Source organism: Oncorhynchus masou, chromosome 9, assembly GCF_036934945.1.
Source record: "Oncorhynchus masou masou isolate Uvic2021 chromosome 9, UVic_Omas_1.1, whole genome shotgun sequence".
Taxonomy (NCBI): Eukaryota; Metazoa; Chordata; class Actinopteri; order Salmoniformes; family Salmonidae; genus Oncorhynchus; species Oncorhynchus masou.
The window spans coordinates 60,004,281-60,292,638 of NC_088220.1; the positions used below are offsets into that span (position 1 = coordinate 60,004,281).

The following is a 288,358-nucleotide window of genomic DNA, read 5'->3' on the forward strand; positions in this document are numbered from 1 at the left end:
CTCTGACAGTTTAACACATGTTCGTGCTGAACAGTTGTCTTTATCACATTAGAGGAGAACTGAAGAGGCATAGTTGACTAATTGAATTAATATTAATAATCTGATTGAGTTACATTCAATTAGTTTAGTTAGAAGGACTGAGAAACAGAATAAATTGCGTTAGGACTAATGAACCTGATGTTGGAACATTTAGTTGGGGACATGCAACATTTATGTTCTATGCATTGTGTCCTAAAATCTTCAGAATTATTTGTCAATTTTTATAATCCTTACAGCATTTACAATCAGCATGTACTGTAGATGTGCTCACAGTCTTAGTGAACATCTAAGAGCACCTCATCAAGTCCCTACAAGGTAAAACTGGAGAAGCTTTTCTATAGAAACAACCTACATAAGATGAAACACTCCTTACAATAATTAAGAAGCTACTTTGTTTTACAAGCTCATGTAAACATATGACAACATCAGGTTCTGTTCTCCTCACTGTCAGCATGGACAGTGAGACAGAGCAGAGGCATGAGTTGTGAATGTTTCCCATCAGCCCGGCAGACAGCACATCTTCAAAAAAACAAGGACAGTCAGGAGGACAGGACAGAGCACATCCAGAGTTGTTGAAAATGTCCCAACGTCAAGACGATGCTTCACTTCTTTAAACAAGCTGACAGTTAAGAGAGGATAGGACAGGACAGGATAGGGAAGTTGATGTGGCACATGCTCCATCTCTTAGACTGATTATTTTATAAATTCCTCTCCCACAGTGAGGAGTCCCTCTCCCGCAGCCATGTCAGAGGCAGTAGGAGACGGAGTGAGGAGTCCCTCTCCCGCAGCCCTGTCAGAGGCAGTAGGAAACAGAGTGAGGAGTCCCTCTCCCACAGCCCTGTCAGAGGCAGTAGGAGACAGAGTGAGGAGTCCCTCTCCCACAGCCCTGTCAGAGGCAGTAGGAAACAGAGTGAGGAGTCCCTCTCCCACAGCCCTGTCAGAGGCAGTAGGAGACAGAGTGAGGAGTCCCTCTCCCACAGCCATGTCAGAGGCAGTAGGAGACAGAGTGAGGAGTCCCTCTCCCACAGCCCTGTCAGAGGCAGTAGGAGACAGAGTGAGGAGTCCCTCTCCCACAGCCCTGTCAGAGGCAGTAGGAGACAGAGTGAGGAGTCCCTATCCCACAGCCCTGTCAGAGGCAGTAGGAGACAGAGTGAGGAGTCCCTCTCCCACAGCCCTGTCAGAGGCAGTAGGAGACAGAGTGAGGAGGTCCTCTCCACAGCCCTGTCAGAGGCAGTAGGAGACAGAGTGAGGAGGTCCTCTCCACAGCCAGTCTGGGCAGCAGTCTGTTTGTCCTATCATGCCACTCCTTGCCACATTTTGTCATGTTTGGCATGGCAAGAAGTTCACATAAATCAAACTTTATTTGTCACATGCACCAAATACAAGTGTAGACCTTACCGTGAAATGCTTTATTTACAAGCCCTTAACCCACAATGCAGTTACAGTTACAATGATGAGTTGGAGCCCTCTTTATACAACCGTCATTCTTACACATAATTTGATCAAATGATAATTTGATTATTCAGAACTGATGTGAACTTGTTTTCTTCATTTCCATCACTGTCCCAAAACAACATTCTTAGGTTGTGTCCCATATGGCATCCTATTCTCTACATAATGGGGAATATTATTGTCAAAAGTATTGCACTACATAGGGAATATGGTCCCATTTGGGATGCGACTGTAATTGACCTTATGTTTGAAAGAACAGCAATCGTTAAAACAGCCTCCTGACGTCTGTTCTCCCTTTGCATCTAAAACCATGGAACTGACCTAAAAAAATTCAAGACCTTGTGACGCACCACAGATAATGTCTAATAGGTTCTCCAATGAAATGGACATAGATTGATTTAGCGGATCCTCTGTGTTCGAGGCATTCACTGATGTAACTGGCCTCCATGTGCCCTTTAAAGGCACAAAGCAGTTTTGTATATTTTATTATTTCATTTATAGGGAATAATAGAGGCCTAAAATACATCTACTCAGCCCAGTTTTGAACCACTCTTTCCTCCGTAGCATTGGAAGCCGTGTACGTATGGAAGCAGGATGAAAATTGTTTGGGCCTTGTGTTACTAAGCTGTGGGTTGTGTCTGTGTAGGCAGGGTATACCAAACCAAAACACACAGCCACTCCCAAGGAACTCCTACCCCATGACCAGATGATAAGGATCAGATAGCTTCAAGGTTTCCATCTCTGCATCCCAAATGACACGCAGGCCATTTATACACACTTTTTTCTGTATCGTCAGTCAGCATTCACTCAGTGCTACATTAACTTCTATCTTCTACTGCTACAACCACATTAGTATCATAATATTATGGCAGCTTTTAGCAGTTTGAGAACCCCTCTGTACCCAGATAGGCTTTACCGGCTATGTAATATTTATTAAGCACCAAGGCCCGAGGGGCTGTGATATATTGCCAATATACCACGGCTAAGGGTTGTTCTTCAGCACGACCCGAAGCATTGTTATTATGCCATTGTTGACAACATAACTGACTGACTGGGTTCTCTGCTGGAGAAACCATTATTGTCGTTTATAAATATAGCTGGTTATATTGTCCTGTGGCATCACCTGCAGTTGTTGCCATGCCGATGCCATGTTCAGGAAGTATCTTATTGATGCGGTTCAGTGCATCTCATCTGCATATTAATTAATATGAGGGGTTTAATTGTTTCCTCTGTCAGTACAGATGGCAGACAGAACCATAGGATAGACCTCAGCAGATTGACACCTTAATCCCTTGCCTGCTAATCATCCGGTAATAGCTAGCGCCATTCACCATCTGACACCCCAAAAATATAATTTTTGGAAAAGGGTCCTCTCCGCAAGCCAGAACTTACTAAAAAAAACTCTAAAAAATAACATTTTATTTATTACATGCACCAAATACAACAGATGTAGACCTTACCCTGAAATGCTTACTTACAAGCCCTTATACAAAATGTGCTAAATAAACTAAAGGAAAAATAGTAACACAATAAAATAACAATACCAAGTCAATGTGCAGGGGTACAAGGTAGTTGAGGTAATAAGGTAATGTAGGTAAAGTGATTACGCAGAGATAATAAACAGAGAGTAGCAGCAGCTTATGTGAAGATTGTGAAAGAATGTGTGTGTGTGTTTGTATGTGTGTGTGTGTGTGTGTGTGTGTGTGTGTGTGTGTGTGTGTGTGTGTGTGTGTGTGTGTGTGTGTGTGTGTGTGTGTGTGTGTGTGTGTGTGTGTGTGTGTGTGTGTGTGTGTGTGTGTGTGTGTGGTTAGAGTCCAGTGAGTGTACATTGAGCCTGCACAAGACAGTTAGTACAAAAAATTCTAATAAATAATAATAAATAAGAGGGTCAATGCAAATAGTCTGGGTAGTCATTTGATTAACAGTTCAGCAGTCTTATGGCTTGGCTGTATAATCTGTTAAGGAGCCTTTTGGTCCCAGACTTGGCGCTTGCTGTGCAGTAGCAGAGAGAACAGTCTATGATGTCGGTGGCTGTAATCTTTGACAATTTTAGGGCCTTCCTCTGACACAGCCTGGTTTAGAGGTCCTGGATGGCAGGAAGCTCGGCCCCAGTGATGTACTGGGCCGTTCGCACTACCCTCTGTAGCGCCCTGCAGTCGAATGCCGAGGAGTTGCCATACCAGGCAATGATGCAACCAGTCAGGATGCTCCTGATGATGCATCTGTAGAACTTTTTTGAAGATCTGAGGTCCCATGCCAAATCTTTTCAGCCTCCTGAAGGGGAATAGGCGTTGTCTTGCCCTCATCAGGACTGTGTTGGAGTGTTTGGATCATGATAGCGATGTGGACCACAAGGAACTTGAAGCTCTCGACCCGCTCCACTACAGCCCTGTCAATGTGAATGGGGGCATGCTTGGCCATCCTTTTCCTCAAGTCCACAATTAGTTACTTTGTCTTGTTCACATTGAGGGAGAGGTTGTTGTCCTGGCACCATACTGCTAGGTCTCTGACATCCTCCCTATAGGCTGTCTCATCATCATCGGGGATCAGACCTACACCATTGTGTCGTCAACAAACTTAATGATGGTGTTGGAGTCGTGTGTGGCAGGGCAGTCATGGGTGAACAGGGAGTACAGGAGGAGACTGAGCACACACCCCTGAGGGGCCTCCATGTTAAGGGTCAGCGTGGTGGATGTGTTGTTGCCTACCCTCCCCACCTGGGGGTGGCCTGTCAGAAAGTACAGGATCCAGTTGCAGAAGAAGGTGTTCAGTCTCAGGGTCCTTAGCTTAGTGACGAGTTTGGAGGGCACTATGGTTATAAATGCTGAGCTGTAGTCAATGAACAGCATTCTCACTTGATCCTTTTTTCCAGTTGGGAAAGGGCAATGTGGAGTGTAATAGAGATTGCATCATCTGTGGAACTGTTGGGGCGGTATGCGAATTGGAATGGGTACAGTGTGTCTGGGATGATGTTGTTGATGTGAGCCATGATAAGCCTTTCCAAGCATTTCATGGTTACAGATCTGAGTGCTATGAGGCGATAGTCATAGAGGCAAGTTTCCTTGGCGTTCTTGGACACAGGAACTATGGTGATCTGCTTGAAGCAAGTAGGTATTACAGACTGGGTCAGGGAGAGGTTGAAAATGTCAGTGAAAAAAACTTGCCAGCTGGTCAGATCATGCTCTGAGTACGCATACTGGTAATCGGTCTGGCCTTGCAGCCTTGTGAACGTTAACCTATTTAAAGGTCTTACTCACATCGGCTATAGAAAGCGTAATCCCACAGTCATCCGGGACAGCTGGGACACTCATGCATGGTTCAATGTTGCTTGCCTCGAAGCAAGCATAGAAGACATTTAACTCGTCTGGTAGGCTTGCGTCACTGGGCAGCTCGCGGCTGGGTTTCCCTTTGTAATCCATGATAGTTTGCAAGCCCTGCCACATCTGACGATGTGGTTGTCTGGGTTTGTTGGTTGTCATTCAGGGGGAACTTGATAAAAAATATTGCGAATAAACTTTTCAAAACGCTGGTAATGCCGAATTATATCTCATGAAGCTCTCTGAGACACCATAATTCACATTTTTATTTTACCTTTATTCAACTAGGCAAGTCAGTTAATTAAGAACAAATTCTTATTTTCAAATTTTCAATGACGGCCTAGGAACAGTGGGTTAACTGCCTGTTCAGGGGCAGAACTTGCAACCTCCCGGTTACTAGTCCAACATTCTAACCACTAAGCTACCCTGTCGCCTGGAAACATTTCACAACACTTTTGTACTAGTCGTCAACAATTTTGATTTCGGAACGTTTTCTTTGATGTGAATTATATCATTATCATCTCCATGCAAATCACTTTGTTAGTTACAGTGTAATGGAGATAATGATTTCAGGGTGTTTCATCAGTAGGATCCGCTAAAGCCACCCAGATGGAGCTCACACTGGGGGTGAGAATAATAATGTAATTATTGAGAGATCCTCTACAGTAGACGGGTACTTATCTCTCTCTCTCTCCCTCCATGTCTCTCCTGCACTCTCGTGCTCTCTCTTGCTGCCCTGTCATGTTTCTCTCTTCAGGCAAGAATCAGACACTTCCATCCTCTCCTCAGACATAGACCTCCTGACCAGCCGTCCTGTCTCCTGGGCCTGACACACACCAGAAAAGAGAAACACAATTTTTTCATTTTGATACCAATGTGTAAAGTATGTTGTTCCTGTCTTGAAAGCACCCCTTTCACTTTCTGCAGGGTGGCAGCCGCATTACAGACCAATCCTCACATTCTGTAGTGATCTGAAGAGAGTAAGAGGCATCTGGCAGCTTAAAGATGAAAGATACTGGCAAGATACTCTTGACTGTTATAGAGCTGATGGATATTCACAGGGGAGGGAGAGGTTTGACAGCAGATTCCTGATGACGGCTCAAATAAAATAAAATAAAAAAACTTTATTTATCTTGCACATTTCGTACATAAATGTAGTCCAGAGTGCTTCACATACATAAAAAAATAATAACAAGTAATAAAGATAAAAACATTGCATATTTCTAATCAAGTGTATATAATACAGTAGAATAGAACAGTAAAACAACAGTGGACCTGAGAGACTAATGCAGCCAGTTATGCTTGTTACCAATGTTCCCTATAAGACAACAACATAGCATGGCAGGAAAACATGACAACACAGCATGGTAGCAACACAACATGACAACAACATGGAAGCAACACAGCATGACATCAGCACAACATGGTAGCAGCACATAACATGGTACAAACATTATTGGGCACAGACAACAGCACAAAGGCAAGAAGGTAGAGACATCAATACATCATGTGAAGCAGCCACAACTGTCAGTAAGAGTGTCCATGATTGAGTCTTTGAATGAAGAGAAGGAGATAAAACTGTCCAGTTTGAGTGTCTGCTTGTTCCAGTTGCTAGCTGCAGCGAATTGAAAAGATGATCGACCCAGGAATGTGTGTGCTTTGGGGACCTTTAATAGAATGTGACTGGCAGAACAGGTGTTGTATGTGGAGGATGAGGGCTGCAGTAGGTATCTCAGATAGAGAGGAGTGAGGCCTAAGAGGGTTTTATAAATAAGCATTCGGGTCTTGCAACAGTTTCCAGAAGAGTATAGAGATGTGTCCTATAAGGAGCATTGGTGACAAATCTGATGGCCAAATGGTAAAGAACATTTAGCTGCTTGTGAGCACCCTTACCTGCCGATCTATAAATTGCGTCTCCGTAATCTAGCATGGTCATCTGAATCAGGGTTAGTTTGGCAGCTGAGGTGAAAGAGGAGTGATTACAATAGAGGAAACCAAGTCAAAAATTCAATTTTTTTCATCCCAATTGGTAGTTACAGTCTTGTCTTATCACTGCAACTCCCGTACAGACTCGGGAGAGGTGAAGGTCGAGAGCCATACGTCCTCCGAAATACGACCCAACCAAACCGTACTGCATCGCCATGCTTTCCACCTGGCTACCCCTTCCCCGGTCAACAGCACTGCACCCCCCACAGCAACTCGCCCAAGCCTTCCCCATTTCTCCTTCTCCCAAATCAGTCAGCTGATGTTCTGAAAGAGCTGCAAAATCTGGACCCCTACAAATCAGCCGGGCTAGACAATCTGAACCCTTTCTTTCTAAAATTATCTGAGGAAATTGTTGCCACCCCTATTGCTAGCCTGTTCAACCTCTCTTTCGTGTCGTCTGAGATTCCCAAAGACTGGAAAGCAGCTGCGGTCATCCCCCTCTTCAAAGGGCGGGACACTCTTGACCCAAACTGCTACAGACCTATATCTATCCTACCCTGCCTTTCTAAGGTCTTCGAAAGCCAAATCAACAAACAGATAACCGACCATTTCGAATCTCACCATACCTTCTCTGCTATGCAATCTTGTTTCAGAGCTGGTCATGAGTGCACCTCAGCCACGCTCAAGGTCCTAAACGATATCTTAACCGCCATCGATAAGAAACATTACTGTGCAGCCGTATTCATTGGTCTGGCCAATGCTTTCGACCCTGTCAATCACCACATCCTCATCGGAAGACTTGACAGCCTTGGTTTCTCAAATGATTGCCTCGCCTGGTTCACCAACTACTTCTCTGATAGAGTTCAGTGTGTCAAATCGGAGGGTCTGCTGTCCGGACCTCTGGCAGTCTCGATGGGGGTGCCACAGGGTTAAATTCTTGGACCGACTCTCTTCTCTGTATACATCAATGATGTCGCTCTTGCTGCTGGTGAGTCTCTGATCCACCTCTATGCAGACGACACTATTCTGTATACTTCTGGCCCTTCTATGGACACTGTGTTAACAACCCTCCAGGCAAGCTTTAATGCCATACAACTCTCCTTCCGTGGCCTCCAATTGCTCTTAAATACAAGTAAAACTAAATGCATGCTCTTCAACCGATCGCTGCCTGCACCTCGCCTGTCCAACATCACTACTCTGGACAGCTCTGACTTAGAATATGTGGACAACTACAAATACCTAGGTGTCTGGTTAGACTGTAAACTCTCCTTCCAGACCCACATCAAACATCTCCAATCCAAAGTTAAGTCTAGAATTGGCTAGAATTGGCTTTGCAACAAAGCATCCTTCACTCATGCTGCCAAACATACACTTGTAAAACTGACCATCCTACCATCCTCGACTTCGGCGATGTCATTTACAAAATAGCCTCCAATACCCTACTCAACAAATTGGATGCGGTCTATCACAGTGCCATCCGTTTTGTCACCAAAGCCCCATATACTACCCACCATTGCGACCTGTACACTCTCGTTGGCTGGCCCTCGCTTCATACTCGTCGCCAAACCCACTGGCTCCATGTCATCTACAAGACCCTGCTAGGTAAAGTCCCCCCTTATCTCAGCTCGCTGGTCACCATAGCATCACCCACCCGTAGCACGCGCTCCAGCAGGTATATCTCTCGGGTCACCCCCAAAATCAATTATTTCTTTGGCCGCCTCTCCTTACAGTTCTCTGCTGCCAATAACTGGAACGAACTACACAAATCTCTGAAACTGGAAACACTTATCTCCCTCACTAGCTTTAAGCACCAGCAGCTCACAGATTACTGCACCTGTACATAGCCCACCTATAATTTAGCTCAAACAACTACCTCTTTCCCGACTGTATTTATTTTATTTTATTTATTTATTTTGCTCCTTTGCACCCCATTATTTTTATTTCTACTCTTCTTCCACTGCAAATCTACCATTCCAGTGTTTTACTTGCTATATTGTATTTACTTTGCCACCATGGCCTTTTTTTGCCTTTACCTCCCTTATCTCAACTCATTTGCTCACATTGTATATAGACTTGTTTCTACTGTGTTATTGACTGTATGTTTGTTTTATGTTTGTTTTACTCCATGTGTCGTTGTATGCTTTGCTTTATCTTGGCCAGGTCGCAATTGTAAATGAGAACTTGTTCTCAACCTGCCTACCTGGTTAAATAAAGGTGAAATAAATAAATAAAACAATGCTTGTTTAACCCGGAAGCCAGCCACACCAATGTGTCGGAGGAAACACTGTACACCTGACAACCGTGCCAGCATGCATGCGCCTGGCCCGCCACAGGAGTCGCTAGAGCATGACAAGGACATCCCTGCCGGCCAAACCCTCCTCTAACCTGAACGACGCTGGGCCAATTGTGCGCCACCCCATTGGTCTCCCAGTCAGTAACAGCTGAGACAGAGCCTGGACTTGAACCAGGATCTCTAGTGGCACAGCTAGCACTGCGATGCAGTGCCTTAGACCACAGCACCACTCAGGAGGTCAAGTCTAGATTTAACCTTAGCCTTCAGCTTTGATATGTGCTGAGAGAAGGACATTGCACCGTCTAGCCATACTCCCAAGTACTTCTAAACCCTCAGAGGTAGTAATCACACCAGTGGAGAGGACGGGCATTCTTCTTAACAAACCACATAACCATTGTTTCAGAGGTGTTCAGAACAAAGTTAAGGGTAGAGAAAGCTTGTTGGACACTAAGAAAGTGTTGTTGTAGAGCGTTTCACACAACATTCGGGGGGGGGGCAGCTGAGTATAAGACTGTATCATCTGCATATAAATGTATGAGAGAGGTTCCTACTACCTGAGCTATGCTATTGATGTAAATTGAGAAGAGTGTTGGGCCTAGGATCAAGCCTTGGGGTACTCCCTTGGCATTATTGGTAAAGGGCTTGTAAGTAAGCATTTCACGGTAAGTTCTACACCTGTTGTATTCAGCACATGCTGAAAATAAAATGTGATCTGGTTTGATTTGAACTGTGTCCCAGTCACTTAAATCAGTATCATGTATCATGACAGGGAATAATTGGTGGATTTCAAGTTTGATTGTCACGTGCGCTAGTACAGTGAAATCCAACTGGGCACAGACGTCAATTCAACATCTATTCCACATTGGTTCAATGTCATTTTATTGAAATGACGTTGATTCAACCAGTGTGTGTCCAGTGGAATGTCTTTCTTGAGAGCTCTTTTCTCAGTAATGCAGTAATTAATATCAATATACTGCATAGTTGTATAAAATCAATTTAGGAGCCACATTACCACTTGTTGCTGTTTAAGATTTACAGTATTAGAACTGAATTAATTTATTATTTCACTTTATATGATCTATAATATATTATCTCTATAACGGTTGATTCAAAGACCACATAGACCCAATAAACGATATACAGTATATCATTCTATGAAGAAAAAACAAATGGAACACAATATTGTAATGGTCAATGTAAACACACCAAATTCCCTTGAAACCATCTATTCTCAGACATCACAGAGGCTGCTTCCGCAGACCTCGTTGTGCACATAGAAATCCTATAATATATGTTTCTATATAGAATTCTATACTCTAGGGTCCAGCCTTCCTTTCCATGGGGTCCTGTCCTGAGCTGTTTTACTCATCAGACTATAAGATATATAAAATGTACTGTGCAGCATGGAGAGGTTCTGTACAGCATTGAGAGACTCGACCCCCAGCTCTAAAAATGAACACTCAAAGTGCCCTGACGCAATACTCCAACTCAGAGCAGCAATTCAAACTTCACAAGGAATCTTTTTTAGCCAAGTTATGAAACTGAATATAGTTGGTCAGACATACTGCATTGCTGTGAAAGAAGCTCCCTGTATGCACAGATAAGAAGCACAGAGGAGTCTAAGGCAGAATGAACCAAGTTCCTCCTGGTAGAAAGCTGATACAAGCAGAGTGGTGGACTGTTAAAGTACTGAACTAGAGAATAGAGCTGAGGCACGTCCCAAATGGTACCCTATTCCTTTATCATTGCACTACTCTGGTCAAAAGTGGTGCATGTGGCTCCTAAATTGCCCATGTCTGTCCAGGGGCTAATATAAACACACACTGCCAGCAAACCAAAATGTCAGTGTCTGCAGTCTAACAGGAGAGTGGAAGACAGACAGGTAGTCAGAACGAGAGAGAATGAGGTAAAGAGAGAGAGAGATAAACAGAGTGAGATGATCTCACTCGGTTTATCTCTCTCTATTTACCTCATTCTCTCTTGTTCTGGCTACCTGTCTGTCTTCCACTCTCCTGTTAGACTGCAGACATTGATTAGCAGTTTGACTCTGACCAGACAAGAGACATTGATTAGTGAAAACCACAGAGCTCAGGGAGACACTGGATCAGCTAGTCTGTAACACTCAGACTGTTACTCCTCTACTCTCAGAGTTGCTTTTAGGTTCCTCTGTAAAACCAACTAGTGATGACGAAGGGATGCATCCCAAATGTCACCCAATTCCTTTTATAATACACTACTTTTGACCCAGACCCATAGGCTCTCAGGTCAAAAGTAGCGCACAATATAGAGGATAGGGTGCCATTTGGGACACATATAAATACTGATAATGCTTAAAGGTGTGTTTTACGGTTTCTCTGAGATTTTAACAGCTTGGTGCTCTATAGCTTTCCATTCTGACTCAGTTTCCCATTAGTCACCCTCTGCTAATAGCAAATGTCTTATATTGGATTTGACCAGAAATACATTTGAGTAAAATAGGCAATGAAGGCACGAGCTCATCACTTCCTATATTGAAATGCCAAGCAGATTGAAGTGAAAAACCTGCAACAATACAGATATAAAAGGTTACATTGCCACCTTCTGGCATCAAGCATGAAGTACAAGTGTGTTAGCAGTTTGTATAGAAATGTCATGCATCTCAGAGGAGAGGGAGGTGGGATTCTGTCTCTGTGGCTGTTCTACCAAAACCAGTAAGATAAGAAATATCTTGTCACAGCCCAAGAGTCAGAAAGTGTGAGCTGTCGGTGTCCATTAGGTGTGAGAGAATGTGTGTTATGTGGGCTTGTTTGTGTGTGTGTCTGTGTTAGCATGCATGTGTGTGGCGTTTGTGTGTAGTGCATACATACCCAACAGTCCCAATTACATTGACTTGGCAGGGGGCAAAACACTGAAATTAAAAAACAAGGATAGATTATTATCAGGATCACTAAAAGCATGTCATTACACCAATGAACCTATGAAAGGAGAAGCAAGTTGGCTTTGTTCCAAATGACACCCTATTCCCTATGTAGTGCACTGCTTTTGACCAGAGCCTATATATAATAGGGTGCCATTTGAGACACAGACACAGACTGCCAGCCCCAGTGGGAACTGAGTGGGTCCTTAGTAGGTTGCTGCTGTCCACAGGTTGGGCTTGAGTACATTCTCCCCTCTCAGCTGTAATTGTGTCCCAAGTAGCAACCGATTCCCTGTATCGTGCAAGAATTACACCTCTAGTTGTGAAAGTATAGTTTCATAATGCCTGGTGGGAGGACAGCAGCAGTCTGAGCAGCATTACATGGTTCTGTGTTTGGTTCACAACCTGACACTTCTGGGTCACACACTATAACAAGAACAATAGCCTTCTGGTGATTATGTCAGAAAATTGTCAATTGAATATCTGCATCCATGCTGTGGTGGTTTCTGGGTCTATACAGAGAGAGCTGCTGGCTTTGACATTCATATCCATAAACAATGATTCTATTGCATAATGGCATGAGGTTGAGACTTCATTGCTGTCTCTGTCTGTCTGTCAGTCTTTCAGTCTGTGTCTCTTTCTTTCTTGCTCTCTCTTTATTCTATGACAATGCTGCTCTCACGGTGCATGGTTTTTCTCTATGGATTGAAAATAGGTCAATCATTTGAACTGACAGTGTCACGGTCGTCCTCCTCTTCATCTGAAGAGGAGAGATGGATCGGAGGACCAAAATGCGGCGTGGTATGTGTTCATCATTCATTTTAATAAAGAAAACACTGAACACTGAAACCCTACACAAAAACAATAAACGAAATAACAACTGTGAAGCTAATGCGAACTGCACTGAAACAAGCAATCATAATAGACAATCACCCACAAAAAAAACAGTGCAACCCAGGCTACCTATGTATGATTCTCAATCAGAGACAACTAATGACACCTGCCTCTGATTGAGAACCATACTAGGCCGAAACATAGAAATCCCCAAATCATAGAAAAACAAACATAGACTGCCCACCCCAACTCACACCCTGACCATACTAAATAATGACAAAACAAAGGAAATAAAGGTCAGAACGTGACAGACAGTGAGTTGTACTGTAAAACCAGAGGGAAAGATAAACAGACACATATTTTTAGGAGGTTATTATCAGTTATTGTACTCTTATAAAAAAAGTATCAGACTATCAGGATAAAATACACTGGCAAATTATGCCAGAATTAACCCCAGTTGCCTGCTTACCAAATGGGACCCTATTCCCGATTTCCTGCAATAATTTTGACCAGAGCCCTGCTTATTGCAGTATGACGTACAGGTGTAGGATCTTAATTTGACCAGTTTCTCACGGCAGAAAAAGAATCCTGCAGCAACAGGAAATGTGAATTATTGTGTGGATCTAGTGCTTACTAGATCCTTACTAGATATAAGGGTTGATACATTTTTTGTTACGGCAAATCTAGCTGAGAATTCTCAACCTAACAATGGAGTTGAGTGGAGATGAGTTTTGGCTGAGTGTACCTCTGACTACATCGAGTCGGTATCATTTGATACTTTAAAACGGCTTTATTTTCCTTGGGTGCTGCAATCCAGAGTTTTTGATAAAAATAGCATTTTATGTGACCTCCAACAAGGGAGCTGTTGTTTGTTAATGGAGAAACACAGTCATTGCAGAGCATATTTTTTTATTTGGGCTAACTTCATACTCCATTCAAACAGTGGATTACGCAATGCAATTTGACAGTGGACACATTGAACAAAGTATTTATCAAAACTACGGAAAACTACGGACTACATGTAGTCGGAGTTACAATCCGCCAAAACTCCATTGAGATGTGACGTACAGTTGAGGTCGGAAGATTACATACGCCTTAGCCAAATACATTTCAACTCCGTTTTTCACAATTCCTGACATTTAATCCTAGTAAAAATTCCCTGTCTTCAATTTATTTTAAGAATGTGACATGTCAGAATAATATTAGAGAGAATGATTTATTTCAGCTTTTATTTCTTTCATCACATTCCCGGTGGGTCAGACGTTTATATACACTCAATTAGTATTTGGTAGCATTGCCTTTAAATTGGTTAATTTGGGTCAAATGTTTCAGGTAGCCTTCCACAAGCTTCCCACAATAAGTTGGGTGAATTTTGGCCCATTCCTCCTGACAGAGCTGGTGTAACTGAGTCAGGTTTGTAGGCCTCCTTGCTCACACACACTTTTTCAGTTCTGCCCACTAATGTTCTGTAGGCTTGAGGTCAGTGCTTTGTGATGGCCACTCCAATACCTTGACTTTGTTGTCCTTAAGCCATTTTGCCACAACTTTGGAAGTATGCTTGGGATCATTGTCCATTTGGAAGACCCATTTGCGACTAAGCTTTAACTTCCTGACTGATTAAGATGTTGCTTCAATAAATCCACAAAATTTTCCTCATGATGCCATCTATTTTGTGAAGTGCATCAGTCTCTCCTGCAACAAAGCACCCACACAACATGATGCTGCCACCCCCGTGCTTCATGGTTGGCTTGCAAGCCTCCCCCTTTTTCCTACGAACATAACGATGGTCATTATGGCCAAACAGTTTTGTTTCAACAGACCAGAGGACATATCTTCAAAAAGTACAATCTTTGTCCCCATGTGCAGTTGCAAACCATAGTCTGTGCTTTTTATGGCGGTTTTGGAGCAGTGGCTTCTTCCTTGCTGAGTGGCCTTTCAGGTTATGTCGATATAGGACATAAATACTTTTGCACCTGTTTCCTCCAGCATCTTCACAAGGTCCTTTGCTGTTGTTCATGGATTGTTTAGCACTTTTCGCACCACGTACGTTCATCTCTAGGAGACAGAACGTGTCTCCTTCCTGAGCGTTATGATGGCTGCGTGGTCCCATGGTGTTTATACTTGCGTACTATTGTTTGCACAGATGAACGTGATACCTTCAGGCATTTGAAATTTCTCCCAAGGATGAACCAGCCTTGTGGAGGTCTACAATTCTTTTTCTGGGATCTTGGCTGATTTCTTTTGATTTTCCCATGATGTCAAGCAAAGAGGCACTGAGTTTGAAGGTAGGCCTTGAAATACATCCACAGGTACACCTCCAATTGACTCAAATGATGTCAATTAGCCTATCAGAAGCTTCTAAAGCCAAGACATAATTGTGGGGTTGACACATAATTGAAATTTTCAAGCTGTTTAAAGGCACAATCAACTTAGTGCATGTAAACTTCTGATCCACTGGAATTGTGATACAGTGAATTACGTATAAGTGAAATCATCTGTAAACAGTTGTTGGAAAAATGACTTATGTCAGCACAGTCGATGTCCTAAACGACTTGCCAAAAATATTGTTTGTTAATAAGAAATTTGTGGTGTTGTTGAAAAACAAGTTTTAATGACTCCAACCTAATTGTATTTAAACTTCCGACTTCAACTGTATATCATGGAGTTGAGAATTCTCAGCTATGGCAAATCAAGTAAGACATTTTAAAGTGAAAATTGTTAACTTAAAAAAAAATGTAAACCTTGAATACACTACAAGCTCGCATTTCCTGCTGTGCAAATTTCCTGCAACAACAGGTGATTAAATTACGATTCTGTAGTATGTTAAAGGGGTGGTCTGGGCTTGGTTCATCCATGAGGTGGGCCTGTGGGTTAAGTGCTTTGGGTTTAAAACTCATCAGAGCTCATCAGAACTCACAGAGCTACAGCCTGTGGGGGATCTAGGCAGAACTTGCACAAACCGGATTAAACACTGTGACCTCTGAACTCTAGGTGACTACAGCCCAGCAGGAAACCCCCAGGAACATTTGAATAACCTCTATAAAAGCTCACAGCTCTAGGCAAGCGTTAGACTGTTTTCTATTGTGGTTGAATAGTCACAGCAGTGATATTATTAATGCAGTCAGTCATTTAGACCCTGCAGGGTCTTTATTACCCTAACCCAGGCGGCATCCCAAATGGCACCCTATTCCCTATATAGTGCACTTCTTTTGACCAGAGCCCAATGGGCCCAGAGCCCTGGTCAAAAGTAGTGCACAACATTTGGGATGCACACCCAGCCTCTCAGCAACTAGTTAAACACCGGAATGTGAGGAGGCGAGTTGTGAAAGAACTCTATTCCCTGTCCTTGATGTTTTTAGTATGTGTTTTGGCTCGGAGGGATTTAATAGATGGTTAGGGGAGAATAAGGAAGGGCAGCCAGTCAGCGGAAATAATTAGGATGTAGCTAACATGTTATTTTCAGGGGAAAAACAGGTGTATTTTTTGGAGTCCAAAATTGCACCCTATGCCCTTTATAGTGTACTACTTTTCACCAGGGCCTGTAGTGGCTCTGGTCAAAAGGAGTGCACGATATTGTGAATATGGTGCCATAAGGGATGCATCCTGTGTCTCTCACATTTTCACAACAGCAGCAGTAATGGGTTCAGATCTATGTGAGTCATCAACAGGGCCTAGTCAAAAGTAGCACACTACATACAGTACATAAGGCATAGGGTGCCATTTGGGAAACAAACACCTATGGAGCAGTCTGATTTGGAAGAGGAACTCTCCTACCATTTACCTATTCCCTGTTATTAAAGATATCAGAAGAAATGATGTTCCATGTACTTGCCCTGGAAATGTCTAATGTCTGTGCTCATGTTGAGGCACCTCGGTTCCTAATAATAACCATTATACCCTCCTCTGTCTGTTTGATCTCACTGCCTTTACTTGAAGTCCCATGTCTTAAAATTGCTGTGTAAGATCCTTATTATACATTCCATTAGTGGGGTAAAGAGATAGGATAAAGCATAAAGAGACAGTAAAGTGGATAATTCTATCACAACAGAATAGAACAGAACAGCTGTGTTGTTCCTTGCATGCCTCACGTCTTTCATTTGATGAATTGTCCACTACATGCCTCACATCTTTGTCCACTACATGCCTCACATCTTTGTCCACTACATGCCTCACATCTTTGTCCACTACATGCCTCATCTTTTATTTACTGAATTGTCCACTACATGCCTAACATCTTTTATTTAGCCAATTGTCCACTACATGCCTAACATCTTTTATTTAGCCAATTGTCCACTACATGCCTAACATTTTTTAGTTAGTGAATTGTCCACTACATGCCTCACATCTTTTATTTAGCCAATTGTCCACTACATGCCTAACATCTTTTATTTTGTGAATTGTCCACTACATGCCTAACATCTTTTATTTAGTGAATTGTCCACTACATGCCTCACATCTTTTATTTAGTGAATTGTCCACTACGTGCCTAACATCTTTTATTTAGTGAATTGTCCACTACATTGTATGTACTATATACAAAAAAGGGTGAACACTTTATGTATGGTTTTTGGTGTGTGACCTTTTGCATAGTTTTACTGGCATTCTCAGCATTATGTTTAACTACAGCACTTACAAAAGCAGATCTTGTAAAACGAAATTCTGCCAGAGACACCTTGGGAATCTGCTATTTATATCAACACCCCCAGCATTTTAGCTAGATGGGAAGAACTTGTTACAGGGTTTTATTTTAGTGCAACTAATTTTCCGAACAATTGGTAAAGACAGGTTTTAACCAACACAGTTTTACAGCCACTAGCAATGAATCTATAAGAGTAGGTTACTACATGGTGTGTTATGACAGATCTACAACTATATACATCTGTCTCCCTCGACTCCATTTTCATTTTTCTGCTACAAATGAGTCTACAGACTGTCTATCTTGTGTTTTATGTATTGCATTGTGTTGGATAGTGTGTCAGTATGAACTCAGAAATATTAGTCCCGATGTACTACTAGGTATCTGAATAAACAAAACTATTTCCCTGGACAATGAAATGTCTGTAGGACCAAGCCTCAATATCATAGCACTGCACTGTTCAGGTCAATAGAACCACTTTTCCTGATCTACCCCTATGTGCGTACCAAATGGCACACCCCTCTAACTCCTCGGGGGTCGTTGGATTCTTCCCCCTGTTTGTTATGGTACAGCTGTAGGTTGCGTGTGTGTGTGCATGCCTGTGTGTGAGTGCGAGTGTGCATGCTTGTGTGTCACCCCCACCAGCATTAGCGATCAAAGCCTGGTCCCTGGCTGTGAAGTAAAGAAGTGAAACAGCCATAATGAGCAGTGGGGCCCAGCCAGCCCTGTCTCTCTAACAACCCAGCAGCTAAAATAGACCTGATAAGCCCCAACTATTGTTCCACTGGAATCAACATGAATGACTTTTACACTGAGGCCAATGGGGGGCTGACGCCTGGGGGGCAATTAACAGGAATAGATTTCAGCAGGAAGATCTAGACCCCGTCCCAAATGGCACCCTAATGTACTATATAGGTATTAGGGTACCATTTGGGATACATCCCTATGAGAGGGGAGACTGCTGTTATGTTACTACAGCTTTCAACAAATCATGGATGGATGGATTACCCAAAACACAAGTGCGTTCAACAATACCACACACAACTCAGATTAACATTCAACAATACCACACACAACTCAGATTAAACATTCAACAATACCACACACAACTCAGATTAAACATTCAACAATAGCACACACAACTCAGATTAAACATTCAACAATACCACACACAACTCAGATTAAACATTCAACAATAGCACACACAACTCAGATTAAACATTCAACAATACCACACACAACTCAGATTAAACATTCAACAATACCACACACAACTCAGATTAAACATTCAACAATACCACACACAACTCAGAATAAACATTCAACAATAGCACACACAACTCAGATTAAACATTCAACAATACCACACACAACTCAGATTAAACATTCAACAATAGCACACACAACTCAGATTAAACATTCAACAATAGCACACACAACTCAGATTAAACATTCAACAATACCACACACAACTCAGATTAAACATTCAACAATAGCACACACAACTCAGATTAAACATTCAACAATAGCACACACAACTCAGATTAAACATTCAATAATACCACACACAACTCAGATAAAAAATTCAACAATACCATTGATGGAGAACACACATGCAGTGACCCACTACACCTAAACTTATGACTAGATAATGACTTTAGTTACTATCAAGTCCAACATGTTCATGTCCAGGGCCCGTAATCATATGCTGATCTAGGATCAGATTCCCCCCTCCCCTGTCCCCCTGTCCATTCATAATAATCTCAAAGGAAAAACTGATCCAAGATCAGCACTCATACTCTGAGATGCTTTATAAATAGGGGCCCATGTATGTAGGCTGGTTGTGTGGTGCATTATGACAACCCTTTCTTGGTTACACCTCTTCCTTATGGGGCTTTCCACTAACCATCACTGTTGCATTCAGAGACAGAGCTGTATATTTACAGATAGCCTACAGAGCATGTATAAACATAGTGTAAACATAGTATACAGCATCTAATGGTTCCAAACATTCATGTTCATACTAGAGGAGTGATTACAGGGTGATGTAGGGTAGTCTTGTATGACCCACTTTGAACACAAACGTGTCTATTTTAAGGATATTACCGAAAGATAAAAGAAGCAATATTTTCTTATTGTAAATGTAGCCCATGTGTGTGTTGTCCATCCAGGATATTGGTGAACAAATAAGTAACCTGCTCTTCAGGAACTTTTTAAAATGTCATAAATTATGTATTTTTGGTCAGTAAAATAGAACAATCTTCCTCTACAACCTCTGTCTGCACCGGGCACCAATCCATATTTCTCCGTCTTTAGAACCTGTGAGTGCCCCAACATAGTACAATACAATATAGTGAGTTACTCTTCTCTCTCTCTCTCTCTCTCTCTCTCTCTCTCTCTCTCTCTCTCTATATTTTTCCTCCAGGCCCTGTATGGCTGAGGGCTTTGCTCTGCAGTCAACCTCCTTTGATGTGTTTCTAATTGGGCCCTGATGGAAAGGCCTGAAGCACACATGTGTTTCTTCCTAACATCCTGGTGTATTCTGGTATACAGAATTCAACATGTGTTAGCTGGGAGAGGGTTTATCTTTTTGTAAAGCAGTCAAATAGGTTTATAGATGTTGTAGGTTCTCCGTGGCTGCATGCCATCGCACCCTATAGGTATAAGGGATAGGGTGCCATCTGTCATGCACATGTCTCTTTTGTAAAGCAGTAAAATATGTTGATAGACATAGCAGGTTCTCCATAATCCAGGATCACATTGTCTGAACGCCATGTCCTGGTCTCCTGCCAGCCAGACAGAAAGGCTGGGCACAGGAGCCAGTGGATGGAATGATGGCAGTTCTCCAAATGGGAGGAGCCACTGTGGAGCCCAGTGACAGCCCAGTGACAGCCCAGTGACAGCTCCTTCAGTGGTGGCATACTATATGTCAAACTATCTCAGCTCATCTAAAACTCCAGCGACATTCCAATCAGAGGGAAGCATAAGTTCAAAAGTTTGGGGTCACTTCACAATGTCCTTGTTTTTTAAAGAAAAGCACATTTTTTGTCCATTAAAATAACATCAAATTGATCAGAAATACAGTGTCGACATTGTTAATGTTGTAAATGACTATTGTAGTTGGAAACGGCTGATTTTTAATGGATTATCTACAGCAACCATCACTCCTGTGTTCCAATGGCACGTTGTGTTAGCTAATCCAAGTTTATCATTTTAAAAGGCTAATTGATCATTAGAAAACCCTTTTGCAATTACGTTAGCGCAGCTGAAAACGGTTGTGCTGATGAAAGAAGCAATAAAACTGTCCTTCTTTAGACTAGTTTAGTATCTGGAGCGTCAGCATTTGTGGGTTCGATTACATGCTCAAAATGGCAAGAAACAAATAATTTTCTTCTGAAACTTGTCAGTCTATTCTTGTTCTGAGAAATGAAGGCTATTCCATGCGAGACATTGCCAAGAAACGGAAGATCTCGCACAACACTGTGTACTACACCTTCACAGAACAGCGCAAACTGTCTCAAACCAGAATAGAAAGAGGAGTGGGAGGCCCCGGTGCACAACTGAGCAAGAGGACAAGTACATTAGAGTGTCTAGTTTGTTCTGTGAAAGTTTGTGCTCTTCAGTTTCTTGGCAAGTATTATATACTGTATTCTATTCTACTGTATTTTAGTCAATGCCACTCCAACATTGCTCGTCCTAATATTTATATATTTCTTTATTCCATTGTTTTACTTTTAGTTTTGTGTGTATTGTTGTGAATTGTTAGATCCTACTGCACTGCATCCTACTGCACAGCTTAGAACACAAGTATTTCACTAAACCCGCAATAACATCTGCTAAAATTGTGTAGGTGACCAATAACATTTGATTTGATTTGATTTATATAGTGCACTGTCTATGGGTCCTGGTCAAAAGTAGGGTACTATATAGGAGATAGGTTGCTATTTGGGATGCACAAATACATAAACAGGGCAAGGCCCTCTCTGCATGTACGGTAGAGCACAGTGGATGAGGTGATGAATTACAACCTAAGGGTCTATATAGCTACTACTCATACAGTAAATATACTGTCAAACTGACTGGAACACTGTATCACTGTTCAGCTTTATTACTTTTAGCATCAGTTAGGTTGTTGCAAAGGACATCTATATTCTTCAATCTCCTTTTCTTTGTTAAACAGAGTAATTCTATGTAAAAGCCTCCCTGTCTATGGACAAGTCACAGCTTCTGCTCTGTTGGCTACACTACTCAGGGTACACTTTAGTTTGAAAATGTTGTCATTTTAAGACATTAATAGGACACCTGCTCATAGAGTAATGTACATATTTTGTTTGAATCACTGAATAGAAAAAGGTTATACCCATGCACTATACTGCACACTAAAACTAAACTGTAGAGTAAACGTGACCATGAAAAACTGTGGGCCTATCTATAATATCTATATCTATAACCACCAGGTTAATTTCTGCGTGCACTGCGCTAATGAGCTAGCGGCATCAGTATCATATCATACTTTCCATTGTCTTTGACTGACTGATCAATGTTCAGCTGCCAGCTGAAGGGTGTGGAGAGAGATGAGGGGTGTAGAGAGACAGCGAGAGAGATGTTATGACTGGGGGAGAATGTGGAGAGATGAGCAGAGAGTCAAATTAGCAGAGGGAAGAGAGAAAGGTCAGGGGTGTGGAGCAGTGGAGGCTTCTGAGGGGAGGACGGCTCATAATAATCGCTGCAATGGCGCAAATGGAATGACATCAAACACATGGAAACCTTGTATTTGATACCATTCCACCTATTCCGCTCCAGCCATTACCATGAGCATGGTCTCCCTAATTAAGGTGCCACCAGCCTCCTGTGGTGTGGGGAGAGGTAGAGGCACCCTGACTGTGCCTGACAGCTGTTGGAGCAGGAATTCTCTGTTAAGGAAACATCTGACAGCTAGAAGACCTGGGTGATGAACGTGACGGATGGAGGGAGGGAAGAGGGACACAGATTGAGGAAGTCACTGCATGGCTCTTAGCACTGCTAAACTCTGCAGGACAGAGTAAATCAACCACAACTAAAACATAGGACTCTGGTTAAAAGTAGTGCCCTATGTACAGTAGGGATAGGGTGCAATTTGGGGATGCACTCATAGAGACATTAATCAACTATGTGCGAGCAGACTAGAATACTCAATACTTCCCTTTATGATGATGTAGACACCAGCCTGTTGTCCATGCACTCTCTGACATTCATTATAAGCAGCTAGCTGCCTACTCCACTAAGACGTGCTGTTGGCTCAATACAAGTCTATGCAATGCAATGCTATGCATGACATGTCAGTCAATGACACACATCCCACATAATATATTTTGGATATTTGTCCTGGGCTAGACCCATTGGGTCATAATGTTAGCTTAGTATGTGGAAAATGTAGAATGAGGAATATGTAGTGACAAGAAAAAGTATGTGTCAGGACCCGGTTTCGAACCTGGGTCTCCGGAGTGAGAAACAGTCACTTAAACAACTGAGCCACGAATAGACAGCAGAACCCAGAAGATGAGGCAGACACAGCAGTACTTAAGACGGTGTATTTAATAAAGAAAAAATCCTAAAATACAAAAAATGGCAAATCCAAAAGGTGGTAGGAAAAACACAAAAAGACCTCAAAAGAAACTCACCAAAAATAAACAAAAACAAAAAACAGAATACCACAAGAACTTCACCCGGAAACAACAAGAGCACACAGAACACTAGGGCAGGGTGCTAACATACAAACACAGAGCACAGAACTGAGGGAAACAAAGGGTTTAAATACAATCAGGGAAACGAGACACAGGTGCAAATAATAATGGGGATCAAGGGAAAAACATAGGGACAAAAAGCACAATGGGGACATCTACTGACCAAAACCCGGAACAACCCTGGCCAAATCCTGACAGAATCCCCTCCCTAGGAACGGCTCCTGACGTTCCTACCAGCTCTCTCAGGGTGGAGGACCCTGAACTGACGAATGAGGTCAGGGTCCAGGATGTCTTTGGCAGGAACCCAGGAGCGCTCCTCAGGACCGTAGCCTTCCCAGTCCACCAGATACTGCCAGGACCGCTGCACCCGGCGGGAATCCAGTATCCGGTGGACGGTATCCGGCTGGCCTCCAATGACACGAGGCGGAGGGGAGGTCTGTCTGCCGGGACAAGGGGAGAAAAAACAACAGGTTTTAACAATGACACATGAAATGTGGGATTAATCTTAAGGGATCTGGGTAAGTGTAGGCGATAAGAAACTGGGTTAACTCTCCTGGCAACCTTGAAGGGACCGATGTATTTTTGGGACAGCTTGCGAGACTCCACCCGTAGAGGTAAGTCTCTTGTGGAAAGCCAGACTCTCTGGCCGGGGCGCAGGGTAGGCCCGGGACGGACGTCTGTTGGCTTGTTGTTGATACCTCTGTGAGGAACGCATCAGATTAAGACGGGTCTTCCTCCACATAAGCCGACAGCGTCTGACGAACCTCAAGGCTGAAGGCACTCTGACTTCTGCCTCCTGGTCCGGGAACAATGGAGGAGCATAGCCAAACTGACACTCGTGCGGGGACATACCAGTGGAGGAGGAGCGCAAGGTGTTGTGCGCGTATTCGGCCCAAACAATAAAGGATGACCATGTGGACGGGTTGTCACGAGTCATACATCGGAGGGTGGTTTCCAGCTCTTGATTCATCCTCTCTGTTTGGCCGTTGGACTCCGGATGGTACCCTGAAGATAGACTGGCAGAAGCCCCCATGAGTTGGCAGAAGGCCTTCCAAAACCTTGAGGCGAACTGGGGACCTCTGTCAGAAACCACATCTTGAGGAATGCCGAAGACTCGGAACACATGATTAATTACCAACTCAGCCGTTTCCTTGGCAGAAGGTAACTTAGTCAGAGGGACGAACCTGGCCGCCTTTGAAAACCTGTCGATTATGACTAGGATAGTAGTATTGCCATGGGATGGAGGAAGTCCAGTAATAAAGTCCAATGAGATATGGGACCAGGGTCTGTGGGGAACAGGTAAAGGGTGAAGGAGTCCTTGAGGGCGGAGGTGAGAAGATTTGCCCTGGCAGCACACGGGGCAGGCATTGACGAAAGTGGCAACGTCTTCTCTTATGGTAGGCCACCAGAACTTACGCTGGATGAACTCCAAGGTGCGACCTACGCCCGGATGACAGGTGAGGCGAGAGGAGTGCCCCCACAGAAGGACCTGAGTCCTCACTGCCTTGGGGACAAACAACCGATTGGCAGGGCCTCCTTTAGGGTCCGGTTCGCTAGCTTGAGCACGTCTCACGGTATCCTCAACTTGCCACGAGATCGGAGCCACAATCTTAGCAGCAGGAAGGACAGGCATGTCCGTGTCATCTCGAATGGCAGGAGCGTAGACTCGGGACAGGGCATCCGGTTTGAGATTCTTCGACCCGGGCCGATAGGTGAGGATAAACTGGAATCGATTGAAGAAAAGAGACCATCTAGCTTGTCTAGAGTTCAAGCCTGCTGGATATACTCCAGATTTTTGTGGTCCGTAAGCACTTGAAACGGGTGAGAAGCCCCCTCGAGCCAGTGTCTCCATTCCTTCAATGCCATCTTAACCGCTAGGAGTTCACGATCCCCCACATCGTAGTTCCTCTCAGTCGGGGTAAGCCGGTGTGAGAAGAAAGCGCACGGATGAAGCTTCTTGTCTTCACCCCTCTGAGACAGGACAGCTCCAACACCAACCTCTGATGCGTCTACCTCCACCACAAATGGTTCATCCGTAGTCGGTAGTATCAGGATGGGAGCAGAGAGGACGCGCTGCTTGAGTCCTTGGAAGGCCGTCTCAGCTTCTCTTCCCCACACAAACCTTGCATTGACACCTTTGGTTAAAGCTGAGAGAGGAGCTGCCACCAAACTGAAGTTCTTGATGAACTTGCGGTAAAAGTTTGTGAAGCCCAGGAAACGCTGAACATCCTTAACGGATTTGGGGGTGGGCCAATCCGCTACCGCCCCTACCTTCCTAGGGTCCATTTGGACTCGACCGGGTTCCACTACAAATCCCAGGAATTGTACTCGGGATGAATGGAATTCACATTTTTCCGGCTTAACGTACAGATGGCTGTCCAGGAGGCGTTTGAGTACTTGTCTGACATGCTTAGTGTGTTCTTGAAGGGAGCTCGAAAAGATGAGGATGTCATCCAAGTAAACGAACACAAATATGTTAAGCATATCCCTAAGCACATCGTTTATGAGCGCTTGGAACACCGCTGGGGCGTTGGTCAGGCCGAAGGGCATCACCAAGTATTCATAGTGACCAGTAGGCGTGTTGAAAGCGGTCTTCCACTCGTCACCAGGTCTGATCCGCACAAGATGGTATGCGTTCCGCAGGTCAAGCTTAGTGAAAACAACTGCTTCCTGGAGCAGCTCGAAGGCTGTGGCCATAAGGGGTAGCGGGTAACGGTTACGGACGGTTATGTCATTGAGTCCCCGGTAGTCGATGCAAGGACGTAATCCACCATCTTTCTTGGCCACAAAGAAAAACCCTGCTCCCGCCGGGAGGTTGATGGACGCATGAGGCCTGCTTCCAGAGAGTCCTTGATGTAGGTATCCATAGCAGCTCGTTCGGGTGGAGATAGGGAAAAGATCCGACCCCTGGGGGGCAAGTGCCCGGAAACAGGTCGATGGGGCAATCGTAAGATCTATGGGGTGGTAGCATGGTGGCCCTCTGTTTGCTAAACACCAGTTTGAGGTCATGGTAACACTCGGGAACTCGGGTCAGGTCGATGGATTCTAAAGACTCGGGAGTAGAACTCGGGGAATTCTGGAAAATACAAGTAGCTTGGCACGTAGGACCCCACTGCTTGATAGTGCCCACAGACCAGTCGATGTGAGGGTTATGGCTGTGAAGCCAGGGGTATCCAAGGACGAGAGGGAACTCGGAACAGGAGATCAAATGAAAGTTCATCAATTCCTGGTGTTGTGAAACTGAAAGTCTCAAGGAGGTAGTGACATGAGTGACAAGTCCAGATCCCAAAGGGCTTCCATCCAATGTAGTAACCCTCATGGGGTCACTTAGAGGTTCAGAGGGAACGCCATTCTCCTTCGCCCAGACACCATCCATGAAGTTACCTGCGGCTCCAGAGTCTACCAAGGCTTGAAGGTGAAGCTTGTGGTTGTCCCAGGAGAGGGTGACTGGAATGAGCAGACGGGAGTTGGACGGATGGGAGGAGGTTATGTTTCCCGTTACAGTTCCCCCGGTCTGTACGGGACAGAGCGTTTCCCTGGAGCCCGGGACACGTGGAACGGAAATGGCCCGGTTTGCCGCAATATAGACAGCGTCGCTCCCTCATCCGGCGGTCTCTCTCAGCCTGGGAGATGCGTCCAATCTGCATGGGTTCCGGTGGAGCCAGCGATGATAAAGGTGGGGACTCGGAGCTGGGACTGATAGGGGCTAGAGGTCTACGGTTGAGTTCTCTCTCTCAGACGCTGGTCAATGCGTGAGGCCAACTTGATCAGGGACTCGAGATTGTCCGGTGGTTCCCGAGTGGCCAGTTCATCTTGGATAGTGTCGGAAAGGCCTTTCAGAAAGCACACCGTGAGCGCCTCGTTGTTCCAGCCACTCGCTGCTGCCACCGTGCGGAACTGGATGGCATAGTCCGTCACGCTGCGCCAACCTTGATGGAGAGTCAGGAGCTGTTTGGCTGAGTCAGAACCACTGCTTGGACCTTGAAACACTCGTTTGAATTCCTCAGCAAAGGCAGAGTAGCTGGCACAGCAGGAACTATGGGCATCCCACACAGCAGTAGCCCAGGCCAGGGCTTTTTCCGACAGCAGGGTAATGATATATGCGATCTTAGACCGGTCGGTGGGAAACGACGAGGGTTGCAGCTCAAAGGAGAGAGAACATTGAGTGAGAAAGCCTTTACAAGCACTTGGATCACCTGAGAACCGTTGGGGAGGTGGAAGACGAGGTTCAGCCAGGGGGTTAACTGCCATGGGTACGTGAACCTGAGGTACTGGGACGGAAACTGTTGCCGGGGTAAGTCGATCAGATATTTGCTTAATGGAAGTCAGCATCTCCGACAGAAGATGAGAATGTCTAGCCATTAAGGCCTCTTGCTGAACCAGGGCGGCTTCGTGGCGTTGGACAGTCTCCTGGTGGTGGGACAGCGTGGCAAAAAGGTCCTGGGAACTGGCTGCCTCTGGGTTCATTTTTGGCTCTGTGTTTCTGTCAGGACCCGGTTTCGAACCTGGGTCTCCGGAGTGAGAAACAGTCACTTAAACAACTGAGCCACGAATAGACAGCAGAACCCAGAAGATGAGGCAGACACAGCAGTACTTAAGACGGTGTATTTAATAAAGAAAAAATCCTAAAATACAAAAAATGGCAAATCCAAAAGGTGGTAGGAAAAACACAAAAAGACCTCAAAAGAAACTCACCAAAAATAAACAAAAACAAAAAACAGAATACCACAAGAACTTCACCCGGAAACAACAAGAGCACACAGAACACTAGGGCAGGGTGCTAACATACAAACACAGAGCACAGAACTGAGGGAAACAAAGGGTTTAAATACAATCAGGGAAACGAGACACAGGTGCAAATAATAATGGGGATCAAGGGAAAAACATAGGGACAAAAAGCACAATGGGGACATCTACTGACCAAAACCCGGAACAACCCTGGCCAAATCCTGACAGTATGTGCCTAAATTGGTCATAAAATGTTATCTGATCTTCATCTAAGTCACAACAATAGACAAACACAGTGTGCTTAAACTAATAACACACAAATGATTATATATTATATTGAATACATAATTTAAACCTTCAGAGTGTAGGTTGGAAAAAGTATGTGAACCCCTAGGCTAATGACTTCTCCAAAAGCTCATTGGAGTCATGAATCGACTAACCTGGAGTCCAATCAATGAGACAAGATTGGAGATGTTGGTTAGAGCTGCCTTGCCCTATCAAAAGCACTCACAAAATTTGAGTTTACTATTCACAAGCATTACCTGATGTGAACCATGCCTCGAACAAAAGAGATCTCAGAAGAACTAAGATTAAGAATGGTTGACTTGCATGAAGCTGAAAAGGGTTACAAAAGTATCTCTAAACGCCTTGATGTTCATCAGTCCACAGTAAGACAAATTGTCTATAAATTGAGAAAGTTCAGCACTGTTGCTACTCTCCCTAGGAGTGGTCGTCCTGCAAAGATGACTGCAAGAGCACAGCGCAAAATGCTCAGTGAGGTTAAGAAGAATCCTAGAGTGTCAGCTAAAGACTTACAGAAATCTCTGGAAGATGCTAACATCTCTGTTGACGAGACTACAATACGTAAAACATTAAACATGAATGGTGTTCATGGGACGACACCACAGAAGAAACCACTGCTGTCCAAAAAACATTGTTAGCGCGTCTAAAGTTTGCAAAAGTCCACCTGGACTTTACACAGCACTACTGGCAAAATATTCTGTGGACAGATGAAACTACAATTGAGTTGTTTGCAAGGAACACACAACACTACGTGTGGAGAAAAAAAGGCACAGCACACCAACATCAAAACCTCATCCCGACTGTAAATTATGGTGGAGGGAGAATCAGGGTTTGGGGCTTCTGTCCTGCCTCAGGACCTGGACAGCTTGCTATCATCGACGGAAAAACAAATTCCCAAGTTTATCAAGACATTTTACAGGCAAATGTAAGGCTGTCTGCCAATTGAAGCTCAACAGAAGTTGAGTGATGCAACAGGACAACGACCCAAACACAGAAGTAAATCAACAACAGAAGTACAGAAAATACTTTTTCCACCCTGCACTGTGAATGTTTAATGGTGTATTCAATAAAGACATGAAAACGTGTAGTTGTTTGTGTGTAATTAGTTTAAACAGACTGTTTGTCTATTGTTGTGACTTAGATGAAGATCAGATAACATTTTAAGACCAATTTATGCAGAAATCCAGGTAATTCCAAAGGGTTCACATACTTTCTCTTGCCACTGTATGTGTATTGGTATTAGGAATAGTTCGTATTATGAATTTGTCTGTGCAATATCTTTATACAGTAGGTCTAGTTATCATTGTCGGGGAGAAGTGAACTACATGTAGTTCAACTAGCAATTTAAATACATTTTGCAGTAGCTTGGTGGTAGTTAGATGTCAGAAGGTGAATTCACCAATTTGTAAGTCGCTCTGGATAAGAGCGTCTGCTAAATGACTTAAATGTAAATGTAAATGTAGTTTTAACCAAATTCAAATCTATGTAGTGTTTTCAGTAGTTCATATTTTTTTCTGCCATGTAGCTAACAACTGGAACTACACACTACTTTTATTGTGAAAATAAAATATGGGTGACGTAGGCAAGAATTCTATTTTATTTTTCGGCATCAGACCTGGCTATTTCTCACTTAAAAATGTTTGTGTTTATAGGCTAAACTACACATTCTGTTAACATCTGGCTCCAGAGTGAAGTGTTCTTGCAATTTGCATTTCAGATTTAGATATGATAGTTTTTCGTTTTGTTTTGTAAACTACTTTCGTTAAAACACCGTACCGTCGGCCAGGTACAGTTGAAACCAGAATTAATCCGTGAAGAGCTGTCACACCCTGGCCATAGAGAGGTTTTTATTCTCTATTTTGGTTGGCCAAGGTGTGACTAGGGTGGGCATTCTATGTTCATTTTCTATGTTTTGGATTTCTGTGTTGTTTGGCCGGTGTGATTCTCAATGAGAGGCAGCTGTCTATCGTTGTCTCTGATTGAGAACCATACTTAGGTAGCCTTTTCCCCACCTGTGTGGTGTGGGTAGTTATATTCTGTTTTGTACCTGACGGAGCTGGTGCAGGTGTTCTTTTGGCACTTTTTGTATTTAGTGTTCAGTTTAATAAATAACATGTACCACGCTGCGCTTTGGTCCTCACTTTCTTCCACCAACAGCCGTTACAAGAGCACACTTCTCCAGCATGTTAGTGGCCATCGGCGGTGAGCATTTGCCCACTGAAGTCGGTTAAGCCGCTGAACTGCAGTCAGGTCAAGACGACGAGCACGCAGATGAGCTTCCCTGAGACGATTTCTGACAGTTTGTGCAGAACTTCTTTGGTTGTGCAAACCCACAGTTTCATCAGTAGTCCGGGTGGCTGGTCTCAGATGGTCCCGCAGGGGAAGAAGCCGGATGTGGAGGTCCTGGGCTGGCGTGGCTACACGTTGTCTGCGATTGTGAGGCCAGTTGGATGTACTGACAAATTCTCTAAAACTATATTTGAGGTGACTTATGAACAGACAGACCTTCCTGCAGACAGCATGCCAATTGCACGCTCCCTCAAAACTTGAGACTTCTGCGGCATTGTGTTGTGTGCCAAAACTGCACATATTAGAGTGGCCTTTTATTGTCCCCCAGCACAAGGTGCACCTGTGAAATTATCATGCTTTTTCATCAGCTTCTTGATATGTCACAACTGTCAGGTGGATGGATTATCTGTTCAAAGGAGAAATGTTTACATCCCTGTTAGTGAGGAAATTTAGAGAAATAAGCATTTTGTGCGTATGGAACATTTCTGGGATCTTTAATTTCAGGAAACATGGGACCAACACTTTACACTATGCATTTATGTTTTTGTTCAGTATATTGCTCTGACCTGGACTAGAGTGACCCCAAAACGATACATTCCATTACACCACAAGAGGGAGTTTGAACAAGTTGCCTTAAACTCTACCCTCTATTGATTTTCACACATTGAATCCTCTATTTTAGGGTATAGTGTGTAAACTACTTGATGCAAATGTTTTGTTCAAATATCTTCATTAAATGTTGAAGGAGATTTGTTATAATGTAACGTAGTTATACCCTATTAATTGATATACTGTATAGACCTGTTTTAGACAGTGTAAAAATATTTTTAAGTACTACTTAAGTAGCTTTTTTAAAACATTTTTTTTTAAATCTACTTTACTTTACCAGTTATATATTTGACTTTTACTTCACTACATTCCTAAAGAAAATAATGTACTTTTTAGTCCATATATTTTCGCTGACACCCAAAAGTATTTGTTACATTTTGAATGCTTAGCAGAACAGGAAAATGGTGCAATTCATGCACTTATCAAGGGAACATCCCTGGTCATCCCTACTGCCTCTGATCTGGTGGACTAAACACACATGCTTAGTTTCTGAATGATGTTGTAGTGTGCAACTGGCTATCTGTAAAACAAAATAAAAAATAAATGATGCCATCTGGTTTGCTTAATATAAGTAATTGTAAATTATTTATACTTTTCAGTATATTTTAGCAATTACATGTACATTTAAAACCAAATACTTTTAGACTTTTACTCAAATAGTACTTTACTGGGTGACTTTCACTTTTACTTGAGTCATTTTCTATGAAGGTATCTTTACTTTTATGCAAGTATGACAATTGGGTACTTTTTCACCACTGGTTATGGATAGGCTTATTATCAAAATGTTTCACATTTTCGGGCAATAATGATCGATTTACCTACAACGTTTCCATTGCTGTTGAAAAGGGCAAATTAAGCCTAATCTGTTTTAGACCTTGGTGTTCTACTGTCAACTAATTACAAAAGAAAGAGATTAAAGGGGAAATCTGTGATTGCTACATCCAATTCTGGACTTTAAAATGAACGATATATGCCCATTGATTCTTGAAGAATTGAAATTATACATGCCTCATGAGTTTAGTTCAATTGTGTTCATATATCAACTAGTTTTACTCCTTTGTAAACAATGTACTTGTAAGCAAACAATGTAGCCTCAAAACATGGTTAAAACTATCATTTTGATCTCATGGATGGTCAGTCCTTACATCCATAGCTCTGTATATGAATTTGAGTGGTTAAATTTCTCCAAGCCCCATCAAGCAGCTATTTACCATATCAGTGGCAGGGTGCCTGACTGCTTTGTATTGTTTGTACTGCAGATTGCCAATTTAAGGTAAAGTGGTCACCTGACTGCACACATCACTCCATTTATCTTTCGGAAGAATTTCGCACTTTATTCAACCTGCTTCTTCAAATTCAACCCATGCACTATCGTTTTCGGATTTTGATTGACATCTTTCTCATCCAATCAAAAATCAATAAACGCATTCCACCATAAATATCCTCCAATCGGTAGACAAGAGGGCGTATCTCTCACTCGGGGACTCTAAGTGTATGAAGTTTAACCTGAATAGAAGAGAGCTGCGGAGAGAGAGAGCATGGTACACCTCATCACGGATGCGTGTGAGATATTTATCAACACTCATTTTATACTCTCATAACTTTAGCTGCATTGCTCTTAGTTTTTTTTCTGGATTTATGTGCACAATTCAACGTGTCTTTGCAGTGGTTTCTCTCTCCAAATGGCTTGGATTATTTCCCCGCGGTGGAAACGCCAAGGGACTGGCGCTGTTTTTCTGCTCTCTGCTTTTATCGCGGTGATTGTGACAGGTGACTCTGCCGCGCAGGTTTTCGACAGTTATGGATTATCATACGCGTTGAGATCGGAACTATCAGAGGATGCTATATTGGTGGCCAACAATGGAATACGCGTGCCTTTCGGGAGAGCAGTATTCATTGATCCTATTAATGATCTGGTAATCCAAGTACAGCCGGGAGACAGATGTAGTATGACGGTTCTGGATAACGACCCGCTCTCCCAGAGGCCCGGGCAGCTCTCTCCCAAAAAGTTTCCCTGTGAGTTTGGACCCAATGACGTAAAGTATTCTCACTTCGGGTCCAGGAGCCCCCCGCGGGATAGGGTGAGGCTACAGCTCAGATATGACACTCATACCGACACCATAATCATCCCGTTTATGATGGAAGTGGAGGTGATTTTCACACAGTTGGAAGTGTTAACCAGAAACATGCCTCTGACTGTTGACAAACTGCTTGGCACTAGTAACCCCATTGACAGTAAGATTCTGGAGTTCACCTATGATAGAAGTGAACATCAGTGTAAAATAACGTCTCTCTCCAGTGGCAGTGCATTACCCAGGTATGGAAAACTTGTGGATGAGGGAAAACTTGGAGAAACGGTGGATTGTGATGAATTTATTAAAATGAATATCTGCTATCAGCACACTTCTGCACACAAATCACCCAATAGAGATTATTTCCCAATGATTGTGGAATTACAAGATAAAGAGGGTAATCTGCAGAAGCAGGAGTTTTTCCAGATGATGGTGCGTATAAAGGATGGAGAGGAGAACACGGCTCCTAAACCCAGCTTCGTGGCCATGATGATGATGGAGGTGGATCAGTTTGTGATGACAGCCATCACCCCCGACATGCTGGCTGCCGAGGACATTGAGTCTAACCCCGACGACCTTATCTTCAACATCACCACCCCCCTCTCCTTCGAGGAGGGGTACATAGTCAGTACAGATGACCGGAACCTGCCCATCACCTCTTTCTACCAGGGAGACCTCAAAGAACTAAAGATGGCCTACAAGCCTCCATCTGTGGACTCCGAGACAGAACGTATCTTCCAGATAGAGTTTGAGGTGGTGGACACTGAGGGGGCTGTGTCTGATCCGTTCGCCTTCATGATTGTAGTGAAGCCTATGAACACGCTTGCTCCAGTAGTCACCAGGAATACTGGTCAGCTTCTCTATGAGGGTCAGTCCAGACCACTGTCCAGTTCTCATAACCTAGGGGTCAGTGACGAGGACAACCTGGATGATGTCAGGATCACGGTGGTCGACGGGCTGCGGCATGGCCAGCTGACGGTGCTCGGGTCACTCAGGAAGTTCTTCACCCCGGCCGATCTGGACGGGGGCGTGGTCATATACCAGCACGACGGCAGCGACACGTACAGCGACAACATCATCTTCCGGATGACGGACGGGAAGCACGAGGTGGAGTTCCTGTTTCCCCTAACGATCGTTCCCACCGACGACGAGCCGCCCATTATCAACGCTAACACGGGGTTAATCCTCTTCAAGAACCAGATTATGCTAATTTCGCCACTCACACTGAGCGCTGCAGACATCGACTCTGAAGACTCCACTATCAGGTTCACCATAGAAGCCCCGTTCTCGGCTATAGGGGAGGTGCTGTTGAGGCAGTCAGAGGCCCCAGAGGACCCATCCACCTGGAGGTTTAATGCTGAGGATGAGCTGTATGAGAAAGAGGTTACAGATTGGTTGCAGCAGGATATCACAGATGGGAAACTGTTCTACAGACACACTGGGCCTCACAGCACTGACACAGTCATGGACCAGTTTGTTTTCCGGGTCCAGGATGATAACGACCCCCCTAACCAATCAGAACAGAGCTCGTTCATCATCAAGATTCTGCCAGTGGATGACATCTCCCCTGAGCTGTATCCTGGTACCACCCTCCAGATGACCGTACACGAGTACCAGCTCACCTACTTCCGGAAGAAGTTTCTCCGCTACACTGACCTGGACTCAGAGGACAGGGATCTGAAGTACACCGTCACCCAGCCCCCGACAGACACAGATGAGAACAGCCCTGTGGTACTGGGGTCTATTGTGTTAACAGAGAGTCCAGACACTGTAGTGACTGAGTTTACTCAAGCTCAGGTCAACCACCATAAGATATCATACAACCCACCTGACCTGGAGCTGGGGATCACAGCCCACGTTCTGCAGGTCCAGTACACGGTGGAGGATACGTCAGGGAACACTGTCACCGGAACGTTCTCTATATTCCTGCAGCCTGTTGACAACAAGCCGCCTCAGATAACCAACACTGGCTTCACTATATTCGAGCGGGGAACACACAAAATCACCAGAGCTGAGCTGGATACTGTGGACTTAGACACGGACAGTAGCCAGATCTCCTTCACTCTAACTCAGCCCCCTCAGCACGGCACGGTCCAGTACACCTTCACCGACTTGACCAAAGGGGACCAGTTCAACCTGTTGGACATCGCTAATGACAGGATCTCCTACATCCACAACGGAGACGAGTCCACCAGCGATTTCTTTCAGCTGGATGTCAGTGACGGCGTCCATGTTGTGACCATCACCATCAGGGTTACCGTGAAGCCCATCGATGACGAGACCCCGACCATCACCCTCCCGGCCGGAACCATTGGCTCCTACATCGACGTCCTGGAGAACGGAGCTACGGAAATCACGACTAACGTCATCCAGGGGCGGGACGAGGACACGGACGACCTCCGTTTGACCTTCATCCTGGAGGACCCACCGGTTCTCGGTGAGATCCTGGTGAACGGGGTTCAATCAGGGAGCTTCACCCAGGCTGACATCATCAATGGACTGGTGGTGTACACCCACACCAGCGGAGAGATCGGCCTCACCACTAAATACGACTACTTTAACCTGACGCTGACAGACATGTCTGATGAGTGGACAGTAGGGGGCAACAGGGTCACGGGAGTCAGGGTACAGATCACCATCCTCCCCATGGACAGCCAGGCTCCAGAGGTGTTCGTAGGCCCACAGTTCACTGTTGTAGAGGGAGAGAAGAATGTGATTGAGATTCTTCACATTAGTGCTGATGATATTGACACTCCTAATGATGACCTGCTTTGTACCATCATCGTACAGCCCACGTCAGGCTACGTGGAGAACATCTCCCCGGCTCCAGGCTCAGAGAAGTCTAGGTCTGGGACTGCGATCAGTGCATTCACCATCAAGGACATCCGACAGAACCACATCTACTATGTCCAAAGCATCCATAAGGGAGTGGAGCCGGTCGAGGACAGGTTCACGTTCAGATGCTCAGATGGCATCAACTTCTCCGAGAGACATTTCTTCCCCATCGCTATCATCCCGTCCAACGATGAGAAGCCGGAGATCTATATGAGAGAGTTTGTCGTTATGGAAGGGATGAATATTGTCATCGATACGCCCATCCTGAACGGAGCCGACGCAGACATCCCCTCGGACGAACTCACATTCATCATCACCAAACCACCCAAGCACGGCTTCATCCTCAACCAGCTGACCACCGATACTGTCACAGTCAGCAACTTCACCCTGGACCAGATCAGGGAAGCCTCCAGTATAGTGTACGAACATGACGACTCTGAGACCAAGGAGGACAGCTTTGACTTAATCCTGACGGACGGTAAATATACTGTGGAGAAGACCATCATTGTTATGATCAACCCTGTAGATGACGAGACACCCAGGATGGCCATCAACGACGGTCTGGAGCTAGAGATAGGAGACGTTAAAGTGATCGATAACAATGTTTTAAAAGCCACCGACCTGGACTCTGAGGATAGTACTTTGACGTACGTTGTTCGCTACGGGCCGGGCCAGGGGTTGTTACAGAGGAGAACCCCTTACGGGACGTTAGAGAACATCACAGTGGGGATGAACTTCACCCAGTACCAGGTGGACCAGGCTCTCATCGTCTATATCCACAACGGGCAGGAAGGAATCCGGGACCTTATCAAGTTTGACGTGACGGACGGCATCAACCCTCTGATCGACAGGTACTTAATTTTTACAAAGGTGTTTTCTAAAATAAAAACAATACACTACAACAAAAGAATAAACAACTTTTAAAAAATGAAAAATTTATTGAAAGAAATCTGTAATTCTGGATATAGCACTATGCTTATTGTACAATAATGATTCTTGTGTCAGGGTGTCTCCTAACGGATTGTCTTGCAATTGTTTGTTTTGTTTATTTGTTATATTCTTTCTGTCAATTGACAGGTACTTCTATGTGACAGTGGGCGGCATCGACATGGTGTTCCCTGACGTGGTCAGTAAGGGGGTCTCTCTGAAAGAAGGAGGTAGAGTAACGTTGACCACAGACCTGCTCAGCACCAGCGACCTCAACAGTCCAGACGAACACCTGGTGTTCACCATCACCAGAGCCCCACAGAGAGGCCATCTGGAGTGTACCGACGGCCCTGGCATGCCCATCTCCTCCTTTACCCAGCTCCAGCTAGCTGGGAGCAAGGTACTTCGATGTAATTGTTTTAATACTCGTGATTTTATTCTTTGTTTTTCTGTAAACATTTTAAAATAGCTTATTGTTTTGTGTTTTTTAAATTATAATAAAGGTGTACTACATCCACACGGCCGATGATGAGGTCAAGATGGACAGCTTTGAGTTCGAGGTCACCGACGGTTACAACCCTGTGTTCCGCACGTTCCGTGTCTCCATCACCGATGTGGACAACAAGAAACCAGTTCTAACGGTTCACAGCTTGGTGGTTAACGAGGGAGAGAACAAACTCATCACGCCCTTCGAGCTAACCGCAGAGGACCGCGACACAGCTGACCACCTCCTGAAGTTCACGGTCACCCAGGTCCCTGTCCACGGTCGCCTCCTCTTCAACAACACCCGCCCCGTCACCTCCTTCACCAAACAGGACCTGAACGAGAACCTCATCAGCTACAAACACGACGGTACTGAGTCCTCCAAGGATTCCTTCTCCTTTACCGTGACTGACGGGACGCACACCGACTTCTACGTGTTCCCAGACACCGTGTTCGAGACGCGGCGCCCCCAGATGATGAAGATCACGGTCCTGTCGGTGGATAACGGGGTGCCCCAGATCGTGGTGAATAAAGGGGGGCCCACCCTGAGGGTGTTAGAGACGGGTCACCTGGGGTTCCTCATTACCTCTAAGACTCTTAAGGCCGAGGACAGGGATAGTCTTCAGCTGTCTGTCACCTTTAAGATCACCGTAGGACCAGAGCATGGATACCTCATCAACCTGGGTACAGGCAACGCTACCGTCACCACATTCACTCAAGGTAAGACGGCCGTTACTTTAAATAGAAAGTTATACTCTACTACACTTTAGTCTTTTACAATACAACTTTATTGTCCAAAGTTTTTTTTTCATTCTTCTTTAAGCTGTTGAGCAATTTTCACTTAGATCTGTAGCGCTGTTGCTCTTGTAATGGCTTAAGAACTTACTATGGCGCTTACCTTTTATAATGGTACTATGTAACTAGTATGGATATTGGCCGCAACTGCAGCGAGGTGTTCAGAAATCATGTGTTGTGAAAGAGGCTTAACATGATAGAGAAATCTTTTGTATTTCTAGAGAGTCCATGAATGGAGTTCCACAAGTTCCTCAGACAGACAGAAAGATAGGGTTTCACAAGGTAGGGGTTTCTCCTATCCCAGACATCATTTAGTAAACTTCTACAGAATATTCAAGCTTTTGAGTAAATACCAACAGATTTTACCTTATATGAAGGCAGGGTGCCACAGACATGAAGAATTGAGAGTGAGGACATGAATACTCTGTCTGAGAGGGAGGGAGGAAGGCAGAGAGCGAGAGAGAGAGAGAGAGAGAGAGAGAAAGAGAGAGAGAGACACAGTAGAGAGAGAGAGTGGGGGAGAGAGAGAGGTAGGGGGAGAGGGTGTGTGTGTGAGAGAGAGATGTGTTAGCTTCACTCACAGTAAATTCAGGCCAACATTTGTTTAAGCCACATAAATAGCCACAGTGTAGAACAATTACATACATACAGCCCAGTCTACAGTATAAATGAAAAGGTGGGGTTAGCGAACAGTAACAGTCAGTAAGGAATGTATGAACAAGGCCCCAATCGATCTCTATATGCCTGCATCCCAAATGGCACCTTATTCACTATATAGTGCATTTCTATGGGCTCTGGTAAAAAGTTGTGCACTAAACACTATAGGAAAAAGGCTGCCATTTGGGTGGGATGCAAGCTACTCCAGAACCAACCCTCCTCCCTGATATCAGTCTCCCTGCCCAGCAAGAAGCCACTCCAGCACCAACCCTCCTCCCTGATATCAGTCTCCCTGCCCAGCAAGAAGTCACTCCAGAACCAACCCTCTTCCCTGATATCAGTCTCCCTGCCCAGCAAGAAGCCACTCCAGAACCAACCCTCCTCCCTGATATCAGTCTCCCTGCCCAGCAAGAAGCCACTCCAGAACCAACCCTCTTCCCTGATATCAGTCTCCCTGCCCAGCAAGAAGCCACTCCAGAACCAACCCTCCTCCCTGATATCAGTCTCCCTGCCCAGCAAGAAGCCACTCCAGAACCAACCCTCCTCCCTGATATCAGTCTCCCTGCCCAGCAAGAAGCCACTCCAGAACCAACCCTCCTCCCTGATATCAGTCTCCCTGCCCAGCAAGAAGCCACTCCAGAACCAACCCTCTTCCCTGATATCAGTCTCCCTGCCCAGCAAGAAGTCACTCCAGAACCAACCCTCTTCCCTGATATCAGTCTCCCTGCCCAGCAAGAAGCCACTCCAGCACCAACCCTCCTCCCTGATATCAGTCTCCCTGCCCAGCAAGAAGCCACTCCAGAACCAACCCTCCTCCCTGATATCAGTCTCCCGGCCTATCAAGAAGCCACTCCAGAACCAACCCTCTTCCCTGATATCAGTCTGCCCCAACCCTCTTCCCTGATAAGGAAGCCACTCCAGCACCAACCCTCCTCCCTGATATCATGCCCAGCAAGAAGCCACTCCAGAACCAACCCTCCTCCCTGATATCAGTCTCCCAAGGCCACCCAGAACCAATCAAGCCTATCAAGCCAAGCCACTCCAGAACCAACCCTCCTCCCTGATATCAGTCTCCCTGCCCAGCAAGAAGCCACTCCAGAACCAACCCTCCTCCCTGATATCAGTCTCCCGGCCTATCAAGAAGCCACTCCAGAACCAACCCTCCTCCCTGATATCAGTCTCCCTGCCCAGCAAGAAGCCACTCCAGCACCAACCCTCCTCCCTGATATCAGTCTCCCTGCCCAGCAAGAAGCCACTCCAGAACCAACCCTCCTCCTAGATAATATCAGTCTTAAGAACCCACTCCAGCATAGCGTTGTTAGCAGATGCGGCAGACAGGCGTGATGTAGTGTAGCTCCTGCAGTCTAATTCTTCGTTATGCTCCCCGTCCTTTAGCAGGCTAATGTATAGCTAGACACTAAACAGCCTGAGTTAAATCGGCTCTCCTCTCCTGTATCTCAATAACACTTTCTTCTTCTTTTGTTTTCTTCTTCTTTTACTGGTGAGGCTTCATCCAATCCAAATAAGTTGTCAAACAGTGTATAAATAGGTTGTAGTAGTTCCGTATGATATGTGGAAATAGTTTTTAGCAACATCAGAAAGCTATAATAGAGAAATGCCTTACAACTGTTCATCACAGATATGCATATCAAATGTTGTATTGTATTGTACCCTGCCTGCCATATCAGCATTCTACCTTTTTCAGTCTATTTTCTTAGTGTCTATGAGGAAACATGCCAAGCATGGCAATGGCAGGAATTATACATGTAAGGCCGATATGTTTCAAGACGAGTAGAAGAGTAAGTTACATCAATATGATTGTATTTTTCAGCTGAAATTGATGACATGAAGATTTGCTACATACTAAGAGATGGTGGCAATGCTACGAGTGACATCTTCTATTTCTCCATTGAGGACACTGGTAAGTCATTCTAGAAATGTTTTACTGATGGTTTACATCAAATAATACCACATCAAACTATTTTAATAGTTGAGAGGTGTTTTGTGAACCAACATTGTGGATGCAGGATTTTCCTAATCTTTTCAGTGAAGAAAACCTAAGATGCAGTGGATGAGTGCTTTAGATATATCACAGAGATATAGAGCTGAGCAGCAGGTAATCCCTTTAAACAACAGCAGTATACAAAACAATGTTGATTCCCCCCCTTGAAGTTCTGCTTGAGTGATGCCAGAGGGAGGACACTGATGGAAATCTGTTTAAAACGTGTCGACAGGAAGGAAGGAATCTTCAGCTGCTCCAGCAGCTTGTTGGGGCATGATCTTATCACGTTTAGCATGTAGTCCGACAGTACGTTGAGGTTTCTCTAAGGGGGATGTGGAAGCAGGCTGGAATTGTATACGTACTGTATGTTGGATCAGTATATAGCACAAGTCCAATTCAGAAGTCCCCTGTTGAACATCTCTCAGCAATGTAATACAAGTAACATTAATTGATTCACAGAGGAAACTAGTGTTGCGTCTCAAATGGCACCCTTTTCCCTATGTAGTGCACTTCTTTTGAACAGGGCCCTTAAGCGATGGAATAGGGTGCCATTTGGTACGTAACCGAATTGACTGTCTTCAGGGCAAATACTGTAAGTCATGTTTTGGAAAAATCATAGTATTGAAGTTTGGGAAGAGCTGCTGAAAACAGACTAACAACTAAACAGCTGGCACCGGACGGAATTAGAATTTCGATCATTCTTCTTGTGTATGGTGTTCCAACCAGTCATTCCCTCATCAAGTCAGTCAGTCAGCCAGCCAATCACTCACTCACTCAATCATTCAGGAAAGACAGTCAGTCAATAAGCCAGTCTGGCTGCCTGTCAGGTCTGGCTGCCTGTCTGTTTGCATGCCTGCCCGCATGTCTGTCAGCTAGACAAAGAGATGCTCTGTGAAGTCTGCTTTACACCATCCTATATCACCAGCCTACCCACGGCCTCCAACAGACACCCCAACATGATTGGCCAATTCAGCTTCTCCATGTATGGAATGGGCCACGAGCAGAAAAATACTCTCACTTTGAGCTCTGCCTGCGATGAGGCAGTCTCTGCGTCCCAAATGGCACCCTATTCCCTATATAGGGCACTACTTTTGATTAAAGCCCTATGGGCCCTGGTGAAAAGTAGTGCACTATACAGAGATTAGATGCAGGATGCAATTGCAGTGCGAGGTGTGTGAATGGTGGTGGATGCGGCTGGTGCTTCGTGATTAGTTTAAGTAGAGTGGCTGACAGTGTGTCCTTTCTTCTGCTCTTCCACGGCTGTGACGGTCTGACGGAATACAAAGGGGTCCTCAGACAAGGGCCCCTTTTCCCACAGGCACCTCTCTGACCCTCTAAACACCTCCTGTACACCCCCCCTCCCAGCCCGACCCACCCTTACTCTCGACCTGGGAGTAATCTGGGTGTTCAGTGAGGTAATACACAGGTTATTACTCTCTCTCGTTCTCTTTCTTTCTCTATCTCCTCTTATAAACCATGAAGGTGCTTCTCTATTCCCTCAAAACACTGCAGGAGTTTCTGTCGGCTCCCCCTCTTTCCGACTCATTCATTAGCTGAGCTTGTTTCATCAGTCATTTGGCAGTCAGACAGGCACTTCACAAGGAGTAGGTGAATGTCAAATGCAGTCAGTAATTGTTCTCTTGCTGCTTATCTTTCATGAGTTGTTTTAGTAATGATCTGAGCAGTGCTGGAGGCTGCCTCCCCTGTATGTGTTTGTGTGTGTGTGTGTGTGTGTGTGTTACAGCTTTCACAGCTAGCATAAACCTCTACATAAAGCATGCAGCTGCCGCAACCCACTCACACACAGCACTCTTTACAAGGCACAAGTGCTCTCATTTGCTTCACGTGGATTCCTTCCTCCCCACTGTGGTAGAATGTTTGTGAAATTCCAAGCTTTCCATAATGCTGTATTACAAGACTGATGTTAGTTTTATCAATGTTGGCATGAAGCCACAGGGCTATTCATTGTGTCGAAGTTGAAATCTCCAGTTCCATTAATGCATTAACTTGATAAAAGACGCCACTTTACGCTGGGAGTTGACTACATATTTTAACTGGCAGAGATGAGCTGAGTTGTGTACTGGGAGTTCTTGTCAGATGCATGCGCAGGTATGCTGGTACAAATTTCTGCCCGGCTAGAGCTGCTGTAAGTGCTGTTATTGTGAAGTGGAAACGTCTAGGAGCAACAACGGCTCAGCCGCAAAGTGGTAGGCTACATACGTTCACAGAACAAGACAGCCGAGTGCTGATGCGCGTAAAAATCGTCTGTCCTCGGTTGCAACACTCATACCGAGATCCTAACTGCCCCTGGAAGCAAGCTCAGCAGAATAGCTGTTCGACGGGAGGTTCATAAAATGGGTTTCCAATGCCGACCACCATGCGCGATGCCAAGCGTCGGCTAGAGTGGTGTAAAGCTCGCCGCATTTGGACTCTGGAGCAGTGAAAACACATTCTCTGAAAACGCAATCTTTGGTCGTGTGTGTGTGTGTGTGTGTGTTTATCCATGTAAAGCTGCTAATAACTTTTGTCCTGGTTAGATTTGGGTCTCTGCCAGATGCTGTTCCTGCTGAGTGATTGATGTCATTCCGAAAGGGGATGAACACTGCCCAACCTGCAAAGGAAATGTTGCTGGATTGGGGCTGTAGAGAACCTAAATATGTGTCGTTGTTTTACCTAATTTAGTTGAATGCACTGACTGTAAGTCACTGCTAAATCCCCAAAATGTAAATATCACCATGCTGAAATGCATTATAAGGTTGTAATAACCTTGGTCTTAACATAAAGATAATAACATATGATCACTATTGCCTCTTTTACCTCTATTACCTTGATAAACTTCTGCGTGTGTGTGTGTGTGTGTGTGTGTGTGTGTGTGTGTGTGTGTGTGTGTGTGTGTGTGTGTGTGTGTGTGTGTGTGTGTGTGTGTGTGTGTGTGTGTGTGTGTGTGTGTGTGTGTGTGTGTGTGTGTGTGTGTGTGTGTGTGTGTGTGTGTGTGTGTGTGTGTGTGTGTGGGTCAGAGAAACTGTTGGTGTTTAATCTATTGGTGTTCTTAACCCCATTGACAAGAACAAACCTCAGAGGTTTACAAACACATCCTTCACCTCATTGCTGTGATTGACATATAATCGGAACAGTGAAAAGTGAAAAGAATAGGAGCTTGGCCATTCATCATCTGAACTTTTCATCAGAAACCATTTCCTTTTAGTATTATGAAATAAAGGAAGCACAGCCTGTCTTTAGTCTTGGTTTTGCGGTGGATGAATCCTGAGCTGAAGAGATGACAGAGGTCACAGTCACAGAGGCATGTGTGTGTCTTGCTACTTGTCAGGCTTGTCAAGGTTTTGAATGAATAATCACTGAGGGTGAAGTTACACATACTTGTTTGTGGCTTCATGTTTTTTTGTGTTTGGAGACACTTCTCAGCTGTTTTCCTCTCCTCTAAAGGAAGTTCATGGGCGCGCACACACACACACACACACACACACACACACACACACACACACACACACACACACACACACACACACACACATAAACGGCGCCCTGCAATTTGAAACTGCTTTAATTACAGAAACTGTCATAACTGTTTTTAGACCAGGACATGACCGGGGTGGAGAAGAGGAGAGGGGGATGAGCCCCTGTCATGTTTAAGCCGGTTAATTGTTGTGTTTTGGAGCTCCTTCACCTCTTTATCAGTCGGGGTATTCATGTGGGTTTACCTGAACACACAGGCCCTGGCAGCATCTCTCTTTCCCAGACAGGAGGGTGTTAGTGGAATTGAGCTGAACTGAACTGGCTCCCTGTTTGTCCTTGTCTGTCCCAGACACACACACCCTGCCCTGGCTTTTGGTTTTCATCCCAGTTCTTTCTTTCTTTCTTTCTGTGTTTCTCTCTTTCGCACTCATTTTCTCTCTCTCTCACTCACTCATCTATCACACACACACTACATCACACATCACACTCACACTCACACTCTACACTCTATCACTCACACTCACACTATCATCTATCTATCTACATCTATCTATCTATCACTATCTATCTACCTATCTCTAACCTATCTATCTATCGGGACTCAGCTGACAGGTCTTGAAGATGTTTCACTCACTTCCTAACCAGTACCTGCCTGAAACTCACAATCAGAGGTATGCTCATCTTATCCCAGTTGTAGCTAAAAGTCTTCAAGGTGAGCTATGAGAATACAGTGTTACAGCGAGTTTGTAACTAAGGATTTTGAGTTGTCTAATAGAGTAGGGCTGTTGGGTAGAGCAGTACATTCCAGACTAGACCATTGATCCGGAGTACCTTAGAAAAATAGGAATCTGTCTCTCTCATATCCAGTTACCATCGCTTGACTGTCTGCAACACCAGACCCAGCAGGCCAGTTTTAGGTGTCACTTAGTTCTGCCTGCCATTACCGTAAACACCTTGATGTTCCTCCCCAGGTTCTCAGAACCATCCAGGAGCTGATGTCTGTAGCGACAACTGCCAAGACCTTGTTTACATCCCAAATGGCACCCTATTCTCTACATAGTGCACTACTTTTGACCAGGAAAACCATTTGGGAAGCTGTCATTGGTACTGTATGATCAATATTAGTCTCTGTCACCCTCTGTCTGTCTCTGGCTGTGTAATCTCAGGGTATTTTGGCTGTAGCTGGTTATAGGGAACAAGCACTCACACTCCAGCAGGAGGTCAGGGAGTGTGTGTGGGATGGGGGAATACTAGGTATGTGTGTTTGTGTGAGTGTAATCCCCTCCCCTCAGCCAAGGAGAATGATGACTCTGCATTTCCGCTGATGTTTTTCTTCCCATAATTAAACCACCACACACATACATACATACATACATACATACATACATACATACATACATACATACATACATACATACATACATACATGCATGCATGCATACATCCATCCATCCATCCATCCATCCATCAATGGAGCGTGTATGTGTCCTCAGGAAATAAGACTTCTATAAGCATCACTTTTGGGCTTCAGAGTAAGAATTATTCTACATGTTTTACGAGGTTCCAGACAGGATTCTGTTTTAAGATGTCTACTCACACCCCATCTCCTCACACTCCACCTCCTCACACCCCACCTATGTTGCTGTCTATCTGTCTGTCTCTCTTTAAACATTTGGTTAGTGATCCTGTGTTGTGGAACAGTGTGTTGATTACAGACTGATGTTCACAGTAACAGTTGCTCTGCTCCTGAAACTGTGGCTGCATTGCACACCCTGCCTTTACATGATTCTCAGTCCCTCTACTTCCTCTTCCCTTCTCTCACAAGCATTTCGCTACACCTGCAATAACATCTGCTAAATATACACTACCATTCAAAAGTTTTGGGGTCACTTACAAATGTCCTCGTTTTTGAAAGTAAAGCACATTTTTTTTGTCCATTAAAATAACATAACGTTTATCAGAAATCCAGTGTAGACATGGTTAATGTTGTAAATGATTATTGTAGCTGAAAAAAGGCAGATTTTTTTTTTTTTAATGGAACGTCTACATAGGCTTACAGAGGCCCATTATCAGCAACCATCACTCCTGTGTTCCAATGGCACGTTGTGTTAGCTAATCCTTCTGATTCCTGCTTATTGGCCAAAAACTAAAGCAGGAAGTACCAGTGACTCGCTCAATACGGAAGTGGTCAGATGACGCGAATGCTACTCTACTGGACTGTTTTGCTGTCACAGACTGGAATATGTTCCGGGATTCATCCAATGGCATTGAGGAGTATACCGCCTCAGTCATCGGCTTCATCAATAAGTGCATTGATGATGTCTTACCCACAGTGACCGTACGTACAAATCCCAACCAGAAGCCATGGATTACAGGTAACATCCTCATCGTGTTAAAGGCTAGAGCTGCCGCTTTCAAGGAGCGGGACACTAATCCAGATGCTTATAAGAAATCACGCTATGCCCTCAGACGAACCATCAAACAAGCAAAGCATCAATACAGGATTACGATTGAATCCTATTACACCGGCTCTGATGCTCTTCGGATGTGGCAGGGCTTGACAACAATTACAGACTACAAAGGGAAACCCTACTAGACGAGCTAAATGCCTTTTATGCTGGCTTCGAGGCAAGCAACACTTGCTGTTCTGGATGACTGTGTGATAACGCTCTCGGTAGCCGATGTGAGCAAGACCTTTAGACACGTCAACATTCTTAAAGCTGCGGGGCCAGATGGATTACCGGGACGTACACTCAAAGCATGTGTGGACCAACTGGCAAGTGTCCTCCCTGACTGAGTCTGTGATACTTACATATTTCTAGAAGACCACCATAGTCCCTGTGCACAATGAAGCAAAGGTAACCTGCCTAAATGAATACTGCCCCGTAGCACTCATGTCAGTAGCCATGAAGTGCGTTGAAAGGCTGGAAAAACACCTATGTGAGAATGCTGTTCATTGACGACAGCTCAGCATTCAACACCATAATGCCCACAAAGCTCATCACTGAGCTAAGGACCCTGGGACTAAACACCTCCCTCTGCAACATTCAACCTCCAGCTACAATACCCCCTCTAGCACCAGGGTCAGCACACTCTCAATTATTTTTCATTTTTTTGCCATCATTTGCCACACACACACACACACACACACACACACACACTATACGATACATTTATTAAACATAAGAATGAGTGTGAGTTTTTGTCACAACCCGGCTCGTGGGAAGTGATAAAGAGCTCTTATAGGACCAGGGCATATATAATAATAATCAATAAGTTTGCTCTTTTATTTAGCCATCTTACATATAAAACCTTATTCACAATTTTTGATGAACAAATAACTCACCACAGGTTCATGAAGGGTGTGCTTGAAAGGATGCACATAACTCTGCAATGTTGTATTGGAGAGAGTCTCAGTCTTGAATAATTTTCCACACACAGTCTGTACCTGTCTTTAGTTTGTATGCTAGTGAGGGCTGAGAATCCACTCTCACATAGGTACATGGTTGCAAAGGGCATCAGTGTCTTAACAGCACGATTTGCCAAGGCAAGAAACTCTGCCAGTGGCTTCTGATTAAATTACATTTGAAGGCATTGTCTGTATAGTTTTTTTGGGCCTTTTCCCCCAGCATTGTCCCAGCCATATCCGCGCCAGCAGGACGAATTATGTATGGGTCTTGCCTGTCCTAGCCACTCGGTAGCTCACCATAGACTCTTCTAGCCCCTTCTTATTAATGGTATCTGTTGCTTTTATACATGACTTATTACTCGAAAGTCCTCTATATTCTCGCTCAAAAAACTGTCACTTATTTTTCAAATGGTCATGTTTCTAAATGTCTGTACAAGAGTGAAGGTTTCCTGCGAGAGAGTAACGGTTAATGTGATTGGATGTTAATTATTTGACTAGGCTACCTGTGTTTGACATTGTGTTGTTATTTCGATAAACACTAGATTCTAACATTTTTGGGGGGGCAGTGAAACGATAATAACGATTTTCTTTACTTGAAAGAGAGGCGGACCAAAACGCAGCGTGGTGGTTATTCATGTTTAATTTAAAAAGACACTATACATGAATAAACTAACAAAACAAGAAATGTGAATCGCATTCATATTTGGCGTACCCCCAATGGCATTGTGCATACCTTTTGTGGCACGTACCCCCAGTTTGGGAATACCTGCCCTAGACCCACTCCAATTCGCATACCACTCCAACAGATCGCACTCCATACTGCCCTTTCCCACTTGTACAAAAGGAACACCTATGTGAGAATGCTGTTCATTGACTACAGCTCAGCGTTCAATATCATAGTACCCACGAAGCTCATCACTAAGCTAAGGACCCTGGGACTCAACACCTCCCTCTGCAACTAGGTCCTGGATTTCCTGACGGGCCGCCCCCAGGTGGTAAGGGTAGGCAACAACCCATCTGCCACCACAACACCTTTTCCACCTCAGGAGACTGAAAGGATTTTGTTCATGTTCTGTTATAATCTCTACCTGGCACAGCCAGAAGAGGACTGGCCACCCCTCAGAGCCTGGTTCCTCTCCAGGTTTCTTCCTAGGTTCTGTCCTTTCTAGGGAGTTTTTCCTAGCCACCTTGCTTCTACATCTGCATTGCTTGCTGTTTGCGAAGTTTAGGCTGGGTTTCTGTACAGCACTTTGTGACATCTGCTGATGTAAAATGGGCTTTATAAGTAAATGTGATTGATTGATTGATAGTCAGTCAAATATGTCATCACTAGCCCACCAGGAACAAACATGCCTCATAATGTGTATGCATGTCTGTCTACTCTACGTTACAGCCCCATGTTGAGTTAATGCTGATCATACTCCTCCAGCAGAGTTTAAAGGCCTCTAATTGATTTAATGTGTAGATCAGCATAGCTCCTCAATTAGAGGTGAGTTGCTGTCTGAGAGTTAAATATCTGTTCTCTTTGCTTCTGCTGTTTCCTAAACATTCAATCCTCTCTACATGTAACTGTTACATTCTGTACAGTGAAACACTCAACCCTTCGGTCTTCTCTGCTTCCACTGTTTCCTAAACAATATCCTCTCCTCGACTTGAACATAAACACACATCAATGACCAGGACAGATGAATGATAGTAAGTAGTTCAGCAGGGAGAAACGTTCTGGATGGCTTCCAGAGCTGGCTGTACCTGTAGTGTCTGGCAATAAGAAAGAGTTGATCTGGCACAGAGGGCATGGCTGTCTGTTCTCGCTCTCTTTCATTCTTCCTCAGGTCAACACTCCTCTTTTTTACTCTCTTGTCCTCTGTCCATCCACATGGATCTCCATGCCCAGCTGTAGAGAGTTAGATCCGATTAAAACTTTGTTTCCCTGCATTGTATTTTCCCTCACCCCCTTCTCCTGCCCTCCTCTCCAGAGTGCCCATCATTTTTGTATTTTATTTAACTAGGCAAGTCAGTTAAGAACAAATTCTTATTTACAGTGACGGCCTACCCCGACCAAACCCTAACCCTGATGACGCTGGGCCAATTGTGCGCTGCCCTATGGGACTCCCAATCACGGTCGGTTGTGAGACAGCCTGTAATCGAACCAGGGTCTGTAGTGACGCGTCTAGCACTGAGATGCAGTGCCTTAGACCGTTGTGCAACTCGGGAGCCTCGAGGGACAGAGGCAGAGTGAGACATGAGTGTGTGAATATGGAGAGAGGGAGACTGGCCTGTTGTGTTATAACCTGGGTGACATGTTTCTGCATCCCCTATATGGTGCACTACTTTGACCAGAGCCCTGTGGGCCTTGATGAAAGTAGAGCACTATATAGGGATTAGGGTGCCATTTAGGACGCAACCACTGTGTTCATCTGACCCAGTTATCTGGAGAGCAGAGAGACAGGTCCTGGGAGCTGCCTAATACAGTACCCCTATTAGGGAGGGCAATCCCACCCTTGTGTGTTGTGTGTGTCAGGAGTGTGTGTCTGGGCGTGCGTCAGGAGTGTGTGTGTGTGCGGAATGTGTGTGTATGTGAGCACATAGAGAGAGAGCGAGAGAGCTACCAGAGAGAGATGTGAGGGACAGGAGCCAGCTAGGGTTCACATGTAGGGAGGCCAAATTCCCTAGAGGATGGAAGGCCCAGTCCAGGCTTGTTCTGTTCTGGGGAGGATGACATGTGTTGTCATCCAGCCATTGGATGTCGCTCTAGCAGAACACAGGCTGTTCTGTACTGTTCAGACAGCACAGTTAAGCTCTGTAGCATTGTCCATGGATTAAAACAGTCAAAAGAGACACTGATAGAATGTCAAGGTCAAAAAGTTGTGTACTAAATAGGGAATAGACTGCCATTTGGGAAACTATCCCTCTTTTTCCTTCTCAGGCTGTTTCTGTGAAGGGCCTCTGTGAAGGGCCCAGACATTCACCCTCTTTCACGGTTCGTGACTGAAACTGGCGACGATCTATTTCTACCAGGTCCTGTGTGGTTGGTGCACTCTGACATTTCTGTCTTCACAGTGGCAAGACTTTGGCTCCCTAAATCAGCAAGGATAATGTGTTTAGGCCCCTGGCTCCTCGCGTTGGGGCTTGGTGGCTCAGTGGCAGCACACTGCTCACACACACACACACACACACACACACACACACTGGGCTGCGGTGGGCCTGGACAGGCCTTTTTGAAAAGCCGTTGACAGCTGGGTTGGTTGGTCGGCAGCCCCATCTTCTTCCGCTGGGCTTCACTGCCATGACTGGAGCCTGACTGACCCTCCCTCCCCTCCACAGAGATAGTAGTCCCCAAACTACACTTTAGTTTGATAACACTTTGATAACATTAAAGTCTTTGATATTAAATAGTCACAGTGCTTGATCTGTGGTCTACTTAGCTGTTCCTAACTGGACTAAATCAAATGTATTTATCTAGCCCTTCGTACATCAGCTGATATCTCAAAGTGCTGTACAGAAACCCTGCCTAAAACCCCAAACAGCAAGCAATGCAGGTGTAGAAGCACGGTGGCTAGGAAAAACACCCTAGAAAGGCCAAAACCTAGGAAGAAACCTAGAGAGGAACCAGGCTATGTGGGGTGGCCAGTGCTCTTCTGGCTGTGCCGGGTGGAGATTATAACAGAACATGGCCAAGATGTTCAAATGTTCATAAATGACCAGCATGGTCAAATAATAATAATCACAGGTAGAACAGTTGAAACTGGAGCAGCAGCACGGCCAGGTGGACTGGGGACAGCAAGGAGTCATCATGCCAGGTAGTCCTGAGGCATGGTCCTAGGGCTCAGGTCCTCCTCCTCCGAGAGAATTAGAGAGAGCATACTTAAATTCATACAGGATACCGGATAGGACATGAGAAGTACTCCAGATATAACAAACTGACCCTAGCCCCCCGACACATAAACTACTGCAGCATAAATACTGGAGGCTGAGACAGGAGGGGTCAGGAGTGACTGTGGCCCCATCCGATGACACCCCCGGACAGGGCCAAACAGGAAGGGTATAACCCCACCCACTTTGCCAAAGCACTACATCATTAAGGGATTTTAATATAATGGCCCTAAGGCCACGATAATGAAAAGGTATGAAGGGAATCTTTGTAGTCTTTTGAGGATGGCATCTTTAACTCCCTGCTTGCACCCCAAATGGCACCCTATTCTCCATGGGTATCACGCTAGTTTTTGTATTGTCAAGGGGTTTTGTATTGTCTAGGGTTTTTGTATGTCTAGGCTTTTGTAGGTCTAGGTGATTTGTATGTTTATGGTGGCCAGATATTGTCACGCCCTGGTCTTAGAATTTGGTGTTTTCTTTATCTATTTGGTCAGGCCAGGGTGTGACATGGGTTTTTGTATGTGGTGTGTTTTGTCTTGGGGGTTTTTCACAGGTATTGGGATTGTAGCTTAGTGGGGTTTTCTAGGTTGGTCTATGGCTGTCTGAAGTGGTTCTCAATCAGAGGCAGGTGTTTATCGTTGTCTCTGTTTGGGAATCATATTTAGGCAGTCATAATCTTTGAGTGTTTCGTGGGTGATTGTCCTTGTTCCTGTTCTGTGTTACTTTGCACCAGTATAGGCTGTTTTCGGTTTTCACATTACGTTTGTTGTTTTTGTATTTGATTTGTGTTTACTTTGTTTCATTAAACATGAATCACAATAGCCACGTCGCATTTTGGTCCGACTCTCCTTCGCATATAGAAAACCGTTACAGATATGGCAGCTGTTTATCATATTTAGGTTGCCATTTCCCTTTGGTGTTTGTGAGATCTTGTTCTATGTTTAGTTGCCTGTCTGTACTATAGCTTCATGGTTGGTTTTGTTATTTTGGTTAGTTTGTTCAGTGTTCATTCTTATAATAATAAAGAATGTACGCATGCCATGATGCGCCTAGGTCCGATTCATGTGACGAACGTGACAATGGGCTCTGGTCAAATATAGTATGTTACATGGGGGACAGTGGGGGGAAAAAGTACCACACATTATATTGGTAGGTGTAAATTGGACCATATTGTTGTCCAGCCTGAACATTTGAAATGTACTTTGGGTGCCAGGAAAAATGAAACGGAGTAAAAAATACAGATTTTCTGTAGGAATGTAGCGGAGTAAAAGCAAAAGTTGTGAAAATATAAATAGTAAAGTACAGATACCCCAAAAAACAATTTAAGTAAAAATACTTTGTATTACTTAACTATTTGCATTTTTTTAAACTGCATTGTTGGTTTGGGGCTTGTAAGTAAGCATTTCACTATAAGGTCTATCTATACCTGTTGTATTCGACGCATGTGACTAATAAAATTGTATTTGATTTGAGTACACCACTGAATAGGGAATAGGGTGCCATTTGGGACTCTGCATTGGTCTTCATTTAAGGCCCGTGTTGGTGTGTTTCATTCAGTCTCCATGAGCTCTGTAGGATCCCTGAGAACATGCCTCTACAAGCCTGTTATGAGAGTAGAGCAAGGCTGCAGGCTTCAGAATACACACACACACACACAAACACACACACCAGTCCAGTCTGCGCCTTTCATCTCCTACAGTCTGCTTCTCCCTTTCGATTAATTTCGCTACTAGATCAATCGCCACATCCTGCCTACCGGTCTCCACTTGAGGAGCAGAGGAGGAAAGGGGGACAACAGGAAGAAGATGAAGCTGGAACAGACACTGAATTTAGGACTGCATCACAAATGGCACCCTATTCCCTATATAGTGCATCACTTTAGACCAGGGCCCACATACAATGGTTTGTTCTGGCTTGTAGGGAGCAAATCTTGTGTACCAGACTCATGGGTTTCCCTTCCTACTGCGTAGATTGTAATATACTGTGTCTGTTTTAAGAGGTGAGGAGAGGACATGTAACATGTTTTCCTCCTGACTTGCTGATAGTTTGCTTGCTGTTATAGCTGTCACTTCATGACCGGAGACCTCAGGTTTATACAAGCAGCTTAACAGAGATGTTGTCCTGGAGTTTCCAGAGTTGGACCCTGACAGACAGAGCCATCACCCTGTGACCCAGATGGAGGGAGTGTGGAAAACAATCATGTCTGCCTGTAAATGTAGACACCGCTGTGTAAATCGGTCCAGCGAACCCCGACACCTTTCATAGGGCTGCAGGCAGTACAGACTCACGTCGGAACACTGACCGACTGTTTGGATGTTCCATTTTATCTCCACCCCCAGAGAACTGCTTCAGCCGTGCTCCTACAGCAGAATCATCAGATGTGGGTCCTAGCAATGCACTATAAAGGGAATAGGGTGTCATTTGGGACACAGTCATGTCTTTTATTTTCAAGACATGCATCAGTGTTCCATAAACTGAGTTACTGAGGAGATACGTTTCTTGCTGGAAGGCATCACTTTCTCTGTGAATGCTGATTTGCAAATTAAATTAAATTCAAACAACATAATTTGTCCCTTTTGGGCTAATCTATATGCTATACTTAAGTTAAATGGCTAATCCTGGCCCAGAGCTATGGTTTACTTCTCCCTCTATAGGGGTATGTGTCTCAGGAGGAATCTCTCTCTCTCTCTCTCTCTCTCTCTGTGTCTGAAGGGAACCCGTCAGTCCGTGTCTGGGCTTATCTCTCTACCCGACAGTAACCCAGCAGCACCTCAGGCTGTAGAGAGGTAAAGGGAGAGGAGTTACATTGGCAAGTGGAGGGAAATAACACAAAAGAAAAGAGAGAGAAAGAAACAATGAGGGAAAAGGACTTGACGCTGAAGCAATTTAATATACATCTGTTTCATTTCGCTTCCTAAACCCCTCTGTAATCTGTTAGGGCTCAGACCCTATCAGCAGATAATTGGTCTGTAACCCTTCTTTGGTAATTATTAGTGACTCTTCTTCAAGGTTATAAAGTAATGTTATTCACAAACCCAACTCTTCAGTCTGGCTTTCCCCTCAGCATAACTCTGACCCCTCACTCAGCCCCTAGCTCAGCGAAGACGCTTTCATCGTTTTATCCTCAGCTGTTTTCACTTTTGTTGTACAGTGTGGATTATTATTCATTCAGAATGTTTTATTGGATGATGAAGGAATCTGACAGTAGACATGGTACATAGAGGTGTTCTGACCCTGTTCTTCAACAGTGTAATTGTCACCAGTTTGGGGCCATTCGAATTGCTAAGACGGTTTTCTCTGCAGTAACTATCTGAAAGGAGATTGGCCATTCTGTAAAGGGCATTCCACATGCATGAGTGCTTCTCAGTTAACATGTCACAGGCATCAATGTGGGTGACAGTGCAGATTGTCTTTCTCTGATACATCTTTTAATATTTAGCTACAATCACGTAGACCAGTTTTAGTCTATTCCTGCAGGTAACTAAAATACTGCATTATTGTATACCTGAAATGTTATTTTTACATTAATTGAAGAATTCTCATTTATTGAAACATACTGGAAGTATAATATTAGTGAAAATAGTTCATCATGAATCAACATACCATTTATTATAATTAGTCAGTACTGTATAGCTGCCTGAGAAGTATTTCTATAGCTAGCTAGAGTAGTGGTGGAGGATCAGTAGTGGACGGCTGACCCTGACTCCTTCCAGTCTCTGGGTGTTTTCTGTTGCTTGCTGTTCAATAAATGGGAGTGTTGAGGTCATTATGGTGGAGGGAGAGGAGAGAGAGAGGGGGACGGAAGGAGAGGAGGGACAGAGAGAGAGCAAGAGAGAAGATTCAGAAGGAGAGAGGGAGGGAGGGAGGAAGAGAGAGGATTCAAAGGGGGAGAGAGAGGATTCAAAGGGAGGGAGAGCGAGAGAGAGAGAGAGGATTCAAAGGAAGAGAGAGAGAGTGGCTCCCCCCTGAACTTCCCCTCACTTCTCTGCATTATGGCACCAGCACTCCCAAGAGTGTGGCCTAGTGCAGACAGACATCTCCATACAGACCTTTAGCATAAAGAGACATGCGGACAGCAATATCTAGCTATTGGGAGAGCCCTGGCTTGTATCCCAAGTGGCGTCCTACAGTATTCCCTATAGAGTGCACTACTTTTGACCAGGACCCATATGGCTTTTGTCAATAGTAGTGCACTATGTAGGGAATAGGGTGCCATTTGGGACGTACTTCTGCAGGGCCCAGGCAACTTGTCAGGAGGGGTGGCTAGGAGAGGGAGAGGATGGATGGGAGAGGGAGACTGTGGATGGGAGAGGGAGACTGTGGACGGGAGAGGGAAGCTGAGGGAGAGGGGTGGGAAGTCTTGGGGAGAGCAGGGAGCAGTGGACCTCATAGTACTAGTCCATTAGAATAAACAGTGGTCTGCATACATAGAGCTAGTACATAGATGGCTGACCTCAAAGACCCAGTCTATAATACACAGAATAACCCAGAGAGACAGAAGTGGAGGCCTGAGCTCCCATCATTGTGTTCCCAGAGCTAACATGGTAGGTCTCTGGGGAGGGGCTAAATGGACAATGTGCAACTATAGTGATAGGATTTGGTTCCTACATGATGATGTTTACACACATCTTTGGTATATTTGAATGATCATATGAGATGCCTATAGATGACCTTGTTGACATACTGTAACTGAATGGGACAACTGTCAGGGGCTATGTCCTAGATGGCACCGTATGGGCCCCGGGCCACATTAGTGTGCAATAGGGAATAGGGTGCCATTTAGGACACATCCTTGCAGTAGTTCAAGGTGAAAAAAGCTCTGCGGTTGTTAGAAGTTAGAACTCTCTTTAAGTGTAATCTCCATGTAACTTACAGTAATTTCAAAGCCTACGATATTTATAGTGCAGTTAGTCCGCGCACGTGAAAAGTGTTTTAGGGAGGGTTTGGCCGGTAGGGATGTCCTTGTTTCATCGCGCACCAGCGACTCCTGTGGCGGGCCGGGCGCAGTGCACGCTAACCAAGGTTGCCAGGTGCACGGTGTTTCCTCTGACATATTGGTGCGGCTGGCTTCCGGGTTGGATGCGCGCTGTGTTAAGAAGCAGTGCGGCTTGGTTGGGTTGTGTATCGGAGGACGCATGACTTTCAACCTTCGTCTCTCCCGAGCCTGTACGGGAGTTGTAGCGATGAGACAAGATAGTAGCTACTAACAATTGGATACCACGAAATTGGGGAGAAAAAGGGGTAAAAAAATGTAAATAATAATAAATCCAAAACGGGCCTCCCGAGTGGCGCAGCGGTCTAAGGCACTTCATCGCAGTGATAGAGGCATCACTAGAGACCCAGGTTCAATCCCGGGCTGTATCACAACCGGCTGTGATCGGGAGTCCCATAGGGCGACGCACAATTGGCCCAGCATGGTCCAGGTTAATGGAGGGTTTGGCCGGGGGGGCTTTATCATCGTGCTCTCTCCTTGTGGTGGGGCCGAGTGCCTGCAGGCTGATGAGGTCGTCAGTTGAACGGTGTTTCCTCCGACACATTGGTGCGGCTTGCTTCCGGGTTAAGTAGGCGGGTGTTAAGAAGCGCGGTTTGGCGGGTCATGTTTCTGAGAATGCATGACTCGACCTTCGCCTCCTGAGCCCGTTGGGGAATTGCAGCGATGAGACAAGATCAAAATTGGGGAGAAAAAGGGGCCCATTTTTGGGAGGGTGAAATTTTTTATAAATAAATGCTAAACATTTATTTATCAATCCCAGATTGTCCCTTTTAATTCTTTACTAGAGAAACACTAACATGCTAATCTCAAACAGACAGTTTTGCAAGCTTCTACTAGAAGTTCGTTCTCTACCTGTCATAAACAAAGAGCCTTAGATAATTTATCAGCTCCTTCGGAACGAGAGGTGGCATCCCAAAATGGTAAGTAGTGCACTATATATAGGGAATAAGGTCCCAGTTGGGACACATACAGATGCAGCTCTTCAGAGTGTTCTCCACTTCCTGTTCTACAGGATTAGCAGCCTGGCAGACAACAGTAACAACTGTGTAATACTGTAGAGACATGCTGCACTAAATGAAAGCTGTGTGGCCCTATGGGCTGGCTCTGAGCCCTGTGAAAGGAGACAAGCTCAACAAACAGCTTGCTCTATTAGTATGGAGACCAGAGACTCTAGGGCTGCGTCCCAAATGGCACTATATTCCCTATAATATATAGTGTACTACTTTTGACCAGAGTCCTATGGGTAAAAGGGTGCCATTTGGGATGCATGATTAGTAGCCTGTAGGGTCTGGAGTTTTATATTCTGCTCCTTCACACCACAGCTCTCCTCTCCTCAGCAAACAGTGTGCCATTATTCCCGCTGACAAGAGAGCAAACAGGCATCATTCAGGAGGTCAAGACAATGAGCACGTCCCTCTCTCTTTGCCACTTATTCTCTTCATCCTCCCTGCATCGTCATTCTGTCGCTTTGTTTTTTCTCCCCCTGTTTTCACACCCCCTACCCTCCAGTTGTTCTCTTCTCATCTTCTCATCACAGCCTCCACTTCTCTGTCTCTCTCGCTCTCTCGCTCTCTCTCGAATTGAGACATCTTTGACACACGTGACAATATGCTGCTTTGTACCCTCTGGTATGCTAAACGTTCTTTATTCCAACAGACTACTGACTACATTATACTCTCCTGTCTTCTCTACAAGTGGTGAAGTGTGACAGATGTGTTGGACATAACTTGAAAGATGTTGTTTGTTTTACAAGCCAGTCAGCTCAGAGGAGTGTAATATATTCTGTGTTTGAGCAACAAATCAGGTGTCTATTTAAATGAGCTAGTTCTTAATAAAAGAGGAAGATCTATACGATCTGTAGTTTGTAGTAAAGGAGTATGATGGATTCAATCTCGGGGTAAAGGTTGCGTACACTCTTAAAAAATAGTGTAACCGAAAAGGATAATTCAGCTGTTCCCATAGGATAACCCTTTGAAGAACAGTTTTTGGTTCCAGGTAGGGCCATTTTGGGTTCCATGTACACTGACAATACAAAACATTAATGACAACTGCTCTTTCCATGATATAGACTGACCAGGTGAATCCAGATGAAAGGTACGATCCCTTATTGATGTCACTTGTTAAATCCACTTCAATCAGTGTAGATGAAGGTGAGGAGACAGGTTAAAGAAGGATTTTTAAACCTTGAGACAATTGAGACATGGATTGTGTATGTGAGCCATTCTGAGGGTGAATGGGCAAGACAAAATATTTAAGTGCCTTTTGAACAGGGTATGGTAGTAGGTGCCAGGCGCACCGGTTTGTGTTTAAAAACGGCAATGCTGCTGGGGTTTTCACGCTCAAGGTCCAGGCAACTTGACACAGCTGTGGGAAGCATTGGAATCAACATGGGCCAGCATCCCTGTGGAACTCTTTTGCCACCTTGTAGAGTCCATCCACCGTCGAATTAAGGCTGTTCATAGGGCTGTCGTGTCTCTGATTAGATGAGATGAGATGACAGGCTCTTTTATCAAATCGATTACCTAATGTTTAATTGATTACGTGATTGAATTAAACCATGCAACAATTAACTCATTAATAAGCTGGGGCTCCACGGAAGAGTGTTTAAAGAGCTGCTGTCTTCCCGAATAAACTCTTAAGATCTTCAGATCTTTTATATCAATAGAATAGAATGTCGACTTTCCAAGATACAATTTATGTCGTCCTATCATCAGATATAATGTCGCAGACAACAACTGATCTCACGTCATATTCTTTAAGTACCAACGGACACGTTCAACTGGTTGAGAAAGGGAATTATTGTTCCATTCCCCAATCTTTTGATATTACCATACTTTCTCTGTGGTAACGCAGGGCTTTCCAAGAGTCCATTCTGTAGAGTGGAGAGAAAACAGGGCATCGTCATGACAGGGAAAAGGGGGGAGGGGTGCAACTCAGAATTAGGAAGCTGTTCCTAATGTTTGGTATACCTGAAGGGCTCTAGCTGGAAACAAAAAGGGTTCCCCGAAGGGGACAACTGAATAACTTTTTTGAAACTCTTTTTTTCTGAGTGTAGTGGTTTGATTTCTAAATGGACAGACATTGTAAGCAATTTTTCTGGCCTGTGCATATTGTGTCCAGAATGTCTCTGAGAAGAATTATATTTTTCCTCCAGGAGCAATGGCCTTGTAGCAGTCAGAGTTTTCCTTGTGGCTGTGGACTGTATGGGGTGGTCATTGTGGTGCTAGAAGTGGTCATGCATAATTGACTGTTAATGAACTACTCGAGACTCTCAATATTTAATCTGCTGTGACCTTTATAGGTGGGAGAGTTGCCTTCATGTGTGAGAGTTGTGTCCCAAATGGCACCCTATTCCTTATGTAGTGCACTATTCCTTATATAGTCCATAGGGTACTGGTCAAAAGTAGTGCACTATGAAGGGAATAAGGTGGTATTTGGGATGCAGACCTAGAGGAACTAAACCATATATTTCATATGTTGTTTCCAACGCCGTTAGGATTCAGGACTCTACTGTCTGCACCAACTCAGGTAAATAACTCTGATAGATGAGGATGGCCTTCAAGGACTTTTATATCTGACTTCAGCTCAGGATTCACACACAGCTCTGCCCCAGGTTCTTACACTTGTATTGTTTTGGTTTAGCTCCTCAAATCAAGTCTGGGAAATGTATTTATTATTTGAGCCCAGAGAGTGACTGCTGTTGTTTTTGTTGTTGTTATTGTAGATTATTATTATTTTTTAATCACACAAAAAGATCCTGAGTCCCTCAACATTAGCACTCGGTCCCCCATTACATTATCTTTGTAAAAGGAAGCCCAAGAAGATTGAAGGATGAACCTTGAATATCTTGTTGAATAGCTTGTGCCCACCCAAACAGACCAAAATTATGAGGTGGTGTTGGCCAGGGATCAAGCCTGACCTTGGGGCTTGGCAGGGCACACTGTATGTCTGGTCTGGTCTGGACTGGACCGGTCTGGTCTGGATGTCAGGACATGCAGACCTCTCCCGACAGACCCAATTGTCACGTTCTGACCCTAGTTATTGTGTTAATTGTTTGTTTTTAGTTGGTCAGGGTGTGAGTTGGGTGGGCATTCTATGTTTTGTGTATCTAGGTTGTTTTTCTGTGTTCTCAATCAGAGGCAGGTGCCGTTAGTTGTCTCTGATTGAGAATCATACTTAGGTCGCCTGGGTTTCACTGTTTGTTGGGGGGTGATTGTTTCCGTGTCTGTGTTTTACACCACACAGTACTGGTTTCGGTTATTCGCGTTACATTTATTGTTTTGTGTGGAGTGTTCAGTTTATGTGTTTTAATAAACAACCATGGACACTTACCACGCCGCATATTGGTCCTCCAATCCTTCTCGCCTCTCCTCTTCAGACGAAGAGGAGGAAAACCATTACACCAACCGTCTGTGGTCTGCAGTGTGGAGCAGCTGTCTTATCCACAAGGTGTTCTGTATAGCCTGCTGTAGAAGCTAGGGTGTGTCCCATATGGCACCCTATTCCGTATATAGTGGACTACTGTATGAACCTATTCTTAGGAAACTGGAGCTGTAGGAGCTAATATTCCAATACAGAACTAATAGGATTATTGGTAAAAGCCATGCACTGTTTTTATTTAAGTGATAGTGCCCTCTAAGCCGGTGTTTGGGTTATATATTGGCACGGGTGTTTTCATTAAAAACGTTATAGTAAATGTGCTCACTTGTCAGGACACTGTTGTTCAGAGAAGCGAGCCATCAACACAGTAACACAATCAATTCAAACTGAAGCTGGTAAGACTAATAGAAAGACTGCAAACTCATTTTACCTTTTTTTCAGTTGACAGTTCTTTGTATATATCCATAAAAAATGATGCCAGCTGATTCATGATTTCGTCTGTCCGTCTCATCCCGACTCCCGACACGTTCGTTACTATGGGACAGCTGGAGATCGAATTTGAATATTGAAACAATGTTGCAATTGTCGGAGAGACAGACAGCAAGGTTTATACAAATCTCCACTGTTAAACTAAATGTTAGTCTAAAAGAAATGTGAGATAATGTCTAGATGTTTTTTATAGTGGAGATAAAGTTTATAAATTGCTTGGCTGGGCTGATGAAACAGTGGATTGTGCAGTCAGATGGAACAGAGTAAAAATACATTTCAACGTCATAGATTTAGTCTTTAGTAACTTGTTTAATAGGCACTGGCTGGAATGTGGTTTTAACCAATCAGCATTCAGGATTAGACCCACCCGTTGTATAAATGTGCACATGCCACACATTTCCAGTTACATTGACCTTTACCAAACTACCTAAGTTTAAAAATACTGGATACTTTAGCAGATTGTTCTGCTTGTTTGGAAAACACGTTTCCTACTGATTTCTCATGCATAATTATATGAAATCAACATATTTGACTTATTTTTTGTATTCTTTTCATAATATTTCTCACCTAATTCAATGCTGTAAAAATGACTAGAGAGCGGTCTCGCCTGGCCATCCTTCCAAACCTTGTCACATTGTCTGAACTGAGTGATGCCTGTGCGTCCGGGCAAACTAGAGAGTGGAGTATTTACTCAACACTCTCCATAGTGTGCATTCATCTACCCATTGTGTAGCAGAGTTTATCCAGTGTGTTGGGAATAGCATCATCAGTGAAGTAACTGGAGCATGGAGCAGCAGACTCCTAGGAATAGACCTGGGTTCAAATATTATTTGAAAGAAATTCTAATAATGTGTCTGTGCTTGATTGAGCTTGCAAGGCACAATCGACCAATAGAAAAGTCTGAAAATGTTAAATCTCACCCGTCTGACACTCCAGACAGACTAGAGCAAACGCTCAAAATATTTTGAATAGAATTTGAACCCATGTCTGGCCAGGACAGGAGCAACCTTTGGACGCACTGTATTTCCTGGCATTCCCCCGTGCCTGTCTCCCTCTAGTCTCCCCCTCCTCTCCTCTCTTTTCCCTGGGATTCAAATAAAGGAGCCCCATCTGAAATCTTTGGGAATTACTCCTCTAAAGAGAAGGGCTCCTGCCCCCCGCCTTTTCGTTGTTGCACCTTGTCTCACGTTTATTGAGCGCCTTGTGCTCCTCTGCATACCAATGGTGTTAAACACTTTTCTGTTGGTAAGTGGAGTCAATAATATGTGAGGGCAGTGGAAGCTAAAGAATCTTTATAATGGAGGGACAGATGTTAAGCTCAAAGAATGTTGAGAACAAAGACCTGTTTCTCTGAGCCTTAGATCAGGGTCTTCACCCGGGGCTTTGAGGAGGAACTGGTTTCTCTGAGCCTTAGATCAGGGTCTTCACCCGGGGCTTTGAGGAGGAACTGGTTTCTCTGAGCCTTAGATCAGGGTCTTCACCCGGGGCTTTGAGGAGGAACTGGTTTCTCTGAGCCTTAGATCAGGGTCTTCACCCGGGGCTTTGAGGAGGAACTGGTTTCTCTGAGCCTTAGATCAGGGTCTTCACCCGGGCTTTGATGAAGGAACCGGTTTCTCTGAGCCTTAGATCAGGGTCTTCACCCGGGGCTTTGAGGAGGAACTGGTTTCTCTGAGCCTTAGATCAGGGTCTTCACCCGGGGCTTTGAGGAGGAACTGGTTTCTATGAGCCTTAGATCAGGGTCTTCACCCGGGGCTTTGGGGAGGAACTGGTTTCTCTGAGCCTTAGATCAGGGTCTTCACCCGGGGCTTTGAGGAGGAACCAGTTTCTCTGAGCCTTAGATCAGGGTCTTCACCCGGGGCTTTGAGGAGGAACTGGTTTCTCTGAGCCTTAGACCAGGGTCTTCACCCGGGGCTTTGAGGAGGAACTGGTTTCTCTGAGCCTTAGATCAGGGTCTTCATCCGGGGCTTTGGGGAGGAACTGGTTTCTCTGAGCCTTAGATCAGGGTCTTCACCCGGGGCTTTGAGGAGGAACTGGTTTCTCTGAGCCTTAGATCAGGGTCTTCACCCGGGGCTTTGAGGAGGAACTGGTTTCTCTGAGCCTTAGATCAGGGTCTTCACCCGGGGCTTTGAGGAGGAACTGCAGGGGGTCAAAAAGTTGACAAAATATATATTATTCAATATTTTTATGTGTATCGCTAGCAACAACGGAATTAACCAATTTTTAATTGCAGTACATACCTACAGTTAAGCACGGCCCGAGGGGGTGTGGTATATGGCCAATATACCACGGCTAAGGGCTGTTCTTATGAACGACGCAACACTGAGTGCCTGGACACAGCCCTTAGCCATGGTATATTGGCCATATTTCAAAAACCCCAGAGGTGCGTTATTGCTATTATAAACTGTTTACCAATGTAATTAGAGCAGTAAAAATAACTTTTGTCATACCCGTGGTATACGGTCTGATATACCCTTCTGTCAGCCAATCAGCATTCAGGACTCAAACTACCCAGTTTATAATATAAATTAGATGTCAGCTTTATTTCTTGCCTCCTAATATTGAGGAAATTACACTAATTGGAGCCAATTACACTCACACACACGTGAATAGGCTATCGATGAGGCAAGTGCCGCTGGCTGCTGGTAAGTTTTCTGGGGAGGTCAATATTAATGAAAAAACGATCTACCAAATCTATTTTAAAATGTTGATTACTTCTTCATTCACCTGTTGATAAGACAAAATTTTGCCAACGTATGAGGTCGTCACTGGATTTCCTGGGAGGGGGACCCTGGTTGAAAACCCCTGTCTTAGATGGTTCTCATTCCCTCCCTCTATTCTCCATGTCCCTCCTTCTCTCTCGCTCATCTCTATCTCTCCCTCTCCCATCTCCTATGTTCAAAGCCACCTTTGGCCTTCCTTTCAGGATCTGAAAAATGTCCCCTCAGAGTTACCACTATCCCAAAGACCTCTTGAGTGAACAAATTGTTAAAATAGGCCAGACGCATATCCAGATTTATGTCTGATTTATTGCTGTCCTACTCCCTGAAAGCCTATGAGCCCAAGGGTTAATGAGTTAAAGCTAGTGTCTAAAGGTTAACGTCCTTTCGTCCTGCCTGTGGACAAGGGTTAAGGATATGTCGCCTTGCTTCACAATTGTCTAATAAACATTGATCTGTTATAATAGCTCTTTAATCTGACCTGGTTCAATGATAGATGTTACTCCCACCTTCTCTAATTCAGCCCCTATTCTCCTCCTCCACCCCTCTCTCATTACTGCTTATATAGAGTTTAGTCTGATTAGGCTGCATCTCTCTCTCTTTCTCTAACTCTCTCCTTCAGCAGTAGGATCCTCTGTGCTTCCTCTGTAATGGGAGTTTTATACAGTGTGGCGTGGTAATAAATAACAGAGAGAGATGCATGTCCGGTCCTCAGAGCTTGGCTTATGGCCCATTGTTGTGAGAAACAAGTGCGTCCCAAATGGCACCCTGTTCCCTTTATATAGTGCACTACTCTTGACCAGGACCCATTACTCAGTCTAGGTAAACATCTTAATGGGTACAGTAGTGCAGTGTACTTTTAAACACATTGTCCCAGTCAACCAGGGTTATTTTGCTGCTTACTCAGTGTAGAGCAGCTCAGTGGGTCGAGGACTGCTGATCCTGCCTGCCTGCCTTGCTAGGTGAGAGAAGGTGACTGAGGGGAGGAGGACCTGAGACAGACACAGAGAGAGAGAAAAGGACCTGTTGAGCATCCAGGTCCCCAGGGTCACTAAATAAGGCCCGTCTGCTGTGTGAGTGGAGACAAGAGACAAGGACACTGTGTGGGAGACAAGGGCACAGAGTTGGCACTGGCACCACTCAGCTCAGCCGCCTACATTCCCTACCTTCCCTCACAAGGTTATTCTGTCCATCACAACACAGCCCAGTAGAGTTACCTTTAACAGTACAATACCATGATCAAGGCTTCACGCTGACACACATTGGTATCAACAGTAAAGCTAGATTGACATGGGAGAATAGGGGAATTAACATATTTAATCTAATGTATTTTCCATTATAGATTTATAGATTAGATTTTCCAATATATAATGATCACAGTGTGACAACATTTACATAGATCAAGAGTCTAATCTAAAGTAACTCTGGGACTGGCAACAGAGGACATGAGCTGGGTTTTTAGTCTGGTGTATACTTTAGAGAAAAGTGTCTGGTGACTGCTTGTCCTTTGGCTGGGAATGAGGAGGAACATGGGAAACCAATTTAGACAGCTAACCTGTAGCTCAGCAGAATGACCCTGGGCGACGGTTAAAGATTAACTGAGATGTTTTTCTAGGGCCTCTTTGAAGTGTTCTTACTTCAACTCCTGCTTATCTTAATTACTGAGAAATAACCTTATGGAAGGAAATGGACCTCTGGCTACTTGGGCCAACACACTACAGCTGCCTAACACAAGCTCCAGTGGTGTTGTAATTCTGGCCTCTCAAACCTGATGATGACTGGCTCATATGATAAAGAATTATTCACTGATATTCCTGAATTATGAATGTAAAAAGTGTTTCTAATATTTTTATTTTATTTTTTATTTCACCTTTAACCAGGTAGACAAGTTGAGAACAAGTTCTCATTTACAATTGCGACCTGGCCAAGATAAAGCAAAGCAGTTCGACACATACAACAACACAGAGTTACACATGGAGTAAAACAAACGTACAGTCAATAATACAGTAGAAACAAGTCTATATACGATGTGAGCAAATGAGGTGAGATAAGGGAGGTAAAGGCAAAAAAAAGGCCATGGTGGCAAAGTAAATACAATATAGCAAGTAAAACACTGGAATGGTAGATTTGCAGTGGAAGAATGTGCAAAGTAGAAATAAAAATAATGGGGAGCAAAGGAGCAAAATAAATAAATCAAATAAATACAGTAGGGAAAGAGGTAGTTGTTTGGGCTACGTTCTGAAAGCATTGCACAGCTTTTGCCCTCCTTAATGTTGAGGTAAGGTGGAGGAGGGTACCTTTTTGAAGCCTAGCTTGAGGTGAATGTTGTCCCCAGCGTAATGTAAATGATTAGACATCATGCCACCGTGTAATGTTCACAATGAGACGTATGACCGGGGAACAGGCAGGCTCGTGTGGTATTGTACCTATACATGGTCTTAGGACCTCCCCGTGGGTAACTGGCACTGAAGACAAACTGCATTCCATTTACATTTAAGTCATTTAGCAGACGCTCTTATCCAGAGCGACTTACAAATTGGTGAATTCACCTTCTGACATCCAGTGGAACAGCCACTTTACAATAGTGCATCTAAATAATTTAAGGGGGGGATTACTTTATCCTATCCTAGGTATTCCTTGAAGAGGTGGGGTTTCAGGTGTCTCCGAAAGGTGGTGATTGACTCCGCTGTCCTGGCGTCGTGAGGGAGTTTGTTCCACCATTGGGGGCCAGAGCAGCGAACAGTTTTGACTGGGCTGAGCATTTGCATTCCAAATGGCAACCCTATTCCCTTTGTGAAAAGTAGAACACTATATAGGGAATAGGGTGCTATTTGAGATGCATCCCAAAGCCTTTGCTGTTACACATCTGAGACGAGAGGAGAGGAATAGTATCAGGCTAACATTAGCAACATTGTGTGAACATAGAGACGATGCCAAGCGTTCCACAATAAGATCCTAACTTTAATCCAGCATACCCAGGAAGTTGGGAGGAGCCGTCTTCTCTTAACAACATTCTATTCGGTCTGAAGTCTCTCACAACAGCTGTGAGTGCTTATTAGCGTAGTTGTATAACTCTACAGGTTGTTGAAGGAGTTTGTAGCAGAGTTTCTGAAGTTGTCTGTGACTGCTGTGGTGGGGTATATCCAGGTGATTAATGTGCTAGGGAATCGGTCCAGTAGCCGTCACGACTCTCCTGAGTCCTGGAAGGAAACAAGGAGTTTGTAGCAGAGTTTCTGAAGTTGCCTGTGACTGCTGTGGTGGGTATATCCAGGTGATTAATGTGCTAGGGAATCGGTCCAGTAGCCGTCACGACTCTCCTGAGTCCTGGAAGGAAACAAGGAGTTTGTAGCAGAGTTTCTGAAGTTGCCTGTGACTGCTGTGGTGGGGTATATCCAGGTGATTAATGTGCTAGGGAATCGGTCCAGTAGCCGTCACGACTCTCCTGAGTCCTGGAAGGAAACAAGGAGTTTGTAGCAGAGTTTCTGAAGTTGTCTGTGACTGCTGTGGTGGGGTATATCCAGGTGATTAATGTGCTAGGGAATCGGTCCAGTAGCCGTCACGACTCTCCTGAGTCCTGGAAGGAAACAAGGAGTTTGTAGCAGAGTTTCTGAAGTTGTCTGTGACTGCTGTGGTGGGGTATATCCAGGTGATTAATGTGCTAGGGAATCGGTCCAGTAGCCGTCACGACTCTCCTGAGTCCTGGAAGGAAACAAGGAGTTTGTAGCAGAGTTTCTGAAGTTGTCTGTGACTGCTGTGGTGGGGTATATCCAGGTGATTAATGTGCTAGGGAATCGGTCCAGTAGCCGTCACGACTCTCCTGAGTCCTGGAAGGAAACAAGGAGTTTGTAGCAGTTTTCCATAAAGAGATGATGTCTGTGGTGGGAGAGGGCCAGGTGATTAAGACCAGTAGACTTCACTACTCAGAGATCACACACACTGTGATTACCTGTGGCATGGGTCTAGCTGCTCCCTCTAAGCCCTAGTACAAGGTAGGGAGATCTAAACACACACACCCCTCTGTTCCAGCAGAGTAACCCAGAACACACACAGGGGGAAAAGCTATTTTCACTCCAGCAGACGTCTTACCTGCAGGAGTTATTAAAGTAGAGAGTTATTAGACCCAACTCTACTCCTAGTATGGCCTTAACCCCTGAGAATGTACAGGCTTGGGCCAGTGGCATGGATGTACTGTAGTAGCTTGGTTTACATTAATATAGTACCGTTCTAGGATACCCACCCATTACCGTGGAAACGATCAGACTTTGAAGATGAGCCAGGAAACTGGCAGCCCTTCAGTTAGTTCAGCCGTATCCTCATCATCTCCACTTTATTTAGCTCTACTTTCGGCATCTTCACTTTATTCTCCTTCGTCTTCTATGTTAGTTCAGCCATATCTTTGTCATATTCATGTTCTTTTCTCTGTTCAGAAGACAGGTAGAGGTTCAGGTGGCAGTGAGGTCTTGAGTTGGTTTATTGGTTCATAATAAAGTCATGAGGTGTTTTCTTCTTCCACGGAGTCTTGTTGACAGAATCAGATTTAATGAGTTTGGTCTCCTCTCCTCTAGTTCTGTCTTTTCCTTTTGGCCATGATGTGGTTCAGCATAGTTTAGTCCATGGTTTAGGCAGGGATGTCTGAGTTGTCTCTCATCCTGACAGATTCAGGATGAGTTAATAAGTGTCTGAGTTTAGTTGTGAACGGAAAACAACCATTTCTAAGTTATTCTTTGTCTCCTGACCTCTACTGTGTGTTTGCTCTGCTGGCCCTGGTATGACCTCGTGTTGATCCTCTTCTGGTGTCACAAGTCCTATTAAAGTCCAGGTAAGGGAATGTGTGTTAGTCTATTAGATCACATGAAACGGCAATGAACAGGTGCAGTATAGGCCACGGTTCCACTCACTCACCATGCTACATGCCCTTCTACACACACACACACACACACACACACACACACACACACACACACACACACACACACACACAATAAAACAGTAACGCTTTGTGAATGTGTAGGTCTCACCCTTTTTATTTATTTTATTTCACCTTTATTTAACCAGGTAGGCTATTTGAGAACAAGTTCTCATTTGCAACTGCGACCTGGCCAAGATAAAGCATAGCAGTGGGAACAGACAACACAGAGTTACACATGGAGTAAACAATTAACAAGTCAATAACACAGTAGAAAAAAATAAAACATAAATAAAGGGGAGTCTATATACATTGTGTGCAAAAGGCATGTGGAGGTAGGCGAATAATTACAATTTTGCAGATTAACACTGGGGTGATAAATGATCAGATGGTCATGTACAGGTAGAGATACTGGTGTGCAAAAGAGCAGAAAAGTAAATAAATAAAAACAGTATGGGGATGAGGTAGGTGAAAGGGAAAAAGCTACATAGCAGAGTGGTCGACTGGACATGACAGATTTACTGACCATGACAACTGGGGGAAGGGTTGTCAGGGGGAAGGGCAGAATGAAGGAGAGGAGAGAGGGGACTGGGGGGGTTAGGGCCTCAGAACAATATGTGTCCCAAATGGCACCCCATTCCCTATATATTGGACTACTTTTGACTGGGGGCACATAGGGCTTTCTGTTTTACCTGGTAATTCATTACCCACCTAGTGTCCCAGGTCTAATTTAGTCCCTGATTAGAGGGAAACCAAATTTAAAAAAAAAAGTGGAACTGGCTTCGAAGTCCGTATTAGAATGCAATGAGAAGCCATTTGGAACTCAGATTCAGACCCGCCATGTAGTTTCTCTTTCACTCTTTCATTCCTCCCACCTCACATCTGCCAGCTGTCCAGCTGTACTGTAGAAACACATGGGTCTGTCTCCCTCCTCTACCTTCATCCCTCCTCTCCATCCTCTCTTAATTTCCCTCCTCTCCCTTCAATCCTCCATCTCCCTCCTCCCATCATCTCTCCATCACCCTCCTCTCCCATCATCTCTCCATCACACTCCTCTCCCATCATCGCTCCATCACCATCATCTCTCCATCACCCTCCTCTCCCATCATCTCTCCATCACCTTCCTCTCCCATCATCTCTCCATCACCATCCTCTCCCATCACTCCATCACCTTCCTCTCCCATCATCTCTCCATCACCTTCCTCTCCCATCATCTCTCCATCACCTTCCTCTCCCATCATCTCTCCATCACCTTCCTCTCCCATCATCTCTCCATCACCTTCCTCTCCCATCATCTCTCCATCACCTTCCTCTCCCATCATCTCTCCATCACCTTCCTCTCCCATCATCTCTCCATCACCTTCCTCTCCCATCATCTCTCCATCACCTTCCTCTCCCATCATCTCTTCATCACCTTCCTCTCCCATCATCTCTCCATCACCTTCCTCTCCCATTAACTCTCCATCTCCCTCCTCTCCCATAATCTCTCCATCTCCCTCCTCTCCCATAATCTCTTCCTCTCCCCATCTCCCTCCTCTCCCTTCATCTCTCCATCTCCTCCTCTCCCTTCATCTCTCCGTCTCCTCCTCTCCCTTCATCTCTCCATCACCTTCCTCTCCCATAATCTCTCCATCTCCCTCCTCTCCCTTCATTCCTCCATCTCTCCTCTCCCTTCATCTCTCCGTCTCCTCCTCTCCCTTCATCTCTCCGTCTCCTCCTCTCCCTTCATCTCTCCGTCTCCCTCCTCTCCCTTCATCTCTCCGTCTCCCTCCTCTCCCTTCATCTCTCCGTCTCCCATCTCTCCCTTCATTCCTCCGTCTCCCATCTCTCCCTTCATTCCTCCGTCTCCCATCTCTCCCTTCATTCCTCCGTCTCCCATCTCTCCCTTCATTCCTCCGTCTCCCTCCTCTCCCTTCATTCCTCCTCTCCCTTCATTCCTCCGTCTCCCTCCTCTCCCTTCATTCCTCCGTCTCCCTCCCCTCCCTTCATCTCTGTCTCCCTCCTCTCCCTTCATCCCTCCTCTCCCTTCATCTCTCCTCTCCCTTCATCTCTCCGTCTCCCTCCTCTCCCTTCATCTCTCCGTCTCCCTCCTCTCCCTTCATTCCTCCGTCTCCCTCCTCTCCCTTCATCTCTCCGTCTCCCTCCTCTCCCTTCATCTCTCCTCTCCCTTCATCTCTCCTCTCCCTTCATCTCTCCGTCTCCCTCCTCTCCCTTCATCTCTCCGTCTCCCTCCTCTCCCTTCATTCCTCCGTCTCCCTCCTCTCCCTTCATTCCTCCGTCTCCTCCTCTCCCTTCATTCCTCCGTCTCCCTCCTCTCCCTTCATTCCTCCGTCTCCCTCCTCTCCCTTCATTCCTCCGTCTCCCTCCTCTCCCTTCATTCCTCCGTCTCCCTCCTCTCCCTTCATTCCTCCGTCTCCCTCCTCTCCCTTCATTCCTCCTCTCTCCTTCCCTCCATTCCTCCATCTCCTCCTCTCCCTCCATTCCTCCGTCTCCTCCTCTCCCTCCATTCCTCCGTCTCCTCCTCTCCCTCCATTCCTCCGTCTCCCTCCTCTCCCTTCATTCCTCCGTCTCCCTCTCTCCCTTCATTCCTCCGTCTCCCAGTCCTCCTCTCCCTTCATTCCTCCGTCTCCCTTCATCTCTCCCTTCATTCCTCCGTCTCCCTCTCTCCCTTCATTCCTCCGTCTCCCTCTCTCCCTTCATCTCTCCATCCCTCTCCCTTCATCTCTCCCTTCATCCCTCCTTCCTTCATCCCTCCGTCTCCTCCTCTCCTTCATCTCTCCATCTCCTCCTCCCTTCATCTCTCCCTTCATTCCTCCGTCTCCCATCTCTCCCTTCATTCCTCCGTCTCCCATCTCTCCCTTCATTCCTCCGTCTCCCATCTCTCCCTTCATTCCTCCGTCTCCCTTCAGTCCTCCGTCTCCCTTCAGTCCTCCGTCTCCCTTCAGTCCTCCGTCTCCCTTCATTCCTCCGTCTCCCTTCATTCCTCCGTCTCCCTCCTCTCCCTTCATTCCTCCGTCTCCCTCCTCTCCCTTCATTCCTCCGTCTCCCTCCTCTCCCTTCATCTCTCCATCTCCTCTCCCTTCATCTCTCCCTTCATTCCTCCGTCTCCTCCTCTCCCTTCATCCCTCCATCTCCTCCTCTCCCTTCATCTCTCCATCTCCTCCTCTCCCTTCATCTCTCCCTTCATTCCTCCGTCTCCCTCCTCTCCCTTCATTCCTCCGTCTCCCTCCTCTCCCTTCATTCCTCCGTCTCCCTCCTCTCCCTTCATTCCTCCGTCTCCCTTCAGTCCTCCGTCTCCCTTCAGTCCTCCGTCTCCCTTCATTCCTCCGTCTCCCTTCATTCCTCCGTCTCCCTCCTCTCCCTTCATTCCTCCGTCTCCCTCCTCTCCCTTCATCTCTCCATCTCCTCTCCCTTCATCTCTCCCTTCATTCCTCCGTCTCCCTCCTCTCCCTTCGTCTCCCTTCATCTCTCCATCTCCTCCTCTCCCTTCATCTCTCCATCTCCTCCTCTCCCTTCATCTCTCCCTTCATTCCTCCGTCTCCCTCCTCTCCCTTCATTCCTCCGTCTCCCTCCTCTCCCTTCATTCCTCCGTCTCCCATCTCTCCCTTCATTCCTCCGTCTCCCATCTCTCCCTTCATTCCTCCGTCTCCCTCCGCTCCCTTCATCTCTCCATCTCCTCCTCTCCCTTCATCTCTCCATCTCCTCCTCTCCCTTCATCTCTCCATCTCCTCCTCTCCCTTCATCTCTCCATCTCCCTCCTCTCCCTTCATCTCTCCATCTCCCTCCTCTCCCTTCATTCCTCCGTCTCCCATCTCTCCCTTCATTCCTCCGTCTCCCATCTCTCCCTTCATCCCTCCGTCTCCCTCCTCTCCCTTCATCTCTCCGTCTCCCTCCTCTCCCTTCATCTCTCCATCTCCTCCTCTCCCTTCATTCCTCCGTCTCCCTCCTCTCCCTTCATTCCTCCGTCTCCCTCCTCTCCATTTTCTCCCTTCATTCTCGTCATCCCTCATTTCACACTGTTTAGGCTGAGGTGCTTGGAGCCACTGTTATAAACCTGCTGTTCATGCCAATAGTATGTGTGCGTGTGCTTGCATGCGTGCGCGTGTAAGCGTCTACATGCTATGACTTGTCATTTTGTGTGTGTTTGATGTCTGTGTGTGGTGTTGCTCTCTCTGTGGTCAATATGGTAACAGGCAGTGCTGCCCTCCAGGAATACAGAGCTTTGAATTCCACTTCAAACAGGACTGATAAAACAACCCCCCCCCCACACACACACACACAGACACACACAGACTAACCTTTATCTCTTAATTACTATGAAGCCAATTAGACCTTCTACTTTATACTTCCTCCTCTGCACTGATAACTCCCACTGAATATACTGTGGCTGTGTGTGTGTGTTTGCCCGTTCTTGTGTGCATGCGTGTGTGTTTGTGCTGATACATATGCCTCCCACCAAATATAGGCAGGGAGTCTAGCTGTCCTACAGGTACCCATAATTACACCGTGAAATTACTCGGATGAAAAGATTTTGAGATAGGAACATGTCCTGAAAACAAACAGCTTTTCCATTATAAATGTTTTGAAGTGCAAATAATGTGTTCAGCAGCTTAACTGCTTCTGGTGCTGAATGAATTCCCTCTCATGTCGATCTTCGTTTTTGTTGTTGTTGACTGTTGTTGTTTACAAAGACAAACATCCACACATGTACGTGTGTGTGTGTGTTTAGGAGGCAACAGGCTGAAGAACCAGGTGTTCAGGCTGAACTGGGCCTGGGTCTCCCTGGAGAAGGAGTACTATGTGGTGGACGAGGAGGCCAAGTACCTGGAGGTGGTCCTCAAACGACGAGGATACCTGGGAGAGACATCCTTTGTCAGTGAGTCAAACTACCTTGTAATTATACTCCTCATTATGCACATTGTCTGTGTCCTGAATGGCACTCTATTCCCATCAGAGTCAGTACATCCAAAGACATCATCATGACATCCTTGGCTCTATCCCTCCAGGGAAGCTCCACAGCTTTTCAGCCTGTCATTCATGTAGCGGATGGCTGAGTTAGCATGGCCCAGTGACGTCACCTGCCCCTAGATCTAAGAGCCAACTGTCGCTCCTGTTCCAATCACTCCTTGTCCAATTTTCACATATTCTAAGGGATGTTAATGGATGTCCTGACAAAAGTAGTGCACTCTATATTTCTTTTGGGACATAGCCTTGGAGATCAAATAGAAAGGTGCCATTTGGGACACACACCTAGAATAATGGAGGGCCAATCTCTTGACTCAGACAGAGCAGGGGAGGGACAGAAAACTTCAGGGTCATACAGTAAACAACCTTTCACCCCTGACTCCTCTCCTCAGGGCAGGATTTGTTATTTTAACCAATCAGACAGGACGACCCTCCTGGGGACAGCAAGGGCTCATGGGAGAGGTTATGCAGAGTTGGTGGTCGTCAGAAAGACGCCCGCTGTCGCCGAGTTAGACGCCTCTCTCTGTGAACATTCCTTCAATTTGACTGTCCTGGACTGAATAGGGAGTAAACACAGTGCAACAAAAGATGGGACAGTAAACCATAGTTTTATAACACAAGTTTATACACAGGGTTTATAACAACAGTAAACCATAGTTTTATAACACAAGTTTATACACAGGGTTTATAACAACAGTAAACCATAGTTTTATAACACAAGTTTATACACAGGGTTTATAACAACAGTAAACCATAGTTTTATATCACAAAGTTTATACACAGGGTGTATAACAACAGTAAACTTAGTTTTATAGTTTATTTATATATCACAAAGTTTATTTATACAACAGGGTTTATAACAAAGTTTATAACAGTAACAACAGTAAAACCATAGTTTATATCACAAAGTTTATACACAGGGTGTATAACAACAGTAAACCATAGTTTATATCACAAAGTTTATACACAGGGTGTATAACAGTAAACCATAGTTTATATCACAAAGTTTATACACAGGGTGTATAACAACAGTAAACCATAGTTTATATCACAAAGTTTATACACAGGGTTTATAACAACAGTAAACCATAGTTTATATCACAAAGTTTATACACAGGGTGTATAACAACAGTAAACCATAGTTTATATCACAAAGTTTATACACAGGGTTTATAACAACAGTAAACCATAGTTTATATCACAAAGTTTATACACAGGGTTTATAACAACAGTAAACCTTAGTTTATATCACAAAGTTTATACACAGGGTTTATAACAGGTTTTATGGCTGACTACTACTGGCACCACTGGTATGGTTTTCATTGTTTTTGTCTGGAATCGCTATATGTTCGGGATGTCAATAAAGTTATGCTAGTTTGAATAGCTGAAGTGTGAGGTCAGATCAGATGGGTCGGGTGTATTGAGTTGTCCCCAGCTGTGTCTCACTGTGTCTTTGCTAGCTTTGAGGCTGTGGTGTGTTACGTTGTCCCTGTGTGCATCCCAAATGGCCCGAAATATTCTCTATATAGTGCACTACTTTTGACCAGGGCCCAGTGTTGGCCACAGGGCTCTGGTCTAATGTACAGCATTATATATGGAATAGAGTACTAATTTGGAAGCAGCCCTGTGTCTCTGCTAGCTAATGATCTCGCTCTCCCTCAGTGGGTATGCAGATAATATGCACAAATACGCAGATGATATACAAATAATATGACCATTAGACTATCTCAAGGGTCTGCCCTCTTGAAGAGACAATTAATGTAAAGGAACTAAGGAAGAATATTTTTCTTGAAGAACACAAAGAAGAGGATTATATCACCCTTTAAATGGGTTAACTGGTTAATTCCATACAGTGGAAACTTCTGAAGCTGTTTTTAAAATATATTTTAAAAGATTTCTACTCCCCTAAATGTGATAGTATTTGAGAGTATATTGATATATTTCTCAGATGAACATCATTGCATCAGTGAAAGGTTTGTCTCTCCATGCTTATATGAGGTTAGGCAGAACAGAACAGGAGATATTTGGAATGCATCCCAAATGGCACCCTATTCCCTACATAGTGCACTACTTTTAACCAGATACCTATGTTAGGCCACTATATAGGGAATAGGGTGCATTTAGGAACACCTCCAGAAGCACACGCAGGACACTGACATTCTTTTCTGCTCCTCAATGTGTTTAATGGATCTCAAACTTTAAAGGATGGAGGGAGACAGAAAGAAAAAGCCAAACCTTCAGATGTATCAGGCTCACAGGGTTCAGATCAGTCTGACAGATCCACTACCCATCTGCCTGTGTGCTGATCTCAGGCCAGTGCTTCACACAGAGAGGAGACAGAGGATATCTGCTCCATCCCAGCCCTGATGACAAGACCTAGGATGCGTCTGAAATGGCACCCTATTCCTTATATAGTGCACTACTTTTAACTGGACGCCTGGTTCTTTTATTGGACGTTGTGAGGCGTTCGGTAGCGTCGTGTGCATCACGGGCAGTGCTAGTCATCTATGTAGAGCTAGCCTGCTGCTATATAGGCTAAAGCAAACATGTTAGCCTAGAGCTGCTGCTGGGATCAGGGCGCTGTAGTCCTCCTTCTGTTGTGTGAGAGACAGAGCCTGCTTCCCAAATAGCATCCTATTCCCTATATAGTACACTAATTTTGACCAGAACCCATATATGGCTCTGGTAAAAAGTAGTGAACTATGTTGGGGATAGGGTTTCATTTGGAATTCAGACATAGTTAGGGAGCCAACTGTGCTCCTTCCTTCTACACAAACAGTGAGGGGGGAAAAGTATTTGATCCCCTGCTGATTTTGTACGTTTGCCCACTGACAAAGAAATGATCAGTGTATAATTTTAATTGTAGGTTTATTTGAACAGTGAGAGACAGAATAACAACAACAAAAAATCCAGAAAAATTCATGTAAAAAATGTTATAAATTGATTTGCCTTTTAATGAGGGAAATAAGTATTTGACCCCTCTGCAAAACATGACTTAGTACTTGGTGGCAAAACCCTTGTTGGCAATCACAGAGGTCAGACGTTTCTTGTAGTTGGCCACCAGGTGTGCACACATCTCAGGAGGGATTTTGTCCCACTCCTCTTTGCAGATCTTCGCCAAGTCATTAAGGTTTCGAGGCTGACGTTTGGCAACTCGAACCTTCAGCTCCCTCCAAAGATTTTCTATGGGATTAAGATCTGGAGACTGGCTAGGCCACTCCAGGACCTTAATGTGCTTCTTCTTGAGCCACTCCTTTGTTGCCTTGGCCATGTGTTTTGGGTCATTGTCATGCTGGAATACCCATCCACGACTCATTTTCAATGCCCTGGCTGAGGGAAGGAGATTCTCACCCAAGATTCGACGGTACATGACCCCGTCCATCGTCCCTTTGATGCAGTGAAGTTGTCCTGTCCCCTGAGCAGAAAAACACCCCCAAAGCATAATGTTTCCACCTCCATGTTTGACGGTGGGGATGGTATTCTTGGGGTCATAGGCAGCATTCCTCCTCCTCCAAACACGGCGCGTTGAGTTGATGCCAAAGAGCTCCATTTTGGTCTCATCTGACCACAACACTTTCACCCAGTTGTCCTCTGAATCAATCAGATGTTCATTGGCAAACTTCAGACAGGCATGTATATGTGCTTTCTTGAGCAGGGGGATCTTGCGGGCGCTGCAGGATTTCAGTCCTTCACGGCGTAGTGTGTTACCACTTGTTATCTTGGTGACTATGGTCCCAGCTGCCTTGAGATCATTGACAAGATCCTCCAGTGTAGTTCTGGGCTGATTCCTCACCGTTCTCATGATCATTGCAACTCCACGAGGTGAGATCTTGCATGGAGCCCCAGGCCGAGGGAGATTGACAGTTATTTTGTGTTTCTTCCATTTACGAATAATCACACCAACTGTTGTCACCTTCTCACCAAGCTGCTTGGCAATGGTCTTGTCGCACATTCCAGCCTTGTGTAGGTCTACAATCTTGTCCCTGACATCCTTGGAGAGCTCTTTGGTCTTGGCCATGGTGGAGAGTTTGGAATCTGATTGATTGCTTCTGTGGACAGGTGACTTTTATACAGGTGACAAACTGAGATTAGGAGCACTCCCTTTAAGAGTATGCTCCTAATCTCAGCTCGTTACCTGTATAAAAGACACCTGGGAGCCAGAAATCTTTCTGATTGAGAGGGGGTCAAATATGTATTTCCCTCATTAAAATGCAAATCAATTTATAACATTTTTAACATGCGTTTTTCAGGATATTTTTGTTGTTATTCTGTCTCTCACAGTTCAAATAAACCTACCATTAAAATTATAGACTGATCATTTCTTTGTCAGTGGGCAAACGTACAAAATCAGCAGGGGATCAAATACTTTTTTCTCTCACTGTATTTATCAGATGTAATTGCGGGTGTAGCGAAATACTTGTGTTCCTAGCTCCAACAGTGCAGTAGTATCTAACAATTCACAACAATACACACAAATCTGAAGAAAAAGAATGCAGTTAAGAAATCTATAAATATTACTATGAGCAATGTTGGAGTTGTATTGACTAAAATAGAATATAATACAGTATTGCATTTTTTTGTCATGACGTTGGCCTGGGGGTTGGTTTATGAGAGTCATAAATACCTCTTCCCCACCCTTTTTCCTCTCTCTTTTCCCTACTGATGTTACATTTGCAAACCCCTTTGGTTAACATAGAGATTCTGGGAACATCAGAATGTGGGGGAAATTAACTATATTCTGGTAATCCGACCAATTGAACATATGCGGTGGTACTTAATGAATATGATGTCAGTTCGGTTGTCATCTGAGACATTCTCATCAATGATAAGATGACAAACTCTACAGTGGAAAGTCTACACATCAGAGTTATCGGATTCACATGGAATTGTTGTTAAATTTAAATGTTTGAATATTAAATTATTCGTGATGGGATGAAATGTGATTTTAGCTTCTAAAATGTGAGATTTGGGTTTACATAAGGTAGGGCTCTGCTCAATCAGTGGCCCGCCCCTGTGAAGGGACATGGGCTATAAAACTTTTCAAACACGCCCTCCTCTCCCTTCCTATATAAAGCCTTGACGACAATATAACCTCCTGTTCCGGGGATGTGAGGACGACGGTCTGATGTCAGAATGGTTCAGATAATAACTACAGAACGAAGCCAACATCAGCGTGAGCTTTGGTTGTGAATGGTATGAACTTCGAACTCTTATTCACTACAGAAGTGATACCTCCTAGCCGTTAAGTTATCAACAGCAGCTGCAAACGAGGGTTAGGAAGGAACAGACAGAGTATCCCGTCTATCACACAACGACGTTAATACAACGTATCCAATTGACCACCAGAAACATTCTTAAAGGACTCTGTTTGGCAACCCGGCCTTCCATCTACCACCAACCTACTGAAGCGCAGCTCAGAGTAAATATTTATTGCATTTTCTTTTTCCAAATGGGCGGTAATTTAGAATGCATAAGATACTGTATTTACGATAGCACAGCTTCACCCTTTGTTCCTCAGACTTCCCGCTCTTTCACTCAAAACAGCCCCTTTTCTTTTGTGTAACAAGCTACCATATCTGTTCCGCCCGCTAGGGACGTTTTCCTTTGACGTAATTTGTAATCAAGTTATGATTAATTATGTGTATGTGTAATTCTGTGTGATTAGTTAGGTATTTAGTAAATGCATAATTAAACCCAATTTTGTATTGCTGATTCAACTTGCCTAGTTAAATAAAGGTAAAATAAAAAAGCAGTATGTAAACATTATTAAAGTGACCAGGGTTCCATTATTAAAGTGACCAGTGATTCCATGTCTATGTATATAGGGCAGCAGCCTCGAAGGTGCAGGGTTGAGTAACCGGATGGTAGCCGGCTAGTAATGGCTATTAAACAGTCTGATGGCCTTGAGATAAAGCTGGGTCCGAGAGACTGAAAAACAGCTTCTAATGCATCTGTACTGATCTCTTTCTGGATGGTAGCGGGGTGAACAGGCCATGGCTTGGGGGTTGATGTCCTTGATGATCTTTTTTGCCTTCCTGTGACATCGGGAGCTGTAGGTGTCCTGGAGGCAGGCAGTGTGCCCTTGGTGATGCATTGGGCAGACTGCACCACCCTCTGGAGAGCCCTGCGGCAGTGCAGTTGCCGTACCAGGCGGTGATACAGCCCGACAGGATGCTCTCAATAGTGCATCTGTAAAGTTTGTGAGGGTCTTAGGGGCCAAGCCGAATTTCTTCAGCCTCCGGAGGTTTTAATAGTCACCGTGGGAACAACATCTGCAATACACTTCCTGATGAACTCAGTCACCGTGTCAGTGTATACATATCCCAGTCCCAATGTTCAAAACAATCTTGAAGCATGGATTCCGATTGGTCAGACCAGCGTTGAATAGACCTTAACACAGGTACTTCCTGTTTGGGTTTCTGCCTATTGGAAGGGATGAGCAAAATGGAGTCATGATCTTATTTGTCGAAGGGAGAGTGGGTGAGGGCCTTGTAGGCATCCCGGAAGTTGGAGTAGCAGTCGAGTGTACTATAGTCAATCTGTTGATAGAACTTCGGTATCATTTTCCTCAAATTTGCTTGGTTAAAATCCCCAGCTATAATAAATGCGGTCTCAGGATATGTGGTTTCCAGTCCAGGGCTGTCGTGGTATCGGCTTGAGGGGGAATATACACGGCTGTGACTATAACCGAAGATAATTATCTTGGGAGGTAATATGGTCGGCATTTGATTGTGAGGTATTCTAGGCCGGGTGAACAAAATGACTTGAGTTTCTGTGTGTTATCACAATCACACTATGAGTAGTTAATCATGAAACATACAACCCCGTCTTTCTTATTCCCGGAGAGTTCTTTATTCCTGTCTGCGCGATGTACTGAGAACTCAGCTGGCTGTGTGGACGCGGACAGTATATCCAGAGAGAGCCATGATTCCGTGAAACAGAGTATGTTACAGTCCCTGGTGTCTCTCTGGAAGGAGATCCTCGCCCTGAGCTCATCTACTTTAATGTTCAGAGACTGAACATTAGCGAGTAATATATTCGGAAGTGGTGGATGGTGTGCACGCTTCAAGAGGCTGACTAGAAGTCCTCTCTGAATATCTCTTCTCCACCGGTGGCGTCTTGGAGCAGCCTCTGGGATAAGTTCAATTGCCCTGGGGTGTACGAACAAAGGATCCAATTCGGGAAAGTCGTATTCCTGTTTGTAATGCTGGTGAGTTACCGTCGCTCTGATATACAAAAGTTATTTCCGGCTGTATATAATAACACAAAAAACTTTCTGGGCTAATAATGTAACAAATAACACACAACAAAAACAAAACACTGCAAAGTTGCTTAGGAGCTAGAAGCAGAGCTGCCATGTCTGTTGGTGCCATCTTGCCAGTAATATCCTGGCTCTGTTGAGCTCATCCATGTTATCTATGAACACATGTCAGCAAGAACTGTAGGAGCCCTATGAACACTTACAGGGCCCATTTCCCTTCTCGATGCAGGCGTATCAAAGCTCACTTTCACCTTCATTTCTTCAAAGAATGAAATGGTAATTTTGGTCCAAAACCCCAACTCGTACGTTTTTGCCTCCATCTGTGCACCGTTGAAACTCTATTGTTGTCTTTTCTCTTCCTCACTTGAATCTCTTTCTCTCTCTCTCTCTCTCTCTCTCTCTCTCTTGCTCTTTTATCTTCTCTCTCTTTCTCTCTGTCTCTGTTCAGAGGAAGCGTGGAAAGTATCTGCTTCTTCATGTATTTGTTTTTTTGTTATTATTATTTATTTATTTCTATTGTTGTTGGTCTTGCTCAGCCATGGGGTCTGCTTGGCTGCTATCATCTATTTACTGGGGACCTCCTGCTGGGAGCTAGCGCAGGGAGCGCGTGTGTGTGTAACACTTCATTGTGGCTGTGTAGCTAGCTGAGCAGCAGGAGGCCTGCCATCGTCACCAGCCCTGTGACAGCAGGTCTGATCAAACAACACTGGCACAAACTATCACCAGCCAGCTGGGCAGGCGAGACTCAGTAGGCTGGGCAGTAACAACAATGTCAATCTACCAATACTTTACACTACCTGCATAGACAACCTTGTTTTAAGTTGATTCTGCTTTACCCACAAGATAGCTTAATTGTGTCAAGGTAATCTATCTTGAAAGGAAGCAAAACTATCTCCCAATGTGGCATGGTAGGTAATTGACCTTGGTAAGATTGACATATATTACAGTGTCCTCTGTGTTCAGTCAGACCACTAGTGGCCAGATTGAGTGACAGCAGAGGGAATAGGCTCTGCTGTCAAGACATCCTGATTACCATTCTGTGATTACCATACTCCCTCCTCCCGGTCCACTTCAGGGCCATCTGCTAGCTGACACATCACAACTTCATCTAACACTGACTGCTTCTCTGACCCATCTCTGACTGGGTTCTGTTCTCAGTTGTTGACTGGTTATTATATCTGGATGCTACCTTTTGACCTTATATTGTTCAATCCCATATTATAATAACTTTTTCATGTTTATTGCTTCTAGGTCCTAATAATTTCCTCTTCCTCCTCCTCCCCTCTCTCCTCTCCTCCCTCCTTGCCCAGGCATCGGCACCAGAGATGGTACAGCGGAGAAGGATAAGGACTTCCGTGGTAAAGCCCAGAAGCAGGTCCAGTTTAACCCAGGTCAGAGCACGGCTACATGGAGGGTGAGGATCCTGCAGGATGGAGTGTACGAGCAGTCTGAGACCTTCCAGATTGTTCTGTCAGAACCTGTCATGGCTGCCCTGGAGTTCCCTGACACAGGCACTGTGGAGATCCTCGACCCAGCTGATGGTATGTACTACAGGTCCATGATCCAGAGGAGCTTGTTTTAACAGTCTAAACAGTGTAGTGTTCAAATGACTAATGGTTTATAAGTCATTACTACAGGTAGGTTATTCATCAGTCTTAGCAGAGATGATTGGTCTGAGGTTATCTCTATGGGAGAGGCAGGGTTTTATAGTAGGTGGGTGAGAACATCCAGGTCAGTGGATAACAACACATGGACCTTTCTCAGCCTCATTAGTGTGGCTCATGTTAGTGACGCTGCTCTCTGTTAGTGAAGCTGCTCTCTGCCTCTTATCAATCCCTGGCTTGGCCCCAGAGCATAACCACAGCATGAAATCATGATGAGACTGAGAGTCACGTTTTAGAGCTGGGTTTAGCCTACCTGCCTGAGTAAAGGGAGACCGGATACTATCATATTGGTCACATCATGGAAACCAACATGGGTGTTATACTTGGATTAAGGTTGCAAAATTCCCACATTTCCTGCTTATTCCCTCAATCACTCCTGATTCCAGGAATCTTCCAACCGGGATTGCTGGAAAACCTGGTAATTTTGGGACGGTTTCTGGAGTTTTCCAACCCCAGGTTAGATATAGTGATCAGCAACACTGTAACAATAATATATATGGGAAGTTGTTTTCTCCAGAAAGGTAAATAAACAAATACGGTTAAATTGGGTATGGAGAATCCCAGGGTTAGGGTCAGGTCCAGGGTATGGATGGAGAACACTAGACTGGAGCCTTCCCAGGGCTCTCGTTGTTTTACACGAGGGCTGTGTCCCAACTGACACCATATTCCCTATTGGTACTGATCGAAAGTAGGGCACTACATAGGGAATAGGATGCTATTAGTGACGTAGTTAAAGTATCTAAATACAGTTCAGACAAACAAGGTTTTTAAAAACAGCAGCTCAGCCATTCATTCCCCTGTGATACTGTAGTTGGAAGGCTGAGTGAGGGAAGCTCTTGCATAATTTACATATAAATTATGCCTCTCCTCTCCTTGCCCCCCTGGGGTCCCTCTGTGTGAGAGGAGGAATATTCTGTCAACAACTAACATTGGTTAAAATATATGGAGGATGATGGTACTGTTTGTCTCACAAAACACTCTAGTCCCTTGAGGGAACTGATAACTTGCAGCTATCACTATTAAGATTTTAACATTACACACTAAAACATCATTCTGCTTCCTGACCATACTATTTTAGATTTCCATGATTTCCCAGCTTCTCAGAGTATGCCTGTTTCTCAAATGGAACCCTATTCCGTTTTTAGTGCACTACTTTTGATCAGAGCCCTATGGGAATAGGGTGTCATTTGGGACTTGTCTTACAACTGACCCAGTTTCTAGCAGCTCCTTTAAATGTGAATCTCTTCAACTCAGAAGAGTTCAAGTTTAGTCAGAGAGAGAGAGAGAGGGGAGAAACTATCCACATTAACGCCTGTCAGCTTGGAGCTTAAAGTATGTTCTGCCTTGGCAGGAGCTAGTATTAAGGGCTATAAGCTTGAAGGTTCAGCCAGCCTGAGTAGGAGATAGAACATCTACTTGTCTACAACAGGTGCTGGGCAGGGCAGGGAGCCATTGGTCCAGTGTCCTGGTCAGTCAGTAATTGGTCAGGTATGACTGTTGGGATTTTGAGAGTTCTGGCCCTGCTGGCACCTTATTAGCACAGATGTCCAGATTCACAATTAGTGTAAAGAATAGGTTTTAAGAAGAATAAACGTAACAGTGATAGACATTTTTATAATATTATCTCTATGTGAGGTAGGTACTTCTTAGTGTAGGCCTCTGGAATATATCTCAGGTCAAGTAACTTAGACACAGTCATGCTATGCAGAATAAAGGAGGAGAGGAGAGATAAGGAGAGGACAGAACAGGGGGGGTGACTTTATAACAGACTGTAAAAAAGACCAATGGTTTGAACAGGTCTCTGCTTGCTAACAGAATCAAGACATGTCAGGTTTATTATCCAGGCCCACGTTTACTGTTCTTCTTCGCATGCAAAGTCTACAGCACGGAAGCTGGACTTTTCCTATTAACAATTCACTAAATGTATATGTATTTCCCTGATTGGTCCCTGTGCGTCAACTGTCAGAGAGCCTTCTGGGTAGTTGTCTGTGCCAACCACTGATGTTAGACATCATATCCTCTGGATGGATCCTAAATGACGCCCTATTCCCAATATAGTGCCCTACTTTTGACCAGGACCTGCATAGGGCTCAGGTCAAAGGGAGTGTACTATAGAAGGAATAGGGTGCCATTTGCGACGCAGACTGTGTGTTCTGATAGTCTGCCTCTGTTCACTGGGTCAACACATCCTTTATAGAACTCTGTTAAGCCCTCAGAGAGGAGACTGGACCAGAGCACCAGCAGCAACATACTGTAACTCAGACAGAAATATTTAACGCATTGTTGTACCCTCTTCTCATCAGCGTAGCTTGTGTATTAAGTACGTACGCAGTGAGTAGGATGTGAGGGTTTATCTCTCTTTGTCTCTCCCCCTGCCTCTCTCGCTCTGTCTCACCCCCCCTGCCTCTCTCGCTCTGTCTCACCCCCCCTGCCTCTCTCGCTCTGTCTCACCCCCCCTGTCTCTCTCGCTCTGTCTCACCCCCCCTGCCTCTCTCGCTTTGTCTCACCCCCCTCTCCTCCCCTCTGTCTCACCCCCTTTCTGTTTCCCTGTCTCACCCCTCCTGCCTCTCTCGCTTTGTCTCACTCCCCTCCCCCTTTCTTTCCCTGTCCCCCAGAGTCGACAGTGTTCATCCCGTCTGCAGTCTACCCTGTAGAGGAGGACATTGGGGAGCTGCTGATCCCAGTACGCAGGAGTGGTGACATCACACAGGAACTCATGGTCATCTGCTACACACAGCAAGGTACGGTCCACACACACACACACACACACACACACACACACACACACACACACACACACACACACACACACACACACACACACACACACACACACACACACACACACACACACACACACACACACGGAGCTTCAGGTAATGTCCCTGCTAGAGTCCTCTCCATCTCTCCTTCTTTTCTCATCCATCTCTCCTTTCCTCTCTCCTACAGCCACAGCTACAGGGACCATCCCCACTACAGTCCTGTCCTACTCTGATTACATATCCAGACCTGAGGAACACAACAGTGTCCTGCGCTTTGATAAGGGCGAGATGGAGAAGTCCTGTCGTGTGGTGATCATAGATGACTCTCTGTATGAAGAGGAGGAGAGCTTCAACGTTACCCTCAGTATGCCCATGGGAGGCTGTCTGGGACAGGAGTACCACACTGCCAGGGTCACCATCATACCTGACCTGGATGATGGTAAGCTGACCCTTCGCTTTTCAACTTTGACCTTTCAAATGCTCGCCTGGAGGACAGGATAACAGTTATCAGCTGAGGGAAGTGTTAATATCACTCTTGACTAGGTATGCGTCCCAAATGGAACCCTATTCCCCACGTAGGGCACTACTTTCGACCAGGTTAGTTCACTCTATAGGGAATAGGGTGCTTTGTTTTTACAACTGTCACCTCTGGAAGATAATGTTAAGACAACAATGTTAGCAGACTTTTAAACGTTGCTTATAAGCAAAAGAGACAGTTGAGATGGTGTGTAAAAAGGTACATTTACACATGAATATTATTCATGAAACGTCTAGAACCGATAGATCAGGGGACCTTCAAAGGGTACTCAAACACACACCTATACACGAAGAGTAGAAGTGAAGAACCCTCCTCAGAAAAAGTGAATTCATGACTTACCAATAGAAACAGGCTCCCCTCTATTGGATGTGGTTTTGTTTATGTATTGGTTAGATGAGCAGCAAACCGTAAACTTTGAATGAATTCATGAAAGAAAAAATAATTGGTATGATAAATGACGTGTTGTTGCTATGCTGACTGATACAGGGAAGCATGAGGTACACAGATGATGTAGTACCAACTGAATGAAACCAATAGAGAAATAGTGTCTTGTTTGTGTATGTACATGTGTGCAATGTGCTTTGGTCCAAAGTAGATCACTATGTAAGGAGTAGGGTGACATTTACCCTGTGTGTCTCCTCTTGCTGAAGGGAAGCCCTTATTGCAAGGCTCATATCCACATCTGATAGTCTCCTGTGCCTCCTATCTAACAAACAGCCTTTGTTCAACAGCACCTCTTGACCATTGCTTTCTTGCATATCTGCCTGACTAGTTCCCTATCTACCTTCTCCCTATAGACTGTGTGTGTGTGTGTGTGTGTGTGTGTGTGTGTGTGTGTGTGTGTGTGTGTGTGTGTGTGTGTGTGTGTGTGTGTGTGTGTGTGTGTGTGTGTGTGTGTGTGTGTGTGTCCTTGACATCTAAAGGAAGCAACGCTGTGAAGGGTGACAGGCAGGGAACAGTCGATTTGAAAATCCCTTGGTATAATCGCTGAATCTTCCGTTTCAAACTTTCATCAAAACTTTCTGTCTGCACACACACGCACCATCAAAAGTTTGAAACAGAGCTAATTGGGTCGAAGTAACTCTCCACAGCATTCCAGAACCTCGCTGCTGTAGTTTGAGTCGGAACAGTATTGGAGGAGGCCTGTAGACGGAAAGAAAACCTTGTCTATGCACATCATTAAGATACATTAAACATGGTTAGATCTACACCAGTTGGGCATCTCAAATGACACCCCTTTCCCGAAATTGTGCATGTCCCAAATGGCACCCTATTCCCTATATAGTACACTTAATTTGCTCAGAACCCTATGGGCCCTGGTCAAAGGTAGTGCACCATGTAGGGAATAGGGTGCCATTTTAGACACAGCCCTGGTTTGACCTACTATCTCAGACTGAATGAGGATTCACCAGATGTTCTCTCACAGGGTGGACCATCTAGACAGGACGACTCCCCTCTTACCAAATGTATCTCTCTAACAGTCTCTCTCATAAATCTGCCTTGGACAGGAAAGTAAATGATAGTTGAGCTCCACTCCCTAGTCAAGACAAGAACCATGACGTTCTGGAGGATATCAATCAAATGCAGTACATAGACTGTATGACATATTCGTCTGTTTGCGAGCATGGTTTTGTGTTATCTCTTATTTTAAACAACCTGTTTTTTTAGAATAGAAACACAACACATAGATCTCCAATTCAAGTATCCCGAATACTTTGGGGCATGTATTTATCTATTCCCTGTTTAATGTCCAAATAGTTTCTCAGCCACTGAGTCTCAGACCGTAGTGACGTTCTTGGTCACATATTCCCTGTGTGTTGACTGAAACTGGCAGGAAATTATGTCACATATTTCAACCTGTGGGATAGAGAGCTTAGTGAATGATAAGTGTTCCGACTGCATTACTCAGATTGGGTTGCAGGTTCTCTTGTAGCCTCCTTGGTAACAGAGGCGGGCACACTACTTCAAGTGTGTGTGTGTGCGTGCGTGTGCGTGCGTGCGAGACCTGGCTGCCACATGAGGAAGGGGTTACATGCTTGAGATGGCTCTCTGCTGTACAGTAGCTCCTTCCCCCTACTGTTCCTTGGTGTCAGAGTAGCTGTTGGGATGCTAAACTAAAGCTTTAACGGTTTAATAGTCTGTACCCCTGTATAACAACCCTATAATAGTCTGTAACCCTGTATAACAGCCCTGTATAACAGCCATATAATAGTCTGTAACCCTGTATAACAGCCCTGTATAACAGCCATATAATAGTCTGTAACCCTGTATAACAGCCCTGTATAACAGCCCTATAATAGTCTGTAACCCTGTATAACAGCCCTGTATAACAGCCATATAATAGTCTGTAACCCTGTATAACAGCCCTGTATAACAGCCCTATAATAGTCTGTAACCCTGTATAACAGCCCTGTATAACAGCCATATAATAGTCTGTAACCCTGTATAACAGCCCTGTATAACAGCCATATAATAGTCTGTAACCCTGTATAACAGCCCTGTATAACAGCCATATAATAGTCTGTAACCCTGTATAACAGCCCTGTATAACAGCCATATAATCGTCTGTAACCCTGTATAACAGCCCTGTTTAACACCCCTATATAACAGCTTTGTTTAACAGCCCTATTATAGTCTGTACCCTTGTATAACACCCCTTTAATAGTCTATACCCCTTTATAACATCCATGTATAATAGCTTTGTTTAACAGCCCTATTATAGTCTGTACCCTTATATAACACCCCTTTAATAGTCTGTACCCCTTTATAACAGCCATGGAATGTAGCTCACCTCTAATCCTTTTCAGAATGTCATAGTTTCACAGTGAAACAGAGTTCTATTCAGCAGGAAGTCTTGACGTAGTGGGGGGAGAGTTTCTAGACAATACACAGTCCGTATGAACCTAAGATTCTCACACACACTCTAACACACAATGATCTGTGGTGCGTTCCGAATCACACCTTATTCCCTCCTGTAGGTACGACCTGACAGGTACTCAATCTACAGTACTGCTCTTCTCCTTCAACAGATAGGCCTTTCTATCTCTCCTCCTTAGTTTATCTAACAGAGCTCAGTCCATTCCATTATCACCACCTCCTTTATCTATAGGCTGACATCAGCCCTGTCTCTCCAGAACTTTCTCTCCATCCTTCCATCTCATCGTATCCTGGCACCTTAAACCCCCTCAGCACCTGATCCAGGATGCCCTGGGGAGGTGCCTCACTGTTTTACCTCATGCCCTCTTTGTGTTGATCAGGTTACAGCTCCTGACGTCACTAGTGGGGAGGGTTAGGCAGCTTGTCAGACAGTATCTTCAGGTTATGGTTTCCTCTCTTGACTCTTTGTCTTAATCTGATTCTTGACGCCATGCAGACAGAATCAGGATTCCATTCAAGATATCAATAATAAGTAGGTATTTCCCCCTTTCCTACCTGCCCCCTCTGTGTGTGTGTCATTCTATACATGAACCCGTATGGACCACTCCACCCGAACAACTGATATGCAGGAGGGAGAGGATCCTGGTTGTCAGTCACACGCCTTGTTGAGGCCTCAGGCCACGGCTCTGAGAACACGATGATGTCCAATGTCATGACTGGGGATGTATTAAGGCATGTCAACTGTTGTTTTGGTTGTAAATGAACTAGAACAATGACAGTGTTCCATACCAAGACACAGAACATGCCAAAACTTAAGTTCATGCCAAGAGGAACTTTAGTTCCATACATTTGGAATGATCTGTTTGATATTTTGCTACATTCTAGAACAAATGTCTGGTCCAGTCTGTAGTGTGACTGTATTAAACTAACACGGTGGTTTCCGTACCAGCATTGCGAGAACACTGCCTTGCCTGTCAGTCACAAAGCATGGAAATACAGATTACAGCCCGCGCTCTCTCAAACTGTGACCAAAGGGTGAGGTAGTATGTATAGCCTGGCAACGATTGTCAGTGCAGTTAGCTAAACCTCATACAGGTGTGGTACCAGGCTAGTAGTGTGAGTTATCAGGTGTTTATCAGTGGGTACACAGTGACGGGTACGAAAGGCCTTTGGCCTGTAACCACCTTAAACTTCTGACCCTTCAACACTGGAACACTTCACGTCCGCTGGAAACCCAGTTAGCTAATCTCATCTCAGGGCTTATAGGAAATCTGTCTCCCCTGTTTACCTTCCTACCGGCCTCTCAAACATCCTTGACCCGCTATCTAAACATTAATACACAGTTAACTCACAATGAAAAGAATAGCTGTCAAATCAGAGTTAAGAAATAAATCAATCATTGATATTACTGACTGTTGTTCTCCCAGACCCTGGGTACATTCCAAATGATACCCTATTCCCTATGGAGCCTAATCAAAAGTAGTGTACTATACATTACCAGGGATTATAAGCATGTAATCCTGCTTCCTTTCCTCCACACATGACACAGATACTCAGGCAGTACAGGCAGAGAGTGGAATCAGCCTTTCTCCCCTGTGTTTTGTGCTGTAGAAGTGGCAGTCTTTTGGCATGGTACGTGCATGCATGTGTAGCACCTGTCCCTGCCAGTGAGGGTCCTTTGTCCTGTTGTGCCTCTCTGGGCTGACCTGGTCCCATTAAAGAGACAGGGGCCTTAGGAGGTAACTGTTCCCCCCTGCCTGAATTCCACTCCCAGCTCTTTCACTTCCAAAGAGAAAAGTATGTACATTCGAGCTGTATATTCAGGAGATGCAGCCAGTGTCTCTTCTAACCAAACACAACCAGAGATACAAACCAACTAAAAATGTATTATCGGTACCGTGTGTAGACTGTATTTGATCTCAGTCAGTAAAGGGCAACTCGGGTACTTGATGTCTGCTGCTTTTCCCTTGTTATTGCCAGGAATATGATCGCTCATGGTGTACACACACCTGGTTTGTTTCCCAGGTTTAAAACGCTGAACAGAACAAAATTTCACTCAGGCCCCCAAGGACCGGAGCTGCCTTTCCCTGCCTGATTATAATCATTATTTACTAGGATCGTGTGTTTAACAGACGGGTGGTAGGTTTTATTGGAATATAGAAATGATACTGACCTACTGTAGAGCTTGCTGAACATGCAGTCTAGCCCTGTAGGTGTAATTGTAACACTATAGTTAACACTACGCTACCTCTCCCTAAAATGCTGCAGCACATCTGTTGCTATCAGTGTGACCTGGAATCCAGGTGAATCCAGGTGAGTCCAGATGGGTCCAGGGAGGTAATAACAGGGTTTAGGGTCAACCCACTACTCTTTTCTCCTCTCATCCTCGTCCAGGACCCAGACCCGTCCCACTCACCAGAACCATAATCATACCTTACAGACCTTAGAGTGTTTTTGGAGATTTACAGACCAGTAACAGCACTGCATAAATACAAGACTGTAATTCTGCTCTACAAGCATTCTCATGTTTTACTGTCCCACGCCATTCCCCACCCCTCCCCGGTGGCTCCATACCACACCTCTCCCCGGTGGCTCCATACCACACCTCTCCCTGGTGGCTCCATACCACACCTCTCCCCGGTGGCTCCATACCACACCTCTCCCCGGTGGCTCCATACCACACCTCTCCCCGGTGGCTCCATACCACACCTCTCCCCGGTGGCTCCATACCACACCTCTCCCCGGTGGCTCCATACCACACCTCTCCCCGGTGGCTCCATACCACACTTCTCCCCGGTGGCTCCATACCACACCTCTCCCCGGTGGCTCCATACCACACCCCTCCCCGGTGGCTCCATACCACACCCCTCCCCGGTGGCTCCATACCACACCTCTCCCCGGTGGAGATGGAGTTTGTCTGCTGTACAAACCAACCTTATCTGATTACTACAGCTGCAAGTCTGGGACTCGGCGCACACACTCGCACACACACAGATCTGATTACAGCAGTAGCGTGGAGAATGAGCTGAGACAGTCTAAAGCCTGCCTTGTTTGATTTGTCTTTTGGGAAAGACACTGGCAGCTGCATAAACCCTGACACCACACACTCTTTGTCAAGGTTTGATCTCGACTCACACACGCACTTTGTAGCATCCCAAATGGAGCCCTATTCTCTATATGGTGCACTTCTTCTGACCAGAGCCCGTCAAAAGTAGTGCACTATATAAGGGAGAGGGTGCCGTTTGTGACATATCCTTTGTCAAGGTTTGTTCTCGACCTAGATAAAGGAGGACAGGTGTATTTGTCCTGTGTGTGCACCCTGTAAGCCTATTACCAATTCAAAGCACTTTCATACCTGACAACAATGCCTTCAACTGCCAATCTTCAGGCTTTGTCTACCTTAACAGTTTTCCTTCTGCTTGTCTAACTGACTAATACAATGAGTTGATGATATCCAATCCTTGAAAAGTGTTACGGTATTCTTTGAGTCCAAGATAAGTACATAAGGTGTTAGAAGATAAATAATTTACATCTTTTTACACCTGTCTGATAAACAGATATCAGCCTGTCTGATAAACATAGGTATCAGCCTGTCAGACAAACATAGATATCAGCCTGTCAGACAAACATAGATATCAGCCTGTCTGATAAACATAGGTATCAGCCTGTCAGACAAACATAGATATCAGCCTGTCTGATAAACATAGGTATCAGCCTGTCAGACAAACATAGATATCAGCCTGTCTGATAAACATAGCTATCAGCCTGTCGAACAAACATAGATATCAGCCTGTCAGACAAACATAGATATCAGCCTGTCAGACAAACATAGATATCAGCCTGATAGACAAACATAGATATCAGCCTGATAAACAGGTATCAGCCTGTCAGACAAACATAGATAAACATAGGTATCAGCCTGTCTGACAAACATAGATATCAGCCTGTCTGATAAACATAGATATCAGCCATGTCTGACAAACATAGATATCAGCCATGTCAGACAAACATAGATATCAGCCTGTCTGATAAACATAGATATCAGCCTGTCTGACAAACTGATAAACATAGGTATCAGCCTGTCTGATAAACATAGGTATCAGCCTGTCTGATAAACATAGGTATCAGCCTGTCTGATAAACATAGATATCAGCCTGTCAGACAAACATAGGTATCAGCCTGTCTATCATAGGTATCAGCCCTGTCTGATAAACATAGATATCAGCCTGATCATAGCTATCACAAACATAGATATCAGCCTCTGATAAACATAGTATCAGCCTGTCTGATAAACATAGGTATCAGCCTGTCTGATAAACATAGGTATCAGCCTGTCAAACATAGATATCAGCCTGTCTGATAAACATAGGTATCAGCCTGTCTGATAAACAAACATAGTCTATCAGCCTGTCTGAACAAACATAGCTATCAGCCTGTCTGATAAACAAACATAGATATCAGCCTGATAAACAGACAAACATAGATAAACATAGGTATCAGCCTGTCTGACAAACATAGATATCAGCCTGTCTAGGATAAACATAGATATCAGCCTGTCTGATAAACATAGATATCAGCCTGTCTGATAAACATAGATATCAGCCATGTCAAGATATCAGCCTGTGTAAACATAGATATCAGCCTGTCTGATAAACAATATCAGCCTGTCTGATAGCTATCAGCCTGTCTGATAAACATAGATATCAGCCTGTCTGATAAACATAGATATCACTGATAAACATAGGTATCAGCCTGTCTGATATATCAGCCTGTCTGATAAACATATCAGATAAACAGATATCAGCCTGTCTGATAAACATAGCTATCAGCCTGTCTGATAAACATAGATATCAGCCTGTCTGATAAACAAACAGATATCAGCCTGTCCTGTCTGATAAACATAGATATCAGCCTGTCTGACAAACATAGATATCATCTGATAAACATAGATATCAGCCTGTCTGAGCCTGTCTGATAAACATAGCTATCAGCCTGTCTGATAAACATAGATATCAGCCTGTCTGATAAACATAGGTATCAGCCTGTCTGACAAACATAGATATCAGCCTGTCTGACAAACATAGATATCAGCCTGTCTGACAAACATAGATATCAGCCTGTCTGATAAACATAGATATCAGCCTGTCTGATAAACATAGCTATCAGCCTGTCTGATAAACATAGCTATCAGCCTGTCTGATAAACATAGCTATCAGCCTGTCTGATAAACATAGCTATCAGCCTGTCTGATAAACATAGCTATCAGCCTGTCTGATAAACATAGCTATCAGCCTGTCTGAGCCTGTCTGATAAACATAGCTATCAGCCTGTCTGATAAACATAGAAACATAGCTATCAGCCTGTCTGATAAACATAGCTATCAGCCTGTCTGATAAACATAGTCTATCATAGATATCAGCCTGTCTGATAAACATAGCTATCAGCCTGTCTGATAAACATAGCTATCAGCCTGTCTGATAAACATAGCTATCAGCCTGTCGGATAAACATAGCTATCAGCCTGTCTGATAAACATAGCTATCAGCCTGTCGGATAAACATAGCTATCAGCCTGTCGGATAAACATAGCTATCAGCCTGTCGGATAAACATAGATATCAGCCTGTTGGACAAACATAGCTATCAGCCTGTCTGATAAACATAGATATCAGCCTGTCGGACAAACATAGATATCAGCCTGTCTGATAAACATAGCTATCAGCCTGTCGGATAAACATAGATATCAGCCTGTCGGACAAACATAGCTATCAGCCTGTCTGATAAACATAGCTATCAGCCTGTCGGACAAACATAGATATCAGCCTGTCTGACAAACATAGATATCAGCCTGTTGGACAAACATAGCTATCAGCCTGTCTGATAAACATAGCTATCAGCCTGTCGGACAAACATAGATATCAGCCTGTCTGATAAACATAGCTATCAGCCTGTCGGATAAACATAGATATCAGCCTCAGCCTGTCGGACAAACATAGGTATCAGCCTGGACAGATATCAGCCTGTCTGATAAACATAGCTATCAGCCTGTCTAAACATAGCTATCAGCCTGTCGGATAAACATAGCTATCAGTCCTGTGTCTGATAAACATAGGTATCAGTCTGATAAACTGATATCAGCCTGTCTGATAAACATAGATATCAGCCTGTCTGATAAACATAGCTATCAGCCTGTCGGATAAACATATCAGCTATCAGTCTGATAAACATGTATCGGATAAACATAGCTATCAGCCTGTATCAGCCGGATAAACATAGCTATCAGCCTGTCGGATAAACATAGCCTGTCTGATAAACATCAGCCTGTCTGATAAACATAGGTATGTTGTCTGATAAACATAGATATCAGCCTGTCTGATAAACATAGATATCAGCCTGTCTGATAAACATAGATATCAGCCTGTCGGACAAACATAGATATCAGCCTGTCGGACAAACATAGATATCAGCCTGTCTGATAAACATAGATATCAGCCTGTCTGACAAACATAGCTATCAGCCTGTCGGACAAACATAGATATCAGCCTGTCTGATAAACATAGCTATCAGCCTGTCTGATAAACATAGGTATCAGCCTGTCTGATAAACATAGCTATCAGCCTGTCGGACAAACATAGATATCAGCCTGTCTGACAAACATAGATATCAGCCTGTTGGACAAACATAGCTATCAGCCTGTCTGATAAACATAGCTATCAGCCTGTCATGATAAACATAGCTATCAGCCTGTCTGTCTGATAAACATAGCTATCAGCCTGTCTGATAAACATAGCTATCAGCCTGATAAACATAGATATCAGCCTGTCTGATAAACATAGCTATCAGCCTGTCTGATAAACATAGCTATCAGCCTGTCTGACAAACATAGCTATCAGCCTGTCGGACAAACATAGCTATCAGCCTGTCGGACAAACATAGCTATCAGCCTGTCGGATAAACATAGCTATCAGCCTGTCGTACAAACATAGATATCAGCCTGTCGGACAAACATAGATATCAGCCTGTCTGATAAACATAGATATCAGTCATTTTGCTTCACACTGTATTATTTCACATGCTTTGAAAAGCTCTTCATGTATAATTTCCTCTTGCAGTGTTTATTTATATTAAGTCAATGCATCAGATAAAAGGAGTGCTTTAGTTACTACAGTACTATTACAGTACTGCTACAGTATTGTTTTATCAGATGGACAGATTAGTTCTATGCAGAGCTATTTGTCAGCCAGTATTAGCCTCTTCTCCTCTTCTCTCTTCCTATTTATCTGTGTCACTTTGAGATGAGAAACCCAGCTAACTAACAGCCTAAATGTGTGATCATCATCGTCATGGAAACAGGGTATATGCCTGTGGCGATATCACCACCATTGAATTCATTCATGTATTCACTGTGGCTGAAATGGCGTCCTGTGTAGGGCACTTCTTTGGCCTCTCTCTGGTCAAAAATAGTGTGCTATATAGGACATATGGTTCCATTTGGGACAGAACCGAGCAGCTTCATTAAATAGTACCCGCAAAACACCAGTCTCAACGTCAACAGTGAAGAGGCGACTCCGGGATGCTGGCCTTCTAGGCAGAGTTGTAAAGAAAAAGCCATATCTCAGACTGGCCAATAGAAAGAAAAGATTATGGTGAGACACAGACACTGGACAGAGGAACTATGTCTAGAAGGCCAGCATCCCTGAGTCACCTCTTCACTGTTAAAGTTGAGACTGGTGTTTTGCGGGTACTATTTAATGAAGCTGCCAGTTGAGTACTTGTGAGGTGTCTGTTTATCAAACTAGACACTCTAATGTACTTGTCCTCTTGCTCAGTTGTGCACCGGGGCCTTCCACTCATCTATCTATTTTGGTTAGAGCCAGTTTGCGCTGTTCTGTGAAGGGAGTAGTACACAGCGTTGTACCAGATCTTCAGTTTCTTGGCAATTTCTCGCATGAAATAGCCTTCATTTCTCAGAACAAGAATAGACTGACGAATTTCAGAAGAAAGTTCTTTGTTTCTGGCCATTTTGAGCCTGTAATCGAACCCACAAATGCTGATGCTCCAGATACTCTACTAGTCTAAAGAAGACAAGTTGTATTGCTTCTTTAATCAGAACAACAGTTTTCAGATGTGCTGGCTTCATTTCAAAAGGGGTTTCTAATGATCAATTAGCCTTTTTAAAATGATAAACTTGGATTAGCTAACACAGCGTGCCATTGGAACACAGGAGTGATGGTTGCTGATAATGGGCATCTGTAGGCCTATGTAGATATTCCATTAATTATCTGCCGTTTCCAGCGACAATAGTCATTTGCATTAACAATGTCTACACTGTATTTCTTATCAATTTGATGTTATTTTAATGGACAAGAAATGTTTTTCTTTCAAAAACAAAGACATTTTGACCCCAAACTTTTGAATGGTAGTGTATAACTCCAGTTCCTCTGTGATGGACCAGGCTTCTGCTGTTCAGTAGTCTGGAGAGAAGGGTTGGTTTGATCCATTTTCACACACCAAAAAAATGAGTAAAATCCTCATTGAAATAATTCAGAGCCAACAACTGCCACTCCAATTTTACCTCAAAGTTGTTTATTTTCCCAGAATATACAGTAAATGAGCCCAGGGTCCCGCTCTTACTGTGAGGGCCGTTACACTCAATCAACACCCTCCCTGTGTTTCTGGTTGTTTGAGTCAGCTGTGATGTTAGTTGACAGAAACTTCCCAGGAGACAGCCCAGTTCACAGCACGCAAAGTACAGAGAGGGAAAGAGGAACAAAGAGAGCGAGAAGAAGAGGGTGAGAGAGAGTCAGAGGAACAGAACAGTGTGGGGGAGATTGACTGCAGCGGAATCTGGGCTCAGGAAAGTACTAATTGCAGACAGGCGGGCCTGGAATCCTCCAACTCCTCTGCGTACGCGCACACACACACACACACACACACACAAACCCTCCTCAACCACAGTCGACTAAACTGCACCGGCTCCTTTCAACCAGACACGGAAATAGAGGGATGCCTGCAGGCTTCTAGTCTTTACATTTATATTCTGTAATAACATCCCCTCAAATGTACCAAACTGTAATGCGGGGACTATAAGTGCTGGAAATGACTTGTGTTGAGTTTAGTGCCGGCTAGTGGCTCAATGTGCAGTCATTTAGCTATGTCGTCAGAAGTAACTGTATTTGAAATGTGGGTTATTACAAATTCAACTCAAAAGTTACATCAGACGGTTTCCAGCTGTGAAACTGACTCAAACAAGATCCTGATGTTCGGCATCTTCCTGTGTTTCCTCTCCTCCACAGCTCCAGGATTCTACTTCGGAGACACAGACTACCGTGTGGATGAGAGTGATGGTTATGTGGAGGTCAAGGTGTATAGGACAGGCACTGACCTCTCTAAAACAGCCACAGTCACTGTACGCTCCAGGAAAACAGACCCTGTCTCTGCTGAAGGTAGAGACAATCCAGTCATTAGATCATTTATTTTGGTACTGTCCATACGTCGCTCGTTTTTGGTCACAGGTCCAGGAATGGCTGAAGAATTGCAACATTTACCTAGAACTAATTTACCTAGCAATACTGGGTGATTTGAAAAGTCATAGTCAATCAATCAATAATATAATAATTATTTTAGCAAAAATGTTTACCTTTAATTTACAATCTGTAGAAGCTATGAGAATAGAAAGGTTCAGTACTTTTGTGAAGCATCACAGCACAGTTGAATAATATATAGCAAATATAAATGTAATATGGATGGTGTTAAGAGATGAATGGGAGGGGTTGAATGGATCTGAAGGGTGGGACTAATAACAACAAGATAACCTATGTAAAATGTACGGGGTCTGTAAAATGTATATAAGTTCAGAAATGTTGTGAAAGAGCACCATTACAAATAGAAATTAAACTGGATGGACATCAGAAATAGCGGAAGGACTAAAAACAAACAAAATATAACTGTTGTAAAATAGATTGTCTGTAAAATGTGTATAATATTTATAAACTGAAAGTAGAAGCCTAAGTGTTATTGTTTATTAGTTTACTCTAATTGGAGGAGGGGTGGTAGGGTTTGCGGGGGAAAATAAAGATATATTCAAAAAAGTATGTATATACAGTGGGCAAAGAATTATTTAGTCAGCCACCAATTGTGCAAGTTCTCCCACTTAAAAAGATGAGAGGCCTGCAATTTTCATCATAGGTACTTCAACTATGACAGACAAAATGAGGAGAAAAAATCCAGAAAATCACATTGGTGGATTTTTAATGAATTTATTTGCAAATTATGTTGGAAAATAAGTATTTGGTCACCTACAAACAAGCAAGATTTCTGGCTCTCACAGACCTGTAACTTCTTCTTTAAGAGGCTCCTCTGTCCTCCACTTGTTTTATTAATGGCATCTGTTTGAACTTGTTATCAGTATAAAAGACACCTGTCCACAACCTCAAACGGTCACACTCCAAACTCCACTATGGCCAAGACCAAAGAGCTGTCAAATGACACTAGAAACAAAATTGTAGACCCGCACCAGGCTGGGAAGACTGAATCTGCAATAGGTAAGCAGCTTGGTTTGAAGAAATCAACTGTGGGAGCAATTATTAGGAAATGGAAGACATACAAGACCACTGATAATCTCCCTCGATCTGGGGCTCCATGCAAGATCTCACCCTGTGGGGTCAAAATGATCACAACGGTGAGCAAAAATCCCAGAACTACACGGGGGGACCTAGTGAATGACCTGCAGAGAGCTGGGACCAAAGTAACAAAGCCTACCATCAGTAACACACTACGCCGCCAGACGTGTCCCTCTGTTTAAGCCAGTACATGTCTACGTAGCCTAGTGGTTAGAGCGTTGGACTAGGAACCAGAAGGTTGCAAGTTCAAATCCCCAACAAGGTACAAATCTGACGTTCTGCCCCTGAACAGGCAGTTAACCCACTGTTCCTAGGCCATCGTTGAAAATAAGAATTTGTTCTTAACTGACTTGTCTAGTAAAGTTACAAAAAAGAATAATAAAAAATGTCCAGGCCCGTCTGAAGTTTGCTAGAGAGCATTTGGATGATCCAGAAGAAGATTGGGAGAATGTCATATGGTCAAATGAAACCAAATATAACTTTTTGGTAAAAAGTCAACTCGTTGTGTTTGGAGGACAAAGAATGCTGAGTTGCATCCAAAGAACACCATACCTTCTGTGAAGCATGGGGGTGGAAACATCATGCTTTGGGGCTGTTTTTCTGCAAAGGGACCAGGACGACTGATCCGTGTAAAGGAAAGAATTAATGGGGCCATGTATCGAGAGATTTTGAGTGAAAACCTCCTTCCATCAGCAAGGGCATTGAAGATGAAACGTGGCTGGGTCTTTCAGCATGACAATGATCCCAAACACACTGCCCGGGCAATGAAGGAGTGGTTTAGTAAGAAGCATTTCAAGGTCCTGGAGTGGCCTACCCAGTCTCCAGATCTCAACCCCATAGAAAATCTTTGGAGGGAGTTGAAAGTCTGGAGGAGGAGATCTGCATGGAGGAATGGACCAAAATACCAGCAACAGTGTGTGAAAACCTTGTGAAGACTTACAGAAAACATTTGACTCCTGTCATTGCCAACAAAGGGTATATAACAAAGTATTGAGATAAACTTTTGTTATTGATCAAATACTTATTTTCCACCATAATTTGCAAATAAATTCATAAAAAATCCTACAATGTGATTTTTTTTCTTTTTTTTTCTCATTTTGTCTGTCATAGTTGAAGTGTACCTATGATGAAAATTACAGGCCTCTCTCATCTTTTTAAGGTTTAGGGAGAACTTGCACATTTGGTGGCTGACTAAATATGTTTTTGCCCCAATGTATGTGTGTATATGTATGAATGTTTATGAATGTTTATGTATACATACACACCCATAAATATATGTATGTGTGTGTGTATATATATGCATGTATGACAGTTGAAGTCGGAAGTTTACATACACTCAGGTTGGAATCATTAAAACTCGTTTTTCAATTACTCCACAAATTTCTTGTTAACAAACTATAGTTTTGGCAAGTCAATTAGGACATCTACTTTGTGCATGACACAAGTAATTTTTCTAACAATTGTTTACAGACAGATTATTTCACTTATAATTCACTGTATCACTAAGTGAACACTTAGTTCACTGTGCCTTTAAGCAGCTTGGAAAATTCCAGAAAATTATGTCGTGGCTTTAGAAGCTTCTGATTGTGAAATGTCATTCTTAAAATGAAGTTGTGATCCCTGTCTTAGGTCAGTTAGGATCACCACTTTATTTGAAGAATGTGAAATGTCAGAATAATAGTAGAGAGAATGATTTATTTCAACTTTTTTTTCTTTCATCACATTCCCAGTGGGTCAGAAGTGTATATACACTCAATTAGTATTGGGTAGCATTGCCTTTAAATTGTTTAACTTGGGTCAAATGTTTCAGGTAGCCTTCCACAAGCTTCCCACAATAAGTTGGGTGCATTTCGGCCCATTCCTTCCAACAGAGCTGGTGTAACTGAGTCAGGTTTGTAGGCCTCCTTGCTCGCACACGCTTTTTCAGTTCTGCCCACAAATCTTCTATAGGATTGAGATCATGACTTTGTGATGGCCACTAAAATACCTTGACTTTGATATCCTTAAGCCATTTTGCCACAACTTTGGAAGTATGCTTGGGGTCATTGTCCATGAAGACCCATTTGAGACCAAGCTTTATCTTCCTGACTGATGTCTTTAGATGTTGCTTCAATATATCCACATGTTTTTCCTCCCTCATGATGCCATCTATTTTGTGAAGTGCACCAGTCTCTCCTGCAACAAAACACCTCCACAGCATGATGCTGCCACCCCCGTGCTTCACGGTTGGGATGGTGTTCTTCGGCTTGCAAGCATCCCCCTTTTTCCTCCGAACATAATGATGGTCATTATGGCCAAACAGTTCTATTTTGGTTTCATCAGACCAGAGGACATTTCTCCAAAAAGCACGATATTTGACCCCAGTTGCAAACCATAGTCTGGTTTTGTTATGGCGGTTTTGGAGCAGTGGCTTCTTCCTTGCTGAGCGGCCTTTCAGGTTATGTCGATATAGGACTCGTTTTTACTGTGGATATAGATACTTTTATACCTGTTTCCTCCAGCATCTTCACAAGGTCCTTTGCTGTTATTCTGGGATTGATTTTCACTTTTCGCACCAAAGTACGTTCATCTCTACGAGACTGAACGTGTCTCCTTCCTGAGCGGTATGACGGCTGCGTGTTCCCATGGTGTTTATACTTGTGTACTATTGTTTATACAGATGAACATGGTACCATCAGACATTCGGAAATTGCTCCCAAGGATGAACCAGACTTGTGGAGGTCTACAAATATTTTTCTGACATCTTGGTTGATTTCTTTAGATTTTCCCATGATATCAAGCAAAGAGGCACTGAGTTTGAAGGTAGGCCTTGAAATACATCCACGGGTACTGTCACTGTTGTGTGGAGAGACAGACCAAGGCGCAGCGTGATTAAAGTTCCACATATTTATTTACGCAAAACTTCCAAACAAAAAGACTAACCATGACATCAGAGGTGCCACATGCACTAACTCAAAACAATATCCCACAAAACACAGGTGGGGAAAACGGCTACCTAAATATGATCCCCAATTAGAGGCAACGATTTCTAGCTGCCTCTAATTGGGAACCATACCAAGCACACCAACATAGAAATAAATTTACTAGATCACCCCCTAGTCGTCACGCCCTGACCTACTACACCATAGAGAACCAAGGGCTCTCTATGGTCAGGGCGTGACAGTACTCCCCCAAAGTTGCGGACTCCGGACGCAAAACCTGAAACAAAATGGGGAAGGTGGGGGGGTGATTAGTGTCGGTGGCGGCTCCGGTGCAGGTTGTAGCCCCCACCCAGAACCCGGATCCGGCCATGACACCGGGCTGAATGCCGTCCCTGGAACGGGAATTGTCGCACTGGAGGGCTCGGGCCATGGAGCTGGGTTGGACGCCGTGCCTGGACTGGGCACCGGCGCATAGGAGTACTCCAGCCAAGGAGCTGGGTTGGCCGCCGTGCCTAGACTGGGCACCGGCGCAGAGGAAGGCTCCTGTCCTGGAGCTGGACTGGACGCCGTGCCTGGACTGTGCACCAGCGCAGAGGAAGGCTCCTGTCCTGGAGCTGGACTGGACGCCGTGCCTGGATTGTGCACCGGCGCAGAGGAAGGCTCCTGTCCTGGAGCTGGACTGGACGCCGTGCCTGGATTGTGCACCGGCGCAGAGGAAGGCTCCGGCCATGGAGCAGTACTGGACGCTGTTCCTGGACCGGGCACCAGTGCAGTAGACCACTCCTGCCATGGAGCGGGTCTGGACGCCGTGCCTGGACTGGGCATCGGCGCAGAAGAATGCTCTGGCCGTGGAGCAGGACTGGACACCATGTATCGACTGTGCATTGGCATAGAGGGTTCCGGACTGTGGACCGCCGCAGGAGGTTCCGGACTGTGGACCGCCGCAGGAGGTTCCGGACTGTGGACCGCCGCAGGAGGTTCCGGACTGTGGACCGCCGCAGGAGGTTCCGGACTGTGGACCGCCGCAGGAGGTTCCGGACTGTGGACCGCCGCAGGAGGTTCCGGACTGTGAATGCGCACTGGAGGCCTAGTGCATGGAGCCGGTACAGGTGGCACTGGACTGGTGACATGCTCTTCAGGGCGAGTGCGAGGAGGACATACCTGACTGGGGAGGCGCACTGGAGGCCTGATTGCTTGGGGCCTGCACAGGTTGCACCGGACTGGTGACACGCACTTCAGGGTGAGTGCGAGGAGGAGGCACAGGACGTACCGGACTGGGGACATGCACTTCAGGGCGAGTGCGTGGAGGAGACACAGGACGTACCGGACTAGAGGCGCACTGGAGGCTAGATACGTGGAGCCAGCCCAGGTTTCACTGGACTGGTGACACGTTCTTCCAAACGCCTGCGTTGCCGCATACTCCTAGCCAACTCCATTCTCTGGTATCCCTCCTCACACTGTTCCATCGAATCCCAGGTGGGCTCTGGTACTCTCCTTGGGTCGACCGACCACCTCGCTATCTCCTCTCAGGTGGTCTCTGGCTCTTCCCTCTGCTCAGCCGCCAGCTCCGTGTGCCCCCTCCCCAAAAAAATACCCCCCAAAAATATTGGGGTTTCTGTGGCCGTGCTCTGACAACACGCTCCTCCAGAGTTTGCCATTCGGGCTCTGGCACTCTCCTCGGCTCAACCGGTCACCCCTTGTGCCCCCACCCCAAAAAATCTTGGGGATGTCCTTGGGCTTTCTGTGGCCGCGAACCCTGGCGTCGTCGCTGTACTCCATTATTACCTTCCGTCTGCCGCCAAGGAAGGGTATCACATCCACCCATCACTTCTTCCCATGTCCACTCCTTCACCTGGTGAACACGCTGCTTGGTCCTGGTTTGGTGCGATAGTCTGTGACGGTTGTGTGGGAGACGGGCCAAGACGGATTAAAGTTCCACATATTTATTTACGCGAAACTTCCGAACAAAAAGAAACAAACAACAAACCGTGACATCAGTGGTGCCACATGCACTAACTCAAAACAATATCCCACAAAACACAGGTGGGAAAAAGGCTACCTGAATATGATCTGCAATTCGAGGCAACGATTTCTAGCTGCCTCTAATTGGGAACCATACCAAGCACACCAACATAGAAATAAATATACTAGATTACCCCCTAGTCACGCCCTGACCTACTACACCATAGAGAACCAAGGGCTCCTCCAACCAAGGTACACCTCCAATTGACTCAAATTATGTAAATTTGCCTATCAGAAGCTTCTAAAGCCATGACATAATTTTCTGGAATTTTCCAAGCTGTTTAAAGGCACAGTCAACTTAGTGTATGTAAACTTCTGACCCACTGGAATTGTGATACAGTGAATTATAAGTGAAATAATCTGTCTGTAAACAATTGTTGGAAAAATTACTTGTCATGCACAAAGTAGATGTCCTATCTGACTTGCCAAAACTATAGTTTGTTAACAAGAAATTTGTGGAGTGGTTGAAAAACGAGTTTTAATGATTCCAACCTAAGTGTATGTTAACTTCCGACTTCAACTGTATATGTATATATATTTTTACCCATAAAATATATGGGGTATTGGAAATGATGCAGACAATTACATTGATGGAAGCAACAATCTTTCTGCAATATTAAAGCTGATCCACCCCTTAAAAAAACGCAACAACACAGCACACTGAATGTCTATGACAGTGCACTGTCTGCTGAAGGTAGGTGCCCCAGTCCCTGTCCCTACAATACAACACACTGTTCTCACACAGGGTACTGTACTACAATGCTCTCACACAAGGTACTGTACTACAATACAACACACTGCTCTCACACAGGGTACTGTACTACAATACAACACACTGCTCTCACACAGGGTACTGTACTACAATGCTCTCACACAGGGTACTGTACTACAATACAACACACTGCTCTCACACAGGGTACTGTACTACAATACAACACACTGCTCTCACACAGGGTACTGTACTACAATACAACACACTGCTCTCACACAGGGTACTGTACTACAATACAACACACTGCTCTCACACAGGGTACTGTACTACAATGCTCTCACACAGGGTACTCTACTACAATACAACACACTGCTCTCACACAGGGTACTGTACTACAATACAACACACTGCTCTCACACAGGGTACTGTACTACAATGCTCTCACACAAGGTACTGTACTACAATACAACACACTGCTCTCACACAGGGTACTGTACTACAATACAACACACTGCTCTCACACAGGGTACTGTACTACAATGCTCTCACACAGGGTACTGTACTACAATACAACACACTGCTCTCACACAGGGTACTGTACTACAATACAACACACTGCTCTCACACAGGGTACTGTACTACAATACAACACACTGCTCTCACACAGGGTACTGTACTACAATACAACACACTGCTCTCACACAGGGTACTGTACTACAATGCTCTCACACAGGGTACTGTACTACAATACAACACACTGCTCTCACACAGGGTACTGTACTACAATACAACACACTGCTCTCACACAGGGTACTGTACTACAATGCTCTCACACAAGGTACTGTACTACAATACAACACACTGCTCTCACACAGGGTACTGTACTACAATACAACACACTGCTCTCACACAGGGTACTGTACTACAATACAACACACTGCTCTCACACAGGGTACTGTACTACAATACAACACACTGTTCTCACACAGGGTACTGTACTACAATACAACACACTGCTCTCACACAGGGTACTGTACTACAATACAACACACTGTTCTCACACAGGGTACTGTCCCTACAATACAACACACTGTTCTCACACAGGGTACTGTACTACAATACAACACACTGCTCTCACACAGGGTACTGTACTACAATACAACACACTGCTCTCACACAGGGTACTGTACTACAATACAACACACTGCTCTCACACAGGGTACTGTACTACAATACAACACACTGCTCTCACACAGGGTACTGTACTACAATACAACACACTGCTCTCACACAGGGTACTGTACTACAATACAACACACTGCTCTCACACAGGGTACTGTACTACAATACAACACACTGCTCTCACACAGGGTACTGTACTACAATACAATACACTGCTCTCACACAGGGTACTGTACTACAATACAACACACTGCTCTCACACAGGGTGCTGTACTACAATACAACACACTGCTCTCACACAGGGTACTGTACTACAATATAACACACTGCTCTCACACAGGGTACTGTACTACAATACAACACACTGCTCTCACACAGGGTACTGTACTACAATACAACACACTGCTCTCACACAGGGTACTGTACTACAATACAACACACTGCTCTCACACAGGGTACTGTACTACAATGCAATGTATTTGTGTTACAGCACACTCGCTTTACCGCTGTGTTTAAAGAGTCATATAAAGCTTAGGGAAGGTTAACCAGGTGGAACAATATGCTTTAGTCCTCCTCAGGGTTAGTCTGTCTGACTGTCACTCTGGTGTTGTGGAAGTAGAGAGAACGCCCAGAGTCCTCCTCAGGGTTAGTCTGTCTGACTGTCACTCTGGTGTTGTGGAAGTAGAGAGAACACCCAGAGTCCACCTCAGGGTTAGTCTGTATGTCTGTCACTCTGGTGTTGTGGAAGTAGAGAGAACGCCCAGAGTCCACCTCAGGGTTAGTCTGTATGTCTGTCACTCTGGTGTTGTGGAAGTAGAGAGAACGCCCAGAGTCCACCTCAGGGTTAGTCTGTCTGTCTGTCACTCTGGTGTTGTGGAAGTAGAGAGAACGCCCAGAGTCCACCTCAGGGTTAGTCTGTATGTCTGTCACTCTGGTGTTGTGGAAGTAGAGAGAACGCCCAGAGTCCACCTCAGGGTTAGTCTGTATGTCTGTCACTCTGGTGTTGTGGAAGTAGAGAGAACACCCAGAGTCCACCTCAGGGTTAGTCTGTCTGTCACTCTGGTGTTGTGGAAGTAGAGAGAACGCCCAGAGTCCACCTCAGGGTTAGTCTGTCTGACTGTCACTCTGGTGTTGTGGAAGTAGAGAGAACGCCCAGAGTCCACCTCAGGGTTAGTCTGTCTGTCACTCTGGTGTTGTGGAACAAGTCTGCATGTCTGTCACTCTGGTGTTGTGGAAGCAGAGAGAACACCCAGAGTCCACCTCAGGGTTAGTCTGTATGTCTGTCACTCTGGTGTTGTGGAAGCAGAGAGAACGCCCAGAGTCCACCTCAGGGTTAGTCTGTATGTCTGTCACTCTGGTGTTGTGGAAGCAGAGAGAACGCCCAGAGTCCACCTCAGGGTTAGTCTGTATGTCTGTCACTCTGGTGTTGTGGAAGCAGAGAGAACGCCCAGAGTCCACCTCAGGGTTAGTCTGCATGTCTGTCACTCTGGTGTTGTGGAAGCAGAGAGAACGCCCAGAGTCCACCTCAGGGTTAGTCTGCATGTCTGTCACTCTGGTGTTGTGGAAGCAGAGAGAACGCCCAGAGTCCACCTCAGGGTTAGTCTGCATGTCTGTCACTCTGGTGTTGTGGAAGCAGAGAGAACGCCCAGAGTCCACCTCAGGGTTAGTCTGTATGTCTGTCACTCTGGTGTTGTGGAAGCAGAGAGAACGCCCAGAGTCCACCTCAGGGTTAGTCTGTATGTCTGTCACTCTGGTGTTGTGGAAGCAGAGAGAACACCCAGAGTCCACCTCAGGGTTAGTCTGTATGTCTGTCACTCTGGTGTTGTGGAAGCAGAGAGAACGCCCAGAGTCCACCTCAGGGTTAGTCTGTATGTCTGTCACTCTGGTGTTGTGGAAGCAGAGAGAACGCCCAGAGTCCACCTCAGGGTTAGTCTGTATGTCTGTCACTCTGGTGTTGTGGAAGCAGAGAGAACACCCAGAGTCCACCTCAGGGTTAGTGTCTGTCACTCTGGTGTTGTGGAAGCAGAGAGAACGCCCAGAGTGTTCTGTCACTCTGGTGTTGTGGAAGCAGAGAGAACACCCAGAGTCCACCTCAGGGTTAGTCTGATGTCTGTCACTCTGGTGTTGTGGAAGCAGCCCAGAGTCCACCTTAGTCTGTATGTCTGTCTGTCACTCTGGTCACTCTGGTGTTGTGGAAGCAGAGAGAACGCCCAGAGTCCACCTCAGGGTTAGTCTGCATGTCTGTCACTCTGGTGTTGTGGAAGCAGAGTCCACCTCAGGGTTAGTCTGCATGTCTGTCACTCTGGTGTTGTGGAAGCAGAGAGAACGCCCAGAGTCCACCTCAGGGTTAGTCTGTATGTCTGTCACTCTGGTGTTGTGGAAGCAGAGAGAACGCCCAGAGTCCACCTCAGGGTTAGTCTGTATGTCTGTCACTCTGGTGTTGTGGAAGCAGAGAGAACACCCAGAGTCCACCTCAGGGTTAGTCTGTATGTCTGTCACTCTGGTGTTGTGGAAGTAGAGAGAACGCCCAGAGTCCACCTCAGGGTTACTCTGCATGTCTGTCACTCTGGTGTTGTGGAAGCAGAGAGAACACCCAGAGTCCACCTCAGGGTTAGTCTGCATGTCTGTCACTCTGGTGTTGTGGAAGCAGAGAGAACTCCCAGAGTCCACCTCAGGGTTAGTCTGTATGTCTGTCACTCTGGTGTTGTGGAAGTAGAGAGAACACCCAGAGTCCACCTCAGGGTTAGTCTGTCTGTCACTCTGGTGTTGTGGAAGTAGAGAGAACGCCCAGAGTCCACCTCAGGGTTAGTCTGTCTGACTGTCACTCTGGTGTTGTGGAAGTAGAGAGAACGCCCAGAGTCCACCTCAGGGTTAGTCTGTATGTCTGTCACTCTGGTGTTGTGGAAGCAGAGAGAACGCCCAGAGTCCACCTCAGGGTTAGTCTGTATGTCTGTCACTCTGGTGTTGTGGAAGCAGAGAGAACGCCCAGAGTCCACCTCAGGGTTAGTCTGTATGTCTGTCACTCTGGTGTTGTGGAAGCAGAGAGAACGCCCAGAGTCCACCTCAGGGTTAGTCTGCATGTCTGTCACTCTGGTGTTGTGGAAGCAGAGAGAACGCCCAGAGTCCACCTCAGGGTTAGTCTGTATGTCTGTCACTCTGGTGTTGTGGAAGCAGAGAGAACACCCAGTCCACCTCAGGGTTAGTCTGTATGTCTGTCACTCTGGTGTTGTGGAAGTAGAGAGAACGCCCAGAGTCCACCTCAGGGTTAGTCTGCATGTCTCACTCTGGTGTTGTGGAAGCAGAGAGAACACCCAGAGTCCACCTCAGGTTTAGTCTGCATGTCTGTCACTCTGGTGTTGTGGAAGTAGAGAGAACTCCCAGAGTCCACCTCAGGGTTAGTCTGTCTGTCACTCTGGTGGTGTGGAAGTAGAGAGAACGCCCAGAGTCCACCTCAGGGTTAGTCTGTCTGTCACTCTGATGTTGTGGAAGTAGAGAGAACGCCCAGAGTCCACCTCAGGGTTAGTCTGTCTGACTGTCACTCTGGTGTTGTGGAAGCAGAGAGAACACCCAGAGTCCACCTCAGGGTTAGTCTGCATGTCTGTCACTCTGGTGTTGTGGAAGCAGAGAGAACGCCCAGAGTCCACCTCAGGGTTAGTCTGCATGTCTGTCCCTCTGGTGTTGTGGAAGCAGAGAGAACACCCAGAGTCCACCTCAGGGTTAGTCTGCATGTCTGTCACTCTGGTGTTGTGGAAGTAGAGAGAACGCCCAGAGTCCACCTCAGGGTTAGTCTGTATGTCTGTCACTCTGGTGTTGTGGAAGTAGAGAGAATGCCCAGAGTCCACCTCAGGGTTAGTCTGTATGTCTGTCACTCTGGTGTTGTGGAAGTAGAGAGAACGCCCAGAGTCCACCTCAGGGTTAGTCTGTCTGACTGTCACTCTGGTGTTGTGGAAGTAGAGAGAACGCCCAGAGTCCACCTCAGGGTTAGTCTGTATGTCTGTCACTCTGGTGTTGTGGAAGCAGAGAGAACGCCCAGAGTCCACCTCAGGGTTAGTCTGTCTGTCTGTCACTCTGGTGTTGTGGAAGCAGAGAGAACACCCAGAGTCCACCTCAGGGTTAGTCTGTATGTCTGTCACTCTGGTGTTGTGGAAGTAGAGAGAACGCCCAGAGTCCACCTCAGGGTTAGTCTGTATGTCTGTCACTCTGGTGTTGTGGAAGTAGAGAGAACGCCCAGAGTCCACCTCAGGGTTAGTCTGTATGTCTGTCACTCTGGTGTTGTGGAAGTAGAGAGAACGCCCAGAGTCCACCTCAGGGTTAGTCTGTATGTCTGTCACTCTGGTGTTGTGGAAGTAGAGAGAACGCCCAGAGTCCACCTCAGGGTTAGTCTGTATGTCTGTCACTCTGGTGTTGTGGAAGCAGAGAGAACTCCCAGAGTCCACCTCAGGGTTAGTCTGTCTGACTGTCACTCTGGTGTTGTGGAAGTAGAGAGAACGCCCAGAGTCCACCTCAGGGTTAGTCTGTCTGTCACTCTGGTGGTGTGGAAGTAGAGAGAACGCCCAGAGTCCACCTCAGGGTTAGTCTGTCTGTCACTCTGGTGTTGTGGAAGTAGAGAGAACGCCCAGAGTCCACCTCAGGGTTCGTCTGTCTGTCACTCTGGTGTTGTGGAAGTAGAGAGAACGCCCAGAGTCCACCTCAGGGTTAGTCTGTATGTCTGTCACGCTGGTGTTGTGGAAGTAGAGAGAACGCCCAGAGTCCACCTCAGGGTTAGTCTGTATGTCTGTCACTCTGGTGTTGTGGAAGCAGAGAGAACTCCCAGAGTCCACCTCAGGGTTAGTCTGTCTGACTGTCACTCTGGTGTTGTGGAAGTAGAGAGAACGCCCAGAGTCCACCTCAGGGTTAGTCTGTCTGACTGTCACTCTGGTGTTGTGGAAGCAGAGAGAACGCCCAGAGTCCACCTCAGGGTTAGTCTGTCTGACTGTCACTCTGGTGTTGTGGAAGCAGAGAGAACACCCAGAGTCCACCTCAGGGTTTGTCTGTCTGTCACTCTGGTGTTGTGGAAGTAGAGAGAACGCCCAGAGTCCACCTCAGGGTTAGTCTGTCTGTCACTCTGGTGTTGTGGAAGTAGAGAGAACGCCCAGAGTCCACCTCAGGGTTAGTCTGTATGTCTGTCACTCTGGTGTTGTGGAAGTAGAGAGAACGCCCAGAGTCCACCTCAGGGTTAGTCTGTATGTCTGTCACTCTGGTGTTGTGGAAGTAGAGAGAACGCCCAGAGTCCTCCTCAGGGTTAGTCTGTATGTCTGTCACTCTGGTGTTGTGGAAGTAGAGAGAACGCCCAGAGCATCACAGGCTGGATGTGTTGGGATGTTATATGACCTCTGAATGTGAACATTAGTGGAGAGGGGAAGGGCTCTGCTCAGCCCCAGCTGCATCCTGCATGTTACCCTATTCCTTTTGTAGTGCACCACTATTGACCAGGACCCATAGCGGATAGGGCGCCATTTGGTACTCCACCCCAGTCTGGTAGCTGTTGGAAGGTACAGAGGAGGGTAGGCCTACAGGGTTGGGAGGGACAACGTTGGCGATAAAGCGAGATTGAGTGAAGACAGAGAAATGTAGGCTGAATCCCTCACACTCTGGTGTTTCAGTCTGGATAGAGAGACTATAATGTGTATATATAGCTCCTGAAAGTAAAACCTTCTCCCTGCCTGCAGCCTTCCTCATATCTCCTGCCCCCGAGCACTCCTCCTTCCCCTCACTCCTCTTTTATCTCCCCCCTCCCTCCCCCTTTCTCTCTCACTCCCTCCCCACTATCTCTCTTACTCCCTCTCTCCTTCATTCTTTCTTCTCCTGCCTGCAGCAAAATATTGTTTCTATTCTATCTAATCTGTTGAGATTAAGTGGTAATGCCGTCCCAAGCAGACACACATACTGCAGCTTTATAATACAGTCCCAAGCGGAGGTACACACAACGCTGGTTCAGAAACACATAGCTGGGTCTGTGGGTCAGATGTCCATAGCAGGGTTGGTCCTGAATGGCACCCTGTTCTCTATATAGGTCACTACTTTTGATCCAGGTCCAAAAATATATATATAGGGAATAGGGTGCCATTTGGGACACACACTAGGTCAGCAGTACAGGAAGCAGTCATGGGGGTAAAGGCCATGCCATCAACACCCTGCCTCTTCATATCTCTGAGTGGATGAAGAACATGTTTACACCCTCCCGGGGGCCTAGGGAGATATCAGATGTCTCACACTACTGCAGTCTTAATCCTCACACAGATTCCTAGTGCTCCTTCACTGCTATGTACTGTTGAGAGGAAGCAACATTTGATAAACATGTTGTGATATTTACATTCACCGCTACTGATTATACTACTGTGAATCAAGTGTCTCAGTGTAGGATTGCTGCTCTAGGATCAGTTTTGCCTTTTAGATCATAATGAATACGATTATTTAATGACAGGGAGGACCTGATCTGAAATCAGCACTCCTACTCTGAGACACTTGATACATACAGCCCCAGGTGTTAAAATATCATCAAATACTTTAATCCTCTCATCCCTCTCTCTTTTCTCGCTCCTCTAGCCGGTGTGGACTACGTAGGGATCAGTCGTAACCTGGACTTTGCCCCGGGGGTCAGCCAGCAGACGTTCAGGGTGACCATCCTGGATGACCTGGGTCAGCCGGTGCTGGAGGGGACCGAGACATTCGAGCTGGTCCTCCGCATGCCCATGAACGGCATCCTGGGAGAACCGGGGAAGGCCACCATCCTCATCAACGACTCCGTCTCCGACCGTGAGTGAATCGGGCTGATATTGGATCCATAGGCTCTGGCCAAAATTAGTGCACTATGTAGGGAATAGGGTGCCATTTGGGACACAATCCTAGTCACAACGTTTCTGACTGTGAGTGAACCTATCTGATTTGTTAGGATGTGTCTAATTATCAATGAGATCTAATATAGATTAATATGAGCAATGGCATTTTATTCAGGAGTTTAGAAAACCTATCATACCTTGCTCTGACAAAACAGGGCATCTCTGAAACACATCAACACCAATAAAGGTGATTGAGCAACGCTGCCACCTAAAGCTTTGGTATCACGTTACTGTAAGTGTCCTTATCAAAGCATTTATAAAGCCTTTTTAAAGGATTATTGTGCATTATAAGATCAGCTGTAGACAGTTATGAGCATTATGTCATGGTTATGATCAACACTGTTTCACGATGCACTTGATCTAACGTAGATGATTTGTTGATGTGATTGTCCTCTAACAGTGCCCAAGGTGCAGTTCCGTGATGCCATGCACATGGGGCATGAGAACTCCGGTCAGATCTCAGTCGTGGTGTATCGTAGTGGAGACATCAGTTACAGGTCAACGGTCCGCTGTTATACCAGACAGGGCACCGCTCAGGTTATGATGGACTTCAACGAACGACCCAACACGGACGCTTCCATCATCACCTTCCTACCAGGTAACACTGAAATCTCTTCTGTAAAAGACTGTAGAAGACCAGGAAACACACTGACACAAGACACACCTCATAGGCCAAAAGGGTATAGTTTCTCTGCGCATTTTGGAACCCTTCAAAATATTAGCTTTTTCAACAACTGGTTACCCCTTTTTGCTAATGTCTTTCAATCTCTCTCTCTCTCTTTCTCCTCCCATCTCCGTCTCTCTATCTCTCCCCCCTCTCTCCAGGGGAGGTGGAGAAGCCGTGTGTTCTGTCTCTGGTTGATGACACGGAGCATGAGGAGGAGGAGGAGCTGAGGCTGCTGTTGGGGTCGCCCCGCAGTGAGTCTCCGTTCGGAGCGTCCATTGGGAAACAGAACGAGACTCTGGTCAAGATCATGGACGACGCAGACAGTAAGACTGACTGACTCACAGATGGAATCATTTCATCTGGAGACAATAAAATAAGTTGCACACTCTATAATAGTCCCAGATACTTATTACATGACTTTTAAAAAAATGTTCTCAAATTCATGATCTGCTTGTCTGCATCCTGTTGACTTGTTTTGGTGTGTGTCATTCACAGCTCATTCTACTCTGTTAGTCTGTAACCTTGTTTAGTTCATATCACCTATCACACTGCTCCATGTCTGACTCTGTGACCCTCATCCATGTTATCCCCAGAGGCCATCATCAAGTTTGGGGAGACTAAGTTCAGCGTGAGTGAGCCTAGCGGGGCAGGCCAGGTGTCCATGGTGAAGATCCCAGTGCTGAGGGTAGGAGACACCTCCAAGGTGTCTGTGGTCCGCGTCCACACCAAGGACGGATCAGCCACCTCCGGAGAGGACTACCATCCTGTATCTGAAGGTGAGAAATGTCACAACACCTCACACATCAACCTCTCACGTCAATAAGGCCAGGGGTTTTTCCTGATAATGTGATCTGATTAGAAAGATATCCTGACCCTAATACTATATAAATAATCAACTTGATAAGGTAACTCCGTCAGTATCTGCAGTGTATAGATGTTTCCTGTTTAACCTAGAGCCGTGTTGTTGTTGTTGTTTACCCCAGACATTGAGTTCAAGGAGGGTGACACAGAGCACTACATCGAGGTGGAGATCTTGTTTGATGGAGTCCGAGAGATGAGAGAAGCCTTCACGGTCCACCTGAAACCTGATGAGAACATGGTGGCTGAGACGCAGGTGAGGACTGGAACAATAACATCACATAGACTCAGCAATATGACGTTGACCCAAGTAGAAGGATGAACGGAGAATGCCGCAGATAAGCGCGATGCAGTCACGCAGAGTATTTGCGCATGTGCACGAGTACACTTCACTTACCTTCAACGTGAAAGCTAAGGGACAGGAACAAGAGAGAAGTTTAGTTGTTGCGTTAGTCGCCCCTGATACATCACCACCTTTTAACAACACTTTTTTATTTTTGATCTGTTTATGTTCTGTCTGTCCTCAGATGAATAAGGCCATTATCTACATAGAGGAGACCAACAGCATGGCGGACGTCACCTTCCCCTCCGTCCCCCAGGTGTTCTCCCTACAGCAGTATGACGACACCTCCAGAGCCAGACACACCCCCCTAGTGGCAGGCTACCCCGTCGTCTGTGTCACGGTACGGAGAATAGTTTATCACGGCTTTTAACCTCCCAGTCCAGGGTTTTGTCCCAAATGGCACCCTGTTTTATGCACCTACTTTTGACCAGAGTCCCATAGGGAAGTGCACTATATAGGGAATATGATGCCATTTAGGACATAGGCCAGGGCATCATTGTATTCACTGTCTGCTCTTAATTTGCGTTAAAAAAACAAGTCGTTTCTTTGGTTTAGGAATAGGTCAATTAGGATTCAATTAGAATTTAATTTCATATTGAAGATGAGTGATGTTGATGAACAATGCAAGTTTTCCCTATACATTACAGAATATTTTGCCTCATTCCCAAACACTGTTTCCTCTCTCCTCCCTCAGGCTTGTAACCCTAAGTACCCTGACTACGACAAGACTGGGTCCATCTGCATCGGCGAGCACATCAATGACACGCTGACACGCTATCGATGGTTGGTCAGCGCTCCAACCAGCCTGGACGGGGTCACCAGCTCCATGAGAGAGGTGGACTTTGATACCTTCTTCTCCTCCTCCAAGATCATCACCTTGGACTCTGTCTATTTCCAGGTAGAGAACACATTATCAGTGAATTTGGACTGACTCAGACAACGAGTTGAAACTAAAGTGAATGATTTAGTTCATGATGGGATTGAGTTGACTGTGTTGATGTGACTGAGTTGACTGTATTGATGCGACTGAGTTGACTGTATCGATGTGACTGAGTTGACTGTATCGATGCGACTGAGTTGACTGTATCGATGCGACTGAGTTGACTGTATCGATGCGACTGAGTTGACTGTATCGATGCGACTGAGTTGACTGTATCGATGCGACTGAGTTGACTGTATCGATGCGACTGAGTTGACTGTATCGATGCGACTGAGTTGACTGTATCGATGCGACTGAGTTGACTGTATCGATGCGACTGAGTTGACTGTATCGATGCGACTGAGTTGACTGTATCGATGCGACTGGGTTGACTGTATCGATGCGACTGGGTTGACTGTATCGATGCGACTGAGTTGACTGTATCGATGCGACTGAGTTGACTGTATCGGTGCGACTGAGTTGACTGTATCGGTGCGACTGAGTTGACTGTATCGATGCGACTGAGTTGACTGTATCGATGCGACTGAGTTGACTGTATCGATGCGACTGAGTTGACTGTATCGATGCGACTGAGTTGACTGTATCGATGCGACTGAGTTGACTGTATCGATGCGACTGAGTTGACTGTATCGATGCGACTGAGTTGACTGTATCGATGCGACTGAGTTGACTGTATCGATGTGAGATGTGTGTCTCTCCCTCCAGGCTGGCTCTAGGGTGCAGTGTGCAGCTCGTGCTGTGAACTCTAACGGAGACGAGGGCCTGGAACTCAGCAGCTCCATAGTCTCCATCAGTATAGAGAATGGTATGTGCCAGCCTCGTGTGGTGGGTACAGTGGGCGCTGAGCCCTTCTCTGCCAAGCTACGCTACACCGGAGCAGAGGACCCAGACCACCCCAACCTCATCAAGATCACTGTCACCATGCCACACATAGACGGTGAAGAACACTAGACTTCTATCTTCTTTCTCTTTCTATTTCTCTCTCTCTTTCCCGCCCCCGCCTTTCTCTCTCCTAACCCCTTGTCTCCTTTCCTCTCCCAGGCATGCTCCCTGTGGTCTCCACCCGTCCTCTGTCTAACTTTGAGCTGACGTTGAGTCCTGATGGTACTCGTGTGGGGAACCACCGCTGTTCTAACCTGCTGGACTACACCGAGGTCAAGACCCGCCACGGCTTCATAACCAACGCCACCAAGAACCCTGAGGTGATCGGGGAGACTTCTCCCTACCAGTACAGCACCCCCCTGAGGGGATCCAGCGTACTGCGCTTCTACAAGAATCTCAACCTAGAGGCCTGTCTATGGGAGTTCACGAGTTACTATGACATGTCTGAGCTACTGTCAGACTGTGGAGGGACCATCGGTACAGACGGACAGGTGAGAGCAGTGTGATGGAAGAGCTGTTATGATGATTTCTTGGGAAGAGATGTTATGGTGATTTCTTGGGAAGAGATGTTATGGTGATTTCTTGGGAAGAGATGTTATGATGATTTCTTGGGAAGAGATGTTATGATGATTTCTTGGGAAGAGATGTTATGATGATTTCTTGGGAAGAGATGTTATGGTGATTTCTTGGGAAGAGATGTTATGATGATTTCTTGGGAAGAGATGTTATGATGATTTCTTGGGAAGAGATGTTATGATGATTTCTTGGTAAGAGATGTTATGAGATTTCTTGGGAAGAGATGTTATGATGATTTCTTGGGAAGAGATGTCATGGTGATTTCTTGGGAAGAGATGTTATGATGATTTCTTGGGAAGAGATGTTATGATGATTTCTTGGGAAGAGATGTTATGATGATTTCTTGGGAAGAGATGTTATGATGATTTCTTGGGAAGAGATGTTATGATGATTTCTTGGGAAGAGATGTCATGGTGATTTCTTGGGAAGAGATGTCATGGTGATTTCTTGGGAAGAGATGTTATGATGATTTACTTGCTTATATTTGTCCTCCAGTTCTTTCCTATAACAGTTCTTGTAATTTTCCTTTTCACAGACACAATCCTTTACAGCCACTTATCTGTTAGCTACCTCTTGAGATGCCCCTCTCAGACAATGTTCTTCTATACCCCATGTTAACCTCACCACTAATAACTAACCAAACACAGTGCTTTATGGATTCCCACAACTCCTCATGTGGCCTACTACTTATCTTGTCAAAATGCCGTCGCCAACATTCACGGCATTAAAACCTTCTGCTCTTTTCTGTACTGTGCTCTTTAAACAGCTGCTGCTGCGTTGAGGGAGGGACTGCTCTTACAGGTCTTAAACTCTCCCTTAAGCTCCCTCCCTACTTCCCTCCCTGAGTGGAGATCTTAAACCCTGGTCACATGCTTCAGTGCTCCTGTCATGTAGATTTCCCTTGGAAACCTCCAGTCACTTCAGTGTAGTTAAATCCCAGTCAGTCTATTAGTTCACTAACACTTAATTAAGTGGGCTGCGGTCATAAAGGGATGCCTGCAGAGAGAAGGGATGCCTGCAGAGAGAAGGGACGCCTGCAGAGAGAAGGGACGCCTGCAGAGAGAAGGGACGCCTGCAGAGAGAAGGGACGCCTGCAGAGAGAAGGGACGCCTGCAGAGAGAAGGGACGCCTGCAGAGAGAAGGGACGCCTGCAGAGAGAAGGGACGCCTGCAGAGAGAAGGGACGCCTGCAGAGAGAAGGGACGCCTGCAGAGAGAAGGGACGCCTGCAGAGAGAAGGGACGCCTGCAGAGAGAAGGGACGCCTGCAGAGAGAAGGGACGCCTGCAGAGAGAAGGGACGCCTGCAGAGAGAAGGGACGCCTGCAGAGAGAAGGGACGCCTGCAGAGAGAAGGGACGCCTGCAGAGAGAAGGGACGCCTGCAGAGAGAAGGGACGCCTGCAGAGAGAAGGGACGCCTGCAGAGAGAAGGGACGCCTGCAGAGAGAAGGGACGCCTGCAGAGAGAAGGGACGCCTGCAGAGAGAAGAGACGCCTGCAGAGAGAAGAGATGCCTGCAGAAAGAGGGAGAGGGAGAGGGAGAGGGAGAGAGAGAAGACACCAACTCCATGGAATATCACTAAATTCTATGTAAAGTGAAATTCATTTTGCAAGATAAATGAGACTGTAAATGGAAGATGTGACTGAGTTATGATACATAGGAAGTGTAAGATAATGATATCTTATGGAGGCAGTCATCATCATTCTCTTCTAAAGTAAACCTCCTCCACACTTTGACTTTCCTTCTGGCAGGTTCCAATCCAGCGTTAGCCCCTTTGTTTACCCTGAAACTGAAAGAAGTTCATATTCGGACAAGACAGAGTTTTGTGGGAGAGGTTGGAGTTGATTACCACTTAGTAATCCTGAATGTCAGGGTCTGCCTTAGTACCATGTACCAACATTGGTTTTCCTTTGTCCCTCCTATCTGCAGGTTTGATGTGCAGTTTCTAGTCGCTGGCAGCCATGTGATAACAGACTGTTTTAAGTATCACTGTGTTTTAAGTAAGATCCATAACTAACAAAGAAAAATGAGACCCCACCAGGTACTATAGACATGCCTCTATTCACCTAGAAACCCTATACCCCTACTGCAGCGACTACCTGTGTCACATCCATATGAGCTGTCTTACAGGTGAGTTGTACTGTAAGCTTCAATCAGTGTGGCCAGGCGGAACAAACATAAAGACTCAACAACAGCTCTAGTCTAGAGGATCATTATTTGTGCCCCTGTGTCCTCTCTGACATGATTGGCCCTTAAGGGGCTGACCGACTGACTGGGAAGCTGGGGGGGCTGAGTAGAGAGGTTGCGGGCTACAGAGAGACTGAGTCACACCGAGTTTGGGGCCCCAGGCTGGCCTCTCACCGTGCTGGGACTGACTCTGTCTCTCTGTGTCTGTGTGTCATGGTGAGAGGCTTTGTCCCCCAGCTTATCAGACCACAGGAATCCATTAGGTCTCAGCAGGCAGCGTCAGGGTCATACAGCAAATCATCTGCCTCAGCTCTCTGGGTTCTACCAGTTCTCTTAACTTTAACTCTCTCTGGGTTCTACCAGTTATCTTAACTCTAACTCTCTCTCCCCTTTCCTTCTCTCTCCTCTCGCTCTCTCTTTCACTCTCTCGCTTTTCTCCTCTTCATTCTCTTTCTTTCTCGCTCTCTCTTTCGCTTTCTTTCTCTCTCTCACCTTTCTCCTCTTCATTCTCTCTCTCTCGCTCTCTCTCACTTTTCTCCTCTTCATTCTCTCTCACTTTCTCTCTCTCTCTCTCTCTCTCTCTCATTTTTCTCCTCTTCATTCTCTCTCTCTCTCTCCCTCTCTCTGTCATTTTTCTCCTCTTCATTCTCTCTCTCTCTCACTTTTCTCCTCTTCATTCTCTCTCTTTCTCTCTCTCTCTCTCTCTCACTTTTCTCCTCTTCATTCTCTCTCTCTCTCTCGCTCTCTCTCTCGCTCTCTCTCTCACTTTTCTCCTCTTCATTCTCTCTTTCTCTCTCGCTCGCTCTCTCTCTCGCTCTCTCTCTCACTTTTCTCCTCTTCATTCTCTCATTTTTCTCGTCTTCATTCTCTATCGCTCTCTCTCTCTTTTCTCCTCTTCATTCTCTCTCTTTTTCTCTCTCTTTCTTTCTCTCTCTCACTTTTCTCCTCTTCATTCTTTTGCTCTCTCGCTCTCTCTCTCTCACTTTTCTCCTCTTCATTCTCTCTCTTTCTCTCTCTCTCTCTCTCATTTTTCTCCTCTTCATTCTCTCTCTCTCTCTCTCTCTCTCTCTCATTTTCTCCTCTTCATTCTCTCTCTTTCTCGCTCTCTCTCTCTCGCTCTCTCTCTCACTTTTCTCCTCTTCATTCTCTCTCGCTCTCTCTTTTTTCTCCTCTTAATTCTCTCTCTCTTTCTCTCTCTCTCTCACCTTTCTCCTCTTCATTCTCTCTCTCTCTCTCTCTCTCACTTTTCTCCTCTTCATTCTCTCTCTCTTTCTCTCTTTCCCTCTCTCGCTCTCTCTCGCTCTCTCTCTCTCATTTTTCTCCTCTTCATTCTCTCTTGCTCTCTCTTCTCCTCTTCATTCTCTCTCTTTCTCTCTCTCTCACCTTTCTCCTCTTCATTCTCTCTCTCTCGCTCTCTCTCTCACTTTTCTCCTCTTCATTCCCTCTCTTTCTCTCTCGCTCTCTCGCTCTCTCTCACTTTTCTCCTCTTCATTCTCTCTCTTTCTCTCTCTCGCTCTCTCGCTCTCTCTCTCACTTTTCTCCTCTTCATTCTCTCTCTCTCACTTTTCTCCTCTTCATTCTCTCTCTCTCTCTCTCTCTCACTTTTCTCCTCTTCATTCTCTCTCTCGCTCTCTCTCTCTCATTTTTCTCCTCTTCATTTTCTCTCTCTCTCTCTCACTTTTCTCATCTTCATTCTTTCTCTCTCGCTCTCTCACTCTCTCTCACTTTTCTCCTCTTCATTCTCTTTCTCTCTCTCTCTCTCTCACTTTTCTCCTCTTCATTCTCTCTCTTTCTCTCTCGCTCGCTCTCTCTCTCGCTCTCTCTCTCACTTTTCTCATCTTCATTCTCTCATTTTTCTCGTCTTCATTCTCTATCGCTCTCTCTCTCTTTTCTCCTCTTCATTCTCTCTCTCTTTTTCTCTCTCTTTCTCTCTCTCTCTCACTTTTCTCCTCTTCATTCTTTCGCTCTCTCGCTCTCTCTCTCTCACTTTTCTCCTCTTCATTCTCTCTCTTTCTCTCTCTCTCTCTCTCATTTTTCTCCTCTTCATTCTCTCTCTCTCTCTCATTTTTCTCCTCTTCATTCTCTCTCTTTCTCTCTCTCACTCTCTCTCTCGCTCTCTCTCTCACTTTTCTCCTCTTCATTCTCTCTCGCTCTCTCTCTTTTCTCCTCTTCATTCTCTCTCTCTTTCTCTCTCTCTCTCACCTTTCTCCTCTTCATTCTCTCTCTCTCGCTCTCTCTCTCACTTTTCTCCTCTTCATTCCCTCTCTTTCTCTCTCGCTCTCTCGCTCTCTCTCTCACTTTTCTCCTCTTCATTCTCTCTTTCTCTCTCTCGCTCTCTCGCTCTCTCTCTCTCACTTTTCTCCTCTTCATTCTCTCTCTCTCACTTTTCTCCTCTTCATTCTCTCTCTCTCTCTCTCTCTCACTTTTCTCCTCTTCATTCTCTCTTGCTCTCTCTCTCACTTTTCTCCTCTTCATTCTCTCTCTTGCTCTCTCTCTCGCCTCTCTCTCTCTCTCATTTTTCTCCTCTTCATTCTCTCTCTCTCTCTCCCTCTCTCTGTCATTTTTCTCCTCTTCATTCTCTCTCTCTCACTTTTCTCCTCTTCATTCTCTCTTCTCTCTCTCTCTCTCTCTCTCTTTTTCTCCTCTTCATTCTCTCTCTCTCTTCTCTCTCTCGCTCTCTCTCTCACTTTTCTCCTCTTCATTCTCTCTTTCTCTCTCGCTCGCTCTCTCTCTCGCTCTCTCTCTCACTTTTCTCCTCTTCATTCTCTCATTTTTCTCGTCTTCATTCTCTATCGCTCTCTCTCTCTTTTCTCCTCTTCATTCTCTCTCTTTTTCTCTCTCTTTCTCTCTCTCTCTCACTTTTCTCCTCTTCATTCTTTTGCTCTCTCGCTCTCTCTCTCTCACTTTTCTCCTCTTCATTCTCTCTTTCTTTCTCTCTCTCTCTCTCTTTTTTCTCCTCTTCATTCTCTCTCTCTCTCTCTCTCTCTCTCATTTTTCTCCTCTTCATTCTCTCTCTTTCTCGCTCTCTCTCTCTCGCTCTCTCTCTCACTTTTCTCCTCTTCATTCTCTCTCGCTCTCTCTTTTTTCTCCTCTTTTCTCTCTCTCTTTCTCTCTCTCTCTCACCTTTCTCCTCTTCATTCTCTCTCTCTCTCTCTCTCACTTTTCTCCTCTTCATTCTCTCTCTCTTTCTCTCTTTCCCTCTCTCGCTCTCTCTCGCTCTCTCTCTCTCATTTTTCTCCTCTTCATTCTCTCTTGCTCTCTCTTCTCCTCTTCATTCTCTCTCTCTTTCTCTCTCTCTCACCTTTCTCCTCTTCATTCTCTCTCTCTCGCTCTCTCTCTCACTTTTCTCCTCTTCATTCCCTCTCTTTCTCTCTCGCTCTCTCGCTCTCTCTCACTTTTCTCCTCTTCATTCTCTCTCTTTCTCTCTCTCGCTCTCTCGCTCTCTCTCTCACTTTTCTCCTCTTCATTTCTCTCTCTCACTTTTCTCCTCTTCATTCTCTCTCTCTCTCTCTCTTTTCACTTTTCTCCTCTTCATTCTCTCTCTCGCTCTCTCTCTCTCATTTTTCTCCTCTTCATTTTCTCTCTCTCTCTCTCACTTTTCTCATCTTCATTCTTTCTCTCTCGCTCTCTCACTCTCTCTCACTTTTCTCCTCTTCATTCTCTTTCTCTCTCTCTCTCTCACTTTTCTCCTCTTCATTCTCTCTCTTTCTCTCTCGCTCTCTCTCTCGCTCTCTCTCACTTTTCTCCTCTTCATTCTCTCTTTCTCTCTCGCTCGCTCTCTCTCTCGCTCTCTCTCTCACTTTTCTCATCTTCATTCTCTCATTTTTCTCGTCTTCATTCTCTATCGCTCTCTCTCTCTTTTCTCCTCTTCATTCTCTCTCTTTTTTCTCTCTCTTTCTCTCTCTCTCTCACTTTTCTCCTCTTCATTCTTTCGCTCTCTCGCTCTCTCTCTCTCTCACTTTTCTCCTCTTCATTCTCTCTCTTTCTCTCTCTCTCTCTCTCATTTTCTCCTCTTCATTCTCTCTCTCTCTCATTTTTCTCCTCTTCATTCTTCTTTTCTCTCTCTCACTCTCTCTCTCGCTCTCTCTCTCACTTTTCTCCTCTTCATTCTCTCTCGCTCTCTCTCTTTTCTCCTCTTCATTCTCTCTCTCTTTCTCTCTCTCTCTCACCTTTCTCCTCTTCATTCTCTCTCTCTCGCTCTCTCTCTCACTTTTCTCCTCTTCATTCCCTCTCTTTCTCTCTCGCTCTCTCGCTCTCTCTCTCACTTTTCTCCTCTTCATTCTCTCTTTCTCTCTCTCGCTCTCTCGCTCTCTCTCTCTCACTTTTCTCCTCTTCATTCTCTCTCTCTCACTTTTCTCCTCTTCATTCTCTCTCTCTCTCTCTCTCTCACTTTTCTCCTCTTCATTCTCTCTCTTGCTCTCTCTCTCTCACTTTTCTCCTCTTCATTCTCTCTCTTGCTCTCTCTCGCTCTCTCTCTCTCATTTTTCTCCTCTTCATTCTCTCTCTCTCTCTCTCTCACTTTTCTCATCTTCATTCTTTCTCTCTCGCTCTCTCACTCTCTCTCACTTTTCTCCTCTTCATTCTCTTTCTCTCTCTCTCTCTCTCTCATTTTTCCCCTCTTCATTCTCTCTCGCTCTCTCTCTTTTCTCCTCTTCATTCTCTTTCTCTCTCTCGCTCTCTCTCTCTCACCTTTCTCCTCTTCATTCTCTCTCACGCTCTCTCTCTCACTTTTCTCCTCTTCATTCTCTCTCTCACTTTTCTCCTCTTCATTCTCTCTCTCTTTCTCTCTCTCTCATTTTTCCCCTCTTCATTCTCTCTCTCTCTCTCTTTCTCTCTCTCTCATTTTTCTCCCCTTCATTCTCTCTCTCTCTCTCATTTGACTCCTCTTCATTCTCTCTCTCTCTCTCTCGCTCTCTCACTTTTCTCCTCTTCATTCTCTCTTTCTCGCTCTCTCACTTTTCTCCTCTTCATTCTCTCCTCTCTCTCTCTCTCTCTCTCTCTCTCAGGGCATAGGCAGGTCCCATCATGAAGGGAGAGCTAGTGCAGACAGGTAACTCTCATGTCACTGGAGGGAGCAGATACCATTCAAATCTCTCTACAGTCTCTCTCTTTTTCTCTCTCTCTGGTTCTTTGTCTCGCTGTTGTTTAAGGGTTTCAAATACAATAGAACAAATCAACAGCCTGGATTGTTATGTCTTGATTGCATGATTCACTTCAGAATGGAATTTGGTTTTATTTTAATTGTTGACAAAGCAGTAATTGAATAACACAACCAAACATTCATCAGTTACAAATGGAATGGTTTGCTATTGTTGCCATATATCTGGATTCAACTCTGTTGAAAAGATACCATCTCTCTGAAATGTGGCCAGCGTAAATGTCAGAGTCAATGTAAACCCTCTTGAATCTATAAGAGCTCCAGTAGTACTAGTACAGCCAATACAGTACAGCACTGTGTATCTACACTGAATGTACAAAACATTAAAGACAGCTTCCTAATATTGAGTTGCACCCCCTTTTGCCCTCAGAACAGCCTCAATTTGTCAGGACATGGACTACAAGGTGTCGAAAGGGATGCTGGCCGTTTACTCCAATGCTTCCCATAGTTGTGTCAAGTTGGCTGGATATCCTTTGGGTGGTGGACCATTCTTAATATACACGGGGAACTGATGAGTGTGAACCCAGCAGTGTTGCAGTTCTTGACACAAACAATTGCACCTAGCACGTACTACCATACTCCATTCAGACACTTAAATCTTTTGTCTTGCCCATTCACACTGAATGACACCCATACACAATCCAGCAGGTAGCCTAGTGGTTAAAGCTTTGGACTAGTAACCAACAGGTTGCTAGATTGAATCCCCGAGTTGACAAGGTAAAAATCTGTTGTTCTGCCCCTGAACAAGGCACTTAACCCACTGTTCCGAGGCCCTCATTGTGAATAAGAATGTTCTTAACTGAATTGCCTAGTTAAATTTAAAAATGTCTCGAGGCTTAAAAATCCTTATTTAGCCTGTCTCGTCCCCTTCATTTACACTGATTGAAGTGGATTTAACAAGTGACATAAACAATGGATCATAGCTTTCACCTGGATTCACCTGGTCAGCCTGTAATGGAAAGAGCCGGTGTTCTTAATGTTTTGTACACTCAGTGTATATTAAGTGGTATGATGCTGTCTACTGGTAGTAATACTCACTGAAGCCCTACATAAGCCACTGTAATACCCTCTGTATGTCCCCTGCTATAGGCAGCTTGTAAATGTTTAGTATAGGCGGGGAGGAGGACACGCTCCTCAGGGCGAGTGCGGGGAGGAGGAACAGGGTGTACTGGGCTCTGGACACGCACAGGAAGCCTGGTGCGGGGGGCTGCCACCGGAGGGCTGGTGCGTGTAGGTGGCACTGGATAGACCCGACTGTGCAGGTGCACTGGAGCTCTTGAGCACCGAGCCTGCCCAACCTTACCTGGCTCGATGCCCACTCTAGCCTGGCCAATACGAGGAGCAGGAATGTACCACACTGGGCTATGCACCCGCACTGGAGACACCGTGCGCTCCACAGCATATCACGGTGCCTGTCCGGTCTCTCTCGCGCTCCGGTAAGCACAGGAAGTTGGCGCAGGTCTCCTACCTGGCTTCGCCATACTCCCTGTGTGCCCCCCCCCCCAAAAAAATGTTTTTGGGGCTGCCTCTCGGGCTTCCTACCGCGCGCCGCCGTGCTCGTTTCGCCAACTCCATTCTCTAGTGTTCAACATGTTTACTATAGACGATAAACAAGAACACTACAAAATACAAAACAACAAATGTGAAAACCGAAACAGTCCTATCTGGTACAATGACAGACGACAACCACCCACAAAGTACCCACAGAATATGGCTGCCTAAATATGGTTCCCAATCAGAGACAACGATAGACAGCTGCCTCTAATTGAGAACCAATCTAGGCAACCATAGACCTACAAACTACCTAGAAAGGAAACAGCCCCATAAACATACAAAAAACCCTAGACCAGGCAAAACACATAAATCCCCCATGTCACACCCTGACCTAACCAAAATAATAAAGAAAACAAAGATAACTAAGGCCAGGGCGTGACAATTTCTCTCTCTTTAGTTCTCTTTATTTCACTATCTTTCTCTCTCCCCCCTCTCTATTTCTCTCTATATTTCTCTTTTTATTTCACTATCTTTCTCTCTTCCCCCCTCTCTATTTCTCTCTATATTTCTCTTTTTATTTCACTATCTTTCTCTCTTCCCCCCTCTCTATTTCTCTCTATATTTCTCTTTTTATTTCACTATCTTTCTCTCTTCCCCCCTCTCTATTTCTCTCTATATTTCTCTTTTTATTTCACTATCTTTCTCTCTTCCCCCCTCTCTATTTCTCTCTATATTTCTCTTTTTATTTCACTATCTTTCTCTCTCCCCCCTCTCTATTTCTCTCTCTTTAGTTCTCCCTCTTTCTCCTGTCTCTCTGTTGGAGTTGAACCTACTATTGCTAGTATTCTGTATTACTGTACAGTTGTTGTAAAGTGTATTGCTGTTAAAATGCATGAATACGGCTTGATTTGATGCATGTCTCTCTCTAGGTGTTGAACCTGGTCCAGTCCTATGTGACCCTCCGGGTGCCACTCCACGTCTCCTATGTGTTCCACTCCCCGGTTGGGGCAGGGGGCTGGCAGCATTTTGACCTGCAATCTGAGCTACGACTCACCTTCGTATACGACACTGCCATCTTGTGGCGGGATGGCATCGGCAGCCCTCCTGAGGCTGAGCTACAAGGCAAGTCTCACATCAAATTAAATATATTCAGAAGTAATTTCAGTCTTTACAGAATGAGGAGGCAAAAACAAACAAATACAACACTGTCTGGTGTACTTTGACCACAGATGATATGGTTATGTTATTGCTTCTACAGCAATTAATGAGGATGTGTTAGCTTGGTGTGACAGTGAGAACGATGGGTTGTATTCTGCAGGTGCCCTTCACCGCACCTTCCTCAGTGGGTGGGCTATAATAGTAGGGATGTGTTAGTTCAGTGTGACAGGGAGACTGACTGGCTATATTCTGTAGGAGCCCTGTACCCCACCAGTATGCGTATCAACGAACAGGGTCGTCTGGTGGTCAACTTCAGAACAGAGGCTCGATTCAGAGGACTATTTGTCATATCACACTCTGGTATGTTCATATTATCTACTATTTTCATACAGTACATCCACGGTCTTAAACAAGTAGCCCAGGGCCCGTATGTATCAAGTGTCTCAGAGTATGAGTGCTGATCTAGGATCACGTCCCCCCGTCCATGTAATCTTATTCATTTTGATGTAAAAGACAAAACTGATCCTAAGTCAGCACTCCTACTCTGACACGCTTGATACTGTACATATTCCTCTTTAGTTCTGCATTAGCCTTACCTGTGTCTGTATCCAGCTTCCTCTCTGTCGTCCATGGTGATGTGTGCGGACCACCCTGGGGTGACCTTTAACCTCAGCCTGGTGAGGAGCGAGCCCACCTACAACCAGCCCATGCAGCAGTGGACCTTTACATCAGACTTCGCTGTGAGGACAGCATCTTTTCTTCCATCTTTAATACTGGGTTATCAATATATTTCATATCATCTTTATTTCTTCATCTGCTAACTCTGTGTCATAAGTGTAAAGACTTGGGAGTAGCAAATCAAATATCAAATACATTTTTTATTTGTCACATTGGGCCGAATACAACAACAGCAACCTTACCGTGAAATGCTTACTTACAAGCCCTTGTGCCATTTACAGGATTTTTCTTGAGTCGTAGTGTGTTATCGGCACTGGTGTATCTGGTGTAAATAAGTGTCTTATTCCCCTCTGTCTCCCAGGTGCGTGACTACTCAGGTACCTACACGGTGAAGCTGCTGCCCTGTACCTCTCCTCCCAGTCTGGAGTACTCCCTGCCTCCTGTCTGTAACCCCAGAGAACCTGTCACCTTCGACCTGGACATACGCTTCCAGCAGGTCAGGTCACCCTAGGATAACTACACACTTAGAAAAAAGGTGCTATTTTAGTACCCTAAAGGGTCCTTCGTCTGTCCCCATAGGAGAACCCTTTGAATAACCATTTTTGGTTGCAGGTAGAACCCTTTTGGATTCCATGAAGAACTTTCTGTAGAAAGAACAGAAAGAACCTGGAACCAAAAAGGGTTTTCCTACGAGGACAGCCCAAGTACCCTTTGGAACCCTTTTTCTAAGAGTGAACATCAATATCATATCATTAAAGTGTCCGTGAGATGACAATCTTTGAGTGCACACAGAGATGTACTCTAGTGGGAAACAGCTTGAGGGGTGTTTGTATGATGGTAGCACTGTGATTGGTCTGTGTTCTCTGATGGTAACTGAATGGTATGTGTTGTCCTATACTAAGATGGTAAAACTTTGTGCTGTGTGTGTCCTGTCCCAGGTGAGTGACCCGGTTGCGGCTGAGTTCAGTCTGAACACACACATGTTGCTGCTGTCTAAGAGAACTTTGTGGCTGTCTGACGGATCCATGGGCTTCGGACAGGAGAGCGACACAGCCTTCTCACAGGGTACTGTAACGCTACAAACAAACACAGCCTTCTCACAGGGTACTGCAACGCTACAAAACCAACACCGCCTTCTCACTGGGTACTGTAACGCTACAAACAAACACAGCCTTCTCACTGGGTACTGTAACGCTACAAACAAACACAGCCTTCTCACAGGGTACTGTAACGTTACAAACAAACACAGCCTTCTCACGGGGTACTGTAACGTTACAAACAAACACAGCCTCTCACAGGGTACTGTAACGCTACAAACAAACACAGCCTTCTCACAGGGTACTGTAACGCTACAAACAAACACAGCCTTCTCACAGGGTACTGTAACGTTACAAACAAACACAGCCTTCTCACGGGGTACTGTAACGTTACAAACAAACACAGCCTCTCACAGGGTACTGTAACGCTACAAACAAACACAGCCTCTCACATGGGCATTTATCAATCAATCCCTCACCTTATTGTGGCGGTCAGTGCTGTTTAAGATAAGGAAGGATCGGTCAGTGCTGTTTAAAACTTCTTACGGCTGAAATGTCGTTAACGGGATCGATTTGACAACAGCCGGTGAAAGTGCAGGGCGCCAAATTCAAACAACAGAAATCTCATCATTAAAATTCCTCAAACATACATGTATTATACACAATTTTAAAGATAAACTTGTTGTTAATCCCACCACAGTGTCCAATTTCAAAAAGGCCTTACAGCGAAAGCACACCATATGATTATGTTAGGTCAGCACCTAGTCACAGAAAACACAGCCATTTTTCCTGCCAAAGAGAGGAGTCACAAAAGGCAGAAATAGAGATTAAATGAATCACTAATTTTTGATGATCTTCATCAGATGACACTCATAGGACTTCATGTTACACAATACATGTATGTTTTGTTCAATAAAGTTCATATTTATATCCAAAAATCTCAGTTTACATTGGCACGTTATATTCAGTAATGTTTTGCTTCCAAAACATCCGGTGATTTTGCAGAGAGCCACATCAATTTACAGAAATACTCATCACGAATGTTGATGAAAATACAAGTATTATACATGGAATTAAAGATATACTCCTCCTTAATGCAACCGCTGTGTCAGATTTCAAAAAAGCTTTACGGAAAAGGCACACCATGCAATAATCTGAGTACAGCGCTCAGAGACAAAAACAAGCCATACAGATACCCACCATGTTGTGGAGTCAACAGAAGTCAGAAATAGTATTATAAATATTCACTTACTTTTAATGATCTTCATCGGAATGCACTCCCAGGAATCCCAGTTCCACAATAAATGTTTTTTTTCAATAAAGTGCATTTATGTCCAAATACCTCCTTTTTTGTTTGCGTTTAGTTCACAAATCCAAATTCACAAGGCGCCGGCACTTAGTTTAGACGACAGTTCCATTACAGTTCGTAGAAACATGTCAAACGATGTACAGAATCAATCTTTAGGGTGTTTTTATCATAAATCTTCAATAATATTCCAACCGGACAATTCCTTTGTCTTCAGAAAGGAAAAGGAACGCAGCTAACTCTCACGGGCGCATGTGATCAGCTCATGGCACTCTGCCAGACCCCTGACTCAAACAGCTCTTATTCGCTCCCTCTTCACAGTAGAAGCCTGAAACAAGGTTCTATAGACTGTTGACATTTAGTGGAAGCCTTAGGAAGTGCAATTGGACCAAATTTTACACTGTATATTGGATAGGCAAAGACTTGAAAACCTACAAACCTCAGATTTCCCACTTCCTGGTTGGATTTTTCTCAGGTTTTTGCCTGCCATATGAGTTCTGTTATACTCAGACATCATTCAAACAGTTTTAGAAACTTCAGGGTATTTTCTATCAAAATCTACTAATAATATGCATATCTTAGCAGTTTACTCTGGGCACCTTATTCATCCAAGCTCCTCGATACTGCCCCCCAGCCATAAGAAGTTAAGTTGAGGAAGGATCGGTCAGTGCTGTTTAAGATGAGGGAGGATTGGTCAATGATGTTTAAAATGAGGGAGGGTCGGTCATCATGAGGTTGCTACAACCTAGCCTATGAAATAAAGTTTACAACGTAGGTGCACAGGTCAAGATAACATTTTGTGTAAAAAAGGTGAGAGACAGTGACACATTCAATACCGCCTTGCAGACTCTTGCCTGCATCTAGCTGATCTAGTGTGTAATCATTAGTCCAACAGTTGCAAACAAGAGTTTCTTTTGGACAAATTCAGGTATGTTTATCCACGTTTCGTTCCGTTTGCTTCCATTTAAGAAACATTTTCAACCAAATCTACCGAATGAATACACACACAAACACAGTTCACTTTCATAGCACCCACATACAAACAACATAATCACTTTGCTCGTTGTATATATAATTCCTTCTCGCATCTATCTACAGTGCCTTCGGAAGGTATTCAGACCCCTTGACTGTTTCCACATTTTGTTACGTTACAGCCTTATTCTAAAATTGATCACATTTTTTTAACAAATATATTAAAAACAGAAATACCTTATTTACATAAGTATTCAGACCCTTTGCTATGAGTCTTGAAATTGAGCTCAGGTGCATCGTGTTTCCATTGATCATCCTTGAGATGTTTCTACAACTTGATTGGAGTCCACCTGTGGTAAATTCAATTGATTGGACATGATTTGGAAAGGCACACACCTGTCTATATAAGGTCCCACAGTTGACAGTGCATGTCAGAGCAAAAACCAAGCCATGAGGTTGAAGCACTTGTCCGTATAGCTCCAAGACAGGATTGTGTTGAGGCACAGATTTGGGGAAGGGTAGCAAAAACTGCAGCATTGATGGTCCCCAAGAACACAGTGGCCTCCATCATTCTTAAATGGAAGAAGTTTGGAACCACCAATACTCTTCCTAGAGCTGACCGCCCGGCCAAACTGAGCAATTGGGGGAGAAGGGCCTTGGTCAGGGAGGTGACCAAGAACCTGATGGTCAGTCTGACAGAGCTCTAGAGTTCCTCTGTGGAAATGGGAGAACCTTCCAGAAGGACAACCATCTCTGCAGCACTCCACCAATCAGGCCTTTATGGTAGAGTGCCACTCCTTGGTAAAAGGCACATGACAGCCCACTTGGAGTTTGCCAAAAGGCAACTAAAGACTCTCAGACCATGAGAAACAAGATTCTCTGGTCTGATGAAACCAAGAATGAACTTCTAGAGGAAACCTGGAACCATCCCTACGGGGAAGCATGGTGGTGGCAGCATCATGCTGTGGGGATGTTTTTCAGCAGCAGAGACTGGGAGACTAGTCAGAATCGAGGCAAAGATGACCGAAGCAAAGTACAGAGAGTACCTTGGTGAAAACCTGCCCCAGAGCGTTCAAGACCTGGGGCTAAGGTTCACCTTCCAACAGGACAACGACCCTAAGGTCAGAGCCAAGACAACACAGGAGTGACTTTGGGACAAGTCTCTCAATGTCCTTGAGTGGCCCAGGAAGAGCCTGGACTTGAACCCGATCGAACATCTCTGAAGAGACCTGAAAATAGCTGTGCAGCAACGCTCCCCATCCAACCTGACAGAGCTTGAGAGGATCTGCAAAGAAGAATGGGAGAAACTCCCCAAATACAGTTGTGTGAGGTTTGTAGTGTCATACCCAAGAAGACTCGAGACTGAAATCGCTGCCAAAGGTGCTTAACAAAGTAGTGAGTAAAGGGTCTGAATACTTATGTAAATGTGATATTTTACATTTCTAAAATCCTGTTTTTGCTTTTTCATTATGGGGTATTGTGTGTAGATTGACGAGAAAAAAAGCCCAATTTAATAAATTTTTCGAATAAGGCTGTATCCCAAAAACTCAAGGGGTCTGAATACTTTCCAAAGGCACTGTACTTGCTCTCCTCCTCTCACATTTTCTCCTTGGCTTGTGGACTTCAGTGCACAACATATCAGCTGTCTGTGACCAGGTGAAAAAACCTTTCCAAGCCAAACCTTCATATCATGACTGCTAACCGTTACACACAGCCTACATCGTCACCATGTTAAGTAACATCATAGTCAACATACCTACTAGAACTAACTTGATACTAAACCGCTACAATCATCCTGTACACTGTACAGGCAGCAAGCAGTTTAGCAGTTACACCAGCTGGCAATAAATGAATACAACCAAAAGCGTACCTTGACTTAGAGGAGTTCCGGTGTTGGATAGTCATAGCCATCTAGCTAACATAGCATCCCTCTCCGTTTGAGTCGACTAAACTAGCTAGCTGCATTTGCTAGCTAAGTAAGTGGACATGAAAATGGAGGGAAAAAATACAACAAAATATAGCTGTCTCTCTTGTTCCTCAATTTTTTCAGAAATGTATTTGTTCAAAACTGTTCAACTATTGTCTTTCTCTCTCTTTGAGTCAACTACTCACCACATTTTATGCACTGCAGTGCCAGCTAGCTGTAGCTTATTCTTTCAGTACTAGATTAATTATCTGATACTTTGATTGGGTGGACAACATGTCCGTTCATGATACAATAGTTCTCATAGGTTGGATGACATCTTCTGAAGTTGTCATAATTACTGTGTACTGTGTGACACTCCTAGGTTTTGTATTGAATTCAATGTACCCAGAGGAGGATGGAAACTTGCTGTCCCCTGGCTACAGAATGGTACTAACACAAGAGGGTGCTGTTGAGACTACTGTAGACCTTCATTGCACAACAGTGTTTTAATCAATCATTTGGTGGCATGTGAATATATTTAGTATAGTTTTATCTAAAAAGAATAACTTTTTTAATGTTTCACTATTTTTATTAAATTCACTGAAGAAGATGGTCCTCCCCGTCCTCCTCTGAGGAGCCTCCATTGAAGCCTTACAACCAGCTTCTCACATCCTTCTCACTTCTCACACACGCCACCTTTTCATGGGTCCTGATCAGAAGTAGTACACTACATAGGGAATAGGTTGCTATTTGGGATGGAGGTAGCCCCATTGACTATCTGATTGATTGAGTTATTACTGTATTAACCCAAACCTGATCTCCTCCCAGGTGACATGATATATGGCAGAGTGATGGTGGACCCAGTCCAGAACCTGGGGGATTCCTTTATCTGTAACATAGAGAAGGTGTTCCTGTGCACCGGCGCGGATGGATACGTGCCCAAATACAACCCCAACAACAATGAGTACGGCTGTCTGGCTGATGCTCCATCGCTGCTTTACAGATTCAAAATCATTGTAAGTACAGTACTGTGCAGGGCCCATTGTGCTCTGGTCAAAAGTAGTGCAATATCTGGGGAATAGCATGTAATGTGGGATGTAGACAAGGATCTAGTACAGGGTAAATGCACATACATATCCTAAACACCTTTACCAATGTTGGTACAGTGTTTACTAGTGTTTCCCTCTCCTCGTCCAGGATAAGGCCCAGCCAGAGACCCAGGCCAGGTCGTTTGGTAACGTGGGGTTCAGGGCTATGCTGGCTGTAGACGACCCTCTGGCCCTGGCCCTGGTTAGACAGCCTGGATCTGACGGCTTCAGCATGGACTCTACAGCACTGTTCCAGGTACATCTCCCTGACCCCTATGCTACATAACACAGAATAGTGGAGAAGGAACATCCTAGTCTTATTCATATTTCTAACATTCACTTTCACTGCTTTAAAGCTAGAATCCTTAATTGCTACATCCAGTTTTGGATGTATACATTTATTATATATACCCATTGATTCTTGACGAATATAACTCAAAACATGGTAAAAACTATCATTTTGATATCATGGATGGTCAGCCCTGGATGGTCAGCCCTGTCAATGAATTTGAGAGTGGTTACATTTCTCCAGGCCCATCCCTCAGCTTTTTACCAAAACAGAGATGGGGTGTCACTTGTTATTGTTTATATTAATGACTATTATCTTTAATGACCAGGGATTGTTCCTGTCATGATCAGGTAAACTACCCAGCCCTCATGACTAACCCTGTTCCTCTGGTGTCCAGGTGTCAGCAGGGAGAGAGTGGTTCATCCACACCATCTACACCGTCCGCTCCAGAGAGAATGCAAACAGGGGCATCGGGAAGAGAAGTCTGGAGTACCACACACTCACCCAACACAGCAGTTTGTCTGCAGGAGGCCACTCCCTGACCCAACACAGCAGCATGGCTGCAGGAGGCCACTCCCTGACCCAACACAGCAGCATGGACAGAGAAACCCAGCATCAAACTATGGCTGCAGGAGGACCGTCCCAGTCCCAGGTCCGCTCCAGGCGGTCAGCAAACAGGGTGCCAGACCTGACAGAGGACATCGGCCTGGACAACAACCGAGGCACCAACATTCTCCATATCGCCCTGGACCTCAGCCGCCAGCGCCACACCAGCCCCGACCGGGAGGTCCTCACTCGGGGTGTGGTGCCCAGGGAGCTGAACCATCCTGAGGAGAGCGAGGACAGCCTGGTCCTGATCATAGGGATCCTGGTGGGCCTCCTCCTCACCATCCTCATCATCGTCATAGTGCTAACCTTACGGTCCAGACAGGAGAAGAAGAAGATGGAGGTTCCCACAACAACGTCAAGCTCCACTGAGCCCATGGTGACATCAGGGTTCACTTGCGGTGGCTTGGACAGCTCAGAAGTCTGACGGACAGAGAGACAAACGGACTTCCTTCGACATGACCACTGAGACAGAAAGACGGATATTCTCCACAGAAAAAAAAACACTGACCGATGTTTGTTTTTGTTTTTTTGCAAGTGCCTCATAATTTTTACCTTTGGATATAAAGAGAGGGAGGGGACAACTGAAACAACACAGTCGGCAATGAGAGCTTTGGTTCCGTACAAAAACCTACTTGAAATCCTGCAGTCCTTCTGCTCTGCTGTAGGGGAAACCATAGAGGTTAAACAATCTCTCTCTATGGGGAGACTGCCCCATCTAGGGCAGTAACTTGTAACATGTAACCTGTTCTGTTCAAGGCACTTGCCAACATTCATTATTGCTTTGTTTTATGATGTTACACTTGATCCCAAAAATGTTTATGATTTGTCCAAAGGTGCTAAAGCAGCAGATGCCTCTGTCATGTAGGATGGATGGTGGTCCTGTGAGTTGGTAAAGGACATGTAGCAGGGCTATTCAACTCCAGGCCTGTAGGGCAGAATAACTGCTGATGGTCTTTTCTACCTGGTAGTTGATTGATTGATTGTCACTGATTGGCAGTAGAGTTCCATGATGTAATCAGTTTCTGGTTAGAATGAAAGAATGATAACCAGAAGTGTTTCAGCCTTCCAGGCCCAGAGTTGAATACCGGTATTCCTGGTATTCAGTATTCAATATGATTGCAAAGTTGTCATAGAACTGTCATAGTTGTTAATGTGTATGTTTGTTTTCCCGTGTCAAGCCACTGTCAATAGTCTGCTAACACTGGGAATATGTACTACTGTAATGTTCTACTGTAGCTCTCTGTCAAACCTGGGTTCAAACATTATTTTAAATCTTTCAAGTATATTAGCTTTAGCCTGCTTTTTATATTGGTTCCACTGCAACAGGCAAGCTCAATTGATCACAGCTTAAGTATTTTTACATGATTTAAAATAGTATTTGAACCCAGGTCTGCTCTCTATACTGTAGTATGGAGGCTGATTCATGTTGAAGTTCAACAGGTGCCTAAGAATCCACTGGATGTTATACTGTAGTGAGCGTCCCAAATGGCACCCTATTCCCTATTTTGCACTATCAGTAGTGCACTATATAGGGAATAGGGTGTAATTTGGGATGAATACTTAGATTTTCTCTATTACATGGTTATTCTATTTGTTTTGTTTGTATTAATGGTAATCTATCATTTGTGCCTGCTTCTGATTTTGTATTTTCTTTAAAAATTATTGCTTAAACTTGTATAATAATGTGTAATGCAGATATGGGGGAAAATGTGTCCAATCTACTGTAGCTAATTCAGACTCAGTTACATGTTTTTCTATCCTAACAGAGTTCCAAGTTGATCACAATTTTGGGGGGGATAATTGTTCTCTCGATAGTCCCAAAATCATGGTTGTGGTGACTTTCTATAGCTCTGTCCCAAATGGCATCCTATTCCCTATTTAGTGCACTACTTTTGATCGGAGCTCATGAGGAATTAAGGTACCATATAGGGAATAGGGTGCCATTTTGGACATATCCTATATCAGTGTGGTCCTGTATTTGAATACATACAGTACTGAATTGAATCTAATGAGAAAGGTATATCCTGTAGGGGAGAGTGGGTAAGTTGAGCCATTTGTTACGTTCAGCATCACTCCATTAATGGAAATCTAGTATTCTTTCTAACAAAGATATCTACATATATTTCAGGATGTTTTGTATCCCTGAAAATAATCAGAATTCATGTAAACATTACAGTTTTGAAAACATAGCTTGTCCAAAGAAAGTGATATCTTGGCACGACTTACCCCTACACATTTCTGTACTGAATCAAATATTACCAGTACCTTTCTAAAACCATGTCTATCTTTACTTTCCAAACACAATTCATCACAATCACTTTTGTGTATTTTAATCCCTCATATCCCAGCCTTTCATTATACCTGGGAAGAAAACATTTACTAAATTTACCACAAGGCAAACAGTTTGACTATATTAGCCCACATAGCTACAAGGATGCACATTCATGCTATGTTTAGGACCTCATATTGTAGCTTATAGACCCCAACTGATGTATAGAACAATGATACGACTATCTATTTTGGTTTAGATACAAGCATCATGAAACCTCTAACACAATAAATTCATTTGACTTGGTGAAAATCTGTTTTTTGGAACATACTTGCTTACCACTTTTTCCAAGTGGTTTCTTCCTTCACAGACTCCATGAAATGATGACGTCTTCCTAAATATTTGGTCAAATTATTAATTTTGTGCATAGAGACAAGAGTGGCTCAACTTACCCCTTTGACTCAACTTACCCCACTCTTACCCCACTCTCCACTAGTGAGTTGATTTTAAAGACAGCTGGTCTGCAATGTACAGTTTATAGCAGCTCTGGATGGATCCACTAGGCACAGACGCATCATATAGGGAGTAGCTTATTCCCTAAATAGGGAGTAGGGTGCCATTCTGGACTAACTCTGTTTCTCTACAAGGCTATGAAGTGACTGATCTGTACCAAATGTTCCACAAAGGTTTTACATTTATATTTAGTATCTTACTATAAAAACATTCATAATGGTCCATGAAATCTGCATCCCAAATGGCACCCTTTTCCCTTTATAGTTCACTACTTTTATAGTAGTGCGCGATATCGAGAAATGGGTGCCATTTGGGTCTCCGACCAGAAGGGAAAACCAACCATGATCTACTACAATCTAAATCATGGCTGTTAGAGAGATTACATGTTAATACATTACAGAAGTATTTATTTGATCACATAAATATCCATAGGGATTGCCAATAATAAAGATCTAATATTTGTTTCCCTCTGAAGATAATTTTCTAATCAGCCACAAACCACATAAAATATGTTTCAGACATGGTTGCCACTTATGCAATGTAATGATGCATAAAGAAAAGGTATAGACCTGTTATAGACCATCACCTTGTCAATAGATGCCCCAGTCATAATACTAAGATAACATACAATGACCTCCATTCTGTATCTATAGATAGTGACTTCATATACCCGCTACTTTATAAACTTCCGATTTCTACATTGTTTGCTGTTTAATTTTTGAAAACATAAATGCTATGCAACTTACAATATCATACCACTAAAGTAGAATGCCAATATTTCTTTCTTTTTGAATATGATTATTTTTGCTGATTTTTACATTTTGTCACTGTACCACCAATAGCTCTTATATCATGTTATTAACACCACCATTATGATTTCAGGATTTTGTTGAATGCATCTAATGCCTGTGTGAGTGTATACACATGTATGTAATATATGTATTGCAAATAAATATACCGTTTGGATGTTTTGGGAATTATCAATGTTAAATGCATATGTACTGTAAGTATTTGTAACATAGACCTAAAGCACAAAGTGGTCTGCAAATAAAGTTTTTTTTCAAGGAAATCAGACTGCTGTCTTGTTTGAAAAGCAGTTGTTGTGTATGTATTTGGTCTGTTTGGAAAAGGCTACTTCCCAAATGGCACCTTATTCCCTACATAGTGCGATACTTTTGACCAGAGCCCCTATATATCACACTACTTCAGACCAGGGCCCATAGGGCTCTGATCAAAAGTAGTGCACTATTTAGAGAATAGGAATCCATTTGGGACATAACCAAAATCTGGTTTCTGAGAAAACACGTGATGTATTTCATAATGTTCCTCCAATGCCAAGACTGGAGTCAGAGAAGCTAAAGGGAGGAGAGGTAGGTGGGCTAGAGGGGGTGTTGATGCTGAGGCCTTGTCCCTAATGGAACCCTATTCCCTATAGGCCTTGGTTAAAAGTAGTGCACTATGTAAGGAATAGGGTGCCATTTGAGATACGGACCCCTGTTCTCTTGGAGCTGCAGAGCCCAGAGAGAGAACCTCCCACTCTCAGACTGGAGCAACATAGATTTACAGATAGATCACTTCTACAGTGTTTTGTTTTATTTTCCTGTGCAAGTTTGGGGTTGAGACAATTAATGAAGACTCTTGTTCCAGTGGCATGATACAGATCAGACGGTAAAGCAGAAAGATGAGGAACACACTGCTTCTGATCATGTCTGCACTGACTGCAGTTAGTGGGCAGAGGCCAACGTGAGTTATGTTCTGTCAATGCTGATTCTTTGTAGATACAGTATATTTTACTTGTATCATTGGTCATGCTCATTTTATGTCATGTCGCAGTCCTAAAGGATTACCCCCATTTGTGTGTGTGTGAGCGCTCGTGCTTGTTCGTGCGTGTGTTTGTTTGTGTTCATGTGTGTGTGTGAGCACTCGTGCTTGTTCGTGCATGTGTTTGTGTTCATGTGTGCTTGTGTTTGTTTGTGTTCGTGTGTGTGTGTGTGTGTGTGTTCATGTATGTGTGTGTGTTCATGTATGTGTGTTTGTGTGTGTGTGTGTGTTCATGTGTGCGTGTGTGTTTGTTTGTGTTCATGTGTGCGTGTGTGTGTTCATGTACGTGTGTGTGTTTGTGTGTGTGTGTTTGTGTTCATGTGTGCTTGTGTTTGTTTGTGTTCGTGTGTGTGTGTGTGTGTTCATGTGTGTGTGTGTTCATGTATGTGTGTTTGTGTGTGTGTGTTCATGTGTGCGTGTGTGCGTGTGTGTTTGTGTTCATGTGTGCGTGTGTGTGTTCATGTATGTGTGTGTGTTTGTGTGTGTGTTTGTGTTCATGTGTGCGTGTGTGTTTGTTTGTGTTCATGTGTGTGTGTTCATGTGTGCTTGTGTTTGCAGATGTCTCATCACCGCTCCCAACATAGTCCACCTGGGAGTAGAGGAGACAGTGACAGTACAGCTCCAGGGAGCTATCAAGCCTACACAGTACACTCTGTACTTCCTGTATCAAACCGCCAATAATAAAGTTTTGTCTGAAAAAAAGCATGTAACTCTTAATGAAGCCAATGGCTATCAGGCGGTTGTGAAAATGAGGGTAGGTATACAGAAGGCTAACCTCTTTTCATGCCCTATGGAACTACTGGAACATGGAACATTTAAATGATCCTGCCTCTATTCACATGTTTTATAGGTAATTCCTAGCCTGTACGAAGAGGCAATCAAAAGCATAAGAAAAAGAAAGAAAATTGTGCCATTTATCCAACTGGCTACAGAGACCAATGATGATTTTCTTCCCAAAAAAAAAACAATCCTTTTGTCAACAAAAAAGGGTTATGTCTTCATTCAGACAGACAAACCAATCTACAATCCAGGAGAGAATGGTAAAGTGTGAAATAACATTACACATGGTTTTAGTTCTACATTCAGCCTAATCCCAATTCTTCCTTTTCCAGTCAATTTCAGGGTCTTCACGCTAGACAACTATCTGCTGCCTGTTGATGAAAGCATCAATGTCAAGATATTTGTAAGTTTGCAAGACATCTATCTGCATGTTAAAGTTGCTTTATTGTGTTAAATGAACTCTCTGTTCTCTAACTAACATTCACTGTCTCTCTACAGAACTCCAAAGGCCTGCTGGTGTACAACCAGGTTGTACACTCCAGTAAACTCCTTCAGAGGAACATAATGATCCCTGACGTTGAGACGTAAGTAGGATGTTGACATAAAGTCTATGGAAGACAGGACATCAGTAGCACTGACCACTACTCCTCTGCCCATATGATTCAGAGCTGGCAATTGGAGGATTGTTGCCACTTTTACCAACTATCCCATGTCCAACTCTTCAGTGGAGTTTGAGGTCAGAGAATATGGTGAGTAAACTAAAGTCGGTTGTCTGACTGTATGATACGGCCCAACAAGCTTGCTCTCTGTTTCTTTCAGTTCTTCCTATGTTTGAGGTGAAGATAGCAGCTGTGAAACCATATTATTTGCTGACAGAGGATTCCTTTCAGTTCAGCGTCTCTGCAAGGTGAGATTGTTGAAGCAGATTGCGTTAATGGACTGTTTTGTGAATTGTTCATACATTTTGCATTTACATTTGAGTAATGTAGCAGACGCTCTTATTCAGAGTGACTTACAGTAGTGAGTACATACATTTTACATTTACATTTGAGTAATGTAGCAGACGCTCTTATTCAGAGTGACTTGCAGTAGTGAGTACATACATTTTACATTTACATTTGAGTAATGTAGCAGACGCTCTTATTCAGAGTGACTTGCAGTAGTGAGTACATACATTTTACATTTACATTTGAGTAATGTAGCAGACGCTCTTATTCAGAGTGACATGCAGTAGTGAGTGCATACATTTTACATTTACATTTGAGTAATGTAGCAGACGCTCTTATTCAGAGTGACTTGCAGTAGTGAGTTCATACATTTTACATTTACATTTGAGCAATGTAGCAGACGCTCTTATTCAGAGTGACTTGCAGTAGTGAGTGCATACATTTTACATTTACATTTGAGTAATGTAGCAGACGCTCTTATTCAGAGTGACTTGCAGTAGTGAGTACATACATTTTACATTTACATTTGAGTAATGTAGCAGACGCTCTTATTCAGAGTGACTTGCAGTAGTGAGTACATACATTTTACATTTACATTTGAGTAATGTAGGAGATGCTCTTATTCAGAGTGACTTGCAGTAGTAAGTGCATACATTTTACATTTACATTTGAGTAATTCACAGACGCTCTTATTCAGAGTGACTTGCAGTAGTGAGTACATACATTTTACATTTACATTTGAGTAATGTAGCAGACGCTCTTATTCAGAGTGACTTGCAGTAGTGAGTACATACATTTTACATTTACATTTGAGTAATGTAGCAGACGCTCTTATTCAGAGCGACTTGCAGTAGTGAGTACATACATTTTACATTTACATTTGAGTAATGTAGCAGACGCTCTTATTCAGAGCGACTTGCAGTAGTGAGTACATACATTTTACATTTACATTTGAGTAATGTAGCAGACGCTCTTATTCAGAGTGACTTGCAGTAGTGAGCACATACATTTTACATTTACATTTGAGTAATGTAGCAGACGCTCTTATTCAGAGTGACTTGCAGTAGTGAGCGCATACATTTTACATTTACATTTGAGTAATGTAGCAGACGCTCTTATTCAGAGCGACTTGCAGTAGTGAGCGCATACATTTTACATTTGAGTAATGTAGCAGACGCTCTTATTCAGAGCGACTTGCAGTAGTGAGTGCATACATTTTACATTTACATTTGAGTAATGTAGCAGACACTCTTATTCAGAGCGACTTGCAGTAGTGAGTTCATACATTTTACATTTACATTTGAGTAATGTAGCAGACGCTCTTATTCAGAGTGACTTGCAGTAGTGAGCGCATACATTTTCATACTTTTTTCCATAGTGTGCCAAATACATGTGTGTTGATTGCAGGTACACCTATGGCAAAGGTGTCAATGGCGTAGCTTATGTTAGATTTGGACTAATCAATGAAGAAGGCAAAAGAACACATCTACCTGGCCTAGAAAACAAGACTTCTGTGAGTTCACTTTATCATCTCAAAGCTTTACATAAAAAAACATAACATTAAAGTCAATGTTTCTGATTGTAGATTTATTGTTTCCATTGACTTTTTATTTCTGATGAGCCATTTGTGAACTTATTTCTTGTGTATTATAGATCCAAGACGGCGTCGCCAGCATTACGCTGCCAACTGAAGACCTACGTGGGAAAGCAGGAAAGCAAAGTATCACACACATGGAGGGATACAATCTGTACATAGCTGTTACAGCTTTAGAAACAGCAAGTAAGTCCTTCATTCAGTCAGATAAAACATGATCATGCCAGCAGATCCAGGTGTTTTCTCAAGGACATACAACGACTCTCTCCTCTCTCTCTGCATTCTCTCTCCTTCTCTCTCTCTCTCTCTCTCTGCATTCTCTCTCGTTCTCTCTCTCCTCTCACTCTCTCTCCTCTCTCTCTCCTCTCGTTCTCTCTCTCCTCTCACTCTCTCTCCTCTCGTTCTTTCTCTCCTCTCACTCTCTCTCCTCTCACTCCTCTCTCTCTCTCCTCTCACTCACTCTCTCTCCTCTCACTCACTCTCTCTCCTCTCACTCACTCTCTCTCTCTCTCTCTGCATTCTCTCTCCTCTCTCTCTGCATTCTCTCTCTGCATTCTCTCTCCTCTCTCTCGTTCTCTCTCTCCTCTCACTCTCGCTCTCGCTCTCCTCTCACTCTCACTCTCTCTCTCACTCTCGTTCTCTCTTTCCTCTCACTCTCCTCTCGTTCTCTCTCTCTCCTCTCACTCTCTCTCCTCTCACTCTCTCCTCTCTCTGCATTCTCTCTCCTCTCTCTGCATTCTCTCTCCTCTCTCTGCATTCTCTCTCCTCTCTCTCTCGTTCTCTCTCTCCTCTCTCTCTCGTTCTCTCTCTCCTCTCACTCTCCTCTCACTCTCACTCTCTCTCTCGTTCTCTTTCTCGTTCTCTCTCTGCATTCTCTCTCCTCTCTCTCTCTCGTTCTCTCTCTGCATTCTCTCTCCTCTCTCTCGTTCTCTCTCTGCATTCTCTCTCCTCTCTCTCTCGTTCTCTCTCTCCTCTCACTCTCCTCTCGTTCTCTCGTTCTCTCTCTCCTCTCTCTATCTCTCTCCTCTCTCTATCTCTCTCCTCACTCTCTCTCTCCTCACACTCTCTCCTCACACACTCTCTCTCTCTCTCTCTCTCTCTCTCTCTCTCTCTCTCTCTCTCTCTATCTCTCTCTCTCCTCTCCTCTCTATCTCTCTCCTCTCTCTCTCTCTCTCCTCTCACTCTCCTCTCTATCTCTCTCTCTCTCTCTCTCTCCTCTCACTCTCTCTCTCCTCTTGTTCTCTCTCTCCTCTATCTCTCTCTCTCTCGTTCTCTTTCTCGTTTTCTCTCTCCTCTCTCTCTTGTTCTCTCTCTCCTCTCTCTCCTATCACTCTCTCTCTCCTCTCTCTCTCTCTCTGCATTGCATTCCCTCTCCTCTCTCTCTCTCTCTCTCCTCTCTCTCTCTCGTTCTCTCTCTGCATTCTCTCTCCTCTCTCTCTCGCTCTCTCTCGTTCTCTCTCGTTCTCTCTCCTCACTCTCTCTCTCCTCTCTCTCTCGTTCTCTCTCTCTCTCCTCTCTCTCTCGTTCTCTCTCTCGTTCTCTCTCTCCTCTCACTCCTCTCTCTCTCTCTCATTCTCTCTCTCGTTCTCTCTCTCCTCTCACTCTCTCTCTCATTCTCTCTCTCCTCTCACTCTCTCTCTCTCCTCTCTCTCAGGTGGAGATCTAGAAGAAGCTGAGAGCACTTCAGTAAAGATAGTGACGTCTCCATACATCATTGACATGTCTAAGACTAAGAAATACTTCACACCTGGAGGAAAGTTCTCTATCCTGGTACAGTGTGGTTGTTTCTGCACTCAAAGACAAACATTAACACCACATAATAACATATAATTGTATTCGTTCAGGACATCATATTGAGATGAGCAAATCCCTTTTCCAAATGAGATGTTCAATAGTTATCAGTGTCATCAATTGTATTTGCTTTACCATTTAGAGTATGACTGTATCTGCAGCCATAGTCTACTGGGCACATGCTGCATGTTTCCTTCTCAGGCCACCACCACCCACCCAGATGGATCCCCAGCCCCTGACCTCCATATGAGGGCTTCAGTTTCAGTGACCTCTGTAGAAGGCACACAATCTGTGAAGATGGAGGGATCCGGTAACTCTAAGGGTGAGGCTGTTCTCGCCTTCGAAGTGCCCAAACTGGCCACGTCTATGGATATCAAGGTACAGGACAGACACAGAGAACGTTCAATCAACACTCTATTTCCCATGTAGTTTGACAAGCATAATACATCTCTAAGCTCTATGTGGTCAGCAGAAAGGTAGTGCACTAAATAGGGAATATAGTGTCGTTTGAGACACAGTCACTATTTGATGTGATGTCATATTGGTGACCTGTTCCTCTCTCACCAGATGTTTGCTGAGGGAGCGGAGGAGGAGGTAATAGTGGGTGATGCCAAAATGACAGTGTCAGCAGTCCAGTCTGAGGGGAACTGCTACCTGAGTGTAGAGATAGAACATGTCACCTTGGAGCCTGGAGGAACCATGACGGTCACTCTCAGAGACATCACCCCTCCAGGCACCCCACGACCAGCCTACATCTACTATATGGTAACATACTGGAGTATCAGTCCATTCTAATAATGGATGGAGATGACCATTTACCACTTCTGCAACATACTTTATCTGTGCATAGCTTCAAGTTTCCAGACATTGCAGTAGACTGGGATTATCATAGCTGTAGTTTGTCTGTAACCAACATGAATGTAAGCACTTTGGGGGTTGAGAAATGAACCATTTCAATATCTGTAGTGAAGAGTAATAATGTGTTATTTCCTCTGTTTCCATTCTGTGTCAGGTCCTGAGTAAGGGCAGAGTGGTCCAGATGAACAGGGTCCAGAGGACTGAGCTGACCACCTTCAGTCTGCCCTACAGTCTTGACCTGGTCCCCTCCTTCAGACTGGTGGCCTACTACTTCACACAGGCACCAGAGAAGACTACCATAGTGGCTGATTCTGTATGGGCGGATGCCAAAGATATCTGCAAAGGACAGGTTCTGTAGTTGCTGCTTGTTTCTCTGCTTCTACTCTTTGTTTTGTTATTATTATTCATATTTAGGGGCAGATCAGCTTTAATATTGGAGATAGATTGTAGTTTCAATTACAATGTAATTGTCTGCATCATTTCAAATCCCCCATATATTTTTTGGTAAATATAAATATACATACATATACACACACACATACATATACATATATATACATATACATATACATATACATATACATATATATATATACATACATATACACATACATATATACATACATATATATATATATATATATATATACACATTTATTTTTAAAATATATTTCCCGTTATTATTTTCCGCTGACTTACCGAGATAAACAAAGGTTAAATAAAATTGAAATAAAAATGATTTTCCGCTAATCTTTCCACCCTTCCCATAGTTGGAGTAAACTAATGAACAAGAACACTTAGGCTTCTACTTCCAGCTTATACACACTATACAGTGCCTTGCGAAAGTATTCGGCCCCCTTGAACTTTGCGACCTTTTGCCACATTTCAGGCTTCAAACATAAAGATATAAAACTGTATTTTTTTGTGAAAAATCAACAACAAGAGTGATACAATCATGAAGTGGAACGACATTTATTGGATATTTCAAACTTTTTTAACAACTCAAAAACTGAAAAATTGGGCGTGAGAGGCCGGTTGGACATACTGCCAAATTCTCTAAAATTATGTTGGAGGCAGCTTATGGTAGAGAAATTAACATTCAATTCTCTGGCAAAAGCTCTGGTGGACATTCCTGCATCCAGCATCCCAATTGCACGCTCCCTCAAACCTTGAGACATCTGTGGCATTGTGTTGTGTGACAAAACTGCACATTTTACAGTGGTCTTTTATTGTCCCCAGCACAAGGTGAACCTGTGAAATGATCATGCTGTTTAATCAGCTTCTTGATATGCCACACCTGTCAGGTGGATGGATTGTCTTGTTGAAGGAGAAATGCTCACTAACATGGATGTAATCAAATTTGTGCTTAAAATATGAAGGAAATAAGCTTTTTGTACATTTGGAACATTTCTGGGATCTTAACTCATGAAACATGGAACCAGCACTTTACACGCTGCATTATATTTTTGTTCAGTATAGACTTTCATGGAGGCATAATGTGATATCTTTAGTGTTGTGTTTTCAGATTGAGATCCTTCCATTTAAAGAGCATAAACCAGCTGACTTGGTGACTGTGGTGGTCCGTACAGACCAGGGAGACAAGGTAGCTCTGGCTGCTGTAGATACAGCTGTTTACATCCTCAACAAGAACAACAAACTCACTCCTGAGAAGGTAAAGAGCCTCTGTCTTACCAGGTTTCATGAATAGATACATACAGTACAGTTGAAGTCGGAAGTTTACATATAGTTAGGTTGGAGTCATTAAAACCTGTTAAAACCACTCCACAAATTTCTTGTTAACAAACTATAATTTTGGCAAGTCGGTTAGGACATGTACTTTGTGCATGACACAAGTCATTTTTCCAACAATTGTTTACAGACAGATTATTTCACTTATAATTAATTCACTGTATCACAATACCTTCAATCTCAGTGCCTCTTTGCTTGACATCATGGGAAAATCGAAAGAAATCAGCCAAGACCTCAGAAAAAAAATTATCCTTAGGAGCAATTTCCATACGCCTGAAGGTACCACGTTCCTCTGTACAAACAATAGTACCCAAATATGAACACCATGGGACCACGCAGCCGTCATACCGCTCAGGAAGGAGACGCGTTCTGTCTCCTAGAGATGAACGTACTTTGGTGCGAAAAGTGCAAATCAATCCCCAAACAACAGCAAAGGACCTTGTGAAGATGCTGGAGGAAACAGGCACAAAAGTATCTATATCCACAGTAAAACGAGTCTTATCTTATATCAACATAACTTGAAAGACCGCTCAGCAAGGAAGAAGCCACTGCTCCAAAACCGCCAGACTATGGTTTGCAACTGCACATGGGGACAAAGATTGTACTTTTTGGAGAAATATCCTCTGGTCTGTTGAAACCAAAATAGAACTGTTTGGCCATAATGACCATCATTATGTTTAGAGGAAAAAGGGAGATGCTTGCAAGGTGAAGAACACCATCCCAACCATGAAGCTTGGCGGTGGCAGCATCATGTTGTGGGGGTACTTTGCTACAGGAGGGACTGGCGCACTTCACAAAATAGATGGCATCATGAGGCAGGAAAATTGTGTGAATATATTGAAGCAACATCTCAAGACATCAGTCAGGAAATTAAAGCTTGGTCGCAAATGGGTCTTCCAAATGGACAATGACACCAAGCATACGACCAAAGTTGTGGCAAAATGGCTTAAGGACAACAAAGTCAAGGTATTGGAGTGGCCATTGCAAAGCCCTGACCTCAATCCTATAGAAAATTGGTGGTCAGAACTGAAAAAGTGTGTGTGAGCAAGGAACTCTACAAACCTGACTCAGTTATACCAGCTCTTCACCCAACTTATTGTGGGAAGCTTGTGGAAGGCTACCCGAAACGTTTGACCCAAGTTAAAACTTTAAAGGCAATTCTACGAGATATTAATTGAGTGTATGTAAACTTATGACCCACTGAGAATGTGATGAAGTAAATAAAAGCTGAAATAAATCACTCTCTACTATTATTCGGACATTTCACATTCTTAAAATAAAGTGGTGATCCTAACTGACCTAAGACAGGGAATTTTTACTAGGATTAAATGTCAGGAATAGTGAAAAACTGAGTTTAAATGTATATGAGTTTGATGAGTTAGACTGATGAGTTTCAGAAGAAAGTTTCTGGCTATTTTGAGTCCGCAATCGAACCCACAAATGCTGATGCTCCAGCTACTCAACTAGTCTAAAGAAGACCAGTTTTATTGCTTCTTTAATCAGAACAGTTTTTAGCTGTGCTAACATAATTGCAAAAGGGTTTTCTAATGATCAATTAGCCTTTTAAAATGATTATGATGGTTGCTGATAATGGGCCTCTGTACGCCTATGTAGATATTCTATAAAACATCTGCCATTTCCAGCTACAATAGTCATTTACAACATTAACAATGTCTACACTGTATTTCTGATCAATTTGATGTTATTTTAAAATGGACAAAAAAAATGTGTGTTTCTTTCAAAAACAAAACATTTCTAAGTGACCCCAAACGTTTGAACGGCAGTGTATGTATCCCCTGTATGTACAGGACAGTATGTACTGTTATATGTATCTACTGTATGTACAGGACAGTATGTACTGTATTGATATGATTCTATTGCATGTACAGGACAGTATGTACTTTTATATGTATCTATTGCATGTACATGACAGTATGTACTGTTATATGTATCTACTACATGTACATGACAGTATGTACTGTTATATGTATCTACTGTATGTACAGGACAGTATGTACTGTTATATGTATCTACTGTATGTACAGGACAGTATGTACTGTTATATGTATCTACTGCATGTACATGACAGTATGTACTGTTATATGTATCTACTACATGTACATGACAGTATGTACTGTTATATGTATCTACTGTATGTACAGGACAGTATGTACTGTTATATGTATCTACTGTATGTACAGGACAGTATGTACTGTATTGATATGATTCTATTGCATGTACAGGACAGTATGTACTTTTATATGTATCTATTGCATGTACATGACAGTATGTACTGTTATATGTATCTACTACATGTACATGACAGTATGTACTTTTATATGTATCTACTGTATGTACAGGACAGTATGTACTGTTATATGTATCTACTGCATGTACAGGACAGTATGTACTGTTATATGTATCTACTATATGTACAGGACAGTATGTACTGTATTGATATGATTCTACTGTATGTACAGGACAGTATGTACTGTAATATGTATCTACTGCATGTACAGGAAAGTATGTACTGTAATATGTATATACTGCATGTACAGGACAGTGTGTACTGTTATATGTATCTACTGCGTGTACAGGACAGTATGTATTTGTCTACCAGGGAGAATGGCATATCCAAAAGACAAATCTCTGTTGTTCATGCAGTATATGGACCAATAAAGTCATCTTCTTCTTTAGATGTTTGCCTACATGAACTCCTATGACCTGGCGTGTTCTATGGGAGGGGGCAGGAACTCCCAGTCTGTGTTACAGGACGCTGGGCTCGCCTTTATAACCAACTGTGGAGATACAGAGGGTCATGTGAGAAAGGGTAGGGTTTGCATTCAGACATTTACCTCATTATAATACTGAATGAATAGCACATGTTCCTGATGGGTAAAAGCACACCCCTGCAGCGGTGTTCGTAGATGGAGTTTATTTCACCCAATATTATAAAATGATTTTTCTTTTGTCCTCTGATAACCAGATTACTCCTGTAACGACAAAAGTAAAAGACAGAAGAGAGCCCTGAACCATCACCAGGCTTTCTCTGACATCAGTAGGTGTAGCAGTAGCCTCTCCTATTCTCCCTCCATCTTCTGAGCATGCTGCTTTCACTCTTATGGTGTATCGGGTATTATTAGTTACAGAATATGGAGAGTGATCCATAGGATAAGTTTCAATAATCCTTTAATTTACAAATGTTCAGATATGTTTCAGAAAAAGTCTTCCTTCGCATATTACATTTATTAGCTAGACACATTGTTCTTATCTGCAGTCAACAGGTACCAGGAGCCAGTGGAGAAGAGGTGTTGTCACGATGGGGCCAGGTTTAACAGCCTGGGTCTGTCCTGTGAGAGTCGTCATTCTAAAACCATCCACAAGTCTGCTCCGTGTCGCATTGCCTTCCTCAAGTGCTGCAGAGATGCCACCATGCTGAGGAGAAACATCACAAAGAGAAAAAACACATACAGCCTGGCTAAAAGTACAGTATTATATTATTATATTAGTAGTTGGAATGTCAATAGCATCTCAGAAGCTACAGATTCTTGTGGTGCATTTAAGGCACGAGGGGGTGTGGTATATGCCCGACGCAACACGGATACTGCCCTTAGTCAAGGTATATTGGCCATATACCACAAACCTCAGAGTGCCTTATTGCTATTATAAACTGGTTACCAATGTAATTAGAACAATATAAATACATGTTTTGTCATACCCAGTGTATACGGTCTGATATACCACGACTTAAGCCAATCAGCATTCAGGGTTCGAACCACCCAGTTTCTAACCACTAATATAGAACTTCTTAGATTAGTCAATACTTTTGTCTTTTTTCGGATTAGTTGTACTACAGTATATGCACATATTTTGTTTTGATTGAGCTGAAATGTGTCCTCTTCCCTGTCCTCCTATTTAGCGTCTGATGATATTGGTGAGGAAGAAGAGGCCATAGATGAGGTGTCTGTCCACCTGCGCTCCTATTTCCCTCAGACCTGGATGTGGGGCATCGTTGATGTGGGGCCCTCTGGTCTCGTAAGGTAACATGGTAACCTGCAACATCTACATCACAAATTATACCTATTCCCTAATAAGTGCACTACTGGCCCTGGTCTAAAGTAGTGCACTATATAGGGAATAGGGTGCCATTTGGGACATAGGCCAGGACAGTCATGACTGGACCCAGGAGTTTTCCCTGACCATGTGAACTTACTGGGTAAAACTTGGGGACCAATATAGTGTAACAAGTATATTAGGAATGACATCATGTTGTATGTTATTATTTTCAGACACAGTGTTCCTGTCCCTGACTCCATCACTACCTGGGAGGTTCAAGCAGTGGGGATCTCTAAAACAAAAGGCAGGTCACCTCTTCCATCTAACCTAAGACCATTACACTAGCCTAGTCCTCAATATATTTGTGCAATCTTGCAAACTCATTTTAGCTGTCATTGTCAAGCCAACCATGACAACGAGTGACAAAAAGATGGCATGATAGCACAAACAGACTTTCAGAGGACAGTCATCAAGTGGTTAACGTTAGCGTTAATTCTCCCTTCAGGGTTTTGTATAGCAGAGCCCAAGCCTCTGGTGGTGTTTCAGGACTTCTTTGTATCTCTCAGACTTCCCTATTCTGTGAAGAGAAATGAACAGCTACAGATGAAAGCTGTGGTGTTCAACTACAGAGCCGACTGTATGGAGGTAACTAGTGTTGTAAAAACAATATATGTCAAAACAATATATTTGAGTCCAAAATGCCTCCAACAGCCATTTATACAAATAAACTGCAGTTGCAGACATGTTTATCTGTAGATTCCTTTGTAAGACAATTTTACTATACTTACATCTACTTCCATGTATACGTGTTTCTCTCTGTGGAGGTGACAGTGGAGCTGGCGTGGGTGGAGGGTCTGTGCAGTGCAGGGGGAGACAGAGGGGACAAGCAGGTGGTCACAGTACCAGGTAACTCTGCTGTCCCTGTCTACTTCACCGTGGTTCCTCTGGTCATAGGAAACATCCCTATCCATGTGGAGGCCTACACTAAAACGGCCCGCGACCAGGTCAAGAAGGACCTCAAAGTCACGGTATGAACACGACACGTGTATCACCTCTCTCCCTCTAATATACAGTAGTGCTTCAGTATGTCTCTGATACATGTGTACATGAGGCTACATGTGGTTCTCACTTCTTTATTGTGCTGAACACCACTATTTTTCTCCCATTATTATACAAAAGTTACAGTACAGATGTAGAATCTTAATTTGATTACCCTGCAATGCAGGACATTTAAAACGGGTAGTATATTATAGGTTTAAAAAGGCTATCCACTTTGACATTTCTGACTTGATTTTCTCTTACAAAAACAGTTGCAACCCCTACAAAAGTGTCCATTAATTATAATTCACATATTAATTCACATTTCCTGTTGCTGCAGGATAATCTTCCTGCTGTAGCAATCTGGCTCAAATTAAGATCCAACATCTGTATATGTCTGTATAAACAATCTGAATGAACGCTCACATTTTGTTCTGTTATACAGGGGGAAGGGGAACTGGTCTCAATACAACAAGAATACAACATTGACGGGAAAGGTAATGTTGTCTTTCTAAACACGTGACACCTGTAGTAAAAGTGACATTTATGCAAACAAGCCTCATCAGACCATTGAGTTAAAACAGTCTCTCCATTTCTTATCTATGTCACACAGCTGCCAAGTCAATCGAGCTTGAAATTCCACCTCCTCCTAATGCTGTCCCTGGACTGGAATCTGACACCTACATCAGTGTCAAAGGAAAGGAGGGTCGATAAATACTGTAGTCAGACTTTCTGCTAGTGTGGAACATATACTGTGTTGGGTCTGTAGTACTGTATGTATTTACATTGACATTTTGGTCCATGAGATATTATTTCAGACTACGAGTTTTCCCTGACCGGTTTTTCCAGACCAATCTCCAGGGCTAGTTTACTGCTATAACAGGGAAACCTCTCCCATCACGCCCATGTAGGTGGTGTGATGGGAGAGTCAGTGGAGAACTGTCTAAACCTGGATGGAGTGGACCAGCTCATCTCCCTTCCCAAGGGGTGTGCGGAGCAGACCATGGTCACCATGTCTCCAGCCATCCACGCCATGAGATACCTGGACGCTACTGGGCAGTGGGTCGACCTAAAGGCTGAACGCAGAGATGAAGCCCAAGCCATGATACAGGCTGGTGAGGGGACACTGGGAGAATTTAAGTTAGTCCCCTTTGAGACATCTACCCTTGTGGGAATCAAATGGTTGAAATGAATTGATTCTTTCTCTTTCCAAGGATACGGCAGAATCCTGACCTTCAAGAAGACAGACGGATCCTATGGGGCTTTCCTGACAACCCCAAGCAGTGTTTGGTTGACAGCCTTTATAGCCAAGGAGTTGTCCCAGTGCAGGGACGTGATTTCAGTGGAGGACTCCTACATCCAACAGTCCATCTCCTACCTGGTGTCTAGACAGCTGTCCAGTGGAGCCTTCACTGACCCTAACCCACTCTATGACCGCACCATGCAGGAAAGAATGCTTAACTCATCCATACAAGACGGAAATATGATTTATGCTGTACCCTACCCCTCAGAAATACACAGTAGGTTGGAGAGGCTGGGGGCAGCCACACTGTGCCGCCAGTGGAGCAGTTTAGGGGTTAAGTGCTTTTCTCAAGGGCACAACAGCAGGAGACCTTGTCTTTCTAGGATGTGTCACTGTCAACCATCTAGCAGTCGACTCAAATATCGTCCAAATTTCTTTCTGCCCGTGCTGGGTAGCAATCTCGCCCCTATAACCTCTAAGTAGGGGCTACCGAGTGGCGCAGTGTTCTAAGGCACTGCATCTCAGTGCTAGAGGCGTCACTACAGACCCTGGTTAGATTCTAGGCCGTATCACAACCGTCCGTGATTAGGAGACACATAGGGTGGCGCACAATTGGCCCAGTGTCGTCCGGGTTAGGGTTTGGCCGGGCTTGGCCGTAATTGTAAATAAGAATGTATTCTTAACTGAGTTGCCAAGTTAAATAAAGGTTAAAAAATGTATAATAAAGCATGACCCAAATGTTCTTTATGTCCGGACCATGCAGGTACCATACCATACAATATGATGTCTTTACCAGTCTGCTCTCTCTCCATTCCCTCACCTCAGGGTGGAGTGGGAGGGTTTGAGGGAGAGGTGTCTCTGACGGCGTTTGTTCTGATAGCCATGAACCACGCTGTGGCACTGTACCCTGAAGGAAAAGGCTCAGAAATGGTAATACATCGATTCAACTAAGTCACGGACATAACCTTTACATCACCTAACTTATCATCACTGACTTACTAAAAGTTGTGTAATTATCATCCCAAAGGGGCAAGTTGGTTTTGCAACAATATGATCCAGAATAAAGCAACATGCCTTTTTGTGTCTGTTGTGATAATGTTTAACTAATGCATTTGTTGTTTCTAATGCTAAATCTATCCACCATTTCCTGTGTTAGAGGCAGGCTATGGAGCAGGCTCAGGCCTACCTGGAGTCGAAGCTGGACTCTCTTCAGAGGCCCTTCTCTGTTGCCATCACCTCCTACGCCCTCTCTCTAACCTCCCCTGGCGGAGACAGTGCCTCCATGGCAAGTAGTGGCTGGAGAAAAAGTCAGGAAAAGGTTTTCTGGGTAGACATTGATTCCCTGGTCTGTATGATCGTTGAGGGAAGGTAGACATACACAATGACAACATTTAAACAGCAGAGGGCGCCATATTATTGATTATGTCTCCCCTGCAATGTTATATGGCTAAGGACATACTGTAGCTGCTAAACATACTGTATATCTCCCCTGCAGAAGCAGATACATGTCACTGGGAGGCCAGTGATGCTCTGAGGCTGAGCGGGGAGACGAGGGCCAATCAGGTGCCCCAGGCCCAGGCCATCTCCGTGGAGACCACAGCTTACGCCCTGCTCCAGACAGTCTAGGGCGTGCATCGCCCGCTGGCTCACTGAGCAGAGACTAGTTGTACTCAAGCCACCAGTAGACAGACAGGTAGGTACTGTAGGACAAGCCACCAGTAGACAGACAGGTAGGTACTGTAGAACAAGCCACCAGTAGACAGACAGGTAGGTATTAAGGGCAGTCTATTCATCTAAAGTAGACAGACAGGTAGGTATTATAGGTCAAGCCACCAGTAGACAGACATTCCTTTAGACAGACTAGGTCAACCTGCTTTGATTACTAGCGCCTGTAGGGCAAGCCACCAGTAAAGTATTACAAGTAGGTAGGTACTAGGACAAGCCACCAGTAGACAGACAGGTAAAAGGTCAAGCCACCAGTAGACAGAAAGGTATTATTCTGGGTAGGACAAGCCACATTGATTCCCTGGACTAGGTAGGTGCCACCAGTAGACAGACAGGTAGGTTGAGGACAAGCCACCAGTAGACAGACAGGTAGGTATAGGTCACAAGTAGACAGACAGGTTTAGGACAAGCCACCAAACAGACAGGAGGTCAAGCCACCAGTAGACAGACAGGTAGGTATTAGGTTAGATTATGTCAAGCCACCAGTAGACAGACATGTATTTATATAGGACAGGTAGGTAAGGACATAGCCACCAGTAGACAGACAGGTAGGCTAAACAGTAGACAGACAGGTAGGTATAGGACAAGCCACCAGTAGACAGACTCCCCTGCAGAAGACAGATACATGTCACTAGGGGAGGCCAGTGATGCTCAGTGAGGCTGAGCGCCACCAGGGAGACGAGGGCCAATCAGACAGGTAGGTATTATAGGTCAAGCCACCAGGCACCAGTAGACAGACAGGTATAGGACAAGCCACCAGTAGACAGACAGGTAGGTATTATAGGTCAAGCCACCAGTAGACAGACAGGTAGGTACTGTAGGACAAGCCACCAGTAGACAGACAGGTAGGTATTATAGGTCAAGCCACCAGTAGACAGACAGGTTATACAAGCCACCAGTAGACAGCAGGTAGGTCCAGCCACCAGTAGACAGACAGGTAGGTATTATAGGTCAAGCCACCAGTAGACAGACAGGTAGGTACTGTAGGACAAGCCACCAGTAGACAGACAGGTAGGTACTATATCAAGCCACCAGTAGACAGACAGGTAGGTACTGTAGGCTAGGACAAGCCACCAGTAGACAGACAGGTAGGTACTGTAGGACAAGCCACCAGTAGACAGACAGGTAGGTAGTTTAGGACAAGCCACCAGTAGACAGACAGGTAGGTACTGTAGGACAAGCCACCAGTAGACAGACAGGTAGGTACTGTAGGACAAGCCACCTAGGTCAAGCCACCAGTAGACAGACAGGTAGGTACTGTAGGACAAGCCACCAGTAGACAGACAGGTAGGTATTATAGGTCAAGCCACCAGTAGACAGACAGGTAGGTACTGTAGGACAAGCCACCAGTAGACAGACAGGTAGGTATTATAGGTCAAGCCACCAGTAGACAGACAGGTAGGTACTGTAGGACAAGCCACCAGTAGACAGACCAGTAGACAGACAGGTAGGTATTATAGGTCAAGCCACCAGTAGACAGACAGGTAGGTATTATAGGTCAAGCCACCAGTAGACAGACAGGTAGGTACTGTAGGACAAGCCACCAGTAGACAGACAGGTAGGTATTATAGGTCAAGCCACCAGTAGACAGACAGGTAGGTATAGGACAAGCCACCAGTAGCCACCAGTAGGTAGGTACTGTAGGACAAGCCACCAGTAGACAGACAGGTAGGTACTGTAGGACAAGCCACCAGTAGACAGACAGGTAGGTACTGTAGGACAAGCCACCAGTAGACAGACAGGTAGGTACTGTAGGACAAGCCACCAGTAGACAGACAGGTAGGTACTGTAGGACAAGCCACCAGTAGACAGACAGGTAGGTACTGTAGGACAAGCCACCAGTAGACAGACAGGTAGGTATTATAGGTCAAGCCACCAGTAGACAGACAGGTAGGTACTGTAGGACAAGCCACCAGTAGACAGACAGGTAGGTAGGTACAAGCCACCAGTAGACCAGTAGCCACAGACAGGTAGGTACTGTAGGACAAGCCACCAGTAGACAGACAGGGTAGGACAAGCCACCAGACAGACAGGTAGGTATTATAGGACAAGCCACCAGTAGACAGACAGGTAGGTACTGTAGGACAAGCCACCAGTAGACAGACAGGTAGGTACTGTAGGACAAGCCACCAGTAGACAGACAGGTATGTACTGTAGCATTATGATCAGGAGCTCGGAGTTATCACTGACCACTTGACTTGACCTCGAGAAACTCCTGGCCCTAGTTATATACTTTTCTCTCCTTCTTTCTCTCTCATCCCTTTTCTTTCTTTCTCTGTCCCCTCTCTCCTTCTCCTTTGTCCCCTCTCTCCTTCTCCTTTGTCCCCTCTCTCCTTCTCCTTTGTCCCCTCTCTCCTTCTCCTTTGTCCCCTCTCTCCTTCTCCTTTGTCCCCTCTCTCCTTCTCCTTTGTCCCCTCTCTCCTTCTCCTTTGTCCCCTCTCTCCCTCCAACAGGATACAGTTGTAGCTCTTGAGGCTCTAGCTAAGTACAGTATCAAGGACAATGATGTTCAGGACTTGGACCTTAATGTTGAGATGTGTTACCAAAATGGCAGCAAGCAGAGAGTTCATCTTACGAAGCGTAATGCCCTGACCCAATCTGCCTTCCAGGTGAGATTGAGTTTAGAATTCAAGCAGTGCTCTGATTTAACTTTCTCAAATTCTGTTTTACATCTACTAATCTCTGCGTTGTCTGGTTTGTCCTGGCAGGTGAACCAAGGAAGCCAGATCACTATTAACACAGGGGGTAAGGGAAATGGGACCTTATCAGTAAGTAAATTCAGTAAATAGATTTAAAAGTAAATGATGATGATTCTAACATTGTAAGACTCAACGCATGTGTCCACAGTGTTTGTTTTATGTCATCAGGTGGTCCAGACCTACAGAACTCTGGAGATGATGGACTTGTACTGTGGTTTCTACAGTCTCAATGTCTCAGTGGAGGGAGAGGTTAAGTACAGAAGTAAGTTTCAGTCAGAATGCATCTATAAACACTAAACACATTTGCTGGAGTGCTGCTTGAAAACATAACATTTGTTTTTTTTCATGTAAAATGACAGAAAAAGAGGACGATGGTCCTGAGCTAGACGACTATTATAACTATGAGTCTGACGGGGATGGGAACCCTAGTGATGAGCCAATGAGCAGGATGGAATGGTTTGACCTGCGCACACGCAGGAAGAGACACACCCCACAGGAGGAGGAGAGGGAGAAGTCCCTAGTCTACACTGTGTGTGTGGGGTGAGTACAGGTGTCTGTCTGTCTGTCTGTCTGTCTGTCTGTCTGTCTGTCTGTCTGTCTGTCTGTCTGTCTGTCTGTGCGTGCATGCATAGAGTGGGATGAGTGGATATATGGTTCTCTCTCCTCTCTTCTCCTACAGACTGACCAGTGGTAATTCTACAGGCATGGTCATCGTGGACATCTCCCTTCTCAGTGGACTCAAACCTAACATGCAGGATCTGGAGGAGGTACAGTAGGCCTACATGCAATGTTGATTTACATTTTTGCCATCCAGCATACTCTGTTATACACAGTCAGTGCATTCAACTATGGCCTCGATTCAATCTGTAGTGCTGAAGTTCCACCATACAGCGCAATTGAAATTTGAAGGCAATGTTTCCACGTTCGTAGAGACTGCATTCACGGTAAATGCTGCACATGCAGGAAAACTGAAATCCGTTTGACCTCATTTCTACCAGCATGTCACCTGTGCAACTAGAGGCAAACAAATTCTAGACCACCTTTACTCCACACACAGAGACGCATACAAAGCTCTCCCTCGCCCTCCCTTTGGCAAATCTGACCATAACTCTATCCTCATAATTCCTGCTTACAAGCAAAAACTCAAACAAAGTAAAGGAAGTAAAAGTGATGCGCTTAATACGGAAGTGTTCCAATGAAGCGGATGCTAAGATACAGGACTGTTTCACTAGCACAGACTGGTATATTTTCCAGGATTCATCCGATGGCATTGAGGAGTTTATCACATTAATAAGTGCATCAACAACGTCATCCCCACAGTGACCGTAGCCAGAAGCCATGGATTACAGGCAACATCTGCACTGAGCTAAAGGCTAGAGCTGCCACTTTCAAGGAGGGGGACACTAATCCGGACGCTTATAATAAATACCATTACGCCCTCAGGCAAAGCATCAATACAGGACCAAGATCGAATCCTACTTTATTGGCTCTGATGGTCGTCGGATGTGGCAGAACTTGCAACCTATCATGGATTACAAAGGGAAACAGCCGTGAGCTGTCCAGTGACGCGAGCCTACCAGACGATCTAAACACATTCTATGCTCGCTTCGAGGCTAGCAACACTGATTCATGCTGTTCCTGACACCCATGGGTGATCACACTCTTGTGAGTGTGATGTGAGTAAGACCTTTAAACAAGCTAATATTCAAAAGGCCGCAGCGCCAGATGGATTACCAGGACGCATACTCAGAACATGTGCAAGTGTCTTCACTGAATTGTTCAACCTCTCCCTGACCCAGTTTGTAATACCTACATGTGCCCAAGAATGCCAAGGTAACCTGTCTAAATGACTATCACACTGTAGCACTCATCTGTAGCCATGAAATGCTTTGAAAGGCTGGTCATGGCTCACATCAACATCATCATCCCAGACACACTGGACCCACTCTAATTCACATACCGCCCCAACTGATCCACAGATGACGCAATCTGTATTGCACTCCACATTGCCCTTTTCCACCTGAACAAAGGAACATGAGAATGCTGTTCATTGACTACAGCTTAGCGTTCAACACCATTGTGCCCTCCAAACGTATCACTATGCTAAGGACCCTGTGACTGAACACCTCCCTCTGCAACTGGATCCTGAACTTCCTGACGGGTCGACCCCCAACTGGCCCTCAACATGGCGGCCCCTCAGGGGTATGTGCTTAGACCCCTCCTGTAGTCCCTGTTCACCCACGACTGGTCGTGTATGACTCCAACACCATCATTAAGTTTGGTAGGCCTGATCACCAATGACGATGAGACAGCCTATAGGGCAGAGGTAGTGCGTAGGGCCCAGTACATCACTGGGGTTGAGCTCCCTGCCATCCAGGACCTCTATACCAGGCGGTGTCAGAGGAAGGCCCTAAAGACTGTCCTCTCTGATTACTCATTGTTTATTTATTCCTTGTGTTATTATTTTTCTATTATTTCACCCCAAAAAATCTACATTGCTGGGAAGGACCCGTAGGTTAGCATTTCACTGTTAGTCTACACCTGTTGTTTACAAAGCGTGTGACAAATATGATTTGATATGTCGGCTCAATTGAAAATTACCTTTAAATTTCAAGCTGTAGTGCGGATCTTCAGCGCTACAGATTGAATTGAGCCCTACGTTTAGGAGGAAAAACAACCACAGTTATTACAAGTAAATATCTGAGATCAGCAGAATCAGTTCCAGGAAGAAAACACATTTTAGCGATTCACATTGACATGTTGTCAAACTATATAATTATGTATTTTTCTATCTCTCTCCTCCAGAATGTAAAGGGTACTGAGAAATACATTGACCATTATGACATCTCCCCAAATAAAGTGTTCCTCTACTTCGCTGAGGTAAGACCTTTTGTATCCAAAGCCACGACATCAATCTGCTATGACTACTGTACAACTCCTATAGTGATTCGCAAAAGAGTTCTCGTGTTCTCGCCAAGGCTGTCCTCTCTACCCTCGGAGGTTGTAGTGTCACTATGTATTCCAGATCACAGAGGAACCACAGTGTGTAGCGTTCCGGGCCAAACAGATCAGTCCCATGGGCCTGGTGCAGCCCGCTGCTGCTGTGGTCTTTGACTACTACAACCCAGGTATACCACCATGTTTAGTTTAGGGTATATTAACACAATGGTTGTAATGTATCTGGAAGGTCCATGGGGCTGGTGCAGCCTGGTGAGGCTTTAGGCCCTGGTCAAATGTAGTGCACACTAAAGAGAATAGGATGCCATATGGGACACAGCCACCGTCTGAGTGACTAATGCTGAACTATGTCCCGACAGAGAGGAGATGCACTGTGTTCTACAGCTCACCCCAGAAGAGCAACATGATCTCCAAGATCTGTCAGGACAATATGTGCTCCTGTGCAGAGGGTATGTGCACTCCTTCCAGCTAGTATTTTGATAGTGCCTGAACTATTTTGAACTATTGTGTATCTAGTTTTTATTTGCTTTGTCTCAGGTGGCTGCCCAAAGAAGAAAGTCACGTACAGTAAAGACATGGAGAAAGAGACTCGCAGGAGCTTTGCTTGTTTCTCTCCCATTGTAAATTATGGTGAGTTTATACCTGGAACCCAAATACTCTCTTCTTTCTAATGTGCTGTAGTTGGTACTAACACCCCTTCATGTTGTCCTTCTGACAGTGTACGTCGTCACGTGTGTCAACTCCTCCGATGATGGAGTCTTTCAACATTACACCACATTACTGACCAAAATCCTACAGACAGGTGAGTGTTCTACAATATAACAGTTTGCATCCCAAAAGGCAGCCTATTTCTTATGATGCACTACTTTGGATGGGTCCTGGTCAAAAGTAGTGCACTATATAGGGAAAAGAGTGCCATTTGGTACTTGAACATTCTCTTGAAGTATAATTTCCTTTACATTATTCTTGTGCTGGTTCTCTGCTATGCCAGGTAAAGACGTGATACAGACTGGAGCAGTGAGAGACATGATCAAGCGTAAAGCCTGTGATGAGTTTGACATGAAGACTGACAGGAACTACCTGATCATGGGTAGAGATGGGACCATCTCTGACACCACTGACCACAGTGGGAAGTAAGTGATGGGATGTGTCCCAAATGGTACCCTATTCCCTATATAGTGCACTACTTTTAACCAGGGTTCATAGGGCTCTGGTCAAAAGTAGTGCAACATGTTATAAAATAATAATAATTAGGTGGGTGTTATATGTACAAGTGTGTATTATACCAATGTGTGAATTGGAAATTCATTTTTTGCATCTCTCAACTCCCCCTGAGACACATTTGGAGAGTGGGGTCACAGCCAGGGTCAGAAGTAGTGCACCATGTATGGAATAGGGTTCCATTTGGGACATTAGTCTTCCTTTTCAATTAACTATACAGTACGTGTCAATATATTGTAAGACAACATTGATATAATACATGGAATCATCAGGTAAAAAAAGACAGCATAGAGGATATGTATTACAATATTGTTGAATTGAGATACTGTAAAGGTTTATCACTACTTTGGCCCTAGATTGTGATTTCTCCATTGGGAAATGTACACTACATGTAGAATGGGAGACTATTCCAGTGCAGTTTGAGTGAGAGACTGCTGTCCACCCTAGTCCTGTATATCTAAATGTTGTCCACCCCAGACCTGTATAACTAAATGTTGTCCACCCCAGGCCTGTATAACTAAATGTTGTCCACCCCCAGGCCTGTATAACTAAATGTTGTCCACCCCAGGCCTGTATATCTAAATGTTGTCCACCCCAGGCCTGTATAACTAAATGTTGTCCACCCCAGGCCTGTATAACTAAATGTTGTCCACCCCCAGGCCTGTATAACTAAATGTTGTCCACCCCAGGCCTGTATAACTAAATGTTGTCCACCCCAGGCCTGTATTACTAAATGTTGTCCACCCCAGGCCTGTATAACTAAATGTTGTCCACCCCAGGCCTGTATTACTAAATGTTGTCCACCCCAGGCCTGTATTACTAAATGTTATCCACCCCAGGCCTGTATAACTAAATGTTGTCCACCCCAGGCCTGTATAACTAAATGCTGTCTTCCATAGGCCTGTCTATGTCCTGGATAATAAGATGTGGTTGGAGGAGATTCCAGAGGAGAGGAAGTGTAAAGCTACTAAGAACCGTAAAGCCTGCAACATGCTCAAGGACTTCATGAAACAGTACGAGGTCAACCAGTGTTCAATATAACCATTGGTTGCCTTCAGTGAACATCCAGATATAAATATATTATATAGAACAGACATGTTTGTCGGTCATTGAGAATAGAGAAATGTTGGCTCTATGCAACACATTTCTATCAGAAACGTTCCAGAAAGTTGTGGCTCCTGAACATCACGTGACCCAGGGTGACTGTCCTGGACAACAGACAGAGACTGCGATACAGAGAAGGATATATGTTTAGTATGAATAGAGGAAAGCAGAAAGCACACTCAGTATCTCCATAAACCATGTGCTTTTATTACCAGTGCATATTCACAGAGAAAATAGAAGAAGATTGAGTGACATTTTGGAAACACAAAGAGATGATGTGTCTAATACTCCTTAATAAAAACAACCTGTGATTGACTGTTTGGCATGACGTCAGAGAGGTTATAGGGACTCTATTTTGGCACCAAGGGTGCTGTGTTGTTACAGTGGTGACAACCAGGGGGAGTGAGAGCGCTATAGCTCATCTAATGCTAATGAAATCCTCAGGACAATATTGTTATTCATTGGTAATGAACCGTTATAACCCGCTAAAGAAATGCTATGAACTGTGATAACCAGGCAATGAAACATTGTAACTCTAGTCCTTCAACACACGCTGAAGCTGTTGATACAGTTACACTGTGGCTTCTGAAAACAAACTATATAAATCTACTGTTGACAGTGTTTAAGACTGAAACCCAGAAGTTAGTCAAATATCTAATGTATGTTCAATAACACTAAGTAATATAATCATTGGTATTCAATATGTACTCCAACTTGTCACAATTCAAAACCCACTATGTATTTTTTGGCAAATCAAATCTTTCAAATTCTAAATCCTGACTGTTTGTTCTACTAATCCCTTCAAAGTGGCTAAGGGTTTTTACTATATATGGAGACAAATGACAAAGGCGTGAATTTCTAACAAATAAAACATCAAATTAGAAAAATAATTTGTAAATGCTGAACTAGTGTATAAAATAAAAATAAAATAAATTAGCAATTCCATGTTTGAATTTTTTTCCTTTTTAAAAAGAACAGATAAAAGTTTAGAATAATTCTGCTGCTCACATATGCAATAATCATGACACATCTCTTCTCCAGCTGAACTCCTGTTTTAAAAAGCACACTTTAGGACAGCTGCCGTACATAGAAACGCTGGAATGCCAGACTGCTGTTCTCGGATTAACCAAAAGATATGTGTTTTAAAATGAAAGCACAGAAAAAGCTGCACAATGATCCATTGTACACAGTTATGCATACACAGTTCATACAGCAAATCAATGCACAGATGGTGATGACTTTTTATATGTGAGATGGCTATAAGTTAAGTCAGTTTGCTCTTCGATACAACTGAAAGAGAAATTATGTTTCAAAAGCTTTTGCTTTGCGTCGCTGGTTGGTTTCACTGTAAGCACATTGTCCGTTGCACTTAGACCATGGCGAAGAAACAGTTTATAAACGCCACTTATCGTCGTCACGTCTGAGTTAATAATAAGATAAAGATAAAACTTCATGCATTGGGACGAGCTCCTTCACAACATGGCTCAAATATTATACACGTACTTCAACCCATCACTGATCTGGTCTCCTAATATCAGTTACACTATATACACACTTCATATCTCCTCGTAGTTTCACATCAATGACTGAACAAAGAGGGAAATACACTCTACACAAATAGGCTGCATCCCAAATGGCATAGTGCACTACTTTTGACCAGAGCCCAATGGGCCCAGGTCAAAAGTAGTGAACTACACAAAGAATAGGGTGCCATTTCAGACTCAGTAAACTCCATAACACAGCACAAGGAGGAGTCAACGGGGGTTATATTGTTACTTCATGATGTTGGGGGGTTCAGAGAACACTAACTGGATGAGGTGGATCTGATCAGATGTGCAAATCAAAGGGACAGCTATGGGAAAGATCATTGCACCTGTATATTATGTATAGTACATGGTTTGTGTCGTTGTTCAGTGCTAACACGTGCACTGACCTGGGGGCAAAAATACATACAGTAGATCAAATACTTTCCAATACTTCAAGTGCTGCACTTGATTTGGTTTGCCTGAACCAATGGAACAGTCCCAAAAGCGCAAACTCAAATAAACAGGTAAATCAAGCACATCCCAAACACTTAAAATACTTTCAAGTATTTGTCTTATTTTTGGACCCAGGTCGGGCTGTGGTTGGTTTCTCTGTCCGGCCCAGATCTGGGGTACATCCCAAATGGAAACCTATTCCTTATATAGTGCACTACTTTTGACCAGAGCCCTATGGGTTTCTGTTAAGAAGTAGTGCACTATGAAGGGAATAGGGAGCCATTTGGGACACACCTGGGAGTGGTAGGCCTGCATCAGACCGTCCCTAAAGCAATGGTTCTACCTACTGCAGGTAGCGGTAAACCTTGAAGCAGTGGTTGCCAGAGTCAGCCACAGCCACGTGTCCATCAGATGTGAGAGACAGGCCCTGTGGACCATAGAGAGGGTCTGCTGTGGTGTTAATGTAGGACAGGAACGACCCGGAACTATCAAACACCTGCAGGACAATACAAAAACAAGGTCAGGGTCAGCTGTACTCATAATAAGTTACATTACTTATGATCATATTATTTTTGATCTAACTCGAAAGAGTAAATAAAATATGACTAATGCTGCTTGTAAATCTTGCCATCAAGATCATCATTAACTGACTTGTATTCTGCTGTTCCCCCAGTCGGCAACAATGATGTTCCCATTGGCATCCACGGCAACGCCTGTCGGGGCATTGAACTGTCCGTTCCCCTCGCCATGGGAACCAAACTTAAACAGGAACTCCCCGTCTGCACTGTACACCTATTAGGGAAGGAATTCAAACTGTTCAGAAGTAGTGTGTCCTAACCTCAACCCTAGCTTCATGTCCACAGCCAGGTTCAACTCTAACCTCAACCCAAGCTTCATGTCCACAGCCAGGTTCAACTCTAGCCTCAACCCTAGCTTCATGTCCACAGCCAGGTTCAACTCTAGCCTCAACCCTAGCTTCATGTCCACAGCCAGGTTCAACTCTAGCCTCAACCCTAGCTTCATGTCCACAGCCAGGTTCAACTCTAACCTCAACCCGAGCTTCATGTCCACAGCCAGGTTCAATTCTAGCCTCAACCCTAGCTTCATGTCCACAGCCAGGTTCAACTCTAACCTCAACCCTAGCTTCATGTCCACAGCCAGGTTCAACTCTAACCTCAACCCGAGCTTCATGTCCACAGCCAGGTTCAACTCTAACCTCAACCCTAGCTTCATGTCCACAGCCAGGTTCAACTCTAGCCTCAACCCTAGCTTCATGTCCACAGCCAGGTTCAACTCTAACCTCAACCCGAGCTTCATGTCCACAGCCAGGTTCAACTCTAACCTCAACCCTAGCATCATGTCCACAGCCAGGTTCAACCCTAACCTCAACCCTAGCATCATGTCCACAGCCAGGTTCAACCCTCACTCTAACCTCAACCCTAGCTTCATGTCCACAGCCAGGTTCAACCCTCACTCTAACCTCAAGCCCAGCCTTAAACCACAACCCTAACCTACACTGTTCAGAGGTAGTCTACCACGCACATCCAACAGTTAACATAACAAAGTTCATTTGAAATGATTCAAACTTACAGATACCCAACAGTGGAAGTGGGACATTTTCCTGTGGCACAGTGACGTACAGTAACTACAGGATGGCAGTGAGGGAGTGACACAAAGCTGCAACCAAGGCTCAAGGCCTGAAGTCAAGGCATTTTAAACCTACCTGATATGACTACAGTAACACACACAAACACAGAGAGAAAGAGAAAATAGTGAGATGTACCTTCACTGAATGGTTGTGGAAGTCTGTTACCACAATCTCATTTTTGTTGTTGATCGCCACAAAGTGGGGACCTAGGGAGAGAGAGAGGGGAGGCGGAGAGAAGATGAGTCATCAACATAACAGTGCAGTAGAGGAAGTTCCAGACTATTTTAGGACTTTGTACACAACACGACTGTGGAAACACTAGCCACAAAGGGAAACACCAAGCAATGTACAATGTAAGACATGGCAATGGCCAGTTGTATCATGAAGAGACTGCTATAACATACACCAATACTTACTGAACGCAGGGCCAGATTTACTCAACTTGGGTTCCAGTGAAATGTTTGTACCACTTTTTTCTAAAAATGAAACAATAAAATGAGATTGTCAGAGATGAGATTGAAATGAGTGACAGGTTTCTCCATGGAGCTAGTGAAGCCATATCATTGGAGGGTTATAGAAATGGAAGAGAATCACACTGACCAAAGAGTTAAAAGCAGAATACAATAGAACAGGAATTGTTCCAAAAATAGTGACAATCAGTGGAATAAGTCCCAGAACTGCCAACCCATAGATCATGCAAGGAGTATCTCCCTTACCTGTGAACTGTCTGTCTGACGTCCCCCTGGCTCCAAACTTGGTGACCAGCTTCCCATTGGCCTGGAAGATGAACACACAGCAGGCCTTGTTATCCACGGTGATGATGTGTCCATTCCTGTCCACCGCCACTCCTTTAGGGCCCATCAGACGACCCGCCCCGATCTTACTCTGTCAGGGAGATAGAGAGAATGGAAGGTCAATGGAAGGTCAGAGGGAAAGATGTGATGAGTCTTATCTGACGTGCAAATCAAAAGGGGCAGCTATGGGAAAGTTCAGTGCACCCGGCACGTATAGAACATATAGTAGACTGTTTAACGTTCAGCTCGAGGTCTTTCTCAAGACCAGTCTCCTAGAGTATCCTCATGACCTCTCACCTTGAACTTCCCATCGGAGGAAAAGATGCTGACCCAGCGGTTGTCGTAGTCGGCCACAATGATGTCACCGTTCATATCCACGGTGACCCCTGTGGGGCGCTGCAGTTGCCCCGGCGACCGACCCCTGACCCCAAACCTCAGCTTGAATGCCCCATCGTTGGAGAACACCTGGAGAATAATACCACAACAATTGTCCCTTATTGTCCCTTTTTCATAAGGGACAATAAGGAATAGGATGAAATTTGAGATGTGCCTTGAAATATGTGCTTGACCTGTGATACTATGATTGAAATTATAGCCTTAACCTAATACCTTATCTGCTTTGCAATGTAGTACACTCATCCCACCCTGTCACTATACACATGGTTACCTTTCTCACAGGTTGTATGCAGTGGTGTAAAGTACTTAAGTAAAAATACTTTAAAGTACTACTCAAGTAGTTTTTTGGGGAATCTGTACATTACTTTATTATTTATATTTTTTACAACATTTACTACATTCCCAAAGAAAATAATGTACTTTTTACTACATACATTTTCGCTGATGCCCAAATGTACTCATTACATTTTGAATGCTGAGGCAGGACAGGAAAATGGTCCAATTAACACAAGATAATCAAGAGAACATCCCTGGCCTTCCCTACTGCCTCTGATCTTGCAAACTCACAAAACACAAATGCTTCATTGGTAAATGATGTCTGAGTGTTGGTGTGCCCCTGGCCATCCGTAAATTAAAATAATAAACATTGTGCCCTGATTTACTTAATATCAGGAATTTGAAATTATTTACACCTTATCTTTCACATTTGATACTTAAGTATTTTTTAGCAATTACATTTACTTTTAATACTTACACTACCGTTCAAAAGTTTGGGGTCACTTTTCTTGTTTTTGAAAGAAAAGCACATTTTTACAGTGTAGACATTGTTAGTGTTGTAAATGACTATCGTAGCTGGAAACTGCTTTTTTTAAATGGAATATCTACATAGGCATACAGAGGCCCATTATCAGCAAACATCACTCCTGTGTTACAATGGCACGTTGTGTTAGCTAATCCAAGTTTACAATAGCAATAAAACTGGCCTTTAGACAAGTTGAGTATCTGGAGCATCAACATTTGTGGGTTTGATTACAGGCTCAAAATGGCCAGAAACAAAGAACTTTCTTCTGAAACTCGTCAGTCTATTCTTGTTCTGAGAAATGAAGGCTATTTCATGTGAGAAATTGCCAAGAAACTGAAGATCTCGTACAACTCTGTGTACTACACATTCACAGAACAGAGCAAACTGGCTCTAACCAGAATAGAAAGAGTGGGAGGCCCCGGTGCACAACTGAGCAAGAGGACAAGTACATTAGTGTCTAGTTTGAGAAACGGACGCCTCGCAAGTCCTCAACTGGCAGCTTCATTAAATAGTACCCGCAAAACGTCAGTCTCAACTGGTTGTATGGTTGTAGTCTCACCTGTATACACTGGTTGTAGTCTCACCTGTATACACTGGTTGTATGGCTGTAGTCTCACCTGTATACACTGGTTGTATGGCTGTAGTCTCACCTGTATACACTGGTTGTATGGCTGTAGTCTCACCTGTATACACTGGTTGTATGGCTGTAGTCTCACCTGTATACACTGGTTGTATGGCTGTAGTCTCACCTGTATACACTGGTTGTATGGCTGTAGTCTCACCTGTATACACTGGTTGTTGCTGTCAGCCACTACGATACGTCCGTTGCTGGAGGTGGAGATTCCCTGGAGGTTTGTAAACTCTGCTTTATCTCTCCCTCTAGTTCCTGTCAAATACACACATCCAGTAAGAACAGTCAAACCATCACACATCCAGTTAGAACAGAGTCAAACCATCACACATCCAGTTAGAACAGAGTCTGTGTCCATGGAAACAAGGGCTAAATAGCAGAGTCACGAGTTATCACAGAGAGACCTCAAAATATCTTCATCGGTAAGATTGCTGAGAGCAGTGAAACAAATTGTATTTTCCTACTTTTCCCACAGCATTGTCTGTACCCTGCAGCCTGCACTGAGAAAACTAAGATAACTATTATCCAACTTGATCACTATATGTGGTTGTCTTACTTTAGTCTTATTGTACCTACTTCAGTTGCAGGCACTGCCTCTGGATACGAGTGTAAAATAACAAGTCAAACGTTAATGTCTTCATCAGTAACGCTGCTTTAAAAAACCACGGGAGCATTGAACCAATGTGTGAGCATTCCCTTTTCCCCATGGCCTGTTTTGTACCATGCAGGCTTTTAAACTGATTGTCAAAGACAGTAGCAAAGAAAGCTGTTTTTGAAAATGTTTTACCTGTAATTTGCAATCGTGACTTGTGATTGTTTTAGCTACTTTAGTTAAATCCACTTTAAAGTCATAGGATAAGATAATCACCTAAATGACTCAAATGTAAATATAAGCAGCTGTACCACATAGGTATTACATGTCTCTATGATCTGCACCTACCGACTCTGTAGATGAGTTCATCCTCGATGGGGTTCTCCTTCTTCTTGGTGGTGCTGTACATACTGGAGGGTCTCCTCACAGCCTTCTGTCTGATGTGGCCCCCCGTCCCACTAGGACTCTTCACCCTCCTCTTCACATCATCTGGAGATTGCAGAACGTCCGAGGGCTTGACCGCACGCAGCCGGAACGGACTGCCCCTGACCGGCTGGTCGTACAGGAGGAGAGAGAAGGAGAACTCCCCCTCAGAGCGCATGGTATAGCCCACCTGTAGAATATTATGGAATAGACCCTTGTCAGGCACCTCCAGGGGAATAAAGTCTTAGACAGACAGTACAGCTGCATACAAAATTAACACTGTACATTAAACACTTGACAATGCATACATTGGATAAATAACATACATTAGATTACACAACACATATATTGCAAGTTATGATGTCATACACGAAGTACAGTTATCCTCACCTCATACGTCCCATTCTTATTATCCACCACCTCTGTCTCCGTGGTTACCGCCCCGTCCACCGACATAATCTCGGCCCGCAGCGCTGCGTTGCCTGTCTTTACCAGCTCACTGTCCTTATCCTTGGTCGTCACTGTGACGGTGGTGTGCTGGCCAACCAGTGTGTGGCGTAGTCCCTCTCCCGTGGCGACGGAGGTGTGGCCAATGGCTCCCGTGGTGATGAGCACGCCCAGGTTCTGGATAGAACGACGAAGACCCTCTGTCTCCACCTGGCAGTCAAGATGGCCATTCTCATGGGGCTGGGAGGGGGAAAGGGTAGGTTTGTTAAGTTGACCAAATCAAACTTTATTTGCCACATGCGCCGAATACAACAAGTGTAGACTTTACCGTGAAATGATTTACTTAAAAGCCCTTAACCAACAGTGCAGTTCAAGAAGAAGAAAATATTTACCAAGTAGACTAAAATAAAAAGTAATAATATAAAGTAACACAATAACAATAAAGAGGCAATATACAGGGGCATCGATACAGAGTCAGTGTGCAGGGGCACAGGCTAGTTGAGGTAATCTGTACATGTAGGTGGGGGCGAAGTGACTATGCATAGATAACAAACAAACTGCGAGTAGCAGCAGTGTACAAAAGAGGGGGGGGGGGGGGTCAATGTAAATAGTTCGGTGGCGATTTTATGAATTGTTCAGCAGTCTAATGGCTTGGGGGTAAAAGCTGCTGAGGAGCCTCTTAGTCCTAGACTTGGCGCTCCGGTACCGCTTGCCGTGCGGTAGCAGAGAAAACAGTCTATAACTTGGGTGACTGTAGTCTCTGACAATTTGATGGGCTTTCCTCTGACACCGCCTATTATAGGCCCTGGATGTCAGGAAGCTTGGCCCCAGTGATGTACTGGGCCTTTCGCACTACCCTCTGTAGCGCCTTACGGTCAGATGTTGAGCAGTTGCCGTACCAGGTGATGCAACTGGTCAGCATGCTCTCGATGGTGCAGCTGTAGAACCTTTTGAGGATCTGGGGACCCATGCCAAATCTTTTCAGTCTCCTGAGGGGGAAAGGTGTTGACGTGCCCTTTTCACGACTGTCTTAGTATGTTTGGACCATGATAGTTTGTTGGTGATGTGGACACCAAGGAACTTGAAACTCTCGACCCGCTCCACTACAGCCCCGTCGATGTTAATGGGGGCCTGTCCGGCCCTCCTTTTCCTGTAGTTCACGATCAGCTCCTTTGTCTTGCTCATATTGAGGGAGGGGTTTTTGTCCTGGCACCACACTACCAGGTCTCTGATCTCCTCCCTATATGCCGTCTCATGGTTGTTGGTGATAAGGCCTACCAATGTTGTGTCATCAGCAAACTTGGTGTCGGAGTCGTGTTTGGCCATGCAGTTGTGGGTGAACAGGGAATACAGGAGGGGACTAAGTACACACCCCTGAGGGGTCCCAGTGTTAAGGATCAGCATGGCAGACATGTTGTTGCCTACTCTTACCACCTGGAGGGGGCCCATCAGCATCCTTATGGCTTTGTCCCGAATGGCAACCTTTTCTCTATATACTGTAGTGCACTTTTGACGAGGGCTCATTGGGAACGTAGCCTTTATCATCATTGTATATGTATATATGTGAAACTAGCAAACAAACGTCTCCACCAACCTGTTCTGGGTAGGTGTGTCGGGCCAGGGCGCTGACCCTCTCCCCCATCTGTTTCTGGACCAGCAGAACCTCTGTAGCACTGCCATGGCTCAGAGCCTGCTCCGTAAAACTACTGCAGCTCTGGATGTTGTCCTTACCCTGCAGGAGAGAGGAGAGCTGGGCCTGGAGCACCTACAGACAGAGAGAAGAGGAGAGAGGGATAGTAAGAGACCGGGAGGAGAGAGGGATAGTAAGAGACCGGGAGGAGAGAGGGATAGTAAGAGACCGGGAGGAGAGAGGGATAGTAAGAGACCCGGAGGAGAGAGGGATAGTAAGAGACCCGGAGGAGAGAGGGAGTAAGAGACCCGGAGGAGAGAGGGATAGTAAGAGACCGGGAGGAGAGAGGGATAGTAAGAGACCGGGAGGAGAGAGGGATAGTAAGAGACCGGGAGGAGAGAGGGATAGTAAGAGACCGGGAGGAGAGAGGGATAGTAAGAGACCGGGAGGAGAGAGGGATAGTAAGAGTCAGGGAGGAGAGAGGGATAGTAAGAGTCAGGGAGGAGAGAGGGATAGTAAGAGACCGGGAGGAGAGAGGGACAGTAAGAGTCAGGGAGGAGAGAGATAGTAAGAGTCAGGGAGGAGAGAGGGATAGTAAGAGTCAGGGAGGAGAGAGGGATAGTAAGAGTCAGGGAGGAGAGAGGGATAGTAAGAGTCAGGGAGGAGAGAGGGATAGTAAGAGTCAGGGAGAAGAGAGGGATAGTAAGAGTCAGGGAGGAGAGAGGGATAGTAAGAGACAGGGAGGAGAGAGGGATAGTAAGAGACAGGGAGGAGAGAGGGATAGTAAGAGTCAGGGAGGAGAGAGGGATAGTAAGAGACCGGCAGGAGAGAGGGATAGTAAGAGACAGGGAGGAGAGAGGGATAGTAAGAGACAGGGAGGAGAGGAGAATGGTAGTTAGGGAGTCAGAAACAGTGTGAAGATGGAGAAAAAGGAGGTAAGACCGAGAGAGATATAGTCATCCACAGAAGAAAGAGAGAGGTTGTTCTTCATAGACCATCACTGTGTCCCAAATGACCCCCTATTCCCTATATAGTGCCCTACTGTTGATCTTATGGGCCCTGGTCATAAATTGTGCACTGAGTAGGATATAGGGTGCCATTTGGGACAGCAGATCTAATCCGGTTGCAAATACCTTCTGCTTGGTGCAGCAGATGTTCTCCAGGTCAGTGATGAGGGTGGTCTTCCTGAGGTGTAGCGCCCTCTCTAGCTCCTCAAAGGTACTGCTGATCTCTGTCACAGCCTCGTTCTTCCTGTCAGTCAGCTGCTTGGAGATCTCCCCTACCAGCTCTATAGCAGCCCTCAGCTGGGGCAGCCTGGGACAGGAAGAGGAAACAGTATACGGTCACTACCCCACACAGTCCAATCAAGTTGTGACCGTCCCTCATTACAGACAGAGCAGTATAGACCATCCGTCATTACAGACAGAGCAGTATAGACCGTCCGTCATTACAGACAGAGCAGTATAGACCGTCCGTCATTACAGACAGAGCAGTATAGACCGTCCCTCATTACAGACAGAGTAGTATAGACCGTCCCTCATTACAGACAGAGCAGTATAGACCGTCCCTCATTACAGACAGAGTAGTATAGACCGTCCCTCATTACAGACAGAGCAGTATAGACCGTCCCTCATTACAGACAGAGTAGTATAGACCGTCCCTCATTACAGACAGAGTAGTATAGACCGTCCCTCATTACAGACAGAGTAGTATAGACCGTCCCTCATTACAGACAGAGCAGTATAGACTGTCCCTCATTACGGGCAGAGCAGTATAGACTGTCCCTCATTACGGGCAGAGCAGTATAGACTGTCCCTCATTACAGACAGAGCAGTATAGACCGTCCCTCATTACAGAAAGAGCAGTATAGACTGTCCCTCATTACGGGCAGAGCAGTATAGACTGTCCCTCATTACGGGCAGAGCAGTATAGACTGTCCCTCATTACAGACAGAGCAGTATAGACCGTCCCTCATTACAGAAAGAGCAGTATAGACTGTCCCTCATTACAGACAGAGCAGTATAGACCGTCCCTCATTACAGAAAGAGCAGTATAGACTGTCCCTCATTACAGACAGAGCAGTATAGACTGTCCCTCATTACGGGCAGAGCAGTATAGACTGTCCCTCATTACGGGCAGAGCAGTATAGACCGGTTTACCATCCAGTACCTGTTGCGTATGGCATCCAGCTGGGTCTTCAGGGCTGCTTTCTGTTGCTCCAAGACATCTCTCAGAGGGACAGTCACATGTTCCCTGTGCTCTCCCTCAGTACACTCCAAACACATGGCTGTCTCACACGACTCGCAGTAGAACTCCATCACCTACAGGGGGCGCAGGGGAGCAACACACAGCTCAGCTCAAAACACATGATGACTCACCATAGACCAGGCAGGTTCATACAGTGACAAGGTCAAACATGGATATGTTTTCTCAATGTTTGGGGGCTTGTAAATGTGATTTAGATAGTCCATGGTACATATCCACAAAGCGACTCAAAGTAGGAGTGATGATCTAGGATCCGATTAGCCTTTTAGATCATAATGAATGAGATTATATGGACAGATCCTAGATCAGTACTCTTACTCGTCCCAGATCTAAAATCAGTTGTGTTCACTCTCAGTCAGTGACACCAATGTATCATCAATTAGATGCCTGACTGAAGCCTACCTTTACCGCTTTATTGGGGCAGGAGAGTTGCAGCAGCGGGGTAGTAGAGGGGTAGATGGGGCAGTAGAGGGATAATAGAAGCCTACCTTGCCCTCGTGGTTGGGGCAGGAGAGCGGCTGGCAGCGGGGTAGATGGGGCAGTAGAGGGGTAATAGAAGCCTACCTTGCCCTCGTGGTTGGGGCAGGAGAGCGGCTGGCAGCGGGGTAGATGGGGCAGTAGAGGGGTAATAGAAGCCTACCTTGCCCTCGTGGTTGGGGCAGGAGAGCGGCTGGCAGCGGGGTAGATGGGGCAGTAGAGGGGTAATAGAAGCCTACCTTGCCCTCGTGGTTGGGGCAGGAGAGCGGCTGGCAGCGGGGTAGATGGGGCAGTAGAGGGGTAATAGAAGCCTACCTTGCCCTCGTGGTTGGGGCAGGAGAGCGGCTGGCAGCGGGGTAGATGGGGCAGTAGAGGGGTAATAGAAGCCTACCTTGCCCTCGTGGTTGGGGCAGGAGAGCGGCTGGCAGCGGGGTAGATGGGGCAGTAGAGGGGTAATAGAAGCCTACCTTGCCCTCGTGGTTGGGGCAGGAGAGCGGCTGGCAGCGGGGTAGATGGGGCAGTAGAGGGGTAATAGAAGCCTACCTTGCCCTCGTGGTTGGGGCAGGAGAGCGGCTGGCAGGCGGCAGCTGCACTGACTGACTCCAGCACACTGCAGGCCTCTGGAGGAGAACACTCTGGGTCCCTCTGCAGCACCTCCATCAGGTTGGTTATGAAGAAATTGTTCTGCAGCGCGGCCACGCCCTTCTCTGGCAGGATGGACGTCTGACGACACACGGGACACGATAGTGTCAGAGACTGAGGGGGGATGTAGTTCTGTAGGCATCTGGAAAAGACAGGAGAGAACAACAGGGATGGCTTGTTATAAACCATGTCAAGTTGATGGTTATGGTTCATTACATTTAGACAAATGTCAACCCTTTCAACAATTGGCGCCAATACAAAGGGTCAAGTCAAGGATCCACAACAGTGCAGCCTACTACAGGCAGTGCATGCAATATGTCTGCTCAGTAGGCCAGTAGCCTTTCCTGAAGATGATGTGAACAGAACAGACAGGGCAGAGGACAGTGCAGACGTCAGCGAGCTGTGTCAGGCAATACAGAGAGCGCAGAGTAGAGCTCGCGCAGGCAAATGAGGGCATTCCTGTCAAGTGAGGGTAGCAGGGGTGGAACGAGCTGCTAGCTGGCAACATCACTGTGGACTGTGCCATCTCCTCTGTTCTCCCTTCTCTCTCTCTCTCTCTCATCTCTTCCTCCACATCTCTCCGTCTCTCCACGTCTTTCCATCTTCCTCCTGTGACTGGCTGGTGAGATGGGTGAAACAGCAGTACTGTGACACCCTCAGGAGAATGCATCCTGCTCCTCCTCCACCAGGCCTGGAGAGGGTGCCTGTCACTAAGTCACAGGGACGCCAAGCTGCTTAGGAGATCCCTGGCATACAGTACCAGGACCCTCTCATGACTTTATGCCGTAACACATATTTGACTCTCTTCATGACTTTAAGCCATAACACACGTGTTACAGCAGGACCTTGGGGTTGTGCCAGTAGTTAGGGTGAGGTCGGGGAAGAGTTCGGAAGGGTTCAAATTACTTACTAGGAATGACCCCACTTAGCCGACTGGTTGATTGTTTGGTCGATAGGCTTTTTTCGACTGAGATTTGTTTAGTCAAGAAGTAGCAAAAATAAATGCATATTTAAGCAATAAGGCCAGAGGAGGTGTAGTATATGTATGTATCACAAACCCCTGAGGAGCCTTATTGCCATTATAAACTGGTTACCAATGTAATTAGAGCAGTGAAACTAAATGTTTGTCATACACGTGGTATGCGGGTGTACCACGGCTGTCAGCCAATCAGAATTCATATATATATATATATATATATACACACACACACACACACACACACACACATACATACATACATACATACAGTGGGGCAAAAAATATTTAGTCAGCCACCAATTGTGCAAGTTCTCCCACTTAAGATGAGAGGCCTGTAATTTTCATCATAGGTACACTTCAACTATGACAGACAAAATGAGAAAAACAAATCCAGAAAATCACATTGTAGGATTTTTAATGAATTTATTTGCAAATTATGGTGGAAAATAAGTATTTGGTCACCTACAAACAAGCAAGACTTCTGGCTCTCACAGACCTGTAACTTCTTCTTTAAGAGGCTCCCCTGTCCTCCACTCATCTGTATTAATGGCACCTGTTTCAACTTGTTATCAGTATAAAAGACACCTGTCCACAACTTCAAACAGTCACACTCCAAACTCCACTATGGCCAAGACCAAAGAGCTGTCAAAGGACACCAGAAACAAAATTGTAGACCTGCACCAGGCTGGGAAGACTGAATCTGCAATAGGTAAGTAGCTTGGTTTGAAGAAATCAACTGTGGGAGCAAGCTCCACGCAAGATCTCACCCCGTGGGGTCAAAATGATCACAAGAACGGTGAGCAAAAATCCCAGAACCACACGGGGGGACCTAGTGATTGACCTGCAGAGAGCTGGGACCAAAGTAACAAAGCCTACTATCAGCAAGGGCATTGAAGATGAAACGTGGCTGGGTCTTTCAGCATGACAATGATCCCAAACACACTGCCCGGGCAACGAAGGAGTGGCTTCGTAGAAGCATTTCAAGGTCCTGGAGTGGCCTAGCCAGTCTCCAGATCTCAACCCCATAGAAAATCTTTGGAGGGAGTTGAAAGTCCGTGTTGCCCAGCAACAGCCCCAAAACATCACTGCTCTAGAGGAGCTCTGCATGGAGGAATGGGCCAAAATACCAGCAATAGTGTGTGAAAACCTTGTGAAGACTTACAGAAAATGTTTGACCTCTGTCATTGCCAACAAAGAGTATATAACAAAGTATTGAGAAACTTTTGTTTTGACCAAATACTTATTTTCCACCATAATTTGCAAATAAATTCATTAAAAATCCTACAATGTGATTTTCTGGATTTTTTTCTCTCAGTTTGTCTGTCATAGTTGAAGTGTACCTATGATGAAAATTACAGGCCTCTCATCTTAAGTGGGAGAACTTGCACAATTGGTGGCTGACTAAATATTTTTTGCCCCACTGTACACACACACACACACACACACACACACACACACACACACACACACACACACACACACACACACACACACACACACACACACACACACACACACACACACACACACACCTCTGTCTGAGTGGACTAATCCATTGTGGGGATAGCACAGTCCGTGGGGCCGTGGGGATAGCACAGTCTATCACTCTATGACATGTGCCACAGTAATTGTATATGGTTATATTACATAAGAACAATAGTGCAACACTCATAAACATATTATTTTATAACAAATGAGCTTTCTTGGTGTTGAGAACAATGTGGTGGAGGCAGCAGCAGAATGAGGAGATGAGAAAACAGCCCTTGCCTTATTGTCTAAGAAAAGTGAGGAGAGAGGAAACACCGACATAATTAGGTCTATAATTAATAGCCTAACAGTTAAATGTGCCTGGTTTTATAAATCATCCATATACATCTCCAGAAATAAGACAGATCCTGCTTCTGTTGCCTGTTTGAGTTAATAGCCTACTGATTCCGTGAGCGCCAAGCCCCACGCAAAGGCATGTCAAGTAAACGATTTCACAAATTTGGCTGTTTTAATAAATCTCCTTCTTAATGTTATTATTACTATCATTATTATGACCATCATTATAATAAGTAATGTCATTATCATTAGTAGGCTTAGTATAGCAGCCTTCTATAACTACCATTGAGCTGTAGGCCTAAGAGTGCATCCTATTTAGTATTAACACAGTAACTTACTTAAGTATTGAAATATAGGCCTATACAGGCTACTATATCAATCAATTATTCATTCATGTCATCACATAACATAAGAGTCATTCATGATTTGAAATGCAATCAAGCATTTTAGTTTAAAAATAATTTAAAGCGAGCCTTGAATAATTAGCTCAAACAATAAATAAACTGTTCCACTTTGGAAATTGCATTCACGAATGAATGCGACTGTTTTTAGTCTTGGCTGTAATAAAGACTTAATAAAAAAATATTACAAAAAAGTCTCTGGTACACTTATCATGTACTTAGTGTTGTTAACATTGTTCCAAAGTAGCACTTTCTCCTTACCTTATTTTTCTTGATCCTTATTTTTCTTCATTTTGGAATATATAATGATCTGATGCATATTCAGATGTCATAAATCAGCACTGCAGAGCTCTCCCTGTCCTATGCCGTGCCTTAATTGTATTACTGTTGATGTCTGGAAATGTGCACGTACACCCTGACCCATCTACTGTTGCTAGCCCCAATTCTGACTTGGGCTCTGATACCAGCTTCACTGATTTCTGCTCTCGTAAAAGCCTGGGTTTTCTGCACGTAACACTAGAAGCTTATTACCTAAAATGGTTCAATTGAAAGTGTGGGTTCACAGCTCTAATCCAGATGTGTTGGTCATTACTGAGATGGGGTTAAGGAAGAGTGTTTTGAACACTGATGTTAACCTTTATGGTTATAACCTTTTTCAGCAAGACAGATCTCCCAAAGGTGGGGGAGTGGCAATCTTTACCAAGGAACACCTTCAGTGCTCGGTCGTCTCCACCAAGACAATTTGATTTGCTGGTTTTTAGCATTAAACTTTCAAATAGCTCTGTGTTGACTGGATGCTATTGTCCTTCATCAGCACCGGCCTGTACCCTACCAGCCCTAAGCTCTCTCCTGGCCCCTTACACTAAGTCTGAATTTGCCCTGCTTAGTGACCTAAACTGGTACATGCTTAAACCACCATTGCTTCAGTCCTAAAGCAATGGGACTCCCTACATTTTTCTCAAATTATTATTAATGGGGCGGCAGGTAGCCTAGTGGTTAGAGCGTTGGGCCAGTAACCGAAAGGTTGCAAGATCGAGTCCCCGAGCTGAGAAGGTACAAATCTGTTGTTCTGCCCCTGACCAAGGCAGTTAACCCACTGTTCCTAGGCTGTCATTGTAAATAAGAATTTGTTCTTAACTGACTTGCCTAGTTAAATAAAGGTCTTATTAAAAAATATATTATAATAAATCCCACAAGGTATGTCTCCAAACACCCAGAAAAGGCCACTCTTCTCAATGTTATCCTAACAAATAATCCTGATAGGTATCAGTCTGGTGTTTCTGTAATGATCACTGTTTTACAGCCTGTGTTCGTAATGGCTGCTCAGTGAAACGACCTGTCCGGATTTATCATAGACACTTGCTAAAAAACTTTAATGAGCAAGCCTTCCTTCATGAACTGGCCTCTAAATTGGTATGGAATCAGCTTGATTCCCTCTGTCGAAGACACTTGTACATTCTTTTTTGATATTTTCAGTGGTATTGTTAAGAACAAATTCTTGTTTACAATGGCGGCCTACCAAAAGGCAAAAGGCCTCCTGCTGGGACGGGGGCCTGGGATAAAAACGAAGTACAATATAAAAATAGGACAAAAACACACATCAAAACAAGAGAGACAACACTACATAAAGAGTGACCTAAGACAAGAACATAGCAAGGCAGCAACACATGACAACACAGCATGGTAGCAACACAACATGGTAGCAGCACAAAAGATGTTACAAACATTATTGGGCACAGACAACAGCACAAAAGGGCAAGAAGGTAGACCCAACAATACATCACACAAAGCAGCCACAACTGTCATTAAGAGTGTCCATGATTGTCTTTCAATGATTAGATTGAGATAAAACTGTCCAGTTTGAGTGTTTGTTGCAGCTCGTTGCAGTCGTTAGCTGCAGCGAACTGAAAAAAACGAGTGATCTAGGGATGTGTGTGCTTCGGGGACCTTTAACAGAATGTGACTGGTAGAACAGGTGTTGTATGTGGAGGATGGGGGCTGCAGTAGATATCGCAGATAGGGGTGAGTGAGGCCTAAGAGGGTTTTATAAATAAGCATCAACCAGTGGGTCTTGCGACAGGTATACAGAGATGACCAGTTTACAGATGAGTATAGAGTGCAGTGATGTGTTCTATAAAGAGCGTTGGTGGCAAATCTGATGGCCGAATGGTAAAGAACATATAGCCCCTCGAGAGCGCCCTTATCTGCCGATCTATAAATTATGTCTGCGTTATCTAGCATGGGTAGGATGGTCATCTGAATCAGGGTTAGTTTGGCAGCTGGGGTGAAACAGGAGCGATTACGATAGAGGAAAACAAGTCTAGATTTAAAACTTTAGCCTGCAGCTTTAATATGTGCTGAGAGAAGGACAGTGCACTGTCTAGCCATACTCCAAAGTACTTGTATGAGGTGATTACCTCAAGCTCTAAACCCTCAGAAGTAGTAATCACACCTGTGGGAGGAGGGGCATTCTTCTTACCAGACCACATGACCTTTGTTTTGGAGGGGTTCAGAACAAGGTTAAGGGTAGAGAAAGCTTGTTGGACACTAAGATAGCTTTGATGTAGAGCATTTAACACAAAATCCGGGGAGGGGCCAGCTGAGTATAGGACTGTATCATCTGCCTATCAATGGATGAGAGAGCTTCCTACTGCCTGATCTATGTTGTTGATGTAAATTGAGAAGCGCGTGGGGCCTAGGATCAAGCCTTGGGGTACTCCCTTGGTGACAGGCAATGGCTGAGACAGCAGATTTTCTGACTTTATACACTGCACTCTTTGAGGTAGTTAGCAAACCAGCCCCAAGACCCCAGAGGCAACAATACTCCTTAGCCTGCCCACAAGAATGGAATGGTCTACCGTATCAAAAGGTTTGGCCAAGTCAATAAAAATAGTAGCATAGTAGCATAGCATAATATTGCTTAGAATCAAAGGCAACGGTGACATCATTGAGGACCTTTAAGGTTGCAGTGACACATCCATAACCTGAGTGGAAACCAAATTGCATACCCGAGAGAATACTAGACATCAAGAAAGACAGTCAGTTGATTATTTACAAGTTTTATCAACACTTTTGATAAACAGGGCAAAATAGAAATAGGCCTAGAACAGTTAGGATCAGCTTGATCTCCCCCTTTAAATAAAGGATGAACCGTGGCTGCCTTCCAAGCAATGGGAACCTCCCCAGAGAGGAGAGACAGACTTGGCAATTATAGGGGCAGCAACCTTAACGAAGAAATGGTCTAAACTGACCCAGATGGTTTTTAGGGTCAAGTTTAAGGAGCTCCTTTAGCACCTCGGACTCAGTTACTGCCTGCAGGGAGAAACTTTGTAGCGTGGCAGGTGGAAAAGGGGGAGAAGCATCAGGGATAGTTGCATTAGAAGGGGTGGGATGGGCAAGGAGGCATGGCTGAGTCAAATAGGAATCCTGACTTAATATAGTTCATATAGTTCACTGTAATAGCTACTGTATATTGGATAGTGTAGTTAGATTATCAAGAATTTAAGCTTTCTGCCAATATCAGAATATGTCTATGTCCTGGGAAATGTTCTTATTACGTACAAACTCATGCTAGTCGAATTAGCCTACGTTAGCTCAACCGTCCCCTGGACGGGACACCGAGCACGAAGTAGTTTTAACGGACTTGCCTAGTTAAATAAAGGTTCAATTTTAAAAAAATGACATAACTAGTCAAATGTATTCCACACATCTGACTTCCCCTTTACCTCATGAGCAACCAGTAGCCTAAACATAACCCTGTTTCGAGTTTATTTGTCACGTCCATTCTGCTGTAACGGTGCTGTCAGTTTGTTATAACCAATTCATTGATGTGATTATGATATGCTACAGGTCAGGCCTTATTGGTCACATACATGTGTCACATAAAGAGAGCGAGGGTTGAGGGAACAGGGGATGTTTTTCCTAAACCAATGCGGGATTTCAGTAACGTAACTTTTCAGTTATCATTGGCTGTAATTATGTTGCAGCTTCAGCAACACGGACAGTGCTATACACACTGTGGTGGTCGCTGCAGCAGGGAGGAGAGACACAACAGGTGCTAGTCACACAGTCACTGTCTCTATTTTTTAACACAGTGCACGCAGCCAGTCTGAGCCAAGCCCAGCGCAATCAAATCAACTGCTGGTTGGACTCCCTCTAGTCATTTGTGTGTCTTAATTATTTAAATCAAACTGTGTGCTTAAAAGCACAAGCTCAGTGAATATAGTTGATTTGGTTAAAACAAATAGGATGTGTCTATATATGATTGACAAAGATTTTTTTAGGGTTATGGTAAAGGCCAGGGTTCCCCAAATGGCGGTGATTTTATTTGGTCCCCCCAAGTTTTCTGAGCAAAACAAATAAATAAATAAAATAAAATATATATAATTGTATTTTTTATTGTTAGACATAAGACTGTAAAAACACCAGCAAATGTGCTCCAAGTGATTTTAATTTTGGAAATCTGTTCCAAAGTATTCCCACACATAATAGAGACACATGTAAGCACGGTTTGAAATTATTATGTTTAGTCAAATATTATCTCTCTTTGGGCTTCTTCTGGTCAATTTGCAGTTATTTGTAATTATGTTAGGTGTATGGTAGAGACTTAATTCTCACAGAAGGTGTGTAGGCAGGGCAGGACTTTAGGGTTGTGGTAGTGGTTAGGTGTATGGTGTATGGTAGAGACTTACTTCTCACAGAAGGTGTGTAGGCAGGGCAGGACTTTAGGGTTGTGGTAGTGGTCCAGACAGATGCTGCAGACCAGGAACTGTTTGTCTATCTGCCGGACCACTGGGCTGGTGCTGCCAGTCTCACGCTTCGCCATGGCGACAGACATTCACAGGAGAGGGAGCACAAGCACCTCTTCACCTGGAGAGGGAGAGCGAGATGAGCGGGTGAGAACACTGACACACAAACTGCGTTAAGAATTCAGACTCTTTTCCAAGGAGTGTATCCTTGCATAATTTTCTTCATAGATTGTTGAGGCATTGGATTGGTGAAAGCATTGGCTAGAGGGACATTACACCATTTTTCTTACACAAGTTAATTCCCTTTCAATCCATGACAGAGAGTGAATGAATAGAGAATCAGAATACAACTACAGAGAAAGAGGAGGCCCCACCTGACCTTAGGAAGGGAGAACAGGATCACTACCAGTTCATGGCTTCACAGCAGGAAGAGGGTGTCATGTCATTGTATAGAAGAATGACTTGATGTCCAGAAAAACAATGGCATCATCATCAGGAGACAAAGTAAAGGGTGTTCTCCTAGTTGATCCAACCCTATCCTATAAAACACAGATGATCCCTTATATGGACCAGCTAAACTAGCGGCCTATCTAACAATGAAAATAAATTAATTTAAAAATGGAAGGAAGTACAGAGGAGGCAAAATCAGGTGGGACTATTCTAGCCAATGAGAGGGTGTATGCGTGTGAACAAAGGGCACAACGGTTTCCACTAGTTACCACAGCCACAAAGTAAAAATTGTATCTGAAAAATGTTCTTTTTGGTTTTAATTTAAGCGTAGGATTAGGCATAAGGTTAGCAGTGTGGTTAGGTTTAAAATCACATTTTAAGAAGATTATTGTAGAAATAGGTGGGGTTTATGACTTTGTGGCTAACTAGTGACGACTAGGCACAATTCCAATATAACACCTCATATTTTTTTGTCAAGGTTGCCAAAATGTCACGCGTCCTACTTATATTCATACACTCATAACAACCTAATCATTACGAAACTTCTATTCGATCAATTAAGCCACAAGTAGCAAATAGGCCATTCAATATTCTGACACCATCTCATTGGGGCGGCAGGTAGCCTAGTGGTTAGAGCGCTGCACCAGTAACCAAAAGGTTGCTGAATCGAATCCCCAAGGTAATAAATCTGTCGTTCTGCCCCTGAACAAGGCAGTTAACCCACTGTTCCCCGGTAGGTCGTCATTGCAGATAAGAATTTGTTCTTAACTGACTTGCCTAGTTACATAAAGGTTAATTTATTTTTTAAATAACACATTTATACACTCCTCACTTGGTGAGTGGAAAAAAAATGAAAAAACACCACCTGCTGGAGAAGACACATTTTGGGCCCAGTTATCCCTCTTCCAGGCAGTCTCTTTGTCTTCCTCTCCACTAACAGACTCCAGCTCCCCCAGGGGGACTAAGGTAATAACTAAGGTAATATTACTGAACTGCTTCATGACTTAATGACTGGGGAGACAATTGGATCCATGTGATTACGACTGCAGGGCCACAGGGCTCAGCTCAAAGACAATCTAATTATGCACACCACCAGCAACAGTCATACATTCATCCCAGACTATTTGCATTGTCCCCCTCCTTTACACCGCTGCTACTCTGTTGTTATCATCTATGCATAGTGACTTTAATAACTCTACCTACATGTACATACAGTGCCTTGCGAAAGTATTCGGCCCCTTGAACTTTGCGACCTTTTGCCACATTTCAGGCTTCAAACATAAAGATAAAAAACTGTATTTTTTGTGAAGAATCAACAACAAGTGGGACACAATCATGAAGTGGAACAACATTTATTGGATATTTCAAACTTTTTTAACAAATCAAAAACTGAAAAATTGGGCGTGCAAAATTATTCAGCCCCCTTAAGTTAATACTTTGTAGCGCCACCTTTTGCTGCGATTACAGCTGTAAGTTGCTTGGGGTATGTCTATCAGTTTTGCACATCGAGAGACTGAAATTTTTTCCCATTCCTCCTTGCAAAACAGCTTGAGCTCAGTGAGGTTGGATGGAGAGCATTTGTGAACAGCAGTTTTCAGTTCTTTCCACAGATTCTCGATTGGATTCAGGTCTGGACTTTGACTTGGCCATTCTAACACCTGGATATGTTTATTTTTGAACCATTCCATTGTAGATTTTGCATTATGTTTTGGATCATTGTCTTGTTGGAAGACAAATCTCCGTCCCAGTCTCAGGTCTTTTGCAGACTCCATCAGGTTGTCTTCCAGAATGGTCCTGTAATTGGCTCCATCCATCTTCCCATCAATTTTAACCATCTTCCCTGTCCCTGCTGAAGAAAAGCAGGCCCAAACCATTATGCTGCCACCACCATGTTTGACAGTGGGGATGGTGTGTTCAGGGTGATGAGCTGTGTTGCTTTTACACCAAATATAACGTTTTACATTGTTGCCAAAAAGTTCAATTTTGGTTTAATCTGACCAGAGCACCTTCTTCCACGTTTGGTGTGTCTCCCAGGTGGCTTGTGGCAAACTTTAAACAACACTTTTTATGGATATCTTTAAGAAATGGCTTTCTTCTTGCTACTCTTCCATAAAGGCCAGATTTGTGCAATATACGACTGATTGTTGTCCTATGGACAGTCTCCCACCTCAGCTGTAGATCTCTGCAGTTCATCCAGAGTGATCATGGGCCTCTTGGCTGCATCTCTGATCAGTCTCCTCCTTGTATGAGCTGAAAGTTTAGAGGGACGGCCAGGTCCTGGTAGATTTGCAGTGGTCTAATACTCCTTCCATTTCAATATTATCGCTTGCACAGTGCTCCTTGGGATGTTTAAAGCTTGGGAAATATTTTTGTATCCAAATCCGGCTTTAAACTTCTTCACAACAGTATCTCGGACCTGCCTGGTGTGTTCCTTGTTCTTCATGATGCTCTCTGCGCTTTTAACGGACCTCTGAGACTATCACAGTGCAGGTGCATTTATACGGAGACTTGATTACACACAGGTGGATTGTATTTATCATCATTAGTCATTTAGGTCAACATTGGATCATTCAGAGATCCTCACTGAACTTCTGGAGAGAGTTTGCTGCACTGAAAGTAAAGGGGCTGAATAATTTTGCACGCCCAATTTTTCAGTTTTTGATTTGTTAAAAAAAGTTTAAAATATCCAATAAATGTCATTCCACTTCATGATTGTGTCCCACTTGTTGTTGATTCTTCACAAAAAAATACAGTTTTATATCTTTATGTTTGAAGCCTGAAATGTGGCAAAAGGTCGCAAAGTTCAAGGGGGCCGAATACTTTCGCAAGGCACTGTATTACCCCAACTAACCGGTGCCCCCGCACATTAACTCTGTACCCCCCTGTATATAGTCTCGCTATGGTTATTTTACTGCTGCTCTTTAACTACTTGTTACTTTTATTTCTTATTCGTATCCATATTTTTTTTTAACTGCATTGTTGGTTAGGGGCTCTTAAGTAAGTATTTCCCTGTAAGGTCTACTACACCTGTTGTATTCGACACATGTGACTAATACAATTTTTTTTTGACATCACAAACATACTGCCATGAAGTGGTAACTATTAGTGACTTGTACATCAATATACTGTTCTAACATGGTCAATGCCCATTCACTAATCAAGCAGCTATTTTTCTCACAATCTGTAGATACCCCATATTAGCCTATATATAACATGTTTTTGGTTTGCTACTTGTTAGATGCTGTATGGTCTTTGTCTTCTGAGAGCCAGCCCATAGAGTTATTATTATAATGCTGAGAGCCACTGAGCCAGGCTATAGCCAGGCTATAGGCCTGTCTTTATTCAGGCAGCCAAGCTGTATTCTCAGGAGCAGGACAGAGCAGAGCCACAGCATGGCCTGGAGCAGATCATTGTGACACCAGCCACGTGCCACTCTGAGGCCCTGATACAGACATGCCTTATTTTAGATGCTGCAGAGAGAAAAGAGGAAGGCTTGCTACTATCAGCCCAGTGCTACACCACACTGCTACTACCACCCACAGCCCTACAGCTTCATCAGACCCAGTGCTACAGTACTACTGTAACACATATCAGCCCAGTGTCCCCCACTAGCCACACTCCCACCCCAAGCCCCACATCAACCCACTAGCTGCAAAACCTTCCATAACCTTGACTAGAGGTCGACCGATTATGATTTTTCAACGCCAATACCGATTATTGGGGGGACCAAAAAAGCCGATACCGATTAAATCTGCATATTTTTGACATTTATTTGTAATAATGACAATTACAACAATACTGAATGAACACTTATTTTAACGTAATATAATACATCAATAAAATCAAGTTAGCCTCAAATAAATAATGCAAAAACAAAGTGTTGGAGAAGAATGTAAAAGTGCAATATGTGCCATGTAAGAAAGCTTACGTTTAAGTTCCTTGCTCAGAACATATGAGTGGTGGTTCCTTTTAACATGAGTCTTCAATATTCCCAGGTAAGAAGTTTTAAGTTGTAGTTATTATAGGAATTATAGGATTATTTCTCTCTATACCATTTGTATTTCATATACCTTTGACTATTGGATGTTCTTATAGGTACTTTAGTATTGCCAGTGTAACAGTATAGCTTCTGTCCCTCTCCTCGCCCCTACCTGGGCTCGAACCAGGAACACGTCGACAACAGCCACCCTCGAAGCAGCGTTACCTATGCAGAGCAAGGGAAACAACTACTCCTCAGAGCGAGTGACGTTTGAAACGCTATTAGCGAGCACCCCGCTAACTAGCTAACCATTTCACATCGGTTACACCAGCCTAATCTCGGGAGTTGATAGGCTTGAAGTCATAAACAGCTCAATGCTTGAAGCATTGCAAAGAGCTGCTGGCAAAACGCATGAAAGTGCTGTTTTAATGAATGCTTACGAGCCTGCTGGTGCCTACCGTCGCTCAGTCAGACTGCTCTATCAAATCATAGACTTAATTATAACATAATAACACATAGAAATACGAGCCTTTGGTCATTAACATGGTCGAATCCGGAAACTATCATCTCGAAAACAAAACATTTATTCTTTCAGTCAAATACGGAACCGTTCCGTATTTTATCTAACGGGTGGCATCCATAAGAATAAATATTCCTGTTACATTGCACAACCTTCAATGTTATGTCATAATTACGTAAAGTTCTGGCAAATTAGTTCACAATGAGCCCGGTGGCCCAAACTGTTGCATATACCCTGACTCTGCGTGCAATGAATGCAAGAGAAGTGACACAATTTCACCTGGTTAATATTGCCTGCTAAACTGGATTTCTTTTAGCTAAATATGCAGGTTTAAAAATATATACTTCTGTGTATGGATTTTAAGAAAGGCATTGATGTTTATGGTTAGGTACAGTCGTGCAAAGATTGTGCTTTCTTAGCAAATGCGCTTTTATTAAATCATCCCCCGTTTGGCGAATTTGACTGTCTTTGTTTGGAAGAAATAGTCTTCACACAGTTCGCCACGAGTCAGGCGGCCCGAATTGCTGCATCTACCCTGACTCTGTTGCAAGAGAAGTGACACCATTTCCCTAGTTAAAATAAATTCATGTTAGCAGGCAATATTAACTAAATATGCAGGTTTAAAAATATATACTTGTGTATTGATTTTAAGAAAGGCGTTGATGTTTATGGTTAGGTATATGTTGGAACAACGACAGTGCTTTTTTGCGAATGTGCACCTTATCGATTATATGCAACGCAGGACACGCTAGATAAACTAGTAATATCAACCATTTGTAGTTAACTAGTGATTATGATTGATTGATTGTTTTTTTATAAGATAAGTTTAATGCTAGCTAGCAACTTACCTTGGCTTCTTACTGCATTCGCGTAACAGGCAGGCTCCTCATGGAGTGCAATGTAAAGCAGGTGGTTAGAGCGTTGGACTAGTTAACCGTAAGGTTGCAAGATTAAATCCCCAAGCTGACAAGGTAAAAATCTGTCATTCTGCCCCTGAACAAGGCAGTTAACCCACCGTCCCCAGGTCATCATTGAAAATAAGAATGTGTTCTTAACTGACTTGCCTTGTTAAATAAAGGTGTAAAGATTTTTTGGGGGGACCAAATCGGTTTCCAAAAATACTGGCCGATTTAATTAGGGCCGATTTCATACCAATCGGAAATCGGCCCTAATTAAAATCGGTCGACCTCTAAACTTGACACTTAATTTTTACATCATATGTAAAAGCTTGTCTTATTCTTCTATGTTCTATTATTCTTCTATATTAGGTTTGGTAATAAATATGTCTTTATGCAGTAGCTTATTTGTTAAAGTTATGTCATCCACGGTTAGGCCCTATTCTGACAGCTTTGCACCCAAACATTTTTTTTTTAATATTCTACTGTAACATGAAATAGTAAATCCTTATGACTCACTAGGCTCTTAGATTATATAACCTGTTATGCAGTGTTGATTGTCTGCTCTGCACAATATGAACACAAATAAATAAATAAAGTAACACCTAAGATTATGTATAGATCATGTTTAAAGCAAGCAGGTTGAAACGACTTTTGAAATGACGTTACAACACTGATATGTGTTGCCTACTGTGTGTTAAATTGAAGTTTTTACTTTGAGTGATAAGACAAATTTGAATCACTGAGGAATGCTATTCTAAATATTGTTTGGATAAATAGTTGGGTTGTTACTTATGATTTGGAATATGAACGATTTCCCTGACCCATTCTCTATTCCTGAGTATATTTCTGAGCATGAGGACTTAGAGGGATGTCTGTCCTATATGTTGTGAGGAGGCCGGTGTTTAGATACTGGTTCTCATGTAACTTAGGGAGCATTTCTAAATATTGGTTATGTTTTTAATTTCCTCAAATGGGTTATTCTGTGTTATTAAACATGTGCAAGTTTGTCTTGTAGAATAAAGGTTGTAAACTTAGTTTCAGAAGGGAGAAAGCTTACATATAAGCTAAGGTATTTGACATTGAGGGGATTTGAATTTTTATTTCCTTTTAAATATTGAGTATGTAATTAATATTCAGATTTTTTAGAAGGGACAATGTCCCTGAGAGGGGAATGTTGGGGAAAAAAATGCAGAATTAGTTGGTCACATAGGTAAGATGTTTTATATTCATCATATGTTTGTAAGTTACTTCTCATCAGAATGTTTATTTTTGTATAATACTGTGGCGGGGTTGCAGTATCTGTTCTTTGTCAAGACTAAGTTGCTTGGGCCGGAGAGAGGGGAGAGGTCAAGCATGTATCTCTTGGCTCCACAATGTTTGTGTGCTAGTCAATGTGTCTCTGTGATCTTGTCAAGGAAGGGTGGATTTGATATATGCCTTTTGATATGTGGATTTGGTTTATGGTTCTGAGTTTGAAAAAAATAACAGTTTAGGAGACAAAGCTGAACGATAAATTATGGCCAATGCTGTCTGGCTATGTGTGTCTTTGCTATAAAGGATCTCAGTTGCAATGTGTAAGGGACATTTATAGACACTGAATTGATCTGAGAGTCACAGGGTTGTGATGGAGCTCATATAATTAAAAATGGACTTTGTGATAACTCTGACTTGTGTGTGGTTTGCTCTCATGATTTGGTAAATACAGGAAATTTCCACGACACTACACAAAGAACCCATAGCAGGTATTCATAAACTGCATCTCAAAATAGCACCATAATCCATATACAGTGCACTACTTCTGACCAGGCCCCATAGAGTGCCATTTGGGACCCAGCATGACTGTGTGATACAACTTGGCCGGTTCCCATGGCTAGAAAGCAGTACGAAACAAAAGAACACTGGCCTTAAATCCCCACAGATTTATCAGGATCAGGCCTGATAAGAGAACAATGTCCACACTGTCTAAAATAACATATTAACGGAGGGCAGGAAATACTGTATCACAACTCTATCCTCTTAACCTTGTACATTCTTAGGGGAAAAAAAGTGTTATTTTAAGGGTTCTCCTATTGGGATAGCCAAATAACCCTTTTAGGTTCTAGATTTTTTTTAAATGGTTCTAAGAAAGTAACCACAAACAGCCAATTCTGGAGAAAATATGATGCGTTAAAAAAGGACATATGGTAGCTTGTGGTAATATCATGCTACATAGTTACAGGCCATGCCTGTGAATTACTTGGATAAAAATGAATCCAGAGAATGGAATACAAGGACGGGAAAACTCCCTGATATGTGAGAAACATCAACCCACAGATATCCTAGAATTCACTGGAGTGGATGATGTCATAGACTTGCATTTTTAGTCATGTTGCTAGGAAGCCAATTACCCCTCTAATGAATTATAGGATCTCTATTCGCTATGCTTAAACCTTCACTTCTTCACCACCACAGCCCTGTACAACTAACCCAGAGAATGAATGTGATTACAAGCATGTGTTAGTCCGTTGAGCTAATGCATATGCATTAGCTTGAGGAGGAAATGCAAGTCTTCCCTTAGAGAGAAACGTCCACTCACCATTCACATCTTCACCACCACCACAGCCTGTAGGCTGTCTGCCCTCAGTCTGGACTCATCTTTCATGTGTAGGGCTCAGCTGAGGCTCAGTGGGTAATCTCTCCTCAGAAACACTTCAATTCAACCGATCACTCAATCTCCTCTCCTTTCCAATGATGGAGCAGAACACCAGCAGACCGCTCTGTTCACAAACAGACCACAATGAACGCTGGGATTCCCTCCTTCTTTACCCCCTCTTTCTGTCCTCCCTCCTAGCTGTCGTTTTCTCTCTCCTCTGATCACTTGACACAGTAGATACAGCATAGAGCTTGTTTCCCTGTAGCTACAGCCAGTTAGCTCCTGTCTCTGTTGTGTTGTTCTGGTGCTGAAAGAGGAAGCAGAAAATATAGGAAACCTTAAAATGGCACTCCCCAAATTCCTCCCTGGTTCCTTCCCCTGTACTGCCTCCTGCCTGACTCCCAGCTGGCCCAGAGGAGAGCGGAATAACAGTAGCTCTGAGAGGCCTGACTGCCTGTTTCTGTCTGTAGGTAAGTAGCAGTAGTAAGGAGCTTCTATACACAGAGTAGATGAGCTAGTTTCTAGACAGAGAAATACGCAGGGAGCTAGCTTCTACAGACACAGAGAGAGAGAGAGAGAGAAATACGCAGGGAGCTAGCTTCTATACAGAGAGAGAGAGAGGAATACGCAGGGAGCTAGCTTCTATACAGAGAGAGAGAGGAATACGCAGGGAGCTAGCTTCTATACAGAGAGAGAGGAATACGCAGGGAGCTAGCTTCTATACAGAGAGAGAGAGGAATACGCAGGGAGCTAGCTTCTATACACAGAGAGAGAGAGGAATACGCAGGGAGCTAGCTTCTATACACAGAGAGAGAGAGGAATACGCAGGGAGCTAGCTTCTATACACAGAGAGAGAGAGAGAGGAATACACAGGGAGCTAGCTTCTATACAGAGAGAGAGGAATACACAGGGAGCTAGCTTCTATACAGAGAGAGAGGAATACGCAGGGAGCTAGCTTCTATACAGAGAGAGAGGAATACGCAGGGAGCTAGCTTCTATACAGAGAGAGGAATACGCAGGGAGCTAGCTTCTATACAGAGAGAGAAATACGCAGGGAGCTAGCTTCTATACACAGAGAGAGAGAGAGGAATACACAGGGAGCTAGCTTCTACACAGAGAGAGAGGAAATACGCAGGGAGCCAGCTTCTATACAGAGAGAGAGAAATACGCAGGGAACTAGCTTCTATACACAGAGAGAGAGGAGGAATACACAGGGAGCTAGCTTCTACACAGAGAGAGAAATATGCAGGGAGCTAGCTTCTACAGAGAGAGAGAGTAGGGTGAGCTAACCTGCTATAGCCTCCCTCAGTCCAACACGCAGAGCAACCAGAGGCAGCGGTCTTTACTGATGAGAGCAGCTCTAACAATGACATTCCTTCTGCTTTCAGCGCTCTCATTCTCGCTCTCCCTCTCTTTTCTAAACCACCCCAGAAGTAGTAGCAGTAGGATCTCAGCAACTAGCCTAGCGTTAGACATTCTTATTTTACCTCCCAAATGGCACCCTATTCCATACATAGTGCATTACTTTTAACAAAAGTAGTGCACTATGTAGGGAATAGGGTGCCTTACAGTTGGAGGTGTTCCCAGCCAGCAGCAGAAGCAGCATGCTAGGCTATAGGGCCCATAGTTTTTCATGCCCAGCCATTACTATACCAGTGACTAAGAATCTCAGCAGATCCCCTTCACTCTCCCCCCCAAAACCCCAGCCCCTCTCTCCCGGCTTCTCTCGAGCCAAAGCCCCTTCCCTCTCTCCCTCTGTTGCCCCCTCCCTCTCCCTTTCCCTCTCTTCTCAGCGGCTGAATGGTAGCAGCTGAACAGTGACATCAGAGGGGTGCAAGCCAAACCTTTCAGGCACCTCCCCTCTCTCTCTGTGCTGTGTGTGTGTGTGTGCTGGCTCGTTGCTACACTAAGCCTGCAGCAGTCTTCCCTCCTCGATCTCTCTGTATGTTTGCTAGTCACAACACTAGGCCTGCGGCAGTCTACCTCCACTCCCCTCCCTCCACATACACTTCCCCAGGCAGCTCCCTCCACTCCCCTCCCTTCACATACACTTCCCCAGGCAGCTCCCTCCACTCCCTTCACATACACTTCCCCAGGCAGCTCCCTCCACTCCCCTCCCTCCACATACACTTCCCCAGGCAGCTCCCTCCACTCCCCTCCCTTCACATACACTTCCCCAGGCAGCTCCCTCCACTCCCTCCACATACACTTCCCCAGGCAGCTCCCTCCACTCCCCTCCCTTCACATACACTTCCCCAGGCAGCTCCCTCCACTCCCCTCCCTCCACATACACTTCCCCAGGCAGCTCCCTCCACTCCCCTCCCTTCACATACACTTCCACAGGCAGCTCCCTCCCCTCCCTCCACTTCCCCAGGCAGCTCCCTCCACCCTCCCTCCACATACACTTCCCCAGGCAGCTCCCTCCACTCCCCTCCCTCCACATACACTTCCCCAGGCAGCTCCCTCCACTCCCCTCCCTTCACATACACTTCCCCAGGCAGCTCCCTCCACTCCCCTCCCTCCACATACACTTCCCCAGGCAGCTCCCTCCACTCCCCTCCCTCCACATACACTTCCCCAGGCAGCTCCCTCCACTCCCCTCCCTCCACATACACTTCCCCAGGCAGCTCCCTCCACTCCCCTCCCTCCACATACACTTCCCCAGGCAGCTCCCTCCACTCCCCTCCCTCCACATACACTTCCACAGGCAGTCTACCTCCACTCCCCTCTCTCCACATACACTTCCCCAGGCAGCTCCCTCCACTCCCCTCCCTCCACATACACTTCCACAGGCAGTCTACCTCCACTCCCCTCCCTCCACATACACTTCCACAGGCAGCTCCCTCCACTCCCCTCCCTCCACATACACTTCCCCAGGCAGCTCCCTCCACTCCCCTCCCTCCACATACACTTCCACAGGCAGCTCCCTCCCAGTTCCTCCCACTTGCGTCGCCATATAAATCTGTCTTTAAAAACAGTGTTCACCAGACAACAGCTTTGTCCAATAATGCACTCTGACAAGTCTGTGGAGAAAGGTTGAATGGCAGATATAACAGTGAGTGTGAAAAGGAGATTCTTAAGCCAAGGTTTACACAGAATTGTAACCTCACACAGAAAGGTGAATTGGTTTCAGAGAGCCTGAAAGGGGTTTTTCAAACACTGTATGTAACCCTCAATCATATATTAAAATACCAACATGTGATTGACAGTTTATACATGGAGAGAAAAGGAAAACAGAAAGTGATTTTGTTCCACAATGAAGACAGACTCAGATACCTTCCCGAATGGTGCCCTACGCCCTATGTCATGCATTGCACTATAAAGGGAATAGGCAGCCATTTGGGACACAAATCCATATCAGATAACCACAGTCAGACCTGATTTTTAAATCTGATTAATCCAGTGAGGAGTGATACACATCTACAGTAATTCTCAACTAAGAACCCTGTCATACTGCCCTTAATGTCAGCATGATGTCAGTATAGATTTCTGTGTGAGAGGGGTTCTCGTCATGCTTTGGAGGGAGGGGAGCATCAAATCATCTTTGAGACCCAGTCATACATTCTATGTACAGTATCTCACCCACTCTCTTTCTGCACTAAGTGGCTTAATGGGCTCCTTCCTGCAGGGCTGGGCTCAGGCCACTGTCTGGATCGCAGCCTCTAATGACACCATCACACACATTCACACGCTCCCGTAACTAACACGTCTAGTCAACTCTCATCTTAAAGCCACACCATGGGAGCACCACAACCACACCCTAACTGGCCAGGAGATGGGCATTGGTAATGGCTTTATCATCCTGTCCAAGCCAGAAAGGCTCCTGCCCAATGCGCCAATCTCCTGTTTCTGAAGCAGCATGATGTACAAGTACACCCCCTTGGACAGGAAGCTAGCCTGTCGCAGGGCCTTACCGCCAATTCATCTCCTTAATGCAGAGAGTCAAGCAGAGATGCATCGAGTCCCATTTTTAGAGTCTTTGGTAACTCGCCCGGGGATCGAACCCCCCAACCTTCCAATCACAGGGGGGACTCTCCAACCACTGACTTGGCGTGTGAATGAACTATAAGATAAGATTTTTGTTGTTGAATCTTTCTCCCTATCTGAGTGACTCACCACTGTGTGTGAGAGAGAGTCTCTTAATGTAAGTATGTCAGGATGAAGAAGTGAATATAGGCCTACTGCTGTTTGCATGACTAATGCATAGCAATTGATTTTATCCGTTGTAGACAGACATTTTCACAGAGCAGAAGACTCCACTTAGAATCACATAAATAGTTGAGCCTGAATAATAATACTCTCGCTCTGCTAAGTGTAACGTTGCATAAGTGAAACGCCACAGAGCAAAGAGGGCTTTTCCATAGGAGTCAGTGAGCGGCTCTGATGACTCACCATAATACACAACTCCTGGGGTGGGGCTCAAATAACACCACATTCGCTATCTAGTGCACTACATTTGACCAGAGCCCCAGTGCACTACATAGGGAATAGGGTGTCTAATCAGACACAGCCTTGGTCCCAGTGTCTCCAACATAGACAGCCATACAGTAAAGATACAGTTCTATACTGTCTGTACATCATAGGTCTGTCAGAGCAGTCAGCTGGGAGGTGGGCAGAGGAAGAGTGGTCTAATGTGGGATGCGTTAGCCCTTGGTGATGTACTGTGCTGTAGGCCTACAGTGCTGTCTAAGTGTAGGCCTACAGTGCTGTCTAAATATAGACGCTGGCTTATGTTTCCAGCCATATCTGTTGCTGTGGGCATGTCATCATACAGTAGTCATCTAGATAGCATTTAGAATGAAGTAGTTCAGATTCAATCTTCACAACACTCTGTGAAAGACAGCAAGGATGTCGGTTTCTCCTATTTGTCACTGGGAGTGATACACTACCGGTCAAACGTTTTAGAACACCTACTCATTCAAGGGTTTTTCTTTATTTTTATAGTGAACACATACGGAGGGCTATTTGACCAAGAAGGAGAGTGATTGAGTGCTGCATCAGATGACCTTGCCCCCACCATCTCCCGACCTCAACCAAATTGAGATGGTTTGGGATGGGTCGGACTGCAGAGTGAAAGAAAAGCAGCCAACAAGTGCTCAGCATATGTGGGAACTCCTTCAAGACTGTTGGAAAGGCATTCCAGGTGAGGCTGGTTGAGAGAATGGCTGGGCATGCCAAGAGTGTGCAAAGCTGTCATCAAGGCAAAGGGTGGCTAGTTTGAAGAATCTCAAATATAAAATTATTTTGATTTGTTTAACACTGTTTACTACATGATTCCATAAGTGTTATTTCATAGCTTTGATGTCTTCACTATTATTCTACAATGTAGAAAATAGTACAAATAAAGAAAAACCCTGGAATGAGTGAAGCATGAGGGAAGGGAAGCATGACAGCAGAGAGACTGGACTTGAGTAACAGTAGGTATGCTACATTTGCGAAAGATTAGGGCTCCAGATTACAATGTACGAGTTGTGGTAGAAATAGGACACCCCGCTCATTTGTCAAACAAACAAGAATGCATAAAATTGTCAAGACAAGGATATTTCACCTTAACCATAATCTTTTAAACGATATCTCCTGAAAAGGGATATAATGTATACTGTATAAAGCCAAAACAACTCTCTGCTCCCCACCCAGTACCTTGGGGTGATACCATGACCCAGGTCAAGGTAGTGGAATGGGGATACATAAGGAACACATCAAGCATACAGAATATCCAATATATGGTCATCTTTCACATTAGTAGACAGACACTGATGTATTGTACAGGCTATAGGAAAGACATTGGGAACACACTATACGCAAGACTGTAGTGCTGCATCAGATGAGTCGTGCATGGCTGAACAGTAATTGAGTATTTGGATCCCTGCATTATTTAAATCGCCCCTAGTTTACAGAGCTGGAGGACTGTTCTGTAGTCCTATTTAGAGGGCGAGCGAGAGGCTGAAAATACATGAAGTCAATGCAGCTGACCCCAAGTTTAAAGTACATGGATGCTCAGAGAAGCAACAAACCTTGAGTGATGAGTAATTGGAAGGTACAGCTGATAGTCAAGAGTAACTTAAGAGTAACTTATTTCACCTTAGACAAAAGGCCTTGGCTCTCGGTCTACCCATTCGATCATCATTCATACAGCAGTGATACTGTAGCACACCAGCATTACATCCCCAATGGCACCCTATTCCCTACATTATGCACTACTTTGACCAGAGAGCCCTGGTCAAAAGTAGTGCACTATATAAGGAATAAGGTGCCATTTAGGACTCATACCAGTGTCTTTACATGTCAGGGTGCTGCATGAGGACGTCTGTCTGTCTCCATCCCTTTACCTCCTGACTGTAACTGAAAGGAGACGTGGCTGGATGACATCCCACCTTTCATTGACTTGTCATTTACTGAAAGTGCAACGGACACAGACCTGGAATAAGAGCTTTACCAAAACCATCTGGGACTTTTCACTTGTGTATGACTACAGCATTTTACTGAAATACTTTAAGAATAAATAGGAGTGAATCTGTTTTCCACTAAATGTGTAACTTCCTCCAGTTGCTTTGGTTAAGAAATGACAATAAAGAGGATAATTTGATCAGAAAGAGATATTGGGATGGTCTCTTTAAGGGCTTTAATGCACACACCCTTCAGAACAAGTCAATAACAGATCAGATATACTTTTTTAAAGCTCTATTATGCCCTGTCTTGTTTGATCTTCCTATTGTGGAAGATGGGTACAATTCCAATAGGTGGTTTCTGGATGCACACGGACAGGAAACGATACACTGATAGCACCCCAAATGGCACCCTATTCCCGATATAGTGCACTACGTTTGGCCAGGGCCCTGGGTACCATTTAGGTCAGAGAGCTTATCACTGCAGGACTGTGGATTGACTAATGTTACAGAGGGAAAGACAGAGGACATGGACACATCAGGAGAAGCCTGTCTCTGTCACAGTCCTCAGCACCAGCACCTGGACACAGTCCTCAGCACCTGGACACAGTCCTCAGCACCAGCACCTGGACACAGTCCTCAGCACCTGGACACAGTCCTCAGCACCTGGACACAGTCCTCAGCACCTGGACACAGTCCTCAGCACCTGGACACAGTCCTCAGCACCAGGACGTGGACACAGTCCTCAGCACCTGGACACAGTCCAGCACCTGGACACAGTCCTCAGCACCTGGACACAGTCCTCAGTATAACACCTGGACACAGCTCATCACCTGGACACAGTCCTCAGCACCAGCACCTGGACACAGTCCTCAGCACCTGTCCTCAGCACCTGGACACAGTCCTTTTCAGCACCAGCACCTGGACACAGTCCTCAGCACCTGGACACAGTCCTCAGCACCAGCACCTGGACACAGTCCTCAGCACCTGGACACAGTCCTCAGCACCAGCACCTGGACAGATCTCAGAAAAGGTCAGCACCTGGACACACAGCACCTCAGCACATGGGACACAGTCCTCAGCACCTGGACACAGTCCTCAGCACCTGGACACAGTCCTCAGCACCAGCACCTGGACACAGTCCTCAGCACCTGGACACAGTCCTCAGCACCAGCACCTGGACACAGTCCTCAGCACCTGGACACAGTCCTCAGCACCAGCACCTGGACACAGTCCTCAGCACCTGGACACAGTCCTCAGCACCTGGACACAGTCCTCAGTATAACAGCAGCTCATTAGGATACACACAACCTATTCCCTACCGCCAGCACACACACACACATATCTAGTGCACTCAGCCATTGACCAGCCAGACTGCAATCTGCTGCTAACTAGGCTCACAGAGCCCTGTCTGCATTGTATTCCCAAATTATACAGGGCCCATACACTTTGTCTCAAATTATACACCATACTGTATAGCTCTGGCCACAGGTAGTTCAATACATAGTGAATAGGGTGCCATTTGAAATAGCCCATACTGTAGTCCTGACTTGAGTTTATTGATTCATGTGGGATAAATGAGCCCAGATGCAGTCAGCCTAAACACATTCAAATGGAAAAGAGCTCATCTCTCCACTCCATACACAAAGAAACATAGTGGTGTACAATACTGTATACAGCACAGGCACAGTCATAGACAGTGAACCTGGTGCTCAGTGTCTCTGAATTCAGAAGGTGTCACGTTCTGACCCTCGTTATTGTGTTAATTGTTTGTTTTAGTTGGTCAGGACGTGACTTGGGTGGGCATTCTGTTTCGTGTGTCTAGGTTGTTTTTCTGTGTTCGGCCTCGTATGGTTCTTAATCAGTGGCAGGTGCCGTTAGTTGTCTCTGATTGAGAATCATACTTAGGTCGCCTGGGTTTCACTGTTTGTTTGTGGGTGATTGTTTCCGTGTCTGTGTTTTACACCACACGGTACTGGTTTCGGTTATTCGCGTTACGGTTATTGTTTTGTGTGGAGTGTTCAGTTTATGTGTTTTAATAAACAACCATGGACACTTACCACGCCGCATATTGGTCCTCCGATCCTTCTCGCCTCTCCTCTTCAGACGAAGAGGAGGAAAACCATTACAGGATCACCCACAAACCAAGGAGCAAGCGGCGTGGTAACAGACAGCAGCAGCAGGAGCAACAGCAGCAAAGGCAGCAGCAGGAGAGGCAACAGCAGCAGAGGCAGCATTATCTGGACTATACAACTTGGGAAGAGAAAGACAGGTGGACGGTCGACCCAGGGAGAGTGCCGGAGCCCGCCTGGGATTCGCTGAAGCAGTGTGAGGAGGGCTACAGGAGAATGAGGTTAGCGAAACGAGCACGTCGGCGCGGTAGGAAGCCCGAGAGACAGCCCAAAAATGTATTGGGGGGGCACAGGGAGAGTGTGGCAGAGTAAGGAGTCAGACCTGAGCCAACTCCCCCTGTTTACCGTAAGGAGCCATGGATGGAATCAGAGCTGTCGGCGAAGCTGAGGGCTGAGTCTGAGAGGGTAGAGGAGTTATTGGACAGATTGGAGGAGAGTGAACAGATGGGAGATGAGGAGACACTCGAGGAGATGTTAATAGAATTGGAGGAGAGTGAAAAGAGAGAGCTGTTGATTTGGCGTAGTATGCAAGGCGTTCGCCCTGAGGTGCGTGTCCCCAGCCCGGTACCACCAGTGCCGGCACCCCGCAACAGGCTGTATCTCCGTCCCATCAATACAGGTGCTCCCGCCTGTCCGGCGCTACCAGAGTTTCTGCCCCTCAGTCCAGAGGCGCCAGAGCCTTCCTCCTCTCCAGCGCTGCCGGAGTCTCCCACCTGTCCGGCGCTGCCAGAGCTTCCGCCCCTCAGTCCAGAGGCGCCAGAGCCCCTCAGTCCAGAGGCGCCAGAGCCCCTCAGTCCAGAGGCGCCAGAGCCCCTCAGTCCAGAGGCGCCAGAGCACCTCAGTCCAGCGCTGCCAGAGCCTTCCTGCTCTCCAGCGCTGTCGGAGTCTCCCGCCTGTCCAGAGACGGCAGAGCCCCTCAGTCCAGAGGCGCCAGAGCTCCTCTGCCCAGCGCCGCCCGTCTGCCCAGCGCCGCCCTAGCCGCCCGTCTGCCCAGCGCCGCCCGTCTGCCCAGCGCCGCCCGTCTGCCCAGCGCCGCCCGTCTGTCCAGCGCCGCCCGTCTGCCCAGAGCCGCCCGCCAGCCAGGAGCTGCCAGAGCCGCCCGCCAGCCAGGAGCTGCCAGAGCCGCCCGCCAGCCAGGAGCTGCCAGCGCCCCGTCAGCCAGCCAGGAGCTGCCAGAGCTCCCCCTCAGTCCAGAGCTCCCCCTCAGTCCAGAGCTCCCCCTCAGTCCAGAGCTCCCCCTCAGTCCAGAGCTCCCCCTCAGTCCAGAGCTCCCCCTCAGTCCAGAGCTCCCCCTCAGTCCAGAGCTGTCCCTCAGTCCAGAGCTGTCCCTTTCGGGTTCCCAGGTCAGGGTCGGCGGCAAGGGTCGCCGTTCCTAGGAGACCACAGAGGCGGACTAAGACTATGGTGGAGTGGGGTCCACGTCCAGCGCCGCCACCGCGGACAGATGCCCACCCAGACCCTCCCCTATAGTTTCAGGTTTCGCGGCCGGAGTACGCACCTTGGGAGGGGTACTGTCACGTTCTGACCCTAGTTATTGTGTTAATTGTTTGTTTTAGTTGGTCAGGACGTGAGTTGGGTGGGCATTCTATGTTTTGTGTGTCTAGGTTGTTTTTCTGTGTTCTCAATCAGAGGCAGGTGTCGTTAGTTGTCTCTGATTGAGAATCATACTTAGGTAGCCTGGGTTTCACTGTTTGTTGGTGGGTGATTGTTTCCGTGTCTGTGTTTTACACCACATGGTACTGGTTTCGGTTATTTACGTTACGTTTATTGTTTTTGTGTGGAGTGTTCAGTTTATGTGTTTTAATAAACAACCATGGACACTTACCACGCCGCATATTGGTCCTCCGATCCTTCTCGCCTCTCCTCTTCAGACGAAGAGGAGGAAAACCATTACAGAAGGCTAATAAAGTCCATGTATGTGTCCAAATGGCATCCTATTCCCTAGTGCACTACTATTGACCAGGGCTCAAAGGGCTCTGGTAAAAAGTATTGCACTATATAGGGGATACGGGTTGACTCCCACATTAACAATGTTCCGACATACATACTGTGGCCCTAGGTCTGGGATTTCGAACACAAGACCACTGCTGAATGCATGGCCAAAATAGCCGCAAAATCGCTCCAAGGTGGTCAGATGACGTGGTTAAATGCTGCTTTTCACTCCCCAAATCAGACTAATGCTGAACCACTGTAGATAGTGACTCCGAAAACTGTAATTAATACTGTTATGCATTACAGGACTATTCTATTGTGGATGATCACGACCCTACATCTGAAATCTAGTATTAGATCTCATTAATAGGAATGTTATGCCTGCCCCTTCCTGCTTGGAGACTAGAGAAAGAGGACTGTGATGTGATGTGTGGAGAAAGAGATCTGTGATGTTGATACTAGAGGTCGACCGATTATGATTTTTCAACTCCGATACCGATTATTGGAGGACCCATAAAAGCCGATACCGATTAAATCGGCAGATTTTTTTATTTATTTAATTTATTTGTAATAATGACAATTACAACAATACTGAATGAACACTTATTTTAACCTAAAATAATACATCAATAAAATCTATTTAGCTTCAAATAAATAATGAAACATGTTCAATATGGTTTAAATAATGCAAAAACAAAGTGTTGGAGAAGAAAGTAATGTGTGCCAATATGCAATATGTGCCATGTATGTGCCATGTAAAAATGTGTGCCATGTAAAAATGCTAATGTTTAAGTTCCTTGCTCAGAACACGAGAACATATGAAAGTTGGTGGTTCCTTTTAACATGAGACTTCAATATTCCAAGGTAAGAAGTTTTAGGTTGTAGTTAATATAGTATTTATAGGACTATTTCTCTCTATACCATTTGTATTTCATATACCTTTGACTATTGGATGTTCTTATAGGCACTATAGTATTGCCAGTGTAACAGTATAGCTTCCGTCCCTCTCTTCGCCCCTACCTGGGCTCGAACCAGGAACACATCGACAACAGCCACACTCGAAGCAGCGTTACCCATCGCTCCACAAAAGCCGCGGCCCTTGCAGCACAAGGGGAATAACTACTCCAAATCTAAAAGCGAGTGATGTTTGAAACAGTATTAGCGCACACCCAGCTAACTAGCTAGCCATTTCACATTGGTTACACCAGCCATTAGGCTGATAGGCTTGAAGTCATAAACAGCGCTGTGCTTACGAAGAGCTGCTGGTAAAACGCACTAAAGTGCTGTTTGAATGAATGATTACGGGCCTGCTGCTGCTCAGTCAGACTGCTCTATCAAATCAGACTTAATTATAACATAATAACACACAGAAATACAAGCCTTTGGTCATTAATATGGTCGAATCCGGAAACTATAATTTCGAAAACAAAACGTTTATTATTTCAGTGAAATACGGAACAGTTCTGTATTTTATCTAACGGGTGGCATCAATAAGTCTAAATATTCTTGTTACATTGCACAACCTTCAATGTTATGTCATAATTACGTAAAGTTCTGGCAAATTAGTTCGCAATGAGCCAGGCAGCCCAAACTGTTGCATATACCCTGACTCTGCGTGCAATGAACGCAAGTGAAATGACACAATTTCACCTGGTTAATATTGCCTAAGATTGATAGTTTTTTTATAAGATAAGTTTAATGCTAGCTAGCAATTTATTTTGGCTTCTACTGCAGTCGCGTAACAGGCAGGCTCCTCATTTAGTGCAAAGGTTGGAGCGTTGGACTAGTTAACTGTACGGTTGCAAGTTTGGATCCCCTGAGCTGACAAGGTGAAAATCTGTCATGCTGACCCTGAACAAGGCAGTTAACCAACCATTCCCAGGCAGTCATTGAAAATAAGAATGTGTTATTAACTGACTTGCCTAGTTAAATAAAGGTATTAAAAAAATTAAAAAAATAAAATGGAAACTTGAAATCGGCCCTAATTAAAATCGGCCATTCCGATTAAATCGGTCGACCTCTAGTTGATACTAATAGCAGTAAGGGTCAAATACAGTTAAGAATGAATCTCCTGCTGGCTGCCCTGAGGCTTAAAACACTATCACTCTATCTAATAACATTCCAACAAATCACATCAAGTAAAATCAAATGTTTTAGTGTATTTTAAACCAATCAATTTACTTCACAGTAAAATGAACACAGACTATGCATATTCCTGGAGGACACTAACTCCCTCAGTGAAGAGGTGAAGTATAGGTCTCCTGACCTAGCTGTCCTTGTGGCTAAAAAACTGATAGGAGACAAGGTGAAGAATGATATTCTTCCCAGTTCCAACCACCTGTAGTGGTAAAATTACATCAGTGACAGCTGATACATCTCTGATGACAACTGGCTGCTGGTGACCCCAAGGAAGCACATAGATGTTCACTGACTGTCTTTCATGAACTCAACTGCAGGTGGTCTCCCTCTCTCCCCCTCCTCAGCAGTCACAATGCACTATTGTCTATTAATCTCCCCTAAAGCAGCATGGAATTACAAGCAAAGACTTATTTCATGACATCATTAATACAGCACAATACTGTATTAGTACACATTATAACCCAACAGTAATAGTGACAGCATTGTGTAACCATGCAGACCAGTCCTAGGTTCAGACCATCCTCTGGTAGACTGTGGCCTGTGTCATCACTGCTGATGTCTGATCTCACGCATGCAGGGCTGCCTGCTCTGAGCACGACCAGGGCTGTGGCCAGCTCCCCTAATAGTGCACAATGTAATATACTAACAGATCTGGGAACAGCTGTTAGCTGTAGTCAGCTCCCACCATTAATCAGACCTGACTGTAACAACCCAACATAACCCAGCACTGCAACAGACTAAAGCACTCCTGGACATCTATAATGTTTGATGCAGGATAGGGGAGGTAGCGAGACAACCCACCCAGTGGCAATACAATGCCAAATGAAGAGCCATAGAATGACTTGAACATCGACCTAATCAGCTGATTCACATGAGCTTACTGTACCATTACCTAACATAACACTGAAACATAACATCATTACCTAACACTGAAACATAACATATGATTACCTAACATAACACTGAAACATAAGATCATTACCTAACATAGCACTGAAACATAACATATAATATGATTACATTACATAACACTGAAACATAAGATCATTATCTGACATAACACTGAAACACAACACAACATGATGTCCTAACATACAATCTTAGGGGAAAAAAGGTTCCAAAAGTGTTCAGCTGTCCCCATTGGAGGACCCTTCTTAGACCCTTTTGGGTTCCACGTAGAAATCTCTTCATGGAAGCCAAATGGCTTCTGCCTGGAACCATAATGGTTCTACCTGGAACCAAAAAGGGTTATTCAAATGGTTCTACTTTGGGGACAGCTGGAAAAGCATTTTAGCACATTTCTTTTCTAAGAGTGTAACATTGAAACATAACATAGCAATTTCAGAATATAACATTGAAACAACATAAATATAGACAAACATATGATAAATTCTCCAAAATACAGTAACCTCATCCAGCCATGAGCCCTACCCATAGACTGCAGCATTGATGCCCACCTGCTAATGAGCAGAGCAAGCAGTCAGGAGCTAAAATGGAGAGGTGTGTGTGCAATGCCATTTCCCCTCTTATGAATAAAAAAGCTACAGCAACAGCTCAGAGCCGTAGATGCCAAGTGGTCAATAATCACTGCTTGTTCCTGTTCTGAGATTCACCGAACTGAGGCACAGATACCAGACGAGATACTGTAATCAATTATTCAAACTCTTCTTTGCATCCATATGTCGCGAGAAACCCTGGACATAGCACTGCACTGCACTACGGCAGGCTTGGGAAGAGAAAACAGCGAGACAGACAGAGAGAGGCGGAATGGGAGGATTGTACTCACATGAATTTCCAGGCAGCCTTAGAGAGAAGTGTCAGCATCCAAGTCCACAGCTGTCCATTGTCAGAGTCCTACTGTGTTATAACAGAATACACAGAGAGAACGGTGAGACAGGAATAAAGGGCAGGGTGTCTGCTGTGTTTGGGAAGAAAAGGAGCGAGAGACTGAGAGGGGAAGGAGAAGAGAAAGGAAGGGAGGGAGGGAGGGAGGGGCGGATCCGTGCAAATACTGTTATTGATTGGCTCGAGAGCAGTGGGAGGAGTTTGGCTGTCCAATGGGATATACGACATGTAAATGAGATGTAAATTAGGTGGAGCATCTTCAGAATGTGATGGAGGGATAAGACTGTCTGCTGCAATAGGGTGTAACTTGTTTTAACCCCACCCCCTGCCCATAAAAGGACAAAGGATGCTTTTCACTGCCTTCTCTGGTGTCGTAATCAGGCTGCTATTTAAGATATAAGGAACACACAGAGAAGCTGTACAGAAGACAATGGCCAAGCCCTAATGACTGTATTTACCATTAATAAATATAGCCTAATGGTCTAGCTAGACTTTTATACAGATCACTTAGATGCCTACCCATTGAGCAACTGAGGGAGGGGGGGGGGGGATGAACTAGGATTCCAAACAAGATTCCAAATTTTGGATCTAGCGGTTGGATAAACCCACAGTAGAAATGGCTTATCTTTATGGATGAGAAGTGAAGGGAGTGATGGAGGAAGGGAGGGAGGGAGTGATTAAAGGATGTGAAAACAGTAGAGCAGACCAGCTAGGACTTCTTTATCCTGAAGGGTGAAAGACAAGAGGGTGGGGTGGTGCTACGGGGTTGGGGGGTATGTATAGGGGGTACATGTTGGGTGCAGTGGAGCATGCAAGGCGATGCTTTCAGAAGAGATGTGTAAAAATACCCCAATCCACACCCAATAAGGCCAGAGGAGGCGTCCCAAATGGCTCCCTGTTCCCTTTATGGTACTCTACTTCTGACCAGGGCCCATGGGGTAAGTAGTGCATTATATAGTGATGCTCTATTTAGGGAAAGAGTGCCATTTGGAACGCAGTCCAGGAGCATCTCTGGTGTTTCAACAACAAAGGCTTTTGATCCTCACGATTCTTTTGTTCTCTTCCAGAGCCATAAAGTCCTTCATTAAGGGGTTTAGAAAACTGGTGCATCTAGGTGGAGGAGATAGAAAGAGTGAGGGAGTCAAAGGAGAGAGAGAGGAGGGCGATACATGGTGGCAGTAGGAGGTGATGTGTTTATGCTGACACAGGTGTGGAGGGGGTAAAGAGGGGGAGGAGGGGTGGAGGAGGTGCGGGGGCGGGCATAGGCGGCCGTCTCAGGGTTACATTGTAAGAGATGGGGTTGCTATGGAGACTGCATCCAGCCCAAAAGGCAACCAGACAGACAGGCAGACTCAGCAGCAGCCACAGAAACCAGACTGTACGGTAGATAACAGAAACCAGACTATACAGTAGATACCAGAAACCAGACTGTGACTATACAGTAAATACCAGAAACCAGACTAGATACCAGAAACCAGTAGATACCAGAAACCAGACTATACAGTAGATACCAGAAACCAGACTATACAGTAGATAACAGAAACCAGACTATACAGTAGATACCAGAAACCAGACTGTACAGTAAATACCAGAAACCAGACTGTGCAGTAGATACCAGAAACCAGACTATACAGTAGATACCAGAAACCAGACTGTGCAGTAGATACCAGAAACCAGACTATACAGTAGATACCAGAAACCAGACTATACAGTAGATACCAGAAACCAGACTAGCTGCTCCTCCTCTACACGTACATGTACTTAACAGCTATGTCCCAAATGGCACCCTATTTCGTAGATAAGTGTACTACCTCTTGTCGAAAGTAGTAAAATATATACTTGGGCTCCCTAGTGGCGAAGCGGTCTAAGGCACTGCAACTCGGTGCAAGAGGCGTCACTATAGTCCCTGTTTTTGAAAGCTGTATCACATCTGGATTGGGAGTCCCATAGGGCGGCGCATGATTGACCCAGTGTCCTCCGGGTTTGGCCGGGGTAGGCCGTCACTGTAAATACAAATCTATTCTTAACTGAATTGCCAAGTTAATAACCTCTACAAGATCGGTGAGTCCCCCGTGGGACGGTTGACCTAATGTAGGCTAATGTAATTAGCATGAGGTTGTAAGAAACAAGAACATTTCCCAGGACATAGACATATCTGATATTGGAAGAAAGCTTAAATTCTTGTTAATTTAACTGCACTGTCCAATTTGCAGTAGCTATTACAGTGAAATAATACCATGCTATTGTTTGAGGAGAGTGCACAGTTATGAACTTGAAAATGTATTAATAAACCAGTCTTGATCACAGTCGAACACAGCAGTCACTGGGTCAGTCGAACACTTTGCACATACACTGCTGCCATCTAGTGGCCAAAATCTAAATTGCGCCTGGGCTGGCATAATACATTACGGCCTTTCTCTTGCATTTCAAAGATGTACAAAAAACACGCTTTTTCTTTGTATTATCTTTTACCAGATCTAATGGATTATATTCTCCTACATTAATTTAATATTTCCACACAATTCAGCTACGCTCTTCTCAACTTACATCAACAACATAGCTCAGGCAGTAAGAAGCTCTCTCATCCATTTATATGCAGATGATACAGTCTCATACTCAGCTGGCCCCTCCCCGGGTTTTTTGTGTTAAATGCTCTACAACAAAGTTTTCTTTGTGTCCAACAAGCTTTCTCTGCCCTTAACCTTGTTCTGAACACCTCCAAAACAAAGGTCATGTGGTTTGGTAAGAAGATTGCCCCTCTCCACACATGTGTGATTACTACCTCGAAGGGTTTAGAGCTTGAGGTAGTCACCTCATTCAAGTACTTGGGAGTATGGCTAGATGGTACACTGTCCTTCTCTCAGCACATATCAAAGCTGCAGGCTAAAGTTAAATCTAGAATTAGTTTCCTCTATCGTAATCGTTCCTCTTTCACCCCAGCTGCCAAACTAACCCTGATTCAGATCACCATCCTACCATGTTAGATTACGGAGATATAATTTATAGATCAGCAGGTAAGGGAGCTCTTGAGCGGCTTGATGTTCTTTACCATTCGGCCATCAGATTTGCCACCAACGCTCTTTATAGGACACATCACTCCACTCTATACTCCTCTGTAAACTGGTCATCTCTGTATACCCGTCACAAGACCCACTGGTTGATGCTTATTTATAAAACCCTCTTTGGCCTCACTCCCCCATATATGAGATATCTACTGCAGCCCTCATCCTCCACATACAACACCCGTTCTGCCAGTCACATTCTGTTAAAGGTCCCCAAAGCACACACATCCCTGGGTTGCTCGTCTTTTCAGTTCGCTGAAACTAGCGACTGAAACAAGCTGCAACAAGGTGAAAGGTAAAACTGGATAGTTTTATCTCCATCTCTTCATTCAAAGACTCAATCATGGACACGCTTACTGACAGTTGTGGCTGCTTTGCGGGATGTATTGTTGTCTTTACCTTCTTGCTCTTTGATTTGTTGTCTGTGCCCTTTAATGTTCGCACCCTGCTTTGTGCTGCTACCATGTTGTGCTGCTGCCATGTTGTGTTGCTACCATATTGTTTTCATGTTGTTTTGCTACCATGCTGTGTTGTCATGTGTTGCTGCCGTGCTATGTTGTTTTCTTAGGTCTCTCTTTATGTAGTGTTGTTCTATATTTTTATATCATTTATTTTTATTTTTAATCCCAGCCCCCGTCCCCGCAGGAGGCCTTTTGCCTTTTGGTAGGCCGTCATTGTAAATAAGAATTTGTTCTTAACTGACTTTCCTAGTTAAATAAATGTTAAATACATTTTTTTTAAATAATCGCGACTCAAGTCACAAACAGTGCCACACTCTGATGTCCGTTGCCTGGAGAGCCCTCAAGTTCAATAGGTTTAACCCACATTCACTCCTCTCTCCTAGAGATCTCTACAACACAACATCCCTCACCCACCCGCAGGGGTTAGGTCTGCTTGCCTGGCCTAGCTAGGTGTCCCTACACCTGGTAGCATCGCAGAGCGGGATACATGGTGCAGAGCAGGATGCAAGGGGTACATTCTGGGGCTTCATGCTGAGGCCCTGGCTGCCAAGAGAGGCAGGGGATCCTTGGTCCTGGCAGAGCGGCAGGCTAGCTGGGGTACAGGGGAGTACATCCTTGGGGAGGCAGGTGGAGGCTGGGGTGCTGGGGGCCACATACTGAAGCAGTTTGGGGAGTACTTGCTGGGTCCCTCTCCCACCGTTGTGCTATGCCACCAGGTGCTGGTAACTTGGGTTGCATCCAAAATGGCACCCTATTCCCTATATAGTGCATTACCTTTGACAAGGGCCCATGGCCTGGCTCTCTTCAATTCTGAAAACTGAGACCTCAACAACTTGGTTTGGGATTAGTGCCGTCCTCCCCACCATGGAGCTGCCTGCCATTCAGCTGGCTGTGCCTGGCGAAGACACTGGCTGTCTTTGTAACACTGACCCCAATAAGAGCAATAGTGTTTTGTTGTTTGTATAAGACTACTAGGAGCATACGAGAAATATTCACCACGGTTGTGTTCTTTTCAAAACAGCAAGAGAAGAGGAACACTTTTATAAAAATAAGAAATTACGTGATAAATGTAATACAAAATACTTTTATTCTTTAACAGTCTGTCCATGAAATGATTTTTTTTATCTTAATACTGTTTACTTCTCTTTACAGGCCCTCGTCGCTCGAAATTAATTGAATGCCATTTCTACAGCTCTGTAAATATATCCTCCGGCAATATAATTTAATACTACTGTAAATGGCAAAGATAGTTCCAGTATTTTCCAAGCCAAAGATCACATTGGCTCCTCCTACTCAACAGTGGTTTTATTTTGCTGTGCATATTCAGTGAGAAGAATACTGATGTAAGAATATCACTATTATTATTATGTTATTATATATATTTATTATATTAGGGTAAGTGTCATGCTCCTCTTTGTGGGAATATGTGGTGGTAGAATAAATAAACAGTAATTTGTTGGTGGCCTACAGCGGTGGTACCCAACTGTTTTTGGTTACTGTACCACCAACTGAATTTAACTCTGCCTGGAGTACCCCTGAAGTACCCCCTCTTGTGTATTTTACCAGTAGGCCTATGGTCGTATTAGTCTTCTCAAGTACCCTTTGTCGATAGGCCAAGTACCCCTAGGAGTCCTAGTACCCCTGGTTGCGAACCACTGGCCTACAGGCACACTACATGTGGCGTTGTAATCTCACTCTGCCACCTAGTGGAATAAAGTTCACACTGCACTTTTGGACAAATTCTCCCAGTCCCAACATATCATACATTTTCCACTTCAAATCCACTTCAACAATCTCTTTGAGTTAAACCTTTATAAAATTAATGGCTGGATGGATATAAATATATTTAATAGTCCATAGGGCCAGGTCCATAGAACAATGAAACATCTGCCTTAGTAGTCTGAATCTGAAAAAATAGATGAATCAGGAGTCTAGAGCACGTCTAGAGTCTATATCCTTGTTGTTAGCAAGGCTTGCTCTTCTTCCCCAGGCGTTCAAAGAAGGACATCAATCCATAGCCGTCTGGTTTGGGCTTCGGGCTCAGGGCTTGTCCAGGACAGACTCCTTTGTCCTGGACAAAGTGTCCTGGACAAAGTGTGTGTAGGTCTCTTTGCTCACACTCTTGTACACCGGGTCTTGAACATCAGGTCTTGAACATCAGGTCTTGAACACCAGATTCATCATATTGGCTTGCTCCTCTCTCCCAGGCGTTTAAAGAAAGACATGAATCCGTTGCCATCTGAAAGTTTGGGCTTCGGGCTCTTAGAAGGGTTAGCCATATTGGGTTTGGGGCTCTGAGGAGGTTCAGCCTGTTTGGGTTTCTGGGAGACGAGTATATGGAGAGGAGCGGGAGAAAACTCCTTTATCTCCTCATCCTGGTTCTGGTTCAGTTCTAGGTGTAAAGAGGGAGGTTTTGTCTTGACTATAGAGGAGCTCTTGTCTTGGTTCAGCTTTCCTAGCTCTACGTGTGTAGGTCTCTCTGCTGCTGACAAGCTGTTGGACAACTTCTCTGGCTGGGCACCAGATGTCTCAGAGTGGTGAGGGATGGTGACTACCTCCAAGCCTCTGTTTTCAGAGTCCCTGGGGATGTTGAGACTTGTTGTCAAGTCTTTGTGTTTTGACAAGGAGCTCTTAGACACCAGGCCTCGGACACAAGGCTTCTCAGAGTGGCCAGGGAGGTTGGTACGGTTAGGTCCTCCAGAGGCTCGGTGTTTCAGGGACTTCAGATCAGTGTCTTCTGACTTCATCCTCCCTGTGACCCCCAGAGTAGGAGATGGTATAGCAGGAAAAGTAAACAGATCATCCTCTTCCTCTTCCTCAGTAGGAGGGGCTTTAGGGGTGAGGGTGAAGGTGTGTCTGCGGTTGAGTATTTCCTTGGGGGAGAGGTGAGGGTTGAGGAGGTATCTAGCCAGGCTCTCGCTGCCTCTACATGCATCTCCCAGCAGCCACTGTCTGTCCTCTTGGAAGGTCCTCTGGTGAGGGGAGTTGGAGGTGATGGTGGAGATGGTGGAGGATGTAGCATTAGTGGACGTAGCGTTAGGTGATCTTGTGGCGGTGTTAGTATTATTGGTGGCATTAGGAGACTTCTGCTGCTCCAGGCCGTACTCCCCAGACGAAAGACTACCACGGCTGCTCTGATACCTCAGAACCTTCCTGGACACTTCACGCAACTTCTGGGCTTCTTCCTCATTTCCCTCCTCCTCCTCCTTTTCCTCCTTGTCCTTCATCGTCACTGAGATGGGTCTACCTGTGGAGGTGCAGGAGGAGGAGCTGCTGCTACCGGTTCCCCTGGTTGGCTGTGTAGAACCATGTGGTTTCTTAGGGTTCTGCTGTGTCTCCTCAGGATGTGGAACCACATTCTCCTTCAGGTTCCTTTTGCTGTGGGACTGGTCCTTCTGGTCACTCTGAGAGGTCCCAGCCAGATCTCTGGCTGAGTTCCACTCATTCTCCTTACACACCTCCGTGGCCTTGACACAACCTCGATTTCCCCGTTCTGCCGAGGGAAGGTTTGCTTGAATGGGAACCTCTGACAGTCTGCTAATGGTGGGGGAGGGCATGCCCGAGCGTTTTCTCCTTTGGGACACATGACTGGTCAGGACCCTAAATCAAATCAAACTTTATTCAAAGTTCATATGAATGTCACAACACACTTTTACAGAAAAAAAGAAAAACACATTACAAAAAGAAAACCAAGAAAATAACAGATTATATTTCAAAAGAAAGTATGACCAACTTCCGTAGTACGGACTCCAGGGCCACACCCTCCACGGCCTTGTCTCGTATGGAGCAGGTGGCGGTGGAACGGCGTTTAGCAGCATTAGCATCACTCAGCAGTCTGTCTCTGGTTCTCCTCTTCACCTCCGCCACCTCACGATCACGGTTCTCCTACACACAGATACAATAACACATGTTAGGGAGCCAGAGGCAATGAACACTGGAATCTACCAAGAAATCAGGGAAGGTTAAAGAGAAAAGAGAAACTACAGAGATAGTCATTGAAGACAAAATCCAGCCAAAAGTCCTCACACAGAAAAGAGTGAGATGGAGATCTATGTTCCCAAGGAGGCCAAGATGGCAGTCAGTAAATCAGAGAGCATAAAATAATAGTATGCAAAAGGAATATATACACTATTTTTTACCTGGATGGCCTTCAGGTATTTCTCACAGAAAGAGTTGAAGATGGAGCAGCATTCATTCAGTCTGAACTTGCTGGGGTCTTCACAGAAGTACTCAGCCACTGAGTCACTGACTGAACCCAGCGACTGCAGAGAGAGCTCAGTCTCAGCCAGACGACACTCTGCTTCCTACAAGGGACCACACACAGAACAGAAATAACAAAGGCTCTGTCCCAAATGGCACCCTGTTCCCCATATACAGGGGGGCAAAAAAGTATTTAGTCAGCCACCAATTGTGCAAGTTCTCCCACTTAAAAAGATGAGAGAGGCCTGTAATTTCCATCATAGGTACACTTCAACTATGACAGACAAAATGAGAAAAAATCCAGAAAATCACATTGTAGGATTTTTAATGCATTTATTTGCAAATTATGTTGGAAAATAAGTATTTGGTCAATAACAAAAGTTTATCTCAATACTTTGTTATATATCCTTAGTTGGCAATGACAGAGGTCAAACGTTTTCTGTAAGTCTTCACAAGGTTTTCACACACTGTTGCTGGTATTTTGGCCCATTCCTCCATGCAGATCTCCTCTAGAGCAGTGATGTTTTGGGGCTGTTGCTGGGCAACACGGACTTTCAACTCACTCCAAAGATGTTCTATGGGTTTGAGATCTGGAGACTGGCTAGGCCCCTCCAGGACCTTGAAATGCTTCTAACAAAGCCACTCCTTCGTTGCCCGGGCGGTGTGTTTGGGATCATTGTCATGCTGAAAGACCCAGCCACGTTTCATCTTCAATGCCATTGCTGATGGAAGGAGGTTTTCACTCAAAATCTCACGATACATGGCCCCATTCATTCTTTCCTTTACATGGATCAGTCGTCCTGGTCCCTTTGCAGAAAAACAGCCCAAAAGCATGATGTTTCCACCGTCATGCTTCACAGTAGGTATGGTGTTCTTTGGATGCAACTCAGCATTCTTTGTCCTCCAAACACGACAAGTTGAGTTTTTACCAAAAAGTTCTATTTTGATTTCATCTGACCATATGACATTCTCCCAATCTTCTTCTAAATCATCCAAATGCTCTCTAGCAAACTTCAGATGGGCCTGGACATGTACTGGCTTAAGCAGGGGGACACGTCTGGCACTGCAGGATTTGAGTCCCTGGCGGCGTAGTGTGTTAATGATGGTAGGCTTTGTTACTTTGGTCCCAGCTCTCTGCAGGTCATTCAGTAGGTCCCCCCGTGTGGTTCTGGGATTTTTGCTCACCGTTCTTGTGATAATTTTGACCCCACGGGGTGAGATCTTGCGTGGAGCCCCAGATCGAGGGAGATTATCAGTGGTCTTGTATGTCTTCCATTTCCTAACAATTGCTCCCACAGTTGATTTCATCAAACCAAGCTGCTTACCTATTGCAGATTCAGTCTTCCCAGCCTGGTACAGGTCTACAATTTTGTTTCTGGTGTCCTTTGACAGCTCTTTGGGCTTGGCCATAGTGTAGTTTGGAGTGTGACTGTTTGAGGTTGTGGACAGGTGTCTTTTATACTGATAACAAGTTCAAACAGATGCCATTAATACAGGTAACGAGTGGAGGACAGAGGAGCCTTTTAAAGAAGAAGTTACAGGTCTGTGAGAGCCAGAAATCTTGCTTGTTTGTAGGTGACCAAATACTTATTTTCCACCATAATTTGCAAATAAATTCATAAAAAATCCTACAATGTATTTTTCTGGATTTTTTTTCTCATTTTTGTCTGTCATAGTTGAAGTGTAACTATGATGGAAATTACAGGCCTCTCTCATCTTTTTAAGTGGGGGAACTTGCACAATTGGTGGCTGACGAAATACATTTTTGCCCCACTGTAGTGCAGTAGTGTTGAATAGACCCCTATGGGTCCTGGTCAAAAGTAGTGCGCTATACAAAGGGAAAAGGGTGCCATTAGGGTCGCAGTGTACATTTCTGAACCTACAGGGGACCACAAACATCAATAACCTCATCACTGGTCCTAGAGTTGTAGATTCACCACCAGAGGTTATTAAGGCTATGACAAGGGCCCAGAGTTTTTCCTGGTCAGGTTATGTGGTCAGGTAAAACTTGTGGCCCTGGAAACATTATATAGGCATACAGTATTGGGGAAAGTAGCGATACAAGATCTGAAAGGCATGGAGAATACACAGGCAGGCTAACTCACCTTGAGAAAGTTCTCCATCTGAGCCCGTAGCTCCTCCTGTTTCTGTGCCTCCTCCTTCGCCTCCTTTACTTTCTTCAATTCTCTCTGAAACTCACTCTCTATGTCCTCCTTATGGATCCTATGGGGGGGGGGGGGCAGAACACAAATATCAATCATTCAATACAGACAAAAAGAAAAGCACAATCATTACAATAGAATGCCTTACTGTGGGGCAAACAGCAATATTAAATATATTTTTGAAGCGTGTAAGACACTCTGTATCTGTACCTTGCTGCATCAGCGATGTGTGTGAGTTTGTCCGGGAATTTCAGCAGGGCCACATCAACCTTCTGAGCTTGCTACAATTGGCATAAACATGAACAACTGTTGCATCAAAGACAAACAATATTCTAGATAAAGGATACGTTTTAAATAAGGGTTCTCCTTACCATGACTACATAGTGCATGAGGTTCATGCCTGGTTTGTTGGCCCTTGTGTCCACTAGTTTCAGTAGCGATGCCACCCTGAAGCCAATGGCACTGCCGGCATAGCCACCCTGTGGACACAGAGGACAAGTGAGAGACAGTCAGTAAGGCTGACAAATTAACCTGAGGAATGAGAATGAGTTTATAACATTTATAAAGGTATACAGTATATTATATAATCAATGATATCATTGTTTTCCACTCACAGCGTTCATGTAGTTTCCAGTCTTCAGAACCAGGCGGATCACAGAGTGTAGCTCGTCACTCTCTAACAGCTCTGGAGGGAGAGACAGACAGACAGACAGACAGACAGACAGACAGACAGACAGACAGACAGACAGACAGACAGACAGACAGACAGACGAGACAGACGAGACAGACAGACGAGACAGTTGAGCTTATTACAGATACACACTGGCCTTATTAAGATCCAGATCACATGCAGACGCAAACTGTACCTTTTCCAGCTGTGATCATGGTGGCGATGGATTGTTTCATTTCATCCATAAGTGGAAAAAACTCTTCTTTGAGAACTAAACTGTTGAGGCGCTCCTCATAACTAAAAGAAAGGGTACGAATAATGATTAATATTCTATAACACAACAGGCATTCCAGACATAGAAAACCCAAAACTGTACAAAATGGTGAATTAGATGTTTGTAAATGGTTCAACACTCACTCACTCACTCACCTGGGAACCTTTATAAGTAGCATCATAAACAGGTCTGCTTCAGGAAGAGCTGACTGGTCCCCTTTAAACCCAACTAGCTGCTTCACCTGCACACACACAACACGTATTCATCTTAGTAAGACACTTACGGTAAGGGTTGTAACTTGGGAGAACACTGTTATAACTGTCTCTCAAGCTAAATATGATCAGTACACTGTGGTAGTTAGCATCAACAATGGTGGCAAGCTGGCGGCAAACTTCAGCTCCCACAATGGTGGTCGAACTGGAGTTTGCCCTATGTGGGACAAGGGTGCCAAAGAGACAGCGGCCTGATCTATGCTTGTCTACTGCGAAAGGCTGTGTAAAGTACTGTACCTCTTCTTTCTCTGGCAGCAGCTTACACAGCTCCTTCAGTTTACCTGTCCCAAATTTCAGTCCGTTTCCTGAACTGATGTCCTTGATCATGTCCCCTACTGGCCTGGGGAGAGACACAGACACTGATCAGTTACTGTATTATAACCAACATAACTTTGGAACAGGGGCGACCCGTCATTCAGGGCAGGTGGGGCAGAGACCCACCTTTTTTGAGCCCCACATGTTTTGTAAAAAATAAAAACACATTTGAGGGGAGGGGGGGGCTTGTCTGTTTTGCATGTTATTTTGGCATTAATATGTGTCACATATCAGTTTGCAAACAACGTAAAAATATATATATATATATAATTCAGTTAATGAAGTCGCGTACAAACATGGTCTATTTTTTGTTTTCTTGAGTAAGGCAGCTCCAAATTGCAGGTGTTTCAGCCTAGCTCAGTGCTTTCTGTGGTGGTGGGGCAAGCCAGCAGAAAATATGGAGAGTTACGCCGTGATTGGCTCAGTGTTCTGTCACTCATGGGGACACTACGTCACCGCGAAGTGTAAGGGGAGACCTTGAAAAATCTAGCCCTTTGGCTACTAACATAGAGTTACATTAGAAGTGCCCATCCAAGAAGGCTCAAGGTCATTGGCCACAGATAATATGATGTCAAATCACGTTATATGTACAGTAGCTTAGATCGGACTGATCATGTCAACATCATACTTTCAAAATCTTAGCTAGCAGTCATCATCATGAATGAAGTCGACAATCTACTGGCAAATCGTTTTCAATCCTTGTCGTATGAAGAGAAATTATAGATAAAACGTATCGGTGCTCCTTGGCCATTGGACATAAACAATACACAACAAGTTGTAAATCAACAATGAGTGGTTTGGAAGGAAGAGAGCACAGCACAACAAGGTGAGTCTAAAAATGTATTGTATGCTGCTGCATACATTATGTAGTATGCCAGGGAGATATATATACTGTAGCTAACAAAGTAATAACGTTACTAAGTGTATGTTGTGTAGTAAGCTGTTAGTAGCCCATGTGCCTGATACTAATAATTTGGTCCCTTTTCCCCTCTTAATTTTGCCTACTGTTCTGACTTCGTGGTGCATATGTAGCCTATAGCCTGTTTTAGAGAAATGCAATCATTGAATATTGTAAGAGCTTTCATTGTCTTCTTATATGCCCCCTTTATTTATCCTACAGTTCTGACTTAGGGTACAGGTAGAATACTGTAAGAACGGCCCATGTTCTGAATTCTGTTGCTGTACAGTTCAAAAATGCTGAACTAATAGCTATATTGATAATGTCCGTCCTTGCTTGATCATTAATGTCTTAATCGAAATTTACGGATTGCTTCTTATCCGCTCGTCGTTCTCTTATACCATAGTTTGTACATCTCAATTGTCAGTAGATTCCAAGAACACAGGATGAGATGTTACTATCCGTTGTGCAAGCACTTCCAAGAGTTAATAAACAGTGAACGTGGTGAAATTTGGGGAGCGCATCGTCAGTAGTGTACCTTTGGTTCCTAGGGTGTTTCGGCCTTTCACACTATACACCCTCCCCAAAGGCGGCCAGCGACAGGGTGATCAAACGCTTGTCCCATTCCCAATTAGTCATAGGAGTTGCCTTGTTGTTGATAGCCAATATCCCATGGGACTATTGTCCTCCTCCCTGAGTCAAGCATTGTTGACCGCATACCTCCTGGCCCTCTCACTTCGGGGCCCAGCTGGGGTCTTTCCTCTTCATCCAGAGCCACTGACTGCTGCCTTCTGCCGCCTCTGATACAGCTTTGATTGCCGAACGCTGGCTCTGGCCCTTAATTCCCAGGTCTCTAAGCAGTCTGGTTGTAGATGTTGCCACAAAACCTCTGCAGCCCATCTCCACTGGTCGGACTTCTGTGTTCCAGCCATGATGCCGTGCTTCGGCAGCTAGATCAGCATAGCGCAGATGTTTTCGCTCATAAGCCTCATCTACTGAGTTTTCCCAGGGTACTGTGAGCTCAATGATGAAGACCTTATTGAGTGAACGGGACCAGAGCACCATGTCAGGTCTTAGGGTGGTGGTTGCGATCTCCGGAGGAAACACAAGTTGCCGGCCAATGTCAGCTAGCATTTTCCAAGCGCAGCTGGTCTTCTAATGGTGTAGAGCCGCTCTTCGGTGGTTTAACCCCTTCGCGGACAAAGTTTGTCCGTAAGGAGTGTGATGCTGCTGTGGGTGGTAGGGAGTTGGTGGCAGCTCGCTTGTCCTCCAGGGCGGACGCAAGGTTTTTAAGGACTTGGTTGTGACGCCAAGTGTAGCGTCCTTGGGTGAGGCTCGTTTTACACCCTGTGAGAATGTGCCTGAGGTTGGCTGGCATGGAACAGAGGGCACAGTCCGGATCTTCACCATACCATTGGTGAAGATTAACTGGTGTTGGAAGGACGTCATATGTTGCTCTGATTGAAAAGTTCGCTTCCATGGCCCACAGCTCCTTCCAGCTGATCTTCCTCTTCTCCACACTGTCCCATCGAGTCCACTGTCCCTGTTTGGCAAGAGAGACTGCCTTGGCCCTCCTTGCAGCCTCCTCCTGATGGCGTACTTCCTGCACTACCATCTTCCGCCGCTCTGGTGCAGTGGCCTTACTCCAAGCAGCACGGCTAGTTAGCCCAAGGCCTCCTCTTCCTTGCTGAACATGACCCACAATGTCAGCATGTCTGAGGGCTGCTGTTGCCTCCTGGACTGCTTTTCCTGGCCTCCATTTGCGCCCAGTTGCCAAGGTCGGCGCGTTGTTGCTCACCACTGGGTCTCGAGATTCATTCAGTGTCATCTGGAGCCTGGTTTTTGCACACTTGAATTCCTCTGTTAGACTGGTGAGGGGCAGCTTGAGGACACCATCTCCATAGAGGCCTATGGTGGTAAGGCATCGTGGAACTCCGAGCCACTTCTTTAAGTAGCCTGTGACTCCTCTTTCCATCTTCTCCACTGTTGAGATTGGAACCTCATACAGTGCTAAGGGCCACAACACCCGGGGTAGGAGACCAAACTGCAGACACCAGGCCTTTAACTTTCCAGGTAGCTGGGTGTTGTCGATGGACTGTAGGCTACTACTGATGTCTTTGCGCAGCTGTTGCACCTGGTCTTTGTCCTTCAGGCTTGCATCATACCACCTTCCAAGGCTTTTTACCGGCTGCTCAGACACTGTTGGGATTTGGTCATCTCCGATGAAGAATTTCAGGTCAGAGAGTACTCCCTTCACAATCGAGATGCTGCGTGACTTGGATGGTTTAATCTTCATACGGGCCCAGCTGATGTTCTCCTCGAGTTTTCTGAGCAGTCTCCTGGTGCATGGGACAGTGGTGGTCAATGTTGTAATGTCGTCCATGTAGGCTCTGAGTGGAGGGAGGCGGAAACCAGAGTCAACTCGCTGTCCACCAGCAACCCATTTTGAGGATCTGATGATAACCTCCATTGCCATTGTGAATGCCAACGGAGAAATGGTACATCCCGCCATTATACCTACATTCAGGCACTGCCATGAGGTGGTGAACTCTGAGGTGGTGAAGCAGAACTGCAGATCCTGGAAGTACGACTTCACCAGGTTTGTGATGGTGTCCGGTATGTGGAAAAATCTGAAGGCAGACCACAGGAGTTCATGGGGCACAGAGCCAAATGCATTGGCGAGGTCGAGGAAGACTACATGGAGGTCCCTTTTCTCCACCTTGGCCATTTGGATCTGGTGCCAGATCATGCTGGAATGTTCCAAGCAGCCAGAGAACCCTGATATTCCTGCCTTCTGTACAGATGTATCGACGTACGCATTCCTTTGCAGGTACTCGGCCATCCTCTGGGCAATGACCCTAAAGAAGATTTTACCCTCGACATTCAATAAGGAGATTGGGCGGAATTGGCTGATGTTCACTGCATCCTTCTCCTTAGGGATCAGGACCCCGCCTGCCCTACGCCACACTTTGGGTATTATCTTCTTCTGCCAAGCTGTTCTCATAAGCCTCCAGAGGAACCTCAGGACGTCTGGTGCGTTCTTATACACTTTGTACGGGACTCCATTTGGCCCCGGGGCTGATGCTGTTCTTGCCCGTCGAACTGTGTTTTCCACCTCTTTCCATGTCGGAGGGCTGATCTCAATATGATGTTCCGGGGGTTCAATGGGTGGGATATCTGATGGGATGGCCAGATGTTCATGTCGCTTTGAGTCAACGTTTGTTGTTCTCAGGTGCTCCTCTAGGTCTTTCTTTGTTGTTTTTAGAGCTCCACTTTTTTCCTTTGTGAAGAGACTTTTAAGGAACTTGAAAGGATCTTTGTAGAATCGAGTTCTAGTTTGTTCTTTCTTCCTTCTGCGTTTCCGTAGGTTCTCTGCTCTACGGAGGGATGCCAACCGGGTTTTGATGTCAGCCTGAAGTGCCTCTATGCCCTCCTTTTCCACTTCCGAGGCCTTCTTCCACTGTTTCTTAAGCTGCCGCCTTTCTTGAACAGGCGCTTGATTTCTTGTTGCCTCCTGGAAACTGGTGGGGTTGGAACCTTTCTCCCGCCTTTTGCCTCTTCCACTCCAAATCTTTCTGTCCCGTACTCATAGATGATGTCCCCCATCCTCTCCAACTTCTTCTCCACTGTGCCTCGAAGTCTCTCGAGGGTCAAAGTAAGGTCAGTATTCACTGTTTCCCACAACTTCTTGTCACTGGCGCCAGGCCACTTCACATACGGTCTGTGCCCTGGTAGTCTCCTCTCGACTGCAGGTCTGGGAGGCTGGGTGAGTTCCACTCCTGTTGTTGGTTCCACCTCAGTTGCTACTTCGGTGCTTGAGTTTATGTCCTCCATGACAGTGGTACTGATGCACTGCAAACTATGGTTTGCGTCCAGTTGCTGTGCTTCATTCGACTGATTTGATCGCTTTCGCAGAAAGTAAGTTCTCTGTCTCTCTTTACCCAAACACCCCTTTTTCCCCTGGTGGATCCTCAGCCCATGGTGTGATGTAACTTTCCTCCAACCGCAGACACATACCTGCATCTGTTTGTGGCCCACTGTTGCAGCAGAACTTGTGACAGTTGCTGTGGTGTAACCACATTTGTTTAAACAAGTCAGCCATTTCAGATATGTTTTTTAAAAAGGCAGTAAATAGGCTAAATTAACTGTTTCGCTGCCAGACAAGGCTCCACGATAGCCAGGTGTAGCAGTGGTAAGGTGTTGGGACTGCTGTTGGGACTCTGCTGTTGGAACAGGTTTATGTGGGCCCTTTTTATTTTTTATTTCACCTTTATTTAACCAGGTAGGCTAGTTCAGAACAAGTTCTCATTTGCAACTGCGAACTGCGTGTCTGGAAGGAGAGTTTACAGTCTAGCCAGACACCTAGGTATTTATAGTTGTCCACATATTCTAGGTCGGAACGTCCAGGATGGTGATGTTAGTCGGGCGGGCGGGTGCGGGCAGCGAAAGGTTGAAGAGCATGCATTTGGTTTTACTAGCGTTTAAGAGCAGTTGGAGGCCACGGAAGGAGTGTTGTATGGCATTGAAGCTTGTTTGGAGGTTAGTTAGCACAGTGTCCAAGGAAGGGCCAGACGTATACAGAATGGTTTCGTCTGCGTAGAGGTGGATCAGGGAATCGCCCGCAGCAAGAGCGACATCATTGATATATACAGAGAAAAGAGTGGGCCCGAGAATTGAACCCTGTGGCACCCCCATAGAGACTGCCAGAGGTCCGGACAACATGCCCTCCGATTTGACACACTGAACTCTGTCTGCAAAGTAGTTGGTGAACCAGGCAAAGCAGTCATTAGAAAAACCAAGGCTATTGAGTCTGCCAATAAGAATACGGTGATTGACAGAGTCGAAAGCCTTGGCCAGGTCGATGAAGACGGCTGCACAGTACTGTCTTTTATCGATGGCGGTTATGATATTGTTTAGTACCTTGAGCGTCGCTGAGGTGCACCCGTGACCGGCTCGGAAGCCAGATTGCACAGCGGAGAAGGTATGGTGGGATTAGAAATGGTCAGTGATCTGTTTATTAACTTGGCTTTCGAAGACTTTAGATTGGCAGGGCAGGATGGATATAGGTCTGTAACAGTTTGGGTCTAGGGTGTCACCCGCTTTGAAGAGGGGGATGACCGCGGCAGCTTTCCAATCTTTAGGGATCTCGGACGATACGAAAGAGAGGTTGAACAGGCTGGTAATAGGGGTTGCAACAATGGCGGTGGATAGTTTTAGAAAGAGAGGGTCCAGATTGTCTAGCCCAGCTGATTTGTACAGGTCCAGGTTTTGCAGCTCTTTCAGAACATCTGCTGAATGGATTTGGGTGAAGGAGAAGCTGGGGAGGCTTGGGTGAGTAGCTGCGGGGGGTTAGCCGTTGAGAAGTGCTTATTGAAATTTTCGATTATTATGGATTTAACAGTGGTGACCGTGTTACCAAGCCTCAGTGCAGTGGGCAGCTGGAAGGAGGTGCTCTTGTTCTCCGTGGACTTTACAGTGTCCCAAAACCTTTTGGAGTTGGAGCTACAGGATGCAAATTTCTGCTTGAAAAAGCTAGCCTTTGCTTTCCTGACTGACTGCGTGTATTGGTTCCTGACTCCCCTGAACAGTTGCATATCGTGGGGACTATTCGATACTATTGAAGTCCGCCACAGTTGGGGGGACCGTTATAATGCAATTAATCTATTGTTTGGTGTTGTATCGTTGCTTTGCTGGCATGCATAATTTATATAAATAAATATATATATATAAATAAATCAGTCGATGAAGTTTCCAAACCGGTGGCAATTTTAGCATATAAATCTTGGTGGGGCAAAATATATATATTTTAGCATGTAAATCTTGGTGGGGCAAAATATATATATTTTAGCATGTAAATCTTGGTGGGGCAAAATATATATATTTTAGCATGTAAATCTTGGTGGGGCAAAATATATATATTTTAGCATGTAAATCTTGGTGGGGCAAAATATATATATTTTGCCCCACCAAGATTTACATGCTAAAATTGCCATCGGTTTGGAAACTTCATCGACTGATTCATCCACTAGGTTCTCCTAGGAACCTAGTCAAGGAGAAGTGCTGTGATTCATTAATCTCCAACTATACAAGGTGATTATTTTTCTGAATTACTCATGCTCTAGGGTTGGGCATCTAAATGTGTTGCTCATTTCCTCTGTGCCAGGTTCATTAAGCCTGGTAAGCAAGGCTCCTTCTTTCCCCATGGGTTGAACACCCTCTTAGTGCATTTTTCCACTTTAACCAACCACAGACAAGCTCTTACCTGCTATACATATACACCTACAGCTGAACTGGAACAATGTTTTCTTTCCTCAGAAGCACAGTAATAAAAACGCTGACACAGAAATACAGAAAACTGCATCCAGAAATGGACATTACAGATAAATGTAATAATAAAACATTGAGATGATAAGGCTTTTATGCCTTTTTGAGTTTTCTGTCTGCGAGAACAGTACAATCTTCAGAAAATTAGGTACTGTAGCCAATGGCATGTAGTAATATTGTAACACATAACACAGTCATACTGTGGGCCTACAGAGAAAATAGTTTAGTAACACATTAATGCCATTTTTCAATAGTTCATCTGTGGAATGACCTGGGTGCACTGTTCCTGCATTAGTGTTATCATGTAGAGCCGACCTGTTGGGACAAGCTGCTGTACCTCAGACACACAGAGCTGGGAATGTCAAGCAGCCTAGCCTCAGGACTACTTGGCCTTGCTGTCCCAAATTACCCCCTATTCCCTATATAATGGACTATTTTTGAGCAGTGCCCTATGGGGGTAAAAAGTAGTCCACTATAGGGAATAGGGTGCTACTTGAGATGCAACCACGGTGTCTTCTTTAACTTGACACACGTGGCTCTGACAAACCATCCACACCTTCAGCACACTCCCAGTTTATGTATGAGTCCCAAATGGCACCCTATTCCCTATATAGTGCACTACTTTAGATCAGACTCTGGTCAAAAGTAAAGCACCAAATGGCACCCTATTCCCTATATAGTGCACTACTTTAGATCAGACTCTGGTCAAAAATAAAGCACTATATAGGGAATAGTGTGCCATTTGGAATGCATTCTATATTTGCCTCTCTCTGACATACCTCTTGAACTGTTTCAGGAAGATCCCAACATTCATGCTCCTCTTGGAGTTCAGAATGGAGACCTGGGGGTGGTGGGACACATAGGCATGAAGTCATCAGTTAGTCAATAAATAATGTTGGTCATACCAGAACACACATACGCACACAGACACACACACATGAAGACATCAGTAGGTCAATAACAGGCGTTGAGTCTATCAGGAGCTCAGCATTTAGCTTAAACAGTCTTCTCCTTTATCCCAAATACATCCTCATTCACAAACAAACAACGGATTGCAAAGGTTTTGATTGACTTGTTTTTGAGAGCCCATGATAAGCTATTGCAACAGCTGTCAACATACTGACATTCCTACGTCATGCTCATCTATACTGAGTTAGAAACAGGGACAGGTAGGAGACTAAAGGCCAGTTTCAATTGCACCACATTTGACCTTTATTGAACTGCCAAGGTAGCCTAAATGTGACAGCAGGGTGGTTTCACTAGCAAACAACAAGAGACAAAAGTAGAGGATCAAAAATCGGTTTGTTAATATGACAATAGCATTGTATACCAGGACAATGATTCACAACAGTTCTGTAAAATCAAGAACCATCACTCACAGGAAGGGAAGTACTGTATCTTAATTGAACCCACAGCCCTGTTCATTGTTATAGAGGTAGCAATGAATGCTGGTTTACAATACATACAAGTATCAACTGTATGGCAACAATTAGCACATATTAGTGGTTCATTTACTCTCCCTGTGCAAACTGATGAAGATTAGTTAGGCTATATTGACTCTGCCCACCCGTTAGTTTAAACCAGATTAGATAACCTCTGCTGATGAACTCATGCTGCTTGCAGAGTGCAAATATTTATAATCAACCTATATACTCTGAGAGTTTAGTCAAATCAAGCACTCTATCAGTTGGCATTCAAATGATGGTAAAGGCTTGATAGCTGTGTGGACAGAAAGGTAAGACAGCCAGTTACAGCATGTTAATGAATCATATAAAAAGACATCAGGGAAGAATCGCATCCAAGCTTCGCTCACGCTGACTGGCTTGTTTGGAACACTTTCGCTAATACATTATTGCTTCCTGATGTACTTGAGTTTGATCCAACTGAAGTGCACAAAGAATCTTGCTAAAGCCACACTAAGAGAGTGGTAGCTTCCCAATTGGCACCCTATTCCCTTTATAGTGCACTACTTTTGCTCAGTCCTAATCCAAACAAAGCACCATCATGGAACCATAGGCGGATGGAATTGACATATTTCCCAACCTCCACCTAGCCACCTTAACCGTAACCTTGGCCACTATGACTAGATGACCGAGCCTGTTACAACAGAAAGGCTATAGGAAAACAACACATCACCCTGTGATACTGTGATGTACACCCGAACTCCACAACACACACTCCCTGAGAAAATCAATCAGGGTCTAAAGAGCACGTCAACATATCCAACATCTTTGGTCGTAAACAGAACAAATATTCATATTCAATATGCTGTTTCGGTCTCTCGTCTACTCCCAGAAAGTATAGATGCTCAATACAAACTATGTGGTGAGAAATCATGAGCAAGAGAAGAATGACATAATTATGCATGACATTGGAGAGGCCTTGGCTGGGACCAGATAGGATATGTACGCCTCACAGACTTATACAGTATCTGATTGAGGAGCAAAGTAGCTGATGTGGTACCTCTTGACTTGTACTCAGCTACAACTGACACACTTCTCTCCAGCTGCCAGTATCAAGCTAGAGAAGTGACTCCTGGTACAGTAGGTTAGGTCAACTCACCACTTCTGTGCCCTGGCTGTTGGTTGGTTTGCCTCTGATACTCTGTCTGTTCAGAGCCTTTTGTCCCTGCCCCTGCTGCTGGCTATGACTGAACAGCTCCTCAATCCTGCTAGTGTCCAGCTCATACTCTCCCAGGGTCTTCTCTTCTGTCCAGATGTTGTGTTTGCCCACCACCACGTGTTTGGGGATCGCATCCCAGTTGAAGTTACGCATCTTGGAGACGTTAAGCTGGCGGCCTGTGGATGGCCCGAAGCCTATGCCAGGGGGAGGAGGGGGGCCTGGGGGAGGGGGGCAGGGGGGAGGTGGTGGGGGGGCAAGGGGAGGTGGTGGAGGAGGAGGAGGTGGTGGAGCGATTGCTGATTCCATCTTAAGTTTAAAGGAATTAGATGGACCAAGGATCAGGAACAGATCATGGTATCATCATTATGGCTTCATCGTCACCTCCATTTTGTACACGTAAAGTGTCACATAAATGTTATTCAATTAGTGTTGAATACCAATTATTGAAGAGGGTGATATAATCCTTTTCCTTGATTGAACCCCCCTGTAAAGAAACAGTGGTGCTGGTAAACCTTTAACACAGAATGTTAGGCATGCAGCATAAATTACGTCCCTGTACTGTATTGCCCAGCACAGAACAAGTATCGTGTGGCTGAAGTGCTCAAATGAGACACCATATCAACAAATGCTGAATTCAAAAGACTTTGAAAGCAGTATAATTATAAAATACGTGTATGAAATAACAAATCAAAAGCATCCACCAGAAAAACGGAATACAGTAGGCTACCTATTTTGATCAGGTTTTATCTTTAGTCTACTAATGTGTGATAAATGAGGGAAGAGGATTCTGTATCGGACCTTACCGGCTCTATATCCAACGTTCCACCAAGAGTAAAAACTATTTCGAAAAACCAAAAACTACAATTCAATCCAGTAGTTAGTCCGACGCCTTCCTCTTCAAACTTCAACATCAGAGGTGTGAGTTGAGTTGACTACTACCACTAGACCGCTACCAGCGCTGTCAGGTTTCCACTAGATAATACATACGCAAAGTCATGTGCCACAGCTACATAGTCAAAATTGGCCAAAATAAATAAATAATTTTGTTGTTCATTTAAATTTAGGGTTAGGCATAAGGTTAGCAGTGTGGTTAAGGTCAGGGTTAAGGTTACGGTTAGGTTTAAAATCATATTTCAAGAAGATAAATTGTAGAAATGGGCGGGTTTTAGCCATAATTATGACTTTGTGGCTGTGTTAACTAGTGACGACCGCAGTGTCAGAGAAGGAAAAGCATGTCGCAACTTTACCTGTGTACGGACTGAGTCTAACGATGTATATAAACCCTTGATTACTCAATTTATGTATTGGCGATTGAGAGGGTTTGAAGCCACCTGTCGGCCATATTGGCACTCCCGGGTAGATCAGTCCTCCATAGGAATGATTGGAATTTTATAGTACTTCAATTACATTTTTCAAGGACAGAATGACATGTATATAAGTATTGTTTTGTTGTAGTGGAAAAAGTGACATTAGTCATCTCAAAAAATTCTACTTTATGGAAAATGTTTATATATACAGTGCCTTGCGAAAGTATTCGGCCCCCTTGAACTTTGTGACCTTTTGCCACATTTCAGGCTTCAAACATAAAGATATAAAACTGTATTTTTTTGTGAAGAATCAACAACAAGTGGGACACAATCATGAAGTGGAACGACATTTATTGGATATATCAAACTTTTTTAACAAATCAAAAACTGAAAAATTGGGCGTGCAAAATTATTCAGCCCCCTTAAGTTAATACTTTGTAGCGCCACCTTTTGCTGCGATTACAGCTGTAAGTCGCTTGGGGTATGTCTCTATCAGTTTTGCACATCGAGAGACTGAATTTTTTTCCCATTCCTCTTTGCAAAACAGCTCGAGCTCAGTGAGGTTGGATGGAGAACATTTGTGAACAGCAGTTTTCAGTTCTTTCCACAGATTCTCGATTGGATTCAGGTCTGGACTTTGACTTGGCCATTCTAACAACTGGATATGTTTATTTTTGAACCATTCCATTGTAGATTTTGCTTTATGTTTTGGATCATTGTCTTGTTGGAAGACAAATCTCCGTCCCAGTCCCAGTCTCAGACCATTCTTCCAGAATGGTCCTGTATTTGGCTCCATCCATCTTCCCATCAATTTTTAACCATCTTCCCTGTCCCTGCTGAAGAAAAGCAGGCCCAAACCATGATTCTGCCACCACCATGTTTGACAGTGGGGATGGTGTGTTCAGGGTGATGAGCTGTGTTGCTTTTACGCCAAACATAACGTTTTGCATTGTTGCCAAAAAGTTCAATTTTGGTTTCATCTGACCAGAGCACCTTCTTCCACATGTTTGGTGTGTCTCCCAGGTGGCTTGTGGCAAACTTTAAACAACACTTTTTATGGATATCTTTAAGAAATGGCTTTCTTCTTGCCACTCTTCCATAAAGGCCAGATTTGTGCAATATACGACTGATTGTTGTCCTATGGACAGAGTCTCCCACCTCAGCTGTAGATCTCTGCAGTTCATCCAGAGTGATCATGGGCCTCTTGGCTGCATCTCTGATCAGTCTTCTCCTTGTATGAGCTGAAAGTTTAGAGGGACGGCCAGGTCTTGGTAGATTTGCAGTGGTATGATACTCCTTCCATTTCAATATTATCGCTTGCACAGTGCTCCTTGGGATGTTTAAAGCTTGAGAAATATTTTTGTATCCAAATCCAGCTTTAAACTTCTTCACAACAGTATCTCGGACCTGCCTGGTGTGTTCCTTGTTCTTCATGATGCTCTCTGCGCTTTTAACGGACCTCTGAGACTATCACAGTGCAGGTGCATTTATACGGAGACTTGATTACACACAGGTGGATTGTATTTATCATCATTAGTCATTTAGGTCAACATTGGATCATTCAGAGATCCTCACTGAACTTCTGGAGAGAGTTTGCTGCACTGAAAGTAAAGGGGCTGAATAATTTTGCACGCCCAATTTTTCAGTTTTTGATGTGTTAAAAAAGTTTGAAATATCCAATAAATGTCGTTCCACTTCATGATTGTGTCCCACTTGTTGTTGATTCTTCACAAAAAAATGCAGTTTTATATCTTAATGTTTGAAGCCTGAAATGTGGCAAAAGGTCGCAAAGTTCAAGGGGGCCGAATACTTTCGCAAGGCACTGTATATGTACAGTACCAGTCAGAAGTTTGGACACCTGTTTATTCAAGGGATTTTCTTTATTTTTACTATCTTCTACATTTTTACTATCTTCTACATACAGAATAATAGTGAAGACATTGAACCTGTGGTAGAAATCAGGTAGAAACGCAAAAAAGTGTTTAACAAATCAAAATATATTTTATATTTGAGATTCTTCAAAGTAACCACTCTTTGCCTTGATGACAGCTTGCACGCTCTTGGCATTCATAAAAATTAAGAAAAAACATTGAATTAGTAGGTGTGTCCAAACTTTTGACTGGTACTGTATATACTGCATATATATATTTGTTTTATGTTTAGCTCACATAATATAATTTAAAAGTATGCATTAAGGTGTCTATAATAGAATACATGTGGCAAAAACAAATTTAGATATTAATAAATGCCTTTCTATACCTTCCAAAATATTGGAGTGCCAAGATGGAGGCACGGTGGCTTCAACACAGTGCCCCTATAAATCATCTAGTGTATATATAAATGATTGGCTGAACTCAATGCCCTGTTAACCCCCTAACTGCCTGTGTCATATTCCATTCTGACAGAAGTACTATAAAATTTGGACTGTGTCTGTCCGCTAAAATGTGTCAGTTTACAGTAGGCCTAGTGTTCCTACTGAATTATCACAAAGTTTTACTTGATATAATCCAGTAAAATGTAAACAGTGTGAAACTGGTCATATGCGATGTACAACAAGGCTATAATGGGGTTGAATGAAGACCAGTGTGGGCTGCACCACTGACTAAATTGAGTCATTGTCAGTTGATCCATATAAAACTGTCAATTTGTTAAAGCTTTCCTTGTACCTATGTTTGTCCTGTGTAAATATAATTTTTTCTTTGGGTTCTGAAATCCGTAGTTTTTTTATAACTTTATAACTAAGTCAAATTTTATGCGATGTCTGTCAAACTAGCAACTAGTAACAGTGCCTCGTAATCCACTGTTTTTCGATGGAGTAGGAAGTTCAAATCAAATAATTTTGTATTTGTCACATTTGCCGAATACAAAGGTGTAGACTTTAAAATGCTTGCTTACAAGCCCTTCCCAACGATTCAGAGTTAAAAATATAATACAAATAGTAACATATAACATACACAAGAATGAAGCTACTGTTAAAATCCCCTTCTATCAGTGTAGATGAAGGGGAGGAGACAGGTTAAAGAAGCATTTTTATGACTTTAGACAATTGAGGTATGCATTGTGTATGTGTGCCATTCAAAGGGTGATGCAGCCAGTCAAGATGCTCTCGATGGTGCAGCTGTAGAACATTTTGAGTATCTGAGGGCCCATGAAAAATCTTTCCAGCCTCCTGAGGGGGAAGAGATGCTGTCGGGAACTCTTCACAACATGTGGACCCCAAGGAAACTTGAAGCTCTCGGCCTGCTCCACTACAGCCCCGTCAATGTGGATGGGTGCGTGCTCTCCCCTCTGTCTCCTATAGTCCACAATCAGCTCCTTGGTCATACTGACATTGAGGGAGAGGTTTTTGTCCTGGCACCACACTGCCAAGTCTCTGACCTCCTGTAGGCTGTCTCATTGCCGTCGGTCAGCAAACTTGACGATGGTGTTGGAGTCGTGTTTGTCCACATAGTCGTGGATGAACAGGGAGTACAGGAGGACACGAAGCACAGACCTCTGAGGGGCCCATTTGTTGAGGGTCAGCATGGCGGCGATGTTGTTGCCTACTCTCACCACCTGGGGCCGGCTCATCAAGAAGTCCAGGATCCAGTTGCAGAGGGAGTTGTTCAGTACCAGGGTCCCGTGCTTGGTGATGAGTTTGGAGGGGACTATGGTGTAGAACACTGAGCCGTAATCTATGAATAGCATTCTCAGATAGTTATTTCCCTTCGTGTCCAGGTGGGAGGTAAGACTTAAAGCATGCACTACCACTTGATACTTTAATAAATATCCATTCTTTAACACTTACTGTCTACCTGTACTTGTCCTGGTTGTTATAGAGTTGTCAGTTGGATTTGGAATCTATTGTTTTTTATAAAAAATGTCATACTATGCGTCCCCCGCCAAAACATCTGCTGTGCAATGACAGGCTGCTCCTTCTCCGTTAACAAATAATGGCTCCCTTGGCATTGAAGAATGGACATTTTTACAAGTATCGATTGACAGCAACTCGATGCAGTTGGAGGTGCAGTCCTCCCACTGTCATCGCCACTCAACTCCATTGTACTTGTACATCGTGGAGTTGAGGAACCCGGCTAATGCGATTTCCATACCTGGGCTCGAGTGTGTTCTTGCCTGGAGCTGTGAAACTGGTAATGCAAATACAAACATTTGTTTTTGTCCATACAATCTACCAGAGCTGCTGAACCGGTCTTCACCGTATCCACCTAAGCATCACAGTATATCATTTATTTCTACCTCCAAAAGCTTCAAACACCCTAACAAAGCTTTGTATTCACGCTAACAGACCCCAAACCACCACCACAAATTCCTATACAGTCATTCAACCTTCGATGTTGGATCCGCCACAGCTCTTGAACTGTTTATGCTCCAAACACCAAACCAATGTTGACATGTGCAGTCTGACTCAATTTAGATTGCTTCAACACAGCTTTTTGCTTTTTGCTACCATTCATAGGCTATTTCATAAACTACTGTATAAACCTTGTTGTCCTCATTCATTTCAATGGTGGAACTGCCACAGAACAAAAATATTTTGAGACCGTAAAAACATATTCGATTGATTATCATACATTACCATATCGTCGTTGTCTGACAAAAACCTCACTTCCATTTTTGCAGAGTAAATATATATTTGTTACTTTGTTTTATATGACAATTTCTGTATCTTCAACTAAACACATTCAGCGGTTCACGGCCTGACCATCTTTTGGGATATTACATTTCAGATGCCCTAGACTTTTTAGATGAAACATTTAAACATCAGGACACTGGAATTCATCACATCACTGATCATGTTGTTGACATGTATGGCATGATTAAATAGCAATACCCTGTGATTAAACATGGCGCACATCCCAAATTGCACCCTATTCCCTGTTAGTGTACTACTTTTTACTGGTCAAAAAGTAGTGCTCTATGTAGGGAATATGGCGCCATTTGGAATAAACCATTGAGACCCCTCGATCCACTGTCAAACTGATAGGTCAGAGAGATAAGATACAGCACGGTTCAAGCAGACAAAGAATTGAACAAACTCCAAACTTTTGTTCCCTAATGAAAATATTCCTGAATCACATTTATTTAACTAGGCTAGTCAGTGAAGAATTCTTATTTTCAATGACGACCTAAGAACAGTAGGTTAACTGCCTTGTTCAGGGGCAGATCAAGAGTTTTACCTTGTCAGCTCGGGGATTCGATCTTGCAACCTTCCAGTTACTAGTCCAACACTAACCACTAGGCTACCTGCCGCCCCATTTACATTGAGCAGGATTATAATGAACGAACTACACATTTTTTTATTAATAGCTGTAGGATGGTGTGATCCTAGCAATGAAAAAGTAATTTACATTTCGAATCCTGATTTATCTCAAGAAAAAAGGTCAGTTTCAATCAGACACAGATTGTGTATTTTTTTGTGTGTCTGAAATATTGCCTATTACCTGGTGGAATAGATACAATAGGTTTATCAACAGGCCGATGAAAGACATCCTATAACTTCACACGCTTTTTAATAGACCAGATAGCTACCACTGACTCCACCAGATACAAATCAGATAAAACTCAGCTCGATCTAGACTTTTCCCTGATAGCAGGGTTGAGTCACAAACGGCCTATTCCCAATATAGTGCACAACTCAAACAGATAAAAAGGGGCCATTTGGGACACAGTGGAGTTTCCTGATTACCAGTAAAGAAGACAACCACAGATGGAAGTACCAGTCATTTTTCAGCCATGTTTTGGATTGTATTGCCATGTAAATGTGTAAACACAATATGGTACAGTACTTATACAGGTGATGACTACAATATACTCAGTGGACAGCAGGTGGACGAGTGTTATTACTGTACAGCTTTTGTGGGGAAATATCAAGTCTGTATGGAAACATCAAACCATATACTATAAACCACCATCATTTCATATACTGTACACCAGGGCCATATGTTTTAAAATGGAGACGACATTGATGTAGAAATGGGAGAAAAAAAACTGATGAACAAATACATCCGAATGGAATTAGTAGAGGTATTTTTATAAACATATATTAACTCTATTTGATTATATGTTATAAAGACATAACATAATAAACACGTGTAATAACATTATCTGTAGGATTAATCAGAGAGAGATTATCTATTGTAAATGAAAAACTCGTACTTCCTATACTAAATCATTGATAGAAAAAGGGGCAATCTGGAATTGGTACAAATCAATTTGACTTAAATTCATGATATATAGCCATTGATACTTGACTGATTGTTTTACAAATCCAGGATTGCCCCTTTAACCCATCATTTCTGTCATCAATAGTATCCCAGACTGTAGGTTTCTCCCTTCGCTTTCATAAATCTAACTCTAATCTTCATCTGGTGCAAACAATGTAACCGGTCCAGATTCTTAATATCCTCTACATATGTAAACAGTTTACTGACCTTTCAAATGACGACCCCTGGAAGCTTTACTACATAACACTTTACAAAAGAGCGAAAACAGTTTGAAAAGAATGATTACATATGTGCAAAGTATAAGCTTGGAATAATTTCTCAAAGTAAGATGAATTAAAAGTTACGCTACACAGCAACAATATCATGAGGCTCTGTTGTGAATAAATAACACAACAAATCGACATAAGATAGACGTTCAAACAAATTGTCAAAACTAAATGAAACTAGATAAGCGTTCTTTTTCCCTTAGTATCATCATCACTAGTCTCTACTTGTCCCATCTCTGGTTTTTATATACAGTTTGTGTAGATTTCATATATCTGTTCATCCGTCTATCCAGTCCTCTTGTTTCTTGAAAGCCCAGTGTCTCTCTCCATCTGTGTGTCCCATATATACCAGAGACCTGACTGAGACCTGGGGCCGTACGTATCAAACATCTCAGAGTAGGAGTGCTGATCTAAGATCCAGTCCTGCCTGTCCATATAATCTGATTCATTATGATCTAAAAGGCAAAACTGTTCTTGGATCAGTATTCATACTCGGAGATGCTTGATACAGGCCCAGAGGACTGGGAGCTAATCACTCTAGCTCTCCTCCAGCCAGGAGGGCTTGTCTGACCCTGGGGGCTTTAACTTGACGTTGAACTGTCTCAGTGTCTGTTCCAACTGCTGCTGGTTCCCAGCAAAGTAGGCTGAGATAGCATTATGGAAGAGCAGCAGTTGCTTGTGCATCACCTTCACCTACACACACACGAAGAGAGAGAGATGTAGCATTATTGTAAATTAACTAACCACCCAACTTTCTAAACAACTAACTAACCCACCTTGTTCTCTTCCAGGAACTTGAGTTTGATGGTGACATCTGAGCGCAGCCGTTCGTACTTGTCTCTCTGCACCTGGTACTGCTGCTGGGACACCTCTATACGCACCATGGTGGCAGCATCACGAGGACCCAGACTCAACTCCTCCAGGTCGGCCCTGTACGCATCAAACTCCAGCCTGGAAGAGAGAGGGGAGGAGCAGCAGCATTAAAAAAAAAAAAAAAAAAAGGCTTGGGAGGTATCCAGATTTTCATACGTCATACTGTTCTTTCCACTGCTATCCCGGGATTTATGGTTTATCGGTATAGCACACAAGGCAGCGCAAAAAACGCAGATAAAGCCAATTGGGGGTCTAGTACCAGAATGCTAACAAAATTAGCACACGTAATAACAATCACAGACACTGTTAGCTAAATGCTAACGAGCGAGAATAAACAAACTCAATTGCAAAGACAGGCAAATCCACCTAATAAAGTTATACAAGCATAGCTAGTAGCTACCAAATGTCATTTTCAGTGAGTGTGGACATTTACAAGCAAAAGTGAATGAGAGAAATTGTGCAACTAAACAAAGTAATGCATGCTTTACTCAAGGAAGAGCAGCAAGTGTACACAAAGCAGAGGGGAGAAGAACAGAGGAGAAAAAAACAAAACGCTAGTAGGAAGCACAGTGAACAGGTGTACAGATAAAGAGCTCTGGATGAGTTATCTTATATCGACTTTCTGCCGTATTTGAGAAGACATCTGATTTAGTAGTGAATTGCATACAACTTCATCACCTCTTGTGCACCACAACAGAGACTCCCCGATAGATATAGAACTCTATGAACTCCCCAGCCACCCCTGTCTCCCATTGTGCTATTTAGAAACAAACACGTGACTGAATGAACTGTTCTGGGGAACTACAGTATGTAAGTACCGATCGCTGCAGCTGTACACAGCCCATCTGTAAATAGCCCATCCAACCAACTACCTACCTCATCCCCATATGTTTTTCTGCTCTTTTGCACGCCAGTATCTCACATCCTCATCTGCACATTATCACTCATGTTAATGGCTAAATTGTAATTACTTCGCCACTATGGCATATTTATTGCCTTACCTCCTTACTTCATTTGCACACACTGTATACAGATTTTTCTATTGTATTATTGACTGTATGTTTGTTTAACCCATGTGTAACTCCGTTGCTGTTTTTGTCGCACTACTTTACTTTATCTTGGCCAGGTCACAGTTGTAAATAAGAACTTGTTCTCAACTGGCCTACCTGGTTAAATAAAGGTGAAAAAGGGCCTCCCGGGTGGCGTAGTGGTTAAGGGCTGTGCCACCAGAGACTCTGGGTTCACGCCCAGGCTCTGTCGCAACCGGGAGGTCCGTGGGGCGACGCACAATTGGCCTAGCATCGTCCGGGTTAGGGAGGGTTTGGTCGGTAGGGAAATCCTTGTCTCATCGCTCACCAGCGACTCCTGTGGCAGGCCGGGTGCAGTGCGCGCTAACCAAGGTTGCCAGGTGCACGGTGTTTCCTCCGACACATTGGTGCGGCTGGCTTCCGGGTTGGATGCGCGCTGCGTTAAGAAGCAGTGCGGCTGGTTGGGTTGGTGTATCGGAGGGTTGTGTAACTCGTCTCTCCCGAGCCCGTTCGGGAGTTGTAGCGATGAGTCAAGATAGTAGCTACTAACAATTGGATACCACAAAATTGGGGAGAAAACGGGGGTAAAAAATAAAATAAAGGTGAAAAATATATAATAATAAAAATAAGTCATGTAAAATAAGTTGAAAGGTAAAATGAAGAACACAATCTGCTTCATCTCCTAACATATTGCACAAGTTGACTGCAGGTATTAACCTAAAATGTAGCTTGAAATATTCAAATCTATTGAAAAACTTCAAAGAAATAGTTGACAGTATTGAAAAACCATCCTGTGGCTTTTTCCAAATATCCCGGTATACCACCCAAGTCAATACAACACCCTTACAACACCCATGAACCCTCAAACACAGGTTCACCTCTGCCAGGTCTGCATGGAACACAAACTCCAGCCTGACACACAGAACAATGGCATATAGACAAACATACTCTATTTTATGTCTCTGGCAATCATAGATATAGACTCTAAACCGCATTATAATTTGAAACTATTGCGTTATAAAAAGGTAACTACTATAGTATCTCCAGGCCCTGCCCTTTCTAAACCTCCCATCTTTATTATTACCTTGCAGCCTCGTACAGTTTGATGGTCATCAGTGTGTCCTCCATGGTCTTGTTGACCAGTGTATTGATGCTGGACACAAAAAAGTTGATGGCACCAAGCAGAGCCTCCCCATTCCTACACAACAACTTCTGGGTCTCCGCATTGTAGCCAAACTCATCCTGTGAACACAAACACTTGTGTTTTATATACTGACTTTTCCTCCACATGAGGTATTTATGGATTGATTACAATTCAACAAGGTGGCCTTGATTCCAAACTGAAACCGATTGGCTTGGTTTCCAACCTAAATTTATAGGGGGCCAATTTCACATAGTGTGCCACCTGTAGCTGATTTCTGGCTGGGCTGAGGTCTACGGGTTCAAATTCAGGTGTTATAAGTTACCCGAAGTTCAGGTGATTTCTGGCTGAGGTCTGCGAAGGTGTCCCCCAAGGCCTGCTGGGTCTGGACCATGTTGTAGAAGTGGCTGGTCAGGGCGCTGGTCAGTCTCAGGACAGACTCGTACTTCCTCTTGGTGTCCCTGAGCACATCTATCTGGGCCTCCAGCTCCAGGTCCACCGTCCGAGAACCACGGCCGAACCGCTCCGAGAACATCTGCTTGGTACACTTGGGTAGAGAGGGAGAGATGTGATTAGGACAAAGGAGATAACAGAAGAGGAGATGAGAATATATGATTGGCACACTGGGATAAAGATGACATGGAGAGATGTGTCCAGAATAGAACCGAATAGTTACTTGTTTTCCAAGGAGGAAATTATTCCCAGTCTTGTATGAAGACAAATGATCATACCAGTGCAGTTGCAATCGACCCATAGAACACAGTGAGGATTCAATGAAGCATGGTGTCAACACATTTTCCCCAGGAGAAAAGTTCTGTTCTGTACCTTGTAGGTGTTGATGCCCCACTTCTTAACGCTGTCCAGTTTCTCCACAGCCACACCACGGTTAGCCTCCTCCACTGACATGTTCTGGTTGCTGTTACTGTGGTGCATCCCCGACCCTGACACAAAGGATAATAAATAACCTGCTCACTCTCAGAGGATTCCTTAAAGTGGTTAGTTGCTGAGACCTAGTTGATAAAGTCTGTCCATCTCATTTACTATCAACTCTTGTCACAAAACCAGCTTCATTCAGTAGCGCTTTGATTCACAGATTACACAGAGGCTGATCAGTGCTTAGTTGGGCACTCTCCTCATCACTACTCCTCAAAGCGAACACCGGAAATATTCCTCCTTGTCTTTGAGGCAAATAGTATGACAGTGATTGAGTGATCGGTTGACAGGACAGAGAATGAAATGAATGAGTGAACAGAGTGAAGTGGGGTAAAGGGCAGTTGTGCTGTATGGGTCCAGTGTAGGGCTGCAAAGTTCCAGTATAATTGACAGATAAAATGCCCATGATTCCCAGAAACCCTGGTTTCAGAATTCTGGATTTACTGCTTATGGTAATTCTGGAATTACCTTCCAATTCCGGAAATCTTCTGACGAGGATTTCTGGGAAACCTGGAATTTTTCAACCCTATTCCAGTGGTACCTGTGAATGTCTGGCCGGTCTGGTTCTGGTTGGTTATCATTCTGGCTGCTGACTGGCTGGAGACCAGACCTACACCCTGTCCCCTGGACTTCATTCGCAGGTCTGGAATGGACATGGGGGAGGATGGGGACATGTGAGGATATGTGATATATGAGATGGAGAGAGTAGATGAAGGTTGGTGAACGTGTTAAAAGGGTCAGAGGATGGTGATAGTGAGTCATGCAGGTTTTCCATGTCGAAAAAACAACAGAATGAAAACACAGACGGAAAACAATATGAAAATATTCACAACACAAGTAGTAGTAATGTATGAAGTGATGCACATGTCATGTGGTGAGTTAATGAACCGCAACATTCCATTAGTTAACCGCTTCATGTTACATTTGCATACATAGGATACCTCCAAAATGGCACACTATTCCCTATGGGGGAGCCATAAGGCTCTGGTGAAAAGTAGTGCGCTATGTAGGGAATATGGTGCCATTTGGGATTAAGTTGTAATCATTAGAAACATTTACACAAACATAATAGTAAATCAAACAGCTCTGCAATGAAGTCAGTCAGGTTAGTAAACATAGCTAGCTTTTTTGTTAACATCCACCGACATGCATTCAGTATGCATTGGACAGTAGAGCAGCATGCCCTTCTTTCCCATGACATCTGTAGAGGTACACAGCGTTGTCGAAGAGAGGGACTGTGTCTGGGGTTGAACAGGAACCCAGGCTACAAGCAAGGCTCATTCTCCCACAGAATTAAAGAGTAACTAATGAAAACACCCGTGAGAGTGTAAACAGGTGAAGAAAACAAGAGGGGGGCAAAAAAACTGTTAAAGGTAGACTCAGCAATATGATGTAGACGCAGACAGTAAACAATATAGTGGGTCAATTTTGAGGCTCAACTTCGCCGGTGTTCTTTGTGCCCAGGTTACCACACTGTGAACATTTTTTTTTAATAAATCAAAAAGTGATAGACAACATTACAGATAAAACAAATAATTTGTGTGCAGGTGTGGTTGGAAGCCCAAGGGCTTGAATGAAAAACAATATACAATACATAAGAACAAAAATAAGAAAGGTTTATTAAAATAGATAAAACCTAATTATAAATGTAGAAATGAATTGATCAGTAATGACTGTGTGAGAGCGAAGTCTTGCATCTTGCTCATCTCAATATCTGTGGTGCTGCTCGTAGCAACATCATTTTCGCTGAGTCTACCTTTAAAGAGGGAAGTATACAGTTATATGGAAGGTGGCTGAGAGGTGCAAAGCCACCTGTGGGCTGAGATTCGGCTCCAGGGACAGGGGCACAGTTAGGGGCAGGGGGGCTTCTCCTGTCCACATACTGAGGGTTGAAGCGGATAGCAGGGCCTGGTGGATAGGGTTGGTTAAGATAGTCAGTCAACTAGAGTAGGTTGTAGATCTCAAAATCAAAATAGCCAATATAGTAGAGCCTCTGTTTGCTACTCATAGAATCCTGAAAGAACAGAAAGAAGGTTAGGTCAAAATGGTCACTGATGCAGAACAGCATGCTTCTGGCAAGGCCCTGATAAAAAAAAAAAAAATTGAATTCCACCAGGACAAACCCCATTGGGGCAGTTGAATATGTAGTCTTGACCATTCTTAATGCTAACAAACCAAGCAGGCCTTGCTAAAGGGACTAGGCTATTCATTGATTCAATAAGGACTAAGTGGACATAATTAAGTGGACGTTCCCGTAATAATTAAGAGGACGTTCCACTGCAGTGACAGCAGTTGGCAGCGCTAGAGAAAGCTGTCTGTACCTTGAATGGAGCTAGTGAACAAGTGAGAGCAGTAGAGCTGTGTGTACCTTTGATGGAGGAGGTGGGTATGATGCCCCCTGCAGGTCCTCCGTAGCCTCCAGACACGACGCTGGTCTCATTCAGGTTGGGACCAGACACCATCACCTGCTGCAAGTCCTAAGGTGAAGCAACAACACATCAATGGAATAGATATAGACTAACTCTAATCAGTCCCTCACGGATTTAGCAGAGATTCCAATTCTGACATTTTGCGTGGCAATGTGCAATGATTTTGTTTTGCGAAATTGCGCTTGGCAAGGAAAACGTTTGTTGACGCGTGGCTTGATTGAACCATATTATGTGGTAAATGTGCGGTGATTGGTTGAAATTACGAGCCCTCTTTTTGTACTGCAATGACGGGTCAGCTTTATACGAGAATGCGTTGATGTTACTGTTTTATGCTGAAATAGTGCAGTGATTGGTCAAATTTGCAAGCCCTGCAAAATATGTTGGGAATGTATGATTTTGCACCCCAAAAAAATGTCTGAATCCTGAAGGGACTGACTAATGCATAATGATCCTGTAGAGTTTATTGTCAACCTGACGAAGACCTTCCATATGGGCCTAATCTTTGTTGTACACAGACACTCACACACGTGAAAATGGTTGATAAAGGTTAATTGTGGTTAGTCTGAAAGTCGTCCATGTTAACGTGTACACTACATCTAAATCTAGAGTTCCCCTACAATGACGTGACACACTCTCTCTCATCCCTTCTACTGCATATCCCTACCTTCTCATCTAAGGTCCACTGAATCTTTGTAGCCTGCACAGAAGTGAGACATAATACAGTACAATAAAATACACAAACAAATAGTTGACGTAATGAGTGGTCACCACACACAGTATACATATAAATACTGTACGTCGTGACTGCATCCCAAATGGCACCCTATTCCCATAGCCCAATGGGACATGGTCAAAAGTAGTGCACTATATAGAGAATATGGTGCTATTTGGGACATAACCATATGACCCACCTGCTCCAAACTGTCATCCTCAGCCAGGGTCTCTCCATTGCTGTTGATAGGAATCTCCATGGTAGCTGCCTTGCCCATGAAACTGTCTGCCATGGTGGTGGTCTGCAGGAGAGTGCGTTGGGAGAGAGACAGAAATGGGAGATGGAGAGAGAGATGGGGGTGAGAGAGCACGATCATCTCACACACACTGAGCTTTCCACATTAATGATAGGAATGTTTGCAATGTAAATACGGGTAGAACATGCCTAATTCAGCATAATATCAAGCCGAGCCAGCTGTGACATGTAAAAATGCAGTGTCCAACGGTGACGTTACAGAGCTTAACGCAGCGATAACCTGCTCTCTCTCAACAAGCCATCACATTTCACAATACAACACATTTCAAAATAGCTAGCTATTCGTGATCATTATTCGTGTTGTATCTAGTTATTTTGCTAGTCCCAGCAACACGACACCTAGCTAGCTAGCTCCAACCTAGTAGCCCTAGCCAGCTGGCTAAACTGGTGGTGCTGCAGAAAATGATGATCTCAGTGAGTTAGCGTGATCTGCTAGCTAGCTAACGTTACCTGCTGTGTAGGTCCAGTCTCCCAAAATGTCAAATGTTGCTGCTTATTCTGCACGGTATTTCATAAAATATTACTATTATAAACGGAATAACACCGTTACAATGTTTATTTTTCGTCTGTTGATGAACGCATGATTGTAGTCGTGATTCCGTTAGCATCCCCGGGTAGAACCGAGCACAGTATGCAGATAAAATCCCTAAAGCCCAGTCCCTCCCTCCTCTGGCCCTACACGTAATGTTACGTCAAGTCGCCACGTTGAACAGTTGACGACATCAACCCCTCCTCCCGTCCACCTTTTAGTGATTTGGATTGTTTTTTTCCACACAAACCAAACAAACATCACCACTTTAAAAGGAAGTGGTCTCTGCAACTAGGGCAGAAGGAGGTTTTGAGCACATGACGTTGGTGGCAATCAGTGGAATGGTATCAAACACATGGTTTCTATGTGTTTGATGCCATTTCATTTGCGCCGTCCAGTCTTTATTATAAGCCATCCTGCCTTAAGCAGTCTCCACTGGTTTTGAGTTATTTGATTTTGATTAAGTGGTTGAAAAAATGCATAGAATCTCCATAATCTTTATGGATCTTTATTTTTTTAAGAAAATTGGGGGTTTACTATTTTTTGTTGTCGTGTAATTACAACATAACCAAACTGCCACTTAAATGATCAAAATGTTATCACCAAGCCATTGGGAAGGAAATTATGTTTTGTGCATGACTTTTTGCCTCATAAAGCTATTCTGTGGAATAATGGTAATAGCACTATTAAAAACAACATTATTTTTAATGAACTTCCAATAGAGGAAAATATCTTTGTAGGGGACATGTTTGATAGTGGTGGCCAAATGTTAAGTTATGAGGTATTTATAAGAGTCAAAGCCTTTCCTGTTACACACAAATAATACCACTCTGCGATTGTCATATGTGTTTAGGATACACTTAGAATAGAACCTAGTCTATTTATTAATGAAATTGATATCAATAGTCTCAAATGTACAAATAAACACATAAGATCATATTTTTTATAGCAGAGGAAAGAAAGATCACACCAGGAGGGAAATCCTTTCGGAATTCACAACTATCAACGGTAAAAGGCTTTGTCCCTTTAAATGTTGTATTTCTAATAAGATCTGAGAGGTGCACCTGAAGATTCTTTCAAGTATGTACCCCTCCAACCAGGTTTACAGACATTGACTACAAGTGTACCTTCTGCAATGATGGACCTGGAACCCTGACACATTTATTTGACAGTTGTTTATACATTATTCGATTTTGGAGAGATATGAAGGACTACATATTAAATCAAACTGGTCACACTATTGATAATTCATGATGTTATAACCTTTTTAACAGGACTCTGAACTCTTTGAAATGTATAACTAATGTCATGATTTTGGTTGGTTGGTAATCTTAGATCCACAAAACAAACTTTTTTTTAAATCAACCCTCTGCATTAGTGTTTTTGATAGACTGTTTTTCATTGAGTCTGACTAAATAATAAGACAAGCTTGTCCACAGTCCAATATTATAAAAAATATTTTGGAATAAGTGTCATTGTCACCTTATCTTATGCTGTCATAACTAATGTTTCTGTGTTTGTTTTGTTTGTCTTTTATGTTCTTGTCAATACTTGAACTCAATGATGTCTCATTCTGATAGAGATATATATATAGTGGTCCAGGGTCTACGGCACTGCATCTCAGTGTTAGAGGCTGTGATTGGGAGTTCCATAGGGCAGCGCACAATTGGCAGGTGTCATTGTAAATAAGAATTTGTTCTTAACTGACATGCCGAGTTAAATAAAATAAAAATAAATAATGCAGTGATGTGATACCAAGCTTTGCCAGAGGGTGTCACTGTATGCACGGGGAATACAGTGGAAATGTGTATTTGTAAATCTGATACAGTCACAGATGTGAGGTTTACATGACTGGAGCATAGCCACAGAACCATTTTTGGAATAGCCTACTGTTGGAAGTTCTAGGTCATGAAGTTTACAGATGTGAACAGAAGAAGCATAAAGGTTTGAAGAAGCCTCTGGCTACTGTAGCTCAACCTGGAAAGGTACATGGAGGTGTCATTAAAATGAATAACCAAGTTTGCAACTGTATAAGAATCTGAATAATTTTTATGCAAAGCAAATTACAGTTTAGCTAGCATATATTTTCTTAAGTGTGTCCCCAGCTAGAATTGATCTCACAGTCTACCAGCTAAGTCACACTGTGTCACGTCTAATCAAGGTGGGTGGAATCAGGCGCAGAGAGCAGATAGCGATATGAAAGTTTTATTCTCCGGTGAACAAGAAACACGGTCAACCCAATACACACAGGGTGAATAATCCAACATAGGATAAAAGACGAACCGGAGAATAAGTACACAAGAACCACCGACAGACATAGATGACGAATAAACAATCCCGCACAAAACAAGGGCGGGACAACTTACATTATATACAGACACTAATTAACTAAACAACACACAGGTGAAACCAATCAGACAAAACCAACAGATACACGAAAAGGGATCGGTAGTGGCTAGTAGGACGGTGACGACGACCACCGAGCACCGCCTGAACGGGCAAGAGAGCCAACCTCGGCGGAAGTCGTGACACACTGGACAGGTCAGTAGCTTTGTAACACTGCAGGCCCTACACTACAGGCAGGACTGAGGGGTAGCAAACCTAATGATAGTCCAGTAGAAAGCCAATAACTTTCCCTAACAGGAAAAGGGTGTATGGCTGCTGGTGTTAAGACTGAATAATCTGTCATCTAGTAGTCTCTAAAACGACCTTTGAGTCAGGAGAGAAGCTGTTCAAAACATGTCAAAACCTGGAAACAGTACCTTCATCAGAGGGCAAGGTCGCATCCCAAATGGCACCCTTTTCCATATATAGTGCACTTATTTTGACCAGGGCTCACAGCACTCTTGTCAAAAGGGAACAGGGTGCCATTTGGGACATAACCAGAGTAGAAGGAAGTTAATGCTGGAAGTCAAAAACTGGCTGTGTCGTCAGAGAAAGATAGTAGAGAAAGGGCCTAGTTGCTGACAAGGGACAGATCCGCTTGTCTTTGATAGATCTTTGATACATCCCCTCAACAGTGTGATGGCCTGAGGATACAGAATAACACGCTGATCTATTTCAGATACAGTTGAAGTCAGAAGTTTACGTACACCTTAGCCAAATACATTCAAATCATTTTTAAAAAATTTGTTTTAACAATTCCTGACATTTAATCCAAGTATATATTCCTTGTCTTAGGTCAGTTAGGATCAGCACTTTATTTTAAGAATGTGAAATGTCCTAATAATAGATGAAAGAATGATATATTTCAGCTTTTAATTATTTCATCACATTCTCAGTGGGTCAGAAGTTTACATACACTCAATTAGTATATGGTAGCATTTCCTTTAAATTGTTTAACGTGTCAAATGTGTCGGGTAGCCTTCCACAAGCTTCCCACAATAAGTTGGGTGAATTGTGTCCCATTCCTCCTGACAGAGCTGGTGTAACTGAGTCAGGTTTATAGGCCTCCTTGCTCGCACACGCTTTCTCAATTCTGCCCACAAATGTTCTATAGGATTGAGGTCAGGGCTTTGTGATGGCCACTCCAATACCTTGACTTTGTTGTCCTTAATCCATTTTTGGCATAACTTTGGACATATGCTTGGGGTCATTGTCCATTTGGAAGACCCATTTGCAACCAAGCTTTAACTTCCTGACTGATGTCTTGAGATGTTGCTTTAATATATCCACATAATTTTCCTTTCTCATGAAACCATCAATTTTGTGAAGCGCACAAGTCCTTCCTGCAGCAAAGCACCCCCACAATATGATGCTGCCACCCCATAACATGATTCTGCCACCCCCTTGTTTCATGGTTGGGATGGTGTTCTTCGGCTTGCAAGCATCCCCCTTTTTCCTCCAAACATAACGATGGTCATTATGGCCATACAGTTTTATTTTTGTTTCATCAGACCAGAGGATATTTCTCCAAAAAGTATGATCTTTGTCCCCATGTCTGGCTTTTTTATGGCAGTTTTGGAGCAGTGGTTTCTTCCTTGGTGAACTGCATTTCAGGTTATGTCGATATAGGACTCGTTTTACTCTAGATATAGATACTTTTGTACCTGTTTCCTTCAGCATCTTCAAATCAAATGTTATTGGTTACATACACATGGTTAGCAGATGTTAATGTGAGTGTAGCGAAATGCTTGTGCTTCTAGTTCCGACCATGCAGTAATATCTAACAAGTAATCTAACAATTTCACAACAACTACCTTATACACACAAGTGTAAAGGAATGAATAAGAATATGTACATATAAATATATGGATGAGCGGTGGCCGAACGGCATAGGCAAGATGCAGTAGACAGAGACAGAAACAAACACCTTTCTGGTAAGAAGAGTGGTGGGGGCGTATGCCTTATGGCTAACGAGACGTGGTGTGATCACAGAAACATACAGGAACTCAAATCCTTCTGTTCACCTGATTTAGAATTCCTCACAATCAAATGTAGACCGCATTATCTACCAAGAGAATTCTCTTCGATTATAATCACAGCCGTATATATTCCCCCCCAAGCAGACACATCGATGGCTCTGAACAAACTTTATTTGACTCTTTGCAAACTGGAATCCACACATCCTGAGGCTGCATTCATTGTTGCTGGGGATTTTAACAAGGCTAATCTGGAAACAAGACTCCCTAAAATGTATCAGCATATCGATTGCGCCACCAGGGCTGGCAAAACCTTGGATCACTGTTATTCTAACTTCCGCGACGCATATAAGGCCCTGCCCCGCCCCCCTTTCGGAAAAGCTGACCACGACTCCATTTTGCTGATCCCTGCCTACAGACAAAAACTAAAACAAGAAGCTCCCACGCTGAGGTCTGTCCAACGTTGGTCCGACCAAGCTGATTCCACACTCCAAGACTGCTTCCATCACGTGGACTGGGACATGTTTCGTATTGCGTCAGGCAACAACATTGACGAATACGCTGATTCGGTGTGCGAGTTCATTAGAACGTGCGTTGAAGATGTCGTTCCCATAGCAACGATTAAAACATTCCCTAACCAGAAACCGTGGATTGATGGCAGCATTCGCGTGAAACTGAAAGCGCGAACCACTGCTTTTAATCAGAGCAAGGTGACTGGTAACATGACCGAATACAGACAGTGCAGCTATTCCCTCCGTAAGGCTATCAAACAAGCTAAGCGTCAGTATAGAGACAAAGTAGAATCTCAATTCAACGGCTCAGACACAAGAGGTATGTGGCAGGGTCTACAGTCAATCACGGACTACAAGAAGAAATCCAGCCCAGTCATGGACCAGGATTTCTTGCTCCCAGGCAGACTAAATAACTTTTTTGCCCGCTTTGAGGACAATACAGTGCCACTGAAACGGCCTGCAACGAAAACATGCGTTCTCTCCTCCACTGCAGCCGAGGTGAGTAAAACATTTAAACGTGTTAACCCTCGCAAGGCTGCAGGCCCAGACGGCATCCCCAGCCGCACCCTCAGAGCATGCGCAGACCAGCTGGCTGGTGTGTTTACGGACATATTCAATCAATCCCTATACCAGTCTGCTGTTCCCACATGCTTCAAGAGGGCCACCATCGTTCCTGTTCTCAAGAAAGCTAAGGTAACTGAGCTAAACGACTACCGCCCCGTAGCACTCACTTCCGTCATCATGAAGTGCTTTGAGAGACTAGTCAAGGACCATATCACCTCCACCCTACCTGACACCCTAGACCCACTCCAATTTGCTTACCGCCCAAATTGGTCCACAGATGATGCAATCTCAACCACACTGCACACTGACCTAAACCATCTGGACAAGAGGAATACCTATGTGAGAATGCTGTTCATCGACTACAGCTCGGCATTTAACTCCATAGTACCCTCCAAGCTCGTCATCAAGCTCGAGACCCTGGGTCTCGACCCCGCCCTGTGCAACTGGGTACTGGACTTCCTGACGGGCCGCCCCCAGGTGGTGAGGGTAGGCAACAACATCTCCACCCCGCTGATCCTCAACACTGGGGCCCCACAAGGGTGCGTTCTGAGCCCTCTCCTGTACTTCCTGTTCACCCACGACTGCGCGGCAAACGCAGGCCTCCAACTCAATCATCAAGTTTGCGGACGACACAACAGTGGTAGGCTTGATTACCAACAATGACGAGACTGCCTACAGGGAGGAGGTGAGGGCCCTCGGAGTGTGGTGTCAGGACAATAACCTCACACTCAATGTCAACACAACTAAGGAGATGATTGTGGACTTCAGGAAACAGCAGAGGGAACACCCCCCTATCCACATCGATGGAACAGTAGTGGAGAGGGTAGTAAGTTTTAAGTTCCTCGGCATACACATCATAGACAAACTAAATTGGTCCACCCACACAGACAGCATCGTGAAGAAGGCGCAGCAGCGCCTCTTCAACCTCAGGAGGCTGAAGAAATTTGGCTTGTCACCAAAAACACTCACAAACTTCTACAGATGCACAATCGAGAGCATCCTGGCGGGCTGTATCACTGCCTGGTACGGCAACTGCTCCGCCCACAACCGCAAGGCTCTCCAGCGGGTAGTGAGGTCTGCACAACGTATCACCGGGGGCAAACTACCTGCCCTCCAGGACACCTACACCACCCGATGTTACAGGAAGGCCATAAAGATCATTAAGGACAACACCCACCCGAGCCACTGCCTGTTCACCCCGCTATCATCCAGAAGGCGAGGTCAGTACAGGTGCATCAAAGCTGGGACCGAGAGACTGAAAAACAGCTTCTATCTCAAGGCCATCAGACTGTTAAACAGCAACCACTAACATTGAGTGGCTGCTGCCAACACACTGACTCAACTCCAGCCACTTCAATAATGGGAATTGATGGGAAAGGATGTCAAATATCACTAGCCACTTTAAACAATGCTACCTAATAATGTTTACATACCCTACATTATTCATCTCATATGTATACGTATATACTGTACTCTCATCTACTGCATCCTTATGTAATACATGTATCACTAGCCACTAACTATGCCACTTTGTTTACATACTCATCTCATATGTATATACTGTACTCAATACCATCTACTGTATCTTGCCTATGCTGCTCTGAACCATCACTCATTAATATCTTTATGTACATATTCTTTATCCCCTTACACTGTGTATAAGATATTAGTTTTGGAATTGTTAGTTAGATTACTTGTTGGTTATTACTGCATTGTCGGAACTGGAAGCACAAGCATTTCGCTACACTCGCATTAACATCTGCTAACCATGTGTATGTGACAAATAAAATTTGATTTGGTATAGAGTACAGTATATACATATGAGTTGAGTAATGTAGGGTATGTAAACATTATATAAAGTGGCATTGTTTAAAGTGAATAGTGATGCATTTATTACATCCAAGTTTTAATTTTTAAAAGTGGCTAGAGATTTGAGTCAGTATGTTGGCAGCAGCCACTCAATGTTAGTGATCGCTATTTAACAGTTTGATGGCCTTGAGATAGAAGCTGTTTTTCAGTCTCTCGTTCCCAGCTTTGATGCACCTGTACTGACCTCGCCTTCTGGATGATAGCGGGGTGAACAGGCAGTTGTCACGTCCTGACCTTAGTTCCTTTGTTATGTTTCTTGTTTAGGTTGGTCAGGGCATAAGTTGGGGGTGGGCATTCTATGTGTTGTTCTAATTTTGGTTTTCTATGTGTTTGGCCTGGAATGGTTCTCAATCAGAGGCAGCTGTCAATCGTTGTCTCTGATTGAGAACCATACTTAGGTAGCCTGTTTTTCCCACTTGATTTGTGGGTAGTTGTTTTCTGAATTGTGTGTTTGCACCTTACAGGACTGTTTCATTCGCTCTCTTTGTTGTTTTGTTATTCCGTGTTCAGTTGATTTATTAAATGTTAACATGGACACATACCACGCTGCACATTGGTCCGATCTTGACTACTCTTCCTCAGATGACGAGAAGAAACGTTACAGCAGTGCCTCGGGTGGTTGTTGTCCTTGATGATCTTTTTGGCCTTCCTGTGACACCGGGTGGTGTAGGTGTCCTGGAGGGCAGGTAGTTTGCCCACGGTGATGAGTTGTGCAGACCTCACTACCCTCTGGAGATCCTGAGTGTTTTTGGTGACAAGCCAAATTTCTTCAGTCTTCTGAGGTTGAAGAGGTGCTGTTGGGCCTTCTTCACCACGCTGTCTGTGTGGGGGGACCATTTCAGTTTGTCCGTGATGTGTACGCCGAGGAACTTAACTTTCCACCTTCTCCACTGCTGTCCCATCGATGTGGATAGGGGAGTGCTCCCATGATGTCAACCAAAGAGGCACTGAGTTTGAAGGTAGGCCTTGAAATACATCCACAGGTACACCTCCAATTGACTCAAATTATGTCAATTAGCCTATCAGAAGCTTCTAAAGCCATGACATAATTTTCTGGAATTTTCCAAGCTGTTTAGAGGCACAGTCAACTTAGTGTATGTAAACGTCTGACCCACTATAATTGTGATACAGTGAATTATAAGTGAAACAATCTGTCTGTAACAATTGTTGGAAAAATTACTTGTGTCATGCACAAAGTAGATGTCCTAACCGACTTACCAAAACTATAGTTTGTTAACAAGACATTTGTGGAGTGGTTGAAAAACAATTTTTGTTGCCTCCATCCTGTACGTAAACTTATATATATGTATATACAGTTGAGGTCGGAAGTTTAAATAATACAGTTGAAGTAGGAAGTTTACATACACTTAGGTTGGAGTCATTAAAACAAGTTTTTCAACCACTCCAAAAATGTCGTTATTTTTATTTCACCTTTATTTAACCAGGTAGGCAAGTTGAGAACAAGTTCTCATTTACAATTGTGACCTGGCCAAGATAAAGCAAAGCAGTTTGACACATACAACGACACAGAGTTACACATGGAGTAAAACAAACATACAGTCAATAATACAGTATAAACAAGTCTATATACGATGTGAGCAAATGAGGTGAGATAAGGGAGGTAAAGGCAAAAAAGGCCATGGTGGCAAAGTAAATACAATATAGCAAGTAAAACACTGGAATGGTAAATTTGCAATGGAAGAATGTGCAAAGTAGAAATAAAAATAATGGGGTGCAAAGGAGCAAAATAAATTAATTAATTAAATACAGTAGGGAAAGAGGTAGTTGTTTGGGCTAAATTATAGGTGGGCTATGTACAGGTGCAGTAATCTGTGAGCTGCTCTGACAGTTGGTGCTTAAAGCTAGTGAGGGAGATAAGTGTTTCCAGTTTCAGAGATTTTTGTAGTTCGTTCCAGCCATTGGCAGCAGAGAACTGGAAGGAGAGACGGCCAAACAAGAGTTAACAATATATAGTTTTGGAAAGTCAGTTAGGACATCTACTTTGTGCAAGTCATTTTTCCAACAATTGTTTACAGACAGATTATAAACTCAGTGCCACTTTGCTTGACATCATGGGAAAATCAAAAGAAATCAGCCAAGCCCTCAGAAAAAAATTGTAGACCTCCACAAGTCTGGTTCATCCTTGGGAGCAATTTACAAACGCCTAAAGGTACCACGTTCATCTGTACAAACAATAGTACGCAAGTATAAACACCATGGGACCACGCAGCCGTCATACTGCTCAGGTGTGTTAAAGGAAGTTAAAGCTTGGTCGCAAATGGTTCTTCCAAATGGATAATGACCCCAAGCATACATTCAAGGTTGTGGCAAAATGGATTAAGGACAACAAAGTCAAGGTATTGGAGTGGCCATCACAAAGCCCTGACCTCAATCATATAGACAATTCGTGGCTAGAACTGAAAAAATGTGTGTGAGCAAGGAGGCCTACCAACCTGACTGTTACACCAGCTCTGTCAGGAGGAATGGGCCAACATTCACCCAACTTATTGAGGGAAGCTTGTGTAAGGTTACCCAAAACATTTGACCCAAGTTAAACAATTTAAAGGCAATGCTACCAAATACTAATTGAGTGTATGTAAACTTTTGACCCACTGGGAATGTGATGAAAGAAATAAAAGCTGAAATAAATTGTTCTCTCTACTATTATTCTGACATTTCACATTCTTAAAATAAAGTGGTGATCCTAACTGACCTAAGACAGGGATTTTTTTTTACTAGGATTAAATGTCAGGAATTGTGAAAAGCGGAGTTTAAATGTATTTGGCTAAGGTGTATGTAAACTTCCAACTTCAACTGTATATATAATATTCTGTTTAAGCAAATGAGTGAGAACGAATCCATCAGATGAGAAATCTGAGCGACTCTAAAAAAGTACACAAAGAAAGAGCACCTCAACGACCCTAGAATAAACCCCAGTCCCAGTCTAGAGGTCTACTACGTCGGTAAGCTTTATCAGGGAGTGAGTCCCAAATGGCACCCTATTCCCTACATAGTGCACTACCATTGCCCAGAACCCAATGGGCCCTGGTCAAAAGAAGTGCACTACATAGGGAATAGGGTGGCATTTTGGGATATATGCTTCCCACTGTGAGTCAGTCTGTTCATGAATGTAGATGATACAGTTGGCTGGTGCTGGTGCCTGCCTCCTCCGGAACATGACCTCCTATCATCTCTATAACATCATAAAGCAACAGGCTACAGGACTGAAATGCATTAATATTAATTGAGAAGAGACGCTTGGTATGCGGCCCAAATAGCATCCTATTCCCTATATAAGGGGTACTCAACTCTTACCCAAAGTAGTCCGGAGCCTGCTGGTTTTCTGTTCTACCTGATAATTAATTGCACATACCTGTCCCAGGGCTAAATCAGTCCCTGTTTAGAGGAAACAATGAAAAAATGCAGTGGAACTGGCTTCGAGGTCCAGAGTTGAGGTTGAAGGCTCTATATAGTGCCCTACTTTTTACCAGAGCCCATAGGGGAATATCCCATAAAGGGAATAGGGTGCCATTTGTGATGCATAGGTCTCCTTTGTTCATGTGATATATCTCCTTTGTTAATACTCTCTCTTTGTGTAGCTCATCTTTCAAGGAAAACACCCAGCAGAGACTGTAAGCAGAGACCCTGATCAAGAGACATTGCAAACCTTTACATACTAGGTCCAGGATGTTTATCATTGGAGAAAACATGAAGCAGATAAGTTAAGGACCTAGAGACGCCATAGACTTCACATTGTTGATGAGTAGTGTATTTATTCAATCAAGTGTTTAGATATGTAGAGCATTTACAGCAGGGTGTCAAACTCATTTTGCCCCAGGGGCTGCATTCGGTCTTCAACGAGGTACGGAGGGCCGCACTGAAAATGTGTTATATTTCCTTGCTGTCAAAAAGAGTCATCTATCTATCCATCGTTTTTGGAATTTTCAATGCTCCCTGACTGTCTAGTGACAATTAGTGAGCTGGACAGTCAAGAAACTATGAATGTAAGTCCATTATAATTTCTACACAGTTTTGATTTGGTTTTAGTCATTTTAAAGTGTATATATAAATAAATATACAGTTCCAATCAAAAGTTTGGACATAGGGAAGACATCACAACTATGAAATTACATATGGAATCAGGTAATAACCAGAAAAGTGTGAAACAAATCAAAATATATTTTACATTTGAGATTCTTCAAAGCAGCCACCCTTTGCCTTGATGACAGCTTTGAACACTCGCACTCATTCTCTCAGCCAGCTTCATGGTGTGCCTTGTTAAAAGTTAATTTGTGGAATTTCTTTCCTTAATGCGTTTGCGCTAATCAGTTGTGTTGTGACAAGGTAGGGGTGGTATACAGAAGATAGCCCTATTTGGTAAAAGACCAAGTCCATATTATGGCAAGAACAGCTCAAATAACAGCCCTGTAGACTCCCGAGCATCTCTAAGGCACTGCATCTCAGTGCTAGAGTTGTCACTACAGACACCCTTAGTGGGACTATCATTTGTTTTCCAACCCAAAACACACCTTCAGGATGGGCAGTATGCTGACCAGACCGCACGCACTGATGCATCTGCGTGCGCCACCGCACGCATGGTGATTTTGTCCCCCCACACCAGACACGATTAGGACATGCAGTTTGAAATATCAAAACGAACTCTGAACCAATTATATTAATTTGGGGACAGGTTGATAAGCAAACCTTGATGGCAATTTAGCTAGCTAGCTTGCTGTTGCTAGCTAATCTGTACTGGGATATAAACATTGGGTTGTTATTTTACCTGAAATGCACAAGGTCCTCTACTCCGACAATTAATCCTCAGATAAAATGGTAAACCGAGTTTGTTTCTAGTAATCTCTCCTACTTCAAGCTTCTTCTTTAGACTTCATATGCCTGGCAACCAACTTTAAGGTGCATTACCACCACCAACTGGAGTGGAGTGTAATCCTTAGTTAATTTATATAAGCTTTTGAAAACCAATGAGGAGATGGGAGAGGTGGGACTTGCAGCGTGTCAAGAGTCACAAATAGAACCAAGTTCTGTTTTAGCACCTACACAGTTTTGTGCACATGTATTTTGCATGCAACGCGATCGGTGTGGTCAGCATGTAAGGGCTATTTGACCAAAAAGGAGAGTGATGATGTGCTGCATCAGATGACCTGGCCTCCACAATCACCTGACCTCAACCCAATTGAGATGGTTTGGGATGAGTTCAGGGCAGATGGGGCACCTGTTTACTTTGGCATTTTTATTTTTTATTTAACCAGGTAGGCTAGTTGAGAACAACTGTGACCTGGCCAAGATAAAGCAAAGCAGTGTGACACAAACAACAACACAGAGTTACACATGGAATAAACAAACATACAGTCAATAATACAATAGAGAAAGTCTATATACAGTGTGTGCAAATGAGGTAGGATAAGGGGGGTGAGGCAATAAATAGGCCATAGTGGCAAAATTATTACAGTATGGCAAATAAAACACTGGGGTGATAGATGTGCAGAAGCTGAGTGTGCAAGTAGCGGCACTGGGGTGCAAAGAAACAAAATAAATTAAATAAATAACAATATGGTGATGAGGTAGTTGGATGGGTTATTTACAGATTGGCTATGTACAGGTGCAGTGATCTGTGAGCTGTTCTGACAGCTGGTGCTTAAAGCTAGTGAGGGAGATATGAGTCACCAGCTTCAGTTATTTTTACAGTTTGTTCCAGTCATTGGCAGCAGAGAACTGGAAGGAAAGGCGGCCGAAGGAGGAATTGATTTTGGGGGTGACCAATGAAATACACCTGCTGGAGCGCGTGCTGCGGGTGGGTGCTGCTATGGTGACCAGTGAGCTGAGGCTAAAGGCTAAAAAAAACTGCTTGTCTAGTACATTCAGAACAGAGAGTAAAAGGAGCAGATTTCTGGGCACGGTAGAATAGATTCAAGGCATAATGTACAGACAAGGGTATGGAAGGATGTGAATACAGTGGAGGTAAAACTGTGCATAGCGTGACGATGAGAGAGATATTGTCTCTAGAAATATCATTTAAACCAGGTGATGTCACCGCATGTGTGGGAGGTGAAACTAAAGTGTTAACTAAGGCATATTGAGCGACGCTAGAGGCTCTACAGTGACATAAGGCAATAATTACTAACCAAAACAACAATGGACAAGGCATATTGATGTTAGGGAGAGGCATGCGTAGTCGAGTGATCATATGAGTCCAGTGAGTGGCTTCAGGCAGCTAGCGAGCCGGGGCTAGCAAGCTAGCAGAAGGCCCTTTGTGTCACGCCCTGGCCATAGAGAGGCTTTTATTCTCTTCTCTACGCTCACCATGCTGCACCTTGGTCCGATCATTTCCACCCTGACGACGATATTGACAGAACTACTCACCACCACAAACGGACCAAGCAGCGTGGCTTGGGAGGAGCAGCGTTTTCTGGAGAAATGGACATGGGAGGAGATCTTGGAAGGCAAGGGACCCTGGGCAAAGGCTGGAGATGCTCTCGATGGTGCAGCTGTTAAATCTTTTGAGGATCAGAGGACCCATTCCAAATCTTTTCAGTTTCCTGAGAGGGAATAGGTTTTGTCGTGTCCTCTTCATGACTGTTTTGGTGTGCTTGAACCATGTTAGTTTGTTGGTGATGTGGGCGCCAAGGAACTTGAAGCTATCAACCTGCTCCACTACAGCCCTGTCGATGAGAATGGGGGCGTGCTCGGTCCTCTTTTTCCTGTAGTCCACAATCATCTCCTGTCAACATCATACTTTCAAAATCTTACCTAGCAAGCTAGACAAGCAGTCATCATCATGAATCATAAAATCCTTTTCAATCCTTGTCATTTGAAGAGAAATTATAGATAAAAGTATTGGTGCTCATCAGCCATTGGACATAAACATTACACAACAAGTTGCAAATCACAAATTCAACAAAGAGTGGTTTGGAAGGAATCAGTGGCTAACTGCAAGTGTTGCAAAGCAATCACTATTTTGCTTCCCCTGCCTGTATGAGGGCACAGGGCGAGACTCAGATGCAGACACAGGATGCAAATTGTTTGAGTCTCTGATATTTATTAGTATCTAAGGGGCAGGCCACCTTCCTGTTCAAGTGAGCACAGCACAGTGGTTGAGTCCAAAACATGTATTGTACTGTATACTGCTGTATAAATTATGTAACATACCAGGGAGATATGTATACTGTAGCTAATAACGTAATACTAAGTGTATGTTGTGTAGTAAGCTGTTAGTAGCCCATGTGCCTCACCCTAATAATTTGGTCCCTTTCCCCCTCATAACTTAGACTACTGTTCTGACTTGGTGGTGCCTATAGCCTGTTTTAGAGAAATGTCATCATCAAATATTGTAAGAGCTTTCATTGTCTGCTTATATGCCCCCCTTATTTATCCTACAGTTCTGACTTGGTGTACAGGGAGAATACTGTAAGAACGGTCCATGTTCTGAATTCTGTTGCTGTACATTTCTGTGCTCAACAAATAGTTCTATTGACTACGTCCATCTTAGCTCGCTCATTAATGTCTTAACTGAAATTACGGATTGCCTCTTATCTGCTCCTCGTTCCCTTATGCCGTAGTTTGTACATCTCAATTGTCAGTAGAAACTACATTTGTTTAAGCAAGTCAGCCATATCGGCTATGTTTTTTAAAAAGGCAGTAAATGAGGCTGAATGAACTGTTTCGCTGCCAGAAAAGGTTCCCCTGATAGCCAGATGTCGCAGTGGTAAGGATTCACTCCATGGTGCTGAAAAGAAAGCTCTGCTGTTAGAACAGTTTTATGTAGGCCCTAACAGTTTGTGGACACCATTTGTCACTGTTATAGTGCAATTCATGTATTGTTTAGTGTTGTATTGTGTTGTATAATGACTTTCTTGGCACGCATTAAAAAAAAGTTTGCCCCACCAAGATTTACATGCTAAAATCGCCACTGATAATACTGAACAAAAATATAAACGCAACATGTAAAGTGTTGTTCCCATGTTTCAAGAGCTGAAATAAAATTTCCCACAAATGTTCTATGTGCACAAAAAGCTTATTTCTCTCAAATGTTGTACACAAATTTGTTTACATCCCTGTTAATGAGCATTTCTCATTTGCCAAGATAATCCATCCATATCAAGAAGTTGATTAAACATCATGATCACTACACAGGAGCACCTTGTGCTGGGAACAATAAAAGGCCACTCTAAAATGTGCAGTTTTATCACACAACACAATGCCACAGATGTCTCAAGTTTTGAGGGAGCGTACAATTGGCATACAGACTGCAGGAATGTCCACCAGAGCTGTTGCCAGAGAATGTAAAATTAATTTCTCTATCATAAGCAGCCTCCAACATTGTTTTAGAGAATTTGGAAATGCATCCATCTGGCCTCACAACCATAGACCACATGTAACCACGCCAGCCCAGGACCTCCACATCTGGCTTCTTCACCTGCGGGATCGTCTGAGACAGCTGATGAAAAATTTACTGCGGAGTATTTCTGTCTGTAATAAAGCAATTTTGTGGTGCAATATGAACACTGATTGGCCTGACCTGGCTTCCCAGTGGGTGGGTCTATGCTCTCCCAGGCCCACCCATGGTTGCTACCCTGCCCATAGATTACGGACTAATTTATTTATTTCAATTGACAGATATCTTTATATGAACTGTAACTCAGTAAAATTGTTTCAATTGTTGCATGTTGCGTTCATTCATATTTTTGTTCAGTATATATATATATCTATATATATTTTACTCAAACCCCCGCTGGCCAGATCCGGCCCGTGGGCCGTATATTTGTCACCCCCTTTACAGTATATACAACTCTACAAACAGATACCCAGGAGACTAAGGGGAGTGTCTGAAATAAAGGCCTGTGAAAGAATGTCATTCCTCAAGCTGTTTTGAACCTGAATGTTAAAATCATTTCACATGTTGCGTGTTTGCAAGAGTTTGGAGGGTCCGGCTGCGTGCAAGCCAGTAGTTCCGCCGATGTTAGCCAGTGAAAAATGTATGTAGTATGTTTTTACTTAGTGTTTGAAATGAGTGACAGACTCAACATCCTCTAACCCGTAACCCTTGACCTCAAGCATTATTCATGGGCCACAAAGAAGTGCGCTTGCGGGGCTCACTGGTCGTCTGCTCATGGACTCGCTGCTCTGAATTTATATTCCAGTTGTTTTACTTTCTCCAAGCGGAAGAGATGGAAATCAGGACAAGAGCTACCTGCCTGGTTTGAGTTGCACAAGACCAGAGGACACTTGAAATGCTCAGCTGTACTGGTATGCCACTGTAAAACCCAGAACTTCAGAGCAAAATACAGTACCTTTCTGTTATGATCATGTGTTTTGTTATAACAATGTAATACAGTGGCTGAGTTTATAAGTGTATAGGAGATGTAGTACCCACTGTGACTATTAAAACCTACTCTGACCAGAAACCATGGATAGATGATACCATTCTCGCAAAACTGAAAGCCTGAACCATCGCATTTAACAATGGCAAGGCTGTAACTGTTTTCGTGGTCAGATGAGGAAGAGTAGTCGGACCAAAGCGAAGCGTGGTAAGTGTTCATGTTTTTTTATTGAACTGAATACTAATACAAAATAACAAGAGAATAAATGTAACCAAAACAGTCCTGTAAGGTGCAAACACTAAACAGAAAATAACTACCTACAAAAATCATCACCGCTTGGTACAGCAACTGCATCGCCTGCAAGGCTCTCCAGAGGGTGGTGCGGTCTGCCCAACACATCACCGGGGGTAAACTGCCGGCCCTCCAGGACACCTACAGCACCCAATGTCACAGGAAGGCCTGCCTGTTCACCCCGCTATCATCCAGAAGGCGAGGTCAGTACAGGTGCATCAAAGCTGGGACCGAGAGAGAGAAGCTATTTTTCAATCTCAAGGCCATCAGACTGTTAAACAGCCATCACTAGCACATTAGAGGCTGATGCCTATAGGCATAGACTAGGAATCACTGGCCACTTTAAGGAATGGAACACTAATAATCAGTTTAATAATGTTTACATATCTGGCATTACTCATCTCATATGTATATACTGTTTTTAGACCGTTGCACTCTGACATCGTTCATATATATATATATATATATATATGTATATATATATATGTATATGTATATGTCTTAATTTGTTCCTAAATAGAGTTGTGTGTATTGGGTATATGTTGTGTAATTTGTTAGATATTACTATCTCCTGGTTACACTAGTGACCCTATCCCCCATGCATCCCGCAAAGGAGGTGTTGCTAACATTTACGATAGCAAATTTCAATTTACTCCCCAAAAAATGACGTTTTCGTCATTTCAGAGGACAAAAATCAGTTAACCAACTAACTGAGGAACTCAATCTAACCTTGCGCAATACTCTAGATGCAGTTGCACCCCTAAAAATGAAAAACATTTCTCATAAGAAACTAGCTCCCTGGTATACAGAAAATACCCGAGCTCTGAAGCAAGCTTCCAGAAAATTGGAACGGAAAAAGCGCCACACCAAACTGGAAGTCTTCCGACTAGCTTGGAAAGACAGTACAGTGCAGTATCGAAGAGCCCTTACTGCTGCTTGATCATCCTATTTTTCCAACTTAATCGAGGAAAATAAGAACAATTTGAACTTCTTTGAGGAAAAGATCATGATTATTAGAAAGCAAATTACGGACTCCTCTTTAAATCTGCGTATTCCTTCAAAGCTCAGTTGTCCTGAGTCTGCACAACTCTGCCAGGACCTAGGATCAAGAGAGACACTCGGGTGTTTTAGTGCTATATCTCTTGACACAATGATGAAAATAATTATGGCCTCTCAACCTTCAAGCTGCATACTGGACCCTATTCCAACTAAACTACTGAAAGAGCTGCTTCCTGTGCTTGGCCCTCCTATGTTGAACATAATAAACGGCTCTCTATCCACCGGATGTGTACCAAACTCACTAAAAGTGGCATTAATAAAGCCTCTCTTGAAAAAGCCAAACCCTGACCCAGAAAATATAAAAAACTATCGCCCTATATCGAATCTTCCATTCCTCTCAATTTTTTTTAGAAAAGGCTGTTGCGCACTGCCTTCCCGAAGACAAACAATGTATACGAAATGCTTCAGTCTGGTTTTAGACCCCATCATAGCACTGAGACTGCACTTGTGAAGGTGGTAAATTACCTTTTAATGGCATCAGACCGAGGCTCTGCATCTGAACTCCTGCTCCTAGACCTTACTCCTTCTTTTGATACCATCGATCACCACATTCTTTTGGAGAGAATTGGTCTACACGGACAAGTTCTGGCCTGGTTTAGATCTTATCTGTCGGAAAGATATTAGTTTGTCTCTGTGAATGGCTTGTCCTCTGAAAAATCAACTGTAAATTTTGGTGTTCCTCAAGGTTCCGTTTTAGGACCACTATTGTTTTCACTATATATTTTACCTCTTGGGGATGTCATTCGAAAACATAATGTTAACTTTCACTGCTATGCGGATGACACACAGCTGTACATTTCAAAGAAACATGGTGAATCCCCAAAATTGCCCTCGCTAGAAGCCTGTGTTTTAGGCATAAGGAAGTGGATGGCTGCAAACTTTCTACTTTTAAACTCAAAACAGAGATGTTTGTTCTAGGTCCCAAGAAACAAAGAGATCTTCTGTCGAATCTGACAATTAATCTTAATGTTTGTACAGCCGTCTCAAATAAAACTGTGTAGGACCTCGGCGTTACTCTGGACACTGATCTCTCTTTTGATGAACATATCAAGACTGTTTCAAGGACAGCTTTTTTCCATCTACGTAACTTTGCAAAAATCAGAAACTTTCTGTCCAAAAATGATGCAGAAAAATTAATCCATGCTTTTGTTACTTCTAGGTTAGACTACTGCAATGCTCTACTTCCGGCTACCCGGATAAAGCACTAAATAAACTTTAGTTAGTGCTAAATGCAGCTGCTAGAATCCTGACGAGAACCCCCCAAAAATATCATATTACTCCAGTGCTAGCCTCCCTACACTGTCAAGGCAAGGGCTGATTTCAAGGTTTTACTGCTAACCTACAAAGCATTACATGGGCTTGCTCCTACCTATCTCTCTGATTTGGTCCTGCCGTACATACCTACACGTACGCTACGATCACAAGACGCAGGCCTCCTTTGAATTTCTAAGCAAACAGCTGGAGGCAGGGCTTTCTCCTATAGAGCTCCATTTTTATGAAATGGTCTGCCTACCCATGTGAGAGACGCAAACTCGGTCTCAACCTTTAAGTCTTTTTTTATTTTTTATTTTTTTTATTTCACCTTTATTTAATCAGGTAGGCTAGTTGAGAACAAGTTCTCATTTACAACTGCGACCTGGCCAAGATAAAGCATAGCAGTGTGAATAGACAACACAGAGTTACACATGGAGTAAACAATTAACAAGTCAATAACACAGTAGAAAAAAAAGGGAGTCTATATACAATGTGTGCAAAAGGCATGAGGAGGTAGGCGAATAATTACAATATTGCAGATTAACACTGGATTGATAAATGATCATGTACAGGTAGAGATATTGGTGTGCAAAAGAGCAGAAAAGTAAATAAATAAAAACTGTGGGGATGTGGTAGGTGAAAATGGGTGGGCTATTTACCAATAGATTTTGTACAGCTGCAGCGATTGGTTAGCTGCTCAGATAGCTGATGTTTGAAGTTGGTGAGGGAGATAAAGGTATCCAACTTCAGCGATTTTTGCAATTCGTTCCAGTCACAGGCAGCAGAGTACTGGAACGAAAGGTGGCCGAATGAGGTGTTGGCTTTAGGGATGATCAGTGAGATACACCTGCTGGAGCGCATGCTACGGATGGGTGTTGCCATCGTGACCAGTGAACTGAGATAAGGCGGAGCTTTACCTAGCATGGCCTTGTAGACGACCTGGAGCCAGTGGGTCTTGCGACGAATATGTAGCGAGGGCCAGCCGACTAGAGCATACAAGTCGCAGTGGTGGGTAGTATAAGGTGCTTTAGTGACAAAACGGATGGCACTGTGATAAACTGCATCCAGTTTGCTGAGAAGAGTGTTGGAAGCAATTTTGTAGATGACATCGCCGAAGTCGAGGATTGGTAGGATAGTCAGTTTTACTAGGGTAAGCTTGGCAGCGTGAGTGAAGGAGGCTTTGTTACGGAATAGAAAGCCGACTCTTGATTTGATTTTCGATTGGAGATGTTTGATATGGGTCTGGAAGGAGAGTCTGCAGTCTAGCCAGACAACTAGGTACTTATAGGTGTCCACATATTCAAGGTCGGAACCATCCAGTGTGGTGATGCTAGTCGGGCAAGCGGGTGCAGGCAGCGATCGGTTGAAAAGCATGCATTTGGTTTTACTAGCGTTTAAGAGCAGTTGGAGGCCACGGAAGGAGTGTTGTATGGCATTGAAGCTCGTTTGGAGGTTAGATAGCACAGTGTCCAATGACGGGCCGAAAGTATATAGAATGGTGTCGTCTGCATGGAGAGCAACATCATTGATATATACAGAGAAAAGAGTGGGCCCGAGAATTGAACCCTGTGGCACCCCCATAGAGACTGCCAGAGGACCGGACAGCATGCCCTCCGATTTGACACACTGAACTCTGTCTGCAAAGTAATTGGTGAACCAGGCAAGGCAGTCATCCGAAAAACCGAGTCTACTGAGTCTGCCGATAAGAATATGGTGATTGACAGAGTCGAAAGCCTTGGCAAGGTCGATGAAGATGGCTGCACAGTACTGTCTTTTATCAATGGCGGTTATGATGTCGTTTAGTACCTTGAGTGTGGCTGAGGTGCACCCGTGACCGGCTCGGAAACCAGATTGCATAGCGGAGAAGGTACGGTGGGATTCGAGATGGTCAGTGACCTGTTTGTTGACTTGGCTTTCGAAGACCTTAGATAGGCAAGGCAGAATGGATATAGGTCTGTAACAGTTTGGGTCCAGGGTGTCTCCCCCTTTGAAGAGGGGGATGACTGCGGCAGCTTTCCAGTCCTTGGGTATCTCAGACGATATGAAAGAGAGGTTGAACAGGCTGGTAATAGGGGTTGCGACAATGGCGGCGGATAGTTTCAGAAATAGAGGGTCCAGATTGTCAAGCCCAGCTGATTTATACGGGTCCAGGTTTTGCAGCTCTTTCAGAACATCTGCTATCTGGATTTGGGTAAAGGAGAACCTGGAGAGGCTTGGGCGAGGAGCTGCGGGGGGGCCGGAGCTGTTGGTCGAGGTTGGAGTAGCCAGGCGGAAGGCATGGCCAGCCGTTGAGAAATGCTTGTTGAAGTTTTCAATAATCATGGATTTGTCGGTGGTGACCGTGTTCCCTAGCCTCAGTGCAGTGGGCAGCTGGGAGGAGGTGCTCTTGTTCTCCATGGACTTCACAGTGTCCCAGAACCTTTTGGAGTTGGAGCTACAGGATGCAAACTTCTGCCTGAAGAAGCTGGCCTTAGCTTTCCTGACTGACTGCGTGTATTGGTTCTGGACTTCCCTGAACAGTTGCATATCGCGGGGACTGTTCGATGCTATTGCAGTCCGCCACAGGATGTTTTTGTGCTGGTCGAGGGCAGTCAGGTCTGGAGTGAACCAAGGGCTATATCTGTTCTTAGTTCTGCATTTTTTGAACGGAGCATGCTTATCTAAAATGGTGAGGAAGTTACTCTTAAAGAATGACCAGGCATCCTCAACTGACGGGATGAGGTCAATGTCCTTCCAGGGTACCCGGGCCAGGTCGATTAGAAAGGCCTGCTCACAGAAGTGTTTTAGGGAGCGTTTGACAGTGATGAGGGGTGGTCGTTTGACTGCGGCTCCGTAGCGGATACAGGCAATGAGGCAGTGGTCGCTGAGATCCTGATTGAAGACAGCGGAGGTGTATTTGGAGTTGTTCAGGATGACGTCTATGAGGGTGCCCTTGCTTACAGAGTTAGGGTTGTACCTGGTGGGTTCCTTGATGATTTGTGTGAGATTGAGGGCATCTAGCTTAGATTGTAGGACTGCCGGGGTGTTAAGCATATCCCAGTTTAGGTCACCTAACAGAACAAACTCTGAAGCTAGATGGGGGGCAATCAATTCACAAATGGTGTCCAGGGCACAGCTGGGAGCTGAGGGGGGTTGGTAGCAGGCGGCAACAGTGAGCGACTTATTTCTGGAGAGAGTAATTTTCAGAATTAGTAGTTCGAACTGTTTGGGTATGGACCTGGAAAGTATGACATTACTTTGCAGGCTATCTCTGCAGTAGACTGCAACTCCTCCCCCTTTGGCAGTTCTATCTTGACGGAAGATGTTATAGTTGGGTATGGAAATCTCAGAATTTTTGGTGGCCTTCCTGAGCCAGGACTCAGACACGGCAAGGACATCAGGGTTAGCAGAGTGTGCTAAAGCGGTGAGTAAAACAAACTTAGGGAGGAGGCTTCTGATGGGGTATGGTGGGGTGCGGGACAGCGGAGGTAAGCCCAGGCACTGGGTGATGATGAGAGAGGTTGTATCTCTGGATATGCTAGTTGTAATGGGTGAGGTCACCGCATGTGTGGGAGGTGGGACAAAGGAGGTATCAGGGGTATGAAGAGTGGAACTAGGCGCTCCATTGTGAACTAAAACAATGATAACTAACCTGAACAACAGTATACAAGGCATATTGACATTTGAGAGAGACATACAGCAAGGCATACAGTAATCACAGGTGTTGAATTGGGAAAGCTAGCTTAAACAGTAGGTGAGACAACAACAGCTAATCAGCTAGCACAACAACAGCAGGTAAAATGGCATTGACTAGGCAACGGGGCCGACAGATAAAACATAAACAAGCAGAATGAGGTACCGTGATTAATGGACAGTCCAGCGTGCATCAGCTATGTAGCCAGGTGATCAGTGTCCAGGGGGCAGGGAAGCTGGATTAGTGAGTGTTATCCAGGTTAAAAAAACTAACAATGACTAAATAGCTTGTAGCTAGTTAGCTAGTTAGCTTCTGGAGGTTCTTGAGTGTGTTCTAAAAATTAACAATAATAGCGATTCCGTATCACATTGGGTGAGGCAGGTTACCGGAAGGTATAAACAAATTAAAAATCGGAAAGAGATAAAGAGTAAATATGGGTCCAGTGAGTGTTTGGGACGAGGCGATTCAGACGGGTTAGCAGGCCTGTGCTAACAAGCTAACAGTTAGTAGGCCGGGGCTAAACAAGGCAGGCCGAAATAGCAAGCCAGGGGATAGCAAGGGCTAGAGAGTTAGCCTTTGGGGGACGTCGCGATGGGGTGAGTCTGTTTATTCATCTCTTCAGTGGGTCATATGATTGAGTGTAGTCTGGCCCAGGAGTGTGAAGGTGAACGGAAAGGCTCTGGAGCAAAGAACCGCCCTTGCTGTCTCTGCCTGGCCGGTTCCCCTCTTTCCACTGGGATTCTCTGCCTCTAACCCTATTACAGGGGCTGAGTCACTGGCTTACCGGTGCTCTTTCATGCCGTCCCTAGGAGGGGTGCGGCACTTGAGTGGGTTGAGTCACTGATGTGATCTTCCTGTCTGGGTTAGACAGGAAGATCACCCCCCCCCCCCTTGGGTTGTGCCGTGGCAGAGATCTTTGTGGGCTATACTTGGCCTTGTCTCAAGATGGTAGGTTGGTGGTTGAAGATATCCTTCTAGTGGTGTGGGGGCTGTGCTTTGGCAAAGTGGGTGGGGTTATATCCTTCCTGTTTGGCCCTGTCCTGGGGTATCATCTGTCCCAGACCTATTATTTGACCATGCTGGTCATTTATGAACATTTGAACATCTTGGCCATGTTCTGTTATAATCTCCACCCGGCACAGCCAGAAGAGGACTGGCCACCCCTCATAGCCTGGTTCCTCTCTAGGTTTCTTCCTAGGTTTTGGCCTTTCTAGGGAGTTCTTCCTAGGCAACGTGCTTCAACACCTACATTGCTTGCTGTTTGGGGTTTTAGGCTGGGTTTCTGTACAGCAATTTGAGATATCAGCTGATGTACGAAGGGCTATATAAATAAATTTGATTTGATTTAGATATCGCTGCACTGTCTGAACTAGAAGCACAAGCATTTCGCTACACCTGCAATAACAAATGCTAATCATGTGTATGTGACCAATAAAATGTTATTTTATTTTATTAACATTGCATGAGAAAGTTGATCAAGAATATTGTATCCAGGCCAATAACCATTATTATTGAACTACTTCCGTATTAAACTTATTTCACATATATGCAACTAAAACCAAGAACTACAGAGCACAAGTGATTTAATCCTGTATATTTCAATGGCTGTGTTGAAGGAAAACTTTCGGAATTTGTTTCATTAGTCGATTTTTGATTTCTCCCATGCTTTTGCATGTCAGCAATCAAGTTTCAAGATATGTAACATTCAAAATACAGAAATCTGGCCTGTATGTGTCACGCCCTTACCTTCGAGATCCTTTTTATGTCTATTTGGTTTGGTCAGGGTGTGATTTGGGTATTCTAAATCAAATCAAATCAAATTTTATTTGTCACATACACATAGTTAGCAGATGTAATGTGAGTGTAGCGAAATGCTTGTGCTTCTAGTTCCGACAATGCAGTAATAACCAACAAGTAATCTAACAAACAATTCCAAAACAAATTTCTTATACACAGTGTAAGGGGATAAAGAATATGTACATAGGGATATATGAATGAGTGATGGTGCAGAGCCGCATAGGCAAGATACAGTAGATGATATCGAGTACAGTATATACATATGAGATGAGTATGTAAACAAAGTGGCATAGTTAAAGTGGCTAGTGATACATGTATTACATAAGGATGCAGTAGATGATATAGAGTACAGTATATACGTATACATATGAGATGAATAAAGTAGGGTATGTAAACATTATATTAGGTAGCATTGTTTAAAGTGGCTAGTGATATATTTTACGTCATTTCCCATCAATTCCCATTATTAAAGTGGCTGGAGTACCAGGCGGTGATACAGCCCGCCAGGATGCTCTCGAGAGTGCATCTGTAGAAGTTTGTGAGTGCTCTTGGTGTCAAGCCGAATTTCTTCAGCCTCCTGAGGTTGAAGAGGCGCTGTTCCCTCTGCTGTTTCCTGAAGTCCACAATCATCTCCTTAGTTTTGTTGACGTTGAGTGTGAGGTTATTGTCCTGACACCACACTCCGAGGGCCCTCACCTCCTCCCTGTAGGCCGTCTCGTCGTTGTTGGTAATCAAGCCTACCACTGTTGTGTCATCCGCAAACTTGATGATTGAGTTGGAGGCCTGCGTGGCCGCGCAGTCGTGGGTGAACAGGGAGTACAGGAGAGGGCTCAGAACGCACCCTTGTGGGGCCCCAGTGTTGAGGATCAGCGGGGTGGAGATGTTGTTGCCTACCCTCACCACCTGGGGGCAGCCCGTCAGGAAGTCCAGTACCCAGTTGCACAGGGCGGGGCCGAGACCCAGGGTCTCGAGCTTGATGACGAGCTTGGAGGGTACTAGGGTGTTAAATGCCGAGCTGTAGTCGATGAACAGCATTCTCACATAGGTATTCCTCTTGTCCAGATGGGTTAGGGCAGTGTGCAGTGTGGTTGAGATTGCGTCGTCTGTGGACCAATTTGGGCGGTAAGCAAATTGGAGTGGGTCTAGGGTGTCAGGTAGGGGGAGGTGATATGGTCCTTGACTAGTCTCTCAAAGCACGTCATGATGACGGAAGTGAGTGCTACGGGGCGGTAGTCGTTTAGCTCAGTTACCTTAGCTTTCTTGGGAACAGGAACAATGGTGGCCCTCTTGAAGCATGTGGGAACAGCAGACTGGTATAGCAATTGATTGAATATGTCCGTAAACACACCAGCCAGCTGGTCTGCGCATGCTCTGAGGGCGCGGCTGGGGATGCCGCCTAGGCCTGCAGCCTTGCGAGGGTTAACACGTTTAAATGTTTTACTCACCTCGGCTGCAGTGAAGGAGAGACCGCATGCTTTCGTTGCAGGCCGTGTCAGTGACACTGTATTGTCCTCAAAGCGGGCAAAAAAGTTATTTAGTCTGCCTGGGAGCAAGACATCCTGGTTTGTATTCAGTCATGTTACCAGTCACCTTGCCCTGATTAAAAGCAGTGGTTCGCGCTTTCAGTTTCACGCGAATGCTGCCATCAATCCACGGTTTCTGGTTAGGGAATGTTTTAATCGTTGCTATGGGAACGACATCTTCAATGCACGTTCTAATGAACTCGCACACCGAATCAGCGTATTCGTCAATGTTATTGTCAGACGCAATACGAAACATGTCCCAGTCCACGTGATGGAAGCAGTCTTGGAGTGTGGAATCAGCTTGGTCGGACCAGCGTTGGACAGACCTCAGCGTGGGAGCTTCTTGTTTTAGTTTCTGCCTGTGGCCATGGATCAGCAAAATGGAGTTGTGGTCAGCTTTTCCGAAAGGGGGGCGGGGCAGGGCCTTATATGCGTCGCGGAAGTTAGAATAACAATGATCCAAGGTTTTGCCAGCCCTGGTGGCGCAATCGATATGCTGATACATTTTAGGGAGTCTTGTTTTCAGATTAGCCTTGTTAGAATCCCCAGCTACAATGAATGCAGCCTCAGGATGTATGGATTCCAGTTTGCAAAGAGTCAAATAAAGTTTGTTCAGAGCCATCGATGTGTCTGCTTGGGGGGGAATATATACGGCTGTGATTTATAATCGAAGAGAATTCTCTTGGTAGATAATGCGGTCTACATTTGATTGTGAGGAATTCTAAATCAGGTGAACAGAAGGATTTGAGTTCCTGTATGTTTCTGTGATCACACCACGTCTCGTTAGCCATAAGGCATACGCCCCTGCCCCTCTTCTTACCAGAAAGGTGTTTGTTTCTGTCGGCGCGATGCGTGGAGAAACCCGCTGGCTGCACCGCCTCCGATAGCGTCTCTCCAGTGAGCCATGTTTCCTTGAAGCAAAGAACGTTACAGTCTCTGATGTCCCTCTGGAATGCTACCCTTGCTCGGATTTCATCAACCTTGTTGTCAAGAGACTGGACATTGGCGAGAAGAATGCTTGGGAGTGGGGCACGATGTGCCCGTCTCCGTAGTCTGACCAGAAGACTGCCTCGTTTCCCTATTTTACGAAGTCGTTTTTTTGGGTCGCCGGCTGGGATCCATTCCGTTGTCCTGGTTGAAAGGCAGAACACAGGATCCGCTTCGCGAAAGTCATATTCTTGGTCGTACTGATGGTGAGTTGACGCTGATCTTATATTCAGTAGTTCTTCTCGACTGTATGTAATGAAACCTAAGATGACCTGGGGTACTAATGTAAGAAATAACACGTTAAAAAAACAAAAAACTGCATAGTTTCCTAGGATTGCGAAGCGAGGCGGCCATCTCTGTCGGCGCCGGAAGTAGGAATTTGTTCTTATGTTCTTATGTTCTATTATTTGTATTTCTATGTTTTGGCCGGATAGGGTTCTAAAATCAGGGACAGCTGTCTATCGTTGTCTCTGATTGAGAACCATACTTATGTAGCCCTTTTTCCCACCTGTGTTTGTGGGAAGTTGACATTGTTTATGACACATAGCCTTAAGCTTCACGGTTTGTTTTTGTAGTTTTTATTGTTTTTGTCTCCGTCATCACCTAATAAAAATAATATGTACGCTTACCACGCTGCACCTTGGTCCTCTTCATTCAATGGCCGTGACAGTATGATGCATTTTGCATCATACAAGACAGATTTCTGTACTTTGAAAGTTATATACAGTTGAAGTCGGAAGTGTACATACACCTTAGCCCAATACATTTAAACTCAGTTTTTCACAATTTCTGACATTTAATCCTAGTAAAAAAAATCCCTTCAGTTAGGATCACCACTTTATTTTAAGAATGTGAAATGTCAGAATAATAGAGCCAATGATTTATTCAGCATTCATTTCTTTCATCACATTCCCAGTGGGTCAGAGGTTTACATTCACTGCCATTAAATTGTTTAACTTGGGTCAAACGTTTCAGGTAACCTTCCACAAGCTTCCCTCATTAAGTTGGGTGAATTTTGGCCCATTCCTCCTGATAGAGCTGGTGTAACTGAGTCAGGTTTGTAGGCCTCTTTGCTCATACATGCTTTTTCAGGTCTGCCCACATATTTTCTATAGGATTGAGGTTGTGACTTTATGATGGCCACTCCAATACCTTGACTTTGTTGTCCTTAAACTATTTTGCCGCAACTTTGAAAGTATGCTTGGGGTCATTGTCCATTTGGAAGACCCATTTGTGACCAAGCTTTAACTTCCTGACTGATGAGTTGAGATGATGGTTCAATATATCCACATAATTTTCCTTTCTCATGCCGCCATCTATTTTGTGAAGTGCACCAGTCCCTCCTGCAGCAAAGTACCCACACAACACGATACTGCCACCCTCATGCTTCACGGTTCGGAAGGTGTTCTTCGGCTTGCAAGCCTCTGCCATTTTCCTCCAAACATAACGATGATCATTATGGCCAAACAGTTCTATTTTTGTTTCATCAGACCAGAGGACATTTCTTCAAAAAGTATGATCTTTGTCCCCATGTGCAGTTGCAAACCGTAGTCTGGCTTTTTCTGGCGGTTTTGTAGCAGTGGCTTTTTCCTTGCTGAGCGGCCTTTCAAGTTATGTCGATATAGGACTCATTTTACTTTGGATATAGATACTTTGTACCCGTTTCCTCCAGCATCTTCACAAGGTCCTTTCCTGCTGTTCTGGGATTGATTTGCACTTTTCGCACCAAAGTACGTTCATCTCTAGGAGACAGAACGCGTCTCCTTCCTGAGCGGTACGACGGCTGCTTGGTCCCATGGTGTTTATACTTGCGTACTATTGTTTGAACAGATAAACGTTGTACCTTCAGGTATTTGGAAATTGCTTCCAAGTATGAACCAGAATTGTGGAGGTCTACCATTTTTTTCTGAGGTCTTGGCTGATTTCTTTTGATTTTCTCATGATGTCAAGCATGCTTTATTAATTTCATTTATCTAATGCTTATATTGCCAGGGTGGGAACACAATCTCCATGTAAAAGTCAACAATCAGAACACCTCAATGTTCTCCCCAGATGATTGTATTGTAAATACTTTATCAAGCTCTGTGGCTCTGAGGCTAACCCAGTACACAAAAAGCCACACACAGTAGAAAAGTGAGTTTACTGGCAGCCATTAACAGAGAACAAGGTCTTGTTAAAGTTAAATACTTCATATATGGAGCCCTGGCGAGGGCCAAAGTCACGGAGCCGAGGGAGCCGCTGCCTGCATGCGTGTGAGGGGAGCATGAGACCTCCTCGACCACCACCCTCCCCTCCCTGTCCTCCTACCGCCTGCCATTTTAGTGAAGGGTTCATCTTGTTTTAATGATCATTAAGCTTGCTTCCAGATGTTGGCAGGCGACCCGTCCTGACACAGCCCTCTGTGTTCCTACTGCAGCAATCAGAGCACGAGAGAGATGTTAATACACCACACTGTGGATGTCTTGCCTGCTATGTCATTATTTGCCTGGAAAACAATTACAAACACTGCACAGTGTTTATAGTATGTAGCATATGGAGATTATCCTTTTATAGTATCTGTAATGTGCCATTTCAAACAAGCTGTCAAGGGTTTTTCCACCCAGCGGTGTTGTATCTGGGAGGGAGCAGTACATCATCATTATGGATCTGTATTCTGCGTGACTGTAGTAGACATCCAGCTTTAAAACCCCTGAAAAGACAACGATAGGAATAGAATGAATGACCAGACGGATAACAATTATTTATTCTCTTTTATTTTCATTTATATCCATCAAAGCCTTTCCCTTGAATGTGGTCTTCTCAAGGGTTTGAAAACAGCAGATGTAGGAAAGACAAGAATAGCAGCATAATTGTTGCTGAAGGCTGACGGGCTCGTTTGAGTTTGGAGGATGGAGCAAGGCAGACGTGCCATGCAGAATCAATACCATAGCTTTTCAAGAATCCACTACCTGCTATGTGAACAGAATGATAACACTCCTTCAAAGCTTAACCTTTAGCCTGCAAATCCTTACTGTAGTTCACTGTAGTTTACTGGTTCAGGGTCATGGTAGTGGTTGAACTAATGGACCAATCGTGTGAGAGGTGAGGCTCCTGGACAGAAGATGTGAGTGTTGCCGTGGTAACAAGATGCAGAGCATTCCATTCCGTGGTAATTACCCAGGATTCCTCAAGTTCCAGTCATGGCAACAATCACAGGAAGAGGGGTGTCGTGGGAGTGAGGCAGTGCTGCTTTCATTTGGTCCATATTGCTGCCTGCTGCTATTCTCACACTATCTGCCTCTGTGGCTTTAGTCCGCTCCTCTGCTGGCTGGCATGCAGATACAGCACTCATCGAGCTGACCCTGGAGAACTGCAAGTGGTTCTTCAGGAAAAAGGGGGAGACGTGCAAGCCAAAGAACACCATCCCAATCGTGAAGCACAGGGTTGGCAGCATCATGTTGTGGGGTGCTTTGCTGCTGCAGGGTCTGGTGCACTTCACAAAATAGATGGCATCATGAGGAGGAAAATTAAGTGGATATATTGAAGCAACATCTCAAGAAATCAGTCAGGAAGTTAAAGCTTGGTTGCAATTGGGTCTTCCAAATGGATAATGACCCCAAGCATACTTCCAAAGTTGTGCCAAAATGGCTTGAGGCCAACAAAGTCAAGGTATTGGAGTGGCCATCACAAAGCCCTGACCTCAATCCCATAGACAATTTGTGGGCAGAACTGAAAAAGCGTGTGCGAGCAAGGAGGCCTACAAACCTGACTCAGTTACACCAGCTCTGTCAGGAGGAATGGGCCAACATTCACCCAACTTATTGTGGGAAGCTTGTGGAAGGCTACCTGAAACGTTTGACCCAAGTTAAACAATTTAAAGGCAATGCTGCCAAATACTAATTGAGTGTATGTGAACTTCTGACCCACTGGGAATGTGATGAAAGAAATAAAACCTGAAATAAATAATTCTCTCTACTATTATTCTGACATTTCACATTCTTAAAATAAAGTGGTGATCCTAACTGACCTAAGACAGGGACTTTTTACTAGGATTAAATGTCAGGAATTGGGAAAAACGGAGTTTAAATGTATTTGGCTCAGTGTATGTAAACTTCCGACTTCAACTGTATAAAGAGCCCTAATTACATGGAACTTCTTTCCATCTCATATTGCTGAAATAAACAGTAAACCTGGTTTAAAAAAACAGATAAAGCAACACAACGCCTCTCCCTTATTTTACCTAGATTGTTTGTGTGAATGCATTGATATGTAGGCTACGTGTGCCTTTAAACAAAATGTATGAGTTCTGTCCTGGGGCTGTTCTTGTCTATTGATTATTGTTATTATGTTTTGTGTAGACCCCAGGAAGAGTAGTTGCTGTTTTTACAACAGCTAATGGGGATCCTAATAAACTACAATATACCAAATACCAAAGTAGCAGTCACAGCAACTGATGCCAACTGCGTTGCGGGATCCAAACTAAAAAGTTAGCTAGCTACTAAGAAACTTTCCAATAGACTTTTAAAACAACAAGCTTTCCGATACAGCAAACCGAGCTCTCCCTCGTTCCACATTTAACAGGAAGTGACAAAATTCTGCTAACGTCTGCGTTCTGCTGACGTGTGCTCTCAATTGTGCAGCTGTAGAACTTGTTTCAGCCTCCTGAGGGGGAAGAGGCACTGTCGGACCCTCTTCACAACTATGTGGGTGTGTGTGGACCATATTAAGTCCTTAGTGATGTGAACACTGAAGAACTTGAAGCTCTCGACCCACTCCACTACAGTCCAATTTATGTGGATGGGGTGTGCCCACCCCTCCGTTTCCTGTAGTCCACAATCAGTTCCTTTGTCTTGCTGACGTTAAGGGAGAGGTTGTTGTCCTGGCACCACACTGCCAGATCTCTGACCTCCTCCGTATAGGGTGCCCTTCAGGAAGTTCCAGATACAGTCACAGAAGGAGGTGTTTATTCCCAGAGTCCCAAGCTTGGTGATGAGCTTGAAGGGGACTATGCCTTTGAATGCTGAGCTGTAGTCAATGAACAGCATTCTTACATAGGTATTCCTTTTGTTTAGGAGGGTGAGGAAAGTGTGGAGTGTAATAGAGATTGCGTCATCTGTGGATCTGTTGAGGCGGTATGCAAATTGAAGTGGGTCCAGGGTGTTTGGGATGATGGTGTTGATGTGGGCCATGACCAGCTTTTCAAAGCATTTCATGGCTATAGATGTGAGTGCTACAGAGTGATAGTCATTTAGGCAGGTCTTTTGGCACGTGACTATGGTGGTTTGCTTGAAAATCGGGCAATACAGCCCGAGTCAGAATGAGAATGTCAATGAAGACAGTTGTTAGCTGGTCAGTGCATGCTCTGAGTATGGATCCTGGTATCCCATCTGTCCCCGCGATCTTGAGAATGTTATCATGTTTAAAGGTATTACTCACATTGGCTACGGAGAGTGAGACCACACAGTTGTCAGGAACAGTGGTGCTTGCCTCGAAGCGAGCATAGAAGGCATTTAGCACGTCTGGTAGGGTCGTGTTGCTGGTTCAGTGTTGTTTGCCTCGAAGCGAGCATAGAAGGCATTTAGCACGTCTGGTAGGGTCGTGTTGCTGGTTCAGTGTTGTTTGCCTCGAAGAGAGCATAGAAGGCATTTAGCACGTCTGGTAGGGTCGTGTTGCTGTGCAGCTCGTGGCTGGATATCCCTTTGAAATCCGTGATACTTTGCACACGCTGACACATCCGTCCAGCTTCAGAGCCTGCATAGTAGGATTTGATCTTTGTCCTGTATTGATGCTCTCCCTGTTTGATGGCTCGTCTGAGGTCTTAGGAGGATTTCTTATAACTGTCCAAAATAGTGTCCCACTCCTTGAAGGCGGCAGCTCTAGCCTTTAGCTCAGAGCGGATGTTGCCTGTAATCCATGGCTTCCGGTTGGGTTATGTAAGAACGGTCACTGTTCGGATGACATCGTCAATGCACTTATTTATATAAGCCGATGTGGTAAACTCCTCAATTTTATCGGATAAATCCCGGAACAAATTCCAATCTGTGCTAGCGAAACAGTCCTGTAGCTTGACCTGGTTAAGAACGGAGCAATGGGACCACACTGCATAGATTGAGTAGTAGTGAGTAGAGTTGATATATAGATTATAGAGCAAGGTATCAAGCTTAATATATATGTTTTCCCAAAGTGTTGAGATATTAATAGGCTGTTAACAGATGGTAAAATGTTGGTTGTAGATTGCAGATGTACTCAGCACTACTCAAGTATTCCTTTTGGGAATGAAATACATCAGCTATATCTATTGGTAGTAGTTTAGCTATATGGACAAAAGACAGAAACAGAAGGGAGATACTTCTGATCTGTCATAATCGTTTATCTTCCCCAGTAGAACCTGGATAGGGGAACAGATTTTAACATATTTTACCCAACTTATTAGTACTTTGCATATAGACGTGGGGCACTTATTAATCTAGACCTCATCCTCAAGGAATATCTGGTGTTAGTGATTTGGTTTCTTGAGATTGCAATAAAATGTGTTTTGGCAGAGTAGAAGATATGAAACAGTATTTACTCTAGTGGAGGCTGGTGACTTGAAAAATTGAGGAGGATGGGAGATCCACGGTATAAACGCGGAATGCATAATAATGTGATTATGTTTGTGTATGTGATGTACTCTACGTACAGTAATAAGAGAAAATTGATAGGGGTACTCACAGTGCATGGAGAGGAAACATTCAATGTGCAAGTGGATTAGCGGGCACATGAGCCGTGGCTTCAGTTCATGTCAGGAGAGAGTTGACAATGGTAATGGAGTAGAGCTGTCATCACCTCTTAATCAGAGAACAGGAGGGGACTAAGCTGTAAATACAAATAGCAGATGCATTCCATTGGGGCCCCACATCAACACTGGAGACCCCAAGGGTGCATTCTCAGCCCTCTCCTGTACTCCCTGTTCACCCATGACTGCATGGCCATGCACGCCTCCAAGTCAATCATCAAGTTTCCATCCGACACTACAGTGGTAGGCCTGATTACTAACAACAACAAGACGGTCTACAGGGAGGAGGTGAGGGCCCTCGGAGTGTGGTGTCAGGAAAATAACCTTTCATTCAACATCAACAAAACAAAGGAGATGATTGTGGACTTCAGGAAACAGCAGAGGGAGCATCCCCCCATCCACATCGACAGGACAGTAGTGGAGAAGGTGGAAGGTTTTAAGTTCCTCGGTATACACATCACGGACAAACTGAAATGGTCCACCCACACAGACAGCGTGGTGAAGAAGGCGCAACAGCGCCTCTTCAACATCAGAAGGCTGAAGAAATTTGGCTTTTCACCTAAAACACTCACAAACTTTTACAGATAAACAATCGAGAGCATCCTGTCGGGCTGTATCACCGCCTGGTACGGCAACTGATTTCCTCTCCCCAGACACGTAGATAACAACTGATAGACAATTGAACTCACATGGCTGAGCTTGCTTTATGCATGTTTGCATCATTCAGGCCTATGCAACTGTAGGCCTTATAAAACATTTACTCACATCTGCCATCACTATTATGTTGATTCATTAATTCCAGTTAATAATTTTGGATTAAAGCGTATAGGCAGTCTAGCCAGCCCAATTTTGAATATTAACCTCTTACACTTATGGTGGCGCTATTTCATTTTTGGAAGAAAAACGTTCCCGTTTTAAACAAGATATTTTGTCACAAAAAGATGCTCGACTATGCATATAATTGCTACTGTTCGAAAGAAAACACTCTGACGTGTCCAGAAATACAAATATCTTCTCTGTGCGTGCCCTTTAACGTGAGCTTCAGGCAAAACCAAGATGACTTGGCATCCAGGAAATGACAAGGATTTTGAGGCTCTGTCTTTCATGATCTCCTTATATGGCTGTGAACGCAAGAGGAATGAGTCTGCCCTTTCTGTCGTTTCCCCAAGGTGTCTGCAGCATTGTGACGTATTTGTAGGCAGATCGTTGGAAGATTGACCATAAGAGACCACATTTACCACGTGTCCGCCCGGTGTCCTGCGCCGAAATTACATGCAAAAGTCACCTGCCAGTATTTTTCCATGGGGCTTGCTTTATGAACTGCATGTCAATGAAGAGATATGTGAAAAAACACCTTGAGGATTGATTCCAAACAACGTTTGCCATGTTTGTCGATATTATGTAGTTAATCCGGAAAAAGTTTCACGTTGTAGGTGACTGCATTTTCGGTTTGTTTCGGTAGCCAGGCGCAATGTAGAAAACGGAACGATTTCTCCTACACACAGACGCTTTCAGGAAACACTGCGCATCTGGTATGTGGCTGGGAGTCTCCTCATTGAAAACATCAGAAGCTCTTCAAAGGTAAATGATTTTATTTATTTGGTTATCTGGCTTTTGTGAAAATGTTGCGTGCTACATGCTACACAAAATGCTATGCTAGCTTTGCATACTCTTACACAAATTAGTCAATTTCTATGGTTCAAAAGCATATTTTGAAAATCTGAGATGACAGTGTTGTTAAGAAAAGGCTAAGCTTGAGAGCAAACGCATTATTTTAATTTTATTTGCGATTTTCAGAAATCGTTAACGTTGCGTTATGCTAATGAGCCTGAGGCTTAGTCACAATCCCGGATCCGGGATGGGGAGTTTCAAGAGTTAACCAAATTTGATCACATTCACATTTTCTCCTGACACACAAGTTAACTATAAATACATAACGTTACTAATTAGTCAGATCTCTAATGTTTAGGTGTCGCCTGGGCTGCTGCAACATTTATGTAATGAGTTTTTGCTTGTCTGTCCGGAATGATTATGTGTTATAATCTTTTCTAAATAAATACCAGAGGAAAGTGGAAAGCCTACTTGAGGCAGCGTCAACCTCTCTCATTAATGTAACTTTGAATGAATGATGAGATGGAAGATATCAAATCATTCTGAATTGATTTCGACATCCCAGAAAAGACAGTAGAAAGTTCCGTATGTTCAGCAAGTAAAGCATCGTAACTTGCAATTACTGATGAAAGATCCTTGCAGTTGAACTTGTTAGCAGAACTTTCCCTCTCGTTGGGTCCTCTAAAAGCCTATTTGTTTAGGCCCCAAAACGCAGTGGTGTTGAACATCCATGTGTCTTCTTACTTTCTCGTTGTGTTGTACAGTTTGAATACGCAGACCTTCGTCATGATCGATGCGTTTTTTTTCCCAGACTCTTGACTCTGATGTGGGCATTTACAGTGGGGCAACAAAGTATTTAGTCAGCCACCAATTGTACAAGTTCTCCCACTTAAAAAGATGAGAGAGGCCTGTAATTTTCATCATAGGTACACTATGACAGACAAATTGAGAGGGAAAAATCCAGAAAATCACATTGTAGGATTTTTTATGAATTTATTTGCAAATTATGGTGGAAAATAAGTATTTGGTCACCTACAAACAAGCAAGATTTCTGGCTCTCACAGACCTTCTTTGAGAGGCTCCTCTGTCATCCACTCATTACCTGTATTAATGGCATCTGTTTGTACTTGTTATCTGTATAAAAGACACCTGTCTACAACCTCAAACAGTCACACTCCAAACTCCACTATGGCTAAGCCCAAAGAGCTGTCACAGAACACCAGAAACAAAATTGTAGACCTGCACCAGGCTGGGAAGACTGAATCTGCAATAGGTAAGCAGCTTGATTTGAAGAAATCAACTGTGGGAGCAATTATTAGGAAATGGAAGACATACAAGACCACTGATAATCTCCCTCGATCTGGGGCTCCACGCAAGATCTCACCCCGTGGGGTCAAAATGATCACAAGAACGGTGAGCAAAATTCCCATAACCACACGGGGGGACCTAGTGAATGACCTGGAAAGAGCTGGGACCAAAGTAACAAAGCCTACCATCAGTAACACACTATGCCACCATGGACTCAAATCATGCAGTGCCAGACGTGTCCCCCTGCTTAAGCCAGTGCATGTCCAGGCCTGTCTGAAGTTTGCTAGAGAGCATTTGGATGATCCAGAAGAAGATTGGGAGAATGTCATATGGTCAGATTAAACCAAAATAGAACTTTTTGGTAAAAACTCAACTCGTCGTGCTTGAAGAACAAAGTTGCATCCAGAGATGCATCCAAAGAACACCATACCTACTGTGAAGCATGGGGGTGGAAACATAATGCTTTGGGGCTGTTTTTCTGCAAAGGGACCAGGACGACTGATCCGTGTAAAGGAAAGAATGAATGGGGCCATGTATCGTGAGATTTTGAGTGTAAACCTCCTTCCATCAGCAAGGGCATTGAAGATGAAACGTGGCTGGGTCTTTCAGCATGACAATGATCCCAAACACAACGCGTGTACCCCATAGAATGAAAGGGGTACTTCAACAAAAAGTCGACCAAATTTGTGGTAGTGTAAGCGGCGAAAACTGCACACTCGAGCTGGTAGCTAGCCAGCTACTGCTACTTGCTACTGAAGTTAGCAAGGCAAATTGAAATATATTGCACTAACTGGACAAAAAAATAAAGTTCTAAAACCAAGAAAACTATTTATAATCTACCTCTGTCTCTTGTAATTTGGAGAAACTATTTTGAATTGAATAAGATCCCCAAAATGCTAATTTATCCCTTTTCAATCTACCCAATAATGTCCCCAATTCAACACATAAAACCACTCCATAATGGTCTGCAGCACAACCCCAATACAACACACTAGGTTCATTCTCTGATCCTAATCCGACGATTGGATGGATAACCTGTCAGTTCATGTTGCAAAAGCTTTGATAGGTTGGATGAGTCCTCCGGAAGTGGTCATAATTACCATTTAGGTCTATGTAAGGGGGTGAGAACCATGAGCCTCCTAGGTTTTGTATTGAAGTCAATGTATCCAGAGAAGGACAGAAGCTAGCTGTCCTCTAGCTACACCATGGTGCTACACCAGAGTGCTGTTGAAGTTATTATAGACCTTCATTGCAAAACAGTGTATTTTAATCAATTATTTGGTGACATATGAATATATTTAGTACAGTTGTATCTAAAAATGATCACTTTTTTTTGTGTTTCACTATTTTTATTTGTATGGATTTTCACTGAGGAGGATGGTCCTCCCCTTCCTTCTCTGAGGAGCCTCCACCTACTCAGTGTGTTTATCCTGTTTATCCCCCCCCTCTCTCTTTTTTTTCAGTGTAGGCTCAGGACTGTAAAAAACTGTCAAGAGGAAGTGGGTGTTTTCACTTTTAGAACAGTTCCCTGACAAGAGAGAAAATCAGAAAACAGATCAAATGGATGAAAGGCAGACATCTTACTCTCCAAAGTATTGGGATCTCAGTGCTCCATTTCACACTCTTTTTTCCCTTCCTTCTTACCTTCAGAATTTTTGCAGGCCTCTTAGGGACCACAGGAAGGCCTGAACTGGAGAGTGGGTACAAAGAGAATGGGTATAAAGACTCTTTTTATTTAAAAAAACAACTTTATTAACCCATCCTCTCTGTAGGACAAAAAAATAGTGCCGTGGTTTTGACCATGGCACATAGAGCTCTGTTCAGGAGTACTAACTAGAGTAACTGGCACGAGGGTCCTTCTCCAAAAATGATTTTCTTATTCCTCTCCATTCCTCCTCATTAACAGGAGTGTTGCTGTGGTTCACAGGCTGCTTGATGTGTCAGTCTACCAGTCTGACCCTGTGGATGCCATGAGAGCCTGATGCCTATAAAACCCAACCAGGGAATTCACTAACCAGGAGGAGAGTAGTTGCCCCCCCCCCCCCCCACACACACACACATACACATACACCACACCCCACCAATTCACCTGCAACAACAGACCATCAGATCTATGACTAGTCAGACACAGTTCCCAGTAAACACACTGAGCAATTGAGACGTTGTAAATCCCACAAAGGGCCTGTTGGCATTTTCACTGAAGCGTTAAAACCCTTTTTAATGTTGTTTTTTGAGCTCTAGCTAGCTACCTGTGGTTGGCACACAGAGGGTTGTGAACAGGGGTCTTGCACGCACGTAGTAGCAGCAGCAATGGTAGATCTTTCAGTTGTTTTATGTGTTTGCTTACTTTACGTTTATTGCTGATGCTTTTTCTCTCTCTGATCACCCATATATTTTTATTTCACAGTGCTGCAGAAGCTACAATCGTAGGCTTACAGGACCATGAATGTTTCATTTTCACCCTGTAAATCATATACATTTAGCCCAATAAGGACGGTAGATTTTATGCTGTCCTATTTGGGTAAAATACTAATTTGACTATTATTGTATTTTTTTAATCTTCTCCCTGTAAGATTGAAAGTCATTATGAAATACTGTCAGAGGAATATTTCTTGAAAACGAGACAGAACCCCCCTTAGACAGATCAGAGCTATGAGGTCCCACCTGGGGTGTTAGACTCCTCAAAATCCTTTTGATAGAAATGTCTCGAACAAAGATGCTCTGTTCCTTCTGTGTCTGGTGTTCTGCTCTTCGGATAACTTATATGTTTCAAAAGGTGGTTTAGGAGAGCAATATAACATGTTTGGGAACCGAGATCTAAAACATTATCCGAAGACTTCCAGCTAAGCCTCTCGGGTGGCTTAGGGGTGTCCTTGTCTCATCGCGCACCAGCGACTCCTGTGGCGGGCCGGGCACAGTGCGCGCTAACCAAGGTTGCCAGGGGCACGATGTTTCCTCCAACACATTGGTGCGGCTGGCTTCCGGGTTGGATGCGCGCTGTGTTAAGAAGCAGTGCGGCTTGGTTGGGTTGTGTATCGGAGGAGCATGACTTTCAACCTTAGTCTCTCCCGAGCCCGTACGGGAGTTGTAGAGATGAGACAAGATAGTAGCTACTAACAATTGGATACCATGAAATTGGGGAGAAAAAGGGGGTAAAATTCAAAACAAAAAGAAGAAGTCTTCCAGCTAGACAGTAGCTGTCAGAGGGATTGGACCAGCAGTAATATTGAACCAGATGTACTGTGCATTGCTACTGGCCTCAGGAGGATAACAAACAACCCACTGAAACCACTCCTGAGTTCAAATACAGAACTAAACCTTGTTGTTAATTAAAGTATTTTGATGGACGGACCTCAATGAAGTGAAGCAGTGTTCACTCCTCACTACTGATGACTGTAGTAGTTTTGCTTGGACCGAGGAATGCAATAAAAGTAGTGTGGATTGAACCATAGAAGCCTTGGAATGGCAATGGGAAACAGAAAATTAAAGACCTTGGAATCTCATTTGATGGAATTGAAACAAAGCTTCTTGGAACAATTCAAGCTGGGAATGTTGGACAAATCAGTTTCTCCTATTGTCATTGATTTCTTATAGAATGTGCAGAACTTTGAGGCACAGTACTTTATAGCTACAACTACACCATAATAGTAGGTTTTCTCATATTATTTTTAACAACTTCTCAGAGGCAAATAAAACCTTTTGTACAGCACATGTTTTTATGCACATTATACAGGATGGTCCTCCTCTATATTAACATTTACATTGCCGTGCTGAATTCGGTTTGGGATGCATTAATACAGAATAGCAGGAAATAGCTGTCATATCATCGAGATGATATCAGGTAGGCTCATAACCAGTGACTTTGCCCTTCTAAACAGCAGCCTGAATACTACATCACTGCTATTGACTCTACCGGGGAATCATATCACTCACACTCCCTAGTCCCTACAGCACCCTGTGGGAGATTATGATTCCTGTTACTCTAACATATACTATACATATACTGCCTTGTAGATTGCAATCAGCAGGCTAATTTATACTGCGCTACTGAAACACTTAATCTGTGTCCAAAATGGCACCCCATTCACTGTATAGTGCATTACTTTTGACCAGAGCCCATAGAGTTCTGGTAATATGTAAAGAATAGGGTGCCATTTGGGACAGTTTCTATGTGATATCCTGTTCATTCTTTCTCTAATTCCCTGAGATAATGTTAAGAATAACATCCTCCTGGATCAGGCACCCCAGTCCCCAGACACAGTCCCCAGACACAGTCCTCAGACACAGTCCCCAGACACAGTCCTCAGACACAGTCCCCAGACACAGTCCTCAGACACTGTCCCCAGACACAGTCCTCAGACACAGTCCTCAGACACAGTCCCCAGACACAGTCCTCAGACACAGTCCCCAGACACAGTCCTCAGACACAGTCCCCAGACACAGTCCCCAGACACAGTCCTCAGACACAGTCCCCAGACACAGTCCCCAGACACAGTCCCCAGACACAGTCCTCAGACACAGTCCTCAGACACAGTCCCCAGACACAGTCCTCAGACACAGTCCCCAGACACAGTCCCCAGACACAGTCCCCAGACACAGTCCACAGACACAGTCCCCAGACACAGTCCCCAGACACAGTCCCCAGACACAGTCCTCAGACACAGTCCCCAGACACAGTCCCCAGACACAGTCCTCAGACACAGTCCCCAGACACAGTCCCCAGACACAGTCCTCAGACACAGTCCCCAGACACAGTCCCCAGACACATTCCCCAGACACATTCCCCAGACACAGTCCCCAGACACAGTCCCCAGACACAGTCCTCAGACACAGTCCTCAGACACAGTCCCCAGACACAGTCCCCAGACACAGTCCCCAGACACAGTCCTCAGACACAGTCCCCAGACACAGTCCCCAGACACAGTCCCCAGACACAGTCCTCAGACACAGTCCCCAGACACAGTCCCCAGACACAGTCCCCAGACACAGTCCTCAGACACAGTCCCCAGACACAGTCCCCAGACACAGTCCTCAGACACAGTCCTCAGACACAGTCCCCAGACACAGTCCCCAGACACAGTCCCCAGACACAGTCCTCAGACACAGTCCCCAGACACAGTCCTCAGACACAGTCTTCAGACACAGTCCCCAGACACATTCCCCAGACACAGTCCCCAGACACAGTCCTCAGACACAGTCCCCAGACACAGTCCCCAGACACAGTCCCCAGACACAGTCCCCAGACACAGTCCCCAGACACAGTCCTCAGACACAGTCCCCAGACACAGTCCCCAGACACAGTCCTCAGACACAGTCCCCAGACACAGTCCCCAGACACAGTCCCCAGACACAGTCCCCAGACACAGTCCCCAGACACAGTCCTCAGACACAGTCCCCAGACACAGTCCTCAGACACAGTCCCCAGACACAGTCCCCAGACACAGTCCCCAGACACAGTCCCCAGACACAGTCCTCAGACACAGTCCCCAGACACAGTCCCCAGACACAGTCCTCAGACACAGTCCTCAGACACAGTCCCCAGACACAGTCCCCAGACACAGTCCCCAGACACAGTTCTCTCTCAGACTCCCTCTGCTCCCTTTAGATACCCACATAAATATACATGCAGGAAAGGGGGATGAGAGAAGAGAGGAGGAGAGGGGCCTGTTAACTCCAGCATTGTGTCTGACCTCCCTTTCCCTCTTTCTCTTCCTTATCACGTGGAAACACATGGCAGACTGTACTGTAGAAGGGATCTGCCTCCCTCTCATCTGGCCCTCTGTAGAAGGCCAGATGTAATGAAGCATCTAAACAGCCAGCAGACACAGCATGTGCTGATTAATACCTCCCTCTTTGTGTTTGTCCCAAACGGCACCCTATATTCCCTGTATAGTCCACTACTTTTGAGGCGAGGGTTAAGGTTGACCCGGGATGTGGACATGAAGCAAGGGTTAGGGTTGCGTTTAGAGTCAGTGGTTGAGGCTAGGGTTAAGGTTGAACCGGGACTAGGGTTAGGGTTAGAGATGTGGAAGATTGAGGCTAGGGTTAGGGTTAGTGTTGTGGTTAAGGGTTGGACCGGAATGTGGACATGAGAACCCTTTTTGGTTTCAAGTAGAACCCTTTCCCCAGAGGGTTCTACATGGAACCCAAAAGAGTTCTACCTGGAACCAAAAAAGGGTTCTCCTATGGGAAAGTCAAAAAGCCTTGGAACCCATTTTCCTAAGAGTCCCATGTCCAGGCATTACCACACTGTGATTTACGGCCATGGTCATCTCCTCCTAAACCCCATCCCAAGCCCTATCCCAGCCCGATCCGGTTATCAGACCCCCTCTTCTCCCAGCCCCAGAACCATCCCAAGCCCCATCCCAACACTCATCCCACCCCCAGACCGCCTCTACCTCTCCCCCTAAGCCTTAGGCCCTCGACGGCACCAGGCCATCCAGTCCCACATCTCCTCCTAGGCCCAGAACCATCCCCATCTCAAGCCTCATCCCACCTTTAGTCCCCCTCTTGCCCAGACCTCAAGACCTCCTCTCCCCCTGACGGCACCAGGCCCTCCAACTCCTCGCCAGATCCCGTCACACCTCCAGGCATTAACCACACAGTTATTTACAGCCATGGCTGATATGACTGACATGTGTAATGCCTGAAGTACAGACCCTCTGCATCGCCCTGATAGTAAAAGAGCCATTTTCCAAGACCATGGTTTCCTGCCACACTTTATGAGATGCACTCTTTCGCTGGCACCCCCAAAATGCTGAAAGATCTAAAACCACCAGGGTTATTTAATGCGTTTGAAAGAATCTGGAAAAAATATTTGGGAGATCAGATGAATATTGAGAGAACTCACAGACAGGAGAGGAGGTATTTTGAAATAATC

At 44.4% G+C, this 288,358-nt stretch overlaps 5 protein-coding genes and 1 long non-coding RNA gene across 13 annotated transcripts; 3 read left to right on the forward strand and 3 right to left on the reverse strand.

The window, feature by feature from the left end:
- The first annotated feature begins 32,580 nt into the window (after positions 1-32,580).
- LOC135546373 (FRAS1-related extracellular matrix protein 2-like) lies at positions 32,581-139,447 on the forward strand. Its single transcript, XM_064974735.1, has 26 exons — positions 32,581-36,803; positions 37,030-37,279; positions 37,383-38,082; positions 40,646-40,735; positions 73,787-73,933; positions 82,594-82,824; positions 85,563-85,688; positions 85,897-86,148; positions 98,418-98,567; positions 113,166-113,375; positions 113,859-114,056; positions 114,284-114,448; positions 114,719-114,901; positions 115,109-115,239; positions 115,511-115,666; positions 116,021-116,224; positions 116,972-117,203; positions 117,308-117,639; positions 127,489-127,681; positions 127,973-128,077; positions 128,330-128,457; positions 128,757-128,891; positions 129,334-129,460; positions 134,445-134,632; positions 134,814-134,960; positions 135,391-139,447. The coding sequence occupies exons 1-26, from the start codon at positions 32,728-32,730 to the stop codon at positions 136,024-136,026; spliced, it is 9,492 nt and encodes a 3,163-aa protein (XP_064830807.1). The 5' UTR covers positions 32,581-32,727; the 3' UTR covers positions 136,027-139,447.
- Positions 139,448-139,881: 434 nt separating this feature from the next.
- On the forward strand, positions 139,882-164,284 carry LOC135546375 (complement C4-like). The gene is given in 42 exon segments (XM_064974739.1): positions 139,882-140,127; positions 140,764-140,959; positions 141,056-141,245; positions 141,318-141,388; positions 141,484-141,569; positions 141,652-141,734; positions 141,805-141,892; positions 143,340-143,445; positions 143,586-143,712; positions 145,181-145,296; positions 145,519-145,695; positions 145,885-146,082; positions 146,330-146,524; positions 147,701-147,847; positions 150,622-150,754; positions 150,911-150,982; positions 151,202-151,408; positions 151,844-151,964; positions 152,214-152,284; positions 152,486-152,625; positions 152,805-153,008; positions 153,464-153,515; positions 153,632-153,713; positions 153,928-154,133; positions 154,233-154,462; positions 155,084-155,191; positions 155,418-155,610; positions 155,763-155,883; positions 155,885-155,927; positions 156,352-156,372; positions 158,440-158,595; positions 158,695-158,754; positions 158,854-158,947; positions 159,045-159,225; positions 159,365-159,452; positions 161,491-161,565; positions 161,711-161,813; positions 162,003-162,092; positions 162,181-162,273; positions 162,362-162,445; positions 162,635-162,776; positions 163,764-164,284. Coding segments are annotated over 42 exon segments (5,154 nt in total). The 5' UTR covers positions 139,882-140,065; the 3' UTR covers positions 163,906-164,284.
- LOC135545272 (uncharacterized) lies at positions 157,061-157,912 on the forward strand. Of its 3 annotated transcripts, XR_010456437.1 has the most exons (4): positions 157,061-157,185; positions 157,237-157,384; positions 157,434-157,581; positions 157,618-157,912. It is a non-coding gene; the product is annotated as an uncharacterized LOC135545272 (long non-coding RNA). The 3 variants fall into 3 exon arrangements; XR_010456435.1 differs by lacking the exon at positions 157,061-157,185 and having other exon boundaries at positions 157,216-157,384; XR_010456436.1 differs by lacking the exon at positions 157,061-157,185 and having other exon boundaries at positions 157,216-157,384; positions 157,840-157,907.
- Positions 164,154-207,646, reverse strand: LOC135546374 (tripartite motif-containing protein 3-like). Of its 3 annotated transcripts, none has more exons than XM_064974736.1 (15): positions 207,502-207,646; positions 184,590-184,767; positions 176,596-176,836; positions 175,480-175,631; positions 174,444-174,624; positions 173,275-173,445; positions 171,624-171,920; positions 171,159-171,423; positions 170,370-170,473; positions 168,687-168,854; positions 168,312-168,480; positions 168,012-168,071; positions 167,731-167,801; positions 166,599-166,739; positions 164,154-166,443 (listed from the first exon to the last, which is right to left on the reverse strand). In XM_064974736.1, exons 2-15 carry the CDS (start codon positions 184,733-184,735, stop codon positions 166,291-166,293), a joined length of 2,319 nt encoding a protein of 772 aa, XP_064830808.1. In that variant the 5' UTR covers positions 184,736-184,767; positions 207,502-207,646; the 3' UTR covers positions 164,154-166,290. The 3 variants fall into 3 exon arrangements, with proteins under 3 accessions (XP_064830808.1, XP_064830809.1, XP_064830810.1); XM_064974737.1 differs by lacking the exon at positions 207,502-207,646 and adding an exon at positions 193,070-193,498; XM_064974738.1 differs by lacking the exons at positions 176,596-176,836; positions 184,590-184,767; positions 207,502-207,646 and adding an exon at positions 176,064-176,115.
- A 4,545-nt stretch (positions 207,647-212,191) lies between these two features.
- Positions 212,192-229,778, reverse strand: LOC135546376 (inverted formin-2-like). Its single transcript, XM_064974740.1, has 13 exons — positions 229,624-229,778; positions 228,761-229,304; positions 226,978-227,039; positions 218,899-219,001; positions 218,545-218,630; positions 218,312-218,412; positions 218,060-218,130; positions 217,817-217,924; positions 217,656-217,726; positions 217,389-217,506; positions 215,223-215,387; positions 214,817-214,968; positions 212,192-214,683 (listed from the first exon to the last, which is right to left on the reverse strand). Exons 2-13 carry the CDS (start codon positions 229,124-229,126, stop codon positions 213,264-213,266), a joined length of 2,823 nt encoding a protein of 940 aa, XP_064830812.1. The 5' UTR covers positions 229,127-229,304; positions 229,624-229,778; the 3' UTR covers positions 212,192-213,263.
- Positions 229,779-235,817: 6,039 nt separating this feature from the next.
- On the reverse strand, positions 235,818-244,707 carry LOC135546377 (arfaptin-2-like). Of its 4 annotated transcripts, XM_064974741.1 has the most exons (11): positions 244,499-244,707; positions 243,933-244,034; positions 243,686-243,718; positions 242,961-243,069; positions 242,405-242,500; positions 241,134-241,235; positions 240,485-240,600; positions 239,985-240,206; positions 239,603-239,760; positions 237,394-237,568; positions 235,818-237,310 (listed from the first exon to the last, which is right to left on the reverse strand). In XM_064974741.1, exons 2-11 carry the CDS (start codon positions 244,023-244,025, stop codon positions 237,155-237,157), a joined length of 1,260 nt encoding a protein of 419 aa, XP_064830813.1. In that variant the 5' UTR covers positions 244,026-244,034; positions 244,499-244,707; the 3' UTR covers positions 235,818-237,154. The 4 variants fall into 4 exon arrangements, with proteins under 4 accessions (XP_064830813.1, XP_064830814.1, XP_064830816.1 ...); XM_064974742.1 differs by lacking the exon at positions 243,686-243,718; XM_064974744.1 differs by lacking the exon at positions 242,405-242,500.
- Positions 244,708-288,358: the final 43,651 nt, after the last annotated feature.

Excerpts from the sequence above, each read along its gene's own strand:
- LOC135546376 (XM_064974740.1), bottom strand. The coding sequence starts at position 229,126 with ATGGAATCAGCAATCGCTCCACCACCTCCTCCTCCTCCACCACCTCCC. Across the intron at positions 217,925-218,059 it reads CTGGAAACTACATGAACGCT|GGTGGCTATGCCGGCAGTGC; the intron begins GTGAGTGGAAAA and ends CTGTGTCCACAG. Across the intron at positions 217,507-217,655 it reads CACATCGCTGATGCAGCAAG|GATCCATAAGGAGGACATAG; the intron begins GTACAGATACAG and ends CCCCCCCCATAG.
- LOC135546377 (XM_064974741.1), bottom strand. The coding sequence starts at position 244,025 with ATGGCAGACAGTTTCATGGGCAAGGCAGCTACCATGGAGATTCCTATC. Across the intron at positions 243,719-243,932 it reads AGGATGACAGTTTGGAGCAG|GCTACAAAGATTCAGTGGAC; the intron begins GTGGGTCATATG and ends ACTTCTGTGCAG. Across the intron at positions 240,601-241,133 it reads GACCGGCCAGACATTCACAG|GGTCGGGGATGCACCACAGT; the intron begins GTACCACTGGAA and ends CCTTTGTGTCAG.
- LOC135546374 (XM_064974736.1), bottom strand. The coding sequence starts at position 184,735 with ATGTCTGTCGCCATGGCGAAGCGTGAGACTGGCAGCACCAGCCCAGTG. Across the intron at positions 168,072-168,311 it reads GTCAGACAGACAGTTCACAG|AAAAAAGTGGTACAAACATT; the intron begins GTAAGGGAGATA and ends TTTCATTTTTAG. Across the intron at positions 166,740-167,730 it reads TCCACAACCATTCAGTGAAG|GTGTACAGTGCAGACGGGGA; the intron begins GTACATCTCACT and ends CTTCCCTAATAG.
- LOC135546373 (XM_064974735.1), top strand. The coding sequence starts at position 32,728 with ATGGCTTGGATTATTTCCCCGCGGTGGAAACGCCAAGGGACTGGCGCT. Across the intron at positions 73,934-82,593 it reads GGGAGAGACATCCTTTGTCA|GCATCGGCACCAGAGATGGT; the intron begins GTGAGTCAAACT and ends CTCCTTGCCCAG. Across the intron at positions 117,204-117,307 it reads CACCATGCCACACATAGACG|GCATGCTCCCTGTGGTCTCC; the intron begins GTGAAGAACACT and ends TTCCTCTCCCAG.